The 218,027-nt window shown below is 42.5% G+C and overlaps 6 protein-coding genes across 18 annotated transcripts; 4 read left to right on the top strand and 2 right to left on the bottom strand.

The window, feature by feature from the left end:
• Positions 1–11,358: 11,358 nt before the first annotated feature.
• Positions 11,359–71,414, top strand: ESYT3 (extended synaptotagmin 3). Its single transcript, XM_073305201.2, has 23 exons — positions 11,359–11,877; positions 26,115–26,156; positions 28,019–28,153; positions 28,954–29,030; positions 39,413–39,479; positions 40,550–40,639; positions 44,169–44,224; positions 47,681–47,801; positions 49,492–49,653; positions 52,423–52,505; positions 55,658–55,706; positions 56,323–56,412; positions 57,848–57,910; positions 58,001–58,066; positions 60,175–60,240; positions 61,796–61,882; positions 62,348–62,497; positions 63,942–64,360; positions 65,710–65,808; positions 66,464–66,595; positions 68,347–68,452; positions 69,144–69,193; positions 70,639–71,414. Exons 1-23 carry the CDS (start codon positions 11,554–11,556, stop codon positions 70,673–70,675), a joined length of 2,571 nt encoding a protein of 856 aa, XP_073161302.2. The 5' UTR covers positions 11,359–11,553; the 3' UTR covers positions 70,676–71,414.
• On the bottom strand, positions 53,804–94,169 carry CEP70 (centrosomal protein 70). 7 transcript variants are annotated; one of them, XR_012154206.2, is made up of 19 exons: positions 93,646–94,169; positions 92,646–92,723; positions 89,026–89,133; positions 88,567–88,666; positions 88,286–88,409; positions 87,679–87,859; positions 87,059–87,228; positions 85,884–85,943; positions 84,863–84,962; positions 84,426–84,514; positions 83,697–83,771; positions 81,988–82,090; positions 79,010–79,180; positions 77,880–78,023; positions 77,190–77,358; positions 74,937–75,051; positions 73,651–73,730; positions 72,081–72,153; positions 53,804–53,866 (listed from the first exon to the last, which is right to left on the bottom strand). XR_012154206.2 is itself a non-coding variant. In XM_073305211.2 (18 exons), the coding sequence occupies exons 2-18, from the start codon at positions 92,652–92,654 to the stop codon at positions 72,149–72,151; spliced, it is 1,803 nt and encodes a 600-aa protein (XP_073161312.2). In that variant the 5' UTR covers positions 92,655–92,723; positions 93,646–94,169; the 3' UTR covers positions 71,921–72,148. The 7 variants fall into 7 exon arrangements, 5 of the variants coding, with proteins under 5 accessions (XP_073161312.2, XP_073161308.2, XP_073161310.2 ...); XR_012154205.2 differs by lacking the exons at positions 53,804–53,866; positions 72,081–72,153 and adding exons at positions 72,299–72,375; positions 73,386–73,452; XM_073305211.2 differs by lacking the exon at positions 53,804–53,866 and having other exon boundaries at positions 71,921–72,153.
• On the top strand, positions 93,850–102,330 carry FAIM (Fas apoptotic inhibitory molecule). Of its 3 annotated transcripts, XM_073305212.2 has the most exons (6): positions 93,850–94,041; positions 96,376–96,434; positions 97,530–97,665; positions 98,607–98,835; positions 100,190–100,239; positions 101,846–102,330. In XM_073305212.2, exons 2-6 carry the CDS (start codon positions 96,391–96,393, stop codon positions 101,993–101,995), a joined length of 609 nt encoding a protein of 202 aa, XP_073161313.1. In that variant the 5' UTR covers positions 93,850–94,041; positions 96,376–96,390; the 3' UTR covers positions 101,996–102,330. The 3 variants fall into 3 exon arrangements, with proteins under 3 accessions (XP_073161313.1, XP_073161316.1, XP_073161315.1); XM_073305215.2 differs by lacking the exon at positions 96,376–96,434 and having other exon boundaries at positions 93,851–94,041; XM_073305214.2 differs by lacking the exons at positions 93,850–94,041; positions 96,376–96,434 and adding an exon at positions 96,508–97,186.
• A 2,456-nt stretch (positions 102,331–104,786) lies between these two features.
• Positions 104,787–138,126, bottom strand: PARP9 (poly(ADP-ribose) polymerase family member 9). 3 transcript variants are annotated; one of them, XM_073305202.1, is made up of 10 exons: positions 138,086–138,126; positions 130,201–130,240; positions 123,305–124,146; positions 122,332–122,562; positions 122,026–122,244; positions 119,842–119,917; positions 115,948–116,322; positions 114,401–114,552; positions 112,819–112,993; positions 104,787–105,908 (listed from the first exon to the last, which is right to left on the bottom strand). In XM_073305202.1, the coding sequence occupies exons 3-10, from the start codon at positions 124,136–124,138 to the stop codon at positions 105,469–105,471; spliced, it is 2,502 nt and encodes an 833-aa protein (XP_073161303.1). In that variant the 5' UTR covers positions 124,139–124,146; positions 130,201–130,240; positions 138,086–138,126; the 3' UTR covers positions 104,787–105,468. The 3 variants fall into 3 exon arrangements, with proteins under 3 accessions (XP_073161303.1, XP_073161305.1, XP_073161304.1); XM_073305204.1 differs by lacking the exon at positions 138,086–138,126 and adding an exon at positions 137,806–137,845; XM_073305203.1 differs by lacking the exon at positions 138,086–138,126 and adding an exon at positions 136,849–136,966.
• Positions 138,127–138,180: 54 nt separating this feature from the next.
• DTX3L (deltex E3 ubiquitin ligase 3L) lies at positions 138,181–153,786 on the top strand. The gene is made up of 5 exons (XM_073305206.2): positions 138,181–138,402; positions 139,650–139,885; positions 140,939–142,486; positions 144,298–144,515; positions 153,247–153,786. The coding sequence occupies exons 1-5, from the start codon at positions 138,222–138,224 to the stop codon at positions 153,314–153,316; spliced, it is 2,253 nt and encodes a 750-aa protein (XP_073161307.1). The 5' UTR covers positions 138,181–138,221; the 3' UTR covers positions 153,317–153,786.
• A 6,624-nt stretch (positions 153,787–160,410) lies between these two features.
• On the top strand, positions 160,411–205,087 carry PARP14 (poly(ADP-ribose) polymerase family member 14). Of its 3 annotated transcripts, none has more exons than XM_073305196.2 (19): positions 160,411–160,708; positions 164,848–164,984; positions 165,093–165,126; positions 167,817–167,876; positions 170,537–170,725; positions 174,497–174,763; positions 176,419–176,655; positions 178,885–181,163; positions 183,011–183,247; positions 183,491–183,712; positions 185,047–185,140; positions 186,309–186,458; positions 187,739–187,801; positions 188,892–189,059; positions 189,744–189,953; positions 190,054–190,653; positions 193,294–193,436; positions 196,607–196,781; positions 203,397–205,087. In XM_073305196.2, exons 1-19 carry the CDS (start codon positions 160,522–160,524, stop codon positions 203,684–203,686), a joined length of 5,742 nt encoding a protein of 1,913 aa, XP_073161297.2. In that variant the 5' UTR covers positions 160,411–160,521; the 3' UTR covers positions 203,687–205,087. The 3 variants fall into 3 exon arrangements, with proteins under 3 accessions (XP_073161297.2, XP_073161298.2, XP_073161299.2); XM_073305197.2 differs by lacking the exon at positions 203,397–205,087 and adding an exon at positions 202,972–203,377; XM_073305198.2 differs by lacking the exons at positions 196,607–196,781; positions 203,397–205,087 and having other exon boundaries at positions 190,054–190,709; positions 193,294–193,368.
• Positions 205,088–218,027: the final 12,940 nt, after the last annotated feature.

The raw sequence follows: 218,027 nt of genomic DNA, 5'->3' as shown, positions 1-218,027 counted from the left end.
GGACAGGACCTCAAGGCAGAGTAGCCGGCGGGGCCTTGGGGCGGAGCACGGGGGCGGGGCCACAGTCAGGGTGCTGGGACCCACAAAAGATTAATCCAGCCCTGTGGGTGCTGAGAACCCCCTATTTTTTTTGGTGGGTGCTTGAGCCCCAGAGCACCCATGTAGTCAGCACCTATGGCTGGAGGGCAACAAGAACTCAGATCGTGCAGAATGGGCCCCCTGCTTTGAATGTCACAAAGACAGGGATTGATAATGGGCATCAGAAAGTTTTTTGTGCTAGCAGGGTCGAGCAGGGTTGGGATGGGCCTTGTTCCCATTTATAATTCATACCCTAGTCACTATAATTTCATTTGTCTAATAATGTGAATTTGGGGTTGGTGATCTACAAGGGTGTCTTACTCTGAAGTTCCCTGCTGTGTCAGCTTTTCAAGTGTGTCCCTCTGTACGTTAAAACAGGCAATGCAAGTACCATCAAACGGGTCTGATAAATCTCAAGAGATGCACTAACACAGGACCTGATTTGAGTACATTGAGTAGTACCTTACTCCATTAGTAGCCCTGCTGACTTCAGTGGGACCTGTTTGTGGAGTAAGGAGCTGTCCAGGGTGTATAAAAGTATCAGTCTCTGGCCTTCAGTGATTTATTTTTAGAATACAGATGCTCCCCAGGTTATGCAAGACCCGACTTACGCAAATTTGCACTTACGGAAAAAGTTCCATAAACTAGAAATAGGGGGGGGTTTGGGTTTTTTTGCATAATGGTCAGGTATACGTTTCCAACTTATGCAAAATTCAAGTTACACAAGGCTTTCTGGAATGGAACGATTGCGTAAATTGGGAAGCGTCTGGATTATGTAATTCCTTTAAATTCTGGGCTTAAAGATGAGAATAGAAATGATGCTGCATGCCCATTTGGAAACTCACTATTCATATATCATTCACTACAAAGCTCTGTCTGGAACTTTCTTGGATGGTCACAGCAATTTCAACATGCTGTGGAATTCAGCATTAGTTTTGCTGCAAAAAAACTGGATTTATGTGCAGTGTGCCACAGAATACACAAAACACTACTTGTGCCTTAAAATCTTAGGGCAGGCCCGCCAACAGCAGGGGGCAAAAGGGTCAAATTGCGTATTTCAACTATGCTACTTTGGGTGACGACCACTGCTAACACTTCAGGTACAGCAATGGAAAAGCCAAATAGGGCTGATGGCCCATCAGCCAGAACAATGGACTGTGAAAAGGGTTGGCCTTCCTGGGGACACTCCATACTGCCCCTGACTCATAGATGCTGTGATCCCTCAGAGTCAGGTAGTCGTGTCACCTGATACTAAAACATTACCTAGGACTCCTTGTAACTTTCCACTGTAAGGGAAGGGAATGGGGGGGGCCAAGTTTGAGAAACAAAGGATTCCCACCTTATGTAAATCCTATTTAAGAGTGGAGATGAAGGCAAACAGGACTCCTCCTCTCCATGGCCAGTCTGCACAAGAAGAAAAACTGAAGGCAAGGGGGGAGTCCAGACTAAGACAGGGGTCCAGTCTGAAAAGGAATATAAGTGGAACTCAACCACAGAAGCTTTGCAAACTGCCTGCAACAATATCTAGGGTGAGAAATACTATTTGTAACCAAGTTCTTTAGTGAAAACAGCTTAGTTTGCATGTTTGATCTTATTTGTGTGGTAATCTGCTTTGTTCTGTTTGTTACCCCCTTTTACCACTTAAAATCTGCCTTTTATAGTTAATAAAATTTGTTTTGTTTATTATTAAACCAGGTTTCTGTAATTTGTAATGAGGGTGGGGGGAGAGAAGAGTCTGCACACCTCTCTCCACATTGAGGGAGGGGGCGAATTTCATAATGTCTTTGGGTCTGCACTCCAAGGGAGCTGGACATCTGAGTGTTGAAGCAAGTCCCTTAAGCTGAGTCTTCCCAGTGCTGATTGGCAGCTGGGTGTGGCCCTGCCTGTGTGTGTGTGTTAGAGGAGGTTTTAAGAGCCTGGCTCAGCAAGATAGGTTAAGAGGGGTCCATGCTGGCAGAACAGGTAGACTCAGTGGTGTCTCAGCACATCAAGCGGCTTCCCAAGGAGTCCAACCTGTCACAGTCAGCACCACTGAAAACGCAGGCCCTTACTTTGTCAAAGCTCTGGCACTTTTGTTAAAATACCTCTTGCGAGGGCTCTTATTTACTTTCTAAGGGTCAAATTCCCATTGGAGTGGTTGGACAGGTATCTTCCATATCAGGATCCACTATTATGGAGAAATGTATAGTGAAGTACACAAGTGAAACTCGAAGGAGCACTGTTCACATGGGTGGTGACTGTTTATACAATCAACAAAGCAGAACAGCCATTTGAAGAGATGCTTTTTATTGAAAGGATCAACAAAGGTTATCAAGAAGTTTTTGTCCTGCAACAAAAGGCCTTTAACGGGTTTTAGGCTGAAACATTTGCAGCTCTATACCCATGAATCCTTTGATTTTGAAAGATTGATTATTATATGATTGATTTGACTAATCATATAATAAACTGAGAAATGGAAACAAAGAAGTTTGTTTAACAGGCTGTGCTTCTGAGCTTAAAAACATGCAGTGCAATAATAAAGGTTTGCGTTGGGTACAGAATTATATAAGAAAGCTGACGCTCTCCTGACTCTCAGTCCTGTGCCCTATCCACTAGATCATATTGCTTCCATCACATACATCACCTAACATTAAATTGTGAGATTTTGTCTTGTCTTTTTATTTGTACCGTACAGTGCCTCCCAAACCTGAGCACTGGGCAAATCATAATGATCAGACACAGACACCTCAGGCCAGTTCTCTACAAATAATTTTAAGCATGTTCATAGTTAATCCCAAAATTCACCTCTAGTAGATTTCAAACTCACAGGCAACTGGATAACTATCTCTTAGTACTTAGTAATAATGTAGAACATATTTTGACACAGTATTTCCTGTGTCTTTTCAAAGTATTAATGCAATGCCTTTTCAAAGTATTAATGCAATACCTGTTTTGTTCAGCAGATGGCACCAACAGCATACCACTAAGTACAGAAAAGAGGAAGAGATAGAGTACACCATCATTTTTGTCAGTTTTGAGCTTAGAGGAGCTAATTATCACTCAACAAGACAAGGTGATTGAGGCAATGTATTTTATTGGACCAGCTTCCGTTGGTGAGAGAGACAAACTTTCGCGCTTACACAGAGCTCTTCTTAATATCCTGGGACTCATGCAGCTACAATCCTGCTTCTCACATTGTGAACCAGGAACAGAACCAGAATCCATTAATCCCAACTTTGATTACACCTTTGTAACTACTATTAGACAATGACCCCCCTCGTTATGTTGCTTTCTGTTTGGAAAGCTTCTTTTTTTCTCTCTCTCTCTGCATTTTGATCATAGTTGTTGCTTTTAATTAGGGCTGTCGATTAAGCGCAGTTAACTCACATGATTAAGTCAAAAATTAATCGTGATTAAAACATTAATCGCAATTAATCGCAGTTTAAATTGCACGGTTAAACAATAGAATAGCAATTTAAATTTATAAAAAAATTTCTACATTTTCATATATATTGTATTCTGTGTTGTAACTGAAATCTAAGTGTATATTTTTGATTATAAATATTTGCACTGTCAAAATGATAAACAAAAGAAATAGTATTTTTCAATTCACCTCATATAAATACTGTAATGCAATCTCTGTCATGAAAATGCAACTTACAAATGTAGATTTTTTTTGTTACATAACCGCACTCAAAAACAAAACAATGTAAAACTTCAGAGCCTATAAGTCCACTCAGTCTTCAGCCAATCACTAAGAGACAAACAAATTTGTTTACATTTACAAGAGATAATGCTGTCCTCTTCTTATTTACAATGTCACCAGAAAGTGAGAACAGGCATTTGCTTGGTACTTTTGTAGCCAGCATTGCAAGGTATTTACGTGCCAGATATGCTAAACAGAAGTCTTAAAAGAGCAATAGTTTGATGCGGAAACTACAGAACCCAAACCACCAAGAAAGAAAAACAGCCTTCTCCTGGTGGCATCTGACTCAGATAACGAAAATGAATATGCATTGGGCCGCACTGCTTTGGACTGATATTGAGCAGAACCCATCATCAGCATGGACCCATGTCCCCTGGAATGGTGGTTGAAGCATGAAGGGACATATGAATCTTTAGTGCATCGGGCATGTAAATATTTTGCAATGCTGGCTATAACAGTGCCATGCGAATGCCTGTTCTCAGCCATTGTAAACAAGAAGCAGGCAGCATTATCTCCTGCAAATGTAAACAAACTTGTTCGTCTGAGTGATTGGCTGAACCAGAAGTAAGACTGAGTGGACTTGAAGCCTCTAAAATTTTACATTGTTTTATTTTTGAATGCAGGTTTTTTGGTACATAATTCTACATTTGTAAGTTCAACTTTCATGATAAAGCGATTGCACTACAGTACTTGTATTGGGTGAATTGAAAAATACTTTTTCTTTTGTTTTTTTACAGTGCAAATACTTGTAATTAAAAAAAATATAAAGTGAGCACTGTACACTTTGTATTCTGTGTTGTAATTGAAATCAATATATTTGAAAATGTAGAAAACATCCAAAATATTTAAATAAATGGTATTCTATTAATGTTTAACTGGGCGATTAATTGCAATTAATTGTTTTAATCGCTTGACAGCCCTACTTTTAATTCTACTTTCTTGTGCCTCATCTCTGTAAAATACACAATTCATGTCCCCTGCTCAGAGCGTAGGAAACATGGCCAGTGGAGATTCCTCCCAATTCACTGTGTCTCCCTTGAGTTAGATACACTCTGATCTTTCCCAGCTGCTGTGATGATGGCACTTGCTGTTCCTCAGCTGCTCTCAGAACCAGAATCCTCATTAGCAAGGGGAAGCAGACAAGGGAAACAAATCAATTATTATGTGTACACCAGGAGTGCCTAGAAGTACCAGTCAGGTTCAGGGCCTCATTGTACTGGATGCTGTACAAACATGCAATAAAATAAAGTCCCTACCCCCAAAGCATGTATAATCTAAGCAAAGACAAGACATATGAAGGAGAGTAGGGGGAAAACAAGAAGTGAAACATAAGGTTACATGCATACTTAGCTAAGATCCTACTAATCCTGCAAAGACTTATGCATCAGAATAGTCCCACTGACTTCAGAAGTTAGGGTTAAGGCCCTTGATAAGGCTTAGGGTTGGGGCTGGTTAGTTGGTTCTGGGCTAGTGTTAGGGTTGCTTCAAGTCAATGAGACCATTCACAAAAAGTAAAGTGAGGCACATACATAATTATTTTCATGATCATCGCCTATGTGCACAGCTTCTGCCAAAAGTTACTGAATGCGCAATATGACATGAGGTTCATGCTCAGCTCATGTTGCATTCCTGGACAACACAACACAACACAACGGGCCTGATGCTACAGTTCTTACTCGGGTAAAAAGAAAAGGAGTACTTGTGGCACCTTAGAGACTAACCAATTTATTTGAGCATAAGCTTTCGTGAGCTACAGCTCACTTCATCTGATGCATACTGTGGAAAATACAGAAGATGTTTTCATGATTTGTTTTTATACATACAAATCATGAAAAAATGGGTGTTTATCACTACAAAAGGTTTTCTCTCCCCCCACCCCACTCTCCTGCTGGTAATAGCTTATGTAAAACGATCACTCTCCTTACAATGTGTATGATAATCAAGGTGGGCCATTTCCAGCACAAATCCAGGTTTTCCCCAGCCCCACTGGCCGCGGTTCACCGCTTCAGGCCAATGCGGGCTGCGAGAAGCAGCGTGGGCCAAGGGTGGACAGGCTTTGAGAACCACTGCTTTAGACCACACCAGCATGGATTTTGCTTAGGGTGCATATTTTAAACAAAAAACCTTTATACATTTTCTATACACTTTAAGAGAAAGGCATTGACAGTAGTTTTTCATAATCCTCCACCCTTAAAGCAAGTTGTCTCAGTTACCATGGGCCAATTTTAGAACAACAGCAAAATTAGTACTCAGACATTTTCAAAAACCCTGCATATTTTCTAGTGCAATGTCTCACCGCCAGCCAGCACAAATGCTTTAATTATATCATTGGAAACACAGAGGTTATAAGTCTAATTTCTAGTCACGCGATAGCCGACATGAAAACTGTCACAGGTCATACAGGTGCAATCTTCATGGTCTGTTTTTCCTGATCTATGTTTGTGAGGAAGGAGAAACGTTTTGTAATAGGTTCTTTTTATTAAAAATGAGGCATCTGAAAATGGCTCAGAGGCTGGGTATAAGTAGTATGGTACCAGTCGAGATCACGCTTGCTATAATGTGAAATTGAAAAGGCTGATGTTTTCCTCCTGATGGATGTACTCATAGTTCTCTTTGCCATTTAAAAAAACCTGCATCACCTCTTTACTTTTTTAATTGGGAAAATATTGTATCTCCTATAAGAAGATCCAGACAATGGTGAGTCTCAAGAACTCATCCATGTTTTTAGATGACTAAAACGTGTTTTTAGACTAGACGCAATAAATTGAACCCTGCTGGATTGATTGCTGCCTGTCGATCCAGCAGGTAATGTAGACAAGCCCTGAGTCTCTGAGTGAGGATAAAAAGGGAAAAGAACAGTAGCAATGTTGTTGGGGAGGAGGTCTATTATAGACAACCAAATCAGGAAGACGAAGTGGATGAGTCATTCTACAAGCAGGTAACAAGATTAGCTAACGCACCTGAGCTAGTATTAATGCGGGATTTTAACTTCCCTGATATCTGCTGGAAGACTATTGCAGCAAGACATAATACATCCTGCAAATTCTTAGCATGTGTAGGAGACAGCTTTCTGATTCAGAAAGTTGAGGAAACAACTAGGGGATCATCCATTTTAGATCTGGTTTTGATCAACAGGGATGAATTAGTTGCAAACATGAAGGTGGTTGGGAACTTGGGAGGAAGTGATCATGATCTGATAGAATTCAAGATCCTATGGAAAGGAGGACATGAGAACAGCAAAACAAGGACTTCAGAAAGGTGGATTTCAACCAACTCAGAGAAATAGGCAAGGTCTCCTGGAAAGACCAATTAGGAAGAAAAGGAGTTGAAGGGGGCTGGCAGTTCCTAAAAGATGTAACACTAGGGGCTCAACATCAATCTATTCCAATGGTCATGGATGACAGGAGAGGTCCCAGCAGGCTGGAGAAGGGCTAATGTAGTGCTCATCTTAAAAAGGAGGAGTCAGGGAACTATAGACCAGTCAGCCTGACTTTAATACCTGGGAAGCTACTCAAGCAATGTATAAAACATTCAGTTTGCAAATACCTGGAGGATGACGGGATAATCACTAGCGGTCAGCGTGAATTTACCAAGAACAAATCATGCCAAAACAGCTTGTTTTTCTTCTTTGACAGGGTAAGTGATTTGGTGGATGGGGGAATGCAGTGGACATAATATACCAGAACTTCAGAAAGGTTTGTGACACAGTCCCACATGACATTCTGATAAGTAAACTGGAGAAATGCAGGCTCAGTGGGACTACAATTAAGTGGATACATAATTGGTTAAACAACCACAAACAATGAGTAACTATTAATGGAATGATGTCAGATTGAAGGGAGGTCTCAAGTGGTGTTGCACAGGGATCTGTTCTGGGTTGGGTGTTGTTTAACATTTTTATTAATGACTTGGATGAAGGAATAGAGAGCACACTGATCAAATTTGCAAATGACACAAAGCTAGGGGGGATTGCCAATACTGTGGAGGGTACAGCTAAAATTCAGAGGGATCTTAATAAATTGGAGAGCTGGACTGTAGACAACAAAATGAAATTCAGCAAAGACAAATGTAAAGTGCTACACTTAGAGAAGAAAAAACAAATGCATAAATACAGAATGGGAGAAAACTGGCTCGGAAGCAGCATTGCTGAAAAAGATCTGGGAGTTGTAGTGGATCACAACCTCAACATGAATCAGCAATGCGATGCTGTTGCTAAAAAAGCAAATGCAATTTTAGGTTGCATTAAGAGAGGCATAGCATGCAAGTCACGGGAAATGATAGTACCATTCTACTCGATGCTGGTTAGATCTCAGATGGAGTACTGTGTCCAGTTTTGGTCATCAATGTGTATAAAGGACGTAGAGAAACTGGAAAGGATTCAGAGGCAAGTGATGAAGATGTTCAAAGGGATGGAATGCAAGCCTTATGAGCAAAGGCTGAAGGAACTGCGTATGTTTAATTTAGAAAAGAGGAGGTTAAGGGGGGATATGATAGTCTTCAGATACAGTACTTGAAAGGCTGCCATAAAAAAGATGGAGAAAAGTTATTCTCTTTTGCCACAGAGGGCAGGACAAGAGGCAATGGGTTCAAACTACAGTATAGCAGGTTTAGATTAAATCTCAGGAAAATCTTCTTAACTGTAAGAACACAGGACAATGGAACAGACTGCCTAGGGAGTTCATGGAAGGTTTTCAAAAGGAGGCTGGGTAGCCACCGGTCTTGGATAGTTTAGACACAACAAATCCTACATCTTGGCAGGAGGTTAGCCCTTGCCATGTTGTCAGACCCTATGGTTCTATGATTCTATGACTAACTTAGTATATACACAAGTACACCATAAGAAATTGGCCTCAGAACATTTGTAAAGCTGTATTGATGGGCCCTGCTCCCAGTTGCTTTCTTCAGCTTTGTGGTATTGATTGGTATTGTGGTTTTCTAGCTTTTCTAGTTTTTATCTGCCTCTTGTGTTTTGTCAGTTGATAGTGTCAGTTAAAGTCTTTCATTATCTCATATTTAGGCACAAACTTCTGTTTTTCTTAAATTTACATTTGTAACTTGTTTATTAATTGTCCTGTCAAAACTCAATGTGATATTAAGCTTTTCTCCTTTTTCCTCCTATTTTCCTTTTTTTAATATCTTAATTTTGAGTTTAATTTTATCTACTGTTGAATGAGTTTTCCCCTCCCTTAGGAAGTTCTCAGGTTTGGTGACAGGCTTTTTCAGAGGTGCTGAGCATCGGCAGCTCCCATTGACTTCACTTGTACAATAGTTGTGTGTGCTCACCACTCCTGAAAATCTGACTTTGGGCATCTCAAATTGGAGAGCCAAAATGATAGAAACACAGTTAGTGGCTACCTTCAAAATTTTTGGTTAAATAACTTGCTCATATCAAATAGCAAGTCTGTGGGAAAGCCCAGGATAAAACTCAGTGCTCCTGAGTCACAGTTAACTTTCTTAATTACAGGCTTTTTCGTTTGTAGTGTCCTACATTGTCCATTACAGATGAGGCAGGAGTCCTAAAAACCAGCATCATTCACACACATTCTCAAAAAGAAAAGGAGGACTTGTGGCACCTTAAAGAATAAGAAATTTATTTGAGCATAAGCTTATGTGAGCTACAGCTCACTTCATCGGATGCATCTGATGAAGTGAGCTGAAGCTCACAAAAGCTTATGCTCAAATAAATTTCTTAGTTTCTAAGGTGCCACAAGTCCTCCTTTTCTTTTTGCGGATACAGACTAACACGGCTGCTACTCTGAAACCACACATTCTCAACTGAGTCAATCAGCACAGTACATTCTGTATACTGACTGAGGAAACAATAATACGTGATCATATAACTAAAGACTATATCCTAATGCATATGCACAAAAGGGACAGAATTAAGGTTGCATTGATTTAAAAAAAAATTCTGGAGGTCCCAAGCGAAATTGAAACTCTCCAAAACCCAGCAAAATTAGAGGGGGATAAAAAGTTTTACTCTGATTTTTCCAAAATCAGCAGTTTCCAAAAGGAGCAAATACAGACCTGTTTATGCTTTAAACCAGTGGCTCTCAACCTTTCCAGACTTCTGTATCCCTTTCAGGAGTCTGATTTGTCTTGCATACCCCAAGTTTCACCTCACTTAAAAACTATTTGTTTGTAAAATCAGACACAAAAATACAAAAGTGTCACAGCACACTATTACTGAAATATTGCCTACTTTCTTATTTTTACCATATAATTATAAAATAAATCAATTAGGATATAAATATTGTACTTACATTTCAATGTATAGTATATTGAGCAGTATAAATAAGTCATTGTCTGGATGCAATTTTAATTTGTACTGACTTTGCTAGTGCTTTTTATGTAGCCTGTTGTAAAACTGGGCAAATATCTAGTTGAGTTGATGTACCCCTTGGAAGACCTCTGTGTACCCCCAGGCTACATGTACCTCTGGTTGAGAGCCACTGCTTTAAACTGACCCCCCCCCTTCTGTATTTAAACAGGAGGAACAATCATAATTGAATTTTATTACTGGACAACTGAAAAACATGGAATAGGAACTGCCATACTGGCTCAGATCCAAGGTCCATCTAGTCCAGTATCCTGTCTCTGACAGTGCCCAGCACTGGGTACCTTAGAGGAAGGTGTAAGACCCCTACAGCGGGCGGAGGTGGTTCCCTAAAGCAGCAATAATTAATCAAAGTCAAGTTGGGAAAGATTTGTCATGAGAATCTGTAATCCTGCCTCTCCCTTTTCCTGTTTTGAATTTGCTGACTGCAGGAGTCACCCTAAGCAGCAGATTCTCAGATGACCGAGGATGGGTCCTGTTGTGCCAGGCTGTGCCCAGAGGGATCAGGCTGGGGATGGGATCTTTTCTACTGAGTGTGAGAGAGTATTGTTTGTGCCAGGCTAAACAGGGGCGGGAGGGGCCATCTTGCACTTTCTGTAAGGGGGAAGGAGCTGCCCATCTACCACCCTGTACCAGTTACACCTGGTGCTGAGGCCAGGCGGGCACCTCTAGCCGCTTGACTTATCGTGTCAGCTGGGTCTCTCTTCTCTTTCTCCCCTTCCCAGTATTTCTGCCCCAGCTTCTTGCACCTCAATATCCCCCCCCCCCGCCCCAGTCATTAAATCTCCTTCCAAATGTAGGTTTTTCTTGCTTTCCTCGTTTTCTCCTGCAATCCTGTGTGAGGTTTTTCCTTCGCTCATCCTCCCTCCCTCCCATTTCCCTTTCCCTAGGCAAACTCTTTCCTTCCCCCAAACGTCCTCCCCTCCGAACATTCTCCCTTCCTCCAGGGATGACTCCCCCTGTCCTCCTTCCCTAGTTTTCTCCTTCCTCCTCTCCTGCTGTCCTGGTCTCACCTGCCCCCATCCCTTCCGTTCCCCAAGCGCCTCGTTTATTTAAACCAGACCTCGCCCTCCTTGGCTCCTCTCCTGCCCCAGCTCGCTTGCCCCCCAGCAGCTCCACACCCCTGGCTCCGCTCTTGCACCAGCCTTTCCTGGAGCGGTGAACACCACCTGCCCCAGCCGGCTCCCTAGCCGGGCGGAGACTCCCCTGCAGGGGGCAGCAGAGGGCAGGCAGCGCAGGTGGACCCGGCGCCTATCGCAGCGCGCGGCCGCGCCCGGGGGCAGGAGCTGGGGAGGGCGGAGCCGCCGGGAGCCCGGTGGCTCCGCACCTGAGCGGCTCCCGCCCCGCAGTAAGAGCCGAGGCCCGCATGGAGGAGGCGGGCGGGAGCCGGTGCCCCGCTCCGGAGCAGCTGCGCTAACTCTGGGTGCGCGGGGGAGACTCGGCTCGAGCCGCCATGCAGCCCGCGGCTGCCGCCCGCGGGGACTCCGGCCCCGGCGCCGCGGCACCTGGCGAGCCCCGCGGGCAACAGCAGCAGGAGCCGCCCTGGCTCCTCCCGGAGCTCGGCGCCTTCGTGGCCCGGGCGCTCTTCTGCCTCGCCCCGGTCTACCTGGCCGGCGCCCTGGGGCTGAGCTCGAGCTGGGTGCTGGCGGGCTTGGTGCTGTGGATGTGGTGGCGGCGGAACCGGCGCGGGAAGCGAGCCCGGCTCTCGGCGGCGTTTGGGCGGCTCGCGGAGGAGGAGAGACACCAGAGCGTCGCTTCCCAGCACCAGCCTGCGTGGGTGAGTGCGGGGGGCAGCGCCCGGCCCGGCGCCCAGGGGCCTCTGCACCTCCCCGGCTGCCGGGGGAAGCGCTGCGGCAGAGCTGGCGGGGGTCAGGCCGGGAGCAGCTGGGTTGCGTGTTGGAGAGTCGAGCTCCTCGCTCTGCAAATGGCCAGTGTCGTCTTCATAGGCTGCAGGGGAGCCTGGGTCCTCGCAGCTTCTGCGTGTTGGCAGTCTGGCTCCAAATGACACCCCTTGGCCCCATCTCTGTAACTTGAATGGTAATTCTTTCAAGGAGGGGGTTGGACCTTGTAGCAGGACCCAGTTTTGGGGAAGAGGGTTGGATTACCTCTGTTGGGGAAACTTTTTATAAATTACTTGGCTCTTGGTTCATTCTAAAATACTTGGGAAATCTCTTGGGGCCGGGATAAGTCAGTTCTGCCAGGGGGAGTCAGCTGTGACCCAGACGTGATGGAACAGCGGCAGGGTGAGCCTGGCCATCTTCCTTTACTTTGGACGTGTAAAACTAACAGAGTTGTGAACATGACATAGTTCTCTGCTGTCTGTGGTTATGCCTGACTCTGAAACAGGGACACCATTATCCTGAAACGCAGTCAGTTGGAGGTACTGTGCCTGCCATTAAGCCTTCCTGAGAATTTTTACAGCTTTACAATTCTATTTCCCCATTTTAAAATGTCTTTCTGCTTTGTTGTAGGAAAGACCCACATAAACATTTGGTTAAGCTAACGATATACAGAGGAAAGGAGTACTTGTGGCACCTTAGAGACTAACCAATTTATTTGAGCATGAGCTTTCGTGAGCTACAGCTCACTTCATCGGATGCATACCGTGGAAACTGCAGCAGACTTTATATATACACAGAGAATATGAAACAATACCTCCTCCCACCCCACTGTCCTGTTGGTAATAGCTTATCTAAAGTGATCATCAGGTGGGCCATTTCCAGCACAAATCCAGGTTTTCTCACCCTCCACCCGAAAACCTGGATTTGTGCTGGAAATGGCCCACCTGATGATCACTTTAGATAAGCTATTACCAGCAGGACAGTGGGGTGGGAGGAGGTATTGTTTCATATTCTCTGTGTATATATAAAGTCTGCTGCAGTTTCCACGGTATGCATCCAATGAAGTGAGCTGTAGCTCACGAAAGCTCATGCTCAAATAAATTGGTTAGTCTCTAAGGTGCCACAAGTACTCCTTTTCTTTTTGCGAATACAGACTAACATGGCTGTTACTCTGAAACCTGTCGATATACAGAGGAAACAGCAAAACTGGCTGTACAAATACCCTGAAATGTACAAAATAAATGTAAAAATAAATAAATACTTTCTCTCCAGTTTTTCAAGTTCAACACCTGTTACTTATAACCATAGTAAGGAAAACGCTTTCAGACATTAGTGTGACTTTTAAGTTGCTGATGCCCCATGACCATGAACCACATCTGCCCAATGGAAAGGGTTTCTACATGCCTGACTGTAGTTACTGGATCTGTTCCAAGTAACTTTATTATCATCAAATTCCTTTTTATAAAATGAGAAGCTGTTGTAAAATTCCTGGCCTGTAAAGTGTATCTCTTGTGCAACAGCTTGGGCGATAGCAACCAAAACAACTAGTTCCCACGTGAAGGTATTGACAGCCTGTGTCTAGTTCCTTCTCTCGAAAGTACTCCCTGTCATTAGATCATATAGAGGCATATGGCTTTGCCTTTATGTGGCTATTCAACTTATTTACCTATGGTGGTGACTGCTACAGAAGGAATTTTGTCGGTAAATTACATCAGACTTTTTGATAAAGAGTACTGCTACTTTGAGGCCCTTGTCAATGTCAGGTGTTACCTTTGCTTGCTTGCAACACATAGGGAAATTAGCATTTATGCTGGCTACAGAGTTGCTGGATCTGTACAATCAGACATTTTCCTGCTTGCTTAAATAAACTGGAATATGTACCAGGATATTGTTGTGGGAGGTGAAATAAAGCCAACAGTAGTTCCTTAGGCCAGAAAAAATGTCTGTCTTGCATTACTATGTAAAGTGAATACTAATCTGAAAGCTTTAATATTAGTGACAGACACATTGTTCCAAACGTGGTTGTATAGATTCATGTAACAGGTAAGGGATGATGCCTCTCTCTCTCCCCCCCCCCCCCAACCTCCCCCCAGTGAATCCTGTTTCAGATGCACACTATTGAAATATCTGGGATGCATTGTGTTAAGTGTTTTTTTCTCCAGTCTTAGCTATTTATTTCAGAATCCTGCTCATCCAAAAAATCTTTTCTCTCCTCTATTAGCATTAATCTCCAATCCCCCATAAACATAATGACTTCCACATTTATAAAACATTTAACAAACTGACACTGTCAGGTTACGACTTAGACAGACCAACTTCAAACAGGTTTCTGTATTTTTTTACCAGTTTCTAAATTATTCAACTTGAAATGCCATAAATCTAAATGTACTCCTAACTGTGTGTGTGTTTGGTGGCTCATTCTCTGTAAAGTCTCTGTTTGGATAATGAAAACTGATTAGTCAATTTCTCTTATGGTCAGCATTACTTTCTGATGTAGCCAGATACTGTTATGTTCGCTTACACATGCGGCAGGGGAATGTTTTGTCTTTTAGAAAATAAACTGTTTCTATTTCTATTTTAAAAAGAATAATAAATGGAGGCATTTCCACTGATCAAAACATGTAGCAAACTGTCATACAAAGGCTACATTTTGGGCTGTAAATTGACCTGGCAATGGCCCAAATTCTGGAAGGCTCTGGTGGCCTTCCACTCTCACTGTAGTGATAAACACCCATTTTTTCATGGTCTGTGTGTACAAAAACATCTTCTGTATTTTCCACAGTATGCGTCCGATGAAGTGAGCTGTCGCTCACGAAAGCTTATGCTCCAATAAATGTGTTAGTCTCTAAGGTGCCACAAGTCCTCCTTTTCTTTTTGTGGACACAGACTAACACGGCTGTTACTCTGAAACCTGCCTTCAGTGGGAGAGGAAAGTGCTTAGCACCTCACAAGACTGGGTCCGGTGTGTGTGTGTGTTTGTTTGTTTGTTTTTAAACTAATGCATCTGCCCCACAGGGATTCTCTGCCTCTTTTCTGCTGGCCCCAGTGTTCCATTTGTAGGTGGGATTTCTGATTTACTTTGGAGTCTTTGCCCATATGAATACAACTTGAAAGATTAATAAATGCATTGTTGCCAATGATTGCTACTTAATCATGAGTCTCAGGATGTTTGGTGTGTCTTAAATCCCAGCTGATGGAATCAAGAGATTCCCATGTAATCTCAACTATCCTTTTGTAAGAGGGTTTAGTTTAGATAACTCAGCTCAGTTGGTGTTTATTAATCAGATTAGCACAAAACAGAATGGGCCAATACTTTATTCAAATTGGGGAAACAGGTTTGCAGCTCTTTTCTATTCCAAAGGTAGAAGTGAGTTTATAATGTTTTTTATGCCCAATTTGTTTACAATAGATAGAAAACTCCCAAGGTGTTACCTCATTAACATAAACCCTTTAATCCCTTTTCTTATGTGGCTTCATAACTTGTTTTCAGGGTACCAAGGCATCTGCACCAATTATTCCTAATACTAAATTTTGTCGTCTTATACATATACCAATTATCCTTGCACCCTGTTTATATTTGGTATAACTTCTAAATGGTTTTGCATACACAAACAATAGAGGCTATACAGTTCACCTGCTTTATGCACTGAAATGTGGCATAAATGAAAAGCATGGTGGGAATCTAATTCATAGTTACACAAATTACCATAAGTGTGGGGAATACTAAACATTCTAAAAATATTATGAGATTGGTTAACAGCCAAACAATGTGGTATTCTTTTAAGTAAGTTTCTAGTTTTCATGGTTGTGGAGAAAAGCTTGGATATAAGCAATGTGCCCTAAAAGCTCCAGAGCCAGAAGGTAAAGAGAGAGAACACAAGTTGCTGGGGTTTTTTTGAGGCTTGACTCTTGATTTTTTTTTTGAATGGTTGGGATTGGCAATACTGATAGGTAAAAACAGAACTTCCTTGTCAAACGATGGTAGGAACTAAGATTTAATAACAATAAAACAAAGAAACAAAACCAAGCATCTGCTTACATTTCACCTTCCTTTCTCCTGCTATTTCTGGTCTGTTTCTCTTCCATATATGTGGTTTTTATTCAGCCTTCTAATCTTTGCTCAGTTTTACGTTTGAGACTTAGATTCTGGCTTGCTTTTGAAACTTTAGTTTGCCTCACTTTCTAGCTCTTTCTTTTCTTCCCTTCTGACATTTTTCTTTTGTCCATTTTTCTCCTTTTTTTTTCTATTCACTTTTTTTCTCTCCAGCTGTTGCCTAGCTATGTTTCTCATCTCCTTTGTGCCACTCATCTTTGCTTAGTTTCTCTTTAGATTTTGCTCTCTGGTTATTAGACCAAGTTTTCAGAGTTCTTCTTAAACCTTTCCTCCCTCAAGGTTTTTGAAAGCCTTCAGATAGGAACACCCCTTTTATAGAGCTATCTTTACCATAATCTCCTTCTCTTCTAATATTCGGAGGTGAGAGTGTGAATGAGACTCAAATTGTGGCAAGCTAGGATTTCGGGAATAATTGAATTCTGGTGTAAAGTCTACTAAAGACATTGAATGTGAAACTGCAGTGCTGGCCTAGGTGTGCTCTGTAATGGGCCTCCCTTGGCTCAGAACAATACTTCATTATGGTAAACTCTGAAAGATCAGATGAGAGAGCCCTGCTAACTTACAGGGATAAATGGAAAAAAATCATGGCATGTAATTTAGTTCCATTAACCAGCAACAATCAGCAGGACACCTGACTAATCAACAGGAGAAAACTATCCTACACTTAGATGTGGCTCAGACTTAGCATTGTAAGGGCTCTTGAACCTAAACATGTATCTGTCTTGAGAGCTGACCTAAAATGGACTAACCTAAAAGATTCCTAGGTTGTAAAAATGGCTCTAAGCTGTGAATTTTGACTCTGGAGTCCGTTCACCACCTTTGACTCTGGGGTCAGTTCACTCTGGAGTCAGATCTAGGGTTTGGGAATATTTGCAGTGTCCAGTTCTGGCTTTGGTCCATCTCTGAGGAAACAGTTTGTTTATAAATTGACCTTTGCTACAGTATGAAATGTACAGTGACTTTAAAGTTACTTTCTATCTTATGGCCTATCTTTGTGCATGTACACAAGTTGTTTACAAAGATAGTTTTCAGCTACAAAATTGAAAATGGTCTTTGAAAATAGTCCTTCCCAGATCTCAACATATTGAGGCTCAAATTTGGGATGTAGACCCAAAATGCCAGACATAAGAGATAGTATAGTGCAGGAGGCTTCAAACAATTATCTTGTGTAAAGTGACATCAACTGAAATCTAGTTAATGCTACTCCTGCTGATTTCAATGGTTTACAACCACATATTCCTGTTTTTAGGACATCTCCTTTCCCTCTGTGTGAATGAACAAACACAATGGGCACTGTTTGTTTTGCTTTCTGTACAGAGAAAATAGTCAAACTGACTTTGCAAAATGTTTAATTTCACTCTGGTCCCCATGTTGATCAGCTGTCATTGTGGCATTTGCAGTCTTGGAAGAATACAGGCAACAATGTTCAAATACACTCAAAGTCTCATGCTAATGTAAAACTACATATAACCTAACTATGGGAATTCCTTGCATTGCATTATCAGGCATACAGTGTAATGCCTTTTTTAAAGGCCTATTAGCAACTCCTTATTTAGGCAAAATTGCCCTTAAAATCCACAAAGAACAGGAGTACTTGTGGCACCTTAGAGACTAACAGATTTATTAGTTAGCATATGCATCCGATGAAGTGGGCTGTAGCTCACGAAAGCTTATGCTCTAATAAATTTGTTAGCCTCTAAGGTGCCACAAGTACTCCTGTTCTTTTTGCGGATACAAACTAACACGGCTGCTACTCTGAAACTTAAAATCAACATGGTTTTGCTTCCTGGGCATAGTGCTGGTTGTGTACCACTTGCTGAAATCAGTATTCCTAGGAAACCCTACAGGCACACACTTGTGTAATATTTGAACAGATCACTTTATCATTTCAGACATGTCAGAATCTCCGTTTTTGTAGCTATGGCCATAGGTGTTTCCAGCCTCTGGGGAAGGAGTGGATGTGAAAAAAAACTATATAGTCTTTTCACTGAATAATAATTAGCACTTGCCAAGTATTTTTGATCTTCAAAGCTCTTTTCAAACACTTGCCAACGTATCAGGAATGCAGAAAGTACTAGCAAGTGTCATCCCCATTTTACAGATGGGGAAACTGACTTTGACCATTTAAACACTATGTAGACAATCTAATTCTGGTATGACACTGAGCTTGGGAGTTCCTAGATGCTACATGTCTAGGATTTGGTACAGGGAGTGTCTTGTTATATGCCTTCCCCCGCTCTCTCATCTCTGCAACGCATGTGATGCTGTTACATTGTCAGAGCCTGCTGCCGTTGAAGTCACTTGGAGTTTTGGTACTGACTTAATTAGGGACTGGATTTAGCCTGGAATCTGTACTGTGTAGTGAGAAAGTGGAGAAAGATATGTTCTTCTGCTTGCAGCTACTGCAGGATCCAGGTGTAGTTAAGATCTCTGTTCTTTAAAGTGGATCCCATGAAAATCTCTAAATCATTTGTTAGCCTTCAGTGATATTGGGGGGGTGGGCGAATGGCCGTTTGAAATCTTTTAAAAAGTAGTTTTTAAACTTCTTTCTTCTAAAAGGCTAAAGCAGCAACCCAATGTGATACATAAGCTCAGCCTGTGGGGGGGATGAAGGATTTTTTTTATATATAATTGTAACTTTAAAACATGTCTCTCATATTAAGAAACCTAATAAAACTGCACTTCTGTGTTAACAGGAGAATTCTACCTTTGGTCTTGCCCCACAATGCATCTGAGGTATGCACCAATAGCCTGCTAATCAGTTTATTTTAGGTAGTTGTATGGCTTCCGTTACAGTAGAGCACCTCACAGTCTTTAATCTTTTTGTCCTTACAACACTGCTGTGAGAGAGGGCAGTGCTCCTCTTATCATTTTGCAGATGTCACTAAGGCAGAGACACTGCCCAAGATCACAGAGGAAGTCTGTGGCAGAACAGGGTCAGAACTTGAACCCAGGTCTCCAAGTCCTAGGCTAGTGCCCTAAGTACTGGGCAATTCTTCCCCTTTAATGCCCCTTCTCTTGTATGACTTACTGCTACAATGGCCCATGCTGGCCAGGCAACCCCTATTTCAATATCTGAAACAATGCTACGTGGTTATCAGAACGCAAATGTGAGGGTGGGGAAGGAATGAAAAATCAAACATAGGTTTCTTAATCTTCAAAAAGATACTTGCTCCTTTTGTCCAGGAGCATTGGTAATCTAAAGTAATCTGTTAATCTGCAGAACGAAGGGCTGCAGCAATACAAGCTTCTCAGTACCCCTCCATTAATGCATCTCAAACCTCACCTGGAGACACTGCCCCCAGTGAGGACTGTTCACCGAACGCAAATATAAATTTCTTAATCCATTCAACTAGAGATCAAATATGGGATGGCTCTGGGGCGCCTTACTATAAATAACTATTGCCTTGAAACTGAGAACTGGCTGACTCTATGACTCTCTCCAAGGACCTTTCCACGCATGATGACAGACTGACACTAAAGGTGGAGATCATCTGGTTCTTGTAATCCTCCTTCATGTTAAATGTCAGTAGTGTTTCATCTGTATTGATCATCACCTCAGATGCAGTGTTCCTGCTTTATTGTGTAAATTTAGCTGGGTAGATTGGCATTTTAGTAAACCTGGGTGCCTGTCTCTTACTAAAGAAGAGTTATTACCATTTAGAACATCAAAACAAATTTATTTTAAAGAAACACCCTTGACACCACTTTGCTTTCAATCTAATAACTGGAGCTGATGATGACTTAAAAAAAACAACCTAACTAAATCCTAAAGCAAGGTCGAATAAAAGGTAAATAATTTGCACTTCTATTTGAGGATTTCAAAGCACTCTAAACATTCCTGAATTGAGAAGCATGCATTTGATCGATTGGGTACCATTCATATCTATTCGGAAACAAGGGAAAATAGTTTTATCTGGTTTCTTTATCTTAGAATAAGCATTCAAACCCTCTACTTCATGGATTTTTTCATTCTCTAAGAAGCATGACAGTCTGCCACTCCTTACTCTCTCTCACATGCTTGCACGCTCGCGCTCTCTCTCTCTGAATACTGTGTGCCCAGTAGAATCATAGAAGATTAGGGTTGGAAGAGACTTCAGGAGGTCACCTAGTCCAACCCCCTGCTCAAAGCGGGACCAACCTCAACTAAATTGCATGTGACTGAATTAGGCTGAATATCCATCCTTGTCCAGGAGATTCAGTTCAAGGTATGCTGCTGGTTTTTGAAAGAACTTGGTTTAATTATACCCATCACTTCTACAGAGTGATAATTAGACACCTGCCTTCACTAGCAAAATTAACAAAGATTTATTTGTGAGACAGGCCTATCCTGCAACATGATACAGAAACTCTCAATAGCTTGCAAGAGTAAAATTAAATTTACCTGACCACTACCTTGTACCTAGGGCATCTGTTTTTCTGGGTTTATTAATTTCATTGTGGGGGTGTTATTTTCAGCAATTTTTGAGTTCTGTAGTATCAGGGTTTTTTGGGGCTTTCTTTCGTAGTAAAATGAGAAGATTTCACTGGGCACGTCCCAAAATTTTTATCTAAATAGAATATTTAATTTTTATTATGAGTATAAAAATGATGTAATTTGTTTTTAAGCCCTGTATCCTTGTTAATGAGCCTCTGGTTTAGCATTGAGTGCGTTTGTTCCCTAGTGTGCTTTAATGTAATATTGTTTCAAACAGTACATCAAGATTGTAGCCTTGGTCATTCTAAACCCTAGTACTCATGTGGGGCCTTGCAGGGCAGGCACCTCCTCTCTTCCTTTAGCACATCTACTTCTGTTTTCTGTCACACTCCCTAGAGGGTCTCCAGCCCATTCTTCCTCCTTTTGGGTGCCCTGCCCCCACTTCACCTGTCTCTGCAAGTAGAGTTTTGCAGCATCCCATTTGGGTGGGGGCGGGGGGGTGAGAGAGAGAGAGACAGACACACTTGCCGGGCAGCCCCTGGAGCTGCTGCCTTAACTGCAACCAGTGTTAAATTAAGAGTTGATTTGAGTGATGATGATGTGGTTCGGTTACAGCTGAAGACTGTCCCACTGCCTGTGTGGAAACAGCCAGAAACATCTTCCCTGGCAAGCCCTGGGCTAGCAAAATGAGATGCCTGGAAAAGTGATCCCAGTAAAATAGTTCTCTGTTTGCCATGGCTGTGCCCCTCCACTTTGCCACCGCCTCGGGGCTTGTGCTCAGCACTCCATGGCCATACTGAAGAACCAGTGCCTGTGTTTCATAATACTGTTTAATTCATTCTGTGAGAACAACTCGCATGTTCAGAAAGTAATCAGAAGCAAGGAACATCTCAGGAGAATCTGTAAAGCACTGTGAAATTAAAATCAGTGCAGTGAGGGTGAATGGCAAAACTGAGACATGCAAAAATATTTTTGCGAGGGCCATCACTAAGGCTCTGGTGGCAAGGGGTGAGGAGAACCAGACTTCTAGGGCAGAAATAAGTTTAACTTGCTTTCTTGATTATCTTGCTTATGGCCTCTAAAGTCCACTGGCTCTTCTGGGTTCACTTGAAATGCAGGATATTTATGATGTCCCGCAGCAGTGCATTTTGGAGCATCACTAGTCAGTGTGAAGCATCCACTCTAGAGCATCACGAGTGAAGGCAGAAAGTCTTTCAGAGGCTGTAGCGCTTTCAAAAAGGAAAGCTTGACATAAATTTCTGGCCAAGCCTGTAAGTGGAAACACAGATTTCTCTGCTCACCCAAGTTTTTTCTTTTTGCTGATATTCCTTGGGTTTGGCTGAGAGTGGTGTCTTGCCATCCCCTATAAATGGCACTCTGTAAATGTTGGGAAGTTCTGAATTCTGTTGTCTGTTAGTCTGTATGACTGTTAGCCTGGTACTGGTGGCTGTATGCATTTGAATGATAATGAGATGTCAAACTGCATGAAATCTTGTTAGCCTCTTTGGCAAACCACTTTTTGATCACCTTCCCCAAGAGTGAATTCTTTTGGTGGCTTTGAGGCGGCGGGGGCGAAGAAAGGGGAAGGGGAGAATGGAGACTTGAATTACATACATGTTGGTATACTTGCGAGCATTCGGAATGGATACTGAAACAATGAGAGGCCAACCTAATTGTGTCAAATGAACTACATTTGTCCAAGCCATTCTCTGTTCTCCAGTGGGGCACCCTCCTCAATGGGGTACTGTATTTTCAATTGGCTAGGCACGTCCTTTTCAGGTCATATGTGTCTGGGGTACATATGAGAAGGACTGAGATGTGGGCTAAAACACTCTGAGCTGATAAGCTAAAAAAGACCAGACCAGTCTTAGGTTGAGAGGCAAGCTTTGTTCATCTATACTGTAGCTGTTTCCATGCTTTGCAATACTAGCTTTGTGCCTGTCTTGTCCTGTCAACTAGTTGAAATTCATTTGTAATTATTGCGTGTTCTGTGGCTTTTTCCCTTTATTTTGTATGTATTCTATGCAAACAGATTTTTTTTCTATTAAAGATCACTGTAATTGGCTGTATAGAGTGTGATGCTGGGATGGCTGTCTGTTTCCTGCAAGGATGAAAATTGACTCCATCTTTTAAAGAAGGTGGCAGCAGAAATATAGCAATAGCTTGGCTACTTTGTCAAGGGAAAAATAGATAAATAGGTTTGGCATTCTGTCCTCTTCTTCCCCTCCTCCACCCGAATATCCCCATCTCTTCCTCCCCTGCCCAGTCCCCAGTGGTGCTGGGGAGAGATGGTCTAAGAGGTGGGCATGAGAGCTGAACTCCTGATGGACACAAGGCTTTCTTTAAAAGGAGATTTTTAACTCCGGGTTTTCTGTTAGCCCATAACCTTCTAACACGGTTTATTCTTGGTGAATTTCTATTAAACTCGACTGTTATAAATGCTGACTTCTGAAGAAGGTTATGAGAGAAAATGCTGCAATGGTTTTTTGTGTTTTGCATAAATCCAGGCTACTCAATAGACTTCTCATTGTTTTTTACTGCCTGAGTTAGTCAGGTAGCATCTTTAAAGCTCTGATGCATGGATGTTGAGGAATATATAAAAATGCATGTTATACTTGTGTGACTGGGATTCTAGGGGAGCCACACCAAAGTTACTTACTTAGGGCAAACTGCAAATAATGGGGCAGACAATCCCCAAAGCTGATGGTTATTCCAATACTTAGATCCACCAAGCTAGCTTCAAACAGCGTCTGTAATACCTTACTGATTACCCAGAAGCCAAAACACCATTCACTTAAAGCAACCCAGCCTTAGGCCTCCACCCAGACATCCAAGTCGGATATGATGAGGATTACTGAAAATCTTCTTCATCCTAGAAGAAAGTTCTACCAATCCCAAAGGATCAGACACATTACCTCCCAGGTTAGTTAATATTTCAGATCTTACGTGCTTGCAGCCAATTCTTATTAACTAAACTGAATTTAAAAAAAAAAAGTATTGGTTAAAAGATCAGTATACATACAGACATGAGTACGGTTCTGAGATCAGATAGGTAGTAGAGATGATGAGCTTTGTAGTTGCAAAGAGTTCTTTCAGAATTAGTCCATGAGTTATAGTCCAATGTTCATATTCAGGGTGATCCAGATGGGACTGGAGATCTACAGTCCCATGACTAAGCCTCCCCTGCATAAAGCATCAAGCATATCTGAGATAAAAAGGATCAGGACCCAAGTCACCTTTATACAGTTCCAGGACTTCTCTTCACAGCTCAGAGTCCTGAGGTAAACAAAAAGAAAAGGAGTACTTGTGGCACCTTAGAGACTAACCAATTTATTTGAGCATAAGCTTTCGTGAGCTACAGCTCACTTCGATGAAGTGAGCTGTAGCTCACGAAAGCTTATGCTCAAATAAATTGGTTAGTCTCTAAGGTGTCACAAGTACTCCTTTTCTTTTTGCGAATACAGACTAACACGGCTGCTACTCTGAAACCTGAGGTAAACAATAGGCAATCATGGAGACTTTGAAGTAGACAGGTTTCCTAAGCATCACCAGTAATTAGCTACAGGGAGTAACATAAGGCAATTGCCTGTTTTCCACCATTCACAGGTGACTTGTTGTACGTTTCAAAGAGAGATGAATACAGCGATAGCACTATTGTTACAGTTCATTTAAATGTTAAAATCCCCTTTTTGATCTCTGAATTAACAGAATGCAGCATAGACAGGAGCCCCCTTTGGTTACATGATTAACCTCTAACAAAATATATATATTATCTAAAATATGTCCCTAGAGGTTGAATTTGGGTCACTTATCCTGCAGGATGCTTAACCCTTTCTGGCCATGTGTCACAAGTTGCAATTTTTCAGATAATGTTTATTTTTCCCACCGTGTCTCTGGCACTGGATTACTTCACTAATGGCAATGGGCTGATCTATTCACAAACCACAAAGTAAATGTCTGAAACTGATTTCTTTCTCTCTCTCTCTCAATATACTGTGGCCCTGTTGTGATCAGAACTGGTTTAGTGCCTCAGTTTCCCATTGCATAATGAAGAGGGGAAAGGGAACTCTTTGCTAATGCTGCTTTATTGGTGGTGGTATGTAGTTTTCCCATTAATCATGTGAATGGGCCTAAAGGCTATATGGTATGAATAAAGAATCATAGAAATGTAGGGCTGGAAAGGACCTTGAGACCAGGCCCCTGCACTAAGGCATGACCAAGTAAATCTATTCTAGCCCATCCTTGACACATTTTGTTGAACCTGTTTTTAAAAACCTCCTCTAAAGGGATTCCACAACCTTTGGAAGCCCTTTGCACATCGTAACTAGAACTATGGTTAAAGAGTTTTTTTTTTTTTTTCCTAATATCTAACCTAAATCTTCCTTGCTGCAGATTAAGCCCATTACTTCTTATCCACTGAAGGTAGGACATGAACGTTGATCATTGTCCGCTTTCCAACAGCCCCTGATATGTTTGAAGACTGTCATCAGGTTACCCCTCAGTCTCCTTTTCTCAAGACTAACCATACCCAGTTTTTTCAGGTTGATTTAAGTCAGCCATTTAAATCAAGTGAGAAGCCTTGATTGAAATAATCGATTTGAATCAACTTCTACATTTGTACTTCTTGTTTTTCTCAAGAAAGGTGCATTCTCATTGGTTGATAGAACTATTAAAATTTGTTGATTTGCAAAGCTAAATAGAGATTTTACACTAGATTTGGTACTTAGGAGGGTACACTATAACTATATACATTTATTTAAGCAATTATGTAGCTTAATTTCAGAATTGTACGTTTTAGAAAATGGTGAATGATATAATATACTATTGCTTATTAATTTTTGCTCATGATTTACATTAACCTTCATTAGAATGGTAAATGGAATTTAATTAAACACATAACAACTTTTATTTAATAAAATCATTTTAAATGTGTTTGATACATAAGCTTCTCAACATTTAATATTAAAATTCAGATTTAATTTTCAACAGGTTTATTTTTAAAAAAAAATTATTTTATTTTCCAAAAATCATGGTTTTGTTTTTTGTTTGTGTGGGGTGTGTGGTGTATATATTTTTGTTGTTTGTTTTTGGACCTTGCCTCATGTCACTTTTGTAGCTCTCCTCTTGACTCCAGTTTGTTCAGAACTGGACATAATACTCCTGCTGAGGCATCACCAGTACCAAGTAAAGCGTGACATTTCTCTCCCATGTTTTATATACGACACTCCTGCTAATACCCCCCACAATAATAGCCTTTTTTGCCATTGCACCATGTTGTTGACTCATATTCAATTTGTGATCCCCTATAGCCCCAACCGTACTGCCACCTACCCAGTTGTTCCCCATTTTGTATTTGTGCATTTGATTGTTGTTGAAGTGTGGTACTTTGCACTTGTCTTTATTGAATTTCATCTTGTTGATTTCAAACAAATTCTCCAATTTTCAAAGTTGTTTTGAATTCATGCCATTTCAGAAGTAACCGTGTAATAATAGAAGACAAATGGGGACGTGAGATTGTCAATTGACTGCATGCCTCCAAACCTGAGCTCTATTTCCACATCCCAGCTACTCTTGCATAAAGCTCCATAGTTATGTGCACTGCACGATGTAATACGTTATTTTTTTTTTTTTTTTGTCACTAGGTCCGCTCCCCTGATGTTGAGCGGATGGAATGGCTGAACAAGGTGAGAAGGTGTTAATGGAGCTGTATCTGGAAAATTATTTTTAGTGAACGGTCTCTACTCTGGAGTTGCTCCTTACCACGGACTTAAACATACAAATATAATAAAAACAACACCTTGCTATTTTAGGGAGTGATCAGATTTAATGCCTCTGCTCAGGGCTGGCTCCAGGCACCAGCGAAGGAAGCCGGTGCCTGGGGCGGCCAACAGAAAGGGGCAGCACTCTGTCCGTGATTGGGGCGGCACGTCCGCGTCTTCAGCAGCAATTTGGCGGCGGGTCCTTCACTCCCTCTTTGGCAGCAGGTCCTGCTCTCTTTCCCCCCCCCCAATTTTTTTTGGGGCGGCAAAAAAGCAGGAGCCAGCCCTGCCTCTGCTTAAACCTTTGAGCACACGAAATCTGTGCAGATTCAGTCTGAGCTGAGTGCTTGTCTTGTTCATGAGGGCTGGGCCTTCTCTCCTGGCGAACATAAGAAACCCCTCCTGAAAACTCAGACTTCCAGTCTTCCTTCGTTAACCACTGCACTACAGATGCTGCTTAAAACCTAAATACCAGGAACGAACATGCTTGTGTAGCAGTAATTCATCTATGATCTTTCCTACTCCTGCTGCACACTGTCACCCTTTATTGCTGTCTCATCCAGTCTGAATTGCCAGCTCTTGTGGGAGGAGAACTGTCATGTTTGCTTGTTGAGTTAATAGGAACAGTTAGAAGTAGAACAAGGCCAAAATTTTCAGAAATTATTTTTATTTTATTTTTCTAGGTGCCTGATATGAGGCACCTCAAAGGGGCCAGATTCTCAGAAGATCAGTGTCCAGAAACTTCCGAGGCTGAAGTACTTTGTAAGGTGTCTCATGTTGGGCACCACCAATCTCTAATCGGGTGTGGAAGCTTTGCTCTGAAACCAAGCTCCTCGTTCAGCAAAATGACCTAGGTTAATAGCGTTACAGTTCCTGAGGTAACTGCACCTCTGACCCCTTTGTGGCCTTTTTGAGGCCACCTCACTTAGATGACAGCTAGAGGCCTGAGACCTTTCTCCAGTCAGAGTCCCACAGCTCCCTCCTTTTTAGACCAGGGATTTAGGTTGCGATTCCTCCTGCAATGCACAACAGGTTGGAATTTAACTTGGCATCTGTAGCTCTGGTCTCTCTCCGGGGCAATGACAGGGTTAATCAATGACCAGTCACCCTTCGTAAAGCAAAGTACAGTACTATACAGAACAAAAGCATTACAGAGAAAAATGTATCTTACAACAGTGAACAGCTTCTATGAAGACCTGATTTCACCAGGGAGTCCCCCATCTTCCACACAGAGACCCTGATGGAGATACAGTGCTGCAAGGTCTGACCCCCTTGGTCATCGTGTCACACTAGAGCTTGGATGTGATCAGAGCCACACATTCCTCTTCCCACCCCCATTTCAGGGTGGTCACAGATTTTCAGTCCTTTGTTTGCCAGACTTCTCCAACCAGCTAAAAACAGTCTCTTTGGTGCACCCCTCCCACCTGCCTCAGGTGAAGCTTCTCCAGGCTGGCTACCTGCCTAGGGGTTTGCATTAATCTTCCCCAGTTCCCCAAATATAATCCCTAGTTCATAAAGATACAAAGAACATTTACAAAGTTGATAGGATAGTCTCACGGCTGTCATGTGTCCATTGTATCTGTCACAAACAGTATGTGTTAAATCTTTTTTTAACCATCATCTCAGGAACTGGAATAAATCCTCTTGAAGGTGTGAATAAAAACTAGTTTTATTACAAAGTAGAGGGCCAATAGCCATATGTGCTGTGTAGCGTGGAGTTAAGTTTTTCTTTAACTGGATGCATCTTGTACAAAGAATCCACACTGTGTTTTTTGTGCTTTCTATAGGTCCTTGCGCAGGCCTGGCCGTACTTTGGGACAGTCCTGGAAAAAACGCTTAAAGAAAAGATTGAACCAAAGATCAGAGCCAAGAATGTGCACCTGAAAACATGTACCTTTACCAAAATTCACTTTGGAGAGAAGGTAGGTGAAGTCACCGGGAAGGGTTACAGACCAATCTTGTTCTGCTTTGCTCCCAAATCGGAGAGGGGGGGACGGTGAATGTTGGGATTCTAGTGTACAGTTCCTTTATTTCTATAATACTAGAAAACTAACTGCATCAGTCCTAATCCAGCTGCTATTGGAGTCATCCTGTCCTCAGTTTCCTTTGCTTTTAAATAAGCCCTTATTTAACCAAAAAGGAGGAAGACTGTATCTGGATTCGGAGGACACAATACCTTCCCAGTGACTGTAACCCTAGCCTGGCATAATTTATGACTGATGCTAGGCAGTAAAGGTGACCCTCTTATCAGCATCCCTGTATGTCACCCCTTCATTAAAAGTTTAAAGAAGTTTCCTTATGATCCTTGAAATGTGGCATCGCTCATCTGGAACCAGGCTTGTCTGAGGCCATCAAGATTGCCCAGCAGGACTTGGACTCATGTACTGATCTTGCAGAATAGTAGAGGGAGCCAGGGGGTACTGCACTGTTGAGGCTCCCATGCTTCTAGATCTAGCTGTGCAACTCCTCTCAGATTTTTGAGAAAATCAAGGGTAAGAAAAGTGCGCCCAAAAAAACACCAACTTGTTTCACTTTTACAAGTTTGTGCTACATCTTCCTTTAAACTTTCCAATTCACTCACTATTTTAGACTATTAACTTTAGGTAACTTTTTAATGAAAGAATGTACCTGGGTTGAATAAAGCAGGTAGAAGTCTTCAGTTGGCCCTAATTTAAAATATGTTAACTGTGCTATATCTTGTATGTGTCTCTCCTTCTTTCAGTGCCCTAAAATCAATGGAGTAAAGACTTATACTAAGGAAATTGATAGTAGACAAGTGATCCTGGACTTGCAAATAAGGTAATATTGAATTATTCATATTAAACTCTCTTAACTTGCTGCCCTTCAAGCAGTTACATAGGAATATAGCAAGTGCTCCAGTGGATCAGACCTGAGATCCATCCAGTCTGGTATTCTGTATGATGGTGTCCAGTGCACGATGCTTCAGAAGAAAGTACGAACCGTGCAATAGGCAGGTATGGGATAGTCTGGCCCCCACAGTAGGTCTCCTCCTGGCTTATGCTAGGTAGAGATTGGCTTACTCCCTGAAGCATGAAGCTTAATATCCCATCCATAGAACTTTTTGTTATTTTTAATTATAACATTGCTGGATGTTCTTGATGTCCATAAAAATATCCAATTCCTCTTTGAATCTTTTTAAATTCTTGTCCTCAATGACATCCTTTGGCTGTGAGTTTCACAGTTTAATCATTCTATGTAGGAAAAAATATTTCCTTTTGATTGGCTTTGAATTCCCCGCCCCCCCTTGGAGTGTCCCCTTGTTCTTGTGTTATGAGATGGAGGGGAGGGGGGAACTGAAGTTCCTAATCCACCATCTCTGTACCATTCATTATTCTATTCATCCCCTTTTTAAGGAAAACAATTCCAGTCTTTTCAGTCTCTCTTCATATGAGTCTTTCCAGGCCCTGGATTATTCTCATCTTCCTTATTCTCCTCCCCTCTAGTTCTGCAATATCACTTTTGAAATGAGGTGATTGATATTCCAGATGAGGCTGCTCTATTGATTTGATTTACCTATAGGAAGGCATTGTAACAATATTGTTCATCACCCATTCCTTATGCAACACAACATCTTGCTTTTTTTAACCTCAACCGCATACTGAGCAGAGGATCATCTATAGAGCTTTTTTAAATACAGGGACAACATTTTCTACCCTTCAGTCCTAGAGTGGCAATTTTTAATGATTTTGTTTTGTTTTGTTTTTGTTAGCAGCTCAAACACTTCATACTTAAGCTCCTTTCTCAGTTACATTGAAGGGGTAGGATCATAGAGGAAAATGTTTTCTTGTGAATGCCTACAGTTTTGAAACTTCCGAAGGGTGATAGTCCCCTAATGAAAGCTGCTTTCCTGCATGGTAATGCCACAACAGCAGTGTGCAACAAAGAACATGTAGTGATGTGGACAGTAGCATCACTCAAACAAGAACTGCGTCTGCCTTTACATTGTGTGTCTGTGGAAAACCTCACCAAAATTAACAGGAAATGTGCATCTCCCTTAGCAAACTGTAAAATTCCATCTTGTTTACTCTTATACCAAGACTGGCAATGTTACAACATGCTCTCTGATGTAACAATTGTAGAATTCCCTCTGTTACAGTCAGACCATTTTGAGGACATTTAGCAAGTCTGTGTTCATGTATCACGCCTTGCACAGTAAGGTCATTACCCTGCAGAGCCTTAAAGGCAGGCAGGAATTTCTGCTGCTTACATCACACCTCCCTTTCCTGCGGCTCTTAAGCCTCCCTTCCCTGCTCCGTCTGGATCCTCCCACTCGTGCAGTTGTGCTTTTTTAGATATGCACCTTTATCCTGGAACAGTCTCCCTCTTGTGCCCTAGTTGGCCACTCCACTCCTTATCCAGGTCCCTCTTGAAGACCTGCTTCTTCCATGAAACTTTTCAGCATTGCTGAACCAGGTCTTACGCAATCATATTGACCAAAACATAACTGAACTGTCATGGGATCATCCAGCATATCTTGTCTATTCAGGCTTGTCTTGTGTCTCTTGTATGTCCTGGACAGTGCTGTGCACCCAACTGCTCTAAAAATAAGTAATATATTGGCTTTTGTTTCTGCAAACCAGCTGTCTATTGGATTGGTTGGACAGTCGCTTCAGGAACTAATGCACATGGTAGCGATGAGAAACAGCACAATAAGCTAGGGTGGGTTTTGCCCCTTGGCTGTGTTTCCCCAGGATGCAGAAGAAAAGCTATGAAAATGGGTGTGCTTGGATATTGCTGAGAGGTAGACTTCCATTGTAAATAGGGTAGTCTCTGCTAGGATGGAACGTGCAATCATCCTCATGTCTTACTGAAGTTATTTGTGAGTTCATCTCTTTAAATTAAGAGAATTGTCCTGGTGAAGGGTGGATTCAGGGGGATAGAAAAGCCAGCCTATCCAGTTATGCACCCCAAAGAATGCGGATGATAGACGCTGCTATTGTTACCTATGAACTCGGACTAGCTTGGTAATTCCCTGCACTGTCAGAGCTGGTAATAAAAAGGAGAGACCTGCTTGAACTGTGCTAGCTTCTCCATTATCTTCCAATGTGAAAAAGTGCAGCAGCTTACACTAAGTCTGAATCTGACCCACTGACTCTAAACATAAAATTGATTAAAGAAGTCATGATTACACCTAATCTTAGCATGGTGGGGTGTGTGTGTGGGGGATTTCTCGTGTCTGTTCATAAGATGGTAGTGGCTGTTGGTCAGACAGGAAATTTGGCTCAGTGTCTATTCAAGATTCAGCCAGTGCTCTAAGATGGAGTTGTGTGCTACAGGCCTAGTTAGATCAATGGTGTCAAGGTTCCTTCCCCACTCTGAACTCTAGGGTACAGATGTGGGGACCTGCATGAAAGACCCACTAAGCTTATTCTTACCAGCTTAGGTTAAAAACTTCCCCAAGGTACAAACTTTGCCTTGTCCTTGAACTGTATGCTGCCACCATCAAGCGTGTTAAACAAAACAGGGAAAGAGCCCACTTGGAGACGTCTTCCCCCAAATTATCCCCCGAAGTCCTACGCCCCCTTTCCTGGGGAAGGCTTGATAAAAATTCTCACCAATTTGTACAGGTGAACACAGACCCAACCTTTGGATCTTAAGAACAATGAAAAATCAATAAGGTTCTTAAAAGAAGAATTTTAATTGAAGAGAAGGTAAAAGAATCACCTCTGTAAAATCAGGATGGTAAATACCTTACAGGGTAATCAGATTCAAAACATAGAGAATCCCTCTGGGTAAAACCTTAAGTTACAAAAAGACACAAAAACAGGAATATACATTCCATTCAGCACAGCTTATTTTACCAGCCATTAAACAAAAGAAAATCTAATGCATTTCTAGCTAGATTACTTACTAACTAACAGGTTTCAGAGTAGCAGCTGTATTAGTCTGTATTTGTAAAAAGAAAAGGAGTACTAGTGGCACCTTACAGACTAACCAATTTATCTGAGCATAAGCTTTCGTGAGCTACAGCTCACTTCATGAGCTGTAGCTCACGAAAGCTTATGCTCAGATAAATTGGTTAGTCTGTAAGGTGCCACTAGTACTCCTTTTCTTTTTACTAACTAACAGAAGTTCTGAGACTGCATTCCTGATCTGTTCCCGGCAAAAGCATCACACAGACAGACAAACCCTTTGTCCCCCCCCAAAGGGTTTTGCCTCTGGCCAGGAGGGATACAGAACTGTATACAGAAAGGTGGTTACCCTTCTCTTCCCTTTATATTTGACAAATGGGTACCTACCTTTTCACTGATGTCAGACTTGGGAACAGACCCCAGTGAAAATAAGCAGGAACCACATGTATTTTGCCAATAAATATATGCAGATATTGGGTCTGTTTTGAGATTTAGCCATCAGCTGTGCTTGTAAGCTGACAAATTCTGTTTGCTTGGTGAGAGTTGTCCTTCAGTGATATCTTCTGCCCGTTCACACATGTCACTCCTCTGAACTATAGTAGCATCAGTAACCCCTGAGCTTCCCATCTCTGGGTGAGGAGGTGTTAATCAGTTTGGTCCAGGTAGTGACAGACTCCTGGCCATATCCCTCCCTGTACCCAAACTAGTGCCATGGAGAGACTGCTATAGAACACCATTTAAACATGCAGTGGAGCAGAGTCTGCTCTGGCTGGCCTTTTCATAGCCGGGAGCCCCTCATTCAGTAAAACTACATCCGTTCCTCTGCCTTTGCTTGCAGACCCTGGCTCTCTCTCAGAACTAGAAAATAATCCAATTGTGGAAGATTTTAGCTTCAGTCTTTTTCTTCTTTGGGGTCATGCAGTGAAGAGTTCTAGTCAGAACGTGTGCATGTCATGGTGAAGTGTGTTGGTGTCTGGTTTTTCCTGTTCACGTATCTCAAGCAACTGAACCTGTGTCACTCAAACGTTCTTCAAACTCGAGATCACGTGTGGGGAGAATTCTTCCTCAAAGGAATTCTATTCCAAATAGAAATGGAGACTGAGAGGGAGATGGAACTTGGCCTTAACTCTAGCACTCGTAGTTGTGGAGGCAAGATGTCCATGCACGTGATACTGCAGCTAGCAGAGGAAGTGCCCTTCAGATTGGGACATGAGTAAAGCTCATGTACCTAATATACAGAATTGAATTTATATTTGTTCAGTTGGCCATTGCTCGTTAGTGGTAGTTCCCTACAGCTGTTTTTTCTCCAGTTAAATTACTTTCCTCTCATGTTTCCTTTTGGTCAATGACACTTGGTACACCTATGACTATTTTAAACAATTCCATCACACTTATAATAGAAGGTGAAATAAAATTAAGACGTCAGTAGTACGAAGAGGTTACTAATAAAAGGGTAGCGTGTTTGTTTATTTAACGGTTATCAGTCTGTAGGTAATGCTATGGTAGTCTGATATCCCTCCCCCTCTAGTTCTGGGTTAAAGTGAGTGATCAGAAATGATATGTTTTTGCTGTCAATCTGTTTGCTCTTTAGACTTCAAACCCAGGCCTTTGAAAAGGGGATGTGTGTGTTTGTGTGTGGACCCTTACACCCATGCAGACTTCAGTCAAGTCATAGGAACTCTGCATGGGCATAAGGCTTTGGGAACTCTTTTTTTTCAGGTCTCAGTACTGGACAGTTATCATTCATCTCCATTAGTCATTTGGCCTAATAGCAGGGTTACTAACAGGTAAGTAGTAGTAGGTGTTAAAGAATGAGTGACTCCAAATTTAAAAATAAACATGACTCCTTTATCTTGGCATTTGTTAACTTGAGCTGCAGGAAATCATTATCCAGTGACATCATTCCTTTTCCCTTAAAAATTGCTCAGCCTCTGCCATCGGTTATTAAGATGCTTTGTGTCTAGGTAGCATCCAAAGATCTTGAAGCATCCTGTAAACACTAATGAATTTTGGCTGCACAGCATCCCTGTGAGGGAGGATTATTGTCCCCATTTTACACACGGGGCAGCTAGGGTACCGAGACACTGCCTTGGCCAGCGTCCCACAACAATCCATGGCAGAACTGGCCGTGGAAGCAGTTTCCTGACTCCTAGCCTGGGTGGGGAAGGACTTTTTGTCTTAGCTGTTGCTTCCACCTCTTCTTAGTAAAGTTTAATAAGCATCACTTTGGGATGGTTTACCTTTAAGGAAGAAAACTATCAGTGACGTGTATGCTTAGCAGACTACAAGTGTGACCCATAACTAAATTTCTGGTCTCCATATTACTCATAATTACCAAGGGAAACAACAGATGCTTGAAGAATGTTGCTCAAATTAAGTCTGTTAATAATAGCTTGCGTTTACATAGCATCAGAGTATCACAAGGCGTTTGATAGACACTAATTATTTCTTATCATGTTCTTGAGACATAAATACAACCCTTTTTCCAGGTGGGGAAACTGAGTCACAGAACTTGTGACTTGCCCACAGGTCATGCATGAAATCTTTGGCAGAGCCAGGAATGGAACCCAAAGGTCCTCTTTCCCAATCCTCTGCTCTGCCCATCAAACCACACTGCCTAAATGTTCAGATTTAAAATGTCAAAGCAAATCTTAAAATACTTTAAGCTGTGGTCAATCTTAGAACAGCTCAAGCGATTTTAAGAAGAAACGTTAGGTAAAATCACTACTTGCTCTTTTTGAGTTACATACAAAGTGTTTTTGTTTTCCCATCATTTATCCAGTTCAAAAGCTTTAGGTGTATGGATCCCATTTGTTCATTGCAAAATAGTACAGCATTCAAACTACATTTAGGGAGGAATCTGGTTTCTGCAGGTGGTCAGAAGATGCAAACTTCTTCCAGGGAGCACCTAACAATGTCAGAACTGAGGAAAAAACCTGACTTGGCTCCCAAAACACTGAGTTAGATTCTCTAAACTGATAAAATCTTTCAAAACAAAAGGAACTTTTCAAGTGCAGCCACTTTATATCCTGTAGCTGCTTTGCTTCAGGATAATCGTTCAGTTGTTTTAAGAAACTGCAAAACTAACTATCGACTGTACCCATTAGAAACAAAGTCTATTAGAAAGGTGTTTATAGCAGTGCGAAGTGTTTCTCTGAGAGGAAGGATATTCATATGGAAAGAATGTTGAAGGCCTTGTAATCTTCTAGCAAAGGATGTATAGAGTCCCTGGTTGCATTAAACCCTTCTGTGATGAAATAATCAGAAGGGAAATTATTCTGTGGGTTCTCTTGTTCACACACCTGCTTGTGATTCAGTCTTCTGCAGCCATAGGGTTGTAGGTGTATGATAAATACAAGTGCAGTGAACTCATTTGATTGCTGGAAGAGAGGAGTGGTGTGGGTGGGCAGGCGAGTGGGGTGGGGTGGGGGTTTTGTTTTTATCCCCCGCCCCCCACCACCACAGTACCCGTCAATAGACACTATGTTCATGCAAGAATTTAAAGGGAAATTGAGAAAGCATTTTATTTATTTTTTTGCAGCACAGTATGGATAAACCACTACCCTGAAGAGCTTCCAGTCTTGCTTCTCACACATGACCGGTCAAGCAAAAGAGTAGACAGGGTTTGGGAGAGGTAGGATGGGGATCAGAGCAGTAAGAATTGTTCCGCTAATGCCTAAAGCTGCAGGTGAGCGAGCAAACATGTAATCTGTTACTAACTGAACAAATCAGTTTTGACACCGAGCAGGATATGACAGACTCAATTCCTCCAAAACACAGGAAGAGATGCACGTGTATGCAGAGAGGAAATATATCATGTAAACTATAGAGCAACTGTGACAGACACTAGTTCCAGTAAGTGACGAACTAATAGTAAGAGTGAAGTTTATATACAATGAATGAATCTTCTTTAGCGCTGGAATGGGCTGCTGCTTCATTTCTAAATAGTGCAACTGATGGATTGTAGGGAATAGAGCTGATAGAAAAATGCAGATTTTCATGAAAAACTTATTAGAAATTTTTACGGTGAAATGTAGACTGCATGAAATCTTTCAAAAAGTCTAGGAGCTGGTTTAAAGACTTCCTTGCAATAGATTTTGTAATTGTCAATTTTTTGACAAACCCTACTAAGGAGAATGTGCTTTCACCTGAACGCCCAATGTGGTATGTTCTTCTTTCACTCCAGAAATGAAAAGCCTACCAATAGAATATCTTAAAACTAGCCTGTTCCAGTTCAGGGCAGCTGCTCCTGTATTTCCCCTTAGTGGTCCAACAAGTCTTAGGGTTCCAGCTCCCATCTGTAGCCTCTCTTGGAGACACATCTCACTGCCTTCTGACTACGATATGTCCAGACTGTACAGTTCCTTGCCTTCACTGTGTATTTCACAGCAGAGGCAGTCTGCTTAAACAAACTTTGCTCATAGATTTGAAGGCCAGAAGGGACCATTATGATCATCAAGTCTGACCACCTGCACACTGCAGGCCACATAACCTTCTCCACCCGCTCCTGTAATAGACCCCTCTAACATCTGGCTGAGTTACTGAAGTCCTCAAACCATGATTTAAAGACTTCAAGTTACAGAGAATCTACCTTCTTCCTTTCTCTTCAGAGACTGATAATGGAGTGATTGCTACAGCTATAAGTTACCACACCGTTCTTTCTAAGCAAGCCTACTTTTTATTCTTAAGGTAAAAACCATTACCGAGAAGGCCTACTAAAACAATAAACGCACCTACATGCATGCTAATAAGATTACCGGGCATCACCCCACCAAAGGGGTTTCTTTGCAGTTACAAGTTCATCGAGCTTCAGCTCAGAACAAGCACACACTCTTATTAGGCCTCTGTAGGCCTAGTCCTTCCAATCCTTCCCTAAGGATTGGGGCCCTCCATGGACCTGTCTGTTTGCTGGATCAGAAGGTGCTGGGCCAGTTTAAACATAAGCTATTTAACAAAAAGTCTTTTCTTTGTCCATTAGGTCTTTGGAGAATCCAGTTTGAAGTAATATATATGAATCTCTCCGGGGGTGATGGCTTCAAAGATTGGTAAGGAGGAAGTTCATTAGCATCCACCCTCCCTACTAGAGAAGATACAATTCCATTTTTAATACCATGTACCCTGAAGGTATTAAACCCTAACTCAATAAGGGTTCATTGAACTGAATTACCTTGTGGAATTAAGGTATGTTCAGGAAATTCCAGTATCGTGCCAGTCTGTCAGGCATCCCTTTTAGTTTCCCAGTGTGATGCTACCATTATTCAGAGCCTGTGAATAACAGTAGCATTACCACAAAGGCCGTACAATTTATCCTTGTGCTGTCCTATTCAATATGCGGAGAATTGTTCTTTAACAACGCATAATTAATCCATGGCACTCATTACCTCCAAGCTATTAGACCAAGATTTGAGACAGAATTAGGCATTCATATGGATAAGATTAAAATAGGGGTTTTTGGAGGGCTATCAACCCTCCTGCTTCAGGGAATAAACCAACCTTTGAGGGAGATTGGGAAGAAACTCCCCATTTGGGCAAGACATTCCATAACTCTCCCTACTAGAGTTTGTTGCACTGTCCTCTGAAGCATATGGTACTGGCCATTGTCAGACAGGGCAGTGGGTGAGGTGGACCTCTGATCTGACTTGGCATGGCAGTTCCTACGTAATATTGATTTAGAACCGCCTAAACGATAATGATCTGATGGTACAGATCGCACTGAATAGTTCACAAGAGAACTTTTGTCATACAAATCTCTGTCAGGAAAGAATATTCTGAGAGAATATTAAACACGGTTCTGCAGCTAAGTGGTTGCTAGAAATAAAAGGTATTAATGACTGTTTGGAAGAGTTTCTGATTCTGCAGAAAGACCAGGGATTTTTATAAACCAAAATAGTGTCTTCTGCATCACATACTAGTCATAACTGCCTTCTAAATTCCTAGTTTGTTTATTGCAAACTTGGGGGCTCACTTCAAGCTTTCCTCTGGGCTCTTTAGTCAGACAACTCCCTGTGAAGTCAGTGGGAGCTCTGCCTGAGTAAGGATTGCAAAATAGAGCCCAAAGTTTATTTGTAGAAATGCATCACTTTACCAGAAAACTAAGAATTTTTTTTAAATGTGATTATCACTCAAGATTAACCAGTATTACCTTACAAGGTATACTGAAAATTGACATGCAAAATTGCACTGCTACAACATTTAAGCTTTCAATTTTTATAGTAGAAACCTCTTAATCTGGTAGATGTTTCTCTCTTCCTCCACCCTCCTTCCCCAGGTAAATACATTGCATGGAATTTTGTTTGGTTTATTTTTCAGATTTCATCAGGAATTAAATTGGTTGTGTGCTTTCATCTTGGGGGTGTATAAATCCAAAAAATAATTCTTTCTCTAGAGCCTGTAGTGTCTTGTGAATTTGCCAAAGATTATTAAAATCTGGGACTTACTCCTCAGATGTCGTGGTTGGGGTTGTTTTTTGTTTGTTTTTTAAATATCCGGCAAAACGGAATCTTTGTAGCATACTTGAAAACCACTCTGCGCAAGGCAGCCATGTTTTAAAAATCAAGAAGTTGTAGTCTTATAGTGAACAGTATTAAAAATAGGTTATTTTCAGGTTATTGTCAACTTCCAAAACTATTGTACTCCACGTGAATTTTATTCTGGGTCTGATACTCTCAATGGTAACTGCCCAATAATTGACCTATTGTCTTATGGGTCCGCCTCAAGGCCACTGGGTTCTCTTTAAGGTTGATTTTTTTTTTTTTTTTGCCCCTGTATTAGGTATCTCTGGCCCAGCCTGCTGTGATGACCTGAAAGGTGTGACATGAGCCAAGAGAAGTGAAATAGTGTATTAGGCTGTGATTGTGACTTCAGTGAGACTCTGCATGGGCACAGGAGTCTGTTCTCATGGCTTCTGGTGCAGGATCAGAGTCTTAGCAGGGGCTGTGAGAGAGCACCATGCTATTTCTTTACTCCCTTGTACCCCAATAACCCTCCTTATTCCCTTAGTAGAAATGAGCGCACGCTGTCGTCTCCAGGCCTAAGGGTGGGGAATTAAGCTTGAAATAAAAATGCTGCTCCATATTGCTGCTATGCTAGCATCCCCAGTTGATATTTAGGTTTATAATAAATTAAAAATTCCCACCTTTTTTGTTTAAGGAATTTAGCCACTGCTTCTCAGCAGCGTGTGCACGCTCATCCAGTTCTGCAATATTACATTAGGGTTGATATGCTCATTTCCCTTGTCTTCTTTACAGCTCCATTTTGTTCAAGTGTGGGTATTGCAAACACTGGAATAACGTGAGAACTTTCTCTCAGTTATATAGGGGACTGCGAGATTCACATGGAAGTATCAAAGTTTAAAGGAGGAGTGAAAGGAATACAGGTGGGTATAATGCAGATGTTCATGTGATGCTGTATTTTATATTGAGGCAGCGTGGCTCTGTGGTTAGGGCATCAGACTGGGGATCAGGAGACCTGGGTTTTATTTCTGATGCTGCCACTGGCCTGCTGGGTGACCTTTGACAAGTTACTTCACTGCCTTGTGGCTCCATTTTCCCACGTGTAAAATGTCTCCTCTGGAAGCACTTAGTGCTTTCTGTCTGAAAATCTCAATCGCATAGTGAGATGATATTAAACCTCTTGGAACTTCACAGTTACTGTGGAGAGAGAAGATCCTGTGCTACTTGAATTAATGGAGTTATTCTGAGGCTTGGATTTTCAAAGGAGCGTAGCAACTTCCTTCAACCTGTTTGAAAATCTCCGCTTTTGCCATTAGCAGTTATGTGATCTCAGACACACAGGGGAGAAGTGCTGATTCTGCCTAGTAAAGGGCAGTGGTGCCCACATATAGTTAATCCCAGTATTACTGGGGTAGATTTAAATCAATTTTTAGGCTCCAAATTCAAACTTTGTGGAAACAAGATTCTACAAAATGGCAGGGGTAAAATTCTCAAAAGCACCCAAGCCCCATTTTCAGAAGTGACCTAAACACTTGGGAACCTGAGTTTCAGTCACTTCTGAAAATGGGGTTGGGGTCCGAAGTCACTTTGATACATTTTTTAAAAGCACTTAAGATAGTTTAGAAATGTTTTGATGTTTGTGGTTTGTGTTTAAAATGCCAGTGAAAAGCGTTTCATTTTGGATTTCCTCTCAACATAACTTGTTACAAACTAAGTAGATGATGTTCCAGCCCAAGCTTACCACCGAAGTTAGAGAAGATAAGTGCTCTGTGAATTCATTGCTCAGATAAGAGACGGTGTAGGACCCTGGCAATAAAGAATGGGTTTTGAGAGGCGTATCCTATGATACGGGGTATCGATGTTAGGGCCAGAACTCTGGAGTACTATGTCCCGTTTGTGTGCTTTGACCACACATCTCTGTAAATGAGGCAGCAGTTCAGGTTCATCCTGGCCGTTGCCTTCAAACTAAAGTTTCCCTCTGTTCTCTTCACAGTTATATGGAACATTACGGGTGATACTGGAACCTCTTATCACAGATGTGCCTTTCTTTGGAGCCTTGACAATGTGTTTTGTTCAAAAACCGGTAAGTCTGTAGTGAATCCCATTCTTCAGCCTGATTGACTCTTGATCTTTGCTCATATGACAGTGAGGGCCAATTTGCCTTTTAAACATCTGTCTGTAATAGCTTGGTTACTTCCCTGCCTGATATGTAATACTTAAATAGAATTTTGAACAATAATGTGATTTTTAAAAATGAGGAATGTTACTCTTTTTAGAGATCTAGATAATATAATGAACAATGTTCTTGTGCATTTTGTTCTCCTGCAGTGTTGCATGCCAAGTTAGTCTTTAGCTTCTATGAATGCACAGACTCCCTAGTGACTGTGGTAGATAGTCTGTCCATATGCCTTTATTGCAAGACCATTGACTGATTACTAATACAGTTAATAAATGCAGCCAGCTTAGGTGCCAGTCTGTGTTCTCCTTGCATTGAAGGCCTAATTGTGTAACCTTGTGAATGCCACCTGCTGTGAATTAAATCCCAACACACCCAAATGAGGAGCATCTTTCTCTTTCTAGTGACAGCTTATAACATGACTCACTTATTTTTTTTTTTAAATGTATTTCTGGATAGAGTTGTGTGGATTTTTTTATTTTTGCTCAAGTGTAAAGGTAATTAGAGACCAAATGCACACAGTATGTGGGTCACACTTATAATCCTTCCATGAAGCATTGCCCTTTGGTTGGCATTAGCTATAATGAAGATACTTCCAGTTCCCAGTGACTGTAGCACAGTATAAGACTAGAGAAAATTCTCCTGCTACCCCCACACAACACCACTGAATTCAGTGTGCTGCATGGTTGCAACAGCAGAATTTTGATCATTGTGTATTTTTGGATTATAAGGATTCATGGTACATACTGTGGGAATATCCAGTGGTCTCTGGTGTAGGCTAAGAAGAACATAGCTGTGGGGAGGAGGCTAGATGTGGAGCAGATTATTGACTTCTGGGGAGTGGATTTCTGATCTGCATTAAAATTTAAAGAAATTTTTGCTACTGTGTGCCTCTGTTGTAGTCACAAACTTATCATAGTATCTGCTTTAGTCCATAAGTGACTGTATAGGTTGGCCATGTTGTTGGAGAGGGTATACTAAGACACCAGTGTATTTTACCAACATTAAAATATTTCTGGCAATACAACTAATATGGTACATAACTAAGAAATGATCAGCCCCGGCAATCTACTACTTGCATGAGATGGCAACTGGTCCTGGGCTCTGAGTAACTCTGGCAACAGTTCAGCAAGACAGAAATGGTGCTGGACGTATCGCCAATGGCGAGACTGAAGGCAAAACATAAAATCCAGTAAGAGGCATAAGTGGTGCATAGGCAGGAGGGAAATCCCATGGAGTAGTAGAGTGAAGCAAAAATGAAATCCACTCTTTTGCTGAAAAGCCCGGTATTACTAAAGATCCTTGCCTTAATCACCTGGATTAGTGCATAGATGATGTCATTGCCTCAAAGAACTTAGTTTTCAGGGCAAGATCCTCAGCTGGTGTAAACTGAAGTTAGTGGAGCTACGCAGTTTACATGAGCTGGGGATCTTACCCTTGGAGTAGAGGCTAAATAGAGGAAACCTCTATAGGCTAGTAAAATGCAAGTTTAAAAATTAGAAATGAAGTCTTCTAGCTCTGGGGATTTTGTTTGTTTCAAACAAAGGAAAGGTACAAAGGAAGATGGTGGCGGGAAGGGTGTGTGTAAGAAAACAGGACAGTGGAAGGTAAGGTGGACTGCATGACATGTAGGCAGTGGTAGACTTTTCTATTTCAAATAGATTCCAAACTGTCGGAAAAGTTAACTGTATCACTAGCAGTACAGCAGAGGGACATGATAAATGTCGCATTTATGATCCAAGAAGGGGAGAAGGTAGCAGCAGTTATTGAGGATGAACTGCAAACATTCACTTCAAACACCTGTAAATCTTTTGCTGTAGTCCGTATGAGGGAGAAGAACGTAGTCACGTCTCAAACAAAACCAGCTGCTCTGGTCTAGTCTGAGCTTGTATGAAGATCCATGAAACTCCAGTCCTCTCTGGACTCACTGTAAAACCTGTTTTCAAAGGCCTTTCCAGAGAGGTGGTTCCAGAGAGTTATTGCACTGAGCAATCAGTCTTGCTACTCTGGATTGAGCGTTTGGGTTCCCTTTAGCACTTCAGCTCATATGTGACTTTGCTGGGTCACTCTAGCCACCCAGGAATGTGCTTTCTGAACACATCTCTTGTTCAAGCTGACCTAATGGCATGGCGCAGTTGGAGAATGGCCTCAAACTGAGGTGTTCTCTGGGGGTGGCCGGGATGGGGGGGACACACTTGATTCCTTAGTAAACATCTAGCAAAGGAAGTGTGCAAAGTCCCTGATAGCTCCCTTCAGAAGGATATGAGCAAAGTCAGAAGACACGAGCCAGTTGAGGACGCCTGCCTGATGGCTGTGATGCTTAGCTAATCTGTGGGGATGGAATTCGTGGTGATGGTGGGGTGTAGTAATGTGGCTTTATCAGGATGAGTTTGAGATGGTCACATGACTCACTACAGCTTCACCACTTACAAGTAATCCTTGCTCATTTGGGATGACTTGCATAAAACCTTGATACCACACTGCCCAATTCATGTTCTGTAGCTGCCACATCTATATTTAAGGCACTGCTAAAACAGGTTGAGTGTCTTTAAAAACATTGGGCCATATTTCCAGTGTCTCTCAGTTAGCTAGCCTGTTGTTAGGGCTGTCCTCTTTAAATCCTTCTGCATGTAAAGCCCATTGCCTTAGTTGGATCTGGTCCCACATAAACAGCTCTTCTAGCTATCCCAGTAGGAAAGGAATTCTATGTTTGTGACTCAGCAGAGCCATGAAGTAGTGGATTTTAAAGCTGTGACATTTTTTTTAATGTATAGAAAAACTGTTACTGTCACAGGGCAGAATCACTTTGGGGCACAGAAGAAGGAAACAATACTCTGACATCTTGAAGGTGTTTTTTAAATTGATGGCTCTCTGAAGTTGCTGGGTTGTTGGAATATGTCCTATGGGAAGTCAGCAGGTGATCAATTAACTTATCGCTTGGCTCCATGGCAATCTCCTCCATTTGTGATTAGAAATATAAACACCACACAAGTTTGGATGGACTACACATCCTTGTGCTTCAGGGCATGAGGTAATTAGGAAGGCACTTCCTGGATGCGTGGATTGCCCCCCAGTTCTCCACTACAGGATTGCTTGCATCTGTGTGTGAAGCACTTGGTAATGGCTGCTCTCAGGTGGGACACTGAACTGGCCAGTTTGCTGCTCTGATACCAGATGGCAATTTCTATGTTCCTAAGTCTTTGGAGGATAAGACCCAAAGAAACACTGACTCCATGGAGGTCTTGGCAGCTCAAATAAAGGAGGAAATGTCTCATTCTCAGCCATTGTTTTTTTAGGTGTAAACATAATCCAGTTGGTTTTCTTTAACTAGCTGGATATGTCTTGTTTTTTAGGCTCATTAATCATTTGTTGCAAATTCATTAACATGGTTCAGTTTGGTGTGTGTGTGGTTTTTCTCCCCCCCTGCTTACTGTAGCACTTGGAAGTCAATTGGGCAGGCCTGACCAACCTCCTAGATGCCCCAGGAATTAGGTGAGTGTTCACTTTTTTCTTCTTTTTTTTCTCCCCCTTTAAAAAACAAACAGGCGGGGTGGGAGGTGGAGGGGGAATGGTCTAGAAATGAACCCCTTTCTCTAGAAACTGAGCCAAGGATTTTCAAGAACTATGTATCATAGGGGTTTATACTGTTGTCCATAACAATAGTATCTGTAAAATCTGAACTCAAACTCAAACTCTATTGCAGGCATCAGAATTGCTTTTCTACCATTTCATCACACTTGAGGCTCATGATGGAAGTATTACGGCTAGCCATCTCTCTTGTGCCAAGTCACAAAAGACACTGAGGCCATAACAAGGCCTACATTTAAAAAGCTGGCCTTCCTTTCTGCACCGCAAAAATGATTTTGCATTGATAGTTTATAAGGACAGATATCCAGAGTTAAGGGATTCGCATACTGTATTTTGAGGTGAACAAATATAAGCCACCTATCCTGGGCTTTGTGTACTCTATTGTAGTTTTCTTAATCATGGAATCTATTTTTTAATTAACAACAAAATGGCAGAAATTCCCCTGCTTTTCCCACAATGGGTTATTGACTCTTCAGATTCCCAAAAGAAACACAACAAAGTTGCCCCAGCCCTTCTCAAATACCGATTTGGTTGATTGTTTATACTTAAGTTACACAATGAATGTGCACGTCTCTCTATTTGGCTCCACTACTCTGGATTTTCAAGCAGTTCATCAGGAACAAAGATGCATTTCCTACTTCTAAGTTCTTTCAGCTTAAGCAGAAGACTGTTCGTCACATGGAAAGGAAAAGTAACCTACCAATTGGTTACTCATGAGTCCTTCTTTTTAAACTAAAAATGATTTTTAGGGGCTGCTTTTCTATCTCCTCCTCTTCCTGCTGAAAAAGGCTTAGGACCAGATGGAGACACACTTGTGCATGTTGAGTAGCTGCTTACTCCACTGAGTCAAATGGGACTGTGCTGCTACTCAATGTGAGTAAAGGTATACAAGCCTTTTGATGTACAGTGGCAGAGAGCTCCTTTTGAGGCTAGAGCAGCTCTATGCCCTGGAGTTTACCCTGGGAGGAGATGCCCTTTTTAACTTGGGATCTAATCTCTTTTCCTTTCTGTTGCAAATTCTCTAAACCTTTGCAAGAAAGGCCTGTACATACTGCATACTTACAAGCAACAATTCATTTGGCTCGCTGCAAAATGCTGGAGCCTGACTGCTTTGCTCCTTCCTACTTCCCTTATAGTTAAATATAAACACTCTGTTGATCATGAAAGCTTTATGAACAAACATGCCTGGATGTGAAACATGCTGAAAGACTGGTTGAACCAGAACTCTTCCTTTAAATGACTCTCTGATTTATGGGGAAGAGTAAAGAAATACAAAATCCTGCCTAGTCATTTACTTGTTAAAAGCTACACATAGTTGGATTCAGGTCCATGCCAAAATTCACATGATTTCATAATCTTTCTGTTGATGGGGGTTTGGGCAGGAAATGATTGTCCTGTCATCAGACCCTCTTTGAGCCTGTGAGCTCTGCATTTGTACTTGGAAGGACATGGGATTTCAGCCTTCTGTTCTGGTCAAACTGTGCACCATGACCAGATCATGGAACAGCCTTATCCAGCATACTCCTCTTTTTACTAGCACTTTACTTCTCAATGGGATGAGGTCGGGAGGGAGTGGTGGTTGGGTTTTTTGTTCTGTTGGGGTTTTTTTTGTTTTTGTTTTAGTCTTTCCCCCTAATGTATCCTGCCCTGTAGGTACAGACCTGCTCATGCCAAATTGCTGTTCATTTAAAGCACTTCATTCACCATTAGTAAGTGGAGAGCACAATAGAGGGCCAAGTATGAGGCTAAAACTGAAAGATCAAAAAAAGCATTGATTTTATTGCATTTCATAAATTCCATAGGGTTTAAGGCCAGATCATTCTAGTCTAACCTGTATATCACAGGCCATTAAACTGCACCCAGTTACCCCTGTACTGAACCCAATAACTGGCTAAAGCATATCTTCCAGAAAGGCATCCAGTCTTGGTGGATTCTCCATGTTGTTGTGAGGTCTTCACATCATTTCCTTTGATAGTTTTGTTCCATTGGTTATTACCCTCACTGTTAAAAATGTGTGCCTTAAATTCAAATTGGAAATGTCTGGCTTCTGTTTCCAGACATTCGTTCTTAATATATAATGAAACCCAGCAAATTCCGCTCTGATGATTGATTAGCAGCCGTCATTTATTCCTAGAGACTTGCACATGAAGTGAACAATTGCTGCTACCTTGAGTCTGCAGCTCCTGTGATTTGATGGGATGCAAAGGATCTTTGTGCTCAGTAAAGATCACATGATCTGCTTGAAACCATTTTACTTTAAAAAGGTGACCTAGAAAGGGGGTTGGGGGAGCTTATGCCTTTTTGTTTTAATTCTTTATAACCTATAAAGGCCAGAGTGCTTGGAGGAGACGTAGATTGTTCCATTGGTTAATCATCCTCCTGTTTTTTTTAACTTGACTGGCTTCAGCTTCCTATTTACAATCGTGTTCCTTCTTTTTTTTTTTTTTTTTTTTTTTTTTATTGCTTATCAATAAATCTAGCTTGGGAAAGGACAGCACTGGACTCAAGACTCCAGTAATTTGCCTGCATCACAAAAAACCACCTCACAACTTGCTCACTTTCTTGGCAGTTTTAGCAGAGATACTAAGGGGTGAATGGAAGCTGAATTGCCTAAACATGGCTATTCCTTGAAGCGTATAGATTAAGACAAGCTGGTGGGGAAAGGTGGGAGAAGCTCATGTTATCACTGCACATGCAGTGCTTATTCTGGACATACATGGAGGGCTTCAGTCTTCAGGGCTGTTAGTGCAACAACTTTAATATAAGGAGAAGCTGGAGATCAAATTCTAGACACGGGGGCTCTAACTGAAGTCACTGATGGCCTCATGCATGGATCCAAGGTCCAAAATTGTCATTTTATGCTGCTGTGAAGTTGTTACATTTTTTTAAGTTACTCCAAAATTGTGAAAACACTATGAACATGTGTGTTCCTGAGGTAGTGCCAAAGATACCCCAGATTTGGACCTCTTGTTCCCCCCTCATCTCGTCCTGCCTCATCTTTTGTATCCTCTTGTTCATTATTTAGTCTTCTAAGGTCAAATTTCCAGCCAACCTTTGTAACTGCAAGATTTGGACGCACCGCACTGCAGTTGTGCATACAAATAGCCACTTTTATGCACAGTTCTGGATTTGCACATCCAACTCACTTATACATGTGCAAACATAAACTTTGAGCCCTTGCACACGCATAGCTGAATGAGCAAGATCACAGATAGGACTGAAATCTTGGTCCTTTCCTCCTTTGAGAGTTAAAGGCATTCTCTTTCAAGGCATGGGGAAGGCAGAATGATAACATTTGCGATGTCTTTTGTTGTAACTGAAGTCATGACCTATTTGTTTTTGTTTAAATTTTCCATTCAGTTCAATGTCAGACACAATAATCCAAGACCTGATTGCTGCCCGGCTGGTGTTGCCAAACAGAATCACAATTCCACTGAAAAAGAATATGAAAATTTCCCACCTGCGATTCCCTATCCCATATGTGAGTATGTTTTGAGCTGGATGACCTAATATATTGACACACAATCACCTGAATATGCTGTACGCTAAGACTGGAGGGGAAATGAGTTGTGTGCACAGCAGGTTTAATGCATCAACCTCTAAACTGTGGGAACTAGTATTGTTGACATGACCCCAATTGACATTGTCCACCTACCAAAACTGGTTGAAGCATGATAGCAGGTATCTGCTCAGACAGTTCAGATTGAAAACACAAGTTACTGCAGTATTGAACTGCGGTGCAGTGCCTCAACTTTAGGGGAAAGCCTGCTCATACCATGTATAATACCAACCAATATTTCTCTCCCATTCATGTCTATTAAAACTGAATCAAGTCAGCTCAAATATGTAGGAGAAATCTGAGCCAATGCTGCTAAAGATGCTGGATACTGAATGAGGGCTGTGGTGGGTGAAAGGAGAGGTATTTGCCTATCTTGGGTATTTCTAGTGCACCCATCACAATGGTGTCTAGGTACTCTTAATCTCTGATCCCACACTGGGTTATATTTCAGCAATATCTTCTACATCGGGGAGTAGTCAATAGGTGGACTGTGGGCCAAATCTGGACTGCTGGCCAAATCTGGACTGCCAGATGCTTTTGAACGGCTCCTGAAATCTTTTTATTTACTTATTATTATTGTAGGGGTTCTTTTATTATTTTCTCTGGAGGATGGACCTTGACGATTCCTTTGACCAATAAATTTGGACCTTGACAAAAAATAGACTACCCATGTTCTACATAGTCCTGTTCTGATCTTCATATAGTATCCCCAATAGTTTTAAGGTACAAAAGTAGATATTGGCAAGATATTCCTCTTGGTCTTTGTATATCCTGTACATACAGTAAATAAGTCTTGTTTAAGAGATTAATCAATGATCTCCCTTACCAAGTAAAAGCTTTGGGTTAATGAAGGAATATGATGAATCTTCAGTTTGTGCTTCATTTATATGCTAACTCAGCAATTCTTTATTTAATAATGAAAGAGCTTAACTAACAGGTAGGAAGGCATAAAATCCCAAATCTTTTTACTAAATAAAATCATCTTACAGAAATTCATCCAAAACATTGTCAAATGCAAATCTCTTAAATATACTATAAATATTCTAGATATTGGGTGAGTAAGGAAAAATGGATAGGTGGCTGTTTTCCACCTATATGCAATCACCAAATGGAAGTTGAATGGCCACCTCTGCAACAACTAATCAAAAATATCATCCCATCATGCCTTACCAGTGGATGCTATTTTTTGTCCTTTCAGGCTCTGGGAGAGGAGCACATCCTAAGAGGTCTGAGCATGCTCAGTTCCCAATGAAGTCAGTGGGAAATCAGGAGCTCTGCTCCTTGCAGCATCAGGCCCTTATTTACAATTGTGTGGTCGTGTAGTGTCAACCGGAGACCTTCCTTGCCCAATTATAACCATATGAAGATAGCCTACATTAGATTGTGCCTCAGTATAAACTGCTCTCTTCTAAGTAAATGAAATTACACATTAAAGATGGTTCCTGTTTTACATCTCAGTTATGTAAAATGTTCTGTATCAAAATACCATGGCAGTCTTGCTAAATGATGATTGGAATCAACGCCCGGAATAGCTCATTTTAAGAGGCAATGTATTGAGATTCTCAAGAGGCCTGTGTTTTCATGTTGATCTACAATGTCCTGTTTTGTTCAGGGAGTAGTCAGGGTTCATCTGCTAGAAGCTGAAAACCTTGTCCAGAAAGACCACTTCCGGGGGAAGTCTGACCCTTATGCTATTCTTCGAGTTGGCTTGGTGCAGTTCCGAAGCAAGACCATTCAACGAAATCTTAATCCCATCTGGAATGAAATGTCTGAGGTATAGAATCTATTGATCTTTCTAACCATATGAAGTTGTAATATTTGTCTTTATATGTGGATTATACTTGGTTTGGGCACTTTTTTTCTTCTGTCCTTCAATAAGTGCTTGGAAGGTATTGGGGAAAACACTTTTTTTTTCAGAAGTAGAGGAAGTAACCAAGGGGACAGCCATTTTAGCCTTTATTCTGACCAACAGGGAGGAATGGGAAGCAAATCTAAAGATGGAAGGCAATTTCAGTGAACGTGATCATTAAGTGATAGATTTCATGATCCTAAGACAAGGAAGGAGTGAGGGCAGCAAAATAAGGACACTGGACTTCATAAAAACAGACTTTAACAGACTCGGAAAACGTGTAGGTAAGGTCCCATGGGAAAAGGAGTTCAGGAGAGCTGGCAGTTTCTCAAGGGACAGTATTAAAGGCACAACTGCAAACTGTCCTGATGTGAAGAAAAGATGGGAAGAATAGTAAGACCAATATATGGCTCTATCAGGAGCTCTTTAATGACCTGAAAATTGAAAAGGAATCCTACAAAAAATTGGAAACATGGACAAATTGCTAAGGCTGAGTACAAAAGAGTAGCACAAGTAGGTAGGGACAAAAAGAGAGAGGCTAAGGCACAAAATGGGTTACAACTAGCCATAGGCAATAAGAAGAGGTTTTATTAATGTTAGGAGCAAGAAAAAGACAAAGGAAAGTTGTAGTGAGGAAGGAGAGCTAATAACTGATGACCTCAAGAATGCTGAGGTGTTTAATGCCCATTTTATTTCTCTTCACTGAAAAGGTTAGTGATGACCACGTACTCAGTACAATTAACATTATCAGTGAGAGAGGTGGAATGCAAGCCGAAATAGGGAAAGAACATGGTAGACTATTGATAAAATAGATGTATTCGAGTTGGCAGGGTCTGATGAAATTCATCCTAGAGTACTTTACGAACTAGCTGAAGCATTCTCCATTATCTTTGAGAATTCATGGAGGACTGGGGAGGTCCCAGAGGACTGGAGAAGGGCAAACATAGTACCTGTCTTTAAAAAGAGGATTTGGGGTACTATAGACCAGTCAGCCTAACTTTGATACCTGGAAAGATAATGGAACAAATTGTTTGATAATCAGTTTTATAAGAACCTAGATGATGTTGATGATAGGGCTATAAGGAATAGCCCGTATGGATTTGTCGAGAACAAACCATGCCAAACCAAGTTTCCTCCTTTGATCTTTTGGCCTGCTGGATCAGGGGAAGCAGTAGATGTCAAATGAGGGGAGAGGGGCGTTTATCTTGATTTTTAGAAAGGCTTTTGACACAGTCCCATATGACATTTTTCTAAGCAAACTAGAGAAATGTGGTCTGGATGAAATTACTACAAAGTGGGTGCATAACTGTTTGAAAAATGGTATGCAGAGTAGTTATCAATGGCTTGCTGTCATACTGGGAGGACAGATCTAGTGGGGCCCTGTGGGGGTCAATCCAGGGTCTGGTACTAACCAATATTTTCATTAATCACTTGGACAATGGAGTGGAAATTGTATTTATAAAATCTGCAGATGACACCAACCTGGGAGGGGTTGTAAGCACTTTGGAGGACTAGATTAGAATATAAAATAAACTTGATAAATTGGAGAATTGGTCTGTAATCAACAAGAGGAAATTCAAAGTACTTCCCCCTAGAAAGGAAAAATCAAATGCACAACTACAAAATGGGGAATAACTGGTTAGATGACAATCCTGTAGAAAAGAATCGGGGGATTCTAGTAGTTCTCAAATTGAATGAGTCAATGTGATAGTTGTGAGAGACCCAAATATTTTGGAATGTATTAACAGGAGTGTTGTATGTAAGACATGGGAGGTAATTGTCCTGCTCTGCTTAGCACTGGTGAGGCCTCCGCTATGTCCAAATCTGGGCACCACGTTTTAAAAAGAGACGTGGACGAATTGGAGAGAGTCCTAGGAGAGCAACAAAAAATAATAAAAGGTTTAGAAAACCTGACCTATGAGGAAAGGTTTAAAAAAAACAAACAAAAAAACTTTGGCATACTGAGTCTTCAGAAAAGAAGACTGGGGAGAGACCCTGATAATCATCTTCAAATATGTTAAGGTCTGTTACAAAGAGGATGAGGATCAGTTGTTCTTGGTGTTCGCTGAAGGTAGGATAAGAAGCAATGAGTTTAATCTGCAGCAGAGGAGATTTTAGAAAGTGAAACCCTTTCTAACTGTAAGGGTAGTTGAGCTCTGGAATAAGTTTCCAAGAGAGGTTGTGGAATCCCAATCGCTGGAGATTTTAAAGAATATCTTAGGCAAACACCTGTCAGGGATGCTGTAAGTTTACTTGGTCCTGCCTCAGTGCAGGGGGTTGGTCTTGATGATTTCTTAAGGTCCCTTCCAGCCCTACATTTCTATGATTCTGTGATTTCCCCTAGTCTATCTGTTCCAATACACTTAGGCTATTTTTATGTTACCAACTGAAATGACAAGTTAACTAGTATCTTCAGAACCCCTTAATCAAATGAGCAGATGTTTGCCCTGCAAACTTGACCCTGGTCCCTGAACTAACAGATCAGCTTGAAAACGGATTATATGTATGTGGATTTTAGACAAGGTGCAAACACGTCATGCTTATACTGACCCTGCATTAGCGCATATATTTCCTCAATATACCCTGAGAAATGCTGCATTCTTGTCACTAGCCTGAGTCTTTTAATGTGGCCTGTGAATGTTTGTGTCTGTCTGTCTGTAAATCCTATGACTCTTTCTCTTTCCACCCTTGCAGTTTGTTGTTCATGAAGTGCCTGGTCAGGACTTAGAAGTGGACTTGTATGATGAAGATCCAGATAAAGATGACTTTCTGGGCAGGTGATACACATAATTTCCTATTTTTTTTCCCCTCTTTTCAATAGTACATGCATGATCAATTTTTAAAAAGCAGTCCCCTGTAAGAATAAAGGCATAGACAGTTCAGTGGTGGTTGCTCAGTGGGAGATGTAAACCTTATGAGAAACGTAGTTGCTTCTTGTAAAATAACTTTGGTGGGTGGAGCCTTCCTCCTCTAGGTTTCTAGTTCTAATCCATCCCAGACTAATCATGATGATGAAGTCCCTACACTACCCAGCTGTCCAATCACTGATGTATGTGAAACTAATGTGATGCTCTGTCAGGTTCCTAACAAAGAGGGGTCCCGGTCATAAAAACAACCACTGCAGTTGGCACTTGATTTTTGTTTTTTTGCCTTCCTAGAAGAGACCAAGAATCTGAAATGAGCCTGAGCTCTGCATGCCAGGATTGAAGGGCAAACTTGCATTGCTATTTCATGAGCTGTACCTGTCCTGTGGACAGACAGGATTATCAACATGGCATTCTTAGATAGCAGCACATTAGGGGAAGCTTTGCAGAACACAATTGAGAAGAACCAAATCCCACCTACCTAAGTAAGGTATATCAGAGCTGGCTTCTTAAAAAGAGGTGCTTTACATTTATGAAGCACTTCAAAACATACTACTCAATTTGCCACCACCCAAAAATGGCATGCGACCAAGACCCAAAATAAGGTGTTTGTATTAATTTTGATGGAATGAATGGCCCAAAGAGTTCAAGGTATTAACATAAGCCTGTCACTGTCCAACATGAAACAAGGTTCGGGGTTTGGTATACAGAACTTAACCTGCTTACAACCATGGCACAAACACCATTAAAAAATCTTTTTAACTTTTTTTTATTGACGATACTGAAAAGGAAAAATCATTAAAGCACTTGAAATGGGAAGTATTAGCTAAGGGTTTCTTAACATCCCATATTCGTTCGCGTATTCGTTCTCTCTCTAGCTGGATAGTTTGTAGAGAAACACCCCACCCCTCCCCCCATTTGACAGTATTAAAAATGATGCTCCTTTTTCCTAAAAGGACAGATATTACATTAATTGACATGGGCTGGAGCCATTACTGCTGTTTAAAGCCCGATCCCATTTCCTAGAAGACAAAACGAGGGGGGTACGTGCCCACGGTTTGGGGGGAGAATATCAAAGAAGACACCTCTTTTGTCTTTTGGTGTTGACTTTCTCACTGCTGGAGAAACGCAGGCAAGGCACGTGTCCTTTATTAGCCACTCTGAGGCCTCGCAAACTCGCATCCGGCTGTTTAGGAGGTTGCCGTTAGCTGCCTTTCTGGTCACAGGTTTACAGCAGTGTTGCAAAATATACAGTCATGGCCAGCTAAGCCAGACTGTCCTGAGACAGGAGGAAAAAGGAGTAAGATAAGAAATAAGGTGGGGAAGGAACAGAACCATGTGTGTCACTGTCAGACAGAAAGACAGTCTCCCATCTCGGGTGGTGGGTTGGTATTTAGCCAGAGCCAGCAGAGGTGGCAATGTCATCTGGGCTCCTCTCTCTGGCACAGTGATGATGGCATATATCACATTGGTGGATGTGCAGGTGAACGAGCCTCTGATCCACCTGCACATCCACCAATGTGATATATGCCATCATGTGCCAGCAATGCCCCTCTGCCATGTACATTGGTCAAACTGGACAGTCTCTACGTAAAAGAATAAATGGACACAAATCAGATGTCAAGAATTATAACATTCATAAACCAGTCGGAGAACACTTCAATCTCTCTGGTCACGCAATCACAGACATGAAGGTCGCTATCTTAAAACAAAAAAACTTCAAATCCAGACTCCAGCGAGAAACTGCTGAATTGGAATTCATTTGCAAATTGGATACTATTAATTTAGGCTTAAATAGAGACTTGGAGTGGCTAAGTCATTATGCAAGGTAGCCTGTTTCCTCTTGTTTTTTCCTACCCCCCCGCCCCAGATGTTGTGGTTTAACTTGGATTTAAACTTGAAGAGTGGTCAGTTTGGATGAGCTATTACCAGCAGGAGAGTGAGTTTGTGTGTGTATGGGGGTGGGGGGGATGTGAGAAAACCTGGATTTGTGCAGGAAATAGCCCAACTTGATTGTCATGCACATTGTGTAAAGAGTTGTCACTTTGGATGGGCTATCACCAGCAGGAGAGTGAATTTGTGTGGGGGGGTGGAGGGTGAGAAAACCTGGATTTGTGCTGGAAATGGCCCACCTGATGATCACTTTAGATAAGCTATTACCAGCAGGACAGTGGGGTGGGAGGAGGTATTGGTTCATATTCTCTGTGTATATATAAAGTCTGCTGCAGTTTCCACGATATGCATCTGATGAAGTGAGCTGTAGCTCACGAAAGCTTATGCTCTAATAAATTGGTTAGTCTCTAAGGTGCCACAAGTACTCCTTTTCTTTTTGCGAATACAGACTAACATGGCTGTTACTCTGAAACCTGTCAAAAGAAAAAGATGGTGGTGGTTTCCAGTTCCACACTTTTCTTGTTTACCAGGCATGATCTCAAGAGTCCTTGAATTCTATAAATAGGCCTTTCTGTTCATTATAATTCAGTCTGTCTCCCATTTTCACATTTTTTCCCATCAACATTTGTTATAGTGTGACATTTTATCAACTTTCACTAACAGTTAAGCTAACAATTAGAGTATATTTGTAGGCCCAATTATTACTACTGAGAGATGCACAAATTTATTCATGCAGGAAACTTAACATTGAGGGATTAATTCCTTTAGTCCAAATAACTGTCTCTAAACCACCTTCTTTAAAAAAAATAAAAATTATTTGATTGTGATGCAAATATCTCTGAGCTCTAAAAGTGATGGGCCCTCGAATTTGTGTGGAACATCGGTAATGGACTAAAATAAGTGGTGATTCCTAAAATGAAGAACACTTGAGCAATTCAAAGGGCCCTTCAGATGTGTTTTATAAGCATTTCCACAGGGAGAAGATTCATAAAAGCCAAGCATGTTGAGTTACACATGCTGAGGGTAACGTGTAGCTTTTGTCCATACAAGAATATTTCCCGAAACAGATCTATAATGGAATCCATGTCTTGTCCATTAATTATAATATGCTGTTCACCAAAACATACAATGTAGTAATGGATATTGTCACATGTTCACTTTTTGTCTTGCAGCTTACTTATAAACCTTGCTGATGTAATGAATGACAGAATTGTTGATGAGGTAAAAATTTGGTCTGTTTCCAAATGTTCTAATATGGATCTTGCACATTCAGTGATGTTTCTGCACACTTGCGACTTGTTAGTTATTTTAATAGTTTTATTACAGGAAAGAGAAGTGACAGCTGGTTACTGTTGCTCATAAAACTTGAAATACCCAAAGGAATGGCTTTTCAGTTAAACTGGCAACTCCTGCCAGCACAGTACAAACTCAAGTGCTATTTTGCATTTGTGTTGCATATGCAGAGTGTGTCCTGAATGTTTGTTTGTACAATTATCTAAATAAATCTTAGTTCAAAATTTCTTCCTAGGCAAAGAAACAATAAATTATACTATGACACTTTTTTGTTCTGGAATCCAGCACAATGCAGAGATTGCTGCCACCAGTTTCCAGTCCTTATTGGTATTGTTAATTCCATATGATGATCAGTATCTTATTCAATGTGTTAATGTTTCAAGTCTTTGTTTCTAAATACACTTAATTAGGTCAGTTTATGCATAAATTCAAGTTCAAAGTGCAATTTAAATTGGCACTTGTACATAATTCACAGTATGATTGCAACACAGAATGTGTCTTTCTGCAAACAGTTCTCAGGTTGTTTTTTATTCTCTTCACTTAGTGGTTTCCCTTAAGTAAGACTGCAAGTGGACACTTGCATTTAAAGCTCGAGTGGCTTTCATTAGTAACTGACCAAGAAAAACTACATGAGGTGAGTTTTATTTGTTTCAGGTATTCCGACATTATAGATCAGTCTGATAGGCTCCTTTGCAGAGTAATATGACCCAACTATGAAACAGAAGTAATCTATCTGGAGTTTATATTTGTTTGACAGAGCTTAGATATGAACTTTCCCCTAGACTGAATTTGTTTACCTCAAGAGAGCTCATCTAATTCCGGATTAGGTTAAAATAAGGAAAAAGATGCAACCCTTCTTACTTTTTAAAAAGAAGTGTTGCATTTGACAGCAGTGACCCAATAATCTCTCTCTTCTCCCCGCTTCCTTCTGCCACCCCCAAATCACCAATATATCTGAGCCCCTGCACATAGCGTAAACCAACTTCCAACAGTGAAACTAGTTTGGGGCTGTGGCTATAGAACACTGTAGTAGTACTCTTTTTTTTTTTTTTCAGTGGGCTAGTTTGCATCACTCTCTTTAAGTGTTCCCTCTTGCCACAATTCAACCAATAGAGATGGACATGCCCAAGTATAAAGCAAAGCACATGCTTACGTGCCTTGCTGAATGAGGGGCTCAGTTCTCTAGTAAAGGAATTGCATAGCACTGAGGTCGTGACGTTTAAGACTAAACCCTAATTGGCCACACTTTCACTATACGTTTTTTGAGAAGTTGAGTCACTTTGAACCTTTCAACTTCATTTTAAATTGTGTTAAAATGATATTACAATTGTAATTAGAGACATGCTACGCATCTTAAAACTTCCATCACCACTGACTGGATTGACTTGATCATGTTATCTCACTAATGTGTATATTTTGTGCCTAATATATTTAGATGTGCACATGGCAAATCTGACAAGGAAAGACATCTAGATAATGTGGACCTCAAATTGATAATGTTCAAACATGGAGAACAGAACCTTGCTGGCCCTGGAGTCATATAATGTCCTTAGGTTAATCTAAACCTTGATGACATGGCAATGAATGAGTGATACAAGTCACTCCAGTTGTATTTGGCTGTTGGCCACATCCAGTTTCTCCCTAGTCACTAATTTCATCAGGCTACAGTCATCTGACCTGAACGCCACTTGTCTTGAAACAAATATGTTCTGGAACATAATTTGTGCACCCAGATTCATAATTCTCCTCACTTCCACTCTGCTTTTGGGGTGCAGATCTAACTGTATGTGAAACCATCTTGCTCCCATTAACTTCAGTGACAAAACTGCATTTGAGTGGGAGCAGGATTGGCACGTACAATGCTGTGGTTTCCGCTCGTGTGACCTCAATCCTTTTTGAACAGTTAGACGTTGAGTTGCATGCCCCTAAATGCCAGTTTTTAGGAGCAAGTTGAAAAGTTGTTTGTTTCAGTCTAGCAACTCATGTCTTAGTAGGTACCCTATGCATTTGCGTTCTACCATGGCTTTGTCCCTGATAAGTTTTTTGTTTTTGTTTGCTGATCTTCACAGGATAAGAATGGTCTAGCCACAGCATTGTTAATCGTCTATTTGGACAGTGCTTGCAACCTTCCAGTAAGTACAGAAGTAACAAGCAGCCTATGCTTCTAATGTTTTTTAAAAAGTAGCACTAACTATTGTAAAATATATTCTCCACTGATACAGAAAAATCACTTTGAATACTCAAATGGTGAATATGGTGCAAAGAAGTTAAACCAGAAATACCTCAAGGTAAATGCATATATTTTCTCAACACCCCATAAAAACACATGCTGCATTACACAATATTTAACAGGTTGGGCTGGTTTCCACTAAAGGAAAACATTTCAACCATCTCCTTAATTGGAGTCTGAATAACCATTGTTCTCTACATCAGTGGACAGAGCCAGCCCTGGTATAACTCCATTAGCTCCATCAATGGATACAGCCTGCTGCTTTTCTGTGATTTCATTTTGACTCTCTGTAAGTGAGGGAATGTGAAACAATAGAATACTCAACTACATTCTTACCAAAAAAAACCCAACCCCACCATCTTACACAATAAGAGAACCCAGCCATTGGACTAATTCCTATCCTCATCTTCACAGCTGTAAGGCTAGTCTTATGGTGTCCTTGCAGTTCAATCTCTGCAAATGCCCATCCTTCCAAAATGGGTTAACAGTCATCTTTTTTTTTCTCAGAAATGGTCACTGACTTCCTGTCTGCTTTAAAATCTAGTACAACCCCTTTCTCTTAGTATTCTCTTAGCTACCCTACCGTATTGAGCTCCTCCTTCTTTTCCCTTCCACTTATTCCCTGTACTCTTCAAATGTTGTTGTGTGTCTGTAAAGCACCTACCTCTCTTGGCTTTCTGTAATCAGACCAGGACACGTCTCCAGCTATACCCGCTTACTCTTCTTTCAAACCAACTGTATATCCATCCCACAGGATCTTGAGTTAATCCCATTTCTGATCGGTTGACCTGAGGTGTGCTGAATTACACAACATAGACAATAAGATTTCTACATTACTGTGCCCGTTGGATTCAATCTTGCTCGCCTTCAGGATCACTCCGAGGCTATTTTTGTTGTTGTCATACACTTGGGGAAAGGAGAATTGAGTCCTATCTATCTTCTCCACCCACCCATCTTATTTTGGTCATTCAACAGTGGGCAGTAGATCCCTTTTTTCCTATGTTTGTTTATTACCTATACCAGAGTTGCTCAATGACCTGTCTGTGGACACAGGGAAGGCAGCAAGCTGGTTCCTGATAACAAAAAGGTTGCGAAACACTGACCTATACTACAACAAGTAGGGAAATCTTGCACAGCCTTTCAATAGGAGTCCAAACAGGATCCTATGGGTGTTCCTCAGCATCAGGGAGAGGTTGTTGATGTGAGGGATATATTGTTTCCTTAATAGTACCACTGTAGGCTTTTTGAGTGAGAAACGATAGCCCATGGGGGCCTGTGGGTTTTTTCCTCTCTTTGCTGGAGGCTGCTGCTGGGGGCTCAGCGTTTCCCAATAGAGGATAGTTCCTTCCGAGGATGGGTAAGTGCATCTTGTCATGAAGTTTCAAGGGCTGGCCCTCTAGCTGCGTACACAATGAATCCAGATTCTAGGAAAATCCCTATGCTGGGGCCTGAGCTTCAGTGAATTGTGGGTAGCTTATGAATGTGGGAATCTTTGCTGAGGGGAAGAATCTTTATCTGTTTTTATTTTTCTCCCCACTTCTACATTAATAGCTGCCATCTATTTATATCCAGAATGCACAACAGTTTGGCTTAAATCTGAAACTTGGACAGCGGAAGATCAAAATATAGTTTTTAAGTTGTAGCAGCAAGCCATGCAAATCCAATACTTAAAAGTTACTTAAAAATGGTCCAGAATGTAACTTACGTTTATGTTCAAACTAGCACATGATTTGGCTGACACTTTTGTACCATTTTTCATTCCTTACTGCATATGCGCCTTCCCATGCAGACAGCTACTCAGTTCATGCTGAACTGACAAAGTTGGATAAGGTGGTGCAAAAATATCTGAGCAGTATCTGGTGCAAGGAGGTGGCCAGGCTACTTGTTGGTAACCATCCTCTTTAGGGGGGAAACCCCAAAATAGCGAAGAGTTTTCTGTTAAATATTTAGAGTGGGATTTAGGAGATCTGGCTGCTTATTTCCTATTAATTTTAATGGAAATAGGTTGCCCAAATCTCAGCTTGAAAGTTAAACGTCAAGTTAGGGTTGCTTTTTTTCCTCCCAGCTGAATATTGCAGATTAGCTAAAGCAGAAATGGCTTTGTATTGCTGGCTGAAAATGACTAATAACTGTCTTCTCCCCTTCTATTAAAAAATGGGGAAACAGAAGATGGACCAAGACCCTTCCTCCTACGTCCAGCTCACAGTGGGTAACAAAATTCAGAAAAGCAAGGTGAGAGGCTGTTGAATCCTTTGGTTTGTCTTAAAACATTACTTTTTACATGAAGCTATTTTGATGCTTAGCTGACTTTCAGAAAAAGTAACTAGTGAAAGTGATCCATCAGTTATATACATGAAAACAGCTTTATGGCATATAGATTACATATAGAAGGACTGCACTACTTCAAGCATGGCTTTAGGTTTGTATTTCAAGTAAAGCTTGAATTTAGAGGTAGCAATTTGTTTTTAGCATCTGCTGTACAGACACATTTTATGTGGTGATTGACAGGCAGGTCACGTGGGCCAATACAAGCTTGTTTCCAGAACACAGTGGCTTGCCAAACTTTTTCATCATGTGGCTCGCGTCTCTGTAGTGTGGTCATCGCATGGACTACATCCCTTCCCTCTGGTGTCAGGCTGGTATCTGCCCCTGTCATCAGAATAAATTCTCCTCCCAATTATATCTAAAACAAATTCCCATCACAGTTTTTTTTTCCTTCACCCTCAGCCAAATTAAAATGAATCTCTTCCCACTCCCCTCCTGGATCATTTTCCTCTTTACAATAAAAATCCACTTGCAAGGAGTTTCTTTTCCTCAGTTAATCAGTTCTCATCCTGACAAACATAATAAATACCTGCTCAAGTCAGTCCTTCCCTCCCATTAACCCCATTCGACTTGCTACCCTACAGTCACTTTTATTACAAATACATTTCTCTCACCTCCCAGACAAATTGGAGTGAATCCTATTCCCCATGCACACAAGCTCAATTTGCCTGCACTGAAACTCAAATATTCTCCCGTTATGCCCGTTCCATCCACCCCCCGCCCCCAAAGAAATTTGGTTTTACCCTAATCCTTGCCCCTTCAGATGCCTGCAGCCCCTTCCTAGGTTCTCACTTCAGTTGTCTTCCGCCCCTCTCCCCGCAACTAATTCTCCCTTCTCGTAGGTCCTTGGTGCTCCCATCCCCAGCCAGCGAGCCCTTCTGGCAGTACTCTGGGGTTGGCAGAGGCAGCTCTCTTTGCTTCTGAAATAGTCACACACAAGGGGTTAGAACCTGCAACATCACATACAGACCACTGGGTGGGCTTCTGTGCATTCCAGCCTGAGAATCTCTGCTTCAGCCTCTGTATCCTTCATTTCTACCTGCTGTACCTAGTGGAATTCAGAGCTGGTGACTGACTGGAAGCCGCTTCCTGTACTCTGTGTGCTTCCATTTGGAAGCAACTAGTTTCCTTTTTATTTTGAAAGGCAGAGAAGAATCCTTATGATGCAGGTCGTGGGAACACTAGTCAGAGCCGATTATAACCCGACTGACCTGTCTTGGCACTTACATGTTCTGCAGAACTTGTTCTGGCTTTGCCAGCCAGTGACCTTGTTTCTGTGCACTTGTCTGACTTGGGAATTGCACTGTCTTTATAGCTTGGATGTAGCATCTTTTGGATAAAACAACCACAGTAGAGGGATTTCCAATCCTACATCATTGTCCTATGTCTGTGTATAAGTCCTAATAAACACTTGGACAAGAACAAAAAGCTAAAATACCACAATCCTCTTCTCTTTCTACAGACCTGCAACTTCAGTAAAGATCCTGTGTGGGGCCAGGCTTTCACGTTTTTCGTCCACAGTGCACAGTCCCAGTCGCTTCATTTGGAGGTGAAAACGGGTGTTCTTCCTTTGCCTTCTCTGAATTTATAGTCTGTCTTTGCCTATTTACAGTGGATGTGATGCAGCCTTGATTCAGCTTCACTCTGCATGCCTGCTGGGATTTGTTTGAGCTGGAACACAGTCTGTGGACTTGTGTGCTCCCTTTAGGGGGAGAAGGACTGAAGGATTAATGAATTCTCCAGCCCCTGCAGAAATCTCAGTTTCTGTGGGGGGGGTCTCCCCAGTCACAGAGAGATGTGCAGGATTTGCCCTTAAAATGCTTTAACTGGTTGTGCTTTCTGGAATGTTGGCCTGGCCTGTCTGAATGCATCCATATTCAATAGTAGGCCCTACAATTAACAAACGCCTTCTTTCCACATTTTGGTCCATTAGGTTATTCCAAACGTCTAGCTTTGCTGTATACATAATACATACATACCATCTTGCCTTCTAATAAAAACCTCCTCTTTCCAGATAAAAGATAAGGATCAGGAGAATGCACTGGGAACCTTGGTTGTATCTCTCTCCCACTTGCTAAAGGATTCTGAGATGACTCTTGATCAGAAATTTCAGCTGGATCATTCTGGTTTAGACAGTTTTATTAAGATGAAACTTGTATTGCGGGTATGTTGTTCCTCTTTCATATACTTTTTTTTACTCTGATTTCCCCAGAAGAAGCCTTACTGAAATAAACCTATAAATCTCTACTCCACGGCCTGTGTAGATACATTTTTTAAAAATCTGTACATCCCAACAAATGCAACAAACTGCTAGCAGTTATGAAATTATATGCTCAGATTTAACTGCAACTCAACAGAAACTACATTAATCTGTCCTGGAGGATAACACCCAAACTAAACTGATTGTATTTCCTAACTTAGTCATTGCAAACAAATACAAGAACTACATCAGATTGAACTCACGTACTGTGTGCCCTACCCAATAGGATAGGATTTTTTTTTTATAAACCGTTGCCAAGTGTTTTCTTAAATAGACACACCCTGTTTACTTTATCATTTAGCTGCAAGACTTGTGTGTGCAAAATGATGTAGCAGTAGTAGCTGCCCTATAGTTAAGATTGAAGCTAGCTTCTCATTGTAAGCCTGATTTCTCCCCCTTACTTCCCTTAAAAGAAACTGGTCCTTCTGAAATTTGGTATGCTGCATTTCATCCCAGTTAGAGCATGTGTTCGTCTCGTGTATTGTCCTCTTCTCTCCTGGGGGGAGAGGGGAAAAACTGGTAAAAGTCAAGAGTTTTGAAGGTATGGGCCAATGGTGTGTGTGTGTGTTTGTTTCTTGTTTTGTTTTTTAAACCTACAGTTAGGCTGCTAAAATGAATATTTAAACACCTAAATAAGTGACCTGATTTCAAAAGTGCTGAACACCCATGAGCCCCAGTGGCAGTTTAGGCCACTTATATAAAGGCCTTTGAATTTGCATTTGGTAACCTAACCCTAAACGCTTCCTCTTCCTGCCCCAATATTGGCCATGGTGTTTTGAACATTTTTTTCCTAACCTCTGTTGGGCCCGCTGGCCACCTTTCCCAGCAGGAATCGGGGTGCTATAATGCTAGTAGGTACACACATGCACAGCAAGCGATTAGTCCCTACCCCAAAGCTTCCAATTTCAATAGAGAAGATAGGAAGCAGATTCCCGTTTTCCAGATGGGGGAACAGAGTCACAAAAACATTGACTATTCCAATGTCTCATAGGGAGTCTATATAGCAGAGCTGGGATTGGAACCCAATTTTAGTTCCAATTCAGCATTTTAAGTACAAAATCATCCCCTTACTTGCATAGGGAGAGAAGGGATGAAACTGGGGGAGTGTAAGCCACTGAAAGCAGCTTCCTAGAGTTTGGCAAGTGTCCTAAGGGCAGTGGTGGAAGCCCCATTACTTAGCACATATCGTATCTAAGGACTCCTATGAGACAATCAGGTGCTGTGAGGATGGTCTAGGATAATCTAACAGGAAATCAGTAGTACTGTGCTATTCAGAATGAGCATGCACTTTAATATTGACATTACTCACTAACTGACTACTTTTTTTTTTTTTGTATCTCTGTTTTAGGCCTTGTGCATCAAGGAACCTGATCCACAAAGCAACTACACCGGTGTTAATGCGTTGAAGCAAGTTCTTTTACCGGCAGCAGAGAAGGGAGGAAACCAATGCAAAAATCCCCTACCATCAAAACCAGCACCCTCCAAAATGTCCCGTGTGAGCAAAGACTCTGGAGTGCCTGAATCCAAAGAAGCTAAGAAGGAGAGCAATGCAGATCTTACTGAATCTGAGAACCCAGCAGGCCCTGCCGTAAATGAGACTATCACTGAACTTAATGCACCAGCAGGGGCACAAAATCTGGAAACCCAACCACTGGAGCCTTTGCCCACAAGAACACTGGAACACGATGCCGTCCCCAGTGTTGCTTCACTGGGCTCTCTCGCCTCTTCATGCTTTGAATTAGATCACAGCTATCCCAACCTTCTTAAGTATGTATCTTCTTACACTTGAATTTTGCATTACCTGGACACCCTTCTTTTTATAGGCTTCTACTATGTACAAAGGAATGTTTGAGGTCTCAGCCCACAATACTGACTCGAACTCCAAAAGGATTTAGCATGGAACTCGCGTAAACATTTCAGTCAGGAGCAAGTAAACTTCTGGGGTCAAATTCACATCTGTGTAAGCAGATGCAGCTCTTTTTGCCTTTTTCAGGGGAATTGCATCTCCTTACATGAAGGCTGAATTTAGCTTTATGCATTTAAAGCACTCCACAGGGTTCACGTAGTAAGTCCCACATCATTGAAAAATACACTTGACTCAGATACCTTTAATCCCAAATATGCTTATTGTAAAGGGTAGAACTTCAAGTGTAATACACATTAAAGCGAAACCTGTGTGAAGATCAGGTAGGTTTGGCTGACTTTTTTCCCAGCCACTTTTGAAAATGGAATAACTTTGAAAAGTTTTCACAATCTGTGCATGGATGGTCTCGTTAGGCGGTCGGAAAAGTGTATGAGAGCCAGTTCTGCTATCAGATAGGGTCTGTCCCATAGGAGTCAGTGGGAGCCCCATGCATCTGGCTTTATATAACTAATTCCCTTTTGAGAAATTTTTAGCCACTGTATGTGAGCTGAAAGAAGCACAGAAGTTTCTGTCAATCCAAGTAGAGGCATCAAACCAGTTTCAGCTGTTAGTTTTAAAGTCAATACTTCCATATACTGGATGTCCTATTAATTTAAAATAGGAATTTGTTATGAATCTTTGCTGTAGGACAGTGCCTGTGTCTCAGGGACCATTTTAATAACATTCCAGGTGATGTACAGAGACATGACCCCCAAACGAATCCACTAACAGAGGATTACACACACATACTGTACTCATTAAAGAGCACTTACAATAATCTGATATTTATTTAAATTATGGAAGCATGTGCTGTCGTCCCTATGATACACTAATACCAAGAGCAGATACCAATATAATAAACACAGTGACCATTCTTGGCTTTAAAATGAGCATTATTTCTGGTAGAGGTCTTCTGGATCACTCCTATTCTATAGGAACAAATGGAGGATACCAGAAACAGATAAGTGCTGTACTTTGAAAACTGGGTTTACATTTCTCAAGGTGAGATGTATTCTGTGTTTTGGTGAGTGACTGATTTAATGATGCACTGGATTTCAATGCATTTTAAGGTTTTTCCCCATTGCTGTGACTTGATCAATTGAAAATGAACCTCAACCCCTGTATCTCATAGCACATACCTTGTGTTCTGATCTTATGTATGCATCCTGATGCTAAATAGTTTGAAATTCCTGAATGTGTAACTGTCTTACAGTGGAACTAATCTAACTGCAGTGCTCCTCGGGGAGATCCAGCTCACTGTCCGATATGCCTCTTTGCGACGGAGTCTCATTGTGATGGTAAATAATTGCAGGTAACACTTACATACTGTTGTTTGTATTTACCTGTAATCTAAATGAGAACGTAGCTTTTCTTGTACATGTTAATGCTTCACTTCAATATATCTCATGCAGCGTACACAACAGTTGCTGTAGGAAACATTTGCTGACTCTTAAACTGTGCAACTTTGCTAGGCACAGGAAGATACCACCACCACCACATTTCATCAACCTAGTATTCTGTCTCTGATAGTGGCTGGTACAGCAGGTTCAGTGGAAATGGCCACTATAGGATTTGTTAAAATTATGGAATAATATGCTAATACAGTAACTTGCTTACTAACCCTAATGGCTGGTGTATACCCTGGAACACAAGGTGTATTGGCCTCGATTTTTTTCAAGAATAGATGCCTACAGTTAGATTACTACATCCCTGCTCAGGCCCCCTATGTAAGTGGCCTCATTTCTCAAATGCAGTGTGTCCAGCAGCTCCCACTAAACTCAATGAGTCTGGAAAATTTTATATAACTGAATTTGAAACACCTAAAATCATTCCTTGCTTACAAATCAGCCACCAAGACTATTACTTTTATCCTCTAGCCTAAGTCTGGCCTGACTTTGACTAGTTCAGAATGTACATAGTAAAGAGGCTCCCTGTCATATCAACACAGACTTATGTTCTTTTAAAAGAAACTTGATGCCAGCTTCTAATCGTGGAGTAGATCCATATGTTCGTGTCTACCTGCTTCCAGATAAAAGATGGGCAAGCAGAAAGAAGACGACTGTTAAGAAAAAAACACTGAACCCCCATTATGATGAGAAGTAAGTAGGAAACTTCATATCACAGCTGAACTATTAACAGAAAAGATTAAACTGATTATAATAAAGATCTTTAGCAGGCACTCACTGTACCTAATGAAATACTTTGCAGAGCTGTATACATCTGTTATGTATAAAGGACTATATGGTGCAAAGACTTACAGCTTTTCTACAAAACTTACCATTAGGGGCTGGAATTTGCCAGTAATTAAGGTACTTGGGCAGAACCAAGCACCAGCCTTCCCTGTATTTCTAAGGACATCCCTCCCTCCTGCCTTTCCAAAGTTCAGTAAATGCTGAATGCTGTTGCTTGTCTCTTAATGTGGCATGTTCCTGTTGTATCCTCTCTTCTTGCATGTGACTGTCTTCCCTGTACCAAACCAGCCTACTTCTTGTCATCCAAACCCTTCCTTTGAAGCCCACTGAGTCCTCTCTCTCTTCCACAAAGACTTTAAAAAGTCACCTTTTTGAGACTGGGCCGTAGGCTGGGCCAGTTGGTTTGTTACCTGTCTAAATTACATGATCTAGTTTAGGTTGTAAACCATATTTTCTGTCAGTTTGTATGGGGTCATGCCCAACAGTGCTTAAAACCTGCTGCTACTCACCTGTTCAGCCAACATTTTTGAAAAAGTGACTTTGGGGGCTTCAATTTTTGGAGCCCTACTTAACACTTCAGAGGTTCAGCACTTTCTGGAAATGGAGAGAGACTTTGTCTCAAGCTGGGCATGCAAAATCAGTAACTATTGAAAAATCTTAACCCTGGACTTTTTAAAACTGTGGAATTGCTGTTTCTTACTCCCCTGGATGACTGCTGTGTATTTGCCTCACCGCTGCTGTCGGGAATGCTTCCTCTTCTCCCCCATCCTTCTTTCCAGTATCTCAACAGTCCTGTACTACTTGTAATGCAGTTCACTAAATACATAGTATTCACTATCTCAAAACACTCCACCTTACAAGCCTGACTTCTGAAAAAACTCTAACCATGCTGAAACTCACTCTTCCATACACAGCACCTCACAGACCTAATGTTGTCTTCAGTTTGGATGACTAGCATCGCATGTGCCAGAATTGTGACTAAGAACTCTATTCCCCTGCTTCTTCCTTCATCTTGCCTTGATATGACCCAGGGTTAGTTTATTTCAGGAACATCCCCCACATGTAAGGGTTTGATTGTGGGCTTCTTCCATCTAATGATGGATTTTGTCCTGTGGACATTCGGATTCTGCATGTGGGAGAAAATGGCCATAAATAGAGGTTCATCCCAAACATGTGTCTTCTGTATTGCCCATGTTCTCTTGCTGTGGTGGAAAGGGCTAATCCGCCCCCAAATGCTGCTGTATTCTGTCACTGATCTAGAAGGGACTTGGAACAACTGCTCAGGTTAATAGGCGTTAACTATGGATATACTGCTACTACTAGTGTCACAGACACGTAGGGATCTAGTCTCCGCTGAACAAGCGATGTGAAAGGCTCATACCCTGCCGCAAGTTGCTCTGATCAAATATAAAACTCCTGTTTTGGACACTAATACTGTCAAGGTTTGTATTCAAATGGATAGTGAGGTTCTCAACCTGTGGTGTTGACTCGCTTTGTACAGTATACCTTACCCTGTAGAGCACAGCCATGCTGACTCCGCAATACTAGTTTGTTCTGACCATGGACACTTGTGTCTAGTTTCTGGTGGTTAATACTGTTTGACTCCATTGATTCTGGTCCCTTCATTGGCATGCATTTTTTTGAAAACTCTTTTCTAGATTTGAATTTTTTGAATCTTTGGAAGAAGTTAAGAAAAGGACACTAGACGTTGCAGTGAAAAATAGCATGCCGTTTATTTCACGTGAGAGAAGGGAATTGGGAAAAGTAAGTTTTAAACTATGAAGTACTATTTGATATTAAACATTTATTTTAAATGTCTTTACCATGGAAGCTGACTGTACATCTAACTTTTGTATAAGACTTACACTTAAACTGTTTTCTGGCCCTCAGTATCATCGGTGATAGCTTTCTGCCACTGAATTGTAGTTCCAGCAGCTAGGGCTGGCCAGGAAACAATTTTTGGAAATTTTTTTATGCCAAAATAGGATAAAAAGCCACAAACTCAATTTTTTGTGGAACTAGAATTCTGCAATACTTAGTTTAGTAAAGAGAAAAATGTTTCCACTGCAAAATACATTCCCTGGCTGCCAATGAACCAGGGCTCCCCTTGCCAACTTGCCTGATGGGCTGCTGAGGCATGGGAATAATTTGCTGATGGGAAATTTTAGTTTTGCCAGTTAATTTTCCCAAAAAGAAAAGGAGTACTTGTGGCACCTTACAAATTTATTTGAGCATAAGCTTTCGTGAGCTACAGCTCACTTCATCGGATGCATTCCTGAGCAACTGTTCTCAGTGCTGAGGATGGCAACAGAATGCTGAAAGCTCAGCTCCTTGGAACAGGAGCTATACCTCTCGAATTTTGACTGGAGGAGAGGTTAACAGTTATACATTTAAACTTTGCTAACAGTCTTGTAAATTTAATGTTGGCTATAAAATTATGGCTTATTTTTTAAAGGTTCTGATTGATTTGTCAAAGGAAGATTTAATCAAAGGCTTTTCACAATGGTAAGTTTGTTATAGCTTCAAAGCATGTTCATCGTAAGTGAAACACCTTTATTACAAATGTGCTACTTTTATTTTAAAAATTATGGGCCCTGTTTTGTAATTTTGGTTGAGTGAATAGTCCATTACCAATTGCAAATGTAAAACTAACTAGAATTAGCTTGGACAAGGAACCAAATTTAAATGGTTAACTCGTTAGTACAAGACCTACTGCTTGAAATGTATTCAGAGGATTAATAAACTAAGAATATTTTGTATGTTAATGATATTTTGCAGATTAATGTGGAATAATTACATTAAAGCCTCTGGGGGAAAAACAAAAGTAGCGTCTCAATGGAGTATTGTTTGCTACAAGGCACTTGGTTTCTTTCATAACCTGGAGATAAAATACCTTAATTTGCTATGTCTTAATCAGCAATACTGATTTCTGACAAATTTCAAATGACAGTATTACTGTATAGGAATTATTAAACATCAAGGCATCCAAGATCATGCCTGTCTAGTTGAATATTTGAAAACTTTAGTTATCATGGTTGAGGCTACAGTAGCAAAAAGAAAACACTGCAGTATTAGGTACTTAGTAGAAGTACCAGCTCCAAATTTTTAACATGACTTGTGTGCAGTTTTGCAGTTTGAAATCAGGTAGACATGTCAGCCACCAGAGATACATCTATATTGTTTTGGTTACAAACTTAGTTAGGGTTCAAAAAGGCCTCAACCTAGTTCCTAAGTTCTTTCTATTTCCAATTTTCCCCTATTGCAAGTTTACAGTGCTTTGTTTTAAAGTTTCTAATGAGTGCTGGAATTAATGGCTTCAGCTCTCTTCCCCTCCCCCATTCCATGCATGTTACATAAAGAAAAGCAGAAGAGCTTCAAAAGCATGAAGAGCTGTGTAGCTATTTCCTACTCCTGCAGAATGAATGTTACACATTAAGAGAAGCTTTTGAGCTCTGCTTCATGCTTTTCAAGCTTTGAAGCAGTGCTCAAAAGCTTGTCTCTAATTTGACCAACTTCTGTTGGTGAAAAAGATCTCACCCACCTTGTCTCACACAAACAAAAACGAGTCATAGAATCATAGAATATCAGGGTTGGAAGGGACCCCAGAAGGTCATCTAGTCCAATTCCCAGTTAAATCATCCCAGCCAGGGCTTTGTCAAGCCTGACCTTAAAAACCTCTAAGGAAGGAGATTCTACCACCTCCCTAGGTAACGCATTCCAGTGTTTCACCACCCTCTTAGTGAAAAAGTTTTTCCTAATATCCAATCTAAACCTCCCCCACTGCAACTTGAGACCATTACTCCTCGTTCTGTCATCTGCTACCATTGAGAACAGTCTAGAGTCAAATCCCTCCTCGAGGGTACTTGTTAAAACTACACTAGGCTTGTTTTCTTATAGGTGCTTCTTTCAAATATAGTTTTTAAAGACATATCACTTGCTGTCCTTTGCAGGTATGAGCTGATAGCAAAGAGACGGAGCAGAAGATGATGTCCTGTATCATGTGCCTTATATGCAATGTATATATGTATATTCTGTAACCTATTTTAAAACTTCAGAATATTGTACCCAAAGCAAGTTCTAAGGTGAAATGTTTATAGTTTACCCTTGTCAATGACTAGCTAGCATTTTATAAAAGGCAGGAATACAAGAAATTTAAAGCTTCAGATTTAGACTGGGTCTAAATGTGTTAGGTACTCAAGCATTTGTTCCTGGATTAGTCCTACAAAGCATATCTTCAAAGAAACTTTAGTTTCCATAGTTGAGTCTTCATTTAAACAATACCTTTAGTCCCAAGAGTATAGCAGGGCTGACTTTAAGATAGACTTCACTTCTCCAGGCTGTCTGTATCTTAACAAAATGCATTAAACTATAGGAGTTGTAATGGAGTGTTTCAAAAGTCTATTTTGCAAGCTGATATATGGATTGTAATAGCTTCTATTTGAGCCACTAAGAGTCTATTGTGCTACCATTCAGCTGTTCAGGAGCTTTTTATAAAGTTGATTATAGGTGTTATCTGGAAAGATATGTATGTAATGAGCCACCAAAGCAGGGTGAATAACTGTGCCAAATTATCAACAGGGTTTTTAATGTGTGATGCCTTAATATTGAATATTTTATTACTGTACTTTGTCTTGTGAACCTTGCTAATAATGCACAGCCCCCTTAAAAATAACTACAGTTTTTATTTAAAGATGGGCTAAGATGTACCAAAATACTTCCAGGAATTCAGTATATTTTTAGTTTCAAAATGTACAATAAATTGTTTAAAGATGATGGCTCAGGTTGCATTTGTCTCACGAGCAAGACTAAAACCAAGATCTAGTTCTCAGCAGCAAAGCTGGCTAGTTTCAAATATGTTTTTTAGCTGTAAGACATTTCCAACTTAACCCAATCTGCCTGAATCACAGAACATCAAACTCCTGCTCCCTGACTGTCAATATCCCAAAAAACCTTTACAGCAGCCAGCCATGAGTCTAATAGTGGGTAAGCATCAGCTAACATGGGTCACTAATTCATACAGCAAGAATAGACTCTTATGCTTCAATTCTAATACAGGTTTCAGAGTAGCAGCCGTGTTAGTCTGTATTCGCAAAAAGAAAAGGAGTACTTGTAGCACCTTAGAGACAAATTTATTTGAGCATAAGCTTTCATGAGCTACAGCTCACTTCATCCACTGAAGTGAGCTGTAGCTCACGAAAGCTTATGCTCAAATTTGTTAGTCTGTAAGGTGCCACAGGTACTCCTTGTCTTTTTTGCAATTCTCATACAGTATTTTCTGCAGTGATTGGTGTGAAGGGGTTAGTTGTACTTTTGAGTAAACCTCTACAGCATAGTTCTACATGCAGTACTTGAGTTTACAACAGATCTAGAAGCCAAAGGATTAATAGTTTACCCAATCCAGCTAGGGATGGTCTGAAGCTGTTTTCTGTTCCTTCTTTTTTCAGAACCATGATCTCTTCCCTAACCTGCTCATAGACAAAGTGCAACAGAGAAAAGATTTTACTCAACTTTTATTTTAGTCAAAACATTATAAAACTGTACATTAAGATCAAACAAGGTGGAGGTAGCTGTAAATGTATTAATTGTTAGTCTGTCTTACAGCTGAGTTTTACACATTTAAAATCTTCATCAAGCTAGCAATTTCAGACTGTGCACAGCAGGTACAATGTCATCCAGATTACTGATTTCTGAAAACAAGTTAAGAGCACAGGAGTGACACACACATACAGAAAGTGATATGGCCTACAAGTTGAAGTTTTAGCTTCAGTTAGAAATGTTAGTAATGTCCTATTTCAGAGAATAAAACCTTGATAGTTCTAATCTAAAATTTAAGTTCTCTCAAGTGATGGGCTGTCAAGGTCTTTCAATGCTAGCCTACAATCAAGGACTTTAGGTTGCTAGTGCAAACCCATCTCATCTACTCCTGAAGTTGAGAGCAACAAGTCATGGTCAGGCCCACTTTTTCCCTGCATCCAGCTGCTGCATGGCCTGGGGAAGTGTGTGTACCCTCAAACTGATTCCTACTGCGCATAAATAAAATCTTAAGGAAAAAAGTTTAATCACAGTAGGTGTAACAATCAAAAAGGTTTTTCAAACTGGCTGTGACCCTCTAAAAACAAGTAGAAATGCAACATGGAGCCATTTGCAGTATGCACCTCTCAGCCAAGCTGTAAGCCCTTATTTACATAACTAGCAAGAAGCTACACATTTTCATCTAAACTCTTCAACCAGAAATCAGGTGATTGATAGCTAATAATGCTGCACATGTGTGGGACTAAATTCTTCACCCACTTTCAGTTAAGTGACAAACAGATCTCTTCTGCATGACTCACTATATACTTTAACAGCAATTCTCACTCAGGAAGGCATGATCCAAGAATGGGTTGGGAAAGGGAAGCCGCACTCAACCTATGTCACTAAGACTTCTAAGAACAGTTCTACTTACTGCCTCAGATTCTGTCCTAATAAGTTTCTGGGCACATGCGGGGGGGACTTGTAGGACTATCAGCATGTGAGTGGCTTAGTCTCTCCTCACCTCAGCATGGGTAGGTTAGCAGCCCACAGCTCTAGATAAGCCAGCTAGTCTGGGATGAAAGCACCACTAAACTTGGGCCAGGTGGGTGGTGAGAGGCTGTTATGTTTCCCTTAGCTCCCATGTTAACTCTGGCTGTATACAGAGCATGTCTTCACTACAAACCTCATAGTTAAGATCCAGGATCAATTTGTTCTATCCCACCTGCTCCGAGGCTCCCCATTCTAGTGCCCTACAACAAGCAATACATAGCATGCTAGTAATAATGGGAGATGTGGAGGCAGACCATCACTCGCCCCACTCCCTCACTTTGGAATTAAGGCCTAACACCACCATGACTATGTACACATACAACACATTAAAGTTTCCATTGAAAGTCATTTTGGGTTGAGGAAATTCTGGCTGAAACCATTTTGTAAAAATGACTTACCTAAAATACAAAGTAAATCTTGAATAAGTGCCTGAAATACTGGAAAGAAGTCTTCATGTTCTTCCAATTTGTTGATGATACTGAAATGAGTCAATTGTAATTTTAAGTCTATAATCCTGCACAAATGACTTAGATAAAGGAACCATGCAAACTTATTCTGTTTTGCCATAACCAAGGAAGAAGTTTCTGTAAGAGACATGGCTTTGTTCTTTACAATAGGGGTGGGGAACCTGCAGCCTGCTGCTTCATTTCATCCGGCCCACGGCAAGTCTCCCTGCTGCAGGATGGAAGTCCCAAGCCGCCATGCGTCCCTGCAGGGCTGGAGCGGTGAGCACTGGCTTGCCCTGCTGCAGGGGAAGCCCCAAGCCTCCACCCCCCCTGTGGAGCTCTGTGGGGCCCACAGCTGATTTTTTTTCCTGTGGGTCAGTGGCCCCAATAGAAAAAAAGGTTTCCCTACTCTTGCTTTACAGGATTGGATTGGAGCAGTGGTCTGTATATATAATCCAGTATATTGTTTGACACGGACTAGTACCAGCTATTTCAGAGGAAGGTGCAAGAAATCTTGCAGTAGGGGACTACTACTGACTCTGGCTGTTCCTGTTATCTATATAAATATCCTGTTTAAACTCCTTTCTCCAATTATACCTTGAGCCAGTGAGTTTCACAGGCTACTTGTACACTGCGTGAAAGGATTTCTTTCAGTTAACTTCGATACCTTTCATTTTCACTGAATGTCCTGGAGGTAAAGAGGAAAGCCTGATGTACCATTATCTACCTGCAGCTGCCTCCTGTAACGTTCTTTCCCACTCGGGGTTCAATCACATAGACAAGCCCCAAAGCTATGCACATTTTTCACAAGTGAAAACATTATGAACTAGAAAAGAAGTTTTAAAAAGTATTTACAGGCCTGATCAATTCAATTAACTCAACCAACCAGTTTCCCAATGAGTATCCCATTAAGATGTTTCCACTGTAATAATAGTTCTTCCTATGTCACACATGCAATATTTGTTTTTTGTCTCCCTTGTAAAATTCACAACTTTAATAGGATATTGGTTTAAACCGACTATATTCTCAAGTAAAGCAGAAACTTTAGATCTTGACTTTAGCCTTAATTTTTAGGTGTCCCCCCCCAGTGCAGCCTGGAAACATATTTTCCTGAGGCAAGTTCTCCAGTCCATTTGTGTAAGAGTTTAAAATGGTGATGCTGAAAGTTATAAAGTAATCCTAACCAGTTCTCATAACTCAATCATGTGTTATTACACCTGTTATAAAAGCCCAAATACCTTTGGATGTCTTGGGTCCCCAGCAGCTGCTCTACCTGTCCAGTCACATTTTCATTAATTACCTTACATAGCTTTCCAACAGTGTTCACCAGTACAGCGGGTGGGGCTGAATGATCTGGAAAGAACACAGGTGTCATAGCTTCCAAAATAGCAACAACATGGAAGTACTGTATTCTACGCACAAAGCAATTCTAGTATCCCTGCTTTCACTAATCTTTTCACACCTCTTTCTGGATACTCCAGCTGTAGAACTTGTAATTCTTCACTTTATTAGCTGAAAACATGGTGATCAGTACGGCTGTTTTAGAGTGAGGAATCTCTTAATGGCTCAGAAAGCATTTCTGTTGCAAAGGTGTCAAATTCAGTCTAAAGAATAAAGTGTGCTGAGCTATTAAGTCTTCTAACTGCAGCAAGGATCTGACAGAAGAAAGCTCCATTTTTCCCAGTCACTCACTGTAACATTAATTCCTTCAGTCACCGAAGGTCCTCCCTTCCTATGTATTAATGATGAAATAAGGCAATCTCCATGGCTACCCAAAATTGCCAGAGGCAATGACCACAACCATCTATTTTGCCTCTAAAACACAGGCTACACAACTGACCTTTGTTTCCCAATATAATGGCTGATCAGTATTTTACTCTGACTGATTTACATATGCACCCCCAGAGCAGTCAAACAGCTAGTCCACACCGGTAAGTCAAATGGGAAGTGTGCTGGGAAAGACCCTTGCAGCAGCTAGTCCATGATCACACAAAAACCAGTAAGCAAGGTAGTTATTCCCTTCTGGGAGTAACTGAGTAGGTTCTCTTGAGTCGGATAGATCCATTTTTGACATTCTAATTTTTTGTAAAAAATAGTACAAGGAAGAAAAAAGATTAAGCAAGCTCTCGAAAGACTGAAAATTGGGCATGGAAAAGCAAAGTCACTGAGGAGAGTCATAAAAGATGTCTACAACAGCATGAGAATGGCTGTTTTTAAGGGGACAGATTCAGTTATTTAAGTTGTAGTAACACTCAATACGTGCTAGAAGATCTCCAAATGCAGATGAAAATTGTCTTTTTAGACTCTATGCCCTTCACGTAGAGAAAGGAGTAAAATGTACAAGTATAACAATCAGAGGGTCAATAGATAGATGTAATATAAAATGTTATTGTTTTAAATTAAATATTTTGAAAAAAACAAAAGCTTCCTCGCTTTGCTTTCCTTCATTATTCAATCACCACCTCTTCCCAGTCACAGAGTGCTGCAGGTCAAACAACTATCACACAGATGGTGTGACAAAGCAGGAATTTTCTGTATGTTTTTCAAAGCCTGTGTGTGCCTCAGTTTCCTTCTATACTTTGCACTGCTCTCCAGTGGGGGTTAACATTGCTCCTGCACAGGTGTGTGTGTCACCTGGCTGTCTGGGTGGAACGAAAAGTCATTAAGGAAGTGGTTGAAATCAATCCAGATCAACATGAGATCCAGAGAGACAATGCAAGCACCAATGACTCATGAACTGACACACTCGGCAGAGAAACCGAGGAGAGACTCCAGCTCGAGAACAAAGGGCTGGGATGTGACTAGCAAAGGATAAGTGCAGACTTCTGGTTCTGGAAGAGGCTGGCTGTTCTCTCACGGGGATGACTAAAAAGGTCAGAAAGAGACAGAGCCTAAGATGGAATCTGCTACAACTTAACTGGTGGTTTGCTCTGGCTTGACCAGAATGGACTATGCTTTTACCTTTATGTCTTTATGTTAACCGAATGACTTTCCATGCTGTGTTCCAGTTGACTAATAAATCCTACTGTTTTGAAAAAGCTGCTTGGGTATCACTGTAAATATTTGCTGAGGAGCATTAGTCTCTGTACAAGTCTCTACAGGGAGCCTATTTCAATTAGACTCACTGGGCAGAGCTCATGGTGAGCTGGAGCCCAGAGCCTTGAGTCTAGGAGGCAGTGATGCTTACTCTGAAGGAAGAATGGGACTCCTTGGGGGTCTGGCACACTGAAGGGTTCCTCCAAGAGACTGTTAAAAAGCTGTGGCATAGCACCGATCCTTTCGATCCATAACAGATGAGCTTCCCCTCTTCAGACTAATGGGTGGTGGCTGTGCCATGTTTTTATTTTTCTTCTCACAAACCCTTGTGACTGACTGACTACTCATTTCACAACACAGCTAGTGCATCCTCTTCTCTATGTCAAGACCAACTTCTTCTCAACCAACTTTTAGTTACTTGTAAAGTGACTAAGTGAAAAGCAGTAAGTCCTTACCTAGTTCTAAGAGCTCGTGCAGGTTTCTCATAGCATTGGTCATTTCTCCAAGCTTTGTGTAGACTTCATTCATTCGTGGATAAACTCCATTCAGAGAACTCACATCAAACAACTTTTGGAAGTGAGACACAATTGCATACAGTGTTTGTAACGAAGGCATCTGGCCATTCTGTAACAAGCACAAAAAATAACTTGTTAGAGAAAGTTAACAATACCCTTTAAGCCATGGAACATATTTAAACTAGGCTCTGAAGAAAAATAGACTTCTCTTATGAAAGGAACATTAGGAATGAATTTATTCAGACAAAAGATATACTTTAAAAGTTCCTAGCCAGAAATGTCCAATAATGTTCTTTTTTAATGGTTTGGGGAATATATTTAAGGATTCTCTTTGCTGATTTAGAAATAGACAAAATAAGGGAAGAGAAGAAATGATGATTACACGTCTTAAGACAAATCCATCCCTTGTCTAATTCCTTTGATTTAAACAGAGTTACACCTGGGATTAAACTATTAATATATTAATTAATTATGTTAATAGTTTTTGCCATAATACTTATTTTCATGCATCTTGCTCCAAAACCTTGTACAGGCTTCCAGATGCACAACTCTAATCAATATACAAGGAATACAAATAGGAATTTCAGAGTAGCTTTTGATATGGAAAACATTTAACTTCTGAACACTTACCTTTTCCTTATTTTCTACTTCTTCCAAGATTGTATCTACTATGAATTGTAGGTCTTCAACTCGAATGCTTTCAGTGTTATGTGTATCTACAGTGTGCCAGGGCACCAACTCCAGTGATAGCTTTCTCAGGGACCTATGCAAGTCCTTTAACAACGAACAAATTAAGAGTTAAATAAGGCACAAGTCTTAATAAAGTAGAATACCAGGCAATTAATACTTTTATAAATAAGAATTAGGTAGATTGATTTAATGCAAAATGCATAACCCAGGGGTACAGATTGTAGATTTAGTTTCCATGAAACCAGTGAACAGAAGCTCTTTGTTTATTCTCAGACTCAAGTAAATCATCACTGTTCTCTGTGCATGTGATGATTTTTTTTAAAAAGTGTAGTTGATATAATTTTGTTAACAGATAGCAGTTTGTTACAGTGGGATTGGATTAAAACATAAAATCTTCGTTTACATCAAAAAGCCAACAGTCTGGCAAGAAGGAAAAGAGAGAACACTAGAACATAAAATACACAGAATATAAATCCTATGATTTTTTCCAGGGACTCAAACTACTTAACGAGTAATACAAATGTGTTGTCTGATACAATATTTGGGTGGAGGAAGATATTTAGTCCTTTTCCATCCCACAGGATTATAGCTTGGTTAATAATTAATTTTTTCAATTCATTGGTAATTTTTTTAAACTTTCTGAAATTAGTTTCAGGTCAAATGAAAATCTTTGTTTCAATTTTGACCATTTTTACACAAATGAATTTAAAAAAAAAAAACTACAAGAAATTTTCAAACAAAAAGTTGTTACAAACTGAAGAACTGAAACCACTTTTGAAATGAAACAAAACATTTTGATTTTAAGTTGTTTTGGGAAAAGGGGTTTTCCATGAACCATCTGGCAAAAGACATGAATTTGTAAAGTTCTTCAGTGTCACCAAATTTCCATTAAAAAAAAAAATAAAAAATCACCTAGCTGTAGCTGGGATACAACATTTTAAAAGGGTACGTAAACGAAGTTACTGGAATAATAACATGAGAATTTTTTAAAAATAAAATTAAGCCATAATAGATTTGGAAGCTACATATGTTAATGTAGAACATGGAAAAAAAGTACAATAATTTATTACCTTTAGGGACATTAGCTGGTCTGCCCACAATTCCACTGTAGGAGGAAGGTGCTCAAAACCACATTCTTGTCCATTTTCTTTCATGTAATTTTGGACTGGCCCTTTACTCCACTTATATATTACCAGAGGATCTCTTGGACTACTTATAACAGAATCAATCCTGGACAGCACCTTTAAAACCAAAGAAATGTTTTTATTACTCAAATAATTAACACAATGCTGTTATTTAGCCCAGGAAATTATATCATAGTTTCAATAGTTACTACTGTACAGTGTGAATGTGTATCTGTATACTTCAACACTAATCTATGTAACTGATTTAAAGACAATGATCTAGTCAGTCACATCACCATTTACAAGCCACTTACTAAAATGCTCACTAACAGTAAAAAAAAAAAAAAAAAAAAAAGTGTGCATACTTCACAAGAGAGGACTAGAGAAAATCTTACAAGACAAGCTTCAAAAAGTTATTTTGCAGGCCCTCAAAACAGGTGTACACAAAGGACAGAGCCTCACTCATGGAGGTTTGGTATGCATTACAACACATCTCAACATCTGCTGTTATACATACTTAAATTCAACCAATGAAATGTGCAAATTTTAGCCAGAATTTTTACATGCTATTCCATTGCACATAACCACTTGTTTCCTTTGGAAATTGTTTTCATGGCACTTACACACAGCATTTTATGTTTGTTCAAGTGAACATGAGAACCTCGCTAATCCACACAAATGGGGGAGGAGGTAAAGATAGGTCACTGGTACAGAATAGTGAGGTTTATCGAGTAATGACTGCCAAGCAGGCTGGGGAAAAAAAAGGGAGCAGTAATAACAATGTTGCTGACTAACGGCGAACACATCAGCCCTGTTCTAGAGCATTACTGCTTGCCTTTGGTGTTACCAAGTGATGGAATGCATCACCAATGGCCAAGCAAAGCTACATAAGAACATAAGAACGGCCATACTGAGTCAGACCAATGTCCATCTAGCCCAGTATCTTGTCTTCCAACAGTGGTTGGTGCCAGATGCTTCAGAGGGAATGAACAGAACAGGCAATTATCAGGTGATCCATCCCATTGTCCAAACACAGCTTCTGGCAGTCGGCGGTTTAGGGACACACACAGCATGGGGTTGCATCTCTGACCATCATGGGTAATAGCCATTGTTGGACCTATCCTCCATGAATTTATCTAATTGTTTTTTGAACCCAGTTATACCTTTGGCCTTACAACATCTGCTGGCAAAAGTTCCATAGGTTGACTGTGTCTCAACTTTGTAACTCTTTGCAGTCAGCTTTGGACTTAACTATCTTGAGTAATTTTGTATTGTCTGCAAACTTTGCCACCTCACCCTTTATCCCCCTTTTCCAGATCATTCATGAATATTTTGAACAGCACTGGTCCCAGTACAGATTCTTGCGGGACCCCACTATTTACCTCTTTCCACTGTGAAAACTGACTATTTATTCCTACCTTTTGTTTCCTATATTTTAACTAGTTATTGATCCATGAGGACCTTCCCTCTTATCCTGTAACTGCTTACTTTGTTTAAGAGCCTTTGGGGTGGGACCTTGTCAAAGGCTTTCAAGTATACTATCTCAACTGGATCACCCTTATCCAAATGCTCATTGACCCCTCAAATAATTCTAATAGATTGGTGAGCCATGATTTTTCCTTAAAAAAAAGCCATGTTGACTCTTCCCCAACATACCATGTTCATCTATGTGTCTGATAATTCTGTTCTTTACAGTAGCTAGACATTACCAATCATTATTTGAGTTATTCAGAAACATTTGCAGCATTTGATTGACAGCCACTGGATAAGTGGTTGTGTAGATGGTATGAAGTATACTTCTCTGGAAGTTACAGAAGCCATAGATGGTGGTACCATCTTGGGCCTTTCACAATTTTCTGTCAGAGCGATTTTCATGCGTTCAAATGGAACTTCACTTGTAAAGGGCTTGAAACTGTGAAAAATGTCTTAAGATGCTTCTTTTTGTCTCCTACTTGTGCCAAGCAGCAGGCAAAACAGCAGGAGCTAAATCTGTGAAAGGAGCACTGTGCCGGCACTTCCTTGTCCGGATGGGGAGAGGGGAAAGTCAGAATGCTTACTTAGATTGCAAGTTCTTTGGGGACAGGAACCACATATTTGTTCTGTGTTTGCACAGTGCCTAGCGCAATGGTGGGCAACCTGCAGCCCATCAGGGTAATCCGCTGGCAGGCCGCGAGACAGTGTTTACATTGACCGTCCGCAGGCATGGCTGCCTGCAGCACCCAGTGGCCGGGAACAGCAAACCGCGGCCACTGGGAGCTGCAGCCAGCTGTGCCTGCGGACGGTCAATATAAACACCGTTTTGCGGCTCTCCAGCAGATTACCCTGATGGGCTGCAGGTTGCCCACCACCGGCCTAGCGCAATGGATCCTGGTCCATGACTAGGGATCCAAGACACTACCATAATACAAATAATAAATACAAAAATGCAAACATACCTCACCTTGCATGTCACAGTAACACTCATCCCTCATTACACTGTTACCCCCGAGTTCACGTTTAGCTAACCCACTATATTTTTTGTAGGAAGAAGTTTCCCACAGTACAGAGGAACAACTTCAGTCCCTCCACACCTCTTAAGCCCTTAACATGGAGCATAAGTATTGCAAAGGGCATTGAGGTGAGCAGGCCTTCTGTCCGGGAAAGAGTTTCAAGCACTGTCACTTCTGTGCTCTGTCAATTCATTCTCTGCCTCCTTGCAATCTGATGTGGTAATTTACACTATAATAGGTTCGTGCTGAATAGCCTTATCCTTAGTGCAAAAATGCTGACTATTAGACACTATGAGGCATGGGACTACATATGAAAACTCTGAATCACAACACTACATGCTTAAGTTTAAATAGTTATATGAGATTAGTCTTTTGTTTCATTATAGAACAGTTAGCTATAATTGAACACAACGCACTTGAAATGTGTATCTATACCTGTAAGTATCTCCTGCAACCTGCTTGTAGCTGATCTTCTCCTGTCATACTCTCAGATTCATTGTTTTCTTTTATCTTTTCTCCACTAATAATCCCATATGATCTACATGCAAAACAAATACAGCATTTCATACAAGGTCTCTCAAAGCAGCATTTAGTTTCAACCTGAGTAGAGGAAAAATACACTGGCATTTACAGCTAAAATCTCTATCTTTTTTAGTCTCCTTATAGTTACACAGACTGCCTTATACATGCACTTTTTTCATTTGCATCATATTACTGAAATCAGATCATCTTAAATAGAAAGTTTTAAAGTTAAAAGTTGTGCCCTAAACCCTAAACTTATGAAAATTCAAATGTAAAAGCTGACACTGAACTCACTAACACACTATTCCCCAGTTGTAATTAGATGGTGCAAGGTCAATATGCCCAGTATTATACAACATAAGAGTACCCAAGGATGAAACTGTCCTAGCAACCACCAAATTTAAACTATGTTTAATATGAATTAGCAAGGGCTAGATTGTGTTACCCTCATTATGTTGAGCAGTATCTGACTATACAATAAATCCCAGAGACATCAAGTATTTGAGGAGTAAGACTACTAAACTCAAGTATCATCATTAAACCTCAGAAGTTTTTGCTCTTAACCTTCAAGGTACTACACAATTTTATTCCAGTCTACTTCTCCACTGCCATCCCTTTCTAAATTCAGATGCACACCTACTCTTTGCAAGCTGTCCCCACCTTTAATGGAAAAATTCTTGCAGTTCTTACAGTGGTCAATTAATTGAAATTAATGAGAATTTTACTTGTGTAGGGACCACAGAATTTGGTCTTCAGTTTTTATAGGCATTTGAACATTTTTATAGCACTCTTTGATACAGTATTAGAGTGCCTTCCTTACATACTGCCTCCTGAACACCTTCTTTTTCTTACTGCGTGAGGCAAACAACCTCTCCTCAAGATGCACTTATTCTGAGAAGCCTGTCAGTATAAATCCACCACCCACATTATATATTAAAATTAACAGATGAGAAAACGTTGCATATCTCTGGAAGTTCACACCCTGAAGTTGTGTATATAAGCTATGTGTCTTCCAAGTTCTGTATAACTAGGTGCGCAGATGGTACTCCACATATACACAAACGTGCGTGCAAAAACAGGATTACTTTTTGAGAAAACATCTGGTCAAATGAGGCTACAGACCAAAACCTCCTCCAGCTATGCTAGGTTTCTAACTTTTAAAACTCTTGCTTAAAAAGGTTGCAACAAAAATTGTATCTAACAGCTTATTCAACCATTGTGGATGTGACCTAATTGGGTTAGAAATAGTACCCTAGCCTAGATAGCTGGAACAGTTTGTAAACTTCCCAAAAACACCAGAATGGTTTGGCACCTTTCTCATGTTGTCTGAAACTATGTTCAAAATCAATGGAAACAACATTGTTTTAAACCTAGGGTAGATGGGGCCCGGTGCTGAACTGTCAGCTCTCTTCTTTGGATGTCATCCCATCATTTCAGAGATTCATCAGATTTCTCCATATGTACAGCAAAATATTGGTCATAAACCACAGTCTCATGAATGACAACGTGGAACAGGTTCACGAGCCAGCATATAAATTGTACACAGTACAACACCTTCACTTTTAAAAGACCAGAGAATGTAAACATTCATTACTATGTGTTTCAAAGTTAAATATACTTACCTGATATTTTTCTTTAGCATTTTCTCCAATTTCTTCACTTGCTGCTTGCAAAGTTTTAAGTCCTGTGAAGTTGGTCTGTTGGAAAGAAAATATTTTATTATACATCATACTTTACTGATGTCTACCTGTAAGTCAGGGTTACACTGGAAACGCTTGCTAGTACAGCAATGTCTATTGGGAGTATGATTCATTTTGTAGTATTTCTGTATCCACAAGAAGACTGTTTACACAGGGTTTTGGGGGATTTGCTGGTATAAAAGCACTTTTATTGCTATTAGTTGTGTATACACTAGGAGGATTTGCTTGTAGAGCTATACCAGGAAACCTCTTCTAGTGCAGAATGGGCCTCAGCAGTAACAATGCTACTAGTGTAGAGATCCCATTCTTACAAGCTGCTTCTGGCAGTCAGCTCATCAAGGGGGTCTCAGGTTCCCACATGTGCGAATGGCTTCAGTTCCTCTGCCTCTGACCACTAAATGAAGGGCAAGTACCCAATAGGGGAGGACTATCAGACAGGATGCTCAATGCAGTAACTGATGGTTCTTTTTAAAGCTTAAAGCAAATTACTGCTGCAGCATCTTAGATAAGTCCATGCATTGTTTTTAATAGCAGATTTCTTGGTATATTTGTACAATTGCTGGTGCATCATGATGGTGTTTGTTTCTTTTCTTGTAAAGCTGTAAAGTCTGTTGAAATGTCTTTTGCCAAAGACAAATTTCCACTTCTCACCTTGTTTCCAGATCTTTCTTGAGATCTGTATTTTCACACATAAGTTGTTCATTCCTGGCTTTTGTCTCAATGAGCTGATCCTGGAAAGACTGCAATACAGACTGCATCTTTATTTTTTCAATCAATACATAATCAAAGCACCCATCTAACTGGTCTGTGCACTTTTACATCTATAAAACTGTAAAATCAAGAGGATATTGTGATATGTATATTATGATAGCACCTAGAAACCTTAGTTAAGATAGAGAACTCATTGTGCTAGATGATATGTGAATAAAAAGCTAAGACAATAACAAACCTAGGAGCATACAATCCCAGACAACAAGAGTGGGAGTAGAAGAATAAAATCAAATAAATACAGAACAAGTACTTATTTTTTCCCCACGTGTAACCATTGTCTTAACATCTGAATTTATTAATATCTAGCAGTTCCATACCGTAAGCAGTGCTCTATAGTTAGGTGTGGCATCTAGATTTAAGAATTCTTCTTTGCTTTTTCCTTCTCCTTGTACATGATCTGTATCTTTTTTATATCTGCTTTGGGTGGAGAAGAGGGAAAATAAACTCCATCTTACTGAAATTCAATACACATGAATAAATTGCTTAACCAACAGAAGTTACACTAAATGATGTGACCACAAATGAAAGATGAAAAGCAGAACAGCATTCCGTTCTCAGACCACACACTCCTCTTAATTTCTCTCAGGCTGCATTTCACTTACTGAATCAAATGCCCTGGAACAACTAGAGGGAAGCCCAATGCAAGCAGATTACACTGCTCAATTTCCAAGCAGATCATCTCAGATGATTGGGTCAGTTACATGCTGGATGTTTTGCACTACCAGCTAGAACTCCCCAGCATAGCAGTTCTATCTCCTGGACCCTCGCAGGGGGAAATAGCCAGAGGAAAAAGCAGCAGAGATGGGGCATATATATGCTCTGCACTTCCTGACTGCAGAATGGCCTCCTGACTGTGGGCAGCCAGATACAAAAGCTGGAGTAATCTCTGGGCCACTCTATCTTATGCCATGAACAAAGCTGGTTGCCAGACCTCTCCATGATCTAGGACCTGAAAAGGTGGTGCACCTTTCACTCTTCATTCACTCTTCCATTACAATGGATGCTGATGAGAATCAGGGCATAGTATCTAAACCTGAAGGCCATTATAGTCTCTTGCTGCTTCTAACATGCTAGTAATTTTTGGAACACATATGTATCATTTAACCACTTTAATTTTCAATTAGGGGTAAACCCTGAAAGGTGCTCAGTGCCTCTCAAGAGGTGCTGAGCTCCCTCAACGCCTATGGTTTCAGTAGTAGCTAAGGATGCTGAGACCCTTAGAGCCTTCCCACTGAAGTCCACGGGAAAATTCCTATCGGACTTCAATCGGAAAAGTATGTAATGTAACTTTATATACCATAAATTCAACAGCGTTACTAATGAAAGGATTAATCCTACCTTAGTTCCTTTTTCATTTGATTAATTTGAGATTCATAATAATCAATTAGACTAAGAAACCTGAAGGAGGAAAGAAACATATTTTAAACTTTAAAAATATTCCACAAGCAATTATTCTGTGTAATTTTAAAATATAGTAATCAAAATATTGTGACCAAAAATCGCTTGATACAATTGCTTATATCCCAAATTTCGTGTCTGTGACATTTCTTGCTTATATCAGTTCAATGAACGCAGCACAAAACAGCCATAACTTTCTAGGCTATGCAAACCAGAGGTGCTAGCCCTGTACCAGGCTGAAATTGGTAACCATTCAAAAGAAGGTTGGCTCGCTGTGCAGAGTTAAAAGCCAAATCTGTGGCAGTAAGGAGCACCTCACATACTAACAGATTGCAAACAGATCCCCATCAGGGCTAACAGCCTGACGAAGTTCCTCAAGCCCTAGGACTGGAGTACCCTAATAGGGGGGATTCTGATCATACAAGTGCCAGCTAGCCTATGGACACTCGTTTAAAAAGAAACCAGACACGAACTGGAGATGAAAGGCTGTCTTATCTACTAAAAGAAATAGCAAGGCACAATTATTGAACAATTCTCCCAACAAACAGTCAACCTGAGGAACTGCCTCACCCCTGCTCATCCAACATTAACAAGGAAGTCAGGGAGTACAGAGCTTGCCTATTGAATTTCTATGGAATTCACATAAGCCTCTGTGAAGGCAACAGTCTAGGCGACCTCCACAAACTGCCTTGGATGTTTATGGATAGGCTGCAGAGACTGCTTTCTTTAAAAAAAAAAAAAAAAAAAAAAACACGGCTTAAATCCTAATTTTTAGAAATACAGAATAGGATCAACCTATATAGTAGTATACTTTACACATGTCTCCATTTAGAACTCTACTCATTATGGAAAGTGTGTCACTTTCTTCCCTTTGCTTCCACCTAGCCTACAAGGTCTGTAATTTTTGTTCTTCTCTATGAAACTACTCACCCAACTCAGTTTTATTATACATAAATAATTATTATACAGATATGTAAAAAGGACATGTAATTTCTAAACTGGCCATGCTTTCTACCCAATACTATAATGAATAGCTTTTTAAAAATGGTTTCTTCATTTTACATAGAATATTATCAGACTCGCACTTATGACCATGGTGGTAAAGAGTTGCTTACTGTTGATCCAAAAGAGACTTTGGGGCTCGCTTGCAAAACTGGCAGAACATTTTGTTCTGTGTGGCAACGCGCTGCTGCTCTTCCATCCCAACCTTCTGGAGCTCCTTCTGCAAATGTGCAATAGTCTCTTCCTGTTCATGCAACTTTTCATTTTGGTGATGGTACTTTGTCTGCAAATAGGTGATAAGAAAATTCTAAAAGGAGTTTTACACGCAATGTGCCATACAAGATACAGAGTTGGCAAACTACAATTGTTTCACAAAATCTAAGTTCTTGCGGTCTACATGTAGTGAATAGGTGGGAGAAATGGGGCAAGAGGGGTAATTTTATTCTTTATTACAACCCTACTCTTCAAAGAATTGTATGGGGGTTCAAAACCATAAATACAACATTATAACAATTTGCAGTGACTGTTGGGTTTAGTGCAAGGGTGATGGGTAGTGCTGGTGGCCTGTGATATACAAGAGGTCAGACTAGATGATCTGGTGGTCCCTTCTGACCTTAAACTCCATAACACTTTCACATCTGTTATTTTGATCACTGAAAATATTTCAAAAGCCCTTTAAACCAGTCAAAAGCATTTGTGGTTTGAGTCCCCAAATAGTTACTGTTAGAAGCACCTGTGAAGCTTGCTGATCTTTCTGAAGTTCTTTCACTTCATTCTGTTGCTGGCAAACTTTAGCTATACACTCATCTTCCAGCTGACAAATTTTGGATTTGATGTTCTCCACAACATTTTCCAACTCTTTGGCTCGTTGTTCCTGTCGACATGCTCGACCTCTCTCCTGGCGTATATCATCCCTAATTAAAAAAAAAAAAAAATGGAGCCCTACCTTCATTTATAATAAACTGACTTCAGTAATGTAGTGAAATACTGGTACTTCTGGAGGATAGGCCCCAAAGACATGGCACAAGGGGACTCTCAGTAGCAGCCCATGCAAGTAGGGTAGTGAGGAAGGCCAGCTCCATTGGCCAGAACCCCGAGTAAGGGGACTACAGAAGCAGCAGCTGTAATGGCAAAGCAACTGATCTGGTACCACCATGACCCATAAATCCCACACGTCCCATACAAAAGAACTAAGGATTTGGACTTAAGTGAGGATAAAAACTCCAAAACTCAGAAAAAGGAAAGTTGAACTAATGGTTTGGTAATTTTTAAGAAAGTATACCTCTTGCACACATTTTCACATTTGTGAAAAACTCCTTTTCACTGACAGTAAGTCTTACCTAAGCTGGCGATTAGCCTCTATAAGGCCATGCATCATTTTCTGTTGTCGTTCAGTGTCTTCCACCAGTGTTTTCAATGCAAGTCTTATCCCCAGTGAAGAGTGCTTATCTAAAACAATCATATCTGTAGACATTTAAGATAGACAAGACAGTGATAAAAGGAGTGGCAACTTGCACCTCCGTAAACACTGGAAGTAGAAGGTTAAATCAAAAGACGATTTATGAACTTAAGTTTAATATTTCTAAATAATAAGAGTTACTAGAGAACAGCACTTCATTACCTGACAGACTTCTGCTGTTTCTTGGTTTAGCAAGGCACACAGGTTTTAAGCCATGTCGCACTAATAATTTGTTTACTTTTTCCCATTCTGCTTGCTCCTGCTACAGATGGGAAGAGAGATAGAAGAGATAAGACTCTGAATTCTGAGAGTTATCTAATAGTATTCAATAATTCTACTATTCCCTCTAGTTGTGTGCACAATGGAATGCTTCTTCTAATGCCAACCAACAAAATACAACATGCCACAGTTATAAAAGGAACTCAGCACCTAAGCTCTTTCTTGGCAGTTTAAAAGATTTCAGTTCACCTTCAGCGATGATGTGCAAGAAGTAAAGAAAAATGCACCAAACTGTATACTAAATACTGTATGCTAACTCCCCAAACAATCTATATTCACATTTCAAAGGGGGGAAAAGCTTTGCAAATTTACACATTTTACTTTTTTTTAAAAAAGACTTACCTGACACCCTATTGCATTCCAGTTCCATGATTCAGCGGACTTTTGTGCTGGAGTCACCAGCATAGAGCCTGCTAGGGCACTACTTGACAATGCACAACTTTGTGGGACCTGAACACGAACAAAGTAAAAGTTATATACTGAATGCCCTCTAATCCTTGCTATATGGTCAAGCCCTTTGTTTTCAGTTTTTACCAAAAATGTTCAGGATTTTACAAAAGCCTATGTGTTTTTTACCTGAATTTTACAGGAAAATACTGATTATGTTAAGAAAATACATTATATTAAGTAGATGCATTTATGTTAACAATAAACTAGTCTAAGTGTAAATGTGAGGCTGTCTATTAAAGAAAGGCAATGGTACAGAAAATACACGAGTATGTGCGTGAGTAGAGATCAGCACGCCAGTCCTAACAAAATAGTAGTGCCAGAACTCCCTGGACCCAGCTCCCCACTCTGGAAAGATATGGTGGCTCAGCATCATCTCTGCTTCTAAAATGGGCCCAGAAGCAGAAGGGGTGGAAGAGGCAACATAAGGAGGCGGCTCCTTCACCTCCTGTATCTCTTCCACTTTTCTCTATCTGTTGCTTTTTTTCCCATCCCCCAATATTAACCCTGATATTTACCAAGCAAGCTGTGATGTAAATTTTTTGCACCAATTTTCACCAATTTTTATTTTTTATAAATACTTACAAATTCCTGGGAAAACTAAAATAAATTAAAAATAAAAACCAACAGGCCTTGTATATGGCACACACCAAGCACTGCATGAACCAAACACAGACCTAGGCAGAAGAGCTCCAAAGATGTAATAATGGTTCTACCACTGATTCACAGTGACCTTTTTTCCATTTAGGAAATTTGTGAAAATACTAGGTTAGATCGTGTTTCTGCATACGTAAAACATGAACTAGATTCACCCTACCTCACAGAAACGTTGCAAGTGCTTGTCTGTCCATTGGCCCAATCCTCCAGTCTTTCCGAATGCAAAGACCTAAAATTTCCAAGAGTGGTTAGTGATCTGGAGCACCTTAGTTTTGGGGCGACAGCTTAGAAGGGCCCAGATTGTCAAAAAGGGCTGAGTACCCTACCTCAGAAAATCAGGCTCTTTTAGGGAAAACTGAGGTACTCCAAATAATTACTCACTCTTGAAAATTTAGGCCAAAATGCCTATTGACATCAAAATGGACTGCAGGATGAGGCCAAATGTTTTTATAAACTTCTCACACTGAGGTCTAAAAACTATAATTTTGAAGCAGGCATATTTTTCTTAATTCAATTTACAGAGAACCGTTAATAAAAGGCCAAGAACTTTAAAAATCTGAAATCAGTGGGGGATGCTGGTTGCTCAGCACTTCTGAAAATTAAGCTACTTATTTCGGTAATTCAGTATGGCTTTAGGAGTCTAACTTTAGGCACATAGGCCCAGAGCCTCAAAGATATTTAGGCTCCTAACTTCCATTGATTTCAGTGGAAGTTCAGATCCTCAAAAGTATTTCCAGGTTTCAGAGTAACAGCCATGTTAGTCTGTATTCGCAAAAAGAAAAGGAGTACTTGTGGCACCGTAGAGACTAACCAATTTATTTGAGCATAAGCTTTCGTGAGCTACAGCTCACGTCATTGGATGCATACTGTGGAAAATAAAGAAGATGCTTGTTTTTATACACACAAATCATGAAAAAATGGGTGTTTATCACTACAAAAGGTTTTCTCTCCCCCCACCCCACTCTCCTGCTGGTAATAGCTTATCTAAAGTGATCACTCTCCTTACAATGTGTAAGATAATCAAGGTGGGCCATTTCCAGCAAAAATCCAGGGTTTAACAAGAACATCTTGGGGGGGGGGGGGGGGAGTAGTTAGGAAAACAAGAGGAAATAGGTTACCTTGCATAATGACTTAGCCACTCCCAGTCTCTATTCAAGCCTAAGTTAATTGTATCCAATTTGCAAATGAATTCCAATTCAGCAGTCTCTCGCTGGAGTCTGGATTTGAAGTTTTTCTGTTGTAATATTGCAACTTTCATGTCTGTAATCGCGTGACCAGAGAGATTGAAGTGTTCTCCGACTGGTTTATGAATGTTATAATTCTTGACATCTGATTTGTGTCCATTTATTCTTTTACGTAGAGACTGTCCAGTTTGACCAATGTACATGGCAGAGGAGCATTGCTGGCACATGATGGCATATATCACATTGGTAGATGTGCAGGTGAACGAGCCTCTGATAGTGTGGCTGATGTTATTAGGCCCTGTGATGGTGTCCCCTGAATAGATATGTGGGCACAGTTGGCAACGGGCTTTGTTGCAAGGATAGGTTCCTGGGTTAGTGGTTCTGTTGTAAAAAGAAAAGGAGTACTTGTGGCACCTTAGAGACTAACCAATTTATTTAGTCTCTAAGGTGCCACAAGTACTCCTTTTCTTTTTGTGAATACAGACTAACACGGCTGTTACTCTGAAACCTGGTTCTGTTGTGTGGTATGTGGTTGCTGGTGGGTATTTGCTTCAGGTTGGGGGACTGTCTGTAGGCAAGGACTGGCCTGTCTCCCAAGATTTGTGAGAGTATTGAGTCATCCTTCAGGATAGGTTGTAGATCCTTAATAATGCGTTGGAGGGGTTTTAGTTGGGGGCTGAAGGTGACGGCTAGTGGTGTTCTGTTATTTTAGGTACTGATTTCAATGGAAGTTAGGAGCTTAAATGCCTTTGAAGATCTGGACTCTATTCTTGAAAATCTTTGCCAAAATCATCCATTCAAAACAGAATTTAGTGTAATTCTTTTAATTTAAAAGTAAGAACATCAATTATGAGCAATCCTACAAATAGTGTGGGCCAGGGGCATTTCTATAAACTCACTGCTTTCTCTCTTCCTTCCTATAGTGATAATTGCCTGCATTTTCATTTGGAAGCTAGAGAATGCAACAAAATACTATAGTGGCTGTATTTATACAGATAGAGCCTGATTTCAGAACTGAATAGCAGTTGTGAGTGTTCAACCCTCTTGAAAGTCACACCCAGTCTACATTACACAGCTTTTAGCGACAAGGCTGTGTCGACACAGCCTTGTTGCTAAAAGTCAGTGTGTGTAAACGCTTTGTCGGCACTTTTGCTGACAAAAATACTTTCAGTCCTGCAAACGGCATTAGCTTTGTCAGCAAGAGCGTGCTCCTGCCAACAAAGCCACATTCACATTACCACTTGCGTTGCAAAAATTTTTGTCTTTCGCCAGGGGTGGGGTTGGGGTTTAAGTACTCGTGAAAGATAGAAGTTTTGTTGACAACTTCACAGTGTAGACATATTCCCAGAAGGATTTTAATGAATTACCACGTGGAGGTGTATGGACATGCAGCAGTTCATATTGGAAAATTATTAGTCTTTTTGGCTTATCATGTGCTGTGTTTGCAATGTACTTTAGCTTTTTGTTTAGGGTGAAAGGCTAGGGTTATTTTTTGCAAAACGATAACAGTACTGTAGGTCAAATTGTGGGCCTACCATCTTTGACAGTTCTGTCCACTATAGCCTGCCAATTTGCTAATTCCAGAAATTTTAACACAAAGAAGCATCCAGCAGATAAACTTTAATAAATAAATTCTATGGTGTAATATAGAGTTTAGATTAATTAGTACTATACCTCAGTCATAAGTTACTCCTCTGTTGTTGGTTTTCACTGCCAGATTGTTAAATTATCAAACTGATCTCTGATCGGAAGCTGTTCAAGTATCAAAGGAGAGAAAACAACAAAAGTCAGAAAACAACACTGAGTTGTACCCTGCAATACATATTTTGCACAATCCTTCATTGCCAGACAATGGCATTTATAGGTATTGTGCAGAAGAGGTTTGGCCCCAGACATCATGATTTTGCATCACAAAAGATGCCAAAGCATTTTAACTGTAGACAGATACCACAGTATGTAATCCAGGATAGTATACAGACCAATCAATGCACATATAGCAGCAGACTCTAGAGCCTCAAGACAGACAGCTGGCATACAACACAACAGTGGATGGGGTATTTTGGTCAAGGACAGCTAGTTAAATGCCTTCTTTACTCTGTGTTACCAGGCGAGATGGCTAAAAATCCCTATTCCTTTACCAAACAAAAACTGTCAAACTACTAGGAGTGTGCTCAAGCTTGGCCGTACATGCTACCTCCTCTCCTTTGAGTCTCTGCCTAGCAGCTACACTCTCCAGTCCTTTCTACCAAGTGCCTGGTACCTGCTGGCGCGCTACAAGGGGTGATACCAGCGAGATAAGGTGGGGGAGGTACTGCCTTGGCTGGGTCAACTTCTCTCGGTGAAAGAGACAGAAGTGGTCCAGTACAAGATCTTGCCGCCCCCACCTTGTCTCACTCAGCTGCTGGGCCCAATACGGGAAGAGGCTGGGCCGGCGGGGGTCGGGCGCTAATCAGACGCGCGGAGGGGTCAGGCCAGGCGGCCCAAGGCCTGGCGAGGATGGGAAATACACTCCGCGGGCCGGGCCGGGCCGAGCCGAGCCGAGCCGGGCCGGGCAGGCTATGGCTGTACCTGTACTAGCGGGGGAGGTACCTCCCAGTCCGGTCACAGCTCCCCCAACACGTTCCCTCCCCCTCCCGGCTGTTCTCTCGGCCACCAGCCCCGCCACACCGCGTACCCTGGCCGCTTCCCGACCCTCCTCCCCTGGGCGGCCTCTGCCTCCAGCCCCGCCACACGCTCCGCGGCCGTTACAGAGGCGGGGCAGAGGGCGGCGATTGGCCCCGAGCAGCGGGATGGGGAGCGCGGGGGCCGCCATGAGGGAAACGCCCCCCACCGCCCGTTACTGGCCGTCGGGCAGCGAGCCGCCGCGGTGCGGGGCAGGGCCGCGCGCTCCCTGCCGCCCCGCCCGAGGGGCGCGCACACCCTGGCGGCGGCGCTGCCGGTGGATGCGCCGGGCGGTCGCTCTAATCGATGCGCTCCGCGTCGCTTCCCTGCCCCCTGGCGCCATTTTGGCCGCGGGGGCCGGAGGGAGAGAGGCGGCTGCGGGGAGCGGTGCGCAGCGCGACCCGCCCAGGTACGAGAAGCCCCGGGCGGGCTGGCGCCCTTCGTCCTTTCTACCCTCCGGGGCGCTGCAACTTCATCGCACCCCCAAAGCCCACCGGGGCCTGGGCGGCCGCAGCCCCCGCGGCCTCTGAACCCCTCCGAGTCCCCGCGGTGCCTGTCCGCCTCCGCCTGGCCCGCAGCGCCCTCCCGCTCGGGGAACCCCGGCCCCCGCGCTCCCCCGGCCAGCTGCAGCGGCAGGACCCGACCCGGTCCTGTCGGGCAGGCCCAGCGCCCTGGCGGGGCGAGCAGCCCCCGCTCCGCGGTAAATGTCCCGAGAGCCCCTGACCCGCTTTCTCGGAGACCTTCTGCCCCCCCCCCCATCCTAATGTGATCTCGCAGGAGCGCCCCTTTCCCTTCTAAAAGTGGCTCCCATGGAGATAGGGGCCAGCAGGCCAGGAGAGGGCGGACGGGCCATTCCGCCTCTCTTAGCGATGGCTCTGTTCGTATTAACAGCGGTGTGCATGTCTGATCAACGGAGAGCGTAGGTTGGCTGGTCAGTCAAACTTAACATGCCTGTGAGAAGCGGCGCTGTGTTTAGTCAGCGTGTCTGGTTAAATACCACACGGAGCTTGTCTCTGGCCAGGTGCTCTTATTTAGAGGTAGGAAGTAAAGCGACGGCCATTGCTTCTTTCAGATGCCGAAAAGTAGGGTAGTACTAGTTGCCATCAACTGCGGGGGGGGGGGGGTATTGATTTGGGCAGGACCTCTTCTCCCTTCAGCCCCCCTCCAACAGAAATATTCTGCTTAATCTCATACTTTACTGTCATTAAGATCAGTATTCTTTGTTGTAATAAGCTTGGTAGCAGTGATGTTTTCTCTCCCTAAACCAATAAAATAAATAGCATTTGCATGAATCTTGCTCCATTGGTAGAAGTTTTCTGGACTTCTAAAGATGGCATAGAGAAGCCGGGAGGGGGGAGGAGTGGCAGCAGAAGGGGCATACTGAGTGCTCTTTTTAAACTGTTTTTTTTTTTAACCTAGTCTTTATATAAAATATAAACATAACAGAACGTATATAATAAATACATGCACGCTGGAAAGAGGATTTAAATAACAAAATTCAGTGTTCGTTATTTGGAAAGCCTGGAGTTAAAACAAAAATATACACAAAAACCCTGAACCTGTAGAGGTCATTCAGGGAATCCATTATTAAAGTGACTAAACAGATAAATAAGTGACATGTCCTATGAGTATTTGGGACTAATATATTAAACTGCAAAAGTATGCAATAGTTTCATGTGTGATCAAATATCTTTATAGTTTTTCCAAGCATTTCTATTGATTAGACCATCATTTTTTCAATTAATGCTGTAATAAAGAGATCACTAAGCCAGTCTGCCTAATTGCAGAGTTCCATTTTCTCAAAATAACTCTTTTGGACACTAAAATTGTTCATGCAATCCATTTCTTAATTACCATTTTTAGTATTACCAACTCATCCAGCACCCCAAGAACACACAAGCTTGGAGAAGGAAAAAATAGTGACACAGTTTTAGAGAGAGCACTTGAGTATGGTGTTCCAGAACACATGCATTTTTTAAAGGTGTAGAGGATGTGTGAAAGGTTGGCATGTGGCTATTGCATCTCTGACAGTTGTTGTGAGTTGCCAATCTAGCCTGAAATAAATATCCAGTTGTACCTGTTTAATACCTTGTTCTGGAAGAATCACAAGAATGAAAAACTTGAAGTATCTTTCACCTTAAGCCACATATCCTCCCAGGTTTCTGTTGTGACAGTAAGACTAAGTTCCTTTTCCCGTTTTTCTTTGAGACTGACTTCTCTAAAATTTCTGGGCAGTTGTGTATTATTTTTGTGTTAATTCTGGTTTTTGGTATGGATGTCCTGTAAATTTTCACTACAGTTACATATTCAGCTGCCAAATCTCAAAGTGAGATATACTTGAGACACAAAATTTTGATCTGGCATGAAACTCTTCCAAAGGAGAAGGATCTTAACCTTTTGACCTGAAGTTAGTCAAAAGGACTTCCATCGAATAAGCAATGAGTCACTATGTACTCTTAACCTATGTGGATAAATTGCAAATATAAATTCAATGAAATATTCAGATCATGTATTGATTTATATTTCAGTGTTGTGTCTAACAAAAGTCCAGAACTGTATTACATTACATTTCATACATGTCATATGTGTGAAAGCTCCCTATGTTTTTGTGAAAATATCCGTGGACATTAAATGGAAAGAACTAGGAAGGGATTACTTCTCAATTAAGATGGAACTGCAGTACTCGACATTTTCTTTGCTGCCATTCTGCTTTTCTCTTTCCTTGCTGCTAATTGGATTTAAGGCCATTCTGGTTGCTATGGCATCCCGTGAAGAGATTACTCTCTATGAAGATGAAGTAAGGTAAAAAAAAAACCAAACACTCACTGCAGTATAAACTGGTCTGGAAAGATGTCTGCAATTTGAAATTTAATGGTTGTTTGTGATCAGATCTATGGATGTGCAGATTATTCTCTTTAAACAAATAGTGCATCGTAATACATGCATGCACACACACATCAGATATTACCTAAGCCAGTGGTTTTCAACCTTTTTTCATTTGCAGACCCTTAAAAAATTACAAAGGGAGATGTGGCCCCCTTTAGAAATCTTAGACAGTCTGCAGCCTTCTAGGGGTCCGCAGACCACAGGTTGAAAAAGAGTGACCTAACTGCAGGTTTTTTAACTTAGTCACACTTTTTGTGTGATATTTATTAAACAAACTGTTCAGGTTGAGTTTAATAGACTAGAAAAGATTTACAGTAATACCACAAATGGTTATATAAATTCTCTGAAATGTAAAAACCTAAAATGATTTGTAATGGGTCACTCAGTTTTTACTGTATGTTAGAAGATGCCAACAAACAAGATAATTTACTGATGAGAATGAGGAATTAGGTAGTTTTGTAACTACTGTTCTTCTGTAGTTAGATGTTTTAGCACTTACATGGATGTATATCATAGAATATCAGGGTTGGAAGGGACCTCAGGAGGTCATCTAGTCCAACCCCCTGCTCGAAGCAGGACCAGTCCCCAACTAAATCATCCCAGCCAGGGCTTTGTCAAGCCTGACCTTAAAAAAACTTCTAAGGAAGGAGATTCCACCACCTCTCTAGGTAACATATATATATATATGCATATAGTATTTGTCAAAGTAAAACTGTGTTTGCCTATTTCTGTTCTATCTGTTTTAATTTTTGTGGTCAACATAATTTCATTGTGTGTCTCTTAATCTGTTTCAGTTTTAAACTTTTTTGCTATATTTGATTGTGGTTGAGAAAGTAAATAAATAAAAGCTAAACCAATCTTTCCTACAATCTACAGCTAAGTCAATTCTGGATCGGGTTACGTCAGCTTTAACAAATTAAAAATAAAAATCCTGAAGTAATAAAACTTGGAACAAAATATACAGCACATTAATAGAAGAATTATAAGTCTTTTAAATTGTTATTCCCTCAGGTCTCGCTACGGCTACCTGGAGAAGATGACAGATCTGGTGGCTGTTTGGGAGGTTGCTTTAAGTGATGGTGTTCACAAGATTGAATTTGAACATGGAACTACATCAGGAAAACGTGTTGTATATGTAGATGGAAAGGTAAAATGAGTATGTGCAAAATACCCAATACTTATGTAAATGTATCTTTGTGTGTAGAAAGTACTATGACTTGTTAAACATAATAATAAATAGAACGCAGGCTTTTTACCCTTGTAACAAAGTTAACTGAGTAATATTTAAAAGGAAAGAATGTATTTCAGGCTGCAATATTGTACCTGGGTTTGCAATCTTCATCTCCCAGATATTATCCCTTTGGGACAGCATGGCTGATAGCTTTCTGCCTTATTGGGAAATAGTAGTTCTATTTGCATTGCACATGAGAATCATTGGTATAGCTTCTGGCATCTAGTGTTCGGTACTAACATTAGACTCTACCAATATCTGATGTCATTCACTGGTAGTGCTTCTCCAGTCTCTTATTGACCTCTTCACAATATAAGAAGGGCAGGGTGCTATCCACTTCACTGTCCTTTCTCTCTGTCTCTCTCTCTCCTTGTTTGTCTTGCAGCAGTGGTAATTAACAGGCAGACTGTGGGCCAAATCTGGACTGCCAGACGCTTTTGAACAGACCCTGAAATCTTTTTATTTACTTATCATCTTTCTTTATTATTTTCTCTGGAGTCTAGACTTTTTCTATACCTTGACCAAGAAATTTGGACCTTAACAAAAAATAGACTACCCCTGTCTTACAGTGTGAGTTTGTAGAAATACTAATAGGGATTAATGTCTGATACCTGCCATGCATTCTCACATGCTACAGCTCAGATCCTGCACACAAATGCATCCTTCTGTTTAGAGAACCCCACTGACATTGATGAGACTATGCATATCTTGCTACAGGTCCTGGATCTGATACCGTGACAGTAGTTTGCACCAGTTCCTCCATATGCTACTTAGCTTGATATTTTCCATAATGAGACAAAAATATTTGACTTTTTATTAACACTCATTTTCTTCTTTTTAATTATTTTATTCTTCAGGAAGAAATAAGAAAAGAGTGGATGTTCAAACTAGTGGGTAAAGAAACATTTACAGTTGGAGCAGCCAAAACAAAGGCTACCATTAACATTGATGCAGTCAGTGGTTTTGCGTACGAGTATACATTGGAGATCAATGGGAAAAGCCTCAAGAAGTACCTGGAGAACCGGTCAAAAACAACAAATACTTGGATATTGAGCTTGGATGGTATGGATTGTAGAGTTGTGTTAGGTGAGTTAATATTGAGTTAGTTCTCGTCACTGTGCTTTTTATATAATCTTATATGCCTTTTCTAGGACTTAGGAACTCTAGGTTCAAGTCCCTGCTTCACCACAAAGTTCCTATGTGACCTCGGTCAAGTCACTTGGGGAAAATTTTCAGAAGTATTTAGAACCTACTTTTTGCATCTGCATCTTTATCTTGGTGCCTACTCCCAGTGGGAATGACTCTTAACTGAAGGTGGTAACCGTGATACCCTAAGTTTGTCTTGTTTAATGTGACCATTTAAACAGCTAGCCTATTTCTAAAATGGCTTTTTTTGATAAGTATTACATCTTCCTGTGGCTGAATTGTCTTTTAACTTATTTTAATTAACATGGGAAATGTTTTGGATCCAAGATGTGTATTTATATTTGCATTTTACCTTGATATTTACATAAATAAATAACCCTTCCCCCCACATTTCAGTAACAGGTAGAGGGCTCACATTAGGGACTCGATTCTTATACTCATTGAAGTTAGTGGTAAAGCTCTCAATTGATTAATGATGCAGGATCAGGACTAGGAGAGGAGAGGCCTGGAGACATGTTTTCTTCTAGAGGCTCAAGGATAGAATGACTGATAGTACCAAAAGCTGTATTAAGATCAAGTGGTATGAAAAGAGCGGGGGGGATCCATGAGTAGGAGCCAAATCCTGCTCTTTTGATTGATTTTATATGGCATGGGAGAGGCAAACATGATTTGATCCTAGGACACTAACCACTACCAGACAAAGACAGTTTCAGAAATATGAAATCTAGAGTGAACGTACTCCAGGAGGTTATGTTGGGTAATGTAATTAGAACAGTGCTTTACAACAAACAAAAATTAATAATTGTTTAGTAGCAGCCTATTTCCTTCTAATTAGGAAGGTGCATGAGTTTTCAAAAATTTAAGAACATGAAAAGTTTGAACGGTAATTAACAAGCTGTGTATTAGTTAGAGGGACATCCCCCCCAAAAAGTTAGGCAAAAGTCAGACTTGCAAATCATGGTAACTTGCAAATCATGGTAAATTACAGTCAGTAACTCAAAAATCATTAATTTTTTTTCAAACTTTGCAGAAACAACATTTTTTGGTTTCAGAAAAATCACATTGATTAAACCATTTTTTGGAGGCAAAAATCGGGCTCTCTAAAAGAAGCTAGTTGCAACCTTATGAGAGAGCCTCTCTCCTTATGGAGACAAACTTTGTAATTCAGATATTACTATTTATTTGGAACACATTTATGGAGTTATAGCTAAAATTTCATGGCAAACATTTGGAATTTCTATATCTTTTCGGTCTATAAAGAGGTATGTATCTTTTGTTTTTCTCATTTTTACAGAGAAGGACACTATGGATGTCTGGTGCAATGGTAAAAAAATGGAAACAGCGGTATGTGATCATTTACAAAGGCTTTTGTTCGTTATACTTATTCTGATTTAACAACTGAAATAAAACACACCACCGTTAGAACACTAATATTGACATTACGTATCAGTGAAATAATTCAGATACTATAGGCAAATACCTGTGGGCCTTTTAAGTAAAGTATTTTGGGGAGGAGGAATAGGGAGCCGACTAAATTGCCCTGTGGATTATAGAGCTAGCCAATTCAAATCTATCCAGGTCAACAGTAACAATGTTAAACATTTAAGGCCTGATGTTCAGAGTGGCATAAAAATCAAATTACTTTTTCATGCCTCTATATGGTCCCTCCAGTTCAGTGTTTAGGCCTCTTGACTGGACAGTGTAGGGAAGTTTGTCATGTTGTACCTATTCCTGTGGATAAGAAGACTTTCTCAGTCCGTCATTTTGGTAATCTTACCATTACTGAAAATTAGAGTAAAAAGGAAAAAAATATATTTTCTGAAGCTTTTCCTATGCAGAAGGACTGCAAAACCTATTTCCTCACCAGACATTTGATCCTGCATCTGTTACTGTCATGAGTAGTCCTATTGTATTAAATTAGACAGGGTAGGGAAATGAGGTCTTCGTTTTGCTATACTTTGAAACTATTTTTCACCACGTTCCCAAGAATTCTTCTTCCAGAAACTGTTAACAGTACAACCTTCTGCTTCCCCTGGAGCACAAATTCTGATTTACTACTCCAAGCATTCTCAAATATTTCCATACTGTCATTCCCCATTATAACAGAAAAAAGGTTTGGGATTCCCCTCCCATCTAACTAGGCACAAAGGAAGGGGTGGGGGGAGTGGTTGAGCCCCCCTGAAACCTGTTTGCAACTTCTAGATTGAGAACCAATGCACTATTCCTAGTGCATGGGTTCTTAACCTATTAACTCCTGCAGGTAGTGTGCCTGCATGATTGCCTGCCAAACTGTGCTTATATGTTAGGACAGCATTCTGGCCTCTTATTGTATCAGAAGATAGACTTAAACTCAATTTGGCCAAGATGGCATAATCCAAAACAGGAGGTACACACCTGGAATTCTTTAAGCATCTGCAGTACAAACATACTCCAGAGTTGTTGTTGTTAATTCAGGGCACACATGAAGCCTTTTGCACAACTTAAGTTCCATTTAAACCATATAGACCCTGTAAGCCTTGTGTTAAAGATCTTATTTAAGTCCTTTGAATTAATTTATGGCCAAATTCAGCTATGGTGGAAACCAGTGCAAGTTAATTGACTTCAAGTAGAATTACACCAGAACTGAATTTGACCTGTTTTAATTAACTTTATCAGTCACAGTGCTAGCAGAAATTTTTCAAATGTCACAAAACTCAATATTTTACAAAACTTGTCTTTTTTTGACCACCGCCTGATTGTAACACATGTACATAAATAAATCAAAACTGCTGCATAATCAAATGCAGTGATTTTTCAGCCACCAAAATACCTATCAGGTTTCTTCTAATTACTGGAGCTGCAGGTGCACCACACCTCTGAAAATCCGATAATAGATGCCTTATGAACACTGCAGGACTTTGTTAGCCAACCATATTGTTCCTTTTCATGATATTTTGTTTCCTGACCACAGGGTGAATTTGTAGAAGATGGAACAGAAACACACTTCAGTGTTGGTGATCATGACTGTTGCATTAAGGCTGTCAGTAGTGGAAAGCGAAGGGAAGGAATCATTCATACTCTTATTGTAGATGACAGAGAAATCCCAGAGGTTTTGGAGTAGCCTGGAGTTAATCTGTTATAGAAATAAAGATCAGGGATTTTCAATTACTGTGGTAATTTAATGATTTTAATATGTACTTCCAGGTACATTTAGTTTGTGCTTTTTATTTTCTGGTTACTGTATATGAAATTATTATAATCTTTTTGAGGACCAGATGAAAATATCCAATTATGTACAGCCTCAGATATTACCAGTTCTTTTGTAAACTATATAAATATATAACACTAAGTATAAGGAGGGGAAGGTGAACTTAAGTAGGAATTGTTTACAAGGAAATCTTTGTTACAATAATAAAATGCAAAATAAATAAGCAGTGTAATATTGAATTTTGAGAAGTGTTTTAACATGTGGTTGTTTCTTTTCATATTCTGCATTCAGCTGCTCTGCACAGTTTTTACAATAGTACACCCAGCTCTGAGCTCCTATTTTTTTATTGATAAAATATTTCTTGTAACATGCTAATGTCACTTTAAAATTCCTATGGTTGCAGTTAGGAAAATAAATAGCTATGTAATTGCTGAAGTTAATAAAACAAAATATTGAAAATTTAGATATTCCATATTTACAGCACCTATGCTAATATATACGACTCTTATTAAGAGTAAAGGGGGAGAGGAAGGTTCTGTACAAAAAAAGGGAATGGACAGCGCACTAGTTTGTCTAACATCTGTACATTAAAACTGTTGTAATGACTAAATAGCTTCTGCATTCGAAGTAACTATTTACTTTTAAAAATTCACTGTGGTGCCAAGACACTTTTTAAATAAAATATTTTGATGAAAACTGACAGTACTATGAAAGCCCCTTCCAATCCATCATCTAGCTAAGCAAAACTTAAACCTACATTGATGTGTGAACAAGGGAATACAGTAACTCCTCACTTAGTTATACCTGTTAACATTGTTATATTGCTAATCAGAGAACATGCTCGTTTAAAGTTGTGCAATGCTCCCTTTATAACATTTGGCAGCCGCCTGCTTTGTCCGCTGCTTGCAGAAAGAGCAGCCCGTTGCACCTAGCTGATGGGGGGGCTTGGAACCAGGGTGGACAGGCAGCCCCTCATCAACTCTCTGCTCCCCTAAGTTCTGTGTGCGGCAGCTTCCCAGCAGGCTACCAATTGCTGACAGTTCAGCTGTCCCTCCTCCCACTGCCAGGTGCTGCTCCTGCGAGCCTCCTGCTTGCTATTGGGGGGAGAAGGGGCCTAATGTCAGGGTGTGTCTCTTCCCCCCTGCTCCGATCCCCCGCTTACCTCATCTCTATAGAGTGGGGGGGAGGGGAGATGACATATGGGGAGGGAGCTTGCTTGCAGCAGCTGCTGTCAAGTTCCTGATCTACTTAAATCAGCAATGTACTTAGTAGGGTCAGCGCACTTAAGGGGGGGGGGGAGGGTGTCTGTCTGCCATGCTGTCTCCCCTCCCTCTATTCTAACTGCCTTGTAGAGTGTGAGTCTACATTAACAATGTGTTAACCCTTGAGGGCTCAGCCCAGTGCTAGTTCATCATTTAGCGTAAGGCATTCACTGGAAAATAGCCCACCCTCTGACTTGACCACCTCAACCAAGCCTCACAATCGTCATTGCTGTGTATCGTATTACATTATTTGTTTAAAACTTATACTCTGTGTGTGTGTATATAAGTCTTTTATCTGGTGAAAAAAATTTCCCTGGAACCTAACCCCCGCTATTTACATTAATTCTTATGGGGAAATTGGATTTGTTTAACATCATTTCACTTAAAGTCACATTTTTCAGGAACATAACTACAATATTAAACGAGGAGTTACCGTAGTATGTACTGAAGTCCTTTTGTGAGACAATAGCTTTATAAAGCATTGACATCTTATACTTTAGGTTTCAGACTGTGTCTAATGCATTGCCATAGTTATGAGTGGGATGCCTTTTGTTCCACACCCTGTTTTGTTGTATTAAACTGTAACAAAGATAAAAATCCTTTCTGGCGGTAGGTACTTGTTTCTTTTCAGGCCAGAAGCAGACTTTATATTAGATGATAATCCCTTTGACTGTTGCTGAACTATTACGGCATCACAAGCTGTTTTTAAAAGTTGATATTTTTTTGGGCAGCAGGTATATAAACCAATTTTAAATTAAAATGTCCTAGTAAACATATATGTAGTTCTTGGTGGTCATAACTGGTCAAGCAATAGAGGATGGGCCAAGTTCTACATTTACGTTTAGCAGTGAGTGCATTGAAGTTAATGGGTTGCTCAGGTGTAACTAACAGCAGAATCTGGGGATGTTATAAGTGTTGCAGACTACACAGTCTTTGTTTTAAAGAAAAACATGAATGCAAACCAGTGCTTGAGATTTGATTCACCGAGTAGCCTTTTCCTTTGGGCCCTCAGTTCAAGTCCCATTCTGGCAACCAGTCTCACACCCAGGACTTGTACTTCTAGCTCCGTTAAAATGACCTGGAGGGGTTTAAGCCTTTACTAAGAGACAATTTTGCAAGTATCTGAGGACATGGCTAAGCTGTATTTTTGTTTTTTTTAATAATTCAGTTCACAGCCTTTTCCATACTATGACTGCAAATTACAATGAAAAAGTTTCAGGCCACAGGCCCCTGCCAGCTAGCCATAAAGCAAGATCATAACCCCCCTAAAACCAATTGGCCCCTGATGATGGCTAGTCCCAGGTTCAGAACTATGCTTTATTTTTTCATAAAAATCTTTCATAGAAGACCATGTTGAACACATAGTGATAGCTAACTGAAGTTTGACTGTCAAAGTCAGGAGCCTTAATGTACTGTTAAGAGGAGAAAAATCAGAACACGTCAACAGTTTGGTTTATTTTTGGTCATGCAATTTTTTTATTTCTCAAACATGTTTCCTGTAGCGGTTGGCACCTTGTACAGCTAATAAAAATGATTATAGCAACACAATTATCGCTACTAACACCACAAATACATTTATTTTTTATAAGCATGTAAACTTATTTATAAAATAACACTTCCAAAGATAATGACACAGCTGTTGTTGAAACACATGGTAGATGGTTAGCTAAATAAGTGAAAGCAGAATTCAAAATCAACTAAATGAACAGTCTAAATACGTGTTTTAATCTCAATGGATTACTTTGGACTAGATGGTTTTTGCTAATGTGTGATTTTTAAGTTTATAAAATAGTTTCAGGTTTTTATAAAACAGACATTTCTGTGACTAAATATATATTTACTCATCTCTGGTGCCTTAGTAAAATAAAATGCATAGTGTGCATACTGTGGCTATTTATAGAAAAATAAAATTTCTGCATATTTTTGAAGCTGTGTATTGTAACCACCACAGGAATGGTGAACTGAATTCTGTATCTAATACCTCTTCCGATATAAAATTATATATAGTTTTAACTTTCTTAGGTTATCATACTGGTTAAGCTCTTGTATATACCAACATGGATGTGTCAAGATGGTTAGGTGAGGCACCATCACCACACTACTGTACTAGAGTCAGATATGCTACTATTTGGGTTCTAGCAGGAAGCTCTCTGTACTCTTTGTTATGGGGGAGGCTCTGTGCCCACGGTCCTGGGGAATGCCTAAGTCCCATGGTTCTGATGAGCTCTCATCTACTGGGCCCCTGGTTGCCCAGTAAGGCCCTGACCCCTCAGCCCAAATCTGGGAACATGTCAATATATAGTGAGGAACGGCCTGATTACTGTTAAAAATGACAAAGGTTTCAGGGCTGTGAACATCATCTACTACACTGTCATATACATTCATGCCATCTGCATCAACTGCTGGTGGCACAATATAAGACTGTTTGCCCTCAGTGTATAAGCCTGTTACTACCTCAGCCTCAAACACACAAATTAGATGGTCCAATTCACACTTTTCCTTGGTATCCTCCACTAGGTTTCTGGGGTTCCTGATAAAGTAGATGCCAGCTCCATATTTTTGTTCTGGAAATAAAAAAAACAAAAAATGAAAACAGTAGACTCCAAAGAATGAGTTTTATTAGGGTTTGCAGTGTTGTAGCCATGTTGCTCCCAAGATATTTGAGACAAGGTGGGTGAGGCAATATCTTTCATTGGACCAACTTCTGTTGGTGAAAGAGACAAGCTTTCGAGCCACACAGCTCTTCTTCAGCTTGTCTCTTTCACCACCCAGACCTCAAGAAGAGCTCTCTGTGGGTTCAAAGCTTGTCTCTTTCGCCAACAGAAGTTGGTCCAATAAAAGACACTACCTCACCCACAATGTGTCTCTCTTAATAGGGTGACATTTTTTTCTCATGGCTCCAGCCCTAAAGATTAGAGATGCCTCTCAATTCTGGATTGCATTTCCTATTACCTTTCACAATGCTCCTATGTTGGTCAAAAAAACTGAAGAAAGAAACGTCTGCTGATACTTTTCTCTGTTCTAGATGCTGATGTACATATTCTGCCCTCAGATACCTGCATACAATTCCCACTGACTTCAGGGAACAAAGGGTTACTAAACTGTTGCATAACTATTGTTCTTCTAGTTGTGATGCACATGTCCATTCCATTCTTGGAGCATGCATGTCCTGTGCACTGCTGTCGGAAACTTTTTCCCTCCGTAGTATCCGTTAGAGCAGCTTGAGCACCATCTGCCACTACATAGCCTTGTGACCGTCATAAAGAGTGGAGCCACACTAACCCCTCTCAGTTCATTCATGCCAGAAACGCCGATGCAGGGGGGTAGGAGGGCGAGTCATGGAGTTGACATGTGCAACACTTCTCTAAGAACAGCAGTTATGGAACAGGTTAGTAACTGTTTTTTCTTCTTCAAGTGATTACACATGTACATTCCACCCGGGGTAGGTCTACACTGCAATAAAAAAGACGTGCTGCTGACGCATGTCAGCTGCCTCTGGCTCGCAGGGCTCAGGCTGCGGGACTATAAAATTGCAGTGTAGACGTATGGGCTTGGCCTGGTGCTGGGCTCTGGGACCCTGGTATATGCTGGAATGAAGAGTGTGTCAGCAAGACTCCAGATTGTCTGGACCAGACAGAGAATCATTTCCACTTCACCAAGTAAACAGAGTTAGTAGATGGCTTCCTACTATTTAAGAGCACACCCTGAACCTCTCTGGAACAAAAAGAAAAGGAGTACTTGTGGCACCTTAGAGACTAACCAATTTATTTGAGCATAAGCTTTCGCGATGAAGTGAGCTGTAGCTCACGAAAGCTTATGCTCAAATAAATTGGTTAGTCTCTAAGGTGCCACAAGTACTCCTTTTCTTTTTGCGAATACAGACTAACATGGCTGTTACTCTGAAACCTGTCATCTTTGGAACAAGACTCTTCCCAATGATCTATCCATGAAACATGTAGGCTGTTAAATGAAGTGCCTGCAAGTTTGGGTGGAGTAGGTGACCATGGTCTTGAGAAATCACGTTTGGGTCCAATGGAAGCAGTATCAGAGCTTTTACCAAAAAGGAGAGGAATGTGGAGAACCAGTGCTCCTGAGGCCAACCTGGAATTACAAATATGAGTTGAGCACGTTCCTGTCTAATTTTTAGCAAAAAACTCTGTGAAGAAGTGGGATTGGTGGGAAAGAATACTGGAGTTTGCTTGTCCAGGAAAATGTCCATTACGGAACTTTGACTGTGACCTTGAAGTGGGGTGGCCAACCTGAGCCTGAGAAGGAACCAGAATTTACCAGTGTACATCGCCAAAGAGCCACAGTAATACGGCGGCAACCCCCACATCAGGTCCCGTCCCCCCTGCCCCACTCCCAGCACCTCCCATTCACCATCAGCCCTCCCCACACCTCCCGATCAGCTGTTTTGTGGCATGCAGGAGGCTGTGGGGGGGAGAGCGAGGGCACGGCAGGCTCAGGGGAGGAGGTGGGAAGGGGAGGAGTGTGGGCAGGGCCTGTCGCAGAGGCAGGGGTTGAGCTGTGAGCACCCCCTGGTACATTGGAAAGTTGGCGCCCGTAGCTCCAGCCCCGGAGTCGGTGCCTATACAAGGAGCCGCATATTAACTTCTGAAGAGCCGCATGTGGCTCCGGAGCCACAGGTTGGCCACCCCTGCCTTGAAGAAAGCAAAAGGGCCAGCACTTCCTCTTGGTTCTTGCTGCAAACTCTACCAGGGGAGTCCTCCACAGCTGGAAAACGCACCTGGCTATATTCGGACATAGAGACCATCTGGGGTGATGCAAACAATCTGCTTAGGTTGCATGCAAGTTCATTCTGCACCCTTGAAAGGTAAGAGGCTGTGAGGTTTCTCAAACTGGCAATACAAAAATCCCAGAGTTTGACTGTCTTGTGGCAGAGCTGGAATGAGTGAGCCCCTCCCTGTCTGTTGAGACAGGACATTGTCATTGTGTTGTCTGTTAGAATACGTGCAGGCTTTTACCCTTGATACGGAGTAAGAAACCTTGACATGCCAGGCAGACAGCTCTCAACCTCCTGACATCTGTGTGTAGAGACAAGTCCTTTGTGGACCATAATCCCTGCATCTGAAGGGAACCTAGATTAGCCCCCCCCAACCCAGAGCAGACACATCTATCACTAACATCCAGAACAAACATACACATGTTTACAGGATTTGTCCACCAGTCCAGAGAAGCTAAAATCTGAAAGGGTAACCTCACCACAAGCCTTAGAGGGCGACAGCTCAGAGATAATATAGAGGCCAGCTAAGTCTGTAGTTCCCTGAGGAGCAATCTGGCATGTCGGACCGCATATGTGCAAGAGGCTGCCTGCCCCAGAAGCCTCATGCAATTCCATGCTGTAATAGTTGGGTGAGCCGTGACATCTAAAACAACTGATTAAGTTGTCTGCAATCTTGACCATGGAAGGAAAGCTCTGGCTTGAGTCGAATCCAGGAGTGCCCCAATGAATTCTAACGTCTGAAATGGGGAGAGGATAGATGTCTCCGTGTTGACTGACAGTCCCAGAGCTTTGAAAGTTGACTGGATAAGAGAAATGCTGGATAGTACCTGAACTCTGGATTGGCCTCTCACCAGTCAACCATCCATGTAGGGATACACTTGCATATCCAATATCCTCAGAAACTCAGCTACCACTGCCTTGCATTTTGTAAAAACTCTGGAGGCTGCAGGCAAGCCAAAGGGTAGCACTGAACTGGAAGTGAGAATGGTTCACCAGGTATCTTAAATACTTCCTGTGGCCCTGGATAGATCACCATACGGAAGTACGCCTCCTTTAAATCAAAGGCAGCATACCAGTCTCTGGGGAACAGGGAAGGGATAATGGAAGTAGGCAAGACAATAGAAAAAACTTATCCTTTTCTGTTGAATTTATGCAGGCCTAAAATTGATCTAGACCTCCCTTTGCTTTCAGGATAAGGAAACAGAGGGAATAAAACCTCTCTCTGACACTGAGGAACTTCATTTACGGCTCCCAACCAAAGCAGAGATTGCACCCCCTAGAGAAGGAGCTCCTTGTGACAGTAGTCCCTGCAGAGATCTAGGGAAGGGTTGGAAGGAGGGTTAGAAATAAACTGAAGTATCCCACTTCCACAGAGCTTAAGACCCATTGGTCTGCAATGATTGAGGACCAAAGACCCAGGAAGTGAGATAGATGGTTTGCAAACACAGGGAAAGGAGAGGCTGGAATTTTGGAGACCGGTACGGTGTCCTCCATCAACCCATCAAAACGTTTGTTTAGTAGCCCCCGGGCACCTCGATGAGCTAGGAGCCATTGCAGTAGAAAGAGGTGGTCTGCATCTATAACCTCTATTATTTTTCTTGTTGATGTGCAAGAATAGCATATAAGTGGGTCTGATGCAGATGGAAGTGCTTTCTTTTCGAGGCAGGTTTATGTATGCCCCACAACTTCAGAGTTGCCTTGGAATCTTTTAAACCATGAAGTTTGTCATCTGTCTACCCTGAAAATAGAGATGATACTTCAAATGGCAGGACCTGAACTATCTGCTGGACTTTCTGGGCAGCCCCAAAGACTGCAGCAATGAGCACAAGCATATGGTAATAGCAATGGCCGTGACCCTAGCAGCCAAGCCCAAACTGGCTTGGAGTGATGTTCTAGCCGCCAGCTCTCCTTCGTCTACCAGTGAAAGAAACTTGTCCTTAAACTTTAATATTGAGTCCCAGATATTAAAGTCATAATGCCCTAACAAAGCCTGTTGGATGGTGATTCTAAGTTGTAACCCAGCTGTAGAATACATATTCCTATCAAAATGAGTGAGATTTTTTGGTGTCCTTTGGCTGCGGTTCTCAATCTGTGGGTTGGAACTTCAAATGGGGTCACCAGGACTGGCTTAGACTTTCTGGGGCACCAGGCTGAAGCCCAGGCCTCACTGCCCAAGGCCGAAGCCTGAGGGCTTCAGCTGTGGGTTGGGGCTCAGGTTATAGCCCCACTCCTCAGGCTGAAGCCCTCGGGCTTCAGCTTTGGCCCCCGCACCCGGAGGGGTGGGGCTCGGGCTCCCCTCACTGCCCATGGCAGTGGTGCTTGGAGGGGCTCAGGCTTCTGTCCCCTCCTCCTGGAGTCGTGTAGTAATTCTTGATGTCAGAAGGGGGTCACGGCGCAATGAAGTTTTTTGGTCCTAGGTTTGAAGTTCCTACAAATTTGATAGCAATCTGAGATGAGAGATTCACTCAGGCACTTTAAACAACTGGAGTGTGGGTCACTCACAGGCATCTGCTTGGAACAAGAAAAATAAGGCTTGAACCCCCTTGACCGAGGCATTCCTTGGTACCAAAAACAGAACTGGAAGCAAGGAAACTGAAAAATAACATTTAAACAAAAAAACTTAATCACTAACACTAACTATCTACCAAAAAAAAGGCATACTGAAAGAACTTGCTAAGGTAAGACCAAGAGATTCAGCAACCATCATAGGCAGTAAGAAGGAACTGAGGGGGATCAGGGGCATCTCTGCTCTTTAGACCTGCTTGAAAGGGCGCACAGAGGCAGAGGGCGCTTCAGCCACTCCACAAGGACTGCTGAGGGGAAAAGTTTCCAACAAACATGTGCTAGGCATGCGCATATCAAGAGTGGAATGGACATGTGCAGTCACTTGAAGAAATTGTGGATGTTGGTATCCAAGGGAAGAATTTCTCCCATAATATTTAACTATGATTCCAGTGTGTAGTGTGACAAGCAATAGTTTGTTATAGTAGACAGAGGCAAAGTTGAAAATGTTCTGTATCTAAACACATTCTTTCCAAATCTTATTTTGCTTTGAGATAAAATGAGACTTAGATGTTGTCCTATTTTGTCGTTTATTATTCTGAGCACCCAAAAGCATCTTAGGTATTTCACAGAAACACGGAAAGGCATGACTCCTGCTTTCTGAAGATCTTACAATCTTAGCCCTGATTCTGCAATTGATAGCACACAGGAAGATGGCTGCATACTATCATTTGTAGGACTGGGGCCTAAATTCTTATTCTCTTCATCTGTAAAAATTTCTAGAATAGAAGCTATGTGGATTGTTATGCGAGCTAGAATAATAAACAAATGCCACCACCAAAGTCCTGCACTGTGCTTTATGACAAATCCACCTTCTTCATCAGTGGTCTCCAAAGTGGGGTGCGCACACCACAGGGGGTGCGCAGGACCATCCCTGGGGGTGCGCGGCAGGAGGAGCGCCACTGAAGGAGCGCTGCTGGCATGGCGGCAGCTGCACTCCCAGACCTTTGATTCTTCGGCGGCACGCCGGCGGCAGCTCGGCTCTCCCCGCTCCGTCGATTCTTCGGCAGCACGCCGGCGACAGCTCTTCTTCTTCTCCTCCTCTTTTTTTTTTTGCACTTCCCTAGAGCTGGCCCTAGGGGTGCGCAATCCAAAAAGTTTGGAGACCACTGTTCTACATCACTTGTCTGAAACGCACTGTCTATTTAGACTGTAAACTCCTTAGTCCAAAGACTATATCTTCTTCTACAGTACATTTTGAAAAGCACCAAGCTTATTCCAGAGGATTCTTAAATGATATTCCAAAAACACTGGATGGATCCTTGTATGTATATAAAATTGCTTTATATCAAATTTGTTCAGTTTTCAAGTGAAACGATGCTGGACCTGATTCTCCACTCTGTTAAGTAGTCTTCCACCACTGTAATGCCATCAACTTCAGTGGATTTACACTAGTGTAAAACCAATGTAATGGAATAGAGAATCAGATATGGCTTTTTTTCTGTCAGTGCCACACTCAAGCTGGGATCTGAAAGTAAAGCTGGGTTCTTTCTAACTCATACATCATCATCAGTAATAAAGATTCTGCAGTTAGATCTGTGATAACAATTCTGTTGATGATGCACAAACCAGAATGGAAGCCAGCTCATTCTTCCAGAGCTGCATAGGCTCTGCTGTACGAACAGGAGTGAAAAGCGTAAAGTAAAATCTTATTGTTCTGAAGGTAAGTGGATATGACTGAACACATATAAAAAATAGATCTCTTGTGTAAGAAGGTGCCATTTTTCTGACCTAAGCTGAACTTTACTAATCAACTACTGTTTGTTTTGTTTAAAGAAGCAAAATATTCCTATCACCAAGTGCACACTCCAAGTGAAAATACTAAACATTCAAATATCCAGTCCAGTGATTCTAAACCTATTTACCATTGTGGACCGCATACGCAGCTCTCTATGGGTTATGTGGTCCACATTCACACAATATTCATGCTACCTGTATGGCCCTGAGGATGTCACATGGGCCACAGCTGTGTACTGATTGGGTCGCAAGCAGGCTGCAGGTTGAGAACCACTGGTCCAGTCCTTACTCTTCTGTATGGAGCAATACTAGCAAACTGACACATGTCGAATGGCTACATTATTGTTTGGAGCAGAATTATATAAACACTATTAATGGCATGTTTCTGCAATCTTTCAACAGCATTGTAAAAGACGAAAGCAGTAAACTACCTCGTGGAGGGGAGTATGTTCTCTGAAATCCAGCTCTGCATACCAAGCTACAGAACTGAGCGGGAACACGCTGGTACAATCTATGGCATATCTGCTTGCCAACAGTTTTTCCTTCTACACATTTTTTAATCCGTTGGAAGGCAGCTGATAAAACAGGATTATGTATTTTTTCTATCTGTAATATAAACAACAACAGAGTAGTATAAACAGACAGTTATAGATCCATACCACTGAAAGCACACGCTGTCACTATTATAATTTACAATCTTCAATTTAACAAGCATTTTTTTTTTCATTTTGAGCTAATCAGTAGCACAGCCTGCATATATCTAAAGTGTGCAATTGCTCAGGAGAAAAAGTACCATGACCCCAGTGCTTCTCATTGAAGTCAATAGGAGCACCACTGTGCCCTGTTCCAGTGATTTCTAATGGGTGAGTTGTGTTGTACAGATGTAAGTAACAACCATAAATGTTAATGAGAGTTGCGTATGTGGTTAGGACCTGATCCAGCCAGGGGCTGAGAGTATCCTGTGAGGGTCCTGACTTCAGTGAGAGTTAAAGTTATTCAATCTCTCATAAGATCAAGTCCACACTGAGAAAAGTCTTTGGACTGAATTGTGCCTTTCAGGCACAGTTCTGCATCACAGAGGATGGGGTTTGTTTGTTTATTTGTTTAAGTAATCTTATCTACTGGAACTGTGAATGATTTCATATCCATAGCACTGTACAATCCTATTTTGAATCCTGCTGAGCTCTTGACCTCAATGATACATTGTGGCAATTAATTCCACAGGCCAACTGTGAAATGTGTAAAATAGAATTTTCTTTTATCAGATTTATAGTAGCTGCCTTTCAATTTAATTGTTCTTGTATTATGAGATGGTAAATAGAAGTGTCCGATTTACCTTCTTTACACCATTCATTGTTCTGTATATCTTTATCATGTGTCCTCTGCATCATCTCCCCTCTAAATGAAATAGTCCCTGTTGCTTCAATCTCTCTTCCAATAAGACAGAGATGTCAATGCACTTGACCAAGGTCATACAGGGAGTCAGTGATAGAACTAGAAACAGAATCTAAAAGTCCTGGCTTCTAGTTACCTGCTATACCATTAGATAATGCTCCCTCCTCCCCACAGAGAATATATCTACTACAGAGACTTATATTTCTCTATGTATATGCTATACATCTTCATGTTCCCTTTGTGATTAAAGTAGAGCCTGGAATCTACTACTGACTACATCAGGAGCAGAATAAACCCCTTGATCCCTGAGAATTTGCTATAACTGAGGACTTGAGGCTGCAAAATATAAAATAAACATATAGTACCTTCTGAAACAGTAAATGAAGATTTAATTCACTCAAAAAGATGTATCAGCTGTAACTTTTTTAAACAGTCATCTTAATTGAGCAATAAATCTAGGTTTCATTTGCAATTTCACAAAAGTTCATTCAAGTATTATAAGGAGCCAACTGATTTTGATCTTGTTCTTTTTTAAAAATGTATCCTTATTAATTGCATCCAGGTTCTTATAAATGTCTGATACCTTAAGATTCATTTTACCAAAGATACTCTCTTTACCTTGAGAACACGAAGCCCAGCTTTTTCAAATATTTTTTCTCGGTCCTTGAATTCCTGGCAGTATGATTCTACTGGAGAGATCTGGTAACGCATTTTGGTACCCCTTGTCTTGTCTCGGAGTCTTTCTGGAGGATAATCAGTTTCCAGTTGGCCTGGATACAAGTAGCAGGATATTTAATAATAATTTAAGACTTTTAGCTTGTTAAACTCACCCTAAATGCAACAAAGTCAGTGGAGGAGGAAGTTAATAGTTTATTTTGGTTGCTTAGTTAACAAAGAAGAGCGTTACATATTCTCTGAAGCAAGCTATTTGGGTCATCTGAATCAAGGCTCCTCCTTTACAGAGACCTTTGATAAGGGCAGTGATGACTTAGGAGGTCTGTTGAGGGAGGCTGGGATACTGTGCATTCTTTTGTGCTATAAGGGTCAACTGGTTATTGCCAGTAAGTCATGAGTTTACTGCTAAATTAGTTTTAATTTTAAGATTTCTGTTTTAAAAAACATCAAGGACACTTGGAGCTTGATCCAGAGCTCACTGAAGTCAGTGAAAAAGCTTCTACTGAGTTCAATGAACTTTGGATATGGACACTACAGCACCTTTTTACACTCTTGTACATTTAAATAAAATAACTATCTGTCCAGATCTAGAAATTCTTTAAGTGATTCAACTTTGCTAAGGACGTTACAGCTTACATTTAAATTTGCTGAATATATTATGCCTGTTAAATCAAGTTCTACTAAAGGAACCAACGAAAAGTCAGAAACAGAAGAGACACAGGATGTATCATCTCCATTATATAGCTCTGCATTTGTGTATCTATCTTTTATACAACGGAACCCATCTTAAATGACCATCAAAATGACCAGGAAAAATGGTTGCCTAATAGGCTTTTAACTACAGGCCAAATAAAACTGACCTGGAAAAAGGGGATATTTCAAAGACAGGAAGTTGCCCTTTGAGGCAGTATTTGGTACAGGTTTCAAATTCATTCTTATTGTAACTCCACTGAAATAAATTAATTGACTTCAGTAATTTCTATATTGAAGTCAAAGGGTCTGATTCACTCCGACCAGAGCAACTATCTGTGGGACGCTGATAGCACTAGGTGTGCTGGCAGGAGGGGAGTGGCAGCAAGCAACCTACAAAGTATGCAGGACCAGTTCAGCAAGGGTATGCACTGATTCAACACATCTCCCAGGGAGCCTCAGATGGCTGGGCCGTTAGGCTGCCTTTCCTAGCGGAACTCCCAGAGTGAGGATTGGCAGCACAGTCACGTCCGCCTCAAATAGCATGACTAGCCCAGTGAAATAAACTGCAACCCACTGGAACCTTGCCCAGTGAATCAACTGAAGTCAACAAACTAACACGTGGTCTTTCAAGGCTTTGCACAGTGGCTATTACCATAGTATCTAAGCACACAGACTAATCAGACCCTACTGTATATTCATCATACATACAAACTGAAATACAAGCTCATCTAAATATTGGTAAGCCACATACATATTCTCCGCTTCATATTTGTTTTTATTCACTTAACCACACTGACCCTCTGACAGCAGCAGTTCCTCTTGTTTGGCTCTATTATTCTCTTGCACATCACACAGTAAATTTTCAATCATGAACACCGCATCAATTACAGCACCAGGAGGACCTTGAATCTCTAATCTTGCCTTTCCACCAACCACTTCTTCCGATATGGATACACCGAAACGCTGCAGACGAGACAGTTCTGCATGATCTTTTTTGCTAAGGTTAAAAATGTGATTGTTTTCTATAACGATAAGGTGACTTTCCTGGACTTGCATTATGTTTTTGATCCATATTTTTGCTGCTTCCAGTGCTTCACAGCGGTTTCCAATAAGTTCAATGGCCGGTCCAGTTTTTTTATTCTCTGTCTCCGTTTGTCTGTCAGAGTGTGACCCTGAAAGAAATACTGATTATATAAGTACAACTAGTAGACTGAAAAGTTCACAAGTACTGTCACAAGTTTCTATATGCAGCCTGAGATTTTGCAGCACAAGGAAACCTTACTGCCCTTATGGTACATTCAGAATGGGGATATGACAATAGACACTAAGGGGTAGATTTTTAAAGATATAAATGGCAGTTGGGCATGTAACTCCCATTAACTTTCAATTCTGCCTTTGAAAATCTCCATTTAAGGGCCTAATTCCACTCCTATTAAAGTCAATGGCAAATCTCTCATTGATTTATGTGGGACCAGGATTTGGCCTTAGTAATAATTAATAAATACAGTTTCATCCCACGTGTATAATATCTTTACATTTTGAAGTCAAATTAAATGGTAGTTCCTCTTCTGTGAGCCATTTAGAAACTTGTTCTTAATTTTCATGTTTTTCCACATTCCTCTAATGTGTGGTTTAAACAGAAGCTGCTATTTCAGGAGACACTGGAGATGATGAAATTAAATATTTACACAGACTGAAACCATAAATCTTGCTTTTAAGTCTCTAGTTAGGACTGTTTGTGTGTTAAGAGAATACACTGTAGTTCTACAGGGAAGTGAAGGAGAGGACACTGTCCTACTCACAAAGGAGCCCTTTTAAATCCCTTCTGGTGTTTGGCTCTGGATAAATGAAGTACTTTTTGCATTTTAACTACATCTGTGTACTCCCTGGATTTTTTTTTTTAAATACAATGTAAATCACTGCTAAAATCAATATGTTTCATTCACACTCACTTTGCATTAGCTAGCTAGAATATGTTTCAAATGACAACATTCTCAGCTTGTGTCATAAATATAAAGGGAAGGGTAAACCCCTTTGAAATCCCTCCTGGCCAGGGGAAAGCTCCTCTCACCTGTAAAGGGTTAAGAAGCTAAAGGAAACCTCGCTGGCACCTGACCAAAATGACCAATGAGGAGACAAGATATTTTCAAAAGCTGGGAGGAGGGAGAGAAACAAAGGGTCTGTGTCTGTCTGTATGCTGCTCTGGCCAGGGACAGAACAGGAATGGAGTCTTAGAACTTTTAGTAAGTAATCTAGCTAGGTACGTGTTAGATTATGATGTCTTTAAATGGCTGAGAAAAGAACTGTGCTGAATAGAATGACTGTCCCTGTCTGTGTGTCTTTTTTGTAACTTAAGGTTTTGCCTAGAGGGGTTCTCTATGTTTTTGAATCTAATTACCCTGTAAGATATCTACCATCCTGATTTTACAGGGGGGATTTCTTTATTTCTATTTACTTCTATTTTTTATTAAAAGTCTTCTTGTAAAACACTGAATGCTTTTTCATTGTTCTCAGATCCAAGGGTTTGGGTCTGTGGTCACCTATGCAAATTGGTGAGGCTTTTTATCCAACATTTCCCAGGAAAGGGGGGGTGCAAGTGTTGGGAGGATTGTTCATTGTTCTTAAGATCCAAGGGTCTGGGTCTGTAGTCACCTAGGCAAATTGGTGAGGCTTTTTACCAAACCTTGTCCAGGAAGTGGGGTGCAAGGTTTTGGGAAGTATTTTGGGGGGAAGGACGCGTCCAAACAGCTCTTCCCCAGTAACCAGTATTAGTTTGGTGGTGGTAGCGGCCAGTCCAAGGACAAGGGGGGGAATATTTTGTACCTTGGGGAAGTTTTGACCTGAGCTGGTAAAGATAAGCTTAGGAGGTTTTTTCATGCAGGTCCCCACATCTGTACCCTAGAGTTCAGAGTGGGGGAGGAACCTTGACAGCTTGTAATAAAGAGTCTATTGATAGAAATAAATGGCAATGGGCTGGAGTGCTGCCAGCAATCATTTGAACGTAGGAGGCACAAAACAAATACAACTCGCCTGCCTACAAGGAGGGAAGGAATGCTAACCCATGATGCCATCCTCATCTCTTGAACTAAAATTTTACCCTTTGGCACCAGGGCCCAATCACATGAAGTACTTTGTGCCATCAACTCCCACTGATTGCAGTTGGTACTGACGGTGTTCAGCATCTCACAGGACAAGGCGAAAAGTTGAACAAAACTGTACTGGAAACTCCGAAGTGTTAACTAAAGACAGGGCACTGCCTATTGCCAGTGCAGGTTTTACTGTTAATTAAACATATAGAATAAGCTCTGGAACTTTATAGTAGCTAAAATGCACTCAGCCAACGTCCCCCAAAGCTTAATTATCATTTTAAAGTTAAAGTCAGATGTACAAACTTCTGGGCATGGTTCAAGGAAAACTGAGAAAAAAATAAGGAAACAACTTTGATCACCACCATGCTGAATAGGGACAGTTGTGTTCATGTCCTCTCAGCAGGGGACCTCTGGTAGAGCTTTCTCTCAGATCAACCAGTGATGATGATTTTCACATGGAGCCCTTTCAGATTCATTAGAAACCAAAGCACAGGGCACAATTCAGGCCTAGATTATATCTGTTTCTAATAGCATATCCCAAAGATACATTCAGGGGGCACCCTCCCTCCCTCCCTCAGAGTTGGGGTATCGCAAGGGCTGAATCAAGCCCCACCATACCTAACTTAAAGGGTTCTGTTGGTCTCTCTCTTGATTTGAACTAGTCAAAGTTTATTTTTGTTCACTGGATCAGTGACAATTAACTAGGCTGAGGAAAGGACTGGCTAGATAATTTCATCGTCACTAACTAGACTTGTAGCCATTCAAGCCAGAATGCATAAGCTGATTAAAACTTGTGCGTCAGGATCAGAAAGGAACTCCTCTTGCCCCAGAAAAGGCATGGCACAAATGGCTAGGTGAGTTATTGGAGGCCAGAAGGGTCGCCTTCCTCTGAAGTATCAGCTACCCAAACACTGCTGGAGGCAGCAAGGATCTGAGTCTGATACAACAAAACCTATGTTCTACAGAAGGATGGTGCTGATCATGTTCTATATCTGTTTGCAAGAGCTGGAATGAAGGTGCCAAAGCAGAGTAGTTAGAACTTTCTGTGTCAACAATTTACCATACCCATTGGCTCCTGAAATGGAAGGAACTGGGATGAAGATGATTGATTAGAGAGAATAATTGATAACTGTCAAAGCTCAGCTGTCCTCCAGTTTGTATTCACATTTAAGAAATCCTGCTTTTGAACTAGCAAACCCAAAGATCAGTATTCAGCCCTAACTCTTGATAACATCAATGTCAATGACATGGGTTCTTCAAGGGGCAAAAGACTGCAAAGCGTCTGAAGAGTTGAATAGTTAGATCAACAGTTACATTTTTGTTTACATGAATGAGAATCCGGTAAGTAAAAAGGAGTCTAAATATAGTAATACTAAAACAAGTTTTCCAAAACACAATTTTAGAAGAGGTAACACATTTTCCCCATTATATCAAAACCAGTCTTGTCTTCTTCACCTCTTATCACCCAGTCTGACAAACAATGAAACAAGTCAAAAACTAAACACAGAGCTCCTGTGTGATGATTTCACCCCCAGACACCAGATATTTATTATGAGAGTATAATTTTCAGAACTTTACTCACCCTTTGTGCTCCTTACTTACCCAAATCGTCACTTTTGTTGCATTTCACATCTTCTCCCAGTTTGCTTTTAGCTGAATCAAACTTGGTTTGGAAAGCCTTGACAAAGAAAGATTTAGAATCCATTTACAACCAGCTATGTGTTAAACCACTCACAAATGAACAGAGTCTGTCTCTCCAGATTTCTGTTGGGAAAGCAGTTTTAGTCAGTCTCCTTAAACACAGGGCCTGATGCTGGTCTCCTGTGCCAAACCTGGTTCCAGGGCTTTGTACAGGGACATGGACGGCATGCATGGGTGGCACTCTCTCCAGTTCCATGTGGAGATAATATGTGGGGAACCCACGTGGCCAGGCTGTGGCTACTATTATAGCTTATGGGCCAGAGCAGAAGCAATTTCTTCTACTTACGGTTTTATGCTGATGGATCCATGCTGCGCATTGAGGCACTGACTATCCCCTTAGCTAACTCACAAAGCTCCTCTCCATAGTCTCATGTGGAAAACCATTGAGGAGCACTGTTCTGTGCAGTGGGTTTGGGCTTCCTGCAGACTGACCTCCCTGAGCAGTGAAAATACACTACTCATGTTGGTTTTTAGCCTTCAAGGCCTGTGGCGAGAAGAGGACAGCTTTTGGCATATTAGTGAAACAACTGGCAGTGTGAGCATGTGGTCCAAGAAAACACGGAGACAAATGATAACCAAGTGTAATTTGTCAGTGTTCTGACACACAGAAAAAATGATAAAAATCATCTTCAAATGCCATGAAAAGTACATTGCAAATTAATACTACATTAGAAAATAAGATTTTACACTGAATTATACTGACAAAAAAATGAAGCAACTGCACTATAGATCTAAAGCATAGAGGAGTAAAAGTCACTGTAATTAAACTTGGAAATTCTTATTGTAAATATTTCTAAAACTGAGGGGCAATATCAGAGTTTACACGCAAGGTAGTGTAAGTTACATGTCAATGAGTTGGTATAAGTCCATTTATTTGACTCTAGGAGTCAAAATTGATGTAACCTACACATCAATGGCATGGAAGAGATGATGTATCAGGAAAAGCAACTAACAGGAAGGACCAAGAGGGTAGGAGTGGCTACCCCTTTTTCCAGATCTTCAGCATGTAAATTATGTTCAGACTCCCTTACACCCAGTTACTGATACATTACACTTCACATCTGAATTTGGTCCTGAGTATGATTCAATTTTCCACGATAGCCTTTCAGAGCAGAAGCAAGAGCATAATGTAACCTTTTTGCCAGCCCACACTCTATTGTGCCGAATATTACTTTTGCTACAGTATACAGGCTCACTCCTCACCTACTGAGGTCAGTCGGAGGTTTGGGTTCAACAAGAACAGCATCAATTTATAATTCTATTTTTATAATATATGGATACCTAAAACAGCCATGTATAAATCACCTGGGCCAAATTCTCTGCTGACATAAACTGGGACAGTTCCACTGAAATCATCAGCAGACAATTTGGCCTCATGTGCCTACAGCCTGGTCCACCATAGAAGGCAAAGTCCTTTGTAACACTACATTGCTACAGGAGATGATTAGACAGAATTTGCTAAATGCATTTTCCATGGCATAACTTCAGCAGAAGTACTTTAGAAAGTCCCCGGTAAGTGGGAAGCAACACCTTCACTGTATACTCCCTGCCAGCCCCAAGAACTGCAGGAGGCCTACGTGACAGCCATGCTGTTGGGGCTATGGATAGGAAGACAACTAAGTAAGTTCCCCAGGGGACTGGTGGATTTCAGTCAGAGTTTATCTGGAGTTCCTGCCAATTGAACCAGCAGAGACACACCATCTGCACATTTTCCCTTCCGCGGAGCCATGCAGCAGGAAGCAAGCTGGCAACTGGGCAAAAGAGGGGATAGCACCCTGCCACGCTAGACTAGAATTCATATTCCGGGGGGATCTGTTTCTTACATAGGCTGATTCCTATCCCCTGCCAGGACGCCATTTATTGTCTCTTTCAGGGAAGGATGTCAATCAAATTCCCAGTCCAACCTCACCAGGTTTGATCTTCCTCTGGGTTTCTTCACAAGACACACCAGAGGCTTGCTATCTATTGTTACAAATGTTACATATAGTTTGGTATGTAAAGTACTTTAGCTTGTAGAAATTCAAGGAAACTTTCTTCATGATTATTGTGAGTTCTTCTACTTATAGTTAACACTAAATACCTTACCTTGTAGACAAAACTGTTATTTGGATGGATCACAAAATACACATCTAACTTCCTTCCAGGATGTTCCTTTGCAAAGCTTAAAACTTCGTCAATCATAATATTTGCCACTTCATCCTTTGGCAAATGTAATACTCCAGATCCAATTACTGGGAAGGAAATTGAAGGAAATGGATACTCCTGAATCTTAAGCAAACATCTTGACATTGCAGTTTTTAGTACCTGCAGAAAAAAAAGGAGAGTTTTACACCTTATTTTACTTTTTGACATTAAGAAGAGGAGTGAAAATCTTCTCTAACAGAACATCACCTTGCGTGAATCACTGCTGTTTTGTGATGACCATACTACGTGGAGCACAGACTTGCAGGCCAGATTGTATCCTTTTGTCAATATGAATTTCTCACAAGATGGAGGAAGTTTTTGTAACTCAAACAGAAATTCTTGCTGAAGAGATGAGCCTGCTTTTTGCAGAATTGCTCTTGAAATGTTTCCTCTTGACAGATCATCATTTATGACCACAGAATTAACAATAATTGCAGTCTGGAAGAAAACAACACAAGCTTTCAGTATATTTCACTTCAGGTGAAGGGATATTCTACCTGCACTGCAGTCAGATCCCCACTTCAAATGTACCTGTGCAGCTGGTGGAATTTTTCTTATAAAAACTCCATCCACCCAGAAACTTCACCTTTTAAGGGACGTCTACACTACATGCTTCTTTCGATGTTTTGTAGAATGCTCTCCAATCAACTTAGCAGGTCTTCACCAGACCAGCCAAATCAACATTGCTGCATCAATCGCAGCAGTGCCAATTTAGCCAGTAGTATAGACGTCTTCAGAGGAGCATTCGTCCCATTCCAGGGGAAAAAAAAAAAACCAGGTCATGATAGGAACTAGGAGAGTAAACTTCTTGGGGATACATGAAAAAATGTTAACTATTAAAATATTACATAAAAAAAGTAAATGTTAACAGAGTCAGGACAGTCAATAACTTTATTCTATCTGTTGCTGTCTTCTATCCTGTCCTAGCAGGGCTCACTCAGAAAGAAAACTTTTCAAACTCAAAAGACATATTATAAGAAGACACCTGGGTATATATTGTATTGGTCCACCGATTCTAACGTTGGGTGACTAAAGACAAGAGGGCAAGATGCATATATACTGGATCAATACAACATGCCCTCTAATCTCTTAGGATCCAATCCTGCAAGGTGCTGGGATGCAACTCCACACTCAGCACTTTACAAGATCAGGGTCCTCAGGGTCCACTGTGATGACTTACTTTCTGATCTTCAATTTGTCCTCTTATGATATGTAGGTGGAGACCATTGATTGTGATCGAATCTGGAAGCTGGTTTGCTGAAGCTGGTGGAGTCTCCTGAAGTGCGTTGATGTCACTCCTGCCCAGCAGCTTTTCACAGGCCATTTTCATTGCTGCAACTGTGGGCTCAGCAAGGTTCACCAAGTGGATTTCTTTGACCCAGCCAAATAATGGAGCTAGCTCCACAAAATTCTTTATAGTCTTTACAATCACGTGAGCACATAAATCTAGTGGGAAGCCAAAAATTCCTGAGCTCACTGCAGGGATAGCCACAGACTTTATATTATTCTCTGGAGCATTAACATAATGCAGAACATTTATAATAGCTGCTTCAAGTATTTGACAACATCTCTGACTTTGATATACAGACCATCTTGGACCTACTGTGTGGATAATTTTCTTACAAGAAAGCCTGCCTCCACCTGTTACCGCTATTTGACCAGTAGTGAGTGTTCCATGGCGCTCAATATAACGTTTACTCTCTTGTTTAATTTCTGGCCCACCAGCTTTCACCAGGGCAAGAGCAAGGCCTCCAATATGCTGCAGATGTTCATTGGCTGCATTGACCAAAGCATCAGCGTTATGTCTTGTCAGATCATCCATCCAAACAGATATCTCAATTCCTTCCTTCAGGCTTTTCCTGTATACTTCAAGAGGACATCTTATACTCTTAAGAAGAGATATACAACCAAACTTCTTCTCAAGGAGGTCACGTAGACAGCTCTCTCGTTTTGTAAGGATTTCATAAACATCTTTACTGATGGGAATTGTTAAGCTTTCCTCCTCAGTTTCCATGCTGGATACTAGATAATAAAACAATTAAGAGAAATGCAGTGATCTAATGTCAAACACATTTTTAAAGCACAGCATATTTTAAAGCTTTCAATCATTATTTTTTAAACTGACTTGCAATGATAAAAGGAATGATCAGTAAGTAATTTTCCCTTGTCATAGTCTTCTCTTCTCCCACTCTACTTTAGGGTATGTCTACACTTACATTTTATAGTGCTCTAACTTGCTTGCTCAGGGGTGGGAAAAATCACCCCCCTGAGAGCAGCAAGACTGAGCACATTAAAGCGCTAGTGTAGACAGGTTCTGAGCGCTGGGAGCCATGCTCCCAGCACTCGGAACTAATCCCCTCGTGGAGATGGATTACCAGGAGCACTGGGAGAGCTCTCTCCCAGCACTGCGCATGACCACACTGAGAAAAATTGGTGGGTGCTCTGCACTCACTGGCAACCAAGCTCCCCACCTGCCCCCTACCCCAGCTCACCTCCACCTCCGGTCCGCCTCCTTCCCTGAGCGTGCTGCATCCCCAATTCTCCTCCCAGCGCTTGCCGCTGCAAAACAGCTGTTTTGCGACGTAACAAGCTGTGGGAGGGAGGGGGAGGAGCGGGAACGTGGCGCACTCAGGGGAGGAGGCGGGAAAAAGGCGGGGCCGGGACAGGGATTTGGAGAAGGAGTCCAATAGGGGCAGGGAGGGGGCTGAGTTGAGGCAGGGACTTTGGGGAAAGGGTTGGAATGGGGGCGGGGCAGGGGCGGAGTCCAGGCGGGACCGGGGGTCAAGCACCCACTGGCGCCAGGAGAAGTTGGCGCCTATGCTGGATAGAACTAGCAATGAAGAGCTGCAAAGGTCTTTATACCATTACTAATCCCCAGAGATATATATTCTTCTGTGTTGGTAGATTTCTATAGAACTACACACAGTAGCATAGGTGCCGGAGCACTCACAGGGGAAAATGAGTGGGTGCTCTGCACCCACCGGCAGCCAAGTTCCCCACCCTGCCTGCCCCCCTCACCTCCGCTCTGCCTCGTCTCTACCTCTTCCCCTGAGCACGCTGCGTCCCCGTTCCTCCGCCTACTTCCCAGCACTTGCCGCTGCCAAACAGCTGTAGCAAGCTCTAGGAGGGAGCAGGGAGGAATGGGAAAATGGCACGCTCAGGGGAGAAGGTGGGGAAGAGGCATGGAATTGGGGAAAGAGTCAGAATGGGGCGGAGTTGGGGCAGGCACTTTGGGTAAGAGGTTGGAATGGGAGCAGGAGGGGGCGGGGCAGGGGTGGAGTCAGGACAGGGGTAGAGGAGTGGCGAGCACCCACTGGCATCAGTAGAAGTCGGCGCCTATATACAGTAGGTATCTTGTTAACTTTTTTGTGTAAATCCTTACAATTTGCATGAGTTTACCACACTTTTCAGCTGAGCTACAGTACCTATTTCTCTGCACAGTTGTAGTCTAAAAATAGACTGTTCTGCCTATCATTGTTAGTAAGGTGCACTGAATTTAAATGGCTTTCCATCAAAACATCTTTTCTTTAGCACACTACTTTTAAAGGTGTGAAGAAACCACATAAAACTAACGAAACATAAAATTGACATCCTTATCCAAGTCATACATTTTGGTTTGCTTTCAACTAAACCATTTGCATGCTTTCAACTTTACTTGTTTTAGCTGCAGTCAGGGTGGGTAAAAATCAATGATTTAAAAAAAAAATTTTTAAATCGGATACATTATAACTCAAAGGTATCTCATCATGGAATAGGGATTATAAACTCTAATTCTATAGTATGAGACAATATATTCATGTAAAGTTTAAGAAAAGTTTTGTAAATGAGTTCCAATAGTTCACGGAGTAAAGATGCAATCTTATGGGGTTCCAGGGGTTCTGTATAGATTATTTAGGTAATCTTTCTATCTACCCAATGGGACTCAGTGCTCAGTCTAGAAGATACGATCAGAGATGCTTAGTTTTTCAGTTCTCAAACTGTGGATTTGTGTCTCCAGAGATAACATGCTTGTTAACAGCAAAAATGTTTTAAAATAAATAAATAATAGAGAGAGGTGAGATATAACAGATTTCAACCCTACTGTCCCTCTGCAAATTTGTGTACACAGAGTCGATCCCTTACCTCTCTCTAAAAGTGCAAAGTTTCAAAAAATTCAATGAATAGAAGATTGTTGGGGGCAGAATAGATCTGGACAAGAAGAAGAAGTCTGGAGATAAATGTGAGAAGGGAGGGACAAGCAGTAGAAACAAAAGTGAAACTGTTTGAGCAGCATATTCCAGAAGTCTTGAGGTCTTTCTGAGTGTAGCCTTCATTGAGTTGAGATCTACCATACCATTCTCTCACTAAAAGGGGAAACCTATAATGGCAGCAGGCCGTAAAAGAGACCCAGTTTGGAAATATTTTAATGAAGTTCCTCTACCTGTGGGTAAGACAGGCATGCGTGCAAAATGCAAACAGTGCAACAAAGAAATGCAGGGCCTGGTTGCCCAAATGAAACAACATCATGAGAAGTGTTCCTTCTCAGGAGGAAAGCTGCATTGAAGATGATGAAAGGAACATGTCTGAACATGCAGGATCTTCAGGTTGGTAAACTTTTTTATTTCATACTTCTTTCTTAAGGACTGCCTGTCTTCCTTCTGGACTATTCTTGAATTCTCATGTTTGAGCAAAAAATATAGTTGTTACTCTATGGTACTATCATTTTAGATGCAGTTGTGATACAAAAAATAAATAGCTGAAACAGGCAGATCTTCCCTTTACAATTTCACCTTTAAAGTAGTACTGAGTGTCAGTGAATGCAATGAGTAATACTAAATGAGCAATTTGGTAATAATAATTAAATAACTGCATTGACTTATTTTGTTTAGGAGAATCCATCCTCAACATACAGGATTCTGAAGACTATCCACCTTCAAGATCACTATAATTTTCTATAATTTCAGAGTTATCTGACAATGATAGTGTTTCACTCACATCATGTGTGATGTTATTCACAAACTGGGACCATATAAATCATTGTTGCAACCAAGGTCCTGTAGAGGCACCAAATCTTGTATAAAGGGGGTCAAATAAGGTGTCTAAGACAAGGTTATGGTTTGCTGGTTATAATTATGCTATCTGTTTGTGTGTATCATTTTTGTAGTTGAAGTTAGGAATTTTGGCTCTATACTGTCTGTATTTCAAACATATGCTATGCCAGTGGTTCTCAAAGCCGGTCCACCGCTTGCTCAGGGAAAGTCCCTGGCGGGCCGGGCCGGTTTGTTTACCTGCCACGTCTGCAGGTTCAGCTGATCGCGGCTCCCACTGGCCATGGTTCGCGGCTCCAGGCCAATGGGGGCTGCGGGAAGCAGCACGGGCTGAGCTGGCCGCCCTTCCCACAGCCACCATTGGCCTGGAGCGCTGAACCGCAGCCAGTGGGAGCCACGATCGGGCAAACCTGCGGACGCGGCAGGTAAACAAACCGACCCAGCCCGCCAGGGGCTTTCCCTGAACAAGTGGCGGACCAGCTTTGAGAAGCTCTGTGCTATGCTTCTGGGTGACACCCCAGACAAGTTGGTGTCAGCTCTGCCTAGCCCGCTTGATGGCCCATTAAGGACCATCAGCTATACAACTGACCCACTGAAAGAAGGCAGATACACCTTGTCACTCAGCAAGGTTTGCAGGGACATGCCTATGGACAGAACTCTAAGGTTTTATCTTGCCATATGCCCGAATGCTTGTCTTTGGAACAAAGAAAGAGAAGCCACATGACAAGAGACTATAAAAGGCTGCTGCAGCTCCTCCATCTTGTCTTCAATCCTGCTTCTTGCCTCTGGAGGGACTTTGCTGCAAATGGAAGCTCTAAACAAAGGACTGAATGACCAATCCCAGCTGTAGATGTACTCCAGAGACTTGATTTGAACCTGCAGTTTATTCTATCACTGCTACAAGCCTGAACCAAGAATTTTGCCATTACTGTATGTAATTGATTCCATTTAATCAATTCTAGCTCTCATCTATATCTTTTTCGTTTTATGAATAAACCTTTAGATTTTAGATTCTAAAGAATTGGCAACAGCGTGATTTGTGGGTAAGATCTAACTTGTATCTTGACCTGGGTCTGGGGCTTAGTCCTTTGGGATCAGGAGAACCTCTTTTCTTTTACTGGGGTATTGGTTTTCATAACCTTTTTCCCCATAACGAGTGGCACTGGTGGTGATACTGGGAAACTGGAGTGTCTAAGGGAATTCCTTGTGTGACTTATGGTTAGCCAGTGGGGTAAAACCAAAGTCTTCTCTGTTTGGCTGGTTTGGTTTGCCTTGGTATGCACAGAAACCCAAGCCTTGGGCTGTAACTGCCCTGCTTTAAGCAATTTGTCCTGAATTGGCACTCTCAGTTGGGTCCCACCAGAACCAGCATCGTTACATCATGTATGTCACATAGCCACAGTATATCACCTGTAGCAAAAAGAAAAATAAATCTCCATCAACCAGAAACAACCATAGATAAATTTGTGATAAGAACCAGATTACAAAACGAGATAATTGATGAAAAAAATTGCCTGGTTTGTTTATGCAACAAACTCTCCTTTCCATATGACTGAGAACCCACACTTCATTAACATGGTTCAGCCATTAAGACTAGGACAAAGTCCACCCAACAGAGCAGATGTCGCAGGCAAACTGCTGGATAAAGTGTGTGAAAGAGAAATTGAGCAGTGTGCAAAAGGTCTAGAGGGTTAAAATTGTTAACCTGAGTCTTGATGGGTGGAGCAAAATCCTGTTGTATGTGCTTGTGTGCCAACAGAAGAAGGGAACTGATACATCAGGAAATGCACTCACAGCAGAATGCTTACAAGAAGTAGCAGTAAAAGCTATAACAAACTATGAAAAAAAATGCAAATGTCTAGTACAAAGCTTGGTCACAGACAATGCTGAAAACGTATCCAAGGTGAGAAGAAATTATTTACAAGAGAGTCCCAAACTAATAACATACGGTTGCAGTGCTCATTTGATGCACCTCCTAGCCAAAGACTTCAGTGGTCCAGAAATAAAGGCTAATGTTGAAATTGCAAAACAACCACTTTTCAGCAGCTGCTCTGAAAAAAGTGGGAGGAACCAAGCTAACTCTCCCACAAGACGTGCGATGGAACTCAGTAGTGGACTGTTTTCAGCACTATATCAAGAACTGGCTTAATCTGATGACAGTTTGTGAACAAAATTGTGAAAAAACAGATGGCACTGTCACAGCCAAAGTTCCCAACATTAGGATTAAGAGAAAAGTTGAACACATGCTGAGTACCCTGAAGCCCATTTCTGTAGCCTTGAACAAAATGCAGGGAACTAGCTGTTTTATTGCAGACGCTGTTGAAACTTGGAAGGAACTGAGCGAGATCTTAAAAAGAGAAATATGCAATGACAGAGTTAAATTACAAGCATTACAGAATCGAATGGGACAAGCACTATCTCCAGCTCATTTTCTTGCAAATATTCTCGATACTCGGTATCAGGGTCAAACCTTAACTGCTGAAGAAGAGGAGTTGGCGATGACATGGACATCCAGCAATCATCCCTCCATAATGCCAACTATAATAAACTTCAGAACTAAGGGTGAACCATTCAAGAAATATATGTTTGCTGATGATGTTTTAAAGAAAGTCACACCAGTGAACTTGGATTCAGAGACTGTTGAAGTGATAATCTCACTTTTATCAGCAGTAGCTTCTTCTGCTGGTGTAGAAAGAATATTTTCTTACTTTGGACTAATTCATTCCAAATTGAGAAATTGTTTGGGACCTGAAAAAGCAGGAAAACTTGTTTTTCCTTTTCCAGATTATGAACAAACAGGAAAATGAAGGTGAAGACGACTGAGTTAGCTGCAGAAGCCAATATTTTAAGTTTCTCATGTTGACCTGGCTGACATAGTCTATTTAATTTTTTTTTAATATTTCATTTAACTATTTTAGTTAAAAACAATTTTAACAAATTTTAAATCATGATTTAAATCAAATCCACCCTGGCTGAAGTGAAATTTCAGTTCAAAAAAGAAGGGTATAAATTCAAGTCTGCTCTGTAACATGAAAAGAAAGAAGCCTACCTGAATCGTAATCTTCCTCACAGGTCACTGGATTGGACGTCTGTGAAATAATACAAAAAGTAAGGGGAAAAAATTAAACATATTATATTACAGATACATATAAATATACACTCTAGTGAGCATGTGCAAACTAAGATTTTTCAAAGGTTTATAATTTAGCCAAATGTGGACAGATTTTCACAAGGATGGCAAAAGGACAGAAGGCCACTTTCCTGCCAAATTTCAAGTCCTTGTTCCAAGCCCTAGGAGAGCTACAGCTTTTCAAAGAAAAGGTCACCTAAATTTTCTTAACATTACAACAATAATCTTCTTAACATTCAATACATTAAAAGGCAATGTATTTTTCCCTAGCCTTGTTCTTGGAAATGGCTCAACATTTTGGCTGAAATTTTCCAAACAAAAAACAAAAATCAGCCTGTGACAGACATCCATCATGGAAAATTTCTGCCTGAATGGTTAAAGATTGGCAAAGTTACAAGCAAATGAAACCACAGTCTTATAATGGGAAATGTCAAACAAATTTAATAATAAGCTGTGCTACCAGCTCCGCCTATAATATAAACACATTCCTAAATAATTAATAACGCTGATATACAGTGGAACTTCTACAAACCACTGTTCAAAAACGTTTATGTGAACCGATTCCTGTTATTCAACCTATGATCAAACTGATGTGCACACACACACAAATGTTTCATTAAAAATCATGGAGCATTTATTTTGGGGAAAGGAGAAATAAAAACTTCAATATATATTTATACTACACTACTTACACATTTAATTTAACACAATACTGAAAGACTCTGCCCCCTTCACATTAGCTGGGTTGAATCTTGCAAGGCCAAACCACCCAGTGCAATTTTATTGACTTCCTACACATCACCAGGGAAATACTGAGGGGACAAAATAATCCCTGCTACAACTCCACTGAGGTCAATACGATTCCACTGGGGTGAATCTGGCCCTGCAAGATTCATCCCAGCACATTCCCTGGCCATGTTGGTTATTTTTCCCACATGGAGCATGTTTCAGTTTGGGGTAGGTAGCTTCCTGAAGTGGATAACATAACCAAGAGAAGTTAATTTGATGTTCTGATCATTTGTTTATGTTTTCTCCCTGTCCCTCCTCAGGAGTAATCCCTCCAATATCCTTACTCCCTTAAATACCCTGACTCTGGCACCCTTGCCCCCCAATATTTCTTTGACTCTCCTTTCTTCCTGGTCACTTACCAGCATCTTCATCATGTTCCCCATCTTCAAGCCCCTTCTCCTCCCCAACCCCACTGAGCCCTCTCCTCCCCTCCAGCTCCAGCACCCACGGTCTAACTGCCTTTCCCAACAGACTTTTCCTAACTCCCCTGGAACCCTCCAGGCAGGTTGCCATGGTGCCCCCAGATGACTGTCAACAGGAGTCTCAGCCTGCAGGCTCAGCATCTTATTTTGACAGGTTTCAGAGTAGCGGCCATATTAGTCTGTATCCGCAAAAAGACAAGGAGGACTTGTGGAGTCCTTGTGGCACCTTAGAGACTAACACATTTATTTGAGCATAAGTTTTCGTGAGCTACAGCTCACTTCATCGGATGCATTCAGTGGAAAATACAGTGGGGAGATTTTATATGCACAGAGAACATGAAACAATGGGTGTTACCATACACACTGTAACGAAAGTGATCAGGTAAGGTGAGCTATTACCAGCAGGAGAGAAAAAAAACCTTTTGTAGTGATAATCAAGGTGGGCCATTTCCAGCAGTTGACAAGAGCGTCTGAGGAACAGTGGGGGGGAGGGGGGGTGGAATAAACAAGGGGAAATCGTTTTACTTTGTGTAATGACATATCCACTCCCAGTCTCTATTCAAGCCTAAGTTAATTGTATCCAGTTTGCAAATGAATTCCAATTCAACAGTTTCTTGCTGGAGTCTGGATTTGAAGTTTTTTTGTTGAAGAATTGCCACTTTTAGGTCTGTAATCGAGTGACCAAAGAGACTGAAGTGTTTTCCGACAACAAAACAACTAACCCAGGAACCTATCCTTGCAACAAAGCCCGTTGCCAACTGTGTCCACATATCTATTCAGGGGACACCATCACGGGGCCTAATCACATCAGCCATACTATCAGAGGCTCATTCACCTGCATATCTACCAATGTGATATATGCCATCATGTGCCAGCAATGCCCCTCTGCCATGTACATTGGCCAAACCAGACAGTCTCTATGTAAAAGGATAAATGGACACAAATCAGATGTCAGGAATTATAACATTCAAAAACCAGTCAGAGAACACTTCAATCTCTCTGGTCACTCGATTACAAACCTAAAAGTTGCAATTCTTCAACAAAAAAACTGCAAAAACAGACTCCAACAAGAGACTGCTGAATTGGAATTAATTTGCAAACTGGACACCATTACTTTAGGCTTGAATAAAGACTGGGAGTGGACAGGTCATTACACAAAGTAAAACTATTTCCCCATGTTTATTTTCCCCTCTACTGTTCCTCACACGTTCTTGTCAACTGCTGGAAATGGCCCACCTTGATTATCACTACAAAAGGTTTTTTCTCCCCCGCTCTCCTGCTGGTAATAGCTCACCTTACCTGATCACTCTCATTACAGTGTGTATGGTAACACCCACTGTTTCATGTTCTCTGTGTATATAAATCTCCCCACTGTATTTTCCACTGCATGCATCCGATGAAGTGAGCTGTAGCTCATGAAAGCTTATGCTCAAATAAATGTGTTAGTCTCTAAGGTGCCACAAGTACTCCTTTTCTTTTTGCGGATACAGACTAACACGGCTGCTACTCTGAAACCTGTAAGCAATCAAGGAACCGACTGAGATAACTGCTATAGAACTCTTCGCATTCATGCCCAGGTGAGATTTTTATACTTCTGCTACATGAAGAGTTTAGCAAGTCAAAGGCCATCATGTGCAGGTTTCAGAACTCCTTATCCTACAAAGTATATTGAGCAGGGAATCAGCATCACAGGACAGTAAAGTGTTAAATTAGCACATCCATTACGAATGTCTGTGCTAGTTAAAAGTCTGAGGCTTGATCCTTATCATGTCCTTGTTTCTCCTGACAATTTATATAGTAACATAAATCTGGGTTTAACCACCTGCTATCATTACAATGACTGAGGTAGATTAAAACTAAAACATTGCCCATTTGGAGTCATAGGACTCAGCTGCTGCCTATTGTAATGCAGTGAGTGAGACAGTAGGGGAGGAGGAAGGACAAGTGATATGGTGCCCTGTACTAGCTAGGATGTGTAAGCAGCTACCAGCAAAAAGAAAAGGAGTACTTGTGGCACCTTAGAGACTAACCAATTTATTTGAGCATGAGCTTTCGTGAGCTACAGCTCACTTCATCGGATGCATGCCGTGGAAACTGCAGCAGACTTTATATATACACACAGAGAATATGAAAAAATACCTCCTCCCACCCCACTGTCCAGCTGGTAATAGCTTATCTAAAGTGATCATCAGGTGGGCCATTTCCAGCACAAATCCAGGTTTTCTCACCCTCCACCCCCCCACACAAATTCACTCTCCTGCTGGTGATAGCCCATCCAAAGTGACAACTCTTTACACAATGTGCATGATAATAAAGTTGGGCCATTTCCTGCACAAATCCAGGTTCTCTCACCCCTTCACCCCCCTCCCAAAAACCACACACACAAACTCACTATCCTGCTGGTAATAGCTCATCCAAAGTGACCATTCTCCCTACAATGTGCATAATTAAGGTGGGCCATTTCCAGCACAAATCCAGGTTTTCTCACATCCCCCCCACCCCCATACACACACAAACTCACTCTCCTGCTGCTACCAGCAGTTTCACAAGTTCTCATTGAACTCAAGTGCTAGAGCGTTCTGTTTTTGGAGCTGAAGTCTAGCTTTAGCAATATCAATAACTTATGCCAACTGTTCATTTTCTGAAGACCAAATGTCTTCATCTAGATGAGCCACAATTTGATGGGGTTCTGATCCAAATCCAGATGTTACTCTAGGCCCTAATTTCTTTCTTTAGAAAACCCCCCACTATTTATTTAATAAGTTTTAACAAGTTTACAAATTCTTGCCATGTAAACATCAGCAATAAAACAATCATTACAACAGTTTGCTTTTGTTTAAAGAGATATACAGTAATATATAAACATCATATCTTTCTATTTCACAGGGTGCTACCATATTACACAGTGAGCATCACTGCTGTACTTATGTCATTTCTAATGATTTTATTAAATTGAGTAAAATCTCTATCTGCACATATTTAACAGACCAGGTATGTCTATCAAATGCTAATGTTAAAAAAAAAATGGACAGGTGGGTTGAGCTTTTTGCAAGTGAATGTATTTTGTCCGAGTACTGAATAAAAGGTGACTAAATATGTAAGTATCTATCTATCTATCCTCTGTGTATTTTGTTGGGTACAGAATTGGTGTGTTAATTTTTCCATCAACACAGTTTCCCATATTTTTGAACCTTTCCTCAATGGTTGGGCTATTTTATTTTTTTCCAATGAGAGGCTGCTAATAGCCAAGCAGCTACTAGCAGGTGAGAGATTAATTCTTCATTTACTTTTGTGTGACCATTTCCACTACGAAGCCCCAGGAGGATTACCAAAGGATCATTTGGTAATAAGTATCCAATAATTTGTGATATTTGATTATGAACTGCAGCCCAATACTCCCTAATGACTAGACATTTCCACCATATAGGCAAAAAATCTCCTCTTTCACCACAATTTCTCCAACATTTATCCCTATTCAGTCTATATGTTTATTTTTAACCTGACTGGTGTGAGGTACCACTGGAACACTGAGGATGCTAGTCCTCTTTTCCAGATCAAACCCGATTTCTCTGGGGTAACTTGTCTATCCAGTGCCTTTTCCCAGAGGGCCTCATATGGACAACTTTCTATTAGGAAAGCTGTCTGCACAGGTTGATATAAATTAGTTATTTTTTTGTTTCCTAATTGACCACTTTATTAAGGTTAGCTTTCTGTTTAAAACACATTTTCTAGAAAGATAAGAAACATAGTGCCTGACTTGAAAGTACTGGTACCAGGGAAGAGTGGACCAATAAAAATGAGTTTTGATCTCTAAAACAGAAAAGTTTCTTTACTGAATAGTTATTCCTTGTCCTCTGTGCAAAAGGCTCCATAGCAGGTGCAAAAAGTAAAGGAGACAATGGACATCACTGCCTAATCCCTTAGTTTAATTCAAAAAGGGGAGATTTAATCCCATTAATCCGCACCACTGCTTTTGGGCTGATGTAAAGAGCAGTTATGCATTTAAGGAACTGGTGGCCAAAGTCCACATGTGACAGGACTTGAAATAGGAAGTTCCTCTCTATTCTGCCAAAGGCACCTAGTGATAACAAGAGAAATTGATTTTTTTGATCTGGCATTATGAATGATTCCAAGTACTCTCTGAAAATTGTCTGACATTTGTCTATCCTTAATTAATCCAGTTTGATCTGGATTTATATAAGCTAAGAGCATAAACTGCAATCAGCTAGTTAGTATTTTTGCTAAAATCTTAATTTCACAATACAGCAGAGGGCCTAAAGGAACTGCACAAGGTAAGGTCTTTTCCTTCTTTAGGGGAAAACTTTCACAGTAGCTTCTTTCATAAGTTGTAGAAGTTCCTCCCCTAACAACAAGTCTTGGAATTCCTCTCTCAAAGGACCCACTAATAACTCCTTAAATACCTTGTAAAATTCAGCTAAAAAGCCATCAGGTCCTGGAGTTTTACCACTTTTCATACTTGCTACTGCCTCTAGGATGTCTTCTTCTGTTATTTCTTAAATGGATTTTTCTCATCTTTGGTAAACCTGCTACTTCCAGATATTTTTGAATAACTTCAAAGCTTGGAGTATCTCAAGTTTAGAGATTTTTATAATAAGCAGCAAAAACAGCACATATTTCATTCAGGTGTGTAACTAGCTTTTGCTGATTTTTCTTAATTGATGGAATAATATGTTGCTCTTGAATTCCTCTAAGCTTTCATGCTAATAGCCTATCATTTTTATTTCATTTTTCATAAAACATCTGCTTTGCATACCTAAAGGCTTTTTCAATGGGATTTGTCATCATCATATTCAATTTCCTGCTAATATTAGTTAATTTTTTTTCTTCTGAGCCTGTATTTTTATGACTATCTTGTAACCTTTTTAGCTTCTGTTCTGATTCTGTTTTTTCTTGAGCTCTTTCATTCTTTAGTTGAGAAACTGCTAATCAACCAACCCCTAAATACTGCTTTAACTGCCTCCAGGAGCCCATATCATTTAATTGGAAATGTTGAACAATGTCCTCTTTAATTTCTGCAACCCATCTTTGCCCTTTTGGAAATGCAAAGCATGCAGGGGGGTGAGGTGTAGAGTCAAACTTCTGCTAAATGGAAACTTCTGCAATTTGGTCTCTAAAACTGCATTAAGGCTATGTTATTCTGTCCCCCTGCTGGTCTTCTCCGGACCCTAATTTCAGTACTAGACAAAATCAAAACCCCAGGTCCAAATGCTTCTAAATCTTGGAAAACTTTGTTTCTAAAAGCGAAACACAAATGCTGTGTAGCTCATTAACAACAAAAGCACAATCAGCTACCATCACCGATGTAAGTAAGGCACAATATCAAATCTCCTCTCACTTAAATCAGTTGTGTATCAGTGGAGTGACTCTTGATTTTCACAGGTGTAAGAAGAGAATCAGGTCATCAGATCATGGAGGCCATCAAGGAATACCTCAGGGCCAGGTTCATAGAAGCCCTTGAGGGGATATTAAATACAGGCAGTGTTGCTGATGTGCTAGCACACCAGGAGCAGTTATGCAACTGCACACAGTAGCATAGGCGCATCTGCACAGTGAGATACATGCGGTCATATTTACCCAAATGATTTCAAGTATGTTCAGAAAAATGCATCTGCGACCATTTCAGTAAATGCATCTACACACATTCAAGGCCCTGATCCCACAAGGAGTTCTTCATGAGCAGAACTCTGCACAACTGACTTCACTGGGGATCCACACAGATGCAAAAGTATTCCCCCACAAAGCTCACTGCAGGATTTGGGCCCAAAACTAGTGTTGCCCATCTTCCAGGATTGGCTTGGAGTCTCCAAGACTAAAAGATTAATCTTTAATTAAAGATTATGTCATGTGATGAGACGTCCAGGAATACATCCAACCAAAATTGGCAACCCTAGCCCAAACATGTAAAATATACCAACACGAAAATATCGGGAACGCCACACTTTAAAATCTCAGATGCATGGGTGATATATTAATTTATCTTAAAATAGTAAAACATTTCAATGCAAAATAATACTTGAATGCAATGTTATGGGTGAGAATTTAAATATATACAACTCAGAAAAGTGTCAGATGGTTCCCAGGTCAACCATAACTCAGCCTCAGTGCAAGCAGATAACAACGAAGCCAGACGACAGGAAGACAATGCTCACTGTTGATGCCGCAAGCGACCACCACCCACTGGCTGTAAGAACCCTAGCCGGGGCAGCAGTCTCTCTCACGTCAATCAGTTAATGGCGTCACTCTGATTTACACGGCGCATTACCGAGATCAAAATCAGGGACCACAAACCCACACCTATGTGCCCATTCAGCTCCTGGGGCCAAACTCTGCTTGCTCCCTTGTCGTCAGGACTGCAGCGGGGTAGATCAGCACCGAATGTGGCGCTCCCTGCACGCCCAAGGCGTTGCTGGCAGCGGCCAGTTGGCTACCCCGAAGGAAGCACCGCCCGGGCGCAAACAATGCGCCCTACCGCAGCCCCGGGGCCCGCGCCTCAGCAGCGCCCGGGGGGGCCCTAGCGCGCCCGCCCCGCCCCGCCCCGCCACACGCGCCGCGGGACGGGGTGGCCCCGGTACCTGGCAGGCGGGCCGGGCCGGGCCGGGCCGTGGCGCGGGCTGTGGAGTTTCTGCTGTTTGCGACCGACGCTGGGAATCGAAAGCGAAAGTGAGTCGCCGCCGCCGCGCGAGTCGCCAGCGGCAGGCCCCGCGCGCTATGGCCGCCCTCCCGGCCCCGCTCCTGGTGCGGGTCTCTCCCGCGGCCCGGCCCGGCGACAAGCTGCGGCTCAAGCTGGAGAGCTACTTCCAGTCCGCCAAGCGCTCCGGGGGAGGCGAGTGCGAGGTGGAGCGGGGCCCCGAGCCGGGCGCCTACCTGGTGTGCTTCCGCTCGGAGAAAGGTGAGGGGGGTGCGCGGCGCGGCCCGGCCCGGCCCGGCCCGGCGCCGGGTGCTGGCTGGTGCCCTCGGCGCCTCGCTGAGGGGAGGGCATGGCCCACTCCACTCTGGCTTCTCGAGGGGGGCGGGGGCGACAGGCTGGGGGGGGGCGCCCTTTAGCTCAACAGCATGTCAGTGCATGCCAGCCCCAAAGGGGGTTGGGGGGGGGGTGCCAGCCATGCCCTGGGGGGGGTGGTCCACAGGGTGTGCCCGCCGTGCCCTCTGTGTCTGTGTGTGCAAGCCGGGTGTGTCCCAGGCCTGTGAGGGGTGCAGCCTGGGAGAGCTAGCCATGCCCTAGAGGTGGGAGAACGCGGGGTGTGCCATCCATGCCCCCAGTGATGCAGAGTGCCAGTCCTGTCCCTCAGCGGCATGGCATGGCAGCAGCCCACCAGTTGTGCCACAGCGATCGTGTGCGCCCATAGTGCAGTGTGACAGCATGCCAACTGTGTCACTCGGCATGGCAGCAGGCTGGGCCCCTTGAAACATTTTGCAAGCTGCTACTCAGCAGGGGCAATGGATGGCATATCAGCTATGACATTCAGCAGGGTGGTGATGTGCCAGCCGTAGCCACCTGTGCTATACTTGCTAATGCCCCTAGGCAGCACCCCAGCTGTGAACCTCTCTAGGTCCGTGGCATGCTAGCTCTGCCAAGTGCTGGCTGTACTACGTGTAGAGCAAACTTTGAGTAATGTAAAACTCCCATAACTGCTCCTATGTTACCCACATCTTGGTCCTTGGTGTAGGGACATGGTCAGGGAGAAGAGAACATGGATGGGAACCTTAGTAGCCATTGACAACCAGCATAGTTCTCTTTGAGATGCACACATGAAAAGTGCTATACAGTATAACAGTTAGATGGTGGGCCCTAATTTGTGCCATGGCCTAGGCCAGCACCTAAGGACCCCGGCACTGGGGCAGTACAAAAGAGGCTTGAACACATTTTGTTTCAAACCTTAAAATTCACAGTATATACAGTATGTGTGCATTCCTTGGGGGTTGTTTTTCCCTCTTCCTTTCCCCTTGTGTAATCATTCATAGGGGTGCAGAGTGGGTGTAAAACCATACCAGATCAGAATGTTAGGCTTTTACACATGTGAAAATGACTACACTGGGGCAAAGCAATGAAGAATCTGACTGTTTAGTGTTCATTGATACACCAGAATAAGTAGAGGATCCCTTCTCCTCCTCCAATTTATTCCCACCTCACAATAGATAAGAACTGTGTGAAATCACGTGAAGACCATGCCCTAGAAATTGATGGCAAAAGTCTGAAGATATTTATCCAGGCAGATTCAGAGATAGAGGATCATGGAGAAAGCCAGCCTACAATACAATCCTCGGGCCAATCTAGCACCTCAGGCTTTTCACAACTTCAGAAGAAATCTGATAAGAAACAGCTTGGTGAAAAACATGATGCCAGTTCATCTTCTAGAGCATTTACTGAAAAGGTATGTTTAATATAGAAAAATAACTCACCCCGCTCTCACATTCTCATGACTTACAGATGTACAGCTCTGCTGCCATACACCAGTTGGAGAGAAAGAGCTCATTTCACCTTCTAGCCAGAACAGAAGAGTTGGAAATTGTTACTGTGCATTAGATTTATAAACTTCATGGTCAGCAACCACTGAGACATGTCCATACTCCTAATTAACATATAGGCATACAGTATGGCATGGTGACTTGTAATGCAGTGGTAGGGATTTGCAGTCATAATTATGTTTGTGGCATGTGTACGTCCTCTGAAATTGAGGGACATTTATATTTTTCAGAACCAATTTGTATGCCTGGCTGCTACTGAGGCACGTACAGGAACCCTTTCAAAGGAACTAGTAAATACAATCAGATATTCTATTCCATATAGGTTCTTACACTGCTCTTGTCATCGTAGAATCTGAGCACATTCCAGTATACAATAAGTGTCAAGCACATCTATGACAAGTGGTTCATTCTCTCATCTAATGTAGTCCTTTGTTTTGGTGGGGTTTTGGGTTGTTTCTTTGTTTTTGAATGTCTGTACTGCTCTGTCTGTTTTTGGTAGGGAAGGCAGGTCAAAGAAGTGCGCCTTGCACTTGGCGTCATGAGGTTTGTGATGGTCCTTAGTTCCTGTGGGATAAGGAATAATACGTACCAGCAAAGTAGATCATGAGTTGCTTTTTATGTTGTGCTAATGTGTACTGGGTCTCAATTTAAGAGAGCTGTGGATGGCCTCTACATTCCCATCTTCTAATGGGAACTGGAGTGGGGCAGTTTTTCCACAGATTTCATTGGGAGCAAGATTGGTTCTCATGCATGTGTACATAGGGATACTAATGGCAGTATATCAGTATACATGAGTTCAAAGAAGACTATATGCAAGAGTGTTTATATATAGTAAGAACAAAATAATCTTGGCAAACTGAGAACTAGTGTAGAAAGATTTTTTAATTAAATATTTGAAAGAACAAGCTGACAATTTTAGGAAAACTGCTAATGATCTCTGCTTGTTCTTTCATTTTCAGATTTTTCTCCACGTGTCTGCAACCTTGAATACCGACTTGTTCACTAAACAGGAAAGACAACAAGTGACCATTCTGTGGCCAAACTTAAAAATAGAAAAAAATTCTAGTGACCACAGCATCGAGAAAGTGACAGGAGACTATGCAGATATTGAAAAAGTGTATCACTATTTTGATGAACTCCTTATAAAAAATGACCAACACACTGATTTTTCACACTTTGAAAGAAAGAATGATTTGGAAGATATGAATGAGAATGGTTTGGATGAAGTGAACAATATTGAAGTTCCGTCAGCTCTCTATGAATACTTTAACCATGTCTATGAAGAACAAATTAAAGAATTACAGCAACGTTTCAACGTAAAGATAAAAAGCAAAGAGCATGACAATGGACTCACTTCAGTATACTTCATATCTGTTGGGAGTTCTGGATTAGTAGAGAGAGCTCAGCAGTCTTTTATCACTGATTTTCAAAAAGGAATAGCAGATTTAAAACAAGAAAAAGTTTATTTGACAAACAGTTCCCAGTTAAATGAAACACTACAGAAATTAAATACCAGGTATAGGAATCTTCTTGCCAAAAATGAAGGAAGTACAGTAATACTGCGTGGTCCAGCACATGAGATTTTGGCTGCGAAAAAATTTCTTGATGAAAAAAGTATGAACAGCCCACTTGAAAAACCTGTGAAAATAACATCTGAAGCTTACACATATAGGAATGGAATTGAAGTTGATTCTGTTAGGCTTAAACTCTTGGAAACAATATTAAATAAAGAAATTGAACTGATAAATCAAACATTTGATACCATAATAGAAAACAAGGGCTCTCCACAGAACCAGAGAGCATGCATCATATTTAAACCCAAGAACAAAGATTCAGATATGTCTGCACATGCTTATGAAAGCTTCATTAGTGCATTTCAGAAGGCCTCAGCAATGATAACTGAAAAAGACCTCTGCTTGAAACTTTCAGGTGATCAGAAAAAACAGCTGAATAAACACTTTAATAAACTACAACTGGAAAACCCAGGTATAATACTTAAGAAAAAGGAGGAGAAACTCAGTTTAAAAGGTTTACCAGATCTTCTGCATGCTGCTGAAAAGCACATCAGGAGCTTTCTTTACATTGAAGGCCCTGTAAAGATTAAAGAAGGGACAGCTCTTCCTTATGGTACCAGCTGGAGAGGTGCTACAGGAACTTCCCAGGATGCAAATGATGATAGGAAAATGAATAGAGTTCCTCCCAAAAAACAACCTAGTCCAAAGTTAGCAGGAGGAGAGGAAGACAAAGATGAGTGTGCCATTTGCATGGATAAAATCTATCAAAAAGAAGTACTGCAAAAGTGCAAACATGAATTTTGCAAAGCATGCATCCAAGAGGCAATGACGTATAAACCTGCCTGTCCTGTCTGTAATACATTCTATGGACTCATACAAGGAAATCAGCCAGAAGGAACAATGTCTTTCTCAAAGCTTCCTTATCCAGTCACTGGCTATCCTCAGTGTGGGACTATTAAGATTGACTATCATATGCCAGGTGGGGTTCAAACGGTAAGTATATTTGAAAGTGTGTGAAAGGTGTTTGTTAACAAAACCGAAATCGAAGATAGAATCCAATATTTTTCCAATCCTAAAGAGATTTTTTTTTTAATCCAGCAGATATTTATTCCAATATTTTTGTTAGGCTCTGGTACTCTGAATATACATTACAAATCCCAGTTTTCCAAATAGGATCTCATATCACATCATATAATATGATGATATTTCTCTATGGACTTCTATTAATATGCAGTACTAACACCCAATGCTGGATCAGAGCTACAAGGGAAACACAAAAATATCAAATATTAATCAATACAAATGAAAGATAAAACCAAAATGGAAGCCCTCACTGTTATACGCAATGAGCCTGTTTCTCCTTTCATGTAGGTGTAAATCTGAAATAACTCAATTGAAATCAGTGAAGTGATGCTGGTGTAAAACTGCTGTGAGGGGGGAATCAGGCCCAGCACTTGGCTACAGAAGTGTGTAGTTCATTGTGGGGAGGAAATGATTGTAAGGGCTTTGGATTATGTTATGTGTTTTTACAGCATCTAGCACAATAGGGCCCTGATCAAGACACTTAGGTACTACTGCAGACCAAATAACACTTGCAATGACATCAGTAGAAAAGCAAGGGAGAGGAGGAAGAGAGAGAGCAAGAACATGATATTTAGAAACAACAATGAATGAATTAATTGAGACAAGAAAATGTGAGAAACTGAATGAAGGGGATGGGCAGGGAAGAAAGGAGAGATGAGATGCCCTAACAAGGAACAGTTCTGGTGAGGCTATTGAAAGTGAGGATGAATTTCAGTGATACCTCAGATACACAGGAAACCAGTGAAGAAGTGAAAGAGAAGATGTGTAAATAGAAAGGCAAAGTCAAATTAAGCATGCAATGTGATTTTGAACAGACTGAAGGAGTTGGAGAATGGATTTGGGGAGATGGGAATAAAGAGCATTGCAGAAATTGAGGTGGCAGATTCATTTTCACACATCTGCCAGTATCTATGGTGTATATATAAGGCCCTTTGTTTTGGATATTTACTGATTTTCTCTGAAAAATTCTGGGGTTTTGAAAAAGTCAGTTTTCAGGCATTATCAATTTTTCACCCAAACTTTTCACCCAAACTTTTTGGCTTTTTTGGAACCCATGAATTTTTCAGAGACAGCAGGGAGCTGGGTCCCATCAGCCAAGAATGCCCAACTGCAGCAACAGGCCTACAGGGAGCTGAACATTGCGCCCTATGAGTACTAGCCTCTCTATCAGACGGACACCCTCCTGACTCCAGTCCTTCAGCATGGTCCCTTCCACTTTCTCTAAAGGGTCGGGAGGGAGCTCTGTCTGGCAGGGGAGCCAGTACTCGCAGGGCACAGTCTTCTGCTCCCCTCCTGGCCATCACCCTTCAGCATGGCTCCCTTTGCTCAGTGGGAGAGCAGACCTGGGAAGAGACCTGGGTCCTGGCAGCTGAAGCTGCCTGACCACTGCAGTGACAGACCCATAGGGCGTGGAAGGCTTCCTCAAGTGCTATATCATGAGGTCCCCTGCTGCACCTGTAAGTACTTGGCACTGCTCCAAACCTACCGAATACCAGGATGTAGCGGGCATCGCTCTACCCCTGTGAGTACCAAACATCACCCTCCTGCCTGCTGTCCTTCACTTTTGATTTTTACTGATTTCTCGTCCTGCTGCCCTTCTCCCCATTTTTTTTTTAGTTGTAATAAATACTGATACATTCTCAAGAAATTTTTTTTTAAAGAGCCAAAAATGAAGGGCCTTGGGTTTACAGACCATTTGTGTTGTATTCTTTACAAAACAGAAAAACCATCCAAACCCAGGCAGACAATATTTTGGAACAAGTCGAACAGCATACTTACCTGACAACAAGGAAGGAAGAGAAATTTTGCAGCTGCTTACAAGGGCCTTTGACCAAAGATTGATCTTCACGGTGGGGCAATCACGTACTTCTGGTGCAAATGATACGATCACCTGGAATGATATTCACCATAAAACAAGCATATCTGGGGGACCTGAAATGTGAGTATTTTTAAGTGAATTTAATGCTTGCCAAACATGCTGGATTGACAGGCCTGAACCTTCTTTCTACTAAATAATTTTGGCATTGCTAACACCATTGCAAGTTACTGGCACTTGTGTAAAACATCTTGGGTCACACTCTCGACTGCCTTGCACCTTGTGTTGTCATTTACGACTGTGAAAAGTGGGTTGCTGTAAGAATCCTGATTTGATACATTTTACACTCAGTTTGCACAGGTGTAAATAACTACGCAAGGTGCAAGGCAGTGGAGAAACAGGCCCCTTGTGTCCATGCACAAAACTTCTTTCAGTAATACACAGACATTACCACCACCAAAGCAATTTTACCTACTCTAGGCAAGACTAAGCACCATTACATACTCCACTCAGTCACTTTATTGTTGCAGAGCCGGTGTGGTCAGGGAATGCAAGCACAGTAGATACAACAATGCTGTTATTCCTCCAAATACAATTCTACGTTGCACCGTGTCAGGGTTCCCTCCCCAGTCTGAACTCTGGGGTACAGATGTGGGGACCCTCATGAAAGACCCCCTAAGCTTATATTCTACCAGATTAGGTTAAAAACTTCCCCAAGGCACAAATTCCTTTCCTTGTCCTTGGATGGTATTGCTGTCACCACCAAGTGATTTAAATAAAAATTCAGGGAAGGGTCACTTGGAATCCCTATTCCCCCAAAATATCCCCTCAAGCTCCTTCACCCCCTTTCCTGGGGAGGTTTGAGAATAATATACCAACCAGTTGCCTTTAATGTAAGTACAGACCAGACCCTTTATCTTTAGGACACTAAAATCAATCAGGTTCTTAAAAGAAGATCTTTATTATGAAGAAAAAAGTAAAAGGATCACACCTGCAAAATCAGGATGGAAGGTAACTTTACAGTGTCATAAAAAGATTTAAAACACAGAGGACTCCCCTCTGGACTCAGCTTCACAGTTATAAAAACAGGAATAAAACTACCTCTTAGTATAGGGAAAATTCACAAGCTGAAACAAAAGGTAACCTAATGCATTTCCTTGCCTTACTTACAATTTTTGTAATCTTAGATGGATCATTTCTTGCCTGGTCTCTCTCTCTCTGTCCAGAGAGGGAACAAACAAAGAGAGCACAAACAAAATCTCCCCCGCCCAGATTTGAAAGTATCCTCTTTCCTTATTGGTCCTTTTGGTCAGGTGCCAACCAGGTTATTTGAGCTTCTTAACCCCTTACAGGTAAAGCGATTCAATACAGCTGCAAGGAGGAATTTTATGCTACTCTTTCCTTTATATTTATGATACACCCTTTGTGACACTCACAATTAATGGCACTGGCTCTGTCACCTGTCAAGCCACTCACCTACTAGCTGCATATATGACAAAAGGCACCCAAGTAGCTACTCAACTGATCTCTGCTGGCTGTAAAGTACTCTCCTTTCTTCAGAGCAAGCAAGTCTGAGAGCAGATGTGGTGGTTCTCCACCTGTTTCAGCTTTACCCATCCCCCAAGAACCCACACCCCAACTCCCACTTCAGCACATGTCCCAGATACAGAATGAAAAATACCATATTAACATTCTGTAAAAACATACACATTTGGTACTGTCAAGGTTCCTTCCCCACTCTGAACTCTAGGGTACAGATGTGGGGACCCGCATGAAAGACCCCCTAAGCTTATTCTTACCAGCTTAGGTTAAAAACTTCCCCAAGGTACAAACTTTGCCTTGTCCTTGAACCCTATGCTGCCACCACCAAGTGTGTTAAACAAAGAACAGGGAAAGAGCCCACTTGGAGATGTCTTCCCCCAAAATATCCCCCCAAGCCCTACATCCCCTTTCCTGGGGAAGGCTTGATAAAAATCCTCACCAACTTGCACAGGTGAACACAGACCCAAACCCTGGGATCTTAAGAACAATGAAAAGGCAATCAGGTTCTTAAAAAAAGAATTTTAATTAAAGAAAAGGTAAAAGAATCACCTCTGTAAAATCAGGATGGTAAATACCTTACAGGGTAATCAGATTCAAAACATAGAGAATCCCTCTAGGCAAAACCTTAGGTTACAAAAAGACGCAAAAACAGGAATATACATTCCATTCAGCACAGCTTATTTTACCAGCCATTAAACAAAAGGAAATCTAATGCATTTCTAGCTAGATTACTTACTAACTTTTTACAGGAGTTCTGAGCTGCATTCCTGATCTGTTCCCAGCAAAAGCATCACACAGACAGACAGACCCTTTGTCCCCCACTTTGAAAGTATCTTGTCTCCTCATTGGTCATTTTGGTCAGGTGTTAGCGAGGTTATCTTAGCTTCTTAACCCTTTACAGGTGAAAGGGTTTTGCCTCTGGCCAGGAGGGATTTTATAGCACTATGGACAGAAAGGTGGTTACCCTTCCCTTTATATTTATGACAGGTGCAAAATTAGTTTTTAAATTATTTGTTTGTCCTATGAGGCTCCTCCAAGGGCATAAATAAATACATATATACCAAAACAGAATAATCAGTCAAATTAAAGAGTCAAATTTCAAAATAATTAAATATGTAAATGAATCCAATCTTCTCATCTCCTAGATCAGTGGTTTTCAAACTGCAGGTTGCAACCCAGTACTGGGTCGCAGCGGCTCTGGTCAGCACCGCTGACCGGGCCGTTAAAAGTCCCATTGGCGGTGCTGCCCGGCTAAGGCAGGCTAGTCCCTACGTGTTCTGACACCGCACTGTGCCCTGGAAGCAGCCAGCAGCAGGTCCAGCTCCTAAGGTTGGGGTGAGGGGCCCCACGGGGTTCCGCACGCTGCCCCCACCCTGAGCACTGGGTCCGCACCCCCACTGGCTGGAAACCAGCCAATGGGAGCTGTCGGGGCGGTGCCTGCAGGTGAAAGCCACGCGCCTCCGCCTAGGAGCTGGACCTGCTGCTGGCTGCTTCCGGGATGCAGTGTGGCCTGCAGTGCCAGGACAGGCAGGAAGCCTGTCTTAGCACCCCTGCTGCACTGCTGACCGGGAGCTGCTCAAGGTAAGCCCATGTCCTAATCCCCTTCCCCAGCCCTGAGTGCCCCCCCAAACCTGGAGCCCCTTCCGGCATCCCAAACCTGTCATCCTGGGCCCCACCCCAGAGCCTGCATCCCCAGCTCAGAGCCCTCACCCCAACCATCTGCCACATCCCTGAGCCCCATCCCAGAGCCTGAACCCCAGTTCAGAGCCCTCGCCCCCAACCCTCTGCCACAGCCTTGAGCCTCCTCCCTCCCACCCCCGCAGACCCGGAGCCCCCTCCTGCATCCCTGGCCCCACCCCAGAGCCTGCACCCCAACCCCCTGCCCCATCCCAGAGACCCCTCTCACACCCTGAACTCCTTATTCCCAGCCCCACTCCGCAGCCCTCACCCCAACCCTCTGCCCCAGCCCTGAGCCCCTCCCACACTCCAAACTCCTCATCCCCAGCTCCGTTGGGTCGCAGGCATCAACAATTTTCTTCAACTGGGTCACCAGAAAAAAAGTTTGAAAACCACTGTCCTAGATGATCATTGCAATATGGTCTGGATCTCCAGGCCCAGAGTCAGTCTAGCAGCACTTTGAGAGATCCTAATGACTCTCCACCATTGTATCTGCAAGGGTGAGGGAGTAACAGGGCATAGGCTCTTCCCCTCGTAGTGCATGTGTATGTCTTTGGACAGGCCAGAACTATTAGAAGCATCCATTGGAACAAACCCAAAATGTAAACAGGTGGCCATATACGCTGTAGACCATAGACATTAATGCACCTGCTCTAGGAAGCTGTGCTAGGAACTGTGGGGTAGGTGCAACAATCCCTATATCCTGCACCACTTGCAAGGAGTGCTGCTTGTGGGTGCAGAGCACTGTGTGCACTCAAAACAGGATGGCTGGGGTAGATGCTGTGCTCAGTTGCAGCTTGTACAAGAGAAGTCACTCTGTTGCAAGTTGCAGCAGTTCACTTCTCGTGGACAGAGCTATGAAGACTGTTTTTATCCATAGAAAATGGTACAACATAGATGAGATGTGCAAACATCCCCTCAAATGTATCGCATCTCTGACGAAAAGGTAGTATCTCCTTGGGGTCTTCAGTCTTCGTGTCCTTGGCCTCTTTTCTGAGGTTGCCAACAATAGTTTCAGTTGTCATTGACAGTTTTGGTGGTATGAGTGCTTGTGATTCATGGTCCCTATAGACCTAACCTGAGCCATAGTCATGCCAGTGACATATCAATGAAAAGCTCTTTTATCCTTTTATGAGTCCTTTGAACCATCCAGTCTACTTCATGTTTTTAGTTTTATTCTGAATTATAAACTGGCAGCCATGGAAGTAATTTTTTTCACAGAGTGAGACATCCTTCACTACAAAATGCACAAATCAGCAGTTTTTTTTAAATTACAGCATTAGAGTTTTGTATGTTGTTTAACAAGAAAACAAGTTACTGGAGCTTAGAAATTGTATGTACTATGTAACCCACAGTATTACAATGGTTAGCACTATATTAATGAACTTCTCTACACTATCATGAGAAAATAGTAAACTATATTACTGTATAAACTATCGAGGAGAAAAGATGTTCTTGTGATAAGGGATAAGACTAAAAGAAAGAAGATGTGGGGCCAAACCTGGCTCCCAGTTTGGCCCTTTTGCACCAACCTTGCTGTCACAGGCCATAAAGCAGCCCTACTGGAGCAAGCGAAGTTTCCCCATGCAGTGGGGAATCCCTGGGTGCTGTAGAATCTGGGTAATTGGCCATACCCCACTGCTTTTTGCAACCTAAGGCATATAAGGGCCATGTCAGTGTGAGAGCAGTGCCAGACAAACTCACTAAAAATGAATGAAAGTAATAGTATATCCCTGGCACGGGAAATGAATACAACAGAAATACTGAAATAATTTGTTAGTCTCTAAGGTGCCAAAAGTACTCCTTTTCTTTTTGAAATAATTGAAATGCTTTGATATTGTCCTCAGAGGAACAATAGATAGTCAAGAAGGGTATACATAGCAGACAGTAACTGAATTACATCCTCCTTATGATGAGCTATATAGACCCTACAAGGGAATGGACACTAAAGTGTTAAAAAGGAAGCAGTCATGTCCCCAGCTTCAGCCAATGGGCACCCTAACAACAGCAAGGGTAAAATGCTGCAATCCAGAGAAACAGCCACTGTGAAGGAGCTCCACAGGGTCAGACCAGAGGAAGCTGCTCAGAGAAACCATTTTATTGCCAGAATGGATCAGAGAAGATTACCAGGCAGGTAGCTGCAAGACCCTGAGGTAGGAAGCAACTCAGAGAAGCAGCAGGAGATTTAAACAAAACAAGTTTCTGACTGTATCACCCAGGGGCCCTGGGCTGGGGCCCATAGGAGTCTGGGTCCCCTACCCTACACTGACAGGAGTGAAGACTGCCACGACCTTTGACCAGAAGTAGAAACAATAACAGGAATACTGGACTTTGGCTTTTTGTTCCTGCTCTAATTTACTTTACTTCTGCCCTGTTGAAGAAAGAAGGGAAGAAACCTGTAAAGGGGGATAGAAGAGGCCCTAAGAGGACGGCCAAACTCCTGGAACGATTGATCAAAAGCCCACTAATGCGACCAGTAGAACTTTGGGTCGGGCCAGACTCCTTTTAGTCCTGGAAGGGGGGAAGAGACAAGTAACCCAGCCAGAGGTCAGGAGTTATAGATGAAGACTGACATATATAGGTTCCATCCCTGAACCAACTCAGGGACATTGAGGCAGGGACAACCGCAGTTCTGTGTATTACAGGGCTGAGGTCCTGCCATTGAACACCACCTGCTTTCCTATAGCTTCTAGCCCCTGAGTTCCCTCTCCCCAAACCAACTCCGGGACATTGAGGCAGGGACAACCGCAGTTCTGTGTATTACAGGGCTGAGGTCCTGCCATTGAACACCACCTGCTTTCCCATAGCTTCTAGCCCCTGAGTTCCTTCTCCCCTCCCCAGAAAACATTCAGCTTCCCAGTAAAGGTTTCAAAAAGTTGAATATGAATGGTTAAATATACACACATCAAGTTATAGTTCTGTTTTAAATCATTTGAAAAAAAGGTCAAAGGAATGATATAAACTGGACTGTTAGTATACAACATGCTGTCAAATATTGGCAGTTTTGTAATAAGGTATGTACTTACATGTCAAGATCCTATAATTGAAACGTTTTATTGTAAACCATCTGAAATATTAATAAATAAATATTTGTAAGGCAGGTGGGGCATGTCCCCACCAGTTAGCATAAGAGCCCCACTGCATCACTTAGAGCAGGGGTCAGCAACCTTTCAGAAGGGGTGTGCCGAGTCTTCATTTATTCACTTTAATTTAAGGTTTTGCGTGCCAGTGATACATCTTAACGTTTTTTAGAAGGTCTCTCTCTAGAAGTCTATATATTATATAACTAAACTATTGTCATATGTAAAGTAAACAAGGTTTTCAAAATGTTTAAGAAGCTTCATTTAAAATTAAATTAAAATGCTGATCTTATGGCACCGGCCCGCTCAGCCCGTTGCCAGCCTGGGGTTCCATTCATTGAGGCTGGCAGAAGGCTGAGCAGGGCCTGTGGCCAGGACCCCTGGCAAGGGGCCGTCAGCGGGCTGAGCGGAGCCAGCGGCCAGGACCCCAGACCAGCAGTGGGCTGAGCGGCTCAGCCTGCTGCCACTCAGCCCGCTGCCGGTCTGGGGTTCCTTCCACTGGCTCCTGCCACCCAGGGTCCCAGCTGCCGGCCCTGCTCAGCCCGCTGCTGGTCTGGGATCCTGGCCCTGCCCACATACAGTGGGTACCTACCTTCTCCCTGTTCTAGCCCATTCTCTTCCTCTCTCTCTGCACTGAGCTGAGGGTGGGAGTGCACTGAGCACAGGGCTGGGGGGGAAGGAGCAGGCTGGGGGTTGGGGTGAAGGGTTTGGCCAAGAGCAAGAATGAAGGAGGGGGCTCAGGGTTGGGGCAGGAGGTTTGGGTGTGGAGTGCTTACCTGGGAAGCTCCCATTTGGTCTGAGGGGTGCAGGTAGGAATGGGGGGGGGAGTGCAGGAGCTCCTGTTTGGTGCTCTGGGTGGGGGTGAGAATGTGGGGGTGCAAGAGTCAGGGCACAGGGTGGGGGGGCTGGGTATGTGGGGGGGTGCAGTAGTCAGGGCAGGGGCTGGTGGTGTGTGAGGAGGGTGCAGGAGTCAGGGCATGGGGGGGCTGGGTATGGGGGGGCTGGAATGAAGGCTGGGGTTGGGGGGGTGCAGGGGTCAGGGCAGAGAGCTGGGTGTGTGTGAGGGGGGTGCCAGGGTCAAGGCAGAGCGCTGGGGGAGTGTGAGGAGGGTGGAGGAGTCAAGGCAGAGGGCTGGGGGGGAGCTGAGTATGTGGGGGGGCTGGAGTCAAGACTGGGGTTGTGGGGGGTGCAGGGATCAGGGCAAGAGGGCTAGGTGTGTGTGAGGAGGCTGCAGGGGTCAGGGCAGAGGGTTGGGGGAGTGTGAGGAGGGTGCAGGAGTCAGGGCGGAGGGCTGGGTATGTTGGGGGGGCTGGAGTCAAGGCTGGGGTTGTGGGGGGGGTGCAGGGGTCAGGGCAGAGGGCTGGGTGTGTGTGAGGGGGGTGCAGGGGTCAGGGCACAGTGCTGGGGGTCTGTGAGGAGGGTGCAGGAGTCAGGGCAGAGGGCTGGGAGAGTGTGAGGGGGTGCTGGAGTCAAGGCTGGGGTTGGGGGGGATGCAGGGGTCAGGGCAGAGGGCTGGGGGCATGTGTGGAGGGTGCAGGGGTCAGGGCTGGAGGCGTGTGAAAGGGTCAGGACAGAGGGCTGGGGGTGTGGGCTAGGGTGGTGGAGATGGTCCCAGCCCCCTGCCCAGAGTGGCTCACGGCAGGGGGCTGGAGAGGGTATGCCCTGATTCCACCTCCTTCCCCAAGGCCCCATCCCCACCTCTTCTCTGCCTCCTCCCTGGAGCAGGAGCATGCTGCTTCACTTCTCCCCCTCCCTCACAAAGGCCATCAGCTAAATGGTGGCAGGGAGGGAGAGGAGGAGGGGCAGGACGTTGGAGGAAGAGGCGGGGGAGGGGGGAGTTTCCTGACCTGCAGCAGCAGCTGGCAGGACCAAGCTTCTTCACGGGGGGGCGGAGAACTGCAGGCCGGGGCAGGCAGGATTTTTAATGGCACGCTGCTGCCTGCCGGGGTCCCAGCCTGGGTTCGGCAGCGGGCTGAGTGGGGCCGGTGGCTGGGACCCGGCAGGCAGCAGCGTGCCATTAAAAATCGGCTCGCAGGCTGTCTTTGGCACACGTGCCATAGGTTGCTGACCCCTGACTTAGAGCAACCCTAAGGATGCTGTAATTTGTACCAGGATTCACAGTGGTTCCTGTATGGCCTGAGATCAAAAGAGACGAAAGACACCACTTTTGTAGCCTCATCCCATTAACACCCCCGGGTCTGCCTGAGTACTGTGCCTATTTTGAAACAATTAGGGCCTTATTTTCAGAGTTGCTGAGCGCCCACAGTTGCGATAGACTACAAGTGGAATTGTAGGTACACAGCAGGTCTGAAAATCCAGTTCAAGGTGTCAGTTTGGGCACCCAAAATGAATGGCTGCTTTTGAAAATTTTAGCTTTAACCTTTCTGTGCCTCACTTTTCTCATCTGTAAATTAGGGCCTGTTTGTTTCACAGAGCATTGCAAGACTAATGTTTGTAAAAGTGCTTTAAGAGATTTTAATGGAAGGTGCTGTAGAATTGGGAAATATTGTTTCATTATGTAAATAGCCCAAACAAGTCTTCTCTCTTGTCCCTAGGTTTGGTTATCCTGATCCTAATTATCTGAAACGTGTTCGAGAAGAACTGAAATCAAAAGGAATTGAATAAAGATGTCAACCAACTGCTTTCAAGCTTTATTCACTATAAGATATAGCATTTACTTAATTATATCAGTTGATTACAGGTGCATATATAAAGTTTAGAGGACTTCTTCCAAGAAAAGCACAGTATTTCTGTATTGCCCAAAACTCCCATTGAATCCAGAGGCCTGGCACCTCTGAAAGTCAGGACCTGGTTCCAAGTCTTTGACTACATGTACCACAAGCCTATAGGCATTGCATTTTAAATTGCTTTTAATTTTATTTTGCTTGTAATCACAATGTATCTTCCAGCATGTGGATGAAGTACTCTCTGCTGATATAGATCTGATTGTTGTAGACATTTTACTTTACTGATGATATTTTACATTAACAAAATAATTTTCTTAAATTTATAGTTATAAAACATATGGCTCTGAGTTAGTGCACTTGGTGATTATTAGCTAAGTAGTTTTCACAAAGTAAAAATGTGGTCTCCTTCAGTCGTCTCGTGTTGTCTCTGCAATTCCATGCAGTCTTTACTGCACATACAGATAATATGTAAAAAAGATATTTTACTTTTTTTACAGTGGCATAGGTGTGCATTGTGCTATCCAGCAATATAGAAGAGAGAGAGTTCCTGCCCCCAGGATTTTACAATCTAAGGGGCAGGCAATAGTCAGTGGAATCAATGGGGATAGTCACATGTGAGCTGCAGGATCAGGCCCACCTTTTGATAAACACAGTAAGTTATGACAACATACAAAGGATGGAAGGAATAGGTGAGTGTTACAACAAAATGAGGTTTTGACATAACTGACCACCCCTGCCAAAAAGCCAGAAGAAAGTAGCAGAGATCCCAGAAGATTCTGCAACCTAGATGTCATTGTAAATGAATCACATGCAGTGGCTCACCTCCAAGCAAGTACTTTAGAGTTAATTTATATTGCTGATAAATAAACTCATTTGTGGGGTGGGGGGAAGTGCATTTTCAGTATATGAAAGTATTTTTTTATACAGTACTTGCTGAAAGGCCACTGGGGAAAAATGAGAATAGGTAAACTTGCTTATTTTCACACTGAATCACATATTCACCTATTAAAGGGTGACAATGACCCTTTAAGAAAGAGCCAGGTCAGTGCACCTGTGCCACATCAACTGACCAAATTAGTTTTAAAAGAGGGCACCTGGGCCTGGAGAAGGGCGACTCACAGCTAGGAAGCTGTAGCATTTGGATTGCTAGGCCCCTCTGGGAGGGGAAGCAGTGAGATCCTGAAAGGTAAAAAGAAAAAATTTCCTGGAAGTTATAGCCTGTGGTGAGCTGAGGAACTGTCTTTGTTGTTTTGGCTTAAGTTTGGAAAATAAAACGGCCTAAAAGAGACTCTGGGTGTGGCAGGGGGTCCCTTGGGAGAGAAGGGGAGAAGCCCTGTCTTGTTACACCATCCACAACCCTGTACTGGACATGCACAGGAGGGCAGCGAGGGTGGAGCCTTCACGTAGGTCTCACCAACATTCTCTGTGCACCATATAAGTGCCTGTGATGCAATGCATCAAAAACATTCAACCATAGTGGAGATGGTTTACTTTTCCACTCATCTTACAAAGGCCCAAACCCGCCAAGATATACTACCATGAGTCGTTTCACTGGCGGGGGGTTCTGGTAGTACTGGCAGCTGCCCATTCAAGTCTACACCACAAAATAATTTTAGGTGAAAAGAAAATAAGGGAGATGTGACAAAAATAGATCAGTGGTTAAAAAGTGGAAGCATTGAGAAGAAAAGTATACGATAGAAAAAAATTAAATCAACCAGGACACAAGTGTAGTCAGTAATAAGGAAGCACACTCAATAACAGTCACTGGGGTGAAATGTAAAAATATGGAAGGTGACAAAATTAATGAAAGCACAAAGAAGACCAGGAAGTATGAGGAACTTTACATTAGATTTGGCTTTATGTGCATTATATAAGAAGATATACAATCACTTAGTCCTGGGGAAATACAGGGCCAAAAAATTCTGCACACAATATTGCAAAATTCTGCATATTTTATTTGTCAAAATAATGGGGTATAATCATGCCCCTTTCAATTATGTTGGTAATTTATTTCGAAGTACCTGTCAGCAAGTATGTCTATAACAATACAGGCAACAAAAAATATTCCTTCAGTAGTAGAGTTAAAAAACCCCTATGACAACCCAATTTCTGTTTCTTTGTCATGCTTTTGTTGGGCGCCTCAGTCTGTGTGTATCATATGTGCCATCTGGGCACATCTTGGGTAAAATTCTGTCCCTCTGTTTTTTTAGTTGATTCTCCTTTTTTCATCCTGTCCCCATCCTGACACTGCTGGTGGGAGGGAGGTACAATTGGGAGGTGCTGGAGGGATTTGTGTTTACTGGGAGAGGGTATTTGGGGGGTGCTGGAGGTGGCTGCATGTGGCCCCCTGGACCAGACACCCTCACCCCCAAAGCTGAGCAGCAGGGCCAGGCACCTGCACCCCCCACCCCCAAAAAAGCCCAGCTACAGGATGCCCCTCAACCCAGACACCTGCAAACGACCCCCCCCACCCCTGTGCCCAGTCTCAGGCCAGACACCCGCACCTCCTTCCCCCAGAGCCCAGGGATCCACAGGGAGAAACAGCCTGATGCTGGTCAGAGTGGGCTTGTGTGGAGTTTCCTGCATGCTGTGTCCTTCCTTCAGGGTGTGCCAGGAACAGCAGCTGCTGAGAACCCTCCAGCTCCTAGTTGTCCCCCACTGTCCCAGCAGCGTCCTCTATTTGGGGGCTGAGGAGCCAGGCACTGTGTGGGCCCTAGTGGCAACCAACAGCTCTGCAATGTCAATTCTGTGGGGGGGGGAATGAAATTCTGCACAGAATTAATGTTCTGCACAAATTCTGCATTGTGCAGTGGTGCAGAATTCCCCCAGAAGTAGATAATCGCTGCAGTGTGTTCCGTGTTATAAAATGCTTTCTATTTAGTGTTTAATACAGTAAATCCTCACTTAAAATCTTCCCGATTAATGTGGTTTCCTTGCTGATCAATTAGAGAACATGCTCATTTAAAGTTCCACAATGCTCCCTTATAACGTTGTTTGGCAGCCACCTACTTTACATAAGAATGGCCATACTGGGTCAGACAAAAGGTCCATCAAGCCCAGTATCCTGTCCTCTGACAGCAGCCAATGGCAGGTGCCCCAAAGGGAATGAATAGACAGATTCTCATCGAGTGATCCATGCCGTCACCTTTGTCCACTGCTTGCAGAAAGAGCAGCCCGTTGGAGCTAGTTGGTGGGGGCTTGGAACCAGGGTGGACCAGCAGCCCCCTATCAGCTCCCCCCTCCCCTAAATTCCCTGTGCAGCAGCCGCCCAGCAGGTTATCAATTGCCAGCAGTTCAGCTGTCCCTCCACCCACTGCCATGTGCTGCTCCTACCCTCTGCCTTGGAGCTGCTCCTGGGAGCCTCCTGCTTGCTGTGCGGGGCAGGGAGGAAGAAAGGTGCTAATGTGAGGGTGCTGCTCCTACCCCCCACAACCCCGCTTACCCCATCTCCATAGAGCACTGGGGCAGGGGGACGAGGACACAACAAGGCTCAGGACGGAGGGAGGTTCCTGGCAGCAGCTGCTGTCTCAAGTTGCTGGTCTACTTAAAAGGGCAGTGTACTTACAATGGGGTCAGCGTACTTAAAGGGGCAATGCATATCTCTCTCTCACACAGTGTGTATGTCTCTGTCTCCCCTCCCTCCATTCGTGCTGCCTTGTAGAGTGTGAGGCTACATTAACAACAACATGTTAACCCTTGAAGGCTCGGCTGAGTGCTAGTTCATCATTTAGCAGTAAGGCATCCCCTGGGAAATATCCCACCCTCTTACTTCACCACCTCAACCAAGCTTCACAATCATCGTTGCTGTGTACAGTATTAAATTGTTTGTTTAAAACTTATACTGTGTATATGTGTATAGTCTTTAGTCTGGCAAAAAAAATTTCTCTGGAACCTAGCGCACCCTATTTACATTAATTCTTATGAGGAAATTGGATTAGCTTAACATCGTTTTGCTTAAAATAGCATTTTTCAGGAACATAACTACAATGTTAAGCGAGGAGTTACCGTACCTGCTAAACTCAGCCATAATTTAGCTACAAAACACGCTCTGTATACAGATAAACCTGCAGAATTTTTCAAATGAAAATTAAGCAAATTGAAGACTGGAAAACTGCGTGTTATTAACACAACCCATGTCAACAATAAAGCACTCAAACTTCATACAAAGTTAGCTACAGAATTGCTAAAGCTGGGAAACCTCATACAATTGCTGAAGAACTGATTCTTCCAGCAGCGAAGGACATGACAAACATAATGCTAGCAGAGAAGCAAGGAAAGCAATTAGAAATTGTTCCTCTATCAAACAATATAGTTTCTAGCAGAATATGTGACATGAGCAATAATATGGAAAAACAGCTGGTGTCTCACTTGCAGCTGAGTCTGTATATTGCCTTACAAACTGACAGATGTTGCTGGAATGGCTCATCTGTAGTGTCCTAGCCACTGCCAATTACTGGGCTGGACTATCAATTATTCTGCTTGTTGCACTTAGCAGGCCTTTGCAGGAACTTAGCATAACAAACGCAAGCTGGGGGGAAGGGAGAGGGGAAATAGCTATCACATTTATCTCCCTCTCTGTACATACTAAGGTAAGTGTGAAAAAACAGGAAGTCTGGATATAGTCTAAGATGGCTGTAATAAGGAAATATCATGGCCAGACTTACTGCTTGCTTAACAGTGTATTTTAGTGACTTTTTTTTTTTTTTTTTTTGGTAACTCCTGCTTTTTGCCCAGCAACTGATTTTGTTTGGTCAGCTATGTAACACTGATGTTTGCTTTGACTCAGCTGCAGATTTGAGACCAGTATTTTTATTTCCATATATTTGTTTTCTTCCTAGATTGGTTTTGTATATGGGAGAGGAAATAAAAAATTACAACAAAAAAGTGTTAAGTGTTGTAATAGAGAGGGAGGAGGTGTGGCTAAAGGGCAGAGCAAGAGCCAATAGCTGCAATTCTCAGTTATGCCAATTTTGCAGGCTCCATATTCTCAGGCTAGCCAGGGACTGGACCTACACACTGCCACTTTCACACCTTACTATATCTCTCTAATATCCTGGGATCAACACAGCTACAACACTGCACACTTTCACATATGAAACACATATGAATCCCCACAACATGGCTGCTCCCAGCAGGAGGCTCAGAAGTGCCAGCTGTAATGAAAAACTTTCAGCAAATCTAACCTTTTCCCATTTTATTCATAGGGTGAAGTGCTAGGACTTACCAGACTGTATAGTGGAAATTCCCCTTCCTAGGGATCCTTGCACTGCAGAAGGATTTAGAAGGCTATAAAAGACTAGGCCAGTGAAAACTCCTGTTGTCATAGGGGTGTAATTCAGAAAGTGTAAAAAAGTTGAAAAGAGCTGAGAAGTTAAAAAATTGGACAGTAACAGACCATGAATCCCGATGATGATCTATCTAACCTGGTGACAGTCTCAACAAAAAGAGCTCTCCAGCATGCTTGTAGCTGTTTCCATCCCTTTCCACTAACTCAACCAACCTTCAAGGGTTTACAACAAGAGAGGAGACAATCCTGAAATCTCATTACATAGATGAGTGTATTTCTAGCAGATTGTCCCACAACCACCGGGGTCCTTGATTTCTTTCATTTTACAACCCTTTAAACCGTGCGAGGGGAGAGGGTGTCCCCAGTTGTGTTGTATGACGTTACGGACATAACCTGTGACTGTATAGATCATTGTTGCAACCACTGTTACATATTTGCAGCAAATATTGTACAAAGGTTGTCGTGTAAGGTGTTTATGGAAAGGTTATAATTTTCTGGTTATGATTATGTTGTCTGTATGTGTGTACCATTTTTGTAGTTAAAGTTATGAATATTGGCTATGTACTTGTATCTCAATGTGTTTTGATTCTAAGAAGCCTCAGTGAAGCATTTGGTCAGCTTCTTAAGAAAGGACTATTCTCAGTAAGTGCCCAATCAAGAAACACTTGGCTAACAATGAACTTTGGGAGATGCCAATACACATCCGAGCTTTCCTGGGAACTTTCAAACTAACATGTAAACAATGGGGGTCAGCCTGTAAAGAACTGTGTCATGCATGGATATGTGGCTTGCCCACGTGACTCCAGGCTCCATCTTGCTGCTGTGATCTTCCACAGGGCAGAGGATATAAAAGGCCCTGAAAACGCCTCCATTTGGTCTTCAATCCTGCTTCTTGCCTCTGGAGTAACTTTGCTACAAATGGAAGCTCTGAACAAAGGACTGCATGACCCATCCCCACCATCGATGTACTCCAGAGACTTGATTTAAACATGAAGCTTATGCCATCACTGTTACAAGCCTGAACCAAGAACTTTGCCATTACTGTATGTAATTGATTCCATTTAACCAATCCTAGCTCTCATCTATACTTTTTTTCCTTTTATGAATAAACCTTTAGATTTTTAGATTCTAAAGGAGTAGCAACAGAGTAATTTGTGGGTAAGATCTGATTTGTATATTGACTTGGGTCTGGGGCTTGGCCCTTTGGGATCAGGATAACCTTTTTTCTTTTACTGGGGCATTGGCTTTCATAATCATTTGTCCCTATAACGAGTGGCACTGGTGGTGATACTGGGAAACTGGAGCATCTAAGGGAATTGCTTGTGTGACTTATGGTTAGCCAGTGGAGTAAAACCAAAGTCCTCTCTGGCTAGCTGGTTTGGTTTGCCTTGGTGTGCAAAGGAACCTCAGCCTTGCGCTGTAACTGTCCTACTCTCAACAATTTGTCCTGAATTGGCACTCTCAGTTGGGTCCCACCAGAGCCAGCATCCTTACATGCTGCTTTATCTTTGTTGTGCTTTTTTGGTACAGATGCATGTAGGGCTGTGCTGGCAGAGGATGGGGATGCCCGGGGTGAGGTTGGAGGCTTGCAGGGTGCCATGACCCAAGGTGGGGAGATTTATCTGGGGCACGCCGCAAGAGAGGCGGGGGGGGACGACGCTGCACGCGTAAAGCGAACCCCTGCCCCCGCCCTAGTTTCCTATCTCAGAGGCAGGCCGGGATCACGTTGCAGACAAGAAACCCTAGGAGGCGCTGAGAAACGAAAGTGAAAGCAGCTCAGCAACTGGGGTGTTTTTCGTACCGTGAGGAGGCAGATTTCCTCCGGTGGGCGGTTTGCCCCTCAGCAGGAGCTGGTCATGGCCGGGGAGGCGACGTGCCCCTTCCCGCTGCTGGTGGAGGGGGCCTGGGGGGGCTCGGGGCTCCCCAAGAACCTAAAGAAAAAACTCCTCTGCTACTTCCAGAGCGGGAAGAAATCCGGAGGGGGGGAGTGCGAGATCCAGGAGCGGCCCGGCCAGGTCCTGGTTTGCTTCGCCCAGGAGGAGGGTAAGGCGTCGCGGGGGGGGGGGAGACCCTGACCCGTCTCTTAATGTTTATTTTTGGCAGTTTGGGGTTAAAGCCGGGGCGGTGCCAGCCCCGGGGGGGGGCGAGGAGCTGAGATGGGCTGCACAGAAAATGGCGCGGCGGGGTGGGTGACTACGGAGCTTGTGGGCACGCCCAGGGAGGCACTGAGACTCCCCCGCCCCCACGCAGGGCCCGAGCACGCGGGCTCTGGCCTCTCGCTGCCTGTCTTGGCGGGAGAGGCCCCGAGCCGCCCGGCCTGCTGCTCGAGGTCAGCCCCGAGCCCGCGCTTAGCGGCCCCGGCCCGGCCCTCTCGCAGCAGCAGCAGCAGCAGCGTCCCGGGGGCTCCCAGCTCGGGCGCGGCTCCTCGCACGGTGCCTGCACGTGTGGGGCTCCTCCCCAGGCCCCACGCCCGCTGTTCGGGGCAGTCCGCGCCCCCCCCGCTTCCCCTAAGCACGTCCCCTCACCCCGCTGTGATTCCCTCTTGTCTGTGCATCCTGCCCCAGCCCCATGATTCGCCTTCCTCTGTGCATGTCCCCCTTCCCCCGCCTGTGATCCCCCTCCCCATTGATGCTGCCCTTCCCCGCCTGTGATTTCCCATTCCCCCCGCCTGTGAACCTTCTCTCTTATGCACACTCCTCCCCATATCTCTCCCTGGATGCTCCCTCTCCACGTTTGTTATTTCCTTGCTCCCCCTTTCCCTGTGCTCATATGGCCCCCATCTCTGCTGCTGCTGCTGGCCACGCTGCCTTCAGAGCTGGGTGGTGGGAGTGCAACAGCTGCTGCCTTGGCACCCAGCTCTGAGGGTAGCAGCAGCACAGACCTGCAGAAGTAAGATTTCAGAGTAACAGCCGTGTTAGTCTGTCTTCGCAAAAAGAAAAGGAGTACTTGTGGCATCTTAGAGACGAACCAATTTATTTGAGCATGAGCTTTCGTGAGCTACAGCTCACTTCATCGGATGCATACCGTGGAAACTGCAGAAGACGTTATATACACACAGAGATCATAAAACAATACCTCCTCCCACCCCACTGTCCTGCTGGTAATAGCTTATCTAAAGTGATCATCAAGTTGGGCCATTTCCAGCACAAATCCAGGTTTTCTCCCCCCCCCCCCCCATACACCCACAGACTCACTCTCCTGCTGGTAATAGCTCATCCAAAGTGACCACTCTCCCTACAATGTGCATGGTAATCAAGGTGGGTCATTTCCAGCACAAATCCAGGCTTTCTCACCCCCCCCCACCCCCGGAAACACACTCACACTCTCTCTCTCCCCCTCCCTCCCGCTGGCAATAGCTCATCCAAACTGACCACTCTCCAAGTTTAAATCCAAGTTTAACCAGAACTATTACCAGCAGGAGAGTGGGGTGGGAGGAGGTATTGTTTCGTGGTCTCAGTGTGTATATGTCTTCTGCAGTTTCCACGGTATGCATCTGATGAAGTGAGCTGTAGCTCACGAAAGCTCATGCTCAAATAAATTGGTTAGTCTCTAAGGTGCCACAAGTACTCCTTTTCTTTTTGCAGAAGTAAGAGTGACCTTTGCACTGGGAGGGGTGGCTATGGGGTGGACAAGGCAAATTTTAGGGTGGCTACTGCCTCTGCAAGCCCCCCTACGTGTATTCTAAGAGAGTGTGTGTCAGAAGGTCCTGTTTCAATTAACTAGGCTATTCTGTCTCTTCCTGTCCTTAAAAAGATACCATCAATGTAAACTCTAGTCACTTTTGAAAAGCCAGTTACAAGTCCTTTCAGTATTCCGCCTGCCCCCGAGCCCCCCTGCCAATTTTTGTGCCACTGGAATTAAAAACAAAATTTAATTTTTTTTTTCAAATATTTTTCTCTCTCCTGTTCTGGTGTGAGATACCACCCTGAACAAGGGGAACTGACTGACTGTGCAGGGGAAATAGTGAAAATGATTCTACATAGTGTTGGAGAAGTTGAGCAAACTGGGGGGAAAGACAACGATTCCCCCCTTCCTCCCCCAATCTTTTGTTCTTGTAACTATGGGGGTGGGGGAGTTCAGACAGAAATATGATTTTTTTGAAGTCAGTGGGATCCCTGCAACTCCTGTGCTGTGTGCTGTTAAGCAGTTCCTGTGTATCACGCCTGAGGTGGCTGCATTTCAGTGCTGGGTGAAATGTTTCTTGCATATATACAAGGGGTAGATGGAGCCTTTTCTCCTGCCCTGAGTAAGGGGTAGTTTGTAAGCACATTGCCCCATGAGGAGTCTTGGGAAGAAATTATGATCTGGAGGATAAGCGAGGTTACTGCAGCCTTTTACAGGGCAGAGCATACTTCCCTCTTGTCAGCTCAGCTCTGCTTGTCAAAGCTTTGTGGGGATTAGAGCCCACAGTACCTGTCTCCACCATTCTGCACCTAGTTGCTGACAAGCAGGACGTTGTATTGGCTTCCACATGCTTGACTTGGGAATGGGACAGGTTGCATACAAGCGTGGAGTAAACCTTATAACTCCCACAGTCCCACGCATAGCCATGTTAGTGGCAGAGAGAGTCTGGCTCAAACTCTGTAAAGCACTTGGGAGGAAAATGCTATGTTAATGTCCAGTAATATGTTGTTATTTATTACAAACTTTTTCTGTACAGAATTTACACCTGCTAATGTTGGGCCATAACTCTTGACTGGAAAGAGGGTATCATCTATATGTCCACTCTTCCTTTCCTATGCACATCAGACTGAGTCGATCTCAGACTTTCTGATGCTCATTTCTTGTGTCCTGTAATTTTTGAATGTCATGCCAGAAGGCTGTGCATATTTGTGTTTTCTTGATTAAAACGTTTCATTTGTCCCTACCACAATCCTGCCACATACATATCTTTTACTTGGAACACATCTTTTAAAAAAAAGAAAAGAAAAAGCAATTGCTAGATGGAGCCAGTTGTGCAAAAACACTGTACTAGGAAGTAAATGAGTTCTGGTTTCATGGCACACTCTATGTCCAATATAAAGGATGGAGTAATCCTCTAATGTGCTCTGAATGATGCCATGATACTTACGTTGCTATGCACAGCGGAAATTTTCTGTGATGGGTTCCCCTCATAATGCATTGACCAGATCCACCTAATGCCCCAAACCTGCATGTATTTATGCTCATGCTTAACTTTACACATATGAGTAGTCCTGTTAGCATTACAAAAGCGCGCAGACACACCAGTAGCATTGTGGCCCAGTTACACTGAATGATTTATGAACACACAGTAAGAGACAGTCCTTGCACTGAAGAAGTTACAGCCATAGGTCCTCTTATTCATGTGAGTAGATCATTTGCTGCAGTATTTGTGAAGCACTCTGATTTAACTGGTGTCACTGTAATACAAATAACAGGCTTATATATATTTCCCTCTTCTCTGCCCTCTTCCAAATAAAACACTTTTATGACATTTTTTATGCTTCCTGCAACTCCACAAGATCAGAAATCCACTCAGAAGTTACTACTGGCTAAGATGAATAACTCCCCATATATATTTATTCAGCACTCCTCCAAAGGTGGGCTCTGGAGCATCACCCAGTGGGGACCATGCTGCCATGGGGGAAAGGGTAACCCAGGGAGCTGTGTAGAAGCCCCATGTTCCTGCAGATTTCTCAAGATCCTCACAAATCTATGGGTTTAGGGAATCAAACACCCTCCCAGTTCCATGCCTCTACTCACCCCACTATGACTAATGGAACAATTGGAAGGAAGTTGTGAGGAAACTAATGTAGTGTATGTATTAATTATTTAATCTTTTATTTATATAGCACCAACAATGTGTTAGGCGCTTTAGAGACTGGTGTGACAAGGTCCCTTCCCCAAACTGCCTGAAACCTAAGGGCACGATCTTCCCTGTCCTGAAGTCAATGGGAGCAAAATTAGCCTTAACTAGGCAACATGCAAACAAGGGGAAAGAAATGGGAGGTAATGAAGAGCAGTTTTATTGAATGATGTTTAGCCCATCAGTCTAGTGCCATGATTTTTTTAAATGTTCTTATTTAATTGTTGGAGTTTTGTTGTATGATTTGTTAACAGTGCTCAGCAGGGAGGAGTATGTTGCCCGTAATGGTGCATAGACCTATAGACTAACATCCCTTCTACCAAGATTATAACAGTTTTCTTTATTTGTGCTTTAGTGAGGCAGCGAGTTCTTAACAAAAAGACCCATGAGCTTGACTGGGCAGCGAAAGGAAAATTAAAGCTGGTTGTCATGCATCCTGAAACAGGTGCAACCAAAAAAGACTTGTCTGGGGAAGTGCCGGGTCCTAAAGAGGTAAATAAATATGAAACAGAATCCTAACCTGCAGTGTTCAGAGTTTTGAAGTAATAGCAAGAATGTCACATGCTGTTTTTAGTTGGCTTACTGTGCTTTTTGTTTTAGGAGTCCGAGACACCAAGCAAACCCCAAGAACCAGGTAAGGTTTTCAAAACAAAACTGAAATATTTAATGTTTATAAAAACTAGAATATTATTTGTGAGAAATGAAGCTTTTTCGTCTGTGTTGAGGAATGATGTATGGAAGATAAAAACTACTTTTAAGGGAGAGAAAACGCTTTCCACAATGACTGCTAATCCTTGGCTCAATGTAGAACACATTGAAGTCAATGAAAAAATCCAGAAAAGCTGAACTGCATCCTCTGGAGATTTATTCAGCAGAAATTCTAATATGTGATTTTTCTGCCTGGATTTGGGTTGTGCAGCCTGGCTGAATATAGTTATTCAGAAACCCTAAGTTAACTGCCTATGTGTACACAACAGCTGGAAAGTGATCCAGCTAGTGTGCTAAAACCAGAAGTGTGGCCACTCATGGTAGGAGAGGCTAGCCATCCTGAGTATGATCCCATCCAAACCCATAACTATGTACCTGAGGCAGCTATGCCACCATGGATACACTGTTTTTAGTGCGCTGGCTCAGTCACAGTTAGTGCGGGTAAGTCTCCTCAAGCTGGAATTTACGTTTTCCAGTTCCAGCACAGACAAATCCTAAGAAGGGAGTAGTGTTTTGGACATGATCAGTGAGTTCTATTATCTCTTGCTGTAGGCTCTTCTCAGGCTCCGATGTCATGTCCCAGTCCAGCAAAATACTTAAGTACATGGTTAACTTTGAGCACTGAGAGTAATATCATTGACTTCAAAGGGATTATTCATGTGCTTAAAGTTTATCATATGCTTAATTGCTTTGCTGGATCAGCACCTATAATGCTTTACTCCTCCTCTCTAATTCCTGCAGAAAGTTTTTAATTTGTTACTCTTGTGAAAGCTATTTTTCTCCTCCAGTTTTTATCGTTAGTCTAGCTCTGAACTACAGCAGCCATAGCATATTCCCTTAACTGGTTGATTGCAGCTGAGAAACCAGGTGGATGTGGTAATATCTTTTATTGGACCAACTTCTGTTGGTGAGAGAGACAAGCTTTCGAGCCACACTAAGCGATTCTTCTTCCTGAAGCTCAGTGCGGCTTGAAAGCTTGTCTCTCTCACCAACAGAAGTTGGTCCAATAAAAGATATTGTCTCACCCTAATATCCTGGGACCAACATGCCTACAACTACACTAGTAAGGGGATTGCTGCTGAACATTTCAGGTGCCCTCAGGGCCCAGCTGTGCTACTCAGTGTGATCAACAGTCAATCCTCATCTGTGAAACATCAGTGAAACATCGGCAGCACAACAGTTGCCCTGAAGAAACAGTATTAAGAGTGTTAATGCAGTTCAAAAGTTAATTTATTTTTATTGAGGCTTGATGAAAGATAATGTAAGCAGTGGCACTTTAAAGGGACACTGTCAACATTGTTTAGCTTTAAAATTAACATGCAACTCTCATGCTAAACCCTGGTATCTGTGCTCCATGGTCTATTTTTAAAACTGATTTTTGCTTTGTCAGTTCCACCCATCAACACCTGAATTCACTGTGAGTCACAGAGGAAACAAATCTATACATAAAGGATCCTTGTCTATTGAAAGTTTTCAATGAGCAATTCTATCAGTGGATGATGTTAGCTTTGTTCTTGATATGAGCTAGTATTTCAGTAATCAATGGCCATGTGCCTAGGCTCAGCGTGAAGTCATACATATGAAACTCCCTTTAGCCCTTTGTGAGCTGTTGGTGGCTCCTACATGTCGCTACAGCAACATTTCAGGGCCAGATTGTGGGGTGAAATCTCTCTTAAAGACTTGTATAATCATGAGAAATATTTGTTTAAACCTTTTGGCTTTTAGGATTCTTTCAACCCTATGCATATCTGCATTTTTCTTGGCCTAATTAGAAAGTAATTACACACCAACTTTTCTTTAATCCACATTGAGGTCTTTAAAAATAACCCTCCCATTTGATAAAACAAAGCTCCTTAACTAATCTCCAGTAATTGAATGAAAATTAAAGAGCCCCTTGTGCTACAGGACTAGAGAACTCATCTGGTATGCAGTTTTTGTTGCAAGATTTTTAACTAAGAGATGGGTAAGACTCTCCCTTCCTATTAGTTAGCCTCCTGCATACCCCTACATGATAAGTGCTTACTTGAGTAATCCTTACTTGCACATGTGAGAAAGGGGTCAAAGTTTCAGGCCATAAACGCAGTTTGGCAGCTTTTGTCATTTTACCTTCTCCCTTCCGTGTTACTATTATATATTTGTATTGTGGTAGTGCCCAGGGGTCCAGTCAGGATCAGGAGCCCTTAGTAATGCTTCTCACAACAAAAAGATTCTGTCCCACAGATCTCTTGTTCAATAGCATCCATTTCGCAAGAGCCAGAGTTTACTTTAAAGTGCTATAACAGATGGCAAAGGTTCTTAGCCATGTTTCTCACAAAGTGGATGGATACAATCTAACAGACTGTTGGTGCATTAGTTTGTTTTTAATATGATGCATCATAATTTTTGAGGTTTGTGTTATTTTTGAGTGACATAATACTTGGTTTGAAATAAAAAGATATATCACAAAGTGTAATGCTAAGGTAACTGCAGTCAAAGGACACAACAATCAAAGGAGATTAATTCGGAGCTCTAAAAATTGTGACAGTATTCCTTCAACTGCAATAAGCACCAAGCAATCACATTTACTTAACCTTATGGGATTTTTTCTTTTTTTTTCAATTAATGAATGCCATGTAGCTTTTCAAGTCGGCTCTGATGATGGGAATTCTGTGTCTGTAGAGCAGGAAAAGAGGACAGGTATGTATGCAGTTTGTTAAATAGGACAATCACAAATTCTACTCTTGCATTAATTGATGGTTTTCATCGAAATTTAAACTATAACAGCTTCATGGAAAATTTAATGGCTGTTTGTTTAATGCAAAGTAGACTTAATTACACGAGTCTAAAAAATACAGACTGTGTCTTTTGTAAGGTGCCACTGATCTTGAGGAGCCTGCCCACTCTTTCTTTGTGGGGTCTCTCTGACTGTACCCCACAGGTGTCAAGCATTGAGCCTTCACTTCTCCTAAGGTGGAATTGACCAGTTTACCCACTCGGACCAGGGCCTGGGTTACAGCCCCCTGGTATCAACCATGACTAATGCAGCTATCCCATCTGGGATTGGACCCTGCAAGGCTTTGATTTTGGGAGCCTGTGATATCATACATTTGCAGAGAGACAGAAACCACTTCTTCAGAACAATGCGTGATTTATTTTTGCCCAGAGGTACACAGCACTTTAAAAAGTGGATTTAAAAGCAACAAGGAGATCTTCATGCATATTCCCTTATATTAGAATCATAGAATATCAGGGTTGGAAGGGACCTCAGGAGGTCATCTAGTCCAACCCCCTGCTCAAAGCAGGACCAATTCCCAATTTTTGCCCCAGATCCCTAAATGGCTGTTTCCACAGCTGAGGCAGGTCTGGTTTATTCCCCATCTCTGAGTTGAGAGAACCAGCCTACGCTGCTTGCAGCCTGTCTCAGGGCTTTACTACACTACAAAATTAAGTCCACTTAAGTTAAGTTGACATACAGCCACCGCAGTAAATAAAGCAATGGTTCACATCCACAGTTGCTCTTTCTGTCAGTGGTGCACATCCTCAGAGGAGTGCTTCCACCGACTGAAGTGGGACATTGTGGTTACGCTGACAGCTGGAACCTGGCAGTCCAGCAGCTGCTTTTCCTGTCCCACCACTGACAGTCACTCCAGAAGCTGTCAGCCAGGCATGGGCTCACAGTTGGGCCCCTGGCTCTGACAGCTTGAGTTGTCTGTCAGGGGCTGGGTGATCCCTGCATCCAGCTGACAGCTCAGGTTGTCAGCACTCAGGGGCCGGAGGTCAGCTGTATACCAGTGCCCAGCTGACAGCTCAGGTTGTCCGCGGGGGGGGGGAGCTCCAGCTGTCAGCCATCAGCCGCACTTGGGGCTGACAGCCAACAGATGACGTAAGTAATGCAGTGTTTTAGCAGACACTGCGTCGCCCTAACTACATCAACGTAAGCACTATGCCTCTTGTGAAGGTGGAATTATTATGTCGGTGTAGCGGGGGACTTACTTCAGTAGACGCAGCATTCTAATGTAGACACTGACGTAATTAGGTCAACGTAAGCCACCCTGCATTTACCAAAGTCTGTAGTGTATCACAGGCCTCAGTCAGCCTTTTCACTGACACATCTCGGCTAACCTCTCTGACTACCGCATATCACTTTCTGCAAGAGGCTTTGAGGGGATTGGTCTCCTTTGTTTCCAGTTTTAGCCTGTAGGGAATCAGGAGAGCTCACCTACCAATTGATGGCCCAGCCATTGTTATCTTAATTCCTTTGAAGATCCTTAAATGAGGCTGACTTCTATGTATCATTGTTTTACCTTTCTTGGGAAGTTCCTTAACAAAGTGCATCAAAGGAGACTGTAAAGGAACGCTATGCATTCAGTCATGCAGCAATATAAAATTGAAAAGGGAAACCAAGTCATACAAAATATTGCTAAAAAATAATCCAGAGAGACAAGGTGGGTGAGGTAATATCTTTTATTGGACCAACTTCTGTTGGTGAGAGAGACAAGCTTTCAAGCCACTCAGAGGTCTTCAGGTCTGGGAAAGGAACTCTCAGCATCACAGCTTGTCTCTCTTACCTATAGAATTTGATCCAATAAAAGATATTATCTCACCCACCTTGGCTTTCTAATATCCTGGGATCAATATGGCTAGAACTAAGACTGCATGCAAGAAATAATCCAGACATTTTCCCAGTTTGCCACGTAAGTATTCACAGCACAGAACCGCTAGCCTCACTGGCAATCTCAGAAGAGGCCAAGTATTGAATGAGCCTGAATACTGACTTCCTCTCTCACTGTTGGCTGTGTCTACACAAATTTCCCATTGTTTCCACTGACAGTGGTGGACATACACATTGTTATCCTACACTGATCTGAATGAGTTTAGACGTCATGGTGGTTTAAAACACCAGTACCCTGTTTATGCTAGAGGTCCCATCATTGCTGGCACTGGTGGAGCTGCACTGGTGGTGATGACAGTAGGAAATGTAAGAGGAAAATGTCTTGTATAATCAAAGTGTTACAGGTGGTCCTCTTTGTCATGGATGAGCCAAACTGGGCATTGTGGAGAAGTTTGTACAGCCATTCCTCTGCTGTCCTGGTTTTGTGGCGGAGACATTGTCTCCAGGACTGTGGATCCACAACCTTTCACTAGCATACATTCAGTTTATTTGACTTTTTAGAAGAATTTTGTGAAACAAATTTAAGGAAAGTCATTTTAGAAATAGCTCTCTATTTCCCTTTCTTCTGTCATTATTTTTGTGCTGATAAGCTTGATATTAATGCTAAGAAAGATAAAAAGATCATTTTTCCTTTTTAATTTTGTTCAGTCAATCAGATTTCTGATCTTTGATTTCATCCTCTTAGGGAATTTGGGAAAAGAGATGACATCCTCTGAGCAATCCACTGTAGTAATCATCACTGCCCCAGGGGAGGAAATTGATGATGACCTTGTGAGCATGTACTTAGAAAATAAAATGCGGTCAGGTGGGGGACCCATCAAATCCTGCATCAGAAATAATCAACAAATAATCATCACCTTTGAAAATGCTGAAGGTATGATATAGACCTACTTCTCAAAAATATGCCCTCTTTGGTAATGGGTCTTTGAAATTCCATGTTGTAGTAGGAAGAGAGCCTGAGACATAAGCCCTTGTATCTGAGGCCTGAACTAAAGTAATGGCCAGAACTTGCTAATATAAAGCAAAATTTAAGTTGTGAGCAAGAGGCAGGCCCTGCTTACAGAATCTGGCAAGAATAGGGCTGATATTGCAGAAACACACATTCCTAAGTAGTGCTAGGCATAAGAATATATACACAAACACATTCCAGAAAGGTGGTACCAGAACACCTCAATACCAGCACATTCCCCAAAGATAACAGAAACACACTGACCTATCCTAAAAATAAAGTCAGGACGACAGCATGATGGATAGAAATGTTTTGATCAAACCATTAGGTACAAGGTAATGTGTGGTGGTTAGCCACATCAGAAGGTGGCACCTAACTACGTCAGAGGGGTGGTACGTAATTTGTTGGTATCTGTGTACAAAGATGTATCTCAGAGGGAGTGTCTTTGCCCAGCCGAGGGAGCAGTGGAAAGTCCCACCACTGACTGAGCTGTGTCCATTATCACGGGCATATATGTCTTAGTATCCTCATAGAGTCTGCTAGGTGCTATTACCATGCTTCATCAACAATAAACTTGGCTGGGTGCCTTCGCAACTTAACAGATTTTGTGGTCATTGGGTGATTCGCTCAGGATCTGCTGTCGCCAGCTATCTGCGCTGAGCTGGGACAGCACACAGGGAGAACATGCATGCAGCCGAACATCTGATGACACGTTATTCCTGGATGACTGGTCTGAACAGAATAACTGTACCTGTACCCTTTGTGCACTGAAGATGTGGGTGTCATGTCAGCTATGAATACACTAGTACTGGGATAAGTCTAGGGAGAAATCACTGGATCCATGTAGATCTCACGCATGGAAACCACTATGTAAGGTGAATGGCAGGGCAGCCTGTTCATGGGCTAAAATAGCAAGTGGGGAACTACCCTACATACTGGCTGCAGTTAGGAGGTAAATTCTCTCATTGGCCTTTTGCCCCACACAAGTCCCATTTTTTTTTTTTTTTAGGTTTTGGAAGTTGGGAAAGGAAGGCAGTAAGTTTCATGCCATTGTGAAAATCAGAGAAACACTACTGCTGTTTGTCAAAATTCTTCATATTATACTCAGTCTGCCATGGCACCATGTGCAGGGAAAACTTTTCCAGTTGGCTGAGGAGTTGCTGGAAATTCTGGATACAAGGTACAGGGCAGCAGCTAAGATAGGGATAAGGAAGATGAAAGGAGTTATAGTCATAAATAAGATTCAGATGGCTTTTCTTTAGGTTAGGTTAGCTTTGTACTGATGTGGTAGTTAGTTATTCACCTGATAATATGGAATCTCAACGGAATTAAAAAGGGGGTAAAGTCAAAAGAGTTCTGGAACCAAGTTACCATCCTAGGCAAGTAAACTACATCCTCATCTTCAATTAGCAAATAAATTACCTCCTTGACTGTTTCTCCTCTTCTGCAATTAGGCACCCATTCAGAAAGGTCTTTATTTACCTTCCTGAACTGGGGGCCTTGAACCTGAAAACCAAAAACATCTATACCATGCAGCTTCCAAGAGAAACTAGAATCTCCTAACTCCTTGTTTGACTCTCCTGTTTAAGGCAAGTTGCTGCATAGGGCAGAAAGACTGATTAAGATGAAGTACATAAATCTCCGTGGCTGGCATCTGTGTGCCTCCTTGAAATTGTTTTTTCTGCAGAATCGCTGAGCTGGGTGCAGAAGCCAAGGTCTGTTGAAACTCACAGGTCTTTAGTGGAAAACAGACTCCTAGCATATCTCAGGTTTCTCACCTACAACTTTAAAATTTAAGACCTGCTTTTCCCTTACTATAATGACAGTATTCAGGAGAGCTTTTCAGATTTTTTTCCCCCTAGAATCTTAGTCAAACTGAGACATGTGGTGCATCATTCGTCTGTCTTCCTTTTGGACCACACTCTAGCTGCTTGTTGTCTGACTGTGGCCCTCCCAGACTGAGCTGGCTCACACCCTCACTTCTTGTGAGGCTCCACACAGCCTCAAGCAGGCTCACCGACAGCAATTCTGGGCCCCCCTAGAAAGGTATGGCTGAGGTTTACGACATAATCAAATGAAGTACGACTGCCTTCTTACTTTTTTCAAGTAGGGCTTCTTTGTCTTGTTTTTCTCTCAGTTTCTGAGCTTGGAACTTACGTTTGTACTCCATAATGAACAGTAAGGACCGATTCGAAATACGACACTCCACGTTTCATTTGAGATGTCACACGCTTACTCAGGCTGCTGTTGCTGATGCTCTGCCAGACCAGCAGGATGTAGCAGCCCTCTGGCAAACTGTTACTGTCACAATGAGGGACGGCACTCTGTACAGAGCAGCAGCAGGAAACCGGATTTCTTTCCTTTTCTTTTTTTGTTTTTGTTTTGTTTAATCTTAATTTTTATTAAAAGAAGTACGTATCTATCCCATCTGTCCAGGCCCTTTTAAATTGCCGGACACCTGGGCAGTTGACCCCTCTGCCCCCCGTCAGCAGGCTTGGCCTCAAGTACTGCCCACCCTTCACTCCACACGATTTACCATTAGATGGTAATTAGGGGAGCAACAGGGAGATAAATTATAATACTTAAACCAAGAGACAAGAAGAGAACTGACCAAGTGGAGAAAAGAGTGCTATAAGAGGTCCTGTGGCTGGCAGGTCAGGAATGTGTGTGTTTGTATAGTAAGGCTTCAGTGAGTGAAGCCTTATGTGGCATAGTCCTACAGCCATCAAGAACAGTTTTATTAGATGATAATTGCTTGACCACATAGTTCAGCGGCAGGTTAATGGGGCACCATCTAACCAATTTCAAAAAATGAGTTTAAAGTAGCCTCAGGTTTTACACCTGTCCCCGAATTTCCCCTTACCTTTTCCATGGTTTTACAGTCACATTTCCATATGCTCTAAAATGCTTTTCTCTGCTTGTTGCTGTGTGAGGGATCCAAACAAACAGGAGAAATTGGCTGCTATGCAGGGGAAATGGCAAAACTGACTATACACAAAGTGCTGTCAAATAAACAGACTAGAAAAATATGTTTTCTCTAGTCTTACTAATAGTCATTTTAGGTGTTGTAAAAATAATGGTGAAGAACATTTCAGACACAAGTGTGATATTTAAGTGTGGCACTGTCAACTTCAAGTCCAGATCTAGCAAAGCACTTCAGCTAGTTTTTTCAAAGGAGCCTAGGGAAATTAGGGACACATTTCCTATTAAAAATCCAAAGGGATTTGGGCACCTAACTCCCTTTGAAAATCCCAGCCTGAATAACCCGATGAACTTTAATGATGCCTGTGGTAACTTTGCTACATAGGGTCCTAAATACATATATTTATTTCAGGAATAAATTAATCCGCTTCATTAGCCCTCACTGAATGTTGTCATTTCAGATCTAATCTAGAGAACAATATTTGGAACTTTAGGATTAATTGGCACTAATAACATTTAGTACTAGGGTTAACTGCATTTTTTAAAAGGAGACTGGGATACTCTGGATGTCACTTTAAGGGGCTGTAGAATAACTTTTGATTTGATCATAAATTTTGACCACATGACTTATTCTCTTGTTACAGAAAAGATTAAAACAAGAATCCACTTGAGAGAAGCTTTTAAAATAAAACAGAACTTAATATATTGATCCATTCTGAGTAAGTACAGGTATATAACAGAGATCTCCATTTATTTGTGTTTCTGTGGAACTAGATGCACAAGAAGTCTTGGGAAAAAAGGATCACTCAGTAAAGAAAATTGCACTCCATGTGAAACCATGGCAAGCGGAGAATATCCAAGAACTCCCACAAATGGCTTCATCCCTAGTTGTCCTTGAAAATATACAAGAGACTATAAAACAATACATGTTAACTATACTGGTGGAGAACATCAGTGGCTTATCAGAAGATGACAATGACTTCAGTATGGAAATGATACCTGAAATTAATGCGGCTGTAGTTACATTTATCAAAGATATTGGTAAGATAGAATGTGTGTGTACAATATGTTGTCTTCACTTGATGCTTTAAAGGGGGCTATTCAGCTAACACTTTAGCTGAGCTGAAAAACAGAGGAACGTATTCTGTCACAGGCTTCAGATAAAATCCAGTCTCACTTACATCATTGTAAACCAGGAGTAACTCCACTAAAGTAAATGGAGTTACACCAGAGTAAAGATCAGTTTGGTAATTGAAGAGGGAACTACAGTCATTTAATTACCATCCTGTGTACAGGAGTGCTGGGCAGCTGGCAGTGTGTAAAAAGAACTATTGCAAATTATATAAAATAGTATTTTGTGCCTGGCGAATTATAATTATGGGCCATATGAAGCCATCATTTTATCAGCAGAACTGTTAATGGAATGGTGCATGTTTATTAAGTCAGAAGACATTATCAAATAATCATTAAGGGCCAAAACCTTGTTCCATTAAAGTCACTGCGATAGTTTTGCCATTGACCGCAATGGGAAAATTATTTGATCCTACGTAATGAATGGTCATTAAAAGGTGATTTTTTTTCAAACCTATACAAATCTATTCTCTGTGTGTCAACATACGCATATATAACAGTCATAGTGTACTCTCTTGAGTGATACTTTAGTCTGTTTTATATAATATGTTCTTATTTACATCCGTGTCTCTGATCAGTATGTAGGATAGGGAACATTATGATTACAACCATTCCAGAAGACATGCATTCCCTTGTATTATGTAGCAGTGAGAAGTGTACGTGAATTTGTCCTGAACAAGAATTTTAGTTGATCTGATTAACAAATCAGATCTGATGGTATGGAGAACAATAGCCACTATGCATAAGACCAAATTCAGGTATGGTATAAGCAAGCAAAACTGTTGTTGCAGTAAAGGGAGTAGCACCTGCTTATCAGTAGGGTTGAATTGGGCTGACAGTTTTACACTAATTACAGCATCCATAGTCCCTGGTATACATGAGTTCTTTTAGGACAACATAATTCCAGTATTACCATTATACAGCATTTCAACGTGTTTTTGACTTGAAAAAGAGAAGTACCCTGTATAAGAAAACAACAATTATTTTTTTTAGAAGATAGAACTTGAGCAATTTAAAATGGTACATAGCTATCTTATTTTTAAATTAGGTTGAATAAGACAGTAGGGTTATTTATGATACTAAAGGATTCCAACTGCCAGACATACTAACTGCAAAAAGATTAGTCCGATATAAGTAACCCACTGTGTAAAATACAGATCTCTGGGGGAGTATGTTCTATGGGAATTAGCATCCAGTTGGAAGTCAGGAATGTCTAAATTCTCTAATCCTGACTCTGCTACCGATTCCCTCTGTAGCCTTGGGGAAATCATTTTACATTTGTAAAACTGCTATTTACAGGACCAGGCACAAAATCTACTCATCCACCCTCTACCATGATGACTGATGATAGTGAAAAAATTAATGATATTTTGCTTCCCTGTTCAAAAAAAATCAAAAAAAATCACTCAGGCAAGTGGGAAATTAGAATTTTGCAAAGCTGGTTAATAAGGATTAATTATGTATAACTGAACATCTTGATCCCTACACCTATTGCTTATTTTCTTCTGTCTTTCTAACATCATAATAGTAAAAATCTGTCAAATGTTTTTCTTTTCTGTTTATAGATCTAAGGGAATTTGTTGAAAAGTTCAACCAAAACCATAGGGCAAAGCAACAAAATATTACAGCACGGCATCTTGAGGTGACAAAAAGCATTAAGGCTGAAAATTTACCACCTAACATATCTAATGACTATATAACTGTCTACTTTGAAAGTAAAAGAAATGGAAGTGCACAAGTGTCAAATGTTGAACAGTTACCTGAAGAGAATTCAGCTATCATTACTTTTCATGATCAGAAAGGTAACATATAAATATGAATCATTTATTTAATCTTGCAGTTAAAAGATCAACATGAAAATGAATGTGCTCTTTTAAGAAATGGCTAACTTACCCTTAGAAAAAAGTTAACTGGTTTGATGGTTTGGCAGGTTTTTACTCTGTTAGGTTAGAAACCTAGATTTGGGACTGGATATAATATGACTAATATGAGGCACTTAGTTTCCAGTGGACATATATTACATTGTGTTAGGATCTCTGCAATGTCTTTTGAGTCTGCACAAGGATTCTGTCCTTTCTGTTTCTTAAATTAGGGACTCCAAAGCCAACAACAATGCCACATAAGTTAAAGGTGCATTTTCATCAGGCATTCTTAGGAGCCTGGATAGACTTTTCTGTCTTTCTACCTAGATTTTTAGTCTGTGTTCCTCACCATGGTATCCAAGTTCCTTTCAGAGGCTCAATTCTTGTGGGCCCTTGAGCTGAGCTCAGTACATCTGAGGGGTGGCTGGGTGGGCAGAGATGGTGTTATTACCACATTTCTTCCCTCGGCACTCCTGGGGCTCGAGGGGGGTGAGTTCAGCTCCCATCTTCATTACAGCAGCCCTGAGCCTTATGCTCCCTTAGTCCTGAGGTTACGCAAATTTACATCAGCTGGAATGGCTCCCTGTGGATTGGTTCAAGCTGTGTGCAGAATGCAGAGTATTGTGCAGAAGCCTGTATACTATTTCTGCACCAGCTGAGAACTTCTCCTCAGGTGACTCCAAGAATGCAATGAAGAATCTGGCCCCAAATTTTTATAAATTAGGCACTAGTGCTGAGCACTCACATCTTTTATGTAGTTGCCTAAATATGGATTTAGGTGCCTAACGTTAGACACCTAAGATTATAGATTGTGTTGTAGATGACTGGCACTGTATGAAAGTAGTTAAGGACTTTTTAATCTCTTTGGCTAGATGCCACAGTAGTATTTGAATTAATTCTGATGCAATATTAATTTTGGCTATAATTATGCCAGATCCTTTAAAATAATATATATTTGCCCAGTTACATTTTAACCAGTCTCCTAAAATGGGAAGTGTAGCTCTGTTTTGTAGCAATAAACAAACAGCTATGGGAGAAGTCTCTCATGCAAGAAGTTCCAGTAGCTTCAATATAGGACCAGATCCTCAGCTGGAGTAAATCAAAATAGCACCATTTGTTTACCCCAGCTGAGGATCTGGCCTTAATTGTATAGGTAGGTTTGGCTTTCTCACTCCCCAGCCAGGAGCATGGGAGCTGTCCCCTTAAAGGAACTGTTAAGCAGCGGGGTGGCCTCCTCCTCCTTAAAGTGTTGGCCGGGGGCGGGGGTCTCTGCTCTGCTGGACCAGGACAACCACACCCTCCAATGCACTTGTGTCTGCAGAGTTCGGGTGTCACCAGCCCTGTGGGAGCGCATGCAGCTCTGCTGTCATGGAGCCGCTCCCAAGAGCTGCACGTGGCTCCCTGCGGTGCAACAGAGCTGTGACACCCGATCCCTGCAGGCTCACCGACCCATTGATTTTTATTTTTCATCAGTTTCAGTGTATCAGCGGACATAGATGTTTACCTACAGTTATCGATTATAGTTGAATCCTGCCAAGTCTATGTATAAGTCAGGCAAGCGGCATCTGGTGCTAAGAGGTTAAAAGTATAGAACGCCAATGTCTGTGTTAAACTTCCTTGTGGAACGTTATAATTCTGTAGGTCCATCTAAAATCCCATTACCATAAATCAATTTTTTTTCCTCAGCAATCTGACTAGAATATATTTGGTCTGACTCTGCAATTATGCAATAGTTACACCTGTTTAATCAGACTCTTGTTCATTGTTCACACAATGGATATGCTATACATAAAAAAGGAGAGGGAGCTTTACAATGTAACTTTTTTTTTTTTCTGGATGGAGTGTCCCAGATTTATTTATAACATGGCAAGAGTAAGTATTACCGTTGTGTAGTCCTGTCTAGTATGATGGCTTGTTATGCTGTGGACATGTACAGGATATACAAGCCTTTGGGTACTTAGAAAAATGTCACTTGTCAGTAACTTGGGAATATTCTTATTCAGTTTAAAAAAAACTTATTCAACCTAAAAAGCACTCCTGTCAGAATCAAAAGGAAATGCAATGACTCATGAATTGCAACTTTTTAAAAAAAAACTGAAGCTAATTAGCTTAGAAGTGTTACAGTTAATTGATTTGACTTGGGTAATTTTTGTTTTATTTTATATTTAGATATAAACACTGTCTTGGCAAAGCAGCATTCACTCAACAAAGTACCAATTTCTGTGTATCCGTACTACAGCTCATTGGGTACAGCTCTATATGGAAAGGAAAGGCCTCAAATAGAGATGCCAGAACCAATTACAATGTCTCTGGATCCTTACATCTGGCAGTTTTTACAGACAGATAATAGGCTAATCCAGGAAATAAATCATGAAATGGCAGATTGCAAATGTGAACTAATGTGGCCTCAACCCAACCGTGCAAATCCAGAAATAACACTGTGTCCCTCAAATGCCTTATCTAAACAGAGATCAATGATCAGGTTGATCAAGACATGGAATGAAGATGTTGCTAAAAAGTTCTCACATAGCATGTCAAAGTACAAGGCCATTAAATGTGAAGTAAATTCAGTGGTGTGGGAAGCCATAAGAAACAGCTTGGTAAAAGATGGTGTTTTGATCGTACCTGACATTTCCAAGAACATGGTTGTCTTAGTTGGTAACACAGAGATTATAAAGGGTGCAGAGCAAGAACTGAAGGAGCTAATAGAAAATGCCAGGAAAAAAATTGAAAGAGAAGAGCAGAGCATAGAACAAACTCTGTCAGTTGGCCCAGGAAAGTATGCAATTTTACGCCTTGCTGGGCTAGAGGAGAATGTTTACAAGGAGTACCCGTCTCTGAAGATATGTTGTGATGCATCATCAAAGAGTATTCGTCTGTGTGGAGTGGCTGCAGAAGTATTTAAAGTCAAAAGTGAAATACTAGAAAAAGTGCACAGCATGGCACAGAAATCAATCAATGTCCATCCTTACGTTTTCCAGTTCCTACAACACGTAGATAATGAAACTCTGTCACAGCACTTATTTATGTCAAATCAAATTATTGCGTTTTATGAGCTTAGCACTGATAACATAATGCTGATAGCAGGTTCTCCTGAAGTTCTTCTAGATGCAGAAGAAGAAATTAAGAAGGTTTTGATTTACAAATGCATTGATCTGGAGGACAACTCAGTCCTCAAAAAGAGAGAATGGAGGGAGCTCATCAGTCATTTGTACAAGGCACATAACTGTTCCAAAGGAACTGTAATAATTGTTGAGTTGGAGAATCAAGTAGTCATTGCTGGTTATTTCAGAGCAGTAGCAGAAGCATATCAGCAACTTTCTGATTTTGTAGATAAACACACTCAGGTACAAAAAGTCATAATAGCCAAGTCTGTGGCAGTTGTAATGTTTGTGGAGAAGGAAAAGTCCAGTATTTGGCTTGAATTAAAAAAGAAAGGTGTGAAAATTGAATTTGGCACACAGAATAAACGTAAAGGTATTTCCCTGAGTGGACCGAGAGTGGAAGTGTTCCAGGCAGTCACCAAACTTGAACAAATTCTGTCTTCTCTACATTCAGAAAATGTGGTAATTGATAAACCAGGGGCCAAGGTGTTTTTTAAAGAACAAGAACACTTGTATGTGACTGGTGTGAAACAACAATTTAACTGTCTGATCAGGCTGCGAGAAGATGAAGAAGAACAAAGAGAAGATGGTGAAGTTAGTAATGTGTATAAGAAACAAGGCGAGCCCCACTGTGAAAAGATCCTGCAAGAGGGAGTTGCAGTAGCAGTTTATAAAGGGGACTTGTGCAGTCATCCAGCTGACGTTGTGATGAATGCATCAAATGAGGACTTAAAGCATATTGGTGGCCTTGCTGAGGCCCTTTCAAAAGCTGCAGGGCCAGAACTACAAACAGAATGTGACCGTATTGTGCGGAAACGAGGCCCTTTGCAGCCCGGCTGTGCTGTTATTACAGATGCTGGGAACCTCCCATGTAAACAGGTGATTCATGCTGTTGGGCCCAGGTGGAGGGATCATGAGGCAGAAAAGTGTGTGCGCCTGTTAAAAAGAGCAGTAAAGGAAAGCCTACGCCTGGCTGAAACGTACAATCATCATTCCATAGCCATCCCGGCTATCAGCTCTGGGATATTTGGATTCCCATTAAAACTGTGTGCACAGTCAATTGCAACATCTATCAAGGAAACCTTGGAAGATTCTCCGGGGGAAAGCTGCTTGAAAGAGATTCATCTTGTGGACTCTTCAGAGAAAACAGTTCAGGCTTTCACTGATGCCTTCAAAGATGTGTTTAGAGATAAATCACCCCGACACATTTCGTCACCTCCATCTGAAGCAGCCTTCAAGCCCAGAAAAAGTAGAAATGCTCGAAGTAGAAAGGGTCTCCAGATGGTAACAACTGATGAAGGATTACGCATCATACTGGAGATAGGAGGCATTGAAGATGCTACAGTAGGTATTTTAAGTTATCAGATGATATCCAACCTTATGTAAAGTTGGTTTTCAGTTATAAAATATATGAAAAGATACTTAGATTTTCAGTTATAATTAACAATTAAACAAAGACAATATGTTAATATAAGTCATAATTGATTAACACAATTGTATATGTTAGGTTTAGTTTTTCATGCTGTCTATACACATATAGAGATGAGAACATATTTTAGACTGACTGTATTTTGTTATTTGAACTGTATTCATTGTCACATTAAGCTGTTGCAACCACGTGTTTCTCTTCCATCATTTCTTTATGGTTTTGTCTGTGTTTATAGTTCACACTGTGATATGAGCTGAAACCAGCTGTGAAACGAGGACTGCTAGTACTTTCAAGCTGACCTTTGCACTCTTGTGCTCTCACCAGCTGTGTGAGAATAGCTACTTAGTCTATAAGGGGAGTGGGTAGCAACTGCCTATAGTCTCGATGAGGGGAAATGACGGAACTTCAAATGTTTAAACAAGTAAAAATTAAATTGTTGATCCTGAACACCCTTAAATGCCATTGAAACTTGGCCCTGGTGACATATGAGCCTGTAACAGTGAGCTATCTTCTATTTGTAAACGTACATGGCCCCATTGCTGCAGTATCTCCGTGTCTTAGTGGTGCTTTGGATCATGTCTCTCAAAGATTCATTACCTGGGAAGGATTAATTATCTCTGGTACCTGTAGTGAATGGGTCTTGCATATTCCATGCAATTTTAACTGCCTACCAATTTTCAGATTCCACCAGCATTGAATTATTTTAACCATTAATTGGACCAACAGCCAAAAATCCCAATTAAGTAACTCACTTATTTCCTTCTCTGTTTTCTAACTATCTCTTCTTTTTCCTTCAAGTCTTTGTCTTTTCCCTCTGGATTTCAAGTTGATGCATTTCTCTTCCATCTCCACCACTTTATTTCTGTCCAGTCTTTATCTCCTTGTTCTTTTTATATCTGTCACTCTCACTCTCTTTGATTCAGCAATCTCTCCCTTTGTCTGAGGCAGAGAGCATCTTCTGAATCCTTATTTTTGCCCCTTTTAGTGCCACTCAGAGGATCCACATGATAACCAGCTGGCCATCCTGAGAGTGCTGGCTGTAGCTGCCACAGCCTGTAAACATAACGTCCTCCTTTGGTCAGAGAGGTTTATTAGAGCATGATGTACTGCACTCCTCTACAGGACTGACTGTGCTGTTTGCACATCATTCATAACCCATGTTGACCTATGGAGTAAGAGAATTAACCCTTTCCCTCTCCTCTCTCTCTCCTTCAGTTTATTCCTTCTCTTTTTTTCCCTCTTTCTCTTCTGTAACTTCTCCTTCACTTCCCTTTCCACATAACTGCACCCATGTGGTTGCTCCTTCTCATACCAGTTTACCCTGTGGTGCCAACAGGAGCAGCAAGGCATCTGAAATTCAGTAGTAGCATCATGTCAGTTTTACTCTGCTGATGGGGATGCAATATGGGCAGGACCATTAAGAGTATGTGATCCCCCTGCTGGAGAATCATATATGCGGGTTTTTCAAATGGACCTGGAGTAGAGTAAGAACACAGGATTCTGACATATCCATGTAAAATATAAACTGCTGCATAAGGGACAAATTTCATTCTGTTATACACAAGCTACCCCACAAAAGTCGGTGGGATGATGTACGTATAACCGAGCATAATTTGGCTCATTTTGTTCAAAAGATTTGCTTTATTCCAGCTTTCTACTTTTTAAATTTGCTTTATTTCTTAAATCTGCAGGTGCTGTTATAATCACTTAGCCTTAAATGTTTCAAGTTTGATCTTATAACAGATATTTGATTTTGTTTAAGACGGACGTCATCGTAAACAGCGTTGCCCGAGATCTACAGCTTGATAAAGGTCCACTTTCTAAAGCCTTGCTGAGCAAGGCAGGTCCGATGCTCCAAGAACAATTATGTGAAGAAGGGCTAGCAAAAGTAGCTAGTGAAGGGTCTGTGTTCAAAACAGAGGGATGTAATCTGGGCTGCCGTTTCGTGCTTCATGCCATTGTTCCTGGATGGAAAAATGGGCAAGAATCTGTACAGAAGGTAGAAGGCTATTTTCCTAATTCTCATTTGATTGAATGGGTTCTCAGTTGGCAGTAATGTAGATTTAATGTGAATTCTCCACTGAAATCAGCGAAGCATTTCCTAGGGGTCAGCTCTGTTAATTTTGATGTAACTAAGGTCATTTTGAATTAATCCATGGTTAATTATGACATTTTAATATAAAATACACTATTAAAAATATTAAACTGCATGTACTAATGCAAACTTTGTTGTGATTCACAGCTCCTAAGAGACATCATCACAGAATGTCTTCAGACTGCTGAGCAACTGTCTTTAAAGTCAATCACATTCCCAGCAATTGGAACAGGGAATTTAGGGTTTCCTAAGCCTGTTGTTGCTAAATTAATGTTTGACCAGGTGTTCAAATTCAGTCATAAAAAAAATATTCAGTCTCTTCAGGACGTTCACTTTCTGCTGTATCCAGATGATACAGATAATATTCAGGTAACTTGTATCCTATTACTGTGCTTTCTGTTACACATGGGTTAAGGAAATGATGTCAGGCCCAGACCTAGATCAGGAAACTACTGACAAAAACAGTGTAAAGTCTCATCCTTCTCTCCCTCCTGCCTCTACCCCGGGAATGGTCAGTCCTTCTTGCACTGTTGGTCTGGTAGCAATGGTGGACGTACTAGTGTAAGCCAGCCACGGGCATTTTTACCGCTAAGAGCTCAATAATAGAGTGGCGGAAACACTGGTTGCCGGTCTACTTTGTGCTTCCACCGTTGCTAGCACTGGTAGAGCTTCACTGGTGCCAGAGCAATATTAGGAAAAGCACTGTTGGGGACAAAGACAGTGCGTCTCATGTCATCGTCCAGTGTCAGATTCCTGTTTGGTCTGGAGGCCGTTAAATTATGCTGCTTCTGATGTGGGCAGGTGTCAACATCCTCATTAACATGCTAGTCAAGAAAGTATCCTTGGATTTCCATCTTGATGATAATATTCAGGCACTGTCCTGTGAGGTGATCGCTGCTCCTGCTCTGATTGAATTGCCATTGGACTCCACCTAGAATGTAAAGTTGCCCTTTGATTCTTCCATATGCAGTCCCCTGCCTTTCCTGCACAGTTTTTTTCTCATTTGCTGGAGCTGGCACAAGTTAACACTGAAATATTCCTTAGCCCATGGAGCCATGTGAATCTTTCATGCATAGCCTCAGGTAGCATTCTCTTCCCCCCTCCTCTCTCTGGCTCTGTCCTCACTGAATAGTTAACTCAAGTTATCTACGCTTGAGTTTAACTCCTCCTGAGTTCACTTAGCTTGAACGAGAGCAGCCACGCTGTGCTGCTGCAAGCAGCATACAGTGATTGTGTTAGCAGCTGTCGAGTTGTGCTAACTTGAGCTGCCACCTATACTCCATGATGGGCCATCCAACTTGAGTTTAAAGCACCACCAAACTTGAGTTTTAAGGTTTTTTGTGTGTGGACAGGAATTGAGTTAGAGGTATCACTCATGTTAGGAATAAGCCCTCTGTCTGTGCACCCTATCACATGCTATTTAGACTTTCACTGTACTGCCTGAAGGTGTTAAACCTGAAGCAGTTTGCCAGTTTCTCTCCCTTGCTCATAATTTTGAAGGAATCATGGTTCCTTTATGATTCCAGTTTATCAATATTTCCATTCAGTGTTGAATAAGATTGCTTGGTGGACAGCATCTAGTCCATCACCTTTTTGTTTTTTCTAAAAAATTTTAGATCTAATTTTTATTTTTCAAATCTGTATTACTACTGAGAAAACTCTAAAGAGGTGCCTACAGGTGATGACTATGGTTCTCTTTCTAGGCATTTTCAGATGAACTGCAAAATAGAGCAAGTGGAAATATTACCAATGTCAAAATGCACAAGCCTGTGCCAGAGAATGCCCAGCAAGGACAAGGTAAGTTTGTTTTGTTAATGTTTTGTAAGTTTTATAACTATTCTAGTGATTGAAAAAAATTCTTAAAATTTTCACCTAATATATATTTTTTTGATATTGGTTTGGTGAACATGTCCGTCCCAGTGTTCAAAGTAAGACAGTGATAATCCTATTAGTAAAAATCAGTTAAAGCAGAAAATTGTATCTCTCCAGCAATAGGTTTGTGTACACTTGTAAAAATCATGCCCATAATTCACTACCAGTCATAACCATAGTAGAAGCTGTAGTGTAGACAGAACACAGGTATTTTTACCAGCGTACTAACAAAGATTCTGAGCAGGTAAACAGTCTTACTACCACCTGTGATGCCTGGTGAATTACTGGATCATACATCCCATGGGGCCAGTCTTGCTCCTATTAAAATCATTGGACATTCTGCAAGAAAGTAAGACTGATGAGAAACAAATGTGAAACTAAATAGTTTTTTTTTTTCATTGTCCAACCTGACAGGATTACAAAGAGCAGGATAAATATTGCACACTTAATTAGATTTTTTAAAAAATATAATATTCAGATCCTGCTCAAAGGCTACTGAAAGAAATGAGAATCCACAAGCTTGCTTATTTTCATACTAAGTCACATTTCCACTCATATATCCTGCAGTGGGCCCATATGGTATGAGTTTACAATCACAGAGGGATCTCTCTACTCCATGTACACTGTAAAAGTGTTTTCTGTGCTGCCCCAGATTGGAGGGCAGTGATGGGAACAGGTAAAGACAGAGACCAGGGACTTTCCATTTACAAAGAGGCAGTGGCTCCAACACATAGGTATTGCGGGGCTATAGCTGCTGTTTGAGCCTACGTATTGGAGCAGCAGCTATAGCAGGATAGGTTGTTTTGAAACTTTGTGCCCTAGACCCAGCTTGGGGGTCGATCTCCTTGCCCTGGCTCAACTTTCTCCCACACAGTTACCTGGGCTTTGTGTGGGTGAACACGATATAATTTTATGTTGTAAACTGGGTATGTCTGTAATCTTCTCCATGGGAATGTGACGGACTAAGACCAAAAATCAAACTTTTTGTGAGCTCTCTACTAAATGCACATAGAGGCAGGTGAGTCCCTCGCTCTAGGGAATAGAACCTTTGCTGAGATACACTTCTATCATTTTAATTTCTTTTCTCTTGCAGCTTTCTTTGGGCCCATTTCAACCCCAAAACAGGGAGTGCATGAAGTGCAGATTGGTTCCATTACATTCCAAATAGCAAGTGGAGACATTACCACGCAAAAAACAGATGTCATTGTGAACATATCAAATCAAACGTTTAACCTCAAAACAGGTACTTTAGCCTAGTGATTGAGATTAATGAGAAATACATTTTGAGTGGTTTGAGTGCATGCGTAAGAGGATGGGAGGGAAGAATTTTCAATATATACAAGTCTTTTTTTATACATTGTTCCCTGGCATTTTCAAACTGGGAAAGCCGTACTAGGAAGTATTTTAATATAATTTGTTACTGTTCGCCCCAGTATATAGAAAAATCCTATAGAATTTAATAGAGAATGAGAATCTTTCTCTAGAACGTTTAAACCTCCCTATAGAATTCTATAGCAGGGAATCATTCATTGTCTTATGTTCTGTGCAATGGGGTCAGCTGCCTCCCATGTACCCCTCATGGCCGGGGGTGCTTCTGCGGTACCTACTAACAATTTCTCCCTCAAAGGGCTTTTTAAACAAACTCCACACAGGCATTTCTGATCCATTCACCACCACCCCTTCTCAGGGGTCCAAGTTTATTCACCTAAATAAAGCTCCAAAATAAAACCCAAGAGTTCCAAAACACAGTCCATCTGTTTTACCCTCTTGTCAGGTCACTCCCAAACTTTTCCTGCCTGTAGTCTCAATAGGGAAACCTTACGTCCCAAGTTTTTCTGCTGGAGTCTGATCACTCCCAGCAGTCTCCAATTCACCCTACAGGCCTTCCTGCCTGGGGCCTTTCCCCCTTTGGCAGGCCACTCCCAGGCACAATCTAGCTGGAGCCTCAGGTTTGTGGTTCTTGCTTCCAAATCCCCCTGGGATTAGGTTCTTACTTGCAGAAACCTTTTTTACTTCCTACAGTTTCCTGAACTTCCACCTGCACTGCAGCCAGTTGCTGCCCTTTATTGGGAACTACCTGATCTAATCCAGGTGTGCATCTTTAGTAATAAGAGTTCACTACCCTTACGCCCTCCAGCCCTCAAGAGGCAAGCCATCCTGACCTTTTACAGTCTGTATGAAGTTTAAACATTACATAGGAAGTAAAGCTTTCTCTTTTAAATATTATAAGCTTTATAATATTTATAAACCAAGTTATTGGTTTATCCCTATTACATTTTATAGGACTTATCTATAAGGAAGTAACAGTTTTATTTGACCTCATTGGGAACTGTTCGGTATTCAGCACTTTTGAAGATCAGGAAGATGCCTTAACATCTGATGCAGGCTTCTATTTTTTAAAAATCTTGACCTATTCTTTTGCCAGATGTGAGAGGATATTGTGTACTCGGTCTTTTGACCTGGGTGAGACTTTGAGTACTCTTAATTTGATTTGTCAAGCTAATATGGCCCTTCTTATTTCAGGTGTCTCTAAGGCAATTCTGGAAGGTGCTGGACCACAGGTTGAAGCAGAATGTGCTCAGCTAGGTATGAATACAACATATGTGACCTGCTTTCTAGAGGCACTGAGCACCCACAGTTTCCACTGAAGGCAGTGGGAGTGGTGGGTGCATACCACTGCTGAAAATTAACCTACTATTGTATTTGTGTTTATCCATGATCTCACAACTCCTTAATTAATTAATATGATGTGTGTAAAACATCTTAAGAGATGTTAAAATAAAGTACAAAGCAGAAGAAAAATACTTAAGAGATGTCAGCATCAAGGTAAATTAAAAGAACCTGCTCTGCTATATGACTCTTCCTCTTGTGCCAGTAAAACCTTCAAAACAGGGCAAAAGTACAAAGGGTTAGATGGTGCCTTTGGTCAGAGCCTGAGCACTGGGTGGTACATATTTATATGTAAAGAAATGAGCTGCACCACCCAGCAGCAGCCTCAGAAGACATTGTGCTTCTGACACAATCCTCTGACTGACTTTTTCTTTTGTGTCCCTTTTTCTGAAGTTAGGAAGTAGTAATGTGCTGCTGGCTTATACCAGCAACCCACAGCATCCTCCGCATGGCTTAGAGACAAGTAAAAAAGGAAAGTTCCTATCTTAATGGAACTTGTATCTAATTTTAGACATAATCTATTGAAGAATGATAAATACAACCTATGCAAGATAAAGATCCAACAGGAAAAAATTATGAGTTCTGTGTTTAACTACAGGGAAGAGGTAAATGTGTAGGTTAGCACGGAAAGGCAATTGAAGGAAGTGGATATGATGGGAGAGTTGAAAGAGGAGTGAGGCTGTGTAGTCCACAGAACCAGAGAGGAAAGTCCGAATACCAGTGGAGCACTGAGTTGCACCAAGCTGTCTGAGTGCACAGAGCAAGCTGAGGAGTAAGGCCAGATAAGATGTGGACGGAAGCTGAGCTGTGGCCTTGAAAGCAGGGATGAGGGGTTTGAATCTGGTGCAGAAGGAGATTGGAAGCCAATGCAGGGGCTCAAGGAAAGGGTAGTACAGGCAGGTGGCAGGTGAAGATGATGAAGATGATTTAGAAAAGTTTGCATTATGGATAATTAAAGGACTTATCACTTTCTGTTATGCCTTATATATTTTCTTTCATCTTTCAGCCTCACAACCTCACGATGACCTTATAACCACACAAGCAGGAAACCTGATGTGCAAAAAAATAATTCATCTTGTTGCCCAGAATGATACCAAATCTTTAGTCTCCAAAGTGCTCCAGGAGTGTGAACTGAAGAAGTACACATCGGTTGCCTTCCCAGCAATTGGAACAGGTTTATGTTTTTGTTGGAAAATTAAACTAAAACCAATCAGCCTTCTTGAGACCAAATTCATCCTGTGTGATTCCATTGACATCAGTGCTTCAGCCAATTGATTTACCTGAAAAGTTTATTCTCCTATATTAAGAAAATTGTTGTGACGTTGGGGCAAATAACAGCTAGTGAAGCTCAGAGCAAGGATTTTGAAACGATAAGGAAGCTGGAGATCACTGTTGTTAACTTAAATATAAAGTGATTTAAGACTGTCCTGTTTTAACGTTAGAGACTTGAGAATATCCATATGATATTACCATCTAGAGAACCATGAATGCTTGTCTCAACTGATGTTCATGGATATCCCACTGGAAGGTGTCTATGTGCCTATTTCTGCTCCTACTGAAGTCAGTGGAAGTTTCTATTCTGACTTCTGTAGGACCAGGAACAGGCCTTAGATGGATGGGATATAAACCTATCTCTGTAGGCCGGATTCTTCCTTAGCCCTGCTTCTGCATTCCTTGATCACTCAAAATTTCCATTCAAATCAATGAGAATCATTGGAATAAAAGAATGCAGAATTGGGCGCTATGTTTAAGATCTAGTTGTGCATGGGTCCATTACTTGAATAAAATTATATCTGTATTAAATGTCTTTCAACACATTGATACATGTATTTTTTTTGTATTGTTACATTTGTTACAGGTCAGGCAGGCCTTGATCCAGCAGTAGTAGCTGATAACATGATGGATGCTGTAGTTGATTTTGCAAGTGATAAATCTGTTCAAATTGTGAAAAACATTAAAATTATCATCTTCCAGCCACAACTACTAAGTGTGTTCCATGCAAACATGCAGAAAAGAGAAAGTACTGCTAATGCACCTGCATCAGAGTCCTTCTTCTCAAAATGTGCTTGTAAGTAGATGTCTGGTTGTTCATTTTTAAGTGGAGGCATAAATAACCCTTATTTAATTTTAGCAACTGAGTAACCGCAAGTATTTATACTTCATTACAGCATTCTTCGGCTTGGGAAAACGTGCTACAGAAAAAAAGCCTGCAATGGTTTTGCAAAAGAAAGTTGAGAGAACTGTTTTTCAGATTTGTGGTGAAAGCCAAAAAAACATGGAAGATGCTATATCCTGGATTAAAAACCTGATTTTAAAGGAACAGCATGAAAACACTATCTCAGATGAATGGATTTCAAGCTTTGATGACCAAGAATATAAGGAACTGGCAAACCTCCAGAAGAAACTGTCCATTCAGCTGGAATACAAGTATCCTGTGCCTTTAATTCGAGTTTCTGGTGTTACCAAAGACGTCTTGCGTGCTTGCTTGGAAATTCAAGAAATGATCAAAAGAGTTAGAGCTGTTCAAGAAGAACAGTCCAAGGCAGAACTTCTCAGCAACCTAGTTGAGTGGCAATATTTAAAAAATAATCAGTACCTGCCTTTTGACAGCCTAACAAATCTACGCTTAGAGGATGCTGCAGCATTAAACCAAAAAGAGATTAACATCACCATTTGGAATAAAAACTATCAAGTGGATCTGGAAGCCAAACGTGCTATAGATGACACAGGGAAAATTATGGCCATTCTACGAATCTCAAAAGATGAAGGTGAATGAAAGCTGTTCGGTGTTACTTCGGGCCATACTGTGTCTAGCTTAGCATGAGTAAGTTGTGGGGAGACTATACAAGGGACAAACAAAGTAGCAGTTCCTGTGCACATCTGAAATACTAACAGTTCTGAGCAGCCATATGAGAAAGGTGCTGGATTCAGAAACAAAGATGATAAAGGCTCTTGGATTTATTAAAACTGATAAATACAGAAAATAAATACCATGGTGCCTACGAAGAACTCAATAATAATTCGGCTGCTAGTGTGCGGTGACCACCACTTCTCACATAGATCAGAATCATCTCATTCTTACCCTGAGATTCCCCCTCTTTTGTTTGTTATATCCATCTGTTGTCTCTCATCTTACACTTGAATTATATAAACGTTTCAGGGCAGGGGCCATCTTTCTATTAACTATGTACAGTGTCTAGCACAGTGGCACTGTAGCCTCTAAGTGCTACTGTAACACATAGGAGATGCCTAATGAGAGCTGTTCATCATCTCCCCCCACCAGAATAAATGTTTAAGGAATACTACAATTGCAGTCATGAAGGGTAATCGTTGTTCTCTCAGAGGCCCCTGCTTTTTTCTTTCTTTTTGTTCGTGGAGAGAGTTTCAGTTTTTATTAAATCTTTATTATTCTTGAAAAGACGTGATTGAGGAGGACTTAAACAGAGGGTTCCTTTGCTTTAAATCCAAGCCAGTTTCACGCTGACTGACAACACAGCTAAGGTCTTAACCTCTCTGACATGAACTGAGAAAGAGAAATGCAGCTGTGATGGAGTTTGGCCTTTATATTTTGAGGGGAGGTTATGTTTAGTTTAATAAGGAAACTCCCTTGTTCTCCCAGATGCCAATTGACCACCTGTATATAGTGTAATTAGATTTTCAGAAAGCCTTTGTCAAGCCTTCACCAAAGGCTCCTGAGCAAAGTAAGCAGTCATGGTATAAGAGGGACGGTCCTCTCATGGAATGGTAACTGGTTAAAAGATAGTAAACAAGGGGCAGGAATAAATGGTCAGTTTTCAAAATGGAGAGAGGTAAATAGTGGTGTCCCCCGGGGTCTGTACTGGGCCCAGTCCTATTCAACATATTCATAAATGATCTGGAAAAAGGGGTAAACAGTGAAGTGGCAACATTTGCAGATGGTACAAAACTACTCAAGATAGTTAAGTCCCAGGCAGACTGCGAAAAGCTACACAAGAATCTCTCAAAACTGGGTGACTGGGCAACAAAGTGGCAGATGAAATTAAACATTGATAAATGCAAAGTAATGCACATTGGAAAACATAATTCCAAATATACATATAAAATGATGGGGCCTAAATTAGCTGTTACTACTCAAGAAAGAGATCTTGGAGTCATTGTGGATAGTTCTGTGAAAACATCCACTCTGTGCAGTGGCAGTAAAAAAAAAAAAAGGCAAACAATATTGGGAATCATTAAGAAAGGGATAGATAAGACAGAAAATATCATATTGCCTCTATATAAATCTATGGTATGCCCACATCTTGAATACTGTGTGCAGATGTGGTTGCCCCATCTCAAAAGTATATGGGAATTGGGAACGGTTCAGAAAAGGGCAACAAAAATGATTAGGCATATGGAACGGCTGCCGTGTGAGGAGAGATTAATAAAATTGGGACTTTTCAGCTTGGAAAAAAGACAACTTAGGGGCGATATGATTGAGATCTATAAAATCATGACTGGTGTGGAGAAAGTAAATAAGGAAGTGTTATTTACTCCTCATAACACAAGAACTACGGGTCACCAAATGAAATTAATAGGCAGCAGGTTTAAAACAAACAAAAGGAAGTATTTTTTCACACAATGCACAGTCAACCTGTGGAACTCCTTGCCAGAGGATGTTGTGAAGGCCAGGACTATAACAGGGTTCAAAAAAGAATTAGATAAATTTGTGGAGGATAGGTCCATGAATGGCTATTAGCTAGGATGGGCAGGGATGGTGTCCCTAGCCTCTGTTTCCCAGAAGCTGGGAATGGGCGACAAGGAATGGATCACTTGATTACCTGTTCTGTTCATTCCCTCTGGGGCACCTGGCACTGGCCACTGTTGGAAGACAGGATCCTGGGCTAGTTGGACCTTTGGTCTGACCCAGTGTGACCATTCTTATGTTCTTACCTGTGAACCTTCAGATGTCTGGCTAAGGCCATGTCTACACTACCCGCCAGATCGGCATGTAGTGATCGATCTATCGGGGATCGATTTATCATGTCTAGTGTAGACGTGATAAATAGATCCCCAATCGCTCTGCCGTCGACTCCAGAACTCCATCACGGCAAGAGGCGGAAGCGGAGTCGACGGGGGAGCGGCCGACGTCGATTCCGTGCCGCGAGGACACGAAGTAAGTGATTCTAAGTCGATCTCAGATACGTCAACTTCAGCTACGCTATTCTCGTAGCTGAAGTTGTGTATCTTAGATCGATTCCCCCCCCCCCCCCCAGGGTAGACCAGGCCTAAGATAGGATTATGCATTCTCTTGACGAAGAATGGCATTAATTAGAGATTGAATAATAAATGGGTGTTCTACTTTCAGAAAGGATTTATAATAAGGTATATGCCTGCATACCAGAGGAATCTAGTGTAAATAATATATTAACAGAATGTTTACTTTGCAGGTAAATTAGTAGCTCTCCCTGAAGAGTGGTGTGATATGAAACAAGAACGTGTCAAAGTGGTGGAGTTACATCAAGAAATGAAAGAATATCAAGATGTTCAGATGAAGTTTCAACAGACATGTTCAGCATTCAAAATTGAAAAGGTTAAAATGCTGCTCTAGTTTCTAGATATCTTGGTGACTGGCACTAGATTAGATAATGACGAAGGATGGACGAGGGGTTGGTTTAGCTTTCTAAATTTGGATAGTTCCTTGATAGGAGAGGAAGGATTAATAGATTCATACATTCCAAGGTCAGAAAGGATCATTGCGATCATCTAATCTGACCACCTGTATAAAACAGACCATAGAACTTCGGCAAAATAATTCATTTTGAACAAGAGCAGATCTTTTTAAAAACGTCTAATCTTGATTTTAAAATTGTCAGTGATAGAGAATCCACCAGGACAAATGGTAAATGTTAATTACCCTTGCTGTTAAAAATTTATGCCTTCTTTCCAGTCTGAATTTGTCTAGCTTCAACTTCCAACCATGAGCAGACACAGTGAAAAAAATCCTTTCCTAGTCTGTTTTTATTTATAATATATGTAGATCCTATTATTGCTTTGAAAAGAAGCTAAGCTATTGCAGGTGTAGCACCAGTTTTCAGAAGTCTAGCAAAGTCACTCTGCCCAACCTTATAGTGAGACTGTTTCTCAGAACAAGACTTCTCAAGACAGTGCTGAGAATGGGGGCTGGTGATGGAAATCCGTCAGCACTACCTTTCTTCCACCCTACATCTCGGACCAGAACCTCTGCTGGTGTAAATCAGCTTGGTTCCATTGAAGCCAATGAAATTATGCTGGTTTATATCAGCTGAATATCTGGGTCCTTATCTCCTATGACAGGTCTTCTTGGGAGGGAAGCTCATCAGTCTGCTAGCATCTATCAAAAGAATTTAGGAGATCATCTCTCCTCTCTAGAGTCTTTATGAGGTGGTTGATGGCCCCTCCCCTGTCCAGTGCTTTTAGGGAGTGGCCAACATTCCCCTTTCAGAAATTTCTGATGCTTCATGGAGATTTCCCCTGGAATCTCCAAATTCCTTGTGAGATCTTCCTAAGTGTAACTAGTCAGGAAAAGCAAGACCCAATAGCTCCTCTAATTGGTTCCACTGCTGTGCTTTTTTAAGAGCTAACTGCACACTAGAGATTACTACACACAGGGAATTCCTTACAAAAAATATAATAAAAAGGGACTTGACCATGAAGACGGTTGCTACCATTATATCTACACTAGCTTTCTTCCTAAAATCTCTCCGTATTGCACTACGTGCAGCTCTGCCAGTGGGAGCATACTATAGACCGTTTGCTGGGGTTGTAATCACTATGTAGTCTAACCCTGCTGAGAGCAAGTCAAGGCAACATGGGGTCAGATTTTTTAAGGTATTTAGGTGCCAAAAAATGCAGATAGGCACCTAGTGGTTGAAATCAATGGGAGTTAGACACCTACGTGCCTTTGAAAATCCCACTCAGCTCCTGTCAGCATCTTTATGTGCCTAAATGTCTCTAAAAATCTGGTCCGTGGTGTTTAAAACGCTGGCTGCCAATACCTTGTCTGCACTCGCACTTCCACTGTTACTACCCGCGGTGCAGTTGCACCAGGGGTACTTCAAAGGTGGGAGACTTTAGGAAAGTTGCTAGTGTAGACAAAATCAATGTCTCACCTACTGGTGTGTGCATACAACCTGCTAGTTAGATGATTTGGGAGAATATTAATGATCTACAAAAAGAATCTTACACTGCAAAGCAGATGGTATCAATATCACCATAATACTAACCATTATCAAAGTTAACATCACAGTTAAGATATTCAAAGCAAATCTTATGCAGCGTATGTCATATGTTTAGTACACAGTGATTTTAACCCTTTCATAGTAGCCTTTCTGCTACAGTGAAGCATAGCAATGTACTGTTTAATTTCCAGCAACCAAGAAGCTAAAATAAGGAGGATAAGTTCTCCTTCCTCTTCATCCCACTGGTTTGGGGGAGCTCCCACTTCTTTCTGGCTGGGGTAGTGAGGACTTTCCAAGTAAGAGAATCTGAAGTGTGAGCAATAGGAGGAGGCACCTTTCCACTTCCTCTCCTATAAAAGAAGTTCTGCCTACTGGCCATCTCCCTCTTTTCCAGACCGAACGCTGTCTGTTGCTTCTCCATTTGCAGAGGAGAAAAGACAGATAAACAATACATAATCATTTAATTTTATGCAAAATCCCTCTTTTGAAATACCTGTAAATCCTCTAACCTGTCCTGAAGCAGGACTTTAGATCTACCAGTTATAATAATTGTTACATCAGTACAGATGCACCATCCTGCTCAAATCTAAATGATGGCAATTAGAGGAATTGAGATGTTCTGCTACACAGATTACTACATTGCTAATACACACACGCATACACTTGTTTAGCTGGATATAGGTCTGGTGGGGCACTGTTTCCTTTCAGATACACTTCTTTGCTGGTCTCTACCCTTTTCTTTTTGATGCATGCCGATCACCACAAGAAGCTATTACATCATCATATAATAGCAAGGCAGTTAACAACATCCACCAAAACTGGTGATCTCCCCATCATATTTTGATATATTTTAACCACTGCAACGTGCATTTGAAAGCTAGCACCTCACTGAAGATGTATAAAAGATATGGGACAGCAGTGAAATGGTACAGAGAGAATCTAACTAACGAATCTACCTAAATGGATATGTTATTTTTATAACTACTACTAGTCTTACTGCACATTCTATTTATTTTTGATATCCTGTTAACCAACTATAAAAATGACACATTGGTCACAGAATGAGGCTCTGAAAGCAAAATATTTTGTATCACATTGTGGGCCAGGTGCTCCTCTCAAGTGATGCCAGTATCAAGCTGCTTTAATTGAAGATGTTGGTCATTATCAATATCATGTCTCATTTTTTAACTTTGTAGTTTGAGAGCATACAACATCATTACTACTGGCAGGCCTACCTCATAACGAAGCAGGAGATGGATTCCAAAAATGGCAGCACAAATAATGAGAAGCTTCTATTTCATGGGATACGTAGTGCTGCATTTATCATAACTAATCACAGTGACACAATCAGTGCCAGTCACACAACCAGTTATACCCATGTCAATTTGGAGAAATTACAGTGAGTTTAGTGGAGTTGCTCAAGAGAAATATCAATATAAATAAGGCTAGAAAATGCCGCTTTGTAATTAATCATCCTGTTTTTCTGATTTGATGCCAAGGGTGTTAGTCATTATCAATAATATTTTATTTTCTCATGTTGTAGATTGAAAGGATACAAAATCCTTACTACTGGCAGGCCTACCAAATAAAAAAGCAGGAGATGGATTCCAAAAATGGCAATACAAATAATGAGAGGCTTCTATTTCATGGAACAACAAGTGGCTCATTAACCATTATTAATAATAAGGGATTTAATCGCAGTTACGCCGGAATGAATGGTAATGTGAAATTTAAAGCATGGTGCTTTCATAAGCATGGGATAAAATAGGATGACAAGGTGTAACATTTTCATGCTGTCAAAATACACATGTCTCCGATGCACAGTGATTCCTTATTGGCCCTGGAGACTATTCCTTTCTGTACATAGGTCAGGGGCGGGCAAACTTTTTTTGGCCTGAGGGCCACATTGGGTTTTGGAAATTGTATGGAGGGCCAGTTAGAGGAGGCTGTGCCTCCGACCCCCCTTGCTTCTCGCCCCCTGACAGCCCCCCTCCGGACTCCTGCCCCATCCAAACCCCGCCCCCCCCCCCGTTCCCTGACGGACTGCCCCTGGAACCCCTGACTTCCCCCCGACCCCCCATTCAACCCCCCCACCTCCGTTCCCCACCCTCTGACCACCCCGACCCCATCCACACCCCCCGCCCCCTGACCAGCACCCCGAACTCCCCTGCCCTCTATCCGACCCCCCTGCTCTCTGCCCCCCTTAACGTGCAGCACAGAGCACCGGTGGCTGGCGGTGCTACAGCTGCGCCGCCGAGAGCGTTGCGCCGGTGTCGTGTAGTAAATGGCTCTCCGTAACTGCTACCAGTAGCACATTCCTACGTGGAGCAGTTTAATACACTACACGGGCAGCATGGTGCACTGAGGCTGCGGGGGAGGGGCCGGGGGCTATGCTCCCGGGCAAGGAGCTCAGGGGCCGGGCAGGAGGGTCCCATGGGCCGGAAGTGGCCTGCGGGCCATAGTTTGCCCACCTCTGACTTAAGTTGGATTCTTTATGTGCCTCAGCTGTTCTCCATTGCAGTCATGACTCAGCTTTAGACGTAATAATACAATAATGATTCTTAACACTTCTACACTTCCTTTCATCAGATGATCTTAAAGCACTTCGCAAACATTAATGCATTTAGGCTCCTACCACCCCTGTAAAGCAAGGAAGTATCCTCATATTATAGATGGGGAAACAAAAGCATAAAGACTTTCAGCATCTTCCCAAGGGACCAATAGCAGAACTGAAAATAGACCTTGTGAGTTTTCGCAAAAAGAAAAGGAGTACTTTTGGCACCTTAAAGACTAACCAATTTATTTGAGCATAAGCTTTCGTGAGCTACAGCTCACTTCATCGGATGCATAAAGTGATGAAGTGAGCTGTAGCTCACAAAAGCTTATGCTCAAATAAATTGGTTAGTCTCTAAGGTGCCACAAGTACTCCTTTTCTTTTTGCGAATACAGACTAACATGGCTGCTACTCTGAAACTTGGGCGTTTTGACTACCAGCCCTCTTTTTGTGTGTGTGCCAATTAGTGCATCAGAGATACATGTGTGCAGCCAACATAAAATAAAATTCGAATGTGACCAACTGATTAGTTCTCTTGTGAGCCTGGAATCAGCAAGGTGATTTTATGGGACAGTATTACTTTAAAAGTTAAACTAATTCAGGGGTCTCAAATTCAAATGACCACGAGGGCCACTTGAGGACTAGTGCATTGGCCCGAGGGCTGCATCACTGACACGCCCCCCTCTTGCTGCCCTTGGCCCCGGCCCCACTCCCCCCTTTTATGAGGCCCCGCCCCTGCCCCACCTCTTCCCACCCCTTCCCTGCCCCCATTCCAACCCCTTCCCCAAAGTCCCCACCCCAACTCTGCCCCCTTCCTGCCCTCAGAGGGTGCAGGAGGGGTGTGGCAGGGGTGCAGGGTGCGGCAGGGGGTTCAGGGCAGGGAGTTGGGGTGTGGGGTGCAGAAGGGGTGAGGGGTGCGGCAAGGGGCTCAGGGGGTGGGGGTGCAGCAGGGGGCTCAGGGCAGGGGGTTGGGGTGCAAGAGGGGTGAGGGGTGTGGGCTCCGGCTCGGTTCTGCTCTGCTTACCTAGAGTGGCTCTGGGGTGGCAGCAGTGCGCACCGGGGCCAGGGCAGGCCCCCTGGCCTGCTCCAGCCCTGCTCCGGGAAGCAGCCGCAACCACGTCCCTGCTGCCCCTGGGGGAGGGGGAGCACAGGGCTCCATGCGCTGCTTTTGCCGCTCCTCCAGGTACCTCCACCAAAGCTCCCATTGGCTGCGGTTCCCCATTCCCGGCCAATGGGAGCTGTGGGGGGCATGCCTGGAAGCAACGCACGGAGCCCTCTGCGCGCAGCCCCCCCCACACCCTCAGGGACGTGGTGCCAGGAGCAGTGTGGGGCTCGTGGTGCCAGGGGGGCCAATCTCGGCCCACAGGCTCGGCCCAAGTTTCAGAGTTTGCCCAACCCTGGCCCAGAAGTAGGTGGGGGGGGGTGCGGGGAGCTTGGCGGGCCGCAGGAAATAGCCCGTGAGCCACGTGTTTGAGACCCCTGAACAAATTGTTGTGCTGACAACCCCACCACAGTCGTCAGTGGAGGCATTCGTCTTCTGTTAACATCAGTCTGGATTGTCTCCCTCCACATGCGGATCTCATACCTGCCATGTTGAAGAAGGATAAACCTCCTTTGCAGAATGGAAAGGGGTGGAGAATGGCAGATCAGAGAGATTTGTGAATTGGATGGGAGCGTATAACTATTTTGTCCATTTGGCCCTGTGAAGGTTAATCAGAAAAGATAATACAGCATAGTACTCAATGTTCTTTTTGGTATGGGGACAACTGTGAACGGACTGAGTCCCTGGTGAAGCGGTTCTAATGAATCTGTGCTTCCAGGGAGCTGTGGAGAACCTGACTTCGTGGGATCACCCAAAAATGGAAATGAGCCCCACAGTCTGTTCTCAAAACAAAATGATAGAGGAGAAATGCTGCAGGGAGATTCTCTAGATGTCCTGTCCCAGAGTCCTCTCACAGGCCCCCAAATTTGTGGAGTACTGCGAGATAATACTATTTACTGCTGTATAACTGACAATACTATGACAGGTTTCAGAGTAACAGCCGTGTTAGTCTGTATTCGCAAAAAGAAAAGGAGCACTTGTGGCACCTTAGAGACTAACCAATTTATTTGAGCATGAGCTTTCGTGAGCTTTCATGACAATACTATGTCAGATCATCCATCTTTCTGTCTCTGCTTCCCTTCTCGGCCCCAGCATCCCTCCAGAAACTCCCTGTTTGTTTCCCATTTTCAGAACCCCCCATCTCTGCCTTCTTCCAGGAAATACCCCCTCATTTTCCATGTTGATGGGTGCATTAGGTACACCTAAGACAGAGATACAGAGAGAGCCATTAAAAGATAACGTTTGCCAACCTACCGTACATCCAATTTATTTTCTGTTCAAGGTGTCAGAAAAAAGTGATATCTCAGGTACTGCTGTCTGGAAAATGCTGTTGGCAAATACTGATTTTATATATTTATTTAAATAGTGTTCACTGTGGACAAATAGAGCATCTCCCATGGCTGTGACACGTAGCTCTAATATTTGCCTGTTGTTTTTAGTATGATGTACTGATGATATCTAACCCTTACAATACTACCCAATTTCCGGGTAGATGACACTTGGAAACTGAGTACCTCGTGGGGGCTGGAAGCAGTTCTTGCCTATTTGTTTATCGAGGATTTGCAGGACTGTGTTGGGAGTGGCGTGGATGGGTCTTTGTGGTTTATTTTTTTGGTGTGGAGAGGTTATAGGAGGAGAGTTTAGGCAGCTGGTAGGTGCTGTGTGTTTGGGGGAGGGTGTATGTAGTAGGAGGTTTCAACAGCTGGGATAGGACTCAGATTTCTTATTGGGGTGAGGGTAAGGGGAGAATTAGGCTGCTTTGCCAGTCTGTGAATCAATATAGTTGTCTGCAGAAGCTCAATGTAGCTTAATATGCTCATCTTCAGTGTTCTGCTCTGCCTGTTTTAGCTGATGACTCAGTGCTCCAATGGAAGCTCTAGGAGGCATTGTATTTGAAGCAGAAAGTGTGGCCGATGCATTAGCCTTGGAGAGTATGCAGCATCTGCTCTCCTCTCCACCTAGACAGTTCTTCTCAGGTCTACTTTTACCTTCAACAGTGTGTCTCAGATCAGGACACAGTTATTCATAACCAATGAACAAGTTTTTATTAATTCACCCAGAACCCCACAGGTATATAATCAACAGTTGTCAGTTCTTCAGTATTTCTAATGCATTTATCAATCTTCAGATCATTCTGCAAGATGTAAAGATGCACTTTGTCTAGGGTTTGATTTGAAATGGACTAGTTTAACACATCAAAAACAATTGCTTAAAAGTTTTCTTTGACATTCTACTAGTCTAGTTTGCTTGAACTTACAAAGGAGAAACATTTTTATAGAATCACTTAGTTAAAATCCCCAAATAAATTTCCTTGAAGTCTGACTAGAAAGTGTGCAGACCCAACCAGTTTCTTATTCCTGGTGGAAGAGAGCTTCCAACTTCAATTTATCTGGGATTCCTTAGACATGCCTCATGTTAGGGGGCTTATTCCTTTACCCACTTACTTCCCTGGTCCTTCTCGCATGAACAGAGAGCAACAATACCCGAAGTCCAAAGGTGCAAACAATTTGATGTTTATTGGGGTGAACTTCCAGCAAGCATGATTCCAGTTTCCTTCCTTAGTATCCTCCTTCCCAGCTCTGACACCACAGAGCCTTACACCTGTGTCCCTGTTCCCATTCCTGCCCTTAGCCAAACATTATTCCAATTTCCTTACCCCCATTCCCTGTTCCCATTTCCCCCTTTAGCAAAACATGATTGCAATTTCCTTACCCCTGTTCCCATTTCCCCCCTTTAGCAAAGCATGATTCCAATTTCTTCACCCCCATTCCCTGTTCCCATCTCCCCCACACACACACACACACTCCCTCCCACCCACGCCCACTCACTTCCTCATTGACTACAGATTATATAGTAAAACTTGAGTTCTGCTTAGCTATACCTTAACCAATCATTTTCCTGAAATTTAACTAACCAATCCTAACATATTGTAACATGATTATGTAACCAATTATATCCCACCACCTTAATTAGTTTATACCCAGCAAAATTAATTATACAGCAGACAGGAACAATCACAGAACCAGACAGAGATTATACAGACAAACAATAGCAAAGTGGGAACTATAATGACAAAACAATACAGAAGTGAGGATTTCACATCCCAGTATTGAGAAGTGAGTTCTTGCCAGACAGGATGCTGTTTCCTTTTACATTTTCTAGGCACTTTCCTTTCTCTGGAGGTGATAGGCATTATCAGGACAGGATTGTATTCCTAACAGCCCAATAGGACCTTCTTTCAGTGTGACTAGTTTGGAATGTGAGGATGTGACCGGTCGCTTCCTAGCTTATGGCTGCCTCTGCTGCTTAGCCAAAGGCCTTAGCCTAAGAACAGGGCCTCAGACTGTCACAGTAAGAAAAGGCCCTTACACTGGCAGACAGTGATTTTGATTCTCTTTTGTACCTTTATAACTAGCCAAGTGATAAGAATACACCTAAATTCTTAGAGTATAGGCCTTTACAGACAGGCCTGAATATCTATATCCTAACACCTCACGCATTAAACATATGGATTGTTGGTCTTCTGTTGTGAGCAAGCAGAGGTGGGATGAACAAAGGTACATCTTGTAATCTCGTCTTGTAACAATGGAATGGCTGCCATATGAGGAGAGATTAATGAAACTGGGACTTTTCAGCTTAGAAAAGAGTCAATTAAGGGGGGATATGATTGAGGTCTATAAAATCATGACTGGTGTGGAGACAGTAAATAAGGAAGTGTTATTTACTCCTCATAACACAAGAACTAGAGGGTCACCAAATGAAATTAATAGGCAGCAGGTTTAAAACAAACAAAAGGAAGTATTTTTTCACACAACGCACAGTCAACCTGTAGAACTCCTTGCCAGAGGATGTTGTGAAGGCCAAGACTATAACAGGATTAAAAAAAAAACTAGATAAGTTAATGGAGGATAGGTCCATGAATGGCTATTAGCCAAGATGGACAGGGATAGTGTCCCAAGCCTCTGTTTGCCAGAAGCTGGGAATGGGTGACAGGGGATGGATCACTTGATGATTACCTGTTCTGTTCTTTCCTTCTGGGGCACCTGGCATTGGCCACTGTCAGAAGACAGGATCCTGGGCTAGATGGACCCTTTGGTCTGACCCAGTATGGCCGTTCTTATGTTCTAACCTTGTTTGTATACTCAATGGAGTGATCATTTTCCTGATTGTGTATAGTTACAGTGTATTCAAGGCATATTTGATATCTCTGCACTTCAGGCCCATTCTGCTTATGAAATACTATTTGTTTTAGCAATTTTCTCCAGATACCAGCAAGAAGGAATGGGCCCCAGTGCAAGAAACATGGTTCCACTGCAGTCATGACATCTGTAACAACAATATATTAAATTGTAACAGTGTGAAAGATAGATTCCATAGATTCTAGGATAAACCAAGAGAGAGAGTATAATGTCCTGCAGCAGCTCCACAGTGAGAGAAGAACCTGGAGCTAAGTGATAAACTGCCAGCTTGATGATATTACACTTGACATTGGTAAAAGGCTCCATACCAAGTAAGTCTGGAATGGTGCTGTGGCCCTAATTTCAATTCCAGATGTTCTCTTTTATTCATGGCAAGGTTTGGCGAAGGTTGTAGGCATCTTGGATATAGAAAAGTGAAAGACAAATAAATGATGGTTGTTCATGAAAAATTCTCAGATCTTTCTCTTTCTGATCGCAGCTGCATGCTATGGGAATGGAACGTACTTTGCTGTCAATGCCAATTATTCTTCCCATGATACCTACTCAAAACCAGATGCAAATGGGAAAAAATACATGTACCTGGCCCGAGTCCTCGTTGGAGAATATTGTGCTGGACAAAAAGGAATAATTGCACCACCGTCAAAAAACAACACTGATCCGACAGATCTGTTTGATAGTGTGACTGACAATAAGCCAAATCCATCAATGTTTGTCATATTTAATGACATTCAAGCTTACCCAGAATATCTTATTACTTTCACTAAATAAGCATTCTTTGTTACATGCAAGAAACTTTTAATCTTTATTTTGTAAGATTACCTCAAAGACCATAAGTTAATGAGAAAAAATTTGCAATGAAAGATGGTAAAACATATTTTACTATGTTAGCTTTTTAAAGTTTGATTGTTATGTATATGCCCAGTTGCTTAAATATACTTTTGTAATAGTCAAAAAAACAAGAGAGCCTACTTATAAAAAATATTTGCAACTACTGGAACAGGGGTGAGCAAACTACAGCCCGGCGGCCACATCCGGCCCTTCAGACATTTTAATCCGGCCCTCGAGCTCTCGCTGAGGAGCGGGATCCAGGGCTTGCCCCACTCTGGCGCTCCAGCCAAGGAGCGGAGTTGGGGGGTTGCCCCACTCCGCACATGCCAAGGCTCTGCACGGCTCCCGGAAGCCATGGCATGTCCCCCCTCTGGTTCCTACACATAGGGGCAGCCAGGGGGTTCGCACGCTGCCCCCGCCCCAAATGCAGCACCTGCAGCTCCCATTGGCTGGGAACCGTGGCCAATGGAAGCTGCAGGGGCAGCACCTGTGGATGTGGCAGCGCGCAGAGCCGCCGGGCCGCGCTTCCATATAGGAGCCGGAGAGGGGACATGCCACTGTTTCCAGGAACTGCTTGAGGTAAGCACTGCACAGAGTCTGCATCCCTGACCCCTTCCAGCCCCCCAACTCCGTGCCCCATCCCTGGTCCCCCCCCAACCCCTCATCCCCAGCCCCACCCCAGAGCCCACACACCCAGCCGGAGCCCTCACGCCCACCCCCACACCTCAACTCTCTGCCCCAGCCCAGAGCCCCCTCCCACACCCTGAACTCATTTCTAGCCCCACTCCAGAACCCGCACCCCAGCCAGAGCCCTCACCCCCTCCCACACCCCAACCTCCAATTTTGTGAGCATTCGTGGCCTGCTGTACAATTTCCATACCCAGATGTGGCCCTCGGGCCAAAAAGTTTGCCCACCACTGTACTAGAACATGCTAACCGTTTACACTGCTTGAAGTTTCGAGTTCAATTTTCAAAAATGAAAACTGCTCAATTACATTACATATCAACCAAATGAAAAATATTCTTGCATTGTATCCAAACACATTTTAATTATTAGTCTTTCTTATTCAGAATTATGACTGAGCACAACTAATAATTCTACAAGCCAGGTATTCAGTTCATGAGTTTGTATATTTTACAGCAGTGTCTGACACTGTAAATCAAGGAACAAATAAACTTAGAATAGTACCAATTAATAAGTGAATGTCCTAAGCCTTTATGATGCTAATATACTGAACAATTGTACTTCAGGCAGTTAGCTTCTTACTCTGCATCTTCAGTCAAGATGTCATCATGTTATATTTATAGTACCTGCAATAAAGCTGAATTAGTTACAGTAAATGGTTGTTGCATGTTGTGTTATACTGATAGCATTTGTGCGGGGGTAGTTTGTATTTCTGTTACAAATCTCTGTCACTGTGTTTTCATAATTCAGCTATGAAAATATGGACTGCAAATTCTCTAATCAGCTTTTGCTTTTTTAGAAAAACTTTACTCTCAGGATTTTTCTATATGAATAGACCATAACTTAAAAACAAAATGACATTTAAAAGCTGTACATAACAGCAATATCCCATTCCATAATCTTTCATTCAGCAGCAGCACATAGCGTAGGGTCTGACCTTTCAAAAACTTACTTAATTCAGTAGTGGATGGTTGCAAGATTGGACCCATTGTTTGCATAATAATTTATAACACTTTTTCTGCTATGCTATACCACAAAAAAGCACTCATTCTGAAATAAAAGTGGGGAGATATACTAGCACAGCTATAACAGTATAATTATACCCGTATAGTTCTGGCAGTAAATTTCCTCATGTAGACAAGCCTGAAGGAGTTTTGCTCCATGGTAGCTACAGTGATGTACCTGGTTTGTCGGGGTAAGTTGCACAATTGCAAATCCTTCTGTATGGTGGCGCAGTTTTTCTGCAGTGCAAAAATCCTTAATGTAGACAAGCCCTTGGAAAGTTCTACCTGTTTACTAAAGCTTAACACTTCACTGCCACTGTCTCTCTCCCACACACATTCACAATCATACTTTGGCTTTCGCTTCTTATAGTTCATATAATTTACAGGAAAGTCTTCCGAAAATAGTCAGCACGTTGGAATTGGAAACGATGGGATGAGGGCAGTTGGGGAGGAAGGTTGGAGGTTTGACTCCTGGGTGAGGGGTAGGGATGTAGGAGTGCGTGGAAGTTTGCCTGGGATAGAGGAATGGAAATGTGAGCAGTAGGTTGGGGTTTATTTGGAGGAGGAAGAAAATCGGAGGAGAGCAGCAGCAGCTGAGGAACTTTATGAAGGATGAGTGCTGGATCATGTTACAAAAAGGAATAGGAGCAGGGAGGATCCTCCTACAGAGAAATGAAAGTGAAACACCCAATAACTGGGTGTGTTACAGAAAGGAATGGGAGCAAAAGATTAATTTCCTGCAGAGAAATTAATAATTTGGTGGGTTTGAGTGATTGGGGGTAGGGGGGGAAGTAAGGCCAAGCTCCCTCCTTTATCCCTCAGAAGTAGCTGATCCTGGCCAGGGAGGTGAAGGACCCCTTCCTTGTGCTGGTGGACAGGTTGGGGGGTGGGGGAGGTCAGATCTCCCCAAGAGCCAGAGGAAAAAACTCCTCTGCCACTTCCAGAGCCAGAAGAAATTGGGGGCTGGGGAGGGAGATCCAGGAGTGGCCTAGACAGGTCCTGGTTTGCTTTGCACAGGAGGAAAGTAAGGGGTGACAGATCTCGTTTCTTTCTTGTTTTTTGTTCATAGTTTGGGTAATATAATCCTAATTAGATAATTGTTTTTTGTCTCAATATGTTAGTACAAAGTAATTAACTTTTCAGTAGAAAACTTGAACAGTGGTAGAAGGTTTCAGAGTAACAGCCGTGTTAGTCTGTATTCGCAAAAAGAAAAGGAGTACTTGTGGCACTTCTGAGCTGTAGCTCACGAAAGCCTATGCTCAAATAAATTGGTTAGCCTCTAAGGTGCCACAAGTCCTCCTTTTCTTTTTTGTGGTAGAAGGCGTAATTTTTCTCCACCATGATGAGAATAATAAAAAATGGGAATGGAAGGCTGCATGATTAGCAGCGATAATGAACAGTCATCTTAGTAGACTTGTGCTTAGGCTAGAACAATGCTGCAGCCCTAAATTTCAGTCTCAGGTTATTTTTATTTAACAAGGTTTGGAAAAGGTTGCTGATTTCAGGGGCTACATCAGTGTGAAAGGGGGCTACATCAGGGGCTACATCATTTGCTCATTAAAATGTTTCAAAACTTGTGTCTCTTGCCACAGCCACAGCATTTGGAAGTGGAACCTATTTTGCTGTCCATGTACAGTACTCACCTGAGAAAAAGGCTACTGATGTTGTATGTTGTTTCCCAGGGTGATCACAGATGCCCAAGGCACTGAGCTTCTTTGAGTGATTGCTCATGTCCATTCCACAATAGGTGTGCATGCTCGCCACCTGCACTGGTGCCAGAAGTTTTTCCCCGAGCAGTATCCATAGGGGAGTACCCCTAGCCACCCCTGGAGTGGCGCCTCCATGGCGCAGTATAAGGGGCACTGCACCCTCCCCCCACCCTCAGTTCCTTCTTGCCGCCGGCGAAGGTGCGTCGGAACTGCTCTGCCCCAGTGTGGCTGCAGCTTCCCCCTTGAACTCTTGTTCATTCATCGTCAGTAGTACCTGTAGTTAAAGTAGTTTAGTTTAGCGTTAGCTTAGTTTAGTGCGCCCGGGTCGGGACATGCCCCGTGTCCCAGGCTTTAAGTCGTGCGACACTTGCAGGTGGCCGATGGCAGCGAGTGATCTACACAAAGACTGTTTACGCTGTCTGGGGGAAACCCATCTCAGCGATCGCTGCAAAATTTGCAGATCCTTCAAGCATCGGACCAAGAAGGAAGGGGACATTCGGCTCCGAGCCATTCTGATGGAGTCAGCCCTGACCCCGACTCTGGTGCGCCACTCCGAGTCGGCACCAAGTACCGTGGTGTCTGTGCACGGCGACCCTTCGGTGCCTCCCACCAGTCAGCACTGTTCCCTGTCCGTGGGGCATGTCAAAAAGGCTAAGAAGAGGTCTTCTTCACCGAGACACAGGAGCTAAAGACTTGCTAACCGGTCCAGAGGCAAGCCACCGCTTGGATCTCCGCAGTCACTGCCTGGTCGGTATCGTTCACAGTCTAGGGAATGTTCCCAACACCGTTCGCTGCTCAGCGACCGCCCCATCCGCAGTCCCCATTAACCCCCACCAGGTTGTCTGGCTGGATTCGGACTGGCAGGGGTTCCAGGCACCGCTCCACCTCGAGGGACCATAGACCTCATGAGGAGAGTGTGCCCCATCGAGACTGGGACAGACGGCACCGGAGGTCCTTGTCTCCAAGAGGCTACCATGGCCTGTCGGTGCCGTTCCCGTCCTTTGTCTCGCGCCAGGACCCTGCCGCGGCGCTGCTCCCAGTCTCAGGCGTTGATCGTCGGCACCTTGCCGTCGCGGATCCGCCCATCGGAGCTGATGGCAGAGCAGCTGCTACCGGCAGTGGTACTGCTCCTCCATGCCGGGGTCACAATCTCATGGTTGGCACCGTTCCTGACACCGCCGCTCCTTCCGGTCCTCGGACGGTGGCAGGTCGTACTGCGGCCCAGCCTCCCTTGGCAGTTGTCAGTCGATGGGCCAGGTTAGCCAGGCTGAACGGCCTGCTCCGCCGGTGCCGCAGCAGATGCAGTGGCACCGGGCTCCTTGGCTAGCACCGTGGTACCAAGTGCCCCTCCTTGGCCAGCACCCGCGGCCCCCCGACACAGCCCCTGGTGGTGGTTTTCTCTGTGGCCGGAGGCTCGGAGAGACCATTAGCCTTCCTATCTCAGCCTCCCAGGAAGGAGTCAGTGGGGCATTCAACTCCCGTTCCGCACCCGGAGGGCAACCAAGTGGTGGGACCTCCGGCACTGGTGGGTACGCAGAGTACCACACCCCCATCCTCATCCTCCCCGATGAGGCTATTACGGTCCCTCCTCCACCTGTTCTGCAGGAGGACTCTAAGGCCCAACAGGAACCGTTGAAAAGGGTGGCATCAAGCCGAGGAGGAGGAGGAACCCTCGGTCTCCCTCTTCAATGTCCTCTTGGCCTCAGCAGCGGGCAGGGTGGCCCTCCCACTCCACGAAGGGGTGGCAAAGATTTCCAACGCCTTGTGGCAAACCCCAGCTTTCTCGCCCCCCATCTCTAAGAGGGCAGAACAGCCACCAAGGGGCATGAATTCCTGTACACCCACCCTGCCCCCAACCACAGGGAGAGTCCAGGCCAACCAGCCCCTACTCTGAAAAATAAAGACTCAAGGAGGCTGGACTTAAGAATGGAAACTCGAGGACGAATAAATCTGTTAAGGGTGGCAAACCACCAAGCCCTTCTGGGGTGGTACGAGTTCAATTTGTGTGGATCTCTGCCCAAATTCAAGGACTCCCTCCAGGAGCGTGACATGAAGGAGTTCAAGGCGCTGGTGGAGGAGGGTACAGTGGCTGCTAGGGTGACCCTGCAGGCAGCGTCGGATGCCTCGGATACGGCTGCAAGATCTATGGCCTCCGCCGTGTCCATGAAGAGGGCGTCGTGGTTCCTGCTGTCTGGGCTGTCAAGCGAGGCACAGAACTCCTTGCAGGACCTTCCGTTCGATGGCAAGGCCCTGTTTGCGGAACAGATGGACGTGAAATTGCACAGCCTGAAAGATTCCCACACCACGCTTAAGACCGTTGGCCCCTATATCCCGGCTCCGGCCAGGACCAAGTTTAAGCCTCAGCAGGCTCCCACCCAAGCCACCCACTCTGAGTATGAGCCCCCTCATAAAAAGTCACGGGACTATAAGAAACGCCTGCAGAGGCAGTCTCTGTCTGCTCCCCAACCTGGGCCTTCCAAGGGCAAACAGGCAGGAAAACGTCAGTTTTGACGGGACATCCGGGGGCGACTTACCAGTTCATACCAGGGATCCACCCACAATAAAGCTTCTCTTCTCAAGCCCGTTGTATGCTTCTTTCCTGGAGTGGTGGTTGCAGCTGACCTCAGACCAATTGGTCCTCAACACCATCTCTCGGAGCTACACCCTCCAGTTTACCTCTACCCCGCCCAACCACTCCCCATCCCCATCTCTCCTGCGGGGACCCCTCTCACGAGGCCCTGGTTAAGCAGGAGGTGGGACAGCTCCTTGGCCTAGGAGTGGTGGAAGTGGTGCCAGCGGAGTTCAGATGTAAGGGTTTCTACTCCCGCTCTTTTCTTATTCCAAAAGCCAAAGCGGGACTCAGGCCCATCCTGGACCTGCAAGGCCTGAACCAGTACATGGCAAGCCTCAAGTTTTGCATGGTGTCTGTGTTCTCCATCATCCCCTCCCTGGATCCTGGGGACTGGTACGCCACCCTCGGTCTGCAGGACATGTACTTCAACCTTCATATATTTGAGGGGCACAGATGTTTCCTCTGTTTCACAGTGGAAAACTACCAATTTACAGAACACTACCAATTTACGGTCCTCCTGTTTGGCCTGTCCACTGCTCCCAGGATGTTCACAAAGTGCATGTCTGTGGTAGTGGCCTACCTCAGACGTTGTGGAGTTCAGATCTTCCCCGTCTCAGCGACTGGCTGATCAAGGGCAGCTCCAGGTCACAGGTGCGGGATCATGCGGTGCTGCTCCTGTCCATGTGCACCACTCTGGGCCTGTTGGTAAATGACACCAAGTCCACCTTAGTCCCGGTGCAGCACGTAGTTATTGGGGCAGTCCTGGACACGACATCGGCCAGGGCCTCCCTCCCACTGGACAGATTCGAGACCCTAAAAGGGCTCATCCACACGGTCACAAGGTTCCCCGTGACCACAGCCAGGGTGTGCCTCCAGCTCCTGGGTCACATGTCGGCATGCACATATGTGGTTCGCCACGCCAGACTCAGGATGAGGCCCCTCCAGCTCTGGTTGGCCTCGGTATCCTCCCAGGCCAGAGACAGGGTGGACAAAGTCCTCACTGTGCCCGAACCAGTGATCGCCTCCCTACAATGGTAGTCCGCGGAGAACATGCTCCATGGGGTCCCGTTCAGGGGCAGACCCCCATCGGTGGAGCTGGTGTCCGACACTTTGGACCTGGGGTGGAGAGCCAATGTAGGGAACGTTGAGACCCAAGGTCTGTGCTCCGCGCAGGACCTTGCCCTGCATATAAACGTCAAGGAGCTCAGGGTGGTCCTTCTGGCATGCGCGGCCTTCCGCTCGCACCTGGAGGGCAGAGTGGTCAGGGTTCTCATGGACAACATGGCCTTGATGTTTTACATCAACCGGCAAGGCGGGGCCCGCTCCTCTGCCCTCTGCCAGGAAGCCCGCAGGCTGTGGGACTTCTGTATAGCCCACAATATTTGCTACAAGCCCACCACTTACCAGGTGCCCTGAATCACCTGAGCCAAGACTTCTCCTCTCAGAACGAGTGGTCGCTACACGCAGAGGTGGTGCACAGGCTTTTCCAAGTGTGGGGCACTCCCCAGGTGGACCTGTTCACAACACGGCAGAACCGCTCGTGTCCCTGCTTCTACTCCAGGGTGGGGGGTTGGGTGTGGGTGCCATCTCCGATGCCTTCCTCCTATCCTGGTTGGGCCAGCTTCTCTATGCCTGCCCCCCGATCCTGCTGATCAGCAAGGTCTTGGAGAAAATAAAAACAGACAGGGCCCAGGTCCTTCTGATTGCCCCGGCATAACCCAGGCAACATTGGTACGGGACTCTCACAAGCCTGGCAGTTGCCCTGCCATGGCTGTGGCTGTTGCCATCCCACCCGGACCTGCTATCCCAGGACCAGGGCCGCCTCCTGCACCCCAACCTAGCAGCACTCCACCTCACAGCATGGCTGCTCAAGGGTTAGGCCGGGAGGAAAGGACGTGCTTGGAAGGAGTTCAGCACATCCTTCTGGAAAGCAAACGGCCCTCCACCGTCAGGCCTACCTGGCAAAGTGGTCTCGGTTTTCCCGGTGGGCAGCTGATCAGGGTGTTTCACTCGTGGCTGCTCCAATCCAGCTCATTTTAAACTACCTCTTTAACCTTAGAGCCCAGGACCTTGTGCCCTTGTCCGTCAAGGTGCACTTGGCAGCCATATCAGCCTTCCACTCACCGGTTCAGGGTCACACGGTATTCTCCCATGCTATGACTGGCTGATTCCTTAAGGGATTGGATTGTCTTTTCCCTTATGTTAGGCCCACAGTCTCACAGTGGGACATGAACTTGGTGCTGGCCCGGTTGACGGGTCCCCCGTTTGAGCCGCTAGCTACGTGCTCCTGGTTGCACCTCTTGTGGAAGGTGGCCTTCCTGGTGGTGATCACATCAGCTAGACGGTTCTTGGAGCTCACGGCCCTGATTGCCGAGCCCCCGTACGCGGTGTTCCACAATAATAAAGTCCAACTCCAGCCGCATCCTTCGTTCCTCCCTAAGGTGGTCTCCACCTACCACATGGGTCAGGACGTCTTCCTGCTGGTCCTCTGTCCCAAGCCCCATGCGTCCAGGGAGGAGCGCCGCCTCCACATGCTGGATGTGAGACGAGCTCTGGCCTTTGACCTAGAACGGATGAAGTTGTTCAAGAAATCTTCGCAGCTGTTCGTTGCCTCGGCCGAAGGCATGAGAGGTCAGCTGATCTCCACTCAGCAGCTATCCAACTGGATCACCTCGTGTATTCATACCTGTTACGACCTGGCGGGAATCCCCCCCGCCGTTGATAGTGAGGGCACACTTGACTAGGGCGCAAGCCTCGTCGGCTGCCTTTTTAGCCCATGTCCCTATTCAGAATATTTGTAGGGCTCCCACATGGTCTTCGGTCCACATGTTCACCTTGCATTATGCAATTGTCTCCCAAACCAGGGAGGACGCTGGGTTCGGCAGGGTTGTACTCCGTCCTGAGAGTTTGTGAACTACCCACCTCCAACAGATATAGCTTGGAATCACCTATTGTGGAATGCACATGAGCAATCACTCGAAGAAGAAAAGACAGTTACCTTTTCCGTAACTGGCATTCTTCGAGATGTGTTGCTCATTGCCATTCCACGTCCCACCCTCCTTCCCCTCTGTTGGAGTTGTCTGGCAAGAAGAAACTGAGGGTGGGGGGAGCGTGTAGCGCCCCTTATACCGTGCCATGAAGGCGCCACTCCAGGGGTTGCTAGGGGTGCTCCCCTACGGGTACTGCCAGGGGGAAAAACTTCCAGCACCGGTGGACGTGGCGAGCATGCACACCTATTGTGGAATGGACATGAGCAGCACATCTTGAAGAACACCAGTTACGGAAAAGGTAACTGTCCTTTCAGAGCTAGTTACCATCTTGCGTCCTTCATCACATCTAGCCATCCCAATGGCTCCTGTTTAGTCACCTGCGAGGTGATGCCTCTGTGCTTCCACCACCCACCAAACAACATCACATCCTTTCTTGATGGTGGAATATTGGGTCTCTTATGGTAGTGCAGATCCCAACTCGACGTCAGGCTGAAGCACTGGCTTACAGTACAAACTGTCAATCCAAAAATCTAGGCTGTGTAAAAAAGGGTTGTGTACTTAATATTTCCTTTTTCTTACTGAATACCTTTTCATAATGCTCAGTCCACATAACCCATTTGAGTGCCAACTGTTTTATCAGGTCAGCCAGTGGGACAGTTATTCTAGTGAAATGAAGCACAACCCCCAGTAGTAACCCTCTAATCTCTAGTCTAAAGGATCATGTGTGGGGGCGGGGGGGGGGAGGGGATGGAAACAGGCCACTCTTTAAATGCTTTTTCCTTGTCTATCAGGGTGTGAACGTGACCATTTCCTACTGGATAGTATTTGGTGTCTTTGTTCTCTAATTTATACTTCTCCGGATTTGCTGTAAGACCAGCCTCCCTTAGAAGGAGGTCCATCTGCTGAGAGGAAGACTAGAAAAGGGGAAGGAACTCTGGGTTCATAGAATCATAGAATATCAGGGTTGGAAGGGACCTCAGGAGGTCATCTAGTCCAACACCCTGCTCAAAAGCAGGACCAATCCCCAATTAAATCATCCCAGCCAGGGCTTTGTCAAGCCTGACCTTAAAAACTTCTAAGGAAGAAGATTCCACCACCTCCTTAGGCAACGCATTCCAGTGTTTTACCACCCTCGTAGTGAAAAAGTTTTTCCTAATATCCAACCTAAACCTCCCCCACTGCAACTTGAGACCATTACTCCTTGTCCCGTCCTCTTCTACCACTGAGAATAGTCTAGAACCATCCTCTCTGGAACCACCTCTCAGGTAATTGAAAGCAGCTATCAAATCCCCCCTCATTCTTCTCTTCTGCAGACTAAACAATCCCAGTTCCCTCAGCCTCTCCTCATAAGTCATGTGTTCCAGACCCCTAATCATTTTTGTTCCCTTCACTGGACTCTTTCCAATTTATCCACATCCTTCTTGTAGTGTGGGGCCCAAAACTGGACACAGTACTCCAGATGAGGCCTCACCAATTTCGAATAGAGGGGGACGATCACGTCCCTTGATCTGCTCGCTATGCCCATACTTATACATCCCAAAATGCCATTGGCCTTCTTGGCAACAAGGGCACACTGCTGACTCATATCCAGCTTCTCGTCCACTGTCACCCCTAGGTCCTTTTCCGCAGAACTGCTGCCTAGCCATTCGGTCCCTAGTCTGTAGCTGTGCATTGGGTTCTTCCGTCCTAAGTGCAGGACCCTGCACTTATCCTTATTGAACCTCATCAGATTTCTTTGGCCCAATCCTCCAATTTGTCTAGGTCCCTCTGTATCCTATCCCTGCCCTCCAGCGTATCTATCACTCCTCCCAGTTTAGTATCATCCGCAAATTTGCTGAGAGTGCAATCCACACCATCCTCCAGATCATTTATGAAGATACTGAACAAAACCAGCCCCAGGACCGACCCCTGGGGCACTCCACTTGACACCGGCTGCCAACTAGACATGGAGCCGTAGATCACTACCCGTTGAGCCCGACAATCTAGCCAACTTTCTACCCACCTTATAGTGCATTCATCCAGCCCATACTTCTTTAACTTGCTGACAAGAATATTGTGGGAGACTGTGTCAAAAGCTTTGCTCAAGTCAAGAAACAATACATCCACTGCTTTCCCTTCATCCACAGAACCAGTAATCTCATCATAGAAGGTGATTAGATTAGTCAGGCATGACCTTCCCTTGGTGAATCCATGCTGACTGTTCCTGATCACTTTCCTCTCATGTAAGTGCTTCAGGACTGATTCTTTGAGGACCTGCTCCATGATTTTTCCAGGGACTGAGGTGAGGCTGACTGGCCTGTAGTTCCCAGGATCCTCCTTCTTCCCTTTTTTAAAGATTGGCACTACATTAGCCTTTTTCCAGTCATCCAGGACTTCCCCCGTTCGCCACGAGTTTTCAAAGATAATGGCCAATGGCTCTGCAATCACAGCCGCCAGTTCCTTTAGCACTCTCGGATGCAACTCGTCCGACCCCATGGACTTGTGCACGTCCAGCTTTTCTAAATAGTCCCTAACCACCTCTTTCTCCACAGAGGGCTGGCCATCTATTCCCCATGTTGTTCACTTGTAATAGAGCCAAGAAAAGAGTCTGTCAGAGACTTTGGAAGAGATCTTAAGACTCTTTTAGGACTAAAGAAACAGCCAGACAGCTGAGCAAAATATCCCAAGAAAAGGATTCACTTGTCTAGAGACCCAGACAGCCAAGTCCTGAGAAGAAAGCTAACAAGCTGCAACAGAGCAAAAGAAAGTAGCCTCAGGGAAAGAAAGAAATACAGAAACAAGGAGTGTTTGTGGTCAAGACAGGGGCCCAAGGGTGCAGCTCATGGAAGATGTAAGGTGGCAGCTCCTCTCGGGCTATGTCTACACTGTAAGCGTTACAGAGGCACAGCTGCACCAGTGCAGCTGTTCTGTTGTTGTGTAGACATATGCCTCAGCACGAGAAGGGGGTTTTCTGTCACTGCAGTAAATCTACCCCCTTGAGAGGCACTCAGTAGGTCAACGAAAGCAGTGTCTATACTGGGTCTTAGGTCAGTGTAACTGGGTCTCTCAGGCATGAATTTTTTACACCAATGAGAGCGTAGCTTGGTCAAGCTACATTTAGGTGCAGGCCTTAGACTAAGGGACCACCAGGAGTATTGAAGTTACACCCTGAAGAAGGGAGAAGAGCTGAAATGATTTGCTTTTATTTGGGCTTTCGTTACTTTGACCGGTTGTTACCCTGGAAAGAGTGGCATTTTCAGCGCAGCTGGAGACATAAACTGAGGAGACTGCTGCATTCCTAGCACTAGAAGGTAAGGTTCTCCCTCAGAGCTAAGCCTTCAGTATCCGCAGAATCTAAGTTTTCCTTTTAAAAACAATTTTTATTAAGAACATAATTTTTGCAATGGAACATTCTTTTTCTACATTTTGGTAGCTGTTGCAACAGCAAGACAGGACTGTCAGAACAAACAGCCCCCTTCTTTCATGAGGCATATTGTCTGTTTCATCAGGACCACATGGTTCTTTGTACTCCTTGGTATTTTCTGAGCAAGGTCAGTTCTTCTTTCCATGCATCTCAAGAAACAATCCTATCATCCAGAGCACAAACAGGAAAAGTTGTGGCTCACTCTAGACATGCTCAGAGCATTAAAATTCCACCTCAAGCAGACTGAGCAGTCAGGAAATCGGATTCCTGGTTCATTGCATTTCACACACAATGCAGAGGGGACAATGATAGTAACATGGAAAAGGGGGTGCATAAGTTCCCTTTATAACGCTTCAGATCAACTATTCCCTGAGGTTATTACAGTCTAGATCAGTGTCTGCTCGACATGGCGGCTAGATCACTAGACATCTCTGGAAGATATTTGTAAAGTGACAACATAATCATCACTGCCCACATACCATATGAAAAGCTAGACGTCCAGTCTCCCAGAGAAGCATTTTTTGAAAGGAAGGTACTTCAGGGGATGGTCCCCAGATAGGTTCTAGTCTGTTCAAAGTGGTGAATTGAATTGCACACAATGTCCTTTCCCTTCCTTGGATTCTGATGCCACTCACTACTTCCCAATACTGTGGACAAGCGGAGAAAGGAAGATTTCTTACCAGATCATTTGCTTTCTGTAAGTAATGTCTTCATTCGTCTGACCCAACCAGTTTTATTAAGTGACAGAAGTTGGGTGTGGATTTATCTACCAAGCTAGTTGTCCAAGAATTCAGTTAATTGCCTATAAAGAAGTTTTATTAAGTTAGATTTTTTTTTCACGTACTGTCATACGGCTTTGGAAGGACACCCCTGGGCAGCACACGGAACTGGTGTAGCTGACAGAAAATGTTACTAAGCACCAGCTTGAGTTGCTCCCCAATAATCCTTTGCAGAACAGAAAAAACCCCATTGTGCAGACTTGCAGAGATGTCACTGAAAGAAAATAATCAGGGAAAACATTTGCCATACCCTCCTTCTCCTTTGTCCCTCCAGTCTCTGTCCCCTCCCCTTTTCACTGCTTTTGCCCCTCCTCCCTTTCCCCAATTTCTTTCTGTTCAACTTCCCTTTCTCCCTCCCAGTCTGTATTCTTCTTTATTCCATCCCTTTCTACCATCCCTCAGGAAACCCCATTCCATAAAATCCCTCTTCCTTATATCTGCCCCACCTCCTAGGATCTCCCTTAGTTGGGATTTCAGCCCAATACCTTTATTTCTCTTAATTTATTTGGTGTAGTTATTTCCAGGTTTGATTTAGCCATTGTATATGAAAAATATTAAATTCTGTTTACATGTTTAAAAGTATATATTAGCTTGTACTGGAGGGAGGAGTATGATTCGAGGTTAGGGTGACCCTGATTCTGAACTGAGCCCAAGCTGAGCAGGGCATAGTTTAGGTTGGTGGTTTCTCAACCTTTCCAGACTACTGCATCCCTTTCAGGAGTCTGATTTGTCTTGCATACCCCAAGTTTCACCACATTTAAAAATTACTTGCTTACAAAATCAGACATAAAAATACAAGTGTCACATCACATTATTACTGAATTGGAATACAAATATTGTACTTACATTTCAGTTAAGAGTATATGGAGCAATATAAATAAGTCATTGTCTTGATGAAATGTTAGTTTGTACGGACTTTGCTAGTGCTTGTTATGTAGCTTGTTGTAAAACTAGGCAACTATCTAGCTGGGTTGATGTACACCCTGGAAGACCTCTGTGTACCAGCAGTGGTCTACATACTCCTGGTTGAGAACCACTGAGTTAGGTCATAGGATGAAGCAAGGTGGCTTTGTGTCCTCTCAGATTCTTGGCTGTGCTCCCACACTTCTAGTAGTTTCATACCTCACATTAGGGTGACC

This window comes from Lepidochelys kempii, chromosome 11, assembly GCF_965140285.1.
Source record: "Lepidochelys kempii isolate rLepKem1 chromosome 11, rLepKem1.hap1, whole genome shotgun sequence".
In the NCBI taxonomy this organism is placed as follows: Eukaryota; Metazoa; Chordata; order Testudines; family Cheloniidae; genus Lepidochelys; species Lepidochelys kempii.
Note: the sequence above shows the minus strand (reverse complement) of the source record. Positions and strands in the feature narration are given on the sequence as shown.

What these genes read in the sequence shown, in the direction of transcription:
- ESYT3 (XM_073305201.2), top strand. Translation starts at nt 11,554, where the DNA reads ATGCAGCCCGCGGCTGCCGCCCGCGGGGACTCCGGCCCCGGCGCCGCG. An exon ending in CCCAGCACCAGCCTGCGTGG is followed by an intron (nt 11,878 to 26,114) that starts GTGAGTGCGGGG and finishes TTTTGTCACTAG; the next exon opens with GTCCGCTCCCCTGATGTTGA. An exon ending in GAGGAGTGAAAGGAATACAG is followed by an intron (nt 39,480 to 40,549) that starts GTGGGTATAATG and finishes TTCTCTTCACAG; the next exon opens with TTATATGGAACATTACGGGT.
- CEP70 (XM_073305207.2), bottom strand. An exon ending in GGAATGCAATAGGGTGTCAG is followed by an intron (nt 88,667 to 89,025) that starts GTAAGTCTTTTT and finishes TCCCATCTGTAG; the next exon opens with CAGGAGCAAGCAGAATGGGA. An exon ending in ATGCTAAAGAAAAATATCAG is followed by an intron (nt 82,091 to 83,696) that starts GTAAGTATATTT and finishes TTTTGCATGTAG; the next exon opens with ATCATATGGGATTATTAGTG.
- FAIM (XM_073305215.2), top strand. Translation starts at nt 93,914, where the DNA reads ATGCGCCGGGCGGTCGCTCTAATCGATGCGCTCCGCGTCGCTTCCCTG. An exon ending in GGATTGTAGAGTTGTGTTAG is followed by an intron (nt 98,836 to 100,189) that starts GTGAGTTAATAT and finishes TCATTTTTACAG; the next exon opens with AGAAGGACACTATGGATGTC. An exon ending in GTAAAAAAATGGAAACAGCG is followed by an intron (nt 100,240 to 101,845) that starts GTATGTGATCAT and finishes TCCTGACCACAG; the next exon opens with GGTGAATTTGTAGAAGATGG.
- PARP9 (XM_073305202.1), bottom strand. Translation starts at nt 124,138, where the DNA reads ATGGAAACTGAGGAGGAAAGCTTAACAATTCCCATCAGTAAAGATGTT. An exon ending in GACAAATTGAAGATCAGAAA is followed by an intron (nt 122,563 to 123,304) that starts GTAAGTCATCAC and finishes GTTTTCTTCCAG; the next exon opens with ACTGCAATTATTGTTAATTC. An exon ending in ACAGCAGTGATTCACGCAAG is followed by an intron (nt 122,245 to 122,331) that starts GTGATGTTCTGT and finishes TTTTTTCTGCAG; the next exon opens with GTACTAAAAACTGCAATGTC.
- DTX3L (XM_073305206.2), top strand. Translation starts at nt 138,222, where the DNA reads ATGGCCGCCCTCCCGGCCCCGCTCCTGGTGCGGGTCTCTCCCGCGGCC. An exon ending in GTGCTTCCGCTCGGAGAAAG is followed by an intron (nt 138,403 to 139,649) that starts GTGAGGGGGGTG and finishes ACCTCACAATAG; the next exon opens with ATAAGAACTGTGTGAAATCA. An exon ending in ATATCTGGGGGACCTGAAAT is followed by an intron (nt 144,516 to 153,246) that starts GTGAGTATTTTT and finishes TCTTGTCCCTAG; the next exon opens with GTTTGGTTATCCTGATCCTA.
- PARP14 (XM_073305196.2), top strand. Translation starts at nt 160,522, where the DNA reads ATGGCCGGGGAGGCGACGTGCCCCTTCCCGCTGCTGGTGGAGGGGGCC. An exon ending in AAGTGCCGGGTCCTAAAGAG is followed by an intron (nt 164,985 to 165,092) that starts GTAAATAAATAT and finishes TTTTTGTTTTAG; the next exon opens with GAGTCCGAGACACCAAGCAA. An exon ending in TACTTTTCATGATCAGAAAG is followed by an intron (nt 176,656 to 178,884) that starts GTAACATATAAA and finishes TTTTATATTTAG; the next exon opens with ATATAAACACTGTCTTGGCA.